Genomic DNA, 252,467 nt, shown 5'->3' with positions numbered 1-252,467 from the left:
CATAAATAAGGTGGGGTAAAAATTTACACTACGTTTTTCTAAAATATCCCTGCTAAAAAAAATTGTTCTGGAGTAATACAAAGTAATAATCAAGCAATATGCAACATTTATTACAAAGTATTGTTAATGTTTTACAATACAACGAAACAAATAATAATTATAATATCAATGTATTTTATTGTATCATGGTTGTCATACATGGAAATATGAGACTGCACTTATCTATTGTATTCAATTAAGCTTTTTGTTATCACATTGCAAAACACAACAGATCATAAAGCATAAGAATCATTGAAGAAATTGTTTTGCATTAAGCTTTTTGTTATAACATTGCAAAACACAACATAAAGCATAAGAATCATTGAAGAAACTGTTTTGCATATCAGAAATAATATGCAAATTGGTAAAAAATATAAAGCTAAAAACTATGAAAAAATAGCTCCTCATGTAAAAGAAAACAGATTTTATAAATTAATTTCAAAATTTGATGAAATTTTGAATACATCAAACATTTTCGAACTAATGTGTTATGTCAACTTTGACAAATACTTCTTCAATGGTCTTTGCACACTAGTTTCTAACAGGCACAGCTTTCAAAGGAATTTTTCCAGCCTTCTTTTCGACTGCAAAGAAAGCATCGTCTTTTTTTTTTTTTTTTTTTAGTCATGCTGCTGATATTGGAATATCATTCCCAGAATCAGTCAAACTCTGTCCCATGGTTATGCAAAGCTCTTCGAGTGAATTTTTTCTCGTTAGCCTGTCATTCATTTCTGTTTCAATCAGCCCAAAAGCCAATGACTTCAGAAAATTGCTTTCGCTGTTTGTGCCATCATTGCCCTTTTACAAGACATACGCGTTTATTTCTAGCACAGGGAGTGTACAGTTCTTGACTATGATAGAAAAACATACACCATAAATCAAGGAATGCAGCGAACTTGTCTGCCGTTCTTCTTTGCAATCTAGCATGTTGGTCATCAAATCTTGGATTACTGATCAAAAAGTCACATAGGTTTTTCGTCATAGCTCCTCAGAAAAATGGGGGCTGTATACTACGGATCACGCATCAGTACAATATTGACAAGCACATTTTTTACAGCTCCACTCATAAAAAGTAACCAAATAATGCTTTTATTTCATTTTGGTTGGTTATTTCCAATATACCATTGCGGTGATGTGAATTTTGCCCTTGAATCAGTAATTTTTTGGTTTGTATACGTAATAGTGAAACCATGTCATTAGTAAACATCATTTCAAATAATTTCAGGGAAGACATTTCGTTTGTTGCCTCGCCTAGTGTGCCAGGTTACTTGTACTGCTATATTCTTTGCTGGCACTCTCGACGCTTTTTTATGAAATGGGTGTGTGTTCCAACAATACCCATTTCTGCCATATAAATTTCTATTTACTTGGCGATCATCTTCATCTGATGAATCAACCTAAAATTGCGTTACATCGAATTCGTAATCCTCCTTGTCGTCTGTGATACGACCCATCTTCAGATTCATTCTCATCTTTTTTAAAAAAAGGTTCAAATGGCTCTGAGCACTACGGGACTTAACATCTGAGGTCATCAGTCCCTTAGAACTTAGAACTACTGAAACCTAACTAACCTAAGGACATCACACACATCCGTGCCCGAGGCAGGATTCGAACCTGTGACTGTAGAGGTCGCGCGGTTCCAGACTGAAGCACCTAGAACCGCTCGGCCACCCCGGCCGGCTCACTCTCATCTTCGCCTGAGTCACTGTAATATACGTTTTCAGCCCCTTCACACTCAAATTCTCTTATTATTTCCTCTGGAGTTCCTAATATTTTGTCAGAAGACATTTTCTATGTCTAGAAAAGAAAGTACCACCTATTTAGTAAACAAAAAAATTTAACATAAATAACATGGTGGGGTGATTTTTTACCCCGATGATTAAATGTCATGATTTACCTCTTAAAGGATGATGGAGAATAAAGCCTTAGAGATTATAGCCTCCTCAACGTGAACAATACTGAATGGACCTTCCGAGAAGCCAGTAGTACCAACAGTCTTGGTGGTACACTGCCATGTGGTCTTAGCCGCTTGATGGTCTCTGGAGATAAAGAAGAACACGCAAAGTGGAAGAACATTGCACAGAGCATAAACGTTGCACACGCCTTCTGCAACACAGCAAGTCTGCAGTAGCTGAACATTGTATCTCCAACGGACATTTGATGGAGTGTGACTAAACATTAATTTTGGCCACAGAAACATTTTTCTGGAACTCCGTTATAAAAGAGTCTGTTGAAATATGCATCGAGGAAAATCTGATTAACCCCGATAGCGGTTACTAGCTGGATAGTGCGTGGAATCCCATCATCTCCGAGATTTGCTCTAGATAATGGCGCCAGAATACTCCAATAACTGCGACGAGCGGCAACGCCAAAGACAGCTGGTCCTTGCAGTGGTGCTGCCGCTGGGCAGCATGATCCTTCTGTCACCACGATGCTGACACAAGCGTGGCAATACAATCAGCGTGCTATATAAGGCGGAGCAGAGAATGTCTTTGTCAGTCTTCGATGGCTCACCTGAAGATAACTGGCAGGTGTCCGGTGGAAGCGTGGAATGAAATTTACGACCGCCAGCTGCAATGACGAAATCTCTTAGAACATTTAATTCGCCGAGAAAATTTTAAATTATTACATATTTTAGTACCGGCACTGGTACTTTTTGATATTATCTCCCTTAGAAGTACTTTATAAAATCCTTGAAGTGTTTCACGTATGTCACTGCAGATGTCAGGAACTGTTTGAGGTACAGCAGCTACAGAAATGGGAAGTTATTTGTAATGTAAATGTTTCCAGTTGCTAATAAACAAAGTATAATGAGAAACAAGAGACTTATGTAGTGCCCCCTCTCTCTCTCTCTCTCTCTCTCTCTCACACACACACACACACACACACACACACACACACACCACAAGAACCATATCTCAATTTTAGTTCTGCATTGTGGTACAAATAGTGTATTAATTGACACGTCTGTGACGACTATGATTCCAAAAAGAAAAGTGCAGTGTTTGTAACTTCATAGAGTTGAAAAATTATGCTCGTTCTCTTGTGTTGCCTCCCATCCGCTCCAGTATAAATGATCGTTCACTATCCAGGGTGAACACTGATAAAACCAATAAACTGCAGGAATGGATTCCTGCCTGTAGATGGAGGAAATAAGGTCCGATGAACATGTGTGCAGAAATGGATAGTGAGCATGTAACAATACAAATCGTCCCAGAACACAGTACAGAGTTGTATCGCAACAGATGCCCAAAATGGCCTCCATGGGTTGCAGTGCACACGTTCACATCTCAAATCACGGATTGCCGCATTCTTTTGCATGTTATGGCCCCTCTCCGAGTACCATCACAGGCATCGAGAACATGCTGTTGGAGGGTCTACACAAAAGGAAATGGTTCAGTATACTCAACCTTTTTAGATGTCCCCAGAGGAGAAAATCCAGGGGGTTTAACTCCAGCGATCTGGCAGGCTATGCTACACGGCCTCCGTGTCCTATCCAACGTCCAGGGAAGTTGTTGAGATTTAAGCAAACTGTAATGCAGATGTGGGGTGGTGCTCCAACACGCAGAAACCACATAACCTGCTGCACTGCCAAAGGCACATTCTCAAGCAGCCAAGGCAGAGTATTCCAGCTACGTTCCTGCGTCGAGGCATTGTGAAGCAATTACTGGTCGAAATGTATGGTCGCCAACGAGGGAAGTCTACACAGGGTGTATACGTGGACAAGGAAAAAAATTTTCCCGGATTTCCCGATTAAAAATACGCTTTCTTCCGGGTGAAAATACACTTTTACTGTGTTGAACGACAATATATTTTCCCTCGGAACTGCACAACTTACCAATCATTTGAATGGTTATAGTTTTATACATGGACGTAGAATTTGCCGGCTCTTTAGAAAACGAAACTCGGGGAAAAAGACACGTTTTGCAAATATCTTTGATGTGCAGCAACATGTACGCTTATGAAAGTATACATTCCACCAAACACCACATGTCACTTTCCGAATCATTGAAATAGAGATTTTGATGCGCTTTTGTAAGCCAGTCATAGCTCATGTAACGTGATCTCGCCAGTCAATGGCAGCGGACATTCAGAGCATAGGACGCATGATGCAGTCAGCCAATAGCAACATCACTGTTAAGCAGCACGAACAAACAAACAGGGAAAGTTAATAGTTTAAATTAATATACATAGTGTTGCTACAATAAAAGTGAAGCTTTCGCATATAATATTCGTCTCTAAGGTTAATAAGCTGTAAGAGAAGGTAAGCATTCACATATAATTTTTATCTTTTTTGCATGTGTTACACTTTAAGATATATAACACAAATGTGCCAGTAAAATTTTTAATAATGACATAAATGTCTGCTCTCCAGGGTTCAAAATTCTTCTAAATGGCTTGTCATCAAAGAGTTGATTTTTAAATGAGAGTCAAACGCTCTGTGATTTAAGAATTCATGGTATATTATCGCACATTGTTCAACTTACATGAAAGGATATTTACTTGGAAAGTAACGCTTTTCAAACCAACGTTCGCAACATTTTTCCGTGACCTGTTAGAAATAGGTTCGTTTCAGTAGTTGCCAGAGAGTGCAGGTAACAGGCGACACCGCACTTGAGCAGCTACCATGATGTAGTAAGCCCGTATGTACGTATGTGAAAGATCATACATCATGTCATAAAATAAACAAGACATAAGAGGATACTCTAAGAGCATCGGCATTTCATGAACCATTCTAAAATGTGCACATTTTAAGTGCGTACTTAAAGTGCACATTCGGATGTCCTAATGAAGTAGACCTCGACCTCATATTAAGTTTTTCAGTGTGATTTTCGGGATGTAAATTTTCTTGTACCACCAGTACTGTATTACATCATGTTTGATTCTTTATTATGGCATAATGCCATACGTGCTAGAAGATGGAAACGTGCACTTGAAATGCAGCGGACAGTTGAAGCTAGCCAGTATTGTGGAATTAAACATTTTGTTTCAAATACATTGACTGCCTTTGCGGAAAAGGTTACTAAAAGTCAAATTTCTTTAGCAAACAGACAAAAATAACTTCTTTGTTATGCGAGGCGATTAATGCTTGACTGTCAGAAATGTGGAAATAAAATCCGAAACTAAAAACATATTTTAGCCTTCCGTAATTATGTGAACATATTTTAATTCACTTGATAGCTCCCGGCCAGAGATATCTGTTTTGTTTTCATTTGACTTGACAGTAACCGAAGGGGAAACAGCAAAAAATCACTAAATGTAAACAAGCGTAACAAGGAGACTACCCACTATAACTCAGACTGTTCTACGCATAATCCCCGGATCTACGATAACGGGTCAATACTAAAAAAAAATTGAATTTTCAAAAATATCTTTATCTTGTAGCGCACATCCTTCTGAAAAGCCTGAAGCATAAAACATGTGTGTTTGAGGAAATGTAAGAGTTATTATTTGGTATTAAGTGTGGCAAAGTGCAATGCCACACCTCTTCATATAGCATTCTTTTATCGCACGTTACTGTATTTCGCTCTGTGGAATTGAAACATTAGTTTTTGTAATGGATGCCATCAAACTATATTCAGGACAGTGGAAATTGAAGTGTCTTGTGGTGCCTCTCCCGCTCTCAGTCGGCCGGTATGACAGCCTGTCCCTCTTTTTCTTTAAAAAAAAAAATAAATAAATGAAAAAACTCGCAATTAATAGCGAATGGGATTATTTTAAAAGAAAACTTCAGAAAATTTGCACTCTTTAATGCCTACTAGCTAAAAACTTGCTGCTTTGTGAGACATAAAATTAAATGCAGGATACATAAAACCAATAAAGATAAGAGAGAAGCAAGAAAGTACACATTTCTTCAATCCTTAGCTTTTTTTCTCTCTGATCTTGTTACAGCTTCACATGGCGTGGTTTCCTTTCTGCGAAAGAATCTATTACTTCGTCAAACGTTTTGCTACATGAAAAGTCGAAATGTCGTTATCTAATACTAAAAAAGCTGTTAACGCAAATAACACCCAAGACTGGTGTGGTTTCTCGATCTGATTACGTCTATTTTGTCACTCTCTGCTGGAAACAAAATAGGCCATCTAGTCAAGAAAGTCATTTGGCACACGTACCTGAGCTACAGCCACTTTAGTGACAGGAAGTGCTTCCTCAAGCTGAGGACCCTTGTGCACTTCAACTATATGGAGAGGACTGTTAGAATAGTGCTATCAATGTGCAAGTCTTGCCAGAAATTTAGCAATACCACAAGACGAGCATTCTGGATCTCATGAAGTAATGTTCACATGTTCAGTGGAGTTTTACAACAAACTAAAACACTTGGCTGCAATGGACCTCATGGGATTGTTGCCACGAACAAAATGAGGATTCTGCCACATACTTGTGTTTCTGGAACTAACATCCAAATTTGTTACCCTAGCTCCCTTGAAACGTGCAACATCATTAACTGTATCAAAAGTCTTTCAAAGGGACTTTTTTCCCCAAGTTGGACATGTTGATAAGGTGATATTGGACAATGGTCCACAGTTTCGCTCTAACCTCTGGAAGGATACATTACGAAGACACAGATTGAAGCCTGTTTACATATCCTTGCACCACCAGAGCTCAAAACCGGCGGAGCGTATCATGTTAAGAGCTTGGAAACATGTCTAGGGCATACTGCTCCAAACAGCATACATCCTGGGATGTCTTTCTTCCAGACTTCCATAACGTACTGAGTGAGACCACACATGGTGTTACCCACATTGCCCCTCTTACTGTGCTCAGAAACAAACAAGCCGTCGACTTCATTCGAAAGTTGGTAGACTTTCCATGGAGGGGTAGAGAGCAACACGACACCATTGTCGAATTAGTGCTCAAAAGAATAAAGGCAGCGGTGCTCAATAGGAATCCACATGCCAATAAGAAGGCACATGTTAGAGAGTTTCACGTGGGTGAAAAGGTCCTGCTCAAATCATTCCGCCTATCCAATAAGGCCCAGCCCAAATGTCCCAAGTTCTCCGTTTACAATGGCCCGTTCCATGTCCGGAGAGCAAATGCGTTGGAATTACAATTTGTGAAGTTACACACGTCTATTGGGTTACATCACATAAGCCATATGAAACACTTCTGAGAATGAACAATGTCCATTGCTGGTCCTCACAGATACAGGGCTATTACAAATGATTGAAGCGATTTCATAAATTCACTGTAGCTCCATTCATTGACATATGGTCACGACACACTACAGATACGTAGAAAAACTCATAAAGTTTTGTTCGGCTGAAGCCGCACTTCAGGTTTCCGCCGCCAGAGGGCTCGAGAGCGCAGTGAGACAAAATGGCGACAGGAGTCGAGAAAGCGTATGTCGTGCTTGAAATGCACTCACATCAGTCAGTCATAACAGTGCAATGACACTTCAGGACGAAGTTCAACAAAGATTCACCAACTGCTAACTCCATTCGGTGATGGTATGCGCAGTTTAAAGCTTCTGGATGCCTCTGTAAGGGGAAATCAACGGGTCGGCCTGCAGTGAGCGAAGAAACGGTTGAACGCGTGCGGGCAAGTTTCACGCGTAGCCGCGGAAGTCGACGAATAAAGCAAGCAGGGAGCTAAACATACCACAGCTGATGGTTTGGAAAATCTTACGGAAAAGGCTAAAGCAGAAGCATTTCTTAAACAGGAGATTGGAAAACCGATGGATCGGTCGTGGTGGAGATCATGATCAACAATTCATGTCATGGCCTCCACGCTCTCCCGACTTAACCCCATGTGATTTCTTTCTGTGGCGTTATGTGAAAGACTCAGTGTTTAAACCTCCTCTACCAAGAAACGTGCCAGAACTGCTAGCTCGCATCAACGATGCTTTCGAACTCATTGATGGGGACATGCTGCACCGAGTGTGGGAGGAACTTGATTATCGGCTTGATGTCTGCCGAATCACTAAAGGGGCACATATCGAACATTTGTGAATGCCTAAAAAAACTTTTTTTGAGTTTTTGTATGTGTGTGCAAAGCATTGTGAAAATATCTCAAATAATAAAGTTATTGTAGAGCTGTGAAATCGCTTCAATCATTTGTAATAACCCTGTAATATACATATTACAAGCAGCAAGTTTTTCATGCATACATTAGGCTAACGTTTTGTTCTTCTCTCTGGCTCATGCTGTTGGAATGTGAATTAAAATGGCTGTCTCTGGACGCAGGGGTGGAACCAACAGGTTCCTGTCACAAACCAGGAGAGAGGAGGCGGACAATGCGGCACGTGGCTCCAGGCCACTACGCAAGGTGGGAAGCGTCGCTGAGTCAGGAATAGTTGGCGCCAGGATTTCACCGGAAACAGATCCCACCCATTCACTGCCCTCCACAGAAATGAACAAGTACCAGAAAAAGTCCCACCCTTTTACCCCCACCACAGCGACTAAGTGCACCCAAGAATATGCTTTGGGATCTTCCCAAAGAGTGCACAGTCTCTGTTTTTCACCGCATTTTATAGATTGATCACATGATTTACTCAGTTTGTTTGCCGCTTTGCACATTACAATAGCGAACAGTGTTTTACCCTTTGCAGTATTTGCATTGTCGCAGTATTTGTATCTTTTAACACATTTCCTTGGACATCTTAGCAGCGTTTTACTGCTTCTACTTGTGCATTGTAGCAGTATTTGCGTTTTTAACACATTTCCTTTGTGGCTTTTACAGCGTTTGCTCCGTCATCATAATACTGTTTTGCTTCTTATGCTTCTACGTTGCAACAGTACTTTGAAATGAGTGCTTTTAAATGTGAAATTTGAGAAAATGAGTATAGTTACCGCAGACCTCTGAAGTGCCATATTTCTACAGCGAGCCCACAAAGCTGAGCGAAATAATGCTGCCGGCCGAAGTGGCCGCGCGGTTCTGGCGCTGCAGTCTGGAACCGCTTGACCGCTACGGTCGCAGGTTCGAATTCTGCCTCGGGCATGGATGTGTGTGATGTCCTTAGGTTAGTTAGGTTTAACTAGTTCTAAGTTCTAGGGGACTAATGACCTCAGCAGTTGAGTCCCATAGTGCTCAGAGCCATTTGAACTATTTTTGAAATAATGCTTCCTGTTACAAATAATGAACATTCCTCTGCCTACCAGTGCTACTTATGTGATAAGCATTTTACTTAAAGTAATTTACAACAACACCAATGAAGTATTCAAGGGAAGAGCAAAAGAAAAGTTTGAAGTGTACGATATGTGCATTTGAAATTGGTTCTAAAAAGTGCTGATAGGATCCTTGTTGCGAATCTCAACCAGCGACGATTATAAGTTAACTGTATTAAGACTTGTTCAGCAGGAAAAGCAGCTAGGCTCAAGTTCCCGGAAGCTTTGCAACAGTATTTGTAGATGATACTGACCAGCACCGCTGAAACGGTGCCAGGAGACAAACAACATTACGTGACTAAATGACCGCTGCGCCCAGACTCAAAACAGGGATCCAAGTAGCTTTCACATATCACATGATGATGGAAATATACCAAGTAAGTGGGCAGCCTCTCAGCAGGAGATATAGAATGTCCTAGTAGATTTCTGTGACGCACGAAAGCAATATAAATAGGGAGTCAGGAGGAGCCCGTAGTCAGTCGAGATCTGCTGAGTATAACGACGCAAGCTCCGTGTTGTTCTACGGCAGACATGGGAACTCAGTAGGATTTGCCAGCCTCTTTTTTTTGTGGTTTTAGGGCGCACAACTACAGTGGTTATTAGCGCCCAGACTAAATTATGAATGCACTGCGAGGCACAATGTTAAAACAGCAACGAAAAAGGACATCACTACAAAAGGCACATTAACAGGCAAGGGATCAAAAGAAAACAGCAGAATCAAATGTCCTTAGACAGGTTTGTCAAGTGGATAAAACGAAGAACGCGACCAGTTGCTCCTGGGTCATCCGCTAAAATTTCATCCCGAGTACATGGCAGGCCAAGATCAATGCACAGTGTATTAAAATTCGGACAGGACGTTAAAATGTGGCGTACCGTCAGCAATTGCCCATGTGGGTAGAACGGCGCCGGTGCAGCCGTCAGCAGATGGCGGTGGCTGAACCGGTAGTGTCCAATCCCTAACCGGGCCAAAACAACCTCCTCCCGCCGAGAAGGGCATGGAGAGGTCGTCCAAGCTGTGGGGAGACGTTTCAAGGCCCGAAGCTTGTTTTCAGAAGGTGTAGACCAATCGGCATGCCACAGCGATAAAATGCGCTGACAAATGACCCTGCTAAAATCAGATCAAGGCACACAACAAGAAGCTGTTCGAGGCTGGAGGACCGCAGCCTTGGCCACGGCATCTGCAGCTTCGTTCCCAGGGATACCGACATGGCCAGGAACCCACATAAAGGTAACCGGAGAACTGTCATCCGCCAGCTGCTGAAGAGAACGTTGGATCCGGTGCACGAAAGGGTGAACCGGATACGGATCACTGAGGCTCTGGATGGCGCTCAGGGAATCAGAGCAGACGACGTAAGCATAATGATGGTGGCGGCAGATGTAAAGAACAGCCTGATAGAGGGCAAATAGCTCAGCTGTGAAGACCGAACAATGGCCATGGAGCCGGTATTTGAAACTGTGTGCCCCGACTATAAATGAGCACCCGACATGCCAGCCTCGGCTCCGTAGCATTCACGGAGGCAGATTCCAGATCAAGGTGTTCAACTGATAAAATTAATAGAAGGCAGTGCCAGTAGGACTTTTTTCAGTTGCCAAGCTATAGAAATGAATTCTGCCCTGAATAAGTAACCACTCCTAACCGAGTTCTGTATCCTGCACATTAGCAATAGCTTACTCCTTCTAGACGTCGGACTTGTTGAAGCTGCCTGCACCTCCTTCCACTCTTCGAACAGAACGAATGAGGTAAGACCCCTAAATATAACATGTATCAATCTAACTCCCTCTCGCGACACGACAGGAGCGGAAGAAAAATTGGTGTCAGATGTGGGGTATGCTAGGTGATTGTCTAAGGGAAACAGATATCCAGGGTACTGGAATATGTGCAAGGGAAGGAGTAACGGAGTATGAGAGGATTAGGACAGAGAGTAGCTGCAGACGTGGGTCCACATTTCGAGAAGCAACAGCGGCAGCAGATGTGGGCAGAGGCCCACCGTTCCTGAAAGCAACATCGGTTGCACATACTGGTGAGAGGCCCACCGTACCAAAAGCATCATCGGCTGCAAACGTGAGGAGGAGGCTCGTGAAAACCAGCAAGGCGTCAGCATCGCCAGCAAACATGAGCAAGAGGCTCACAACACTACAGCACGCAGCGCAAGACTACAGGAAGATTAGTGAAAATGACTTCTACAGCCTATTCAACTCCCAACGATAGTAATAACTGACTGTATTTAAACTATAGTGAAGCAACGAAGTTAGTGCCTAGAAAGTTTGATAGAAACAGAGAGCAACTCTCTGAATTTATAGACAATTGCGACAGTGCTTATGAACTAGTAGAACCAAAGTCTAAAAGATTGTTTCTTAAATATATTATAGGTCAAATAATGGGTTCTGCCCGCAGTAAACTTATTGTTAGAGATCACACTGAAACATGGTCCATTACGTTGCGACAGGAATATCACATAAAGCAAACTGCATTAGTAAAGATGATTATGTACAGCTAAGTAGCAATGACACAATAGAGAGCAATATAGGGCTGTTAGCAAGCAGCGGAGCGGACCATAAGTACAATTAAAGCTGAGGTGCTAAAGCAGAAAATAGGAGAAGCAGAAAGGCAGTGACGATAAGGAGTATCGCAAATGAGGAAATTAGAACTGAAGGAGAGGTTAGAGTAAAGCTGCGGACGAAAAGAGGTGAAGGATATTAGTATGAATTCCATGTTGTAAGGACACAAATGGATTTTCCATTCGAAGGGTTACTAGGAAGGGATTTCCTAGAAAAGCAGAGTAGTGCTAGATTATGCTCGTAGAAAGTTTAAGTTACGAGGTAAATGGTTAGAGGATGCACTGTTATTGAAGCCAGATCGAGTAGTAAACAGAGAACGGGGCAGTTAAGCAGCAGTTACCAAACACGGACGAATGGGAGCGTCACCATTAGCAGAAAGCGAGGTATGCAAGGCGAGGGCCGCGTGGACCGAACAGACACGGCGATATCGAGAGGCATAGAGGGAATCTCACAGATAAAGAGAGAGTGCCATCCACTGAAAGTGAATTTAAATACAGAAATAAAAAGTATGAACATGAAAGAAGAGAAAACGATAAAATAAGGAACGAAAACCGTTATTTTAAAGCTAAAGTGTATTTCATGGAAAGTGAATTAGAAGCTGCCAAAAAGTAGATGGAAAAACTGAGAAGGGAAATAGCTCATCCAAGGAAATCATTTGAAGGGCAGGTAATTAAAAGAAAGAATAGCACAGAGAAGTCGGAAGAACATATGTTCACAAGAGAGAAATGGGTACTTAAGGCCAGTAAGGGTTAATCAGTGAAATGTAGCCAGCAGGGGCAACCAGTAAAAGATTTTAAGTATGATAAACGTAGCCAGCAGGAAATTACGATCGGTTCCAGGGAGGAAAGATTCGTAAGAAAGTGAACGGTACAGAAGTGATAATTCCGAAACAAGAAGTAAGGCAGGGCGTGATTAGCCCCTAGGCAATAATAACAGTCCAAGTAGGAACTTGTATTACGAGTATATTAAATATTCGCAAAGAAGAGGTACAATTAGACATGCCAGAAGTGTCAGCAGAAGACTTGCCGCAACCAAGTAGTTATAAAATTAAACAAGTGTCCACCAGGGCGAAGAGCGTAAATAAGTAAAGGCTCAGCATGTTAAAACATGCGAACGAAACATTTAAATAGTGAGGAAGAACAGGCTCCCGAGAGGATATGCACTGCATATAATGATGTATTTCAATTACCTGGGGACGTATTGACTCATACTACAGTAGTGAAACATAGTATACCATCAATACCAGAAGCGAAAGGAATGATAATATATCAAAGGCCGTATAGAATACCCCAGGCGCAGCAAGAATCGCTACAAAAGGAAGTAGAAGGGATGCTAGCTGATGGGATAATATCCGATAGTAATAGCCCATGGAATTTCCCCATATTAGTATTGCCAAAGAAAGGATTATAGGAAGTTAAACGACATTTCATTAAATATGGTTTATCCCCTTACCAAGATTTTTGACAGACGAAAAGGACCGAGAGAAAACAGCTTTTAGGACTCCCACAGGACATTATGAGTACAATAAAATGACCATGGAACTGAAGATCGCGCCGTCGACGTTCCAGAGACTAATGAATACGGTACTCAGTGGAGTACAAGGCGACAGGGTTTTTATTTACCTCGATGATATAGTAGTAGTGGGTGCATCGTTAGAGGAACATAATGCACACCCGGAAAAGGTATTCGAACGTCTGAGACAAGGACGCTTGAAATTAAGAATAGATAAATGTGAGTTTCTAAGAAAAGAGGTAACTTTTCTGGGTCATGTCCTAACTGCGTCAGAACTACATCCAGATCCCGCAAAGATAGAGACCATCAAAAAGTACCCGCCGCCCAAGACGACAAAGCAATTGAAATCGGGGCTCACTGCATATTACAGGCGCTTTGTAAAGAATTTTAGCAAAATGACCAAACCGCTACATGATTTATTGAAGACGGGAATTCCATATGAGTGGGGGTCAAGCCAAGAAGAAGCATTCCAGCAGTTGAAGGAAAAACTGATTAGTCCACCGATATTGCAATACCTGGATTTTGAAAAAGAATTTATAATAACCACGGACGCCAGCAATCATGCGGTCAGAAGCAGGGAAAAATGGGAAAGGATTTACCCATAGCATTCATTGTTCAAATGGCTCTGAGTACTATAGGACTTAACATCTATGGTCATCAGTCCCCTAGAACTTAGAACTACTTAAACCTAACTAACCTAAGGACAGCACACAACACCCAGTCATCCATAGCATTCATATCGCAAACATTAAATAAGGCGGAACAAAATTATAGTACAGTGGAACGAGAATTACTCGCTGGGTATGGGCTGTGAAATATTTTAGATCATATGTATTTGGTAGTAAGTTTATAACTGTGACCGACCACAAGCCACTTGTGTGGTTAGGAAACATATCAGATCCATCATCGAGATTAATGAAGTTCCGGTTGAAGCTATAAGAACACGACTACCAAATACTGTACAAAGAGGGCAAACAAAATAAAGTAGCGGATGCATTATCACGGATTAGGAGTATGCGAGAAGGAAAAACAGAGGCAGTACCGAAGACGGAAGACGAAGCACCAGAAGAACGGAAATTGTGATCAGGGAGGTGCAATAGGAACAAAAGGGCACAGAAGAGGCACAGCAAGAAGCGCCCCACCAATAGACTCAGAGATTGCATTGAGTCAGGAAGAGCAATTGGATATGTTAAAGCAGACGCACGAGTCACCGATAGGGGGGCATTAAGGAATGGGGAGGACGTATGAGTGAGTAAAACAGTACCGCAGTTGGCCTGGAATGAAGGCAGATATCGAAAAATTTTTACGTTCTTGCGAGAGTTGCCAGAAGAATAAAATTACACAGACGAAGACAAAACAGCCAGAGTTTATTTTTGATCGTTGTGCCGTTGACATAGTAGGGCCTATCCCACAATCGAATGCAGGAAACAGATACATCCTGACGTTCCAAGATCCTCTGAATAAATTTGTTTTAGCAGAACCAATAGAACGGCAGGACGCTGATACAGTTGCATGAAAACCAGTAGAAAGTGTAATCTTGAAATTCGGAATACCAATATCATTGCTAAGCGATATGGGAAGTAATTTTTTAAGTGAGACAGTGAAAAGGGTGTGCAAATTATTAAAGACAGAGAAAATACAGACAACCAGTTACCATCCGCAAACGAATGGGGCTCTGGGGCACACACATCGTCCGCTAACAAAAATGTTAAGAAATTTCATAGCAAATTGCAACTTTCATATTCAACAATACACAGCACAGTACAACGGGTTATGCCTCTTTTGAAATATTTTTTGGGAGAAAGTGCAATATTCCAGGAATATTACAGAAGAAGCCACAGAATGTAATATAAAATTACAATGATTATGCGACAGAAAGAGGCCAGGGCTAACACACAGAAACGCAAAGAACAAAGTACAGAACGATATGATAAGACACGGAATCTGAAAGTGTTTAGAAGACACGATAGAGTACTTTTATTTGACGAAAGTGTAAGAAGGGGGCATTCGAGGAAACTAGATAGTCAATGGAGAGGATCATTCACTGTTGTAGCTGTAAAATGTAGATGCAGTAATAAGGATAAAACGACAGAAGCGCGTAAAGGTGCATGCAAATAGACTAAAAGAGTTCTTTTAATTACAGATGTGGAGAGTAGTAATAATAATCGGAAGCTTCGCAGTGGCCAGTGTAACAGAAAACAAGATACTTCCACAGGAGGTGCAGGTGCAGAGATTCCAGTCAGCACCTGGTAGATTTCACTGTAATAAAGGAACTGTACACCTATACAGCACGACGTGGTGAATAGTAAGTTATTTTAATTTGCAGGCATGGAACGATAAGTTTGAAAGCACGGATCAGTCAGCCACAAGGGCAGTGGTAAATTCCGTAAGGACTTTACAGAAGGCGAACCTGAGTACCATAGAATGTGAGACTGTGAACCAAACCATAAGCTGGCATAGCGGGAAAATAACTGAAGCGAGGAAATTAATAAATCAATTTGCCCGACACGAGCAAGAACGTGCGAAACGAGGGATTTTGAATTTTATAGAGGAAGCGAGTAGTGTTATTCGGCAAATTAGATGAAGAAAACGAATCATTTTTTAAAGTCAAGATAGATGTTCTGGAAGAACAGCAGCTAAGGCTATCAACGGAACAAGTAACGATCGTAAGGGCATCGTTAATGGGGTTCAATCAGGCAATAAATGCGGTAACTAAAACAGAGGAAATATAGAAAATGGAATACATAAGTTGATCAACCACATAGAGGAGTTTGAAAATAGTACAGATAAGAGGATACAGTTAGCATTGATTTCAGTAACAATCACGGAACAGTTAGTACAGCTAACGACGATGTTTAATGAGTTAGAAAGAGGATATGATCTGTTGATATCGGCAATTGTAAATGCACATAAAGGATTATTAGAACTGCACTTAATGAATCCTATTCAAATGGTAACGTTTTTGGGGCCAATTAACAATGAATTAAGAGAAAAAAAGTTTCCTATCGAACTCACTGAAGACCATGGGTATCAGTTATTACGTGTAATAGATTTAGATGTATTTTTAGCCGGCAGTACATTAAGATATGTATTAACTGTACCACTAGTGGATAGCACTATATATATGATATACAGGGTGGTCCATCTGAAGTTTCGGATGAGATTATCTCGAAAACTATACATCGGGTAAAAAATCGGGTAAGACAAGTTCCTAAGCTAAAAGGGGGACATCAAATGATGCTACATGTGACCTCCAGCCCCCGCCCCCTTGGATGGGGCGGAGGGCAACTTTTAAATCTTAAATGGAAACACCCATTTTTATTGCAGATTCGGATTCTTCAAAAGAGTAATCAAGTTTTGTCTGAAACATTTTTTAAACCATTGACAGATGGCACTGAAATCGAGAAAAAAGTAAAATTGGGGGAGAACTTTGATTTATTTAGAATTATCCTAGAACGACGCATGAAACCAATAAAAAATATGCGCCCATTCATTCGTTCGTTACGCCAAATTAATCTATTTTTGTTCAAAATGTACTGTAACCTACTGTTAGCGTTACCCAGTAACGACTACATGGACGTAGTAGAATGATGTTTCCATGGGGTGCTTCATTAGTGAGAGTCCACTTGCCTCTCACAATTTGGGGTGCTTAATTAATGAAATTAGCCACGAAGAAATTGTTCAAAATTATCCCCATTTGCTTCAATGCATAAAGTCAATCGCCTGCGAAAGTTTCTATGTTTCTCTCGTTTACGAACCGGTGCCATGACTTCATTTTTTAAGGAATACCTGATAGCTTCTAATCTTTTCTTTTCAATACCACGCAGTGATATATAGTGCCTTCTGACAAACAGACAATTCTGTCACCGTATTGTATCTCATTATTTTGATCTTATAATGAAATGTGTAATCACGCGTAGTAGCTACAGTCTCATCTCTCCGAGTGATTTGGCACTGCACATTGTCAACAGAAATCAGTCCTGTCAGGTGAAAGCTTTGCTCATTCCAGTCCTCCAGCAAATTGAAATTAGATATTAATGTAGACTTCTCTGTATCAGTTAGCAAATCAGTACAATTCTTCTTGCAGTTACAATGCTCTCCTATTTCATGTGGCATTGTTCTTAGCTTTTTAGATACCACAGATTGTCTACCATAGCTGTCTTTTTCTGGACTTACCACTTCAGCTTGACTCTGGATATTCCATCATCAATTGAAACAACGGCCACAGTTGGATTTTGAACGAAATTCATTTCTATCTCCATGTAGTCTTCTTTATATGTATCATTGTATCCTTGGAGTAAGTGTTTTCGGCAGACATATCTGTGACGCTACGAATTTTGATGTAACTTCCAGTGGCCAGAATTTGTTCCAATTGAAATCCCGGTGCTAAGCACTTGTGAGAAAGTCGAGTTCAGCTGCCGCCTGGACATCTGTCTCTTTCATTGTCATTGAGAATGTGGCAGACACGGGCGGCCAGCCAGTGTTGCAAAAACGCCGAGCTCTCCCCCCCCCCCCCCCCCCCCCCATCACCGCCGTTTGGCGTGCCCCCTACAGGCTTGCCGTGGGCCAGTGACCCACTTCCTGGCCGCACTCTAGGGAGCCCTTTTACTGCGTCACAGAACACCACGGGCGGTCTACACTCGGGCAGAGGACTCTCCAGACTTGCGGACAGGCAGGGCACACCATTGCATTAGCACTGCCTACAACATTGGCCAAGCTGCCACAGATGTCTTGCAGATATGCCACTGTGACATCATCATTAAGGCGGTAGTGCGCAGCCATGTCAGAGGCGATGCCAGTGTGTTGTGTACATAGCTCCGCGTAGTCAGCGCATACACAACTTTCCCACTAGAGCGCGCCCCGCTAAGCACAACAGCGCAGGCGCAGCGCTCGTCTGTCTCCGCACTACAAGATGGCGCTGCCTTAGAGACGGACCAAATTCTGATTGCGCCGATCTGCGTATTAATATGTAACGCAGCCAATGAGGTTGCTGCTAACGTAGAACCTTTTCTCCTAGCGGTTCACACTCACGCAGTGATACCTGAACGCGCGAGGTATTATAACGAGTGTACAGACCTCCGATTAGTCAGTCTACATTAGTCTGTACCAGTCCACAGTCAAGTTTCAGTCTGCACCTAAGAAGATTATCATATTCCTGTACATAGCCATGAAGATAAATGTATAGACACTTTGTCAAGTATCAGAGATATGTGAGAATAAGATTAACGTACCAAGACCAAAGGAACTTCAGATTGTCAGTTGTAAACAGTATCCTGAATCAAGTTAAGTAATGTCTATGCTTTTTATTATTTTAATAAATGTGTGAGAAAATTAATCAAGTTCTGTTTAAAGTTGGTCATCGTCAATCTGCTACTCTAAGTGTGCAAGTGGCATTTCTATCGTCTGACCTAACGGCAGAAGATAAACACGCCACGATAAGACCACGAGACATATTGCTGACACTCGCCTACTTTGTTAGAGCGACAAGTCGAATAATCTGATGGTGTGTGTACCAAAGGTCTTACAGTACGCACACCACACAGTGGCACAAGTTGCCGCCACTCTCCTAATCACAGCAACAAAACTCTGGTATGGGCCCACAGCCTACACACACTACAACAGCGATCAAAGCAGCAACAGAGGGACCCACTACACAACTTCATGCCTCCTCCCTCCTGCCACGTCCTCCTCCCACCCTGTCAATACCTTGAAGCACCACATACAACTTAACGAGTGTGACACTGCAAGTGAGTGTTGAGACTTCTCATGGGCAGTCCTTATCTTACTTGAATTGTTAGGAAATATTTGTGTTCACCACAATCCTAAAGGAGGTACAACAAGTGTGTCTCTTAATCAATATCACATTTTTGTTACTGTTGATTCACCAAAACTTGACTTACATCGGTTTCATTGGTGTCCAAAACTTAACTTATTGATTAGACATTACAGACATTTGCTTGATTGCTCATGTCTAGTTTATCCTAATTTATGCCTATATCTGTATCATAAATTTGGGGATGTAGCTACATGTTCTAGCACAGTCAATTACATTTATGGATTTTGAAATATTTACATACAACATGACATAAATCTTTCGTGTCCCTTGATATATTCTGTGTTTGTTTCATTAAACTTAGGATTTGTCATTTATCTCAAACATTAATTCTTAAGGTTTCCTCGTTAAAATGCAGTCTTGGAGGATGTTACATTCTTTATTGTGTCACCATTAGTTATTTCCAGAATTCTCTCACGTGAAATACAGTATTTCATGATAAATGAATTAATGTCAATATGTTTATACATCTTGCCAGACAACGTGTCGCCCTCAAAGGCAAGAGAGATGAGCCCTAGGCTGCACTTTTATTATATAGCCTACGGATCTCATAATGACCATTAATATATTTACTGTAGTACATTATCTGTTTGCATTTCATCTAAATCTGTACATACTCGTAACACTACGTGGATTGGCACCCAATCTTTTCTCTTTGATTTATTATTCACATTTGCACGAATCACAACGTATGTAATCTACTTACACAGAATTTTATTGGGGCTGCACTCTGAGGTGTGTATAGAGTGGTACAAATTTCTATTGTTATGGAGGGGCCTATGCAAGGTGGCTACCTACATGGGTTATGCACTGAGAATTCAACACACACATCAATTGTCACTTTACATTTTTTTAATTAATTAGAGCAGTAATGACAAGTAGTAGCTTGGATGTGAACAAATTGGCGGTTCATCACGCTATGATGTCTAAGGGATGAGCAATGAAAATGTGCTGCATTGCATTAAGCGTACATAATTTTTGCAGATAGAGTTCTGTACGAGATTGTTCTCAGAGTGCTGGTGGCGGGAAGCAAGTAGCATGTTAGCCCATAGGTCAAATTTTACTACCTCCAGCACTGCCAGGGTTGTCTTTCAGCGGCAGGGCTTTGATGGCGCCCGACAGCCAACCAGCTTTTCCAGCAGAACACTGCGAGGCAAGCAGAATGTCTCCCCAAGGTGAATAATGCAGGGAGACGCCGTTTCCCCCTCATCCGCGTCACCATGGGCTCCCAAAAGTGTTGCGAGAAAATATTACCAGCAAGGAATGTATCTCTGTGAATCCCCTACTCCATATTTATGAGTGTGAGACAGACGAGTACAAAGAGTCCATTTGGACGCTTATTGGTGAAACATTTGTTAAAATATTGCAATTGGACAGCCACACCAGTGGAGAGGTACACTGCACTAGGTTTTTGGTAGAAAGGACACTTGGGTTTCAGTATCTGTCTAATAAGGACGCAGTGCTCTCCTGGATGATACAGAGTAATTACGGAGTAGCTGCATATCTTATCCAAAACTCTGATAATTTCGCAGAATTGTGTGGCATAGGTGCATCGCTGTAGTTGCAGAGACATCACACCTGATCGGCATAACAACACGACAAGTACAGTCAGCTGGGGACCCTATTGTGGAGCACAAGAGCATAGTACATAATATACGCTGCTCCGGCCGTAGCACGATCAGCCTTGCAGTACGTAGAAATGAAACGAGTGGTCATTGACCAATTGAGCATAGCAGCAAATTCTCGCATTATTTCTGTGATTAGATAAGATGTAAAGTACGTGACCTCGAATCTTGTGCTCTCATTCAGTTAGGGGAAGAGCCATCCCTGCATCGTTAGGTTTCATAGTTACAAATTGGTGACATACTCCTTTCCCTTTATTAAGATATCCCTCAAGAGGTATCACTATGTTAATTCAAATTTTTAGTATATTTAATTGTTAAATGGATTAAATCTCATAATCTTTCCCCATATTTCAGACTACACATATGTTGAAACACTATCCCTATTCTAAAACCAAGTCACAAATTTTGGTGGGGTTAAATTCATGTTAATAATTTACCTGCATTACCACCACTTTCTATGAGGCATGCAACCTCACCCAATCCCATTATTTAACAGAGGCCGGGATTGCTTAGCCAGATGTCATTAAGTGCATAAGAATGGCACAAGGGAAAATTATAATACAAATGAGTTCAGAAAATAGTTCATTTGCATATCACCTCTGGTAGCAAAGGAAACTCAAAGATCGCTTCCCAATTTAATGATGTTGAAGGTAGATTGAAAACTTTTAGCCAATGGACAACATTCCCAAAGGCCTTGTACAAGGAGAACTGTCCCTTTTCTCTGTGTCCAGATAGAAAACTCGCCTAAGGCTTATCAAGTTAAAATCAAGTTATAACACAGCATTAGAGTTGGCTGTTCTGAAATTAGGTCATTCAGCTGAAGAATCTAGTGACTGATTTGCCTGGGGATTCTAAGACTGGGAACTTCTACAGTTTTTACCACGATATAGCTTCAAATTCTAAAACGGTCTGCTTTATATTTGTAGGTCTACTACACATCACTCATTAGAAATCTCAGGCTCTACAGATTTTGTAAAAAATTTGTGGGTAAGAAGCGAACGTACGGGGTGTTCTCCACAGTGGCGTATAATTATTAGCCGGGAGTGCCGTATGATTGTTCGCCTGCCTGGGTTTTTCAAAGAAACAATAAACGCGCAACGATACTGCAGTGACATTCTGTATCCTTTCATAGGAGAACTTGTATTAAGTGAAATACTGAACGGTTACTTTCAACAAGATGGTGCAACCGCGCATACAGCTCGCGTTTCAATGTCACTGCTTGCTTATGTTTTTGGTGATAGCATTATTTCACAGGGACTTTGGCCTCCACGATCGCCTGACCTAACACCAACTGACTTTTTCTTCTGGGGTGTGACCAAAGCAACTGTCTATAAAAAAGGTCCAAAATCCATTGATGAATTGGAAACTGCAACATCCACTTTCACTGCTTCTGTTACAGAAGGAATGTTACAGCTTGTGTTTGGAAACATGTTTAAACGAATTGAATTGTGTATTCAACATCAGGGGGAACACTTTCAACATTTAATGTGAAAATTTGTAGGTAAAAATGAATATTCAATAATTAATAACTTGTATTTCACTGAGTTTCATTTCAGTATATTCACTGTGGCATACGGAACACGCAGCAATTAATCATACGGCACTGTGGAGAGACTTTTTGAACACCCAGCATATTATGACAGTGTTCCTATTGCATAATGGAAAAGAGCTATGTTTATCGTACTTTTAATTCCAGGACTCAGCCCCCTCTTTCACTGAGAGCTAACTCTTGCTCACCATCTTAACTTGCAGCATCGAAAGTTGCAATAAATAAGCAATAATATTGTTGTATATTTACAGATTATTGGGTCATTCCATGCCAAACTGAGCCAGAGGCTTATTTTTTGAAAAAATGCCAAATTTAACAATGTTATAGTTTTTCGAATCTACAAAAGTTGAATTTTACTGTCCTGAAAAAATTATAAAAATTACATAATTAGCTGAGGAAATATAGTTAAACAAAGTTGGCAATTCTACAGATGAGGATGGAAAACAAAAGGTTTGCTTTTTGTGTTGGCAGCTGTTTAAATTTGGGTTGCAGCAATTGTTGATGTTTTAATTGTTTAATTTCAAGAGCAGAATCTTATCTTCCTGACAAACTTCAGTTTTTAAAGAAAGGTAAGTTATTAAGGATGCAGCTAATTCACAAAAGTTACTATGTATTTAGTGTCCCACCCGTGACAAAAAACATGAAAAAGTTTACCTTCTAACTCAGCAATTATAGTAATTCTATATATTTTAGGTTAGAAGTAAGAAAAACAAATAAAAACATCCAATGAGCCATAAGGCACCTTCTAAGTTGTAAATGATCATCTATAAATGTTAAAAGAAATTGTGTCCCACCCGTGACAGATTTTTGGATGTTAGTCAAATCTAAACCATTTAACACTTCTTGTTATTGTTAAGTTAAATTGGTTGATATAACAAGTGCTTTGATGGTTTACACTAAATAAAAACTTACTGTTTATTCAGAAAATGGGGAAAACAAGATCAGCAGAGCATATGAGAAAACTTCGAGAAAAACTGAAGAAAGATACCAGCAAGTACAATGTCCATAAAAAAAAAAGAAAGAGAGCGGGATAAAAGAAGAAGGGAAAATATGAAGATGAAGGTATCCTCCAGTGAAAAATCTTTATTGGAATATCGAAAGAGGGAAGCTGAAAGAAAAAGGAAGTACAGACTTAAACTAAAATCCGTATTAATTGAAGATCAGTCTGAGACCTGTATTTCCCAGTTAGGATCATATAAATGTCCTCAGTCCCTTGGCAAAGCTGTTTCTCGGGTAAAGAAGTTGCTTCCTTCAAGCCCCTCAAAAAATCAGCAGTAATAAAAAAGCTTGTAAGTGAAAGCTTACCTAAAAAGGTAGTAAAGCAGATTTTCCCAGTAGTGAAGAAGACATCTCGAAAACTTACAGGTGATAATCTGCTCAAAATACAAAATTTTTTCACAAATGATGAAATCAGCAGGCAGACATCTGGCATAAAGGATGTAAAGTCTATTGTAGACCTTGAAACTGGGGAAAGAGTTAGCTTGCAGAAACGTCACATGAATATGACAGTTAAGGAAGCATTTTTTCTTTTTAAGCAAGACAATCCAGATATTGATATCAAGATTTCAAAATTCTACGAGTTGCGGCCTAAAAATGTTGATCTAACGTCTCAAATGCCTCACAATGTATGTGTGTGCAGATATCATGCTAACTTCAACTTCATCATTGAAGCCATTCACAAAGAAATAGCTAGTTTCCCTGCTACTCACACTCACCTTATGAATCTTGTTTGCTGTGATGTAGAAAGTGAAATATGCATGACAAGTCAATGCAAGAAATGCATCATGAATTTACACACATTAATAGATGGAAAGTTTGATTTGTGTGACATAATATCTTGGAGAAAATGGACTGAACATGAGTGTCACCCTAAACAGACTACTACCAGTGGAACACTTTGTGAAGCTCTCTCTGAACTTCAGTCTCAACTAAAAACATTCAAAGAGCACTTCTTTGTCAAAAGGATGCAATCTGGAGCTTTCAAGACTGTGAAAGCATCAGTTAGTGATGATGAAGTGGTATTGCAAATAGATTTTGCAGAAAACTATGTAGCACTAGCACAAGATGAGATACAAAGTGCCCACTGGAGTCATACACAGATTACAGTGGTCACTATTTGTGTTTGGATGAAAAAAGGGCTACAGTCATTTGCAATTGTGAGCGATGAACTGTGCCACGACAAGTACTCAGTTTATGCATGTTTGAAGAGTATAATAAATAAGCTGAAACAAGAGCTTCCCAATTTGACCTCGATACGAATTTTCTCTGATGGTTGCGCAGGTCAATTTAAGAACAAATTCACCATTTCTAACCACTGCTACATGATGCAAGACTTTGGAGTGTCTGGAGAATGGTTTTTCTTTGCAAGATCACATGGGAAAGGTGCAGTGGATGGCATTGGAGCTGTAACAAAAAGGGCTGTTTGGAATAAAGTTAAGCAAAGAAAAGTCATCATCAGCAATGCACAGGAGTTTTTAGACTGTGCCAAATCATCTGCTTCTGGAATAAACTTTCTTCTTCTGACAAAAGATCATATTGATGAAAACAGAGACCTTCTGGATGGCCGCTGGAAAGCTGTTAAAAAAATAAAAGATATTCGCAGCAAGCATTACTTTAACGGTTACAATACCTGTAACCTAGTATGTGGTAGAACTTTCCTAAAATCAGATTTAGAGAAAGTGGAGGTTTTCCCACTTTCACCCAACATATATTCACTAATCTACACAGATTCTGAGATGAGTGATGAGGAATCATATCCTGATGTCCTGTTGACATCCAATTCCCAAGAAGTTACAGGTTCAGAACCAGCTGTGGAACAAATCATGCCAGGAACATTTATTTTAGTTGAGTTCCAAACTGCAAGAAAGAAATCCACTACATACAGATATGCTGCAATTGCACAGAGAAGTGTAGAAGACAATGGGGAAATACAGATTATGTGTATGTGATCTGTTGGGGACTCAGCAAAGGTATTTAAAGCTGACGAGGAGGATGTATCCTACATAGAGTTTAAACAAGTTCTTGCTATTCTCCCGAATCTAAATGTCAAACATGTTAGGGGCACCTTATATTATGAGTTTCCTGGCAATTTAGACATTTTCGAAAGTGGGTGAGAGGCCAAGTGTATTTTTTCAAAGTGGTACATTCTTCAAGTGAAATAATTAAGTACTCAGAACTGTAAACTAATACCATACCAAAATTTATATTACTTATAAGCAACAAAAATGTTCTACAAAGTTATTAAAACTTAAAGTGTCCTCTAAGTATATGTTACCTACTGATTCATAGCTAACTGACATAATAAAATCAGTTTAAATAAAAAAAAAAAAAAAAAAAAGATTGTACTTCACATGAGTCCCACCCGTGACAATTCCTTGTCCCACCCGTGACAGTCTTTGATTGCAATTATTGTAAGTAAGAATTACTAATCTAATATTTATTGATATTATGTCATGTAGAGAATTGTTTTATTGATGTGAATTCAATATTTTCAAAAGAAAATAAGTGCATAAATCACAGAATTCTTCTTAAATGTTGGTGGTTATTCAATGCTATGTCTATTTGCTGTCCCACCCGTGACAAAGTTTTAAAGATGAATAACAGCTCAATATGTAAACTTCTGACATTCAGATTTAAAGGGAAGGTAAAACAATTATTTGTAAGGCAACCAGTCAATTTTTACTTTATTTCTATTTATACTTCATGTTATATCAGCATCTGACTGTTGAAAAGCGTAGTGCAACTGTCCCACCCGTGACAATGGAATCCCCCTAATATTATTAAGATTCATAATTTTTCAAAATAATTGTAAATCTTAGAGAATTATAAGATCAAGGAAAGATTTAAATAGAAATATGAATTTCCTGTAAAATTTGTATAACTGGAATTATCGTAGCTCATTCTCTCCTGGACCCTTCGAGTTTGTTTGACTCAGCAGAGAGCGTCACAAAACCCTATTTATAAAGCTTCAAGAATCATTACTAACTGCAAATGAGCATTCTAAAAATATTCATCAGCCCTTACATATTGCTCCGTTAAGTATCGGAAGACAAGATTAATTATCAAAACTTTATCTACTAATTCCCTCTGCAAATGCTAGATGCCTGTAATAGGAATAGTGAAACATCTTATACAGGCCCTAGGGTAATTGCTGTTCCTTGCAGAAGCTGCAATTGGCATGCGTGGAAGAAGAACCAAACTCGATTTACGCAATGTGTTCTCTGGTCCCCACTGTATGTATTGTAAAAATATTAGTTGGACCAACAGACGTACTCTATTACTGTAGTTTATAATTCCGCCGTCCTTACAGAAAATCACGTTCGACTGCGATTAAGGCGCAATTATTGATTCGCAATGGTGAGAATGGTGCAAAGTTCCTGATAACTGAGGACGTACTTTGCAAATGCTACTCTGAGAGTTAGAGGTTCGCATATACAGTAGAGCAATTTGTGGCGGGCCGCATCAAAATGGTCAATAGATAGATGACTCAAAAAAAAATTCTGATGCACAAGACTCTCTTGTAAGTCAGAGTGGCAAAGTGAGCCGGTATAAAATGATGTTTCTTCTGGCAGTCGTATACATTTAAAGGCGAAGTAAATGCGAAAAAACAAAGAAATTTATTATTCTAGAGCATTTCGAATAAACCTTGTCCCTTCCTTGGAACCAAAAAGAAACCCTTCAACTTCGGACTGCTCCACTACCGGTACCATCAGTCCACTGTGCTATGTTAGACCAAAAGCAACGGGACTTAGTATTTCATACTTTTACATTCTCCAGGGTAGATTTACAAATCTGCTTTCTGTGACAAATTGTGGATACTGAAAAATGTAAAGTCTGCAAACAAGAAGTACGCTGTGCAGAATTCCAGTCGCTTACGCAGGCAATGATGGACGAAAAGTGAAAGATAATGCAGATCAACTCAAACGTTTTAAGAGAAAATTGACTTATTTGACACAGAAACATTTTTCGGGAAACTCAGATAGGCCCTATGTAATTCATTCATTCTGAAGATAATCACACTACAAAATTGATTTCAATCTCTTAAACTATACTACATCTTTCGAATTGTGAGAAAATCGTTACTTGAACACAAAAGGAAAACTGTCACGAATATCGAATGAACAGTAACTAGCTCAAAGAAAAAGTATCAAGAAACACCCACCATTTCCACATTAAAAAAGTAATGTAACTGGTTTTCCCAGAGTAGTCAACGTTAACTATTTTTCTACAACCTATTCATGGGCACTAATTTATTACATTCAATTACCTTGAATGGGTTGTGTATTTCGTCATCCATATTGCTATCAGAGTCTACAGCGAGGCTCATACAAAAATCGCAATACGAGCACACGATTCGTGTTACATGGAATCCAATATTATGCAAGTGACATTATTACTGCATTTTCTGTGATTTCTCTATTATTGAACTCATTATGATATCTGTTGTTATTTGCTTTTTATTAGAAATAATAGTGCAACATCGGGCAAATTAAAAATTGAAACAAATTTTCCTCTGCGTCGTGAATCTAAGAATCCGTAGAAAAAGAATTTTATGATCTCTCATTCAACACTAGATTGTGTCTGACAAGTGGGTCTAAAGAGCAAAATCTTTACGGCTGCAAAATTCTGAAGTTAAGCCGCTGTGATACTTTTTTTATGGCATGAGGGTCGTTTCTGACAAGGTATGAGTCGACCAAAGCCATTTGTATTATTTTTATTTACTGAGGCAATAAGTTTGAAAAATACAATAAATATGGTCCAAAACCACGAAATCATTAGGTCCAAAATTGAAAATGAACAACATTATATGAAGAGAGAAAGGGAACCCAGAGGAAGAGAGTGAAAGGAAAATGAGCATGATGGAAGGCAAATGCCTACTTTACGTAGCCTTAGTGGGCTTATTCGCAAACAATAAATAATAACAACAGTCATACATGCAGCTTTTGTCGAAACTTGCGTGTGATAAATCACCATCACTTCATAATAACAACAGTCATACATGCAGCTTTTGTCGACACTTGCATGTGATAAATCACCATCACTTCAATGTTTAAATGCAATGCGAAGCAATTAATAATATAATCTTTAAAATTACACAAAGCCATCAACTACGCAAACTTGCGGAAAACAATATAAAGACAGCGTTTCGAACACCCCATGTCAAGGAAATTGGCGGGCAATTAGAACGGAGAACTAGCGGAGTTTCAGTTTAACCATAGGACTACATACCCCACTTAGCAGCCGTGTGCAACAACAGATATGTGAATAAAGACGCAATATCTGCTAAGAAATATCGTCAATAATCAACTGAGTATCATACTAAAACCGACATAATTTTTCTTATATTTCATGCCTGCTGACGGCTGCCATCCGATCTGCTATTGGGCCATGAGATTATAGTAAACATCAATGGAAGAATGTTTAAAACTCTACATTTAAAAACCTGTACATCCTTAAAATTACTGTTATAGACACTTCGTCGAGTTCATTTCTTTTCTTCTTTTGCAACCACAAATCGCGGGAAATTCTGTTTCAACAGACTAGAAAAGTATAAACACACTCATCAAAAGTTATCGCCGAACTCTCCGAAACATAAACGTTCATTCAGAGCAAGTTGCCCCTAACAAAATAATAACTTACTATTTTGAACGGAGCGCTATAACTACAAACAATGCAAAGCATAATTTAGGTCCTCATATTACTATGAAAACGTTTTCCTAAAACGCATACAATATCGTGGCAAAACAAATATTGAGCAAGAAAAACAAAGACAAAAGATTTACTCTCACCTCCGTCTTTGTAGGCATCCAACACAGCTGCCACAGCACAACAACTAACTTACACTGCAACAATGAACTTTATCTTCAGGTGCCGCGTGCCAACCAAATAAATAAAAGCACACCGTACCATCCAAGTAAGTGCATCAGAGAGAATAACAACGTAAACCGTTTGTGTCAAAGTTACTTGTACGTTCATTTTTATTTCTGCATAATAGTTTACTACTACAAAAAAGAAAAGCATTCTAACAGTTACCTAATGCAAATAATTAGTAGTGATTATCAGTAAAGGTATCATTTTTTAAGTAGGTAAGTTATTATACAAACATGATTTCAGACAGATTCTTTTTCCCCGTCACTGTATTTCGCGATTCCTTCGCCTATCAATAGATGCTTCTTCATCACGTTTTCTGCAGAACAAAATGTCTTAATGAATCAATACGAAATACGTTTTTTTCATAGCTGAAACTGAAGTATTTCCCAAGACAGTTGTAATTGGTTAGTGTTTAGACACAATTATAATAGTCATTCAGGGTAAGTTTTTATTGAACAGGGTAGATTTGTACCACTTAGTATTTTTGTTTGAAATGGCTGGCGTTCCATCTACTGGCATCATTTTGACTAAAAGTAACGGTTTTATTACCTCTGTTGTTTTAGGACAAAATAATGCCAATAGGTGGAACACCAGCCATTTGAAACAAAAATAGCAATGGTACAAAGATAACCTGATTGGTAAAATGTTACCCTGATAAACTGCACAACACCTGTCGAACTGTTCTCTATTGCTGCATATTCTCCCCACCTTACCAGCTCAATGCAAAGTCTGGACACAAAACTCAGCATAATTCTAGCAAACCGATAAAGCATTTTGATGCAATCTGCCCTCTATCAACGGTAAACATCAGAGACAATGCAAGTGGCAGTGCCTAGATTACTAAAGGAATTAGAACTTCTTGCAGAAAAAAGAGAACTGCGCCAAATCTTCAAGGAAAATAATGTCACTGCAAGCATGCATACTCATCACAAAATACACAAAAATTTTATAAAAGATCATAGAACAGGAAAAAAGAATGCACAATGACAGGTATATAAAAAAAATTCTAGCTACAAGTAAAGTAAAAGTTATGTGGGTAAAAAAGGAAAAAGGCAAGAATATCAATGACAATTTGTCTTTGTTACATGACACTAAAAAGATTACTGAACCAAGTGAAACAGCAAATATCAATGTCTGTGGACCATGTAAGCAGGGACGGAATAGACAAGGCTGTCACATATCTAAAACCAATGTACTCAGTAGGAAGTCATGGCATACCCAGTAGAATCTTGCAGCTCTCCCGTCAAAATATTACTGACCATCTCAGCCATGTATGTAACTGTAATTAAGAGATGAGCATCCTTCCTGATCGGTTAAAAACATTCAAAGTTTTTCCAGTATTCAAACCTGGTGATGAAAATATAGTGATAAACTATCACCAATTACAATAACATCCCATTTCTCGAAAGTATTGGAAAAAATAGTGTGCAGTAAGTTAATAAACAAAAATAAGAGTATTAGTTCTCAATAAGGTTTATGAAGTAAGAAATCAACTTAGATGGCAATTTATGAATGCGTAACTACTGTTTTAAAAGCTATTGATAGAAAACAGCAAACGGCAAGTATATTTTTACACTTAACTAAAGCTTTTGACATGGTAAACAGCACAACTCTTCTAAACAAGCTTGAGTACTATGGGATTTGCAAATGGACAGATTCGTTCATTTCCCAGTAACCACACACAAACAGTTGGCATGAGACATAAAGATGAAAAAGCACTAATAGTCTCAGAATACCTGTCAGAAGAAGACACAATCACCGATGGAGTATCTCAAGAGTCAGTAACGGGACCTCTTCTTTTCCTAATATAAAGGGTGACTCAACTGCCTGTACCACTGTCGTTTTATACAACCTGCAATGTTATAGCTGGCCTTCATAAGCCATGAGTGAGATATTCATATTCTCTCACTTGCTATATGCTGAATATTAGTTCTAGAGAAAAAACGAGCAGGATCTTTTTTGTAAGAAATTTAGTGTAGTTAAATTTTTTACTGGGACACATTTTTGCTGGCGACCACAGCTTTTTGAAAATTTGTGGTAAGATCTTATGGGACCAAACTGCTTACGTCATCGCTCCCTAAGCTTACACACTACTTAATCTAACTTAAACTAACTTGTGCTACGGACAACACATATATCCATGCCGGAGGAGGACTCGAACGTCCAACAGGAGGAGCCACACAGACCGTGACAAGACACCTCAGACTGCATGGCTACCATACGTGGCTCCACAGCATTAGATGTTATTCAACAAAAACATACAACAATGACCTTCAGACGTGCCTCCACCCCACACTCGCCCTCACCAGTCAGGACTTGTAGTGTGTTGTTCTTGGCACTCTCCCGTACCACTGTACAAAAATTTTTGACTACAAAAATTATTCCTGATATTTGACCATTTTTGTTCTCTATTGGTTGGGCTATTATAACACCAGCACAGCCGGATACTTCGTTAACATTATTAATTTAAATGTGCCCATGAGGGTAATGAATGAAAAATGACTTTGTAAAGGTTACACTAGAACTAACTGTGTTGATAGTTCAATCCAAATTTAATCCTTATGAGCCCAATGTTTTTGTAGTCAGAAAACCTAATGAATACAATAATGAAATTGTCAATTTTATGCTGTTAAAATATATAAAAGTGTTTGGTAAATGTCAATTTTACAAACTGCAAGTGCTCGACTAAATCGGTGGTGTTACAAGGCCAGTCACTGAAGACCAAACAAGGTCAAATGTGGGAAAATAATTCATGCAGTCGCACATATTTGTGGTAGGAGGCAGCGTCATGAACAACATGCCGGAACTCCAGACCAGTGGGGGCCGAGTGAGGGAGTGGGGGTGTGTTAGAAGGTCGTTTATGTATGTTTTTCTTGAATAATTCAAGATCTACAGCTTCTGGCGAAAACATACCCCAGTGCAAAATTTTACTACATTAAATTTCCTACAGAAAGATCCTGTGCATGCAGTGAACAAGAGAATATGAAAGTCTTGCATATGGTTTATGAAGGCCAGCAGTAACATTATGGCTTGCATGAAGTGACAGCCATAGGAGTAGCTGAATCACCCTGTATACAAATGATATGGATGTGCACATTGAATCACACAAAATAATTCTGTGTGTTGATGATATACTAGTATTAGTGAAAGCACCAAAAAATGATGAAATTCAAAATCAACTAAACTACGTAAACTGGAGGCGGGGTGGGGTTAGAGAAATGAAAGGGAAGGGCTATTGATGACAGTTACGTCGGGAATTTATGTGGAATTAGTAGCGACAAGTGAAAAAGTGTGGCAGACTGGGATTCAAACCCAGGATCTACTGCTTACTAGGCAGTTGTATTGACCACTGCACCACCCAGACACAGTGTTTATTGCAATTGCATGGACTATTTCATCATTCCCCTTGGCCAACCCACATCCTCACCTGGTGCCACCTATCCGCAGTCCCCCATTCATGTCCTCCCTGCTCACTATTTTGAGTGTCCCATAGGAGGTTAGTTTTAATTGTGTATTCAAATTATATGAACATCAATTATATGGACATGTCCGAAAGAATAGACACCATGCAATCATCTAATAGAAGTAAACTTTGTTACAGGTCAACTAAGTAAACAGTCAGAAATGAACTAGCTTATAATAAATAACAAAAAACAGCAGCATTAAATTTCCATAACTGTCAAAATGACACCTTGCATTATTCAGATACTACCATCAATTAACAATGCATTATGAATAAAGAAGTAACAACATTTCTTGGCTTATAACAGTATTAGAAAAAATAGTGACTTAACATGATCACAGCATTAATTAAAAGGTAACTTGCATATACTCCCAGCCAATACAATTTTGTATCAGAAATGTACATGTTATATGGGAATAAAGCTATTCAATAAGTTGCCAAATGATATTAAATATATATTAAATATTAATGCTTTTGAAAGATCTGTTAGAGTGTATCTGCAGTACGTCTGCTTGTATACAGTAGGTGAATACTTGAACTATAGTAAATGCACAGGTATGTATAACATTGTAATGTATAACACGTAGAATTACATATAACCTTGAGAACTGTTTGTTATCTCTAACATCTAGTTTATATTACGGAAGCCCTAAAGGCTGTTTTCTATCAGACATCCAGCTTAGATAAGTGAAGTTTGATGCAAGATCTTTGAATTATCTCGATGGTAGTATAACTGGACTGTGTTACGGTGTAAATTATCTAATGAGGAGGAGATAGACCTCGCGTTTGAAGTGTTAACATATAGGGATTTAGCAAATCAGTCTGTTTGTAACTCAAAGGAGAAGCCTTTCCTTTTTTATACTTTTGAAGCAAAGTGGCACAGTGGGACTCAAATTTGGAAGGACTGTGATCCAAATCTCTGTCCTGGCTTCCATATTAATTTTTCTGAGGCTGCTCTAAATCACTTCAGCAACAACCAAAATTGTACCTGTTGTACTTTTGAAAGGGACATGGTCAAATTCCTTTTGTAACCCACCATTTACCACATTCCTAGTGAGCTAGTCATTGACAGGACAACAAACCCTTATCTCGCTACCTTCCAACTTTTTTTTTATTACAGTGAAGTCAGGACCTTTTTAAGGCCCACGTGACACAAATGGATGCTTGATACCACAGTTAGTACCAAAAACTGGCACGAATGGAAGTATACAATAATAGGGGCAAAAATTTTTCAGTACACTTGTGGCAAACAAAGCAAATGTGAGGTAATTGTGAATGTTTCATTACAAGCCATCACTGATATTTTGTCCAGATTAATATAAATATGTTCAAAATATAAACTTTTTGACCAAGACCTCATCTAATTGAGTTCAAATTTCACACAAGGCCTACCTTAACAAGAAATGCAATATTGTCTCATTACATTACATGTTACTATTTACCACACACTTGTACCTACTGGAGGTATTCCACATTTCATCCTCACTTTTGGAGACAATAACCTACTGCACCTGTCTCTGGAGAGGGTTAAGAATGCTTTCTAATGCCCCGAGATTATCTCGTAAATTTTGACAGAATCATATTATTTGCTGCTACAGTTTTTCACATGTATCAATCGCTCTAGTTACTTAGTACTGATGTCAATGTGTTAATCAGCTACTATAACAAGGCTTTGATTTCCCAATGTCATACCCACAGATTAGGTCCACTCTGTCTTGACATTTTGCCCATCGAACCTAAAATAGTTTTTAGTATCACCCCTCCCAAACTCTGCAATATCCTGCTAAGACCTAATGATCCTTCTGCATCCATTTCCCTACCATATGGATACTTCTCCTGTGAATGTCCCCACTGTAAGACTTGCCCTATGCACCCTCCTATCTCCATTTATAATATCAAAGGGAGAGCCATCTGTGAAATACACATGTTGTGTACTAGTTGTTATGTCAACACCGTTTAGCATTCTACATTGATATGACTGCCATGAAGTTAACAGTTAGGATGAATGGGCATAGACAGAGGGTATACTGACAACACATAACATCCTGTTGTAGACATGGCAGTTGTGATCTCGGTGTCTGTTTCACCACACGTGCCATATGAATTCCTCCCCAAGACACCAGTTTTTTAGAGCTCCAAAGGTGGAAACTGGTGTTACCAACATGTCCTTGGTTCTTGCTAACATTAATGTTAATTATTTTCTTTGATTTTCTTGGTTTAAGCATTTCTTCTCAATAACTATTCATTTCTTAATTCCTATTTGGTTTCCACTTTTATTAACTCTTGCATGGCACCTTGTCAGTAATCTCTGTCTTTTTTATTACCCTACCTTCCACCTTTAAGCTCTTAAGTTTTCAAATGACGTTCGGTGCAGTCCTCAACAAGTCTTTCTTTCTCCTCCCATCCAGATACACTCCACTGGGTTCTGGGTGACTTTTTCAAACTATCCCCATTTCCTAAACCTTGGAAGTCCCTTTCCTTTTCCCTTTCAACACTTCTGTTAAAAGCAGCAGCCACTAGCTTCAAAAGTTTGCATATTTCTTTAACCTTTATGTGTATTTTCTCCTGTCACCAGTTGGCGAGTAGATTTTTTATCAATCCAATTATATTGTATTGTAAGTCTGATACAATCAGTCTGGCAATAACAGGTGACTGATTAAGATGTAATAATAACTAATAAAACTGGTATTAATAACTGATTGTGTATTTAGCTTAGTATCTACTGATAATCTACCATGCTTAATGGGCAGACAACACAAGTAGGAAACATCAAAATCTTTCCATACTGAAAGCTAATCTTATGTCTAACTGGATCCATAAATAAATCACTGAATCTTGCCATTTCAAGTTACAGCCACCAACACAGATTTACTGGTCTATGAGTCTTACTTTTGAAGTGGACATAGCTACCCAGTATTACCCTTTTGTTATAGCTGATTTTCATTTTCAAGAATAGGCACCAGTTGATGCAGTTCTATAATCTAGATGTTCCGAGGATATCCAGACAACCAGTCTAGTGGAGCAGACATTTTTAAAGACAGCCACTGTCATATGGGGCTGGAACTGATGGCAGGTGACGTGTCCAGCACAAAAAGCGAATCTATCAGCACAGTAGTGGTTAGCTTTGTCTTTACAGGATGGGGGCTTCTGTGATGAGGCAGTCGAGAACGTTATCTCAAAAGCTTGGGAGTGAAATGAAGTGCATTACCACTTAGTTATTACATTTAGATGGATGCAGCAGATGAGATGTTCCCAGAAAAAATGATGAAATTTAGTTATTGATGTAATGTCTCTCAGCTGAGCCAGTTTTCATTTATAATTATGCATTTGTTCTATCAGGAAGTGATGGAAGAATTGGTAAATGTAGGAACTATAAAGGTTGCCCCTAAAAAACACAGACAAGTCTTAGTATGTTGTGTGGGAAGGCACACTGATTTGGTTTTCAAGAAGGAACACATATCCGCAAATGCATGGGTTTGACTGTAGGGAGTGTTGAAATCTGAGAAGTGTGCGTGTTCCACTTGCGTAAGTAAACCCAACATGAGTAGTACATTGCGCTGCCTACATTACAAGTGGGCTTTGAACTGCATACCACCTTTGGCAATGCAAGCGCCTGCATCAGCAACGTTGAGCGTCATGCACATAAGCCAATATGTATGGTTGCCTCTGAAGTATTTCAATTGCTCTGTGAACTCGAGCACCAAAGTAAAAGATGAAAGGCAACTTGTAAGAAGCCATAATAAAGTTCCAGGTCCAACCATGTTATAAACCTGCATAGTACCAACTTTTATATCATTTTTTAAAAGAAAAACACCTAAATACCGATATTTTTTCTTCTCCCTAAGAGCTAGGGAGGGCCCGAGCCCCCCCTTGCTGCTGGGTATGAGTATCCTTGCACTTACTCTGTCGTATGCAGCAATATAAGCTCCCTGATTCAGTATAAGGGCTCCACAGCATGGATATCGCAAAAGTAAAATCAGAAATTTGTCTGACAGACTCACTGATTTTTTCTTTTATTTTTTTTTTTCCTTCCTTCCCCAGCACCATTCAGCCCCCCTGTCCATAAGAACAAAAACCCACACTCACCTTGTGATTACTAACCAATTAGAATTTTACCTACTGTATCCAAAGCATGGGTCATATTGTTCCCTGTTGACTGACAACTAAAGCACATTCAACTTACACAACAAACTTCATTTATGTTTGTGCAAACTCCAAAGCACAGCACGAGTTAAGTTACATGATGACCTCAAATATACAATAAAGAACTGTGAGTTCACCATATTGAAATTACTAGACTTCAGCAAAACAATTGATATGGTCCACTCTGGTAAACTGATCACAAAAGTATGATGTCTAAAATTTTCTTGCAGTGCATTAAATTGGTCTGAGAGCTACATGAGAAACAAAGAGCAGTAAGCTGTCTGTGGAAATGAAAAGTTGTGCTGAAAGCAAGTTTTCTCACCACTGCCACAGGGGTCAGTCTGACGCGCTCTTCTGTTTTCTCGTGTGTCATTGACATCTTGTCAGCATTTTCCTGTAAATATCATTTCTACACATACGACTTCCAACCTTATTTCTATCTAGATCTATATCTATATTCTGCAAACCACTGTGAAGTGTGTGGCAGACGGAATATTCTGTTATACCTGTTGTAAGGATTTATTCCCATTCCATTCATGTACGGAGTGTGGGAAGAATGATTGATTGAATGTTTCTGTGCATGCTGTTAATATTCTCACCTCAAGACATTTGTACTACCACCATCCAGATGGTCCACAGCTCGTGGTGTAGTGACTAGCATTGCTGCCTCTGGATCATGGCGTCCAGAGTTCAATTCCCAGCTGTGCTGGGGATTTTCTAGTGACAGAAATTATAACAGAGCTGCTGGGACAGTTGGATGAGGGTGGTGATTTCGTGCCGAAGATGGAAGCGGATTCAGCAGAAGTAGGTAGTTCGTGAATGAAAGAACTTCCTTACTGTTGTTTGTATCATTGAACTTTGAAGACACTAGTGTTGATGGCAAGCAAGGTGAATACACGTCACTTCATTTTTCATATGTTGGCTTCGTGCCTGGCCTTGCTGGAAGAAGCACTGATTGTGTGCCACTGCTGCATATAGGGAGTCTCATGTTACATGCCCATAATGTGGATATCTTGATGTGGCTGCTTCACTATGAATACATCTGACTGCATTTCCCCCAGGGGTACAGGGCAAGGAAGCCATTTGTTGATACGTCAACAGACGACATCTGGATCCCCTGCATTGTAGTACTGTGAGAGCAGCAGATTTCTGAGCTGCTCATTGATTCGGAATGCTCAGGCAGTGAACATGAATTCAACATCGAGGGATGACACTGGTGGCAGTGTCGTTGTCACTGCACTGATCAGCATAGACTGGACATCACATTATTGCTCAGCTGTTCACGATGGTGGCTGGTCAAGAAGGGTTTAAAAATGCATCTGCTTGAAGCTTGATTTGTGGAAATTTCTGTATTTGTGTGTCATGAGAAAATGTTCTGAAACAGAAGAAATGACTGAAGCTGTTGTTGTCAAAGTCAGTCAAACCAGAGTACCTCCCCAAAGACTGGCCTCAGGGTGCTGACTTACGGAATAGTGTCATGGCAGCATCTTGCTGCCGCTAGGGGTGCTGGGCAGGCAAGACAACAACTGGCAGTGATCAATGAGTGGTTCCTTGTGCTCCGTTCTTGGCTCTAAGCACTGCTCAGGCATCCTGATATAAATCCTCCTCCAACCCCCCCCCCCCCCCCAGCAAAAAAAAAAAAGAGGAAAGAAAAGACGGTCCTAAGATGTCCATTGAAAACTGGCTGTATAACACAAATGATGATTTATTTACTTCACTTGCCCATTGTCACCTGGTCCTTTATGCTATTTACACCTCTTTTTGACCTTACTAGCTCTTGGCTGAGTTTCTGTTCTGGCTGATTTTGTCCTTGTCAGACTTTTTCCTGTTGGTGCAATTTCTATTGGTTTGAACCCATAAGTTTAAGGTTGGCAGGGATGAAATTTGGGAATTTGGGCAACTTTCTGCTTGAACTGGTATTAAGTAATACCTATTTTGGCTAAAATCATGCAGGTAGCTGAGGTTGAGGTTCCTATAGTTATGAGTTGTGATTATGTTCTGTAAGATACCTTTTTATATAGTCTGAAAGGTGCTCCATTGATATGCAGCCATTTTGCACAGCTAGCATTTTATCCATGGATTTGGGCAGGGTCAGATGTAATGTATTACTCAAGCAAGTCAGGTTTTCAGCAGATAGGATTTCAAATGTAGGTTAGTAGATAAATTAACATGTGGATTCTGGTGGTGATTCTAGTGATGACGGCGGTTAATCATAAAGATGATTCAGAAATATTTTATTGGTTGCTGTTGATCAATAATCATAGACCTTGTAGGTCTGTGTACTGTGCGCCACTATAACATCCTTGCTTGTAACAAGTAAGAGTGGATTTGCTGTGGATGTAACCAATGTAGACCTAATCTTTGGAAGAATTCTATTTTGTCCAATTATCTCTTTAGGACATTCTGTCACAGATTTCTGGAAGAGGAACAAGGAGAACTCATAAAAACTAGGGATGGTGTGTACTGCTATGTAGGGCAGATGATGATTGGCCTGGCTCAGCAACACAGTAATTCCTGCATAGAGAGAAATGCGTGGGACTGTCTGTTCATGGTCACTAGTAGCATTTCATGTACTTTCAGATCCACAAACATGTACAGGACTTCCCAGGCTACGGGCTAAGTATGGAGAGCATAACAATCAAGTACACAGTCTCTGTAAGTTAACAGTATTTGTATATCAATTATCAGTCGGTGTACCTTTTTATGTACTTATGACTATGGCCATATGATAGTATAGTGAAAAATTCCTCTCGCATAGCTGTTATCAACTCTAATGGTATGAGTAATTCTGTTTGAATCTTACGTAACGGTTCCATGAATTAATCCGGAGGTAGTAGTATTGGTGTTAAATGACAGCAGTCTGTAATAGGATTTCCTGTAGTTTGGTGGTTTTTGTACATATGTTAGTAATACTATCAGTGAGAGGGTAGAAGGGATTTGCAATTGTTAGCTAGGTGTCTACATTATCCAAAAGCTACCTAAGTACACCCAGATCATGATTATGGTGCCTGCCGATGCCCAAATGTGGGACACAAGTGCTGTACCGAATAAGCATAGCTATCTGGTGTATTTACTATGTCCTTTTGAAGTTCAGGGAAGCTGCATGGTGTGTAGTTCTACTGTTCCATGGTTACCTTCTACATCCTTTTGTACTCTGTGTAAGGCATGAATGATATTTCTAGGTCCTCTTTGTCAGCAGCACTCAAAATGGTTTTCAAGATTCGACCACCTGTGCCCAGCCAATGCTTTTCATGTTGTAGTTGTGGGACTAACACTGTAGTTTGGTGTAGTTGCCTCTGTAGCCATGTAAAAGCTGACTTTAACAACTGATACTCATCCTGTGTATCATTGAACCTTGTGTGGTCTTTCATAATGAGTCGTAATTTGCAAAAGGTGTCTTCAACTGCTGAATTTCATTCTCCTTCGCCCAAACATTACAATCCAATCTTTGGCTCCACTGACGAACTGAGATTATTATGTCCAATTATTGGATGAAGAATATTCCACTAGTTCGAGAGTGTACCTTGAGGGTTCTGTCACCCTACATCAGTACGGCACACTTATTATGAAGAGGCTTCCAATGTTCTTATTCCCCTTCATCCTGCACTCAATGCCTCGTGCTGGAACGGGTCCCTCCTGTCTTGGATAGAACTGTACAGTGCCCTAAAGGGAGAGGAAGTCCTACTGTTAGTTTATTATTCCTGGTCATGACCTAAGTGCATAATGATATGTAGGAATAATCATAGATCGCTAGTGTCACACAGCAGTATAAAATTGCTTCTGGTAATGTGGAAAAGTGAGAACTGAACTAGAGGCCAATAAATCTATTAGTTTTATAAGTGCTGTTTCACAGTCTGGAGTCCATTGAAACCTCACTCCTTTTTCTTAATAACTATACCAGGGATTTTGTAGTTACAGCGAATTTTGGAATACATTTTCTACAGAAATTGAGTAGGTGTTGATATAACTACAATTCCTTTTCTGTAGTGGGTGTTGAGAAATTTTCTATGGCATCAACAAGTCACAGACTGCCACATACACCGTTCTGGCCAGTAATATGGCTCCACTGAAGGATTGTTCGTAAAATGAAATGGCATTTCCCCAGGCTTTGAGTTAACCATGCTGCTTGTAAACAATCAAAGACTTGGTGTATGCTGCATGTAAACAATCAAAGACTTGATGTAAATACATTTTTTGCTCCAGGATAGCGTTGGAGAACACATGCATTTCTTCAGTTTTAATCCTTTCATTACATGTTGTAACAGACATTGGAAAGTAGCTGTCACATTATTTAGCCCAAAAGGCATATGGTGATGTGCTATCCACTTCATAGGCCCATACTCATCATAAAACAACATTGGCCTAGATATTAGGCAGTGTGTAAGCACCTGTAATTGTTTTCTTTTCTAAATAAAAGTGCTCACAATAAAACCTGTATGGTTTACTGCTTTTATGTCTTGACCTTGTAAGGTGACAAACACTTTTATTGGTAACATGAAAAAATAAACCATTCATGATTCTGACATGAAGGTTGAAAAGTAAAGCCAAATCTTGCAGAAATAAAGATTTCTCATGATAGTCCAAATATGTGTGTTGATCATTATTGGGTTGATGTCCAGTTGGTGTCCTGGTCGGTGATGTGACCACTGTCCTAGCAGATGTCCTGGTTGGTGTTGGTCAGAGACCCCCGGCCTTGCTGGGTCAACGTTTGGTAGACGGTCGCTACTAATTGATGGGCTGCAGGCAGCAGCTGGTGTTGAACATGGAGCAAGAGTGTGTATCTGTGAATGCACTGTGCCAGATGGATTTCTGTGCAGCTCACATGACACATGGATGAAAAGTAGTGACATGAATTGCAGTGCTGCGGTTGACCGTGCGCACTGCTAGCGGGCAGTGGTAGCACCTCACGCAGAGCCCATTGGAGTCTTGCCTGAACTCCAATGAAAGCATATGTTTCTGTTGTCCTTCAAGTACACAGCAGGAAATGTTGCTGTTGTGGTCTGGTATGTACACAGCATGGGGTGTACAATCAGAGTCCATGACTCCGTGGTGTTGGTAGGAGACCCTAGGAGTGTGGCAGCCCGCTAGCCACAGATGTAATTCGTGGCGATATGTGTCTAGGCGAGTGGCCAGATACTACAACTGACATCTGATGATATCTTTGAAACAACAGCAGATGTGGATCAGGGGCTATTACTCTCTTTTACATCCCCATCTTGAATTTGTTGATATATAAACCCTACCACAATATTTTACAAATGCTGTGGGACTTTATACCACTTATTATGCACAAGCAACTAATTCCCAGTGGGAGAGTGATGATGTGTTAGTCACATGGCTGGCAATGGTCCAGGAGCATCAAATGACTCAGTTATCGGCTGGTTCACTAAGGGAAGGAATAGGTCAGTCACAGATTAGACTTTCAGCATTAAAAGGCTCAAGACCCCACATTTGCCAAATCCCTATACACATAAGAGTTAAGCTCTGGGAGAAAGATGTTTGAGACTGACCTCAGACATCCTGTTTTAGTCAGCTGGGCTGTTGATTTTAGAAAAAAATTTGAAAACCTAGCCTTTGTAACAGTAAATGTATAACATTTGAACAATGTTTCATAGCAGGTACTTGAACTTTGCCTATTGCAAAAATGTTCAGCAACAAAGAGCTAAGATAATCACCTTTAATTACAGAGAAGTAAAGATTAAGAGAATTAAATCAATAGAGTTTGTAATGGGAGCTAAATAAAATCAGATAACATACAATAAGTAGGAAGACAAAATTAACTAAAACCTGAATATAATGATTAGTTACAGATAGACAGAGCAGAAAGGAAAGGAAAGCATAGGTTTTAATGTAAACAAGAAAACTAAAAACAATATTACAGATATTTAAGGAATTTCAGATAGCACAGTAAGACACGTTTTGAAAGTAAAGGAATGGTATTCCATGAAAATTATTCAATTCTATGCTGCAACATGATCACATTTTGATGACGAGGCAGAACACTGGACAGTATGCGCAGACAATGCCTTCACAGTGGATCTCAGCATGACAATCACAAGCAGTGCCAATAGTCACCCTGCCTCCAGTCCCACTGATTCCCCTCTCATCGCAGGGATTGGCTTACAAGCATGAGATTTTGAAGTTCATACGTGAGATTAGAGTTTTCAGTTTTCTTTGTAAGTTTCAGTTCAACCATCACAGTTTACAAAACTAGGGAAGCCAGGACAGCAGTTTTGACAGCTATTTGCCATTTTTCAATACTGATGACTGTCCTCAAAACTGCCATTAACTTGTTCATTTAGAGGCTGGAGTACCAGTCATCATGTACGATATAACATTGGAATTCCAATGGTATTTTTAATCAACATCCTGAATTGATTCCATATATCGTATTCAACAGTTGTAGCACTGTTAAACTATAAACACAAAGATTGTAAGTGTTACATTACTGATATACGTAGATCACTTAGAAATGGTTTATAACAAGAAACAAAATGCAAACCTATTTGCATATTCCTTAATTCACCCTTCTGAACTCTCATCTTTACATTACAGTATGGCAAGCATTAAAGGAAGGAAACATATTCTACAGTATACTGTAGAACAAATAGAATATTGTGCTTTTCATTTATAATTAATGTTCCTACAATTTATATAACATGATTTGACCTTTGAAGGGCTGTGAGGAGCAGACCACAAATATTACTTTTTATTTATTCATTGTCTTTTTTTGTATATAGTCAGCAACTGGTGACTTTTGCAAATGTCATAGCACTTTTATACAATTTTTGTACAAACAGTAGGAATTTGCAATTCACATTTACAAGAAGCCACTTATGGGTGACACACTTGGCAATATATATTTCATAATGCAACATACAGTTGTTACATAGTATAGGTATCCGAATTTACAGCATGTTGTTACAAAAATAATATATATTACAATCACCTCAGAATAGTACATCATACAGATAGAAGAGTAAGGCCTACATTTAAGAATAGCTACACTTTAATATCAGTATTCATTCAATAAGTACAAACATTTGAGAGTTAAGAATGATTTTAATTCCCTTTTGAATTCTTTACCTCTGTGGCATCTTACAGCACTTGGCAGTTTGTTAAACCATATCTGGCCATTTATCCAAGAACTATGATCTGTTGTCTTTAGTTTAGTTCTGTTTCTGAAGAAGCAATCTTTTTGTCTTGTGTTATGGGTATGCACATCAGCGCACTTAGCTTCATTATTTTTATGGTCCACAAAGAATGTTATTAGTTTTTACAGATACAAGGAGTATACTGTTAGATATTTATGGTGTACAAAGGTTTCCCTACATGAATCTCTGTATCCTAGTCAATATTTGGCCCTGATTGCTCTTTTCTGCAGTGTTAGGATTCTGTTCATGTGTCTATCAGCAGCACATCCCCATACCTCTATTCTTTAATTAATATATGCAAATATTGTCCCATAATAAGCAGTTTTTAATGTTTGTTCAGAGACTAAATTTGATAGTTTGCTAATTAAGTGCAGTGAACTGCTGATTTTATTGCATACAACATTGATATGTTCTACCCATCTAAGATTTTCGTCTAGGTATATCCCCAAAAATTTACATTTGTCAGTGTCTACTTTTTTGATCCACTTATATTATCAATACAGGTTTGGTATGAATTACCAAGTTTAAATGGTAATAGCTGGGATTTGCTAATATTGACTTTTAGACCTTGATCACGGAAGTAAGTAGTCATTTCACTTAAGCCATCAGTTGCAGCCAATGTCAAGTCATTAGTTTCTTTGCAAAAGAACAAAAGTGAGGTATCATCTGCACAACTTACTAGTTGGGAGTACAGAGGTGCCTCTAAATCATTAATGTAGACCAGGAAAAGGAAATGGTTCAATACGGAGCCCTGAGGTACACCTTGTTTTACTGTTTCATAGCTGGATTGGAAATGTTTGATCTGACCATTAATTTCATAACCCAGCTTTGTACACTGCTTACGACTGGTTAGATAAATGATCAGTAGTTGTAAGGATGTGGCATTTATATTGTAAGTTTTCAGTTTGCTTAGTAGTAGCTATAGCCTTAGAGGTCAGAAGTTGATGTCTGACTAATACCACTTACTATGACAATATTTTTACTGTGATTACACAAATGATGGCATAAAAATGTTATGTGGAGATTTTAATGGAAGAATTCTTAAGTTGTGGCTATTAAATAAATCATTAGAGATTTATTGCAGAGGGAATGTTTTTCAACAAGCCTACATTTGTATCTCCATTTATAATGATATCCACTATTAAGACTCAAGAAAGTGTAATGCTAACTGGAAGACTGTCAGGGTACTGACCTTGAATGCAAAAATTAAGTGTTTGTCTTTGTACACTTATTTACATGAACTTGAATGGTATTCTCCCATTTCTGCAATGTGCAGACAAGGAGTGGACATTACAATATGTGACTAACAGGTTCAGTGCCTACTTCCAGGCAGCTTGCTGCAAGAAGTTTGATATGTTCGATTATACCTGTGGTGCCCTGTTGTAAGGTGATGGACTGACCCATATTCCCAACACATATCATAATTCTGTAGCAACTAGAATTTTGAAAGATTCTTAAACAGGATCACTGAAGGAAAGGGGATCAACGAGATACAGTATTCACAATGATATTACGTGGGTATGGAAATAGAGAAGTGATATTTGGAGTGAGAAGGAATGGCCAAAAACATAATTTAGTTTGAACAATTAATTCCTCTGTTCTGAAAGAATGAAAGTGGGATTTTAGCAAAGATAAGAGGTAATTATGGGTCATTTAAATGAGAGTGAAAAGAAGAATAGCAATAATTTACAGAGCTGAAGCTGCCAGTCTAGAAAATAAATGAAAGAAAATAGCTGCAAGATAAGCATTCAAAGCAACATTTCAGTTAAAATATTTGCTATTGTGGCACTGACTGAAATATTTAGGATTAGGAATTAAGAAGCAGAAACAACCAAATGGATGGCATGTGTCCGCACTATACTCAAAGAAATGAGCAATCATCACATTGCTATTATGAAAAACTGAAATTATGCTACAAGTAGAAAAATAATATTACCTAAAATTAACTATTCATTAAAGTTGAAAGTAACATAGCAAGGACAACATGACAGGGGAAGTGGGACTCATGAGTAAGATAATTTCAGAGTTAGTACTTATGCAAATAGTTTTGCTGAGGAACAGGGTAATACTCTAGTCTAGTAACTAAGCAAGCAGTACGGAGTTTAAGTTTTGAGTCATACAATTATTATTTATTATTCAGTTCTGTCATATTGTCACCATCTTGCCAGCTGCAGTCTTTATGATTATCCAGCCCTCCTGCATTCATACTTATGTAAGTCAAGCTGGGAGATGCTGCTCCTAAAAATTTATACACAATTCTGTGTGAGATCTACTCACAGTGTTATACCTGTCTTGGTAAAAATTTTATACTCTTTTTGGCAGAAGATGAACTTGATAATTATGGGCTGAACTTTTATAGTGCCTGATGCTATTCACCCCATCTGAGACTCCCGCCAATGTCCATTTGCTCACATCCATGCCACACTCAGTTGTGGAATAGGGGCAAGAGGAAGTGGGGAAAGACTGGCAGTGCAAGAAGGAATACCCAAAATGTTATTCCACAGCTGACTCAACCTACATGATGTCTTCTTCCATCCTTATGACATCCCTGTATGCCTTATGAACAGCCCAGAAGCAAGACCAATCTCATACACAGATTTAGATTACAACCTCCTGCTGCAGTACAATCTGATGCAAGGTCCTGTGTGAAAGTAGACATGCTATACATCAGTGCCCTTTAATTGCTGTGCAGCGTTCTATGCAAGTATGAAAACTAATGAGCAGTATACTGACATGACTAGCCACCACCGAACTGTGACCAATTGCAAATTGAAACAACCATTTTACTAAACTAACTGTACAAAACATGAGTCACCTCAATAGCTGCTTCAACATTTGCACCATTTCACTCCTCATCCTCTGACTATTGAGATGTAACTATCCTGTTATGAGAGCTGTATAATGAAATACATGATACCAGATGTATACAAAAATTCACTTTTTCAAGTGAAGTACATGAGACATTGTTTTTTCATTATGTTGAACTACATTTGCTATTACATTTGTTTTTGTCACACACTGTAATTGACATTTAATATCATTTAAGTTAATTTAATGACCTGCATAAGCCCAGTGTAGCCATGTATGGAAGTGATACATGGACGATAAATAGTTTGGACAAGAAGAGAATAGAAGCTTTCGAAACGTGGTGCTACAGAAGAATGCTGAAGGTTAGATGGGTAGATCACTTAACTAATGAGGAGGTATTGAATAGGATTGGGGAGAAGAGAAGTTTGTGGCACAACTTGACTAGAAGAAGGGATCAGTTGGTAGGAAATGTTCTGAGACATCAAGGGATCACCAATTTAGTATTGGAGGGCATTGTGGAGGGCAAAAATCATAGAGGGAGACCAAGAGATGAATACACTAAGCAGATTCAGAAAGATGTAGGTTGCAGTAGTTACTGGGAGATGAAGAAGCTTGTACATGATAGAGTAGCACGGAGAGCTGCATCAAACCAGTCTCAGGACTGAAGACCACAACAACAACAACATTTGATAATGTGGGCAATACAAGTTTACATGGATTGAAAGATAGTGTCTGACAATATTATGAAGAAGATAGTTGTTACTCACCACATAGCAGAAATGGTGAGTTGCACATAGGCACTACAAAAAGACTGTCAGACAAGTAGGCTTTTGCCCAAAAAGGCTTTCATTGCAATTACACACACACACACACACACACACACACACACACACACACACACAAGTCCTACACACATCACCATAGTCTCTGGCTGCCAAGGCCAGACTGCGAGCAGCAGCGTATGATGGTAGAAGCAAGCTGGGTGGTGGGGCTAAGGAGGAGGCTGGGGTGTGGAGGGGGAGAGATAGCAGGGCAGGCAGGAGGGGGAATGGTAAAGTACTGCTTGTGGGAGCATACAGGGATGAGGTGGAGAGAGGGTAGGGCAGCTAGGTGCAGTCCGGAAGTTAGATGGAAGGCAGGGGGGAGGGGAAGCAGCAGAAAATGAGAGAAGTAAAAAGACTGTGAGTGCAGTCGTGGTATTCCATTGTTTGGAAGATAGTGTTTCATTGCCTAACTGGAAGACACATTTGGACCTATTCCTAAGTAAGGACATCAGATCATCATAATGAGACAAAATGAACAAGATAAGTAGTGCAGGAATGGGAACAGGGAAGGGGTAGTTGGATAAAGGACAATGTCTAATGAAGGTTGCGGCCAGGAGTATAGCTGGAACATAGGATATATTGCAGGGACAGTTTCCCATCACCCAGCTGGCTTCTTCCATCATGCACTGCTGCTCACTGTTTGGCCTCAGCAGCCACAGATTGTGGTCATGTGTGTGTGTATGAGTGCCCATGTGTGTGTGTGGGGCAGGAGGGGGGGGGGGGTCTAATTCTTCTGATAGAGGCCATTTTGGCTGAAAGCTTCCTTGCTTGACAATCTTTTTGTTGTACCTGTCTGCAGCTCAGTATCTCCCCTCTATGGTAGTAGAAACTATCAAACAATGGAAAATCCAGGATGGAATGTAACAATGTTATAAGAAGGAAAGTTGCTACTCACCACATAGTGGAGATGCTTGAGTCACATATAGGCACAGCAAAAAGATTTTCACACTTAAAGCTTTTGGCCAATGGTCTTTGTCAACAATAGACACACACACACACACACACACACACACACACACACACTCAAATGCAACTCACACACATGACTGCAGTCTCAGGCAACTGAAATGGTTTCAGCTGCCTGAGACTGCAGTCGTATGTGTGAGTTGTGTTTGCGTGAGTATGTGTGTCTATTGTTGACAAAGGCCACTGACTGAAAGCTTTAAGTGTGAAAATCTTTTTGTTGTGTCTATATGTGACTCAGCATCTCCGCTACGTGGTGAATAGCAACTTCCCTTCTTGTAACATAGAAGAAACTGTCCTTTTCATAATACTATCATTATTCCATTGTTTGGAAGATAGTGTTTCATTGCCTAACTGGAAGACACATTTGGACCTATTCCTAAGTAAGGACATCAGATCATCATAATGAGACAAAATGAACAAGATAAGTATTTTGACATTCCACATACTCCTTGTGTTATGTAATTATGGGATATACCAATTACTGTGTGAACCAAGGCATTTAAACATCCATTCTCCTTGTACTACATAGACAACTGGAATGGAAGGAAACCCTAAAATGTGATACAATGCTACCCTCTGTCATGCACGTTACATTTTTTATGAGAATGTATATGTGTGTATATGTACACAGTCTCACAAATTTGAAGGACAAAAATAATGAAAATCAACAGAAGTCCATTAGTTTTCAATCACGATTAGAATATGAACCTGTGAAGAAAGCAACGATATGACTTGTGGAGCAGCAACTATGTCTGCTATTTAAACAATGAAAAATCTGTGATTGAGCAATAACAATATGAATTAAGAAAGACTGCTACTCACTACACAGGAAAGGAGTTGAGCAACATACAGTCTTTGCAGTATCCTCGTCAAACTGTACAGTCTTGTACCATATGAATCAAGGGAGAGAATGTTGTCTGGTGGCCGGTATCTTCTTTCTACAACACAACTGCAAACATGTATTAACAGGGTTCTTTATTTACATAAACAGAAAGCTACTTATCTTTAAGAGTTGCGCTACAAGCTCTTTACTAGTAGTCCACATTAGCCTCACTGCTGGTGAAGTACAAGTCCTGCTCCACGATGAATGACAGACGCTGAACTAGAATGCAAGTTAGTGTGCCAGTGACTGAGCTAGTGACTGAGACACTGACTGACTGACCAGTCAGTGGTGGCAGCCTAAATATATGCGGTCAAGAGGGTGCTGGAGCCTTGTTGCTTGCGAGACTGTCTCTGGCCTCTCTCCTGATAAGTGCGCTTTATCCAGCACCTACTACTAATGTTCCCACTACATCTTTGCCAACCAGTGTGCTGGCGACAGTTTACACCAGCACATTCCCCTCCCCCACCCCCACCCCCAAAAAATGCCACATTGTTGTCATGTAGGGAGAATGCAAACAACATAGAGGGAGGCAGCATGCTGAATGTAGAGATGATCCAGGAGCCATGACTGTAGAGGACAGCGTACTGTTGAGTGTACACCACGATGTGGCTTGTGAGGCAACAGGAACATCCTCCGGAAAACTGCTGCCAGGGCACACTCCAAGCCTGAGGACGTGTCCTGGGTGATGATCACGACAGCGAGACCATGTCCATCGGATTGGCGAGAGGGGACGGCGGGAGCAAGGGCACATCATCCATCCCCTCCTCCTGTGGTGCTCTGGTGGCACCAGGGGGTGGCTGCAAAGGCATGCAGACCCGTGAAGCCATGAATCTGGGGGAAAAAAGAATCATGGGGCAAATGACACACAACTACCATTGGGGCCTGGGATCCAGTACATAAAGGAGCCAATGCGTTTCTGGATCATTCCTCTTTCCCAGTGCCCACAGTTGCTATAAACCCTGAAAAGAACAAGATCGCACAGTGCGAAGCTATACTTGCTGACTATTGATGGTGCCAGATGCTGAGATGGGTGTAGCAATGTCTGACGGCGGTGGCCATGCAGAAGTTCTGCCGGTGGTAGCCATCTTGTGGATGGGAGTAACAGATGGCGAGAAAGTGTTGCACTGCCTGTTCCCACATGTGGGTGGTGCAGTAAGCTTGGCCATCTGTTGTTTGAAAGTGCGCATGAAGCGTTCTGCTTCTCCACTGGACTGGCGGTGAAAAGGAGCACTTGTGAGATTATGAATGACATTTCGTTCACAAAACTGTTCAAAGTCACACGAAGTGGACTGTCATCCATTGTCTGACATAAGCACTTCTGGCAAACCTTCTATGCAAAATATGGAGGACAACGTTTGAACGGTGCTACATGATCTGGTAGAAGCCATAGGCACTGCAAATGGAAACTTGCTAAAAGAGTCTACCATTATGAACCAACGAGTGTTCCAAAATGGTCCTGCATAGTCTATGTGCACTCATTGCCGTGGCGCTTGAGTTTAGGCAAAGCTGAGAATGTCTCAGGGGATTGATTTTCCGTGCATGTGTGGTGGAGCAATCGCAACACATCCTTTTGCAATGCTTTGGGAATAAGCAAATGCAATTCTCCATTGCCATTTTGAACTAGAATCACACCTTGTTGAACTGGAAGATTATGCCGATGTGCAAAATATTGCCACACAACTGAGTTCTGGATACTGTTCAAGGGACGAAGCCAAGATGTACAAATGTAATGCAACAAAATCTTGAGATCTGGGTCCGCTTCCACGGCCTGTGCAATTTTTCTGTAGTGCAAGGGAAAAGTTTCAGCGATTCAGAATCCTGTGCATCAATTTGGCAACAAGATGTGGCAGATGCATCAAAATCAGAGTCTGGGTCAATCGGAAGGCGAGATAGGGCATCTGCATTGCCATGCTTTGCCATAGGTCTGTTGACAATGTCATACCGATACTGGGAGAGCAACAAAGGCCAGCATTGCAATTTTTGAGCAGAGCGTTTAGCAACCGGCCTTGATGGATGAAACAGGGACTGCAAAGTCTTGTGATCTCTCACTAAAAAAGAGCTTGCGGCCACACAAATAGTGATGGAATTTGGTCACATGATAGAAAATAGTGAGAGCCTTTTTTTCTATTTATAAATAATTGCACTGAGTTTGAGTTAACAAAAGCAATAAGTCTGGCCTGTGCACCAATCCTGTGCTAAAGCACAGTGCTGATTCCGTAGGAAGAAGCATCGACTTGCAAAACTACCTGTTTGGCATGGTCAAAGTGGAGCTAGAATCACCAGAAGTGCTTGTGTCGGACAATGGATGACAGTCCACTTTATGTGACTGAACAGTTTTGTGAACAAAATGGCATTCATAATCTCACAAGTGCTCCATTTCACACTTTTCAAGATGACACTTTTAATTCTGCTTCTGACAGCACTTGAAAAAGTGTATACAAATCGGCAATGCGTTTCTCTGGTGTACGACCTGAGATGACAATATCATCAAGGTAGTTTGAACAAAATGGTGCTTTTGCAGTTAGCTGTTCCAAGTAACATAGAAAAATTGCGGGTGCTGAAGCACTGCCCAAGGGCAAATACAAATACTTGAACAGTCCTAAGTGTGTATTTACAACAAGCACTTTCTGCGATTCTTCATCCAATGGAATCTGTCAGTAAGCAATGCATTTTTGAGTTTCTGAAATGCATCTTGACGCTCTACAGTCCACACAAATGGTATATTTCCAGTCCACACAAAAGGTACATTTTTGTGACAAGCTATGCAATGGAGTAGTGATCTGAGTGGCATTTGGTATGAACCGAATGTAATATGTCATCTTGCCTAGCACTGACTGCAGTTCAGACACTTTGCAAGGAAAATGCAGGTTACGGATTGCACACCCTGACTTTATCACACAACCTAATTACTGTAATTCAGCTTGAAAAAACTCACACATTTCAAGATGACACTTTAATTCTGCTTCTGACAACACTCGAAAAAGAGTATGCAAATCAGCAATGTGTTCCTCTGGTGTACAACCTGAGACGACAATATCATCAAGGTAGTTTGAACAAAATGGTGCTTTTGCAGTCAGCTGTTCCAAGTAAAGTTGAAAAATTGCAGGTGCAGAAGCACTGCCCAAGGGCAAATGCAAATACTTGAACAGTCCTAAGTGTGTATTTACAACAAGCACTTTGTGATTCTTTATCCAATGGAATCTGCGAGTGGGCATCACACAAATCTATCTTAGAAAAGTAACGTCCTGCAGCAACCTTGTCCATGACTTCTTCACGGTGAGGTAATGGATAAGTGTCAACTGTGGTCTGTGGGTTGACTGTAGATTTGAAGTCAACACAAATGTGAATACGGCCAGAGGGCTTAGGCAACAAAACAAGAGGACTTGCCCACTGACTAGCTTGATTGGGAACACTTACATCATTATCTTGCAATTCTTTCAATTCACCCTGCTACTTTGTCTCTTAAGGCAGTTGGAACAGGGCGGGCCCGGAAAAACTTAGGCTGTGCATTGTCTTTCAATGTAACACATGCTACGAAGTTATTAGCTTTTCCCATTCCTTCTGAAAATAGTTCAGGAAATTAATTAAGCTGATACTGAAGGTACATTGTCTTGGATGCTAAGGACAAACAAATCAAAGGCATCTACACCAAATATTTTCTCACCGTCTCTTGATTTCAACACAATAAAATTCACTATCCTTGAGGAGATTTGTAAGTGGCAGAGAAACTACGTTGTCCAAGCACTGGAATTTCTTGTCCATTGTAAGCAGTGAGGTACTAGCTAGATTTAGAAAGGCATGGTGACCCTAATTGGTCATACATGGCACAATTAAACAAAGTTACTGAAGCACCTGTGTCGAATTGAAAGTTCACACAACAGCCAGCAATTCATAATGAGACAAAACAGTTTGTTTGAACATTTTTGCACAGCACCAGAGCGAGGAGGCGGCACAAATGGAATCTTACTTTTGTCAGAACCTGTTGTAGGTTTTGAAAACACAACGTCCACTGCATGAGCACAAGCCTGTTTTTTTGTGGGAGCAGGCAAAATTGGCATTTTTGAGCCATTGCAAACAAACTGCTAGGACATGGCCTTTTTTTCCTACACGTGTAACATGATACATTATGTGATGTGCAATCCTGTCTTTTACAGCACGCGAAACATATATGGCAAGACTTCACAAACTTCACAGGCCTGTTTACCTCTCTATGTGGCTGTCCACATGGCTGTGTATGCGCTTGTTGTTGTGGCTGCTTGGAGTGGTCATGAGCAAGGGGCTAGCTGACCCGAGAAATGGGGGCCTGGTCAAACTTATCAGCCGCTATGGCACCCGAATCATATTGCTTTAAGATTTTGCAATACTTGGGGAAGTGATGAATCAGCGTACTCAAGGATCTGTTCTTACATTCTACTATATGGGACATAGAATGTTATTGCATCCCAGATCATTAAATCACTGTAAAAGTTCCCACGACTCCACTTAAATTTACACTTCCTAGTCATGCACCTTAATTCTGTGTACCACGGACAGTTTGTCTGATCTGGCTTTTTCTGCAAATGAAGAAACTGCAGCTACTTGGACTTGCTGGTCATAATATTGACTTAATGCAGCAAGTACTTGATTACAGCTGAATTCTTTTGGAGACACGGTTCTTGCATTAACCAGAACAGTGGGGACCCCACAATCGAAAGAAAGTATCGTAGCTTTACATTACCTTGAATACGATGAACTTAACAATGTGCTTGGAACTGTGTCAGGTATTTCAAGCCATTCCTTTCCTGTGTCATTAAATTGTTGAATCATTGGTATGCTGGTCAGCAGCACTCGCTGGGCTGGTTGGTTGGTTGGTCAGTTGCGGGGCTGACAACTTGTGCAGCCAGTAGTTGTTGTACCATCATCAGTAAGGCAGCAATTTGTTAGTTCTAAAACCGAAAAGCTTGTGTTAGATTCATCACATTGGCTGTCTGCGACTGAGGCACAGGGCAGGGGGTAGAGGAGGCAGGATAGCCATGGTTTACACAAACACTTTATAGCAAAAAAGCAGCCAAAAGCCCCTGCAAACAGAAATTTGATTAGTTCTGCAGCTCCCCACCTGGACTACATGCAATCACACAACAAGTACTGAGCAAACAGAAATGAGCAACACTGCAAGCTAAAACACAAGAGAAGCAAGCAAAATCTCCAGCCAAGTTGATTATCTTCGATCTGCATTGAATTATCCCATCCTCGTCATCACTGTAGTATTCTCATCAACACTGTTGAGTCTTGTACTATGGGAATCGAGGGAGAGGATGCTATTTGATGGCCGGTATCGTCGTCTTTCTACAACACAACTGCTAACATGTATTACAATGGTTCTAAATTTAGATAAACAGGAAGCTACTTAACTTTAAGAGTGCAAGTGTTGTGGTACAAGTTCTTCACGTTAGCATCACTGCTGGTGAAGTACAGGTCCTGCTATGCGAAGAATGACAGACACCAAACTAGAATACGAGTTAGTGCACTAGTGACTGAGCTAGTGACTGGGACTGAGACTGACTGACTGAATGGTCAGTGGCGGCGGCCTAAATACTTGCGGTCAAGAGGGCGTTGGCAGCGTGTTGCTTGCAAGACTGTCTTTGGCCTCTCTCCTTACAGGCGTGCTTGATCCAGTGCCTACTATCGATCTTCTTGCTACATCTTTGCCTACTGGTGTCTGGCAACAGCTCAAGCCAGCACAGGCTTTTTTAAATGTCAGCTAAGATGCTGGAGAAAGTCTTTCATCAGGTTTATAAAACTGTGCACACATTCATACATGTACAAGTTGCACGTGCTGAAGCTCTCAGAGACAACAGTGGTCCTGTGTGCTAGAATTGTGCAAGTATGAAAGTGTGTCTCTCTTTTAAATCTGACAAACAATTATGTCTGAATATAATAGAGGGAAACATTCCACATGGGAAAAATATATCTAAAAACAAAGATTCTGTAACTTACCAAACGAAAGCGTTGGTACGTTGATAGATACAATAACAAACACACACAGAAATTTCAAGCTTTCGCAACCCACGGTTGCTTCATCAGGAAAGAGGGAAGGAGAAGGAAAGACGAAAGGATGAGGGTTTTAAGGGAGAGGGTAAGGAGTCATTCCAATCCCGGGAGCGGAAAGACTTACCTTGGGGGTAAAAAGGGAAAGGTATACACTCGTAAACACACACATAACCATCCGCACATATACAGACACAAGCAGACGTATTGTGTGTTAAGGGTTAAGTTATAAATAAGTCTTAGAATCAGCAGTGCACTCCCTGGATAGAGTCAGGCCACAGCCCAAAGTTGGGCACTGGCCAGTGGACTGCATGGCCACCAATTTCACAACCATGTCTGAGACAACAGGTTGCAAGTGCCAATGCTGTGCCAGTTTTCAGGAATTACAACAACTGGGTCATCGCCCCACCCCAGAACATAAGAAGCGACCCATAAACATAGACTTTACCATGAAATCAACATGGATAAACAGCATTTAATAGTGGCTGAACAAGCTTGTCAGGAGTTGAACTGTTGAGCAGTTATGCTATTTCAAACCAGTCCTGTTCAGTGCCACAACAATGATGTGGACGTGTCTACCACTGCCAGGAAATGAATCGTTGCCAGCCGCATAAGCATCTGGGCACCAGGTAGCTCTGCACTTTGGCACTGACTCAAGAGTAAGACAGGAGGGTGCAGCCATCCCTACCCTTGCCAGTTTATCAACAGAAAACCACTACGCTCCAGGGCCTGGAGCCCGATGCAACCTGGTGTCCTCATAGCAACTGCGACCACCTTGCACCACAGAAAGGCATGACAGGTGCTTGTCTGCCACTGGCAATTCCGCTTCTGGTGTACCAGACACAGCAGCTGAATGCGCTGTTTCCCAGGCACCTTATATCCACCGTACACCGTGCTACCTTGTCTTCAGTGGCAGTGCTGGAATATTACAAGAAAACACTGAACTGTGCCGAAAAATAGAGCACAATCAGAAGAACGTCTAAGCTGAACAAATTAATGAAGAACTGTTGTCTGATCAGTGCTCGTTTTCCTGTAGTTTCTCCACACATCACATCTGTCTCGCAAACCCTACAATACCTACAGGAAATTCCAGCACATCTACATCTACAGTACATCTACATGGTTACTCTGCAATCACACTTAAGTGCCTGGCAGAAGGTTCATCAAACCATTTTCATACTACTACTACTATACCATTCCACTATGGAATGGCACATGGGAAAAAGGAACAACTAAACATTTCTGTTCGAGCTCTGATTTCTCTTATTTTATTATGATGATCATTTCTCGCTACATAGGTGGGTATCAACAAAATATTTTCACATTCGGAAGAGAAAGTTGGTGATTGAAATTTTGTAAAAAGATCTAGTCACAAAGAAAACTGCCTTTGTTTCAGTGACTGCCACACCAACTCGCATATGATATCAGTGACACTCTCACCCCTGTTGTGCGATAACACGAAACAAGCTGCCCTTCTTTGCACTTTTTCGATGTCCTCTGTCAATCCTACCTGGTAAGGCTCCCATGCCGTGTAGCAGTATTCCAGCAGAGGATGGACAAGTGTAATGTAGGCTTTAGTGGGTTTGTCCCATCTCCTAAGTGTTCTGTCAACAAAGCGCAGTCTTTGTTTTGCCTTCCCCACAATATTATCTATGTGGGCTTTCCAATCGAAGTTGCTCGTAATTTTAATTCCTAAGTATTTAGTCGTATTGACAGCCCTTAGATTTGTGTGATTCATCGTAAACCCAAAATTTATCGGATTTTTTTAGTACCCATGTGGATGACCTTGCACTTTTTTTTGTTTAGTGCCAATTGGCACTTTTCGCACCATACAGAAATTCTCTCTAGATCATTTTGTAATTAGAATTGATCATCTAATGATTTTACTAGAAAGCAAATTACAGCGTCATCTGCAAACAATCTAAGGGTGCTGCTCAGGTTATCACCTAGATCATTTATGTAAATCAGGAACAGCAGAGGGTCTATGACACTACCTTGACAACTGATAAGCAAGAATTATCCACACCTTACTTCTGTGCCATTTATCTGTATGTAACTTCCTGGCAGATTAGAACTGTGTTCAGGATGAGGGCATGAAACCTGGACCTTTTCCTTTCATTGGCAAGTGCTCTACCAATTGAGCTACCTGATCATGACTGTCCTCACAGCTTTACTTTCATCACTTCTACACCTCCTACTTTCCAAACTTAACAGAAGTTGTCCTGGAAACCGTGCAAAACTAGCACTTGCTTTCTTCGAGGAGTGTAGTTTCAGTCTGCCAGAAAGTTTCATATCAGTACACACACACACACACACACACACACACACACACACACACACACACACACACAGGGTTGTGTTACATAACTTGTTCAACTGAACTGCATAATAATAATAATAGTAATAATAATAATAATGTTTCTGAATGTTAAATTTAATACATTATATTGTAGTTTTGCGACTAGATCTGTTTTTACCCACAGCAAGGACAGCTGTGTAGTGCATGGGAGAAGGCGGAGGGAGCAGCAAGTGAAACAGGCAAGCATGGACTCCATATGTAGGGAAAGTGATAGGCTGTTCTTGGTGGCCAAGGCTGACACACATGCACATGACCGGAAGGTTGGTCAGGTATCCAATTCTCAGGAAGCTGTGGGTTTCCAGAATGTTTCACAAACAACTTTGTGGCACAAGTAGGTCTTCTGTAGTGCAGAAGATGCTGTAAATGGCTTATTCACAGAGAAGACCCTTTTGGAAATCTTCATGATGAGGTATTGAAATACAGAATGATGTCACAAAGTGATGTTCTTGTTTGATTTCTGTAATTCCATAGTAAGTCCAGAAGTGTGTAAAATGGGATTAGAAGATTATCAGTACTTAAATAGTTAATGTTATGTAGCAGTTTTCAATTTCAGTATTGGGCTATAATCATAGCATTGTGGTGGTACATGTGAAGACATGGGTATGAAGTGTACTGCTTCGGCACACAGGCCATAGTAGCAGACAGATGGAGCAATGTTCCTGATTTTAGTATCCAACAGTGATTCGGATTTCTCGCCTAGCCTGAGCATTGATAGAGAGAACGTGTCAGAGATACTTGGGCTACAGTCGACAGCCGTGGCTTGCACCTCCACAAGATGCAGCAACTGCGGCAAGAACGTGAGATGGTGCCCCTCTGATGAGGGTCTACTGTTGGATACTGTGCCAAGACTCTGGCTAAACAATCTCTTGCTAGTTCCTGAAGCCTTTAGTTATGTGGCACTGACTAGTAGCATCTTGACCTTGCCTGATTTATGTCTGAGATTTGGATTACTCCATTGATTGCCGTATATGCTTAACATGACTTTTCTGCACTCTGGACTTGTTTGGTCATCCATTCACTGTGTCATTTACCTCCAAAACTGCCCATTTGGTTCTGCCAGTCTCTACGTTACTAACAGTGTGAGTAAACACAAACTGTGTTCTACCTACGTGGAATTGGACAGAAAAGGGGTGATGAAAACTCTTTCACCATGCAACTATTCCAGTGAAGCATGAATCCCAAGTTTCTCAAGATGTGGTGGTAGCAGCAGCAATTGCAACAACTACAACAGGAGATTTCCACCTACAACAGCAGCTCCTACAGGTACTGCAAAACCAAAAGCCAGCAACTGCATTATGCTCGTCTCTCCCTCCATCATTTGCTTGTATTGATGAGGCAAAAGAGAGTTGGGAGGTCTACTTATGTTGTTTTGTTCTCCAGTGCAAGGCAAGTTAAAAAAACTGACCCTTGAACATCACTGAGCTCGTAGTAAACTATATGAAGTGGTGCAAAGTTATGCCCACTCTCAGATCCTATCAGTTTTACTTTTCCTGATGTTTATAGTTTTCTGGCTGACTATTATGTTGATCAAACTCAAGTTGTTGCAGCTAGGATCTCGTTTAATTACTGCCTTAAGAGACATAAGCAATCCCACACAGCACGTGCAGCTGACTTACATAGCTTGACACACAACTGTGACTTTCCTGTTAACACACTGAATGCAGACTCCTTAACCTGTGATGACGTTATCTGTCTCACTCCTGATTAAGAAATTAGTGTGAAGGCTTTAGAGCCATCTGATCCTGCCTCGAGTGATGCGCTAAAAATTGCCAAAGCTCACGAAGTACCTGCATCAGTACTAGCTGTTTCACAATTCATCTGGTGTTAACCTTATTAGTAGTATTAGTTGCCATCGAGCTCTACAATCAACTGGTGACTTCCAGTCAATGTCGTCACGGATTTACCGAGTCCAGCAAAATGGGATCCAGTAGTTAGCAATCCCCCCATTCTCATCGTTGGTAGATGTGCATGAAAGAAAGCACTTTGTTCACTGTCAGCACATCCCAAAGCAAGCAGGGACTCATGCATTTTCCTTCCTGGCATTGTCAAAGGACCCCAAAAACATATGTGCTGCCAAACTGTGTTCAGATTGTAGCCCACAACTGCACTGCTGCCCTTTCTGTGAAGTCATTTGTTTTGTATGCCACAAACCAAGACACCTTGTGTGGGTCTGTCTTGCTCAGATTGCTACATTCTATCTTGCCAGTGCCGATGGCAGCAGCTAGTAGGATGCACTGAGCTGCTACTTGATATTAATGGGACAGTGGTGGACCTCCAGTTGGACACAGGCGTGCCAACCTATGATTAACACCACACAATGACGCATTGGTGCCCCCACAGCTGTAGTCTCCTCAGCACTAAGTGGTGATATACAATGGCTAGCTGGTCCCGTTGCGGGGTCAGAAAATAGTCCAAGCTAAGTATGAGATGTAGCTTGGTCACTAACATCGCTAGCAGTCACCTCTCAGTTGACAAGTTCATTTACAGTTTACACGCTTTTGTGCTTCTTGTTTTTCAAATTCCGGACCAGGTAAATATAGTCTCAACTGCAATCAGTTCACAGAACTTCATATGTTGCGTGCTTAATTTAAGGAGCTTTTTGAACATACATTAGATTGTGCAACAGGGTTCCAGGCCCATGAATCCTTAAAGCTATAACCAGTGTCTAGGTTCTGTAGAGCTTGTCCAGTGCCATTCACCATGCTTGATTAAGTTAAAGCAGGACTAGACAGGTTGCAAAGAGTGTGAAGGTTTTACATCCCCAGCACCGTTCAGCCAGTGGGCTCAGGGTGTAACGCGGACAAGAAAAAACAATTCCCAGATGTAAATTACACTTTCTCCTGGGTGAAAATACACTTTTTCCATGTTAAGTGACAGTATACTTTTCCTCGGAACTGTAAAACTTATCAATCCATTGAATGGTTATAGTTTTATACACCGGCGTAGAACTTTCCGGACCTTTAGAAAACCAAATTCAGTTAAAAAAAAAAACTTTTTGGAAAGATCTTTGATGTGCAGCATATTTTCGTATTACGAAAGTGTAAATTTAAATTCCACCAAATGCCGCATGTTGCTTTCCGAAGCATTGAAATCAAGATTGCAATGGACTTTTGTAGCCAGTCATAGCTTATCACGTGATCTCGCTAGCCGATGACAGTGGATCTTCTAGCGTAGAATACGTGATGTAGTCAGTCAATAGCAATATCACTGTTAAGTAGCATGTACAGACATATAGGAAAAGTTAATGGCTTAAATTAACATACACAGTGTTACTACAAGAAAAGAAAAGCTTTCAGATACAATATTGGCCTCAAAGATTAATAAGCTGCAAGAGAAGCTAAGCTTTCGCATATAATGTTGATTTTTTTGCGCGTGTTACACTTTGAGGTACATCACACAGATGTGTCGGTAAAATTTTTAATAAAGACATAAATGTCTGATCTTCTGAGCTTTCTTTTTCTAAATGTACGTCTTCAAAGAATTGATTTTTAAATGAGAGTCAAAAGCTCCATGATTTAAGAAATTCATCGTACATTCTCGCATATAATTCATCTTGCATAAAAGGAAATTTACTTTGAAAGTAACGCTTTTCAAACAACCGTTCACAATATTTTCCTGTGACATGTCAGAAATAGGTTCATTTCAGTTGTTGCCAGAGAGTGCCAGAAACAGGCGTCACCGTGCTTGCGCAGCTACGATGATGCAGGAAGCCCGTATGTTCGTAGGTGCAAAACATTGAAAGATCTTACACTATGTCATAAAAGAAACAAGACATCAGAGGATACCGCAAGAACATCGGAATTTCTTGTACCATACTACAATGTGTAATTCGCCTTAAAGTGCACATTCGTGTGTCCAGATTCGGAAGTAAATTTTCTTGAATACCGGTACTGTATTATCTCATGTTTGGTTATTTATTATGGCATAATGCCATATGTGCTAGAAGATGAAAACATGCACTTTTAAAATGCAGCGAACAGTTGAAACTAGCCCATGGTATGGAATTAAACATTTTCTTTCAAATAAATTGACTGTCCCAGTGGAAAAGATTAATAAAAGCCAAATTTCTTTAGCAAAGCAACAAAAATAACTTCATTGTTCTGCAAGGCGATTAATGCTTGACTGTCAGAAAGGTGGAGATAAAACCTGAAACTAATAACATATTTTAGCCTTCCATAATTATGCGATCATATTTTAATTCATTTGATAGCTCACGGCCATAGATATCTCGTTTTGTTTTCGTTTAATGTGAGAGCAATAAATGAAGAGAAAAGAGCAAAATCACTAAACGTAAACACGGGTCACGTGTAGACTCCCAACTACAACTCAGACTGCTCTGTGGATCAGCCCAAGATCTCCGATATTTCCGAACCGGGGCAATATTAGATAGTGGCGCCCAACCACACATATGTAGCCAGAAGTGGGAGAAGGTACTTCTCATACACAACTCAACTGCACATGCACAAGAGCCCGCCCGCAACTGCTCAAACGAGTCTAAAGAAAACAATTGTAATGTCATGCTCATTGAAGACAATTTGTTGTTATGAAGCATTGCATAGATTTCCCAAAGCCTTTGACACACTTTGCTGTTGGCAGACGCTTGTAAGAGCACTGTGTTTTATTGTTGTATATGGCATATTTCTTTTGTGACTTTAGTTTTATTTTCGTTTTTTTTCCCCTCGATCGTGTTTTGTTGCTGCAGTATTATTCTGCAGAAGCGGGATACAGTAATATCCTTTGTTAGAGTATTGGTTCTTACCCGTCAAAATAACAAAAATTTAACGGAAAACTAAAACAATGAAAAATTCCCGGAATTTCAAAAAATTTCCGGGTTTATCCCAGTTTTGTCCAGGATGGAAAAATTCCTGGGTTTTTCCCAGATCTCCCAGTTGTCCCGGAGGCTACATGCATGATTGTAGTTGGGAAACCTAACTGATCATTTAACATTTGTTGTGATTTTAAGTCTAATGTTAATGCTCCAGCAAATGTTGATTTGTATTCACTTCCTTGCCTGGATGAATTGATGGCTAATTTGGCTGGGAGTCATTATTTTTCAAAGACAGATTTGCTGACTACTAATTCCAGTTGCCTGTCGATGATTAGATGAAACAGTTTTTAGTGATCACTATGTCTTTCAGCATGTATCATTATAAAAAGCTGTCATTTGGGGTTGCAAGCGCTCCCACAATATTCCAGAGATGTCTTGAGCAACTCACCCAATGTGTCGTTAATTATTTAGATGAGTTTTTAGTTACTGGGGCCATGTGGGAACAGCACCCGTGGAATGTACAGCTGATGTTTGGGCAGCCTCAAGCCCACCGTCTTTGTTGTGGCCTCAACAAATGTAGTTTAAAACTTAACATCAAATAACTACAGTCGTACCTTAGGATAGTACATGATTACATGGAGTTTATTTCCAGTGCAGCCCACATTTTCCATCCACTCAGTCAATCACGTAACAAAGGTGTTAAATTTGTGTGGCCTGAGGCATACCAAAAGGCTTTTGTGCAACTTAGAAAGTGGCTTCAGTCAACCTGTTGTTTAGCAATATGCCATCCTGGCAAGCATTTAACGCATACCAGTGGTGCGTTGGATTGTGGTGTGAGTACTGTAGTGTCCACAATACGACAATGGTACAGAACAGCCAACTCTGTTTGCATCCAGAACATTAAATGCTGCAAAGAGAAATCGTTTGCATAGTGAGAAAGAGGCACTGGCTATGATACATGGCATCTGGAAGTTCCACCTGTATCTCTATGCTACTAAGTTTTACCTTATCACTGACCACAAGTCCTTTATTTCATATTCAGCACCCATTCAAACTTTCTGATAAAATGGTACAACAGCTTGCAGGCTTTCTAATAAAAAAGGTGGCCCTCAGCTATGTACCCTCAAACTCAGAGTTGAAATATTAAAAGTTTTGGCTGGTTTCGTTGTCTAGGGGGTGGGGTATGTAGTTGCTGCATTACAAGCCAAATACTGCTGAGTCTACAGTACAGAATATGAATACACACATGAATCGAATGGCCAAAGGTTACTATCACTTGGCAATTGTGAATTTGGAATGTAACAGGGAAATTTATAAATGAAAGACTGCAATTAAATAAAATCTGCAGGCACTATTTTAATGACTTTAAATGATGAGTACAATAACAGAAGTACCTTTAAGAATGCCATTTATTACTGTAAAACACTTATTGGTGTCAGCGGTCCAGCAATTAAATAAAATACAAGTTGAATAACAGAGAAACAATAGATTCCTAATTGTAAACAACTACATAGCTCGTGAGATATTCACTTCTAAACACATACCACATCTTCACTGCTGAAGCCACGGAAATCTCACAAGTGCACAAGTCGGCACTATGAAATAATGCGCAAACTTCTCAACACTCTCCAAGTATTTCCTGCGACCATCCATCGCGCTGTGCCATCCAGCACTCCCAGTGTCCTGTGCGACCCGATGCTCCTCCCCCACTTCCCTACAGTCTCTCCATTGACTTTGGTAGTCACCTACCGTAATAACGAGTGCTGTGATTGAGTAAAGCGCTCCTGCCATGTCACCAAGCCAACACACACTCACAAACATATTGAAACACATACAAAATACTGGATTTCAATTTAAATAACTTGAAATTAAATAAATATTCCTATGGCTGGACCATAAACACGCTCTAATGCAAATTATTAAATACATAAACAAATCAAATAAACATATCTCAAAGGAATAGAAACAAAAGTTGGCCAGTAGCCTAATGTCTCTGTGCTTTCTAAAACACAGTAAATATTTGACCAATTTCTTCATGAATAGTATATATCGTATATAAACAAAGACATAGATTAATAAACATATTTATAAGCATGCTGCTACCATTTCTTGTAACTGTGGAGTACTTACGGCCTGGTGTGATCAATAGTAATCGGCCACTTTGACCTCCAATAACTCATGTCCTACTCAAGTTACATGCCTGTAATTCATACCAATTTAGGTTTACACTAATAGCTTTCTAAAGACACGTCGATTGACAAAATCAGATGAACCGTTTGAATTTTGTTGCGGGGTATTACTTGTATAATTTAGTCAGATATTAAACTTTAAAGTAATAAAGATGTTGAAAGTCTGATTACACCATCAGAATCGCCGTCCAAATAATGGGAATGTACATGTTTCTTTTTAAGATATCATGATTCCTCTGGCTATTATTAATTTCTACATGAACTGTGAAATGTCTGCCATTATGGTTTCACAAAGTCCGCCATCTTTGGCACTTCCGGCATACACATCTCCTTCATCGAAACACAGCCCATTCCTCAACACAGCGCCCACATGGAATTCCCAGCCATGTAGTCGGCCTGGACCACGCGCTGCGGCTACCCCTTTTGCCCCAGCTAAAGTCTGATACCACGCAGTTGCTGACGAGCCCCGGCTTGCCGAGCGGCCACACCAACTCTGAACTTAGAATATTTTCAGTGTATCAAAAATCACCCATTACTTCACAGGCTGCAATGCCGAGCTTTGTTCCCTAGTAATGGTACCCATGAGATCAATTATCAGCCTGTCACGCAGAACTCCAACAGCTTCCCACTTGCCATGCGGCCTCGATGCCAAGTTTGATAATCATGAGGTGCTCTGTTCAGCATACACACAAATCAATGACACACCCTTGACAGATTTCCAATTATGGTGCACGAAGTAGTAGCAGAAATGACTTGTGATCCACTCCTCTGTGAAGAGTTGTCTGCCGTGTGGAAGAGTTGGCCAGAGCACTTGCCTGACACCATCCAGAACGGAGCAACTATTTTTCCTTATGGCACAGGCTTAACATCACTAATGGTGTCATATTGTTGGCTTTGAGTATTCTGAATGCTGGGTGGCAGTTCCTCCCATGCTCTGCCTCGCATACTGAAGCTCATGCACACTGCTCATTGGAGAATGTGCAAAATGAAGGCAATAGTGGGGTGTAATGTGTATTGGTCTGGGATTAACGCTGTCATTGAACACACCATTTGGAACCGCCATGCCTGCAGCCACGATCTTTCAGCCCCAGCACAATGTTTCAACACTTTGCCACTCCCTGGCTACCCCTTACAATGAGTGTATGGAGATTTCATCCACTCTGGATGGCGATGTCATGGCTAGTTGTCAATGCCCTCTCTAACTTTCCATATGACGCATGGATGGCTACAGCTGCTATCTGTGTGCTGTCCAAAAAATTGCAATATAGGGCTCATTTTCCATGCTGGCTTATGACCATCGCCCTCAGTTCACAGCACATGTGTTTCTGGGTTTTGGTCAGTGCAATGGCATTTAGCAATTGACCACTGCCCCTTTACATCATGCATTCAATTTGGGAGCTAAGAGGATGTTCAGGACACAGCTGACTCTGGAGAAGTACTTATCAGTTTCCTCGCCACCTACTGGTCCACTCCTGTAAGTGGACATAGCCTGGCCAAAACATTTCAAGGGTGCAGATCCTGCACCATGTTCGACCTGTTACACCCAACTCAGTGTGCCCAGTTCCCAGGCATAGCTGTATTACCACGTGGTCTCCCGTGTTTGGGCTCGTACTTTCAGCCGGAACCCCAAGTGCACCCAGCGAGCAGTTATTGGTAATAGGGGATAGAAGACGTTTCAGGTTACGGCTTGTCAGGAGCAGCTAGTCTGGCAACAGAAGCAATGCTGGCTGCAAAGTTATGCATCGCCCACCCCCTTTCCCCTCCAGTGCCACTGGGCATGACCTCAGCGACCACTCCAGGGACAACCATACACACCACCCTGCCTCTTCCCACTAAAGCCTCCACCATCACATTAGGGGGCATCAACAAGAAATCAACAATGAGCAGCGATGGAAGCGAATGGAGGTGGAACCTCCTTCCCCGTGCCATTGACAGAGGTTGAGTGTGTTTGGCCTGTAGTGCCCACTGAGACCAAACTGTTGGACTCATCTCTGCACCATTCAGCACACACACAGTCGCAAGCTGGCTGAGGCTGTTCCCCAGACACTGTCAATTGGCCAGGATTCCCACAGACTGCACCACCATCTAACAGGAATTCTCATGTCCCCCCCCCCCCCCCCCAAACCCCCCCGCCCTCCCACACACACCTTTCCAGTGTGAAGACAGCATGGGTGGGGCCATTTTCATCCCTACATGAAGATTAAGGGGGTGAGAAGTATAGTATCCAATGGCGATTCGGATTTGCTGCCTACCCAGAGCATCAACAGGGAGAACACGTCAGAGGTACTCAGCAACAAACGATGGCCATGGCTTGCATTGGTGCAAGGCGTGACCAAGCACGTGGAGTGCCACCACTGTCTGACAAGTGTTTACTGCTAAAAACTGTGCTCCAGCTCTGGGTAACCAATCTCTTGCTAGCCTCTGAAGTCTTTAGTTACACACCATTGAACATAAGAGTTTTGGCCTTGCGTAGTTTACTTTCGTAATTTGGATTGCTCACCAGATTGTTGTATATGCTTAAGATGACTTTGCTACACTCTGGACCTGTTCTGGTTATCCATTCACTGCGTGAACTCTGCTCTTATTTACCTCTAGAACCACCTATTTTGTTCTATCAGTCTCTACATTACCACCAGTGGGAGTGACCATCAAGCGTGTTCTACCTATGCACGTTGTTGTTGTTGTGGTATTCAGTCCTGAGACTGGTTTGATGCAGCTCTCCATGATACTCTATCCTGTGCAAGTTTCTTCATCTCCCAGTACCTACTGCAACCTACATCTTTCTGAATCTGCTTAGTGTATTCATCTCTTGGTCTCCCCCTACGATTTTTACCCTCCACGCTGCCCTCCAATGCTAAATTGATGATCCCCTGATGCCTCAGAACATGTCCTACCAACCGATCCCTTCTTCTGGTCAAGTTGTGCCACAAACTCCTCTTCTCTCCAATCCTATTCAGTACCTCCTCATTAGTTGTGTGATCTACCCATCTCATCTTCAGCATTCTTCTGTAGCACCACATTTCGAAAGCTTCTATTCTCCTTGTCCAAACTATTTACCGTCCATGTTTCACTTCCATACATGGCTACACTCCATACAAATACTTTCAGAAATGACTTCCTGACTCTATCTATACTCTATCTATACTCGATGTTAACAAATTTCTCTTCTTCAGAAACGCTTTCCTTGCCATTGCCAGTCTACATTTTATATCCTCTCTACTTCGACCATCATGTTATTTTGCTCCCCAAATAGCAAAACTACTTTAAGTGTCTCATTTCTTAATCGAATTGCCTCAGCATCACCCGACTTAATTCGACTACATTCCATTATCCTCATTTTGCTTTTGTTGATATTCATCTTATATCCTCCCTTCAAGACACCATCCATTCCATTCAACTGCTCTTCCAAGTCCTTTGCTGTCTCTGACAGAATTACAATGTCATCGGCGAACCTCAAAGTTTTTATTTCTTCTCCATGGATTTTAATACCTACTCTGAATTTTTCTTTTGTTTCCTTTACTGCTTGCTCAATATACAGATTGAATAACATCGGGGAGAGGCTACAACCCTGTCTCACTCCCTTCCCAACCACTGCTTCCCTTTCATGCCCCTCGACTCTTATAACTGCCATCTGGTTTCTGTACAAATTGTAAATAGCCTTTCGCTCCCTGTATTTTACCTCTGCTACCTTTAGAATTTGAAAGAGAGTATTCCAGTCAACATTGTCAAAAGCTTTCTCTAAGTCTACAAATGCTAGAAACGTAGGTTTGCCTTTCCTTAATCTTTCTTCTAAGATAAGTCGTAAGGTCAGTATTGCCTCACGTGTTCCAGTGTTTCTACGGAATCCAAACTGATCTTCCCTGAGGTCGGCTTCTACTAGTTTTTCCATTCGTCTGTAAAGAATTTGTGTTAGTATTTTGCAGCTGTGGCTTATTAAACTGATTGTTCGGTAATTTTCACATCTGTCAACACCTGCTTTCTTTGGGATTGGAATTATTATATTCTTGCATAGTAGGATAGAAAACAGAGTACTGTCCTTGGTACTGATGAAGCAAAGTTGCGCAAAGGGAGACATATTGCTGGGTAGCATTGAGGAAAAACAACAGAGTTCAAACAGTATGACGAGGGTTCCGGGACCATCCTGAGTACTGGTAGGAACTGAATCCACGTAAATACACACAAGTGCTGATATTCCAAATGACAGTAGTTTGTGTTTATAAATAACGCCACAGCAACTAATGTGCAGATAGTTTATTTCTGCATATGACTTCCCCTTTGTACGTTTTTCGTAGCTTTCATACATGCTGGTAGGCAGCTGGCTGTGGAATTAAGTTACGTTTCCCAGGATACGCAGACAAGTCAGTGGTTAGTGTGGAAATGTAAAGTGCATGTCCCATCTTGTTGGAATTGTAGAAAGAACCGGCATGGTAGGATCAATTCAAGCCCAATTAATTTAAGTGTTTCCACCCTTCCATTTACCCTTGTTTAGATGAACTCTAACATTAACACCCCCTCTCATCCTCTTCTTTTCCTTTGTGGGCAAAATGCTTAAATTTCTTACAAGCGCTGTTGTTGGTTATCATTAAGGTGTGTTGGGATGACAGATGTATGAGAGCAATGTCTTCCACACACTCTCAAAACCTACTTGCCAAATATGTATGCTATTATAAAATTCTTATACCAATGTATTGTTGATTTTAAGAGATCTATGCACTTAACCAGTTACTAGTTAAAAAACAATCTCTATTTGATAACTTTGGCTACATCGTAACTACTTTCTTCACTGTCCCCAATCTTTAAGAGTATTTTTTAATGGTAATTGCAAAATATGCTGTATAATTGAGAACAGAGCTGCAGGCCTATCCTTGGTTGCCATACTAATGGTAAGTGCTACTCTGTTGGTGTTATGGTGCTCCCAGAACTTTAAAAAAATTGTGGGTCTGTTGGTGAGGATAGCAAGGTCCCATAGCAGCCATGTTACTGGATGCTGAAATTGACCAGAAAAGTAAGAATAGTCCCAATTTTATGAATATTAGCATCATTCTGGTAATGATGTAACAGCAGTAACTGCAAAAGCCTGCAATATTCCAGACTGCAATTATTTACTCTTGAGAAGTCTATTTTTTCCTGCTGATTGAGAGTGACAGATGGAATGAGGTAAGGTAATGGAGAGAAAATTGAGCCAGTCATAAACAGCTCTTCTTTATCTGAATAAAAATTAACATATGAATTGCACTGCCTGATTTTCTTTCTCATTATGTTATATTTATTTACAAAAGCATGACATTACAACTGCCATAGAACACAATGGTGAGGAAATTTTTACTTTGGTTTCAAATTCTATGGTAGCCTACTAAACATTTCTCACACACGTAGCTAAAACACTGATTGATGAATTAAATCACAGAAGAGCATGATTAGCTATCAAAACTTACACAAGCCATGAATATTCTCACATTGTTAAAAAACATCACACACTTTTTTTTATCAGATACTGTATATTACAAAAGCACAAACCAAGCACACGAATTTATGATCTCAAAAGAAGATGAACAGGTCAGGTACAAATGATGCAAAACTTAATCTGTGCACTCTAAATAACTTACTTTCATTCACACACCATCTTATCTCACTGCCATGTACAAATCAGCAGCATACAATTTGATCACTTGGTGATGTAGCTCTTTGCAACACAGCATCTCAGTGGGTCCTTAAATTTCTTTCTTGAGCTTCCTACTGCCAGTTCAATACAACTGTCTTTCTTAAGTCTGTGTCCCATTTTTCCGGTGATCTTTCCTTTGGTCTTTTTTGGTAAATTGACCTCCAATCTAGCACGTTTCGACCACCTGCCATTTTTTCTTCAAGCAATATGACTAGCCCACTGCCATTTCAAGGTATTCACTCTTTGTATTACGTCACTGACCTTTGTTGTCCATCTGATACTGTATCAACTGCTTTCTTTCTTTCTGTAGCCGAATACTGATCTTTTCATTCCTCCTTGGGTCACTATTAGTTTTCTAACAATGAATTCATTTAATGTCCATGTCTCACAGCCATAAGTTACTACTAGCATTGGTCAAAAAACTTTTTTTCCTTCAGAAAAATAGAAAAAATAGCAGTATCAAGTATTTACTCATTTTTCATATACTTCTCTATCCCCGTATCATTTATACCTTAAATAAATTCACGAAGAAGTATAGGTTGTGGTACCCAAAAACGTGTTATGTACAAAAATTAATAAGAGTGCTACGAACCAGCAAGCATGTTACAGCCAACAGAGAAACAAAATACTGACAGTATCAAATTACATTTGTTTCACCACATCTATACATGTTCAAATGAGATCAAGATTACAAGCATTCTTAATGGCTACATATATGCATTGGAAGAAATCAAATTATGTCGCAACACCTTAACGTAAAGATGTTGGAGCTGGAGAGCATCTGAATAACAACCAACTATTGCGAGTTTGACTGATACATAGTACCCAGTCACTGCACATTAAATTGAAGGCTGGATGGTATGTATATAAAAGACCATAAGCAGTAATCTTCCCCCATATAATGTTCAAAAATGAAACTGGTGGAAAGAGGTGCAACTAACAACTTCCTTGGAGACTTTTTTTTATATATTATAGATTGTGAAACATTGACAAAGATGTAGAAAAGAGTCCTGGAGTCTATGACCAGTTACACAAGGATATAGAACCTTCATTGTAATTCAAAGACTTGTTTTATGTATAAAAGTTTTGAATATTCTTTCTACAATGAAGAATATACTTATAGCTTTACGCAGTTGCTAATCGTTTGCACATTTCAGGAGAGATTTAGTATCCTACAGCTAATGAGGTCACTAGATAGAGTACCAAGAAAGCAGAGAGGGAGCAATAGCGCATGAAATCAAATACGGTTTTTTTCAAATAATCCATTCTATCTGAATAAAATCTTCTTCAGCTTCTAGTCACATCAATTGGTTATACACCCATGACCTGTTAGTCAAATGCTTGTGGATGTAACCATTTGACATGTCTGGAAACCCATCATGATTTTATTCATCATGTTGCTGCAAGACTGCGCATTCAAACCATTCTTGCATTTGCATTTCATGATCAAGAACCCATGATAAACTTAAATCTCAATGGAGAGTTGAATAACACTCCTTCTAGATGTGAGTACAACTAATTAACCACTGAACCACTTTACTTGTTGAAGTCTTGGGATACCATGAAGTATAGTCACATATAGCAAGCATATAATGAAGAGTATGCAGCTACATCATTCAAAATTCTCAAGCAAATAATTCCCCTCCAATCCAGCCACTGCCATTCTGGCAGAATAAGCATGAGCCAGCAGATACAGAACTGCTATAATGAAGATGAGTAGATTAATTTTATAAAGACATGTATCTTGTAATATTCTACATTTGTAGAATAAAGAAAATACTATGTCAGCTTGATGATTTATTTATATGGGCATTAGCCCATGATTTAAGGCATTTGTCTTCAAATAGGCTATCAAGTTGCTCTTTGAACTCTGCTAACCTTAGCAAGCTGAACTGTTTATACACAACCATACAGTGGCTGTCAAAAGTCTGCCACAAATTTCGATTTCACACCAGTGTGCATTAAGGCACTCATACTGCATGAGTTGGTGCTCTATGCTTTAACTACTAAAAGAAGCATCAACATTAAGATTAAAGAACGTAAAAACAGTTGTCTTCCACACAAAATGGGTAACTCACCAGTAGCAGAACATGCACTGGGACCAGGGAACTACTAAACTTTATTCTCTGATACATTAGTTTTGTCAGGGTCCAAACTTTGCTATGGTGTACAGAATAACTATAGACATCCAGAAGCAGAAGAACTTCAAGAGAACATTGCAACTTTGAGATCTGTACCAACGGTCGAATGACATCACTAATGGCCATTGTGTGGTTCCATAAAAACAATTTGGTTTGCTGAGCTACTTGAGCTCGAATAGTGACATATAATGTCTTTATAGTCTCTGAGGGTGTCCCCAGCATTAGGAGATGAATCACGAAGCACAGAAACGTGCCTTAGGTCACAGCCAAATGTCCATACAACTAAAATCACCAAGGAAAACAGCAAACACTAAAATTGTTGTGGAGAAATATAATGGTACATTACAACCCAAATTACAAAAACAAAGTAAAAATAAATCTCACATTAGGATACAAGAAAAGAATCAGATGCAGGTGCAAAGCCTCAAATAATCTAAACTGATGAATCTCAAGCTTTCAGAAAAAAGATTCCTTCGTTACGAAACAGGGAGAAGACAGGAATAAAGCAATATCAGCAAGCTGGGTGAGTAAGCAAGCCAGTCAGACATGCTGCAGATAAGACACCATGATGAAAATGTTTGCATGGTTGTATGATCTAGTTATCCCTTTTTCAACAAACTGAATTATTAAGAGTTATCTTCCATTGTTCCATGTTCTACAAGGCTAATTTACTGCTCCTGTTTTTCTTAAATTAAGTCAGTAATTTAATTTTTCATTGTGTATTTTGCCTTTAAGATCTCTATTAACAAATGTTATGAGTGCTTTATCAATCCGTCTACTACAGTCTGATGAATAAAGACGCGTTGATTCACAAATGTTGTGTGTGAATGTCACCATTTTTTCCTTCTGTAATGCAGCACAACAGATTCTGATACTTTCTTCTGACTATACAGCTAATACTCTCTTCTCACTATAAAGCAGTTTCATTCATTTTCAACACACATAGGAGTAATATGCTGCAAAAATGTATATAGTTACTGGACACAGGGAACAGAAAACCGAAATATGTTGATATTACCCTTGAATCTGATTGCTGCAAATTTTGATGTGAAATGAATAAAAATGCTGAAGCTATTTGGTGAACAAATGTTGTAGGAGACTCATCTATTCACAGTACTGTGCACTGCCTTGCTATCTACAAACATCTGACACTACACAACAGCCATCAGTTGTCTCCACATGACACCAGACAGCAAATATACTAAGCATTATGCCACAACTACGTGTGTGTGTGTGTGTGTGTGTGTGTGTGCGCGCGCACTCGCAAGTATATACCTGTCCTTTTTTCTCCCTAAGGTAAGCCTTTCCGCTCCCGGGATTGGAATGACTCCTTACCCTCTCCCTTAAAACCCACATCCTTTTGTCTTTCCATCTCCTTCCCTCTCTCCTGATGAAGCAACCGTTGGTTGCGAAAGCTCGAATTTTGTGTATATGTTTGTGTTTGTTTGTGTGTCTATCAACATGCCAGTGCTTTCGTTTGGTAAGTTACATCATCTTTGTTTTTAGATATATTTTTCTCACTTGGAATGTTTCCCTCTATTATATTCATAAATTAATTGTTGGATGTTTTTACCGGCCACCTGATTCCACTTGGCAGTTCTAGAGTAATTCAGAGAAAGTCTATGGTCAGTAGCACGTAAATACTCAGATCTTGCAATACCAGTTGGAGGCAACTTTAACTTACCGAGTATAGACTGGGGTATCTATGGATTCATTGTGGTCGTCGGAAGGGGTGGGGGGTACAGACAGTCATGTGAAATACTTTTGAACAGGTTTTCTGAAAATTGTCTGGAGCAGCTAGCTCGGCAGCCCACACGCAATGAAAATATCTTACACTTTGAAGCTACAAATGGACTGGACCTTATCGACAATGTCAGAATAGAAACGGAGATCAGTGATCATGATATCATTACATCAACTATGATTACAAAAGTTGATAAATCTGTCAAGAACGCTAGGAGAGTATTTCTGCTAGATAGAGCAGTTCTTAACATCTTACTTACACAGTCAATTTGCATCACTTAGATGGATGTAGAGGAATTATGGGCAAAGTTTAAGCAGATCTGGAGAGTTACATGCCTAGTAAGTGGATCAAGGATGGAAAATACCGACCATGGTTTAATAATGAAATTCATAGGATGGTGAGGAAGCAGAGGCTGTTGCAGTCTTAAGTCCAAAAGAGGACGCACAAATTACGACAAGTGATGGTTAGTACAGATTCGTCACCCTGTGACATGATCTATGTGTGAAGCATAGAGCTACTGCTGTCACAACTGGCAAAAGATATGACAGACAACGTGAAAAAATTCTGGTCATATGTAAAATCAGTAAGCAGGTCGTCTAAGGCTTCCATTCAGTCCCTGGTTGATCAGTCTGGTATGGCTGTTGAAGATAGCAAAACGAAAGCCGAAGTTTTAAATTTTTCGTTCAATAAATCATTCACGCAGGAGAACCGTACAAACATACCATCATTTGACCATCGGACATACTCCATATGGATGACACAGAAATAAGCTACCTGACATAGACAAGCAACTTAAAGATTTGAAAACAAATAAATCACCAGGTCCAGATGGAACCCCAGTTTGATTTTACAGAGTACTATACAGCATTGGCCCCTTACCTTGCCTGCATTTATTGTGAATCTCTCGCCCAGCACGAAATTCCAAGTGATTGGAAAAAAAACGCAGGTGACTCAAAGTATATAAGAAAGGTAAAAGAACAGACCTGCAAAATTACAAATCAATATCCCTAACTTCTGTTTCCTGCAAAATCCTTGAACACAGTCTCAGTTCGAATATAATAAACTTTCTTGAGTCTTAAGAGGCTTATGTCCACTAATCATCATGCTTTATAAACTCAGTTTGTCATTTTCTCAAATGATATACTGAGAACTATGGATGAAGGGCAACAGGCACCTTCCATATTTCTAGATTTCCTGAAAGCATTTGACAAGATGCCCCACTGAAGGCTGTTAACGAAGGTATGAGCATACAGAATAAGTTCAAAGATTTGTGAGTGGCTCAACGACTTCTTAAATAATAGAACTCAGGATATTGTCCTCCATGGCAAGTGTTCATTAGAGACGAGGGTATCATCAGGAGTGTTCCAGGGACATTTGGTAGGACCACTGTTGTTCTCCATATACATAGATGATTTGGTGGACAGGGTAGGCAGCAGTCTGCAGTTATTTGCTGATGATGCCGTGGTGTACCGTAAGGTGTCGAAGTTGAGTGACTGTAGGAAGATACGATGACTTATACAAAATTTCCAGTTGGTTTGATGAATGGTAGTTAGCCCTAAATGTGGAAAAATGTTAAGTCCATCTGGATGAGCAGGAAGAACAAACCTGTAATATCAGGATACAATATTATTAGTGTCCAGCTTGACACAGTCAAGCCATTTAAATATCTGGCTGTAACGCTGAAAAGTGATACGAGGTGGAATGAGCATGTGAAAACTGTGGTAGGGAAGGCAAATGGTTGACTTCAGTTTATTTGGACTATTTTAGGAATGAGTGGTTCACCTGTAAAGGAGACCCCATATAGGATGCTGGTGCAACCTATTCTTGAGTACTGCTCTAATGTTCCTGATCTGTACCAGGTCAAATTGAAGGAAGAAATCAAAGCAATTTAGAGGAGGGCTTCTAGATGTGTTACCATTTGGTTCAAACAAAATGTAAGCATTACGGAGATGCTTCGGAAACTCAAATGGGAATCAGTGGAGGGAAGGCAGCTTTCCTTTCGGGAAATACTACTGAGAAAATTTAGAACGATTCTGCTGCCGCCAACATACATTGCGCTTAAGGACCACACACATAAGATACGAGAAATTAGGGCTCATATGGAGGCATATCGGCGGTCGTTTTTCCCTCACTCTATTTGCGAGTGGAACAGGAAAGATGATGATGAGTAACGGTACAGTGTACCCTCAGCCACACACCGTACGGTGGGTTACAGAGTATTCACAGAGATGATCTCCTAAACAGTACCAGCATCATTGCCAAAAGTTTCTAATTTAATACTAGTTGCCTAAAAAACAAAAATTATTGTTATTAGCAATTAGAGAATAGTGATTATCAACTTGGGCAGCAACATACTTCAGAGTCGGCAAAATTAAATACTTAGGATGCTGGTTGACGGAAAATTGAAATCACGATTAAGAGATGAAAAAAAGAATTGGTATCCCATCAAGACCACATCAAAAGCTCAAATATCCAAAATGTAATCATGATCCTCAGCTTCCCTGCACAAATGTGAATAGTAAAGTATTGTGTGTTTATCAACACTGCTGTAACCTTGTATAAATAAAACTGTATCCATGAACAGGATGAAGGCACTTGGAATGTGGAGGTACTGCTGCATGCTAAAGATTGAATGGGCAGATCGTGTGACCAATGCTGATGTCAAGAGCAAACCAAGTGTCTATAGGCTCACAAAAATGTGGCGAGCAATATGTATGAGGTCAGTTCAAAAACTATCAAAACTTTGGTTGACAGAAATACACTTATTGATAAGGAACTACATAACCCTAATCACTCTCAAAGTACTCTCTTTGGTAATGCACACACTTCGCCCACCACTGCCACCATTATTGGAAGCATCTGTGGAATGCTGGCATGGCACTGATGGCCAGGAGTCCCCACCTGGAGAAGCTCGGCTATACTGGTTGGCAGTCAGACGTGCTGACCACTCAGCCAAGAAGACGGACACTGTGGTTAATCAGGTTCCCTGACATGACTCCATGTGATTTTTGGCTATTTTCCAAGTTGAAAATGCCCTATGAAAGGTACAGGATTTGACTTGAGAGAAGACATCATACCTAATGAGATAGCCCAGTTTATTATTATTCCAAAAGACACATTCCACAGATGTTTCCAATAATGGTGGCAGTGGTGGGAGAGGTGTGCACATCACCAAAGAGAGTACTTTGAGGGCAAAAAAAGGGTTACGCAGTGGGAGAAGTGTGTGCATCACCAAAGGGAGTACTTTGAGGGGAATTAGGGTTATGTAGTTCCTTATCAATAAATTTATTTCTGCCAACCAAAGGTTCGATACTTTTTGGACTCACATTGTACATACTGTTCTCCACATTTATGTGAGCCTATGGGCACTTCTGTTTCACCTATGTTATGACTTTTGTTGTTAGCTTGTGTTTCATATCTGCAGACCATGGCTATCTGAAATCCCTAAATCCATGCACTTATTATTAACTGATTCACTAGTAACATGCATAATGAGCTGCTTGATATTTAGTATAATTTTATAGTATATGCTTGTGTTTTACATGTTTCTATGCTGTACTTGAGTGGTTTTTATTTATTTTTTAATAACTTCCCAAGAATTAATCTTCTCAAGTTTTAACCATAGGTAATGTATGTAATAACATATATTGATTACCTTTTGAGTTGTGATCCTTCTTTCTTGTTACATTGGTGACTTTTGAAAGTGAGAGCTGAACTCTCAGAACTATTCAAATCCTTAATAAATGGTGGCCCTTTGGAGATAATTTATACGAAGTTTCAAAATTTAATCAGCCAGGTGATGCATCCCCAATTTCATCATCATAAAGAACAAGGTGCTCCAATGAAATTCATGTTTACTTCACTGAATAGATAAGTTTGTTACGCAGTCTTCTCGTGCAGAAATTAGTTGTAAACAAATTACAAATTACTAAATGAAAAGTAATGTAAACTTAACATGAGAATAAATAGTAAAATGATGGAGATAATACATTTAAAACATGTAATTCAGCTTGATATTTATATGCCAATGCAAAAGTTACTTATAGAAGGAGGCATGGAATGTTGTTGAAAACCTTGATTAATAATGCAACATGCCAATGATCTTGAAAAGTCTGTGGTGTCTTCAATTTACTTCTGCCTGTTGCGACACACTTTTCCTCACAGAACAATAAAGAGGGATATGTAATGAAAGTTTATTTTTCAGTTTGCACTTATAAAGAACTTTGTACTAACTTCTGTGGCAGTATATCACTCACTATGAATCATCATCAAGCACTAATAAGCATTCACAGTATCTCTGTGTCAATAACCATTACATCACACGCCTCAGAAAACACTGAATTTCAGTGAAACGTATCTCCTACATCGCACATTTCACCAAGAAGTTCATAATTAAGTTACACATGTACTATAACAATAAAAGTTCACATCTTATTTCATATACAACAGTTTTCATAAAATTTTCCAGATAGCTGCATCTATAAATTTCATACAACAAACTATCATGAGATCACTAAAGGTACACTTCACAGCCTCAGTTTCAGTTTACTGGAATTTTACTGGGGATCCCAAATACTTTTCATTGCTCCATCACTTAATTCTTCCACAGGAAGTACTTTCAATGTTTTCAGTGTTTCGAGATAAAACGTCAGTTCAGAAGTCACAATTCTGTAAGGAAGCAAAGAATAATATTTATAATTCAATATATAAACTAGCTGTACTGAGTTTTAACACTTTGAAGTTAAGTTAAAAATAAGTCAGTTTAAAAGCTTTGAACATTTCCAAACATTAGTGAAAACAATATATTGCCAAGAAGAGCATTTAAGTAGCAAAATAAATCAACACTCTACATGGGAATATTTAAAGAAATAAGACAGATTACATTTTAAATTCTACTTTTTATATTCTGTCTGCAGCATCACTGTTTTCTGATTACCTGCTACAATGGTTGTAATATAACGTAAAGCTCCTGAAACTAAGCCTACACATAATTCTCTGAAGACAAAGAATACTAATATAGATAAATTTTAAACTAATGGCATCATCTAATAACTTGTTTGATATTAGTACACTATTAAAAACATTGTGTTGGAACAAAAATTTATCTATAATTTACGAATCTGCAAATTCTTAATTTATTATATTTGTTCAGCAAAATGCTGAACCAAATGTAAGTAACAAGTCACACAAATCCATATGAATATTTAATTACTGAAACACATCCTTTTCTTTCTCCACACCCACCTGCCCCTGTAACCATTCACAATCCACCAGTGTGTTTATTGTAATAATACTGTAAAAAGAAAAAGAGTTCACACAAAAGTTAGGCAATTTTCTGTTAACTACATACTGAATGTCTATGTGCCACAAGTTAATCAGCTATTTTTTCACATTTTTGTTTGCTCTGAAATTCCTCCTCTCATATAATTCTGTATCTAATTGAGTTATTCTTGTGAAGATTGCGTTAATTATAATGTTACTTCATGTGAAAGTATCCTATTTTTGTCTCTAGATGACTCATGTCTGTGAGTGGTTACATTTGAGACTTGCGAGAGGCAGCGTAAAACACACCACCTCCTACTCAAACTTCGAATGCCACTACTGCTTCCATTAATTGGTACATGGGTCATATCTATGTTCAAGATCCACATGCAAAACCTGCAGCACACATCCACCCAGCACATCATATTCCAAACTTGTCAACGGTACACCTTTCTACAGTCCAGTATGTACAACCCCAGTTGTCATTTGCACCATGATTCCCAAGAAATTTTTATTGCAGTTTTGTCTTGCTACGGTTTTACATTCAGTACTCAGTCATACCAGCCAGCTACATGTGCTGCTATACGCATACTGAATTGACAGACCGAAGTCAAAGATGTTCCATAGTCCAGCATACTCTGAACAACTGGACCTCCAACAGGGCATATGGCTTTATGCCATGTGTCTCTTTGTCCCTGTCTCAGTCTTTTTCCATTATTCCCCGGCTGCTCTGTAATACTGCTGTTCTTCCTAACAGCCTTTACTTTCTGTTGCCTGTACAAGTCGTATATGGGATATTCCTCCTGGAAAATCCTCTGTAACCTGTATCGGTAATAACAACCAAACTTTTCCTCAAATTTTGTCACTTTCATTCAACCTGACAATCCAATTCTTCCACTCCGCCCAGATGCCACCTGAGTTGCCCTGTACACATTATACCACCAGAAACATGACAAATTCCTCTGCAACTACTACACTGTTTTTTGTGCTAGCTTGACCAAAAAGTTGTTCATCAACAGACACGGTCTAACTGTTGCCAAGGAAAAGTTTGCTCTGGCTCTGCATTCCTATACTTTTCTTGCGCAAAACCTCTCTCTTCCAACAACCCCAGCCTCTCCCCTCAACTTAATACTTCTATGTTGTCAGAGAGTGTACTCTGATGAAGAATGCAAGTTCAAAAACTGAGTTGGTACATTCATGTGCCTATTTACAGCACAGTGACTCTAATGTATGGTAAAGCGGGGTGGCTACTCAAACTTGGTGAGAGAAAAAAAAAAGGAACAACGTGACAAGGAAGAAGCTCCTGATAAATTAATTTTGTGTGTGTGTGTGTGTGTGTGTGTGTGTGTGTGTGTGCGTGTGTGTGTGTGTTGGGGGGGAGGGGGGCTAGCATATTACAATAACATGATCTTCCTTTCCTCTCAGGTGAGCTGTATAACACCCACAAGCACTAGTTTAGCCATAGTTTTTTAACATCAGTAATTTAGATAGAATAATAATCATATGGTTAACACACTTTGAAATATTAAAAATTATAAAATTTGTGATTTATAACACTAAATAAAATTCAGTTTCATTATGTTGAAAACACAGAATTCCCTGAAATTTTATGAAATACCTGAAATTCTCTGAGATTTCCCTGACCATTCAATACAAAATGTAATTCCCTAAGAAATCCAGGTTTTCCAGGAGAATTGCCACCCTAGATAAGAGGTTGTTTTCAGTCACTTGATATTATTGGAAATCCTAAGCATAATCATCCCATTGATTTATTTCTAAACTTTGTGGCAAGAATTCAAAGGAGAGGCTTCATAGTGTAATATCCCAGCTCCCAAGACTGTGCTAGCATACAATGTTTTATTTAACATCTGTTTAGGAATCCAATCAGCTAGTGTGTTCAATGAACACACTATTGTTCTAATAATAAATTCTGAAATATGACTATGTACCACATTCCATCTGCAAGAGAGATGCCTTTACTCTTTGAACTGCAGTTGCTCCTTGGAGAGTTAAATCTAACACAAAAAGCAGATAGATGATAAACTGTTACAATATGTGATTGAGAACAGAGATGTGGAAACTATGTGAGACCACGTGCTTGGCGTGTGCAATCAGCTGATCACCTCCGAATGTGTAGGAGTCCGCACACCTGCTGCTTGGAACACTGCCTCGTACTTATTCCTTGCCGTGGTGTGGACACTTGGTGAATTCTAAGATTTAGCAATTAATTATTCTGTTGATATTGATATTAACTAGTTGTTCTACTACTATTGAAAGAAATACATGTTCATATTCTCTTTCCCATTCGAGTTTATTACACAGAGTAGCTGAAAACACCATATGTTAACTCAAAGCAGTGAATTGTTGAATGCAATAACTGCCGAACATAGTCCACATGCTGAGCATGTCAAATAAGCTGCGGCCCCGTATCCCTACAAGATTAACAACACTGATGACCTCGAAGTGATCGTGGTCAGGAATACAGATTACAAGACAAGATATTGTGTCACACAGCAGAAACATGATGGATAATGATCCACCTGTTAGTTTGAGACTGGCAGTATGACTTCCACCATTTTAGCTACACAACTCCGCGCTCTGGTTTGAGCCAATTGTGGCAAGTTTCTATGTTCCAGAATAATGACAGATTCTGGCAAATTTGCACTAGTGGTTAGTCAGCTTGATCACAGATATGCATCGGATGTGCACGATATTATAACAGCACCACTGGAGACAGACGCCTACCTGAAACTGAAAGCTGAACTCGTATATAAAGTATCCGCCTAGCAGGAAGAGAGGATAGTACAAGTGCTCACTCAGGACAATTTAGGTGACATAAAGCCTTCACAATACCTCCGCCACCTACGATGCAAGGTCGATGCACACACCATCCCTGAACTGCTAGTAAGCACAATATATAGCAGCAGACTGCCAGCACAAGTCAAGGCCATAATAACACTCAAACTGAAAAGCCTCCGGATGACGTGGCCAATTGGACCAACTGGATACAGGGTGCCATTGTACCTACCTCTTGTTCCGAACTGACAGTAAAGTGCAGCAGTACACTGATGGACCTCAAATCAGACTGCGAGTGGACAAAAAAATCGCGCACTGGAACAACAACTGAATGATGGCCTGTTTAACAAAGTTGACACCCTAAGCAATCAATTGAATGAACTTCTCACTGACCTCCACATTAAAGGTAGATATCAATGGAGATCGTGGAATCTTCCTGCATCGAACACTCCTTGTTGTGACTACTCATAAGCAGTTAACATATGCTGTTACCATCAGCAGTTCGCCGACCAAGTGCGTAAGTGTAATCTGCTGTGAGAATACATCAACCTTAAGTGCCAGGCAGAAAACAATGCAACTAATTGTTTATCTGCACACCTGTTTATGACCAACTACAAGAAGAGGTGCAAATTTTTGGTCCACACAGGATTGGAATTGAGTATTTTGCAAAGAGACAAACTGTGTAAGTGCCACCCGGCCACAGACTTCAGATTATCGGTGGCTAACAACTCCGCCATCCAGACGTACGGCATGGAACATCATGGGGTATATATGTGGGATTGTGACATGGAATTTTGTCATCATGGACGTGGCAGAGCTGATAATTGGGGTGGATCTTCTAGCACACTACCGCCTGCTCCAAGACATTGCCAACAACCACTTGCTGGACACTGTCACCAGATGGTCTACGGCTCGGTTCCGACACCATGCGGTCGGCAGCGACACCACGGTCATCCAGGTTGCAGAGGAAGAGTACACAAAACTACTTGACCAGTTCCCATTCCCAGGATCCCACAACAGGTATGCCATAATACTGTCCATTATATCAATGCCACGGCAAGTTCCCCGGTGTCATGTAGACCCAAACAGCTGGCCCCAGACAAATACACCACTGCAAAAGTGGAATTTGATGCCACACTAGCTGAAGGAATCATTCGTCAGTCCATCGGAGCACACTAGTCACCCCTCCACCTAGTATCCATGAAGAACAGTGTGTGGCGCCCATGCTGTGATTACCGTGCGTTAAATGCAACAACCATCCTTGATCATTACCCTGTGCCACATTTGAAAGATTACAACCACACCTTATTAAGCAGAAAACAAGTGTTCAGCGTATTTGATTACATCAAGGCGTACACCCAGATTCCTGTTGCCGAACAAGATATTCCTAAAATGGCCACTGTAATCTCCTCAGTGCTATGAGCTTTACCAAATTGTTGTGTGTACTTGGATGATATCCTTGTCTTTTCAGAAACACCGGAGCAGCACGAGCTTCATCTCAAGCAAGTCTTTGAGCACCTGGTCACACAAAGTACTGGCCTGAATGTTTCTAAGGTGTGTTCGCCCAACCAGAAATAACTTCCTTGGGCCATCAAATTTCGTCAGAGGGATCTTGCCCCTTACTAGAGACAGTCGAGACCATATTAAATATTTCACATCCCATAACAGCAAACTATGCAGATTTCTTGTCATGCTCAATGTTTACTGGTGCCACCTGTCACTGGAAACCGCACTGTCTGGTCCAAAAGCAGAAACTCGTGCAATGGACACCGCTGATTGATGCATTTGAAGCTGCCAAAAAGAGCATTGTCAACGCTGCATTCCTTGCTCATCCAGCGACAGATGCACTCCTAGCACTAGCAGTAGACGCTAGCTAGACAGCCATCGGGGCTGCACTCCAACAATGTGTAAACGAGACATGGCAATCCCTCACCTTTTTCCTCACGCAATCTAATGCCCTTGCAACAACAATGGAGCACATACGATAGAGAATTGTCAACCATTTACACAGCGGTAGTGTATTTCCACGCACAACAAGTAGTGAAGGGGTTTACAATATACACGGGCCATAAACCCCTCACATACACTTTCCACCAAAGCGATTTCAGCAGATATTCAGCGTGTCTCACATCTGAACAACATTGTAGCTGACTGCTTCTCATTGAGTTGGAGCCGTCACCAAAACTGTTGACCTCCTATGTCTGTCCAATATGCAACAATGTGATCATGAGCTCTGCGACCCACTCAAAGATACTGAGGCACACCTTCAACTCAAATACGTAAACATGTCAGAAACAAATGTGCAATTATACTGTGACATCACCACTGGAATGTCCGCCCCTGGTAGCTGAGTGGTCAGCACAACAAGCTGTCAATCTTAAGGGCCTGGGTTCGATTCCTGGCTGGGTCGGAGATTTTCTCCGATCAGGGGCTGGATAATGTGTTGTCCTAATCGTCATCATTTCATCCCCATCGACGCGCAAGTCACCGAAGTGGCGTCAAATCAAAAGACTTGCACCAGGCGAGTGGTCTACCTGACGGGAGGCCCTCGTCACACACACCACTGGAAAGACTCACCCATATGTGCTAGCAGAGCTCCGCAAGCGCATTTTTCATGGTCTTCATGACCTGTGTCACCCAGGAATCACGTCAACCGCTAAACTTGTCTCCGGCTGCTACACATGGCCTGGACTACAGATGGATTGCCGGAAGTGGGCTCGTTCATGTCTAGGCTCCCAACATAGTACAGTTTAGTGCCATGTCCATGTGCCCATCAGAAACTTTCCACAGACAACTGAGAAATTTGCCCGTGTTCACACTGACGTCATGGGATCCTTGCTACCGTCAGACGATCAATACTATTTGCTAACAATCAGAGACAAATTTACGTGTTGGCCAGAATTGATCCCAGTGAACAACACCTCCACAGATATTCTGACAGTGGTGTTCATGTCTCAGAGGGCTGTGTGTTAACAGTTGTCCACTACACATTACTAACGACTGAGGATGCCAGTTCAAGTTGGAGCTATTTGCACATCTCAGCAAGTTTTGTGGCGCAAGCCACCATTTTACCAAAAGCTACCAAGCAGCCAATAACAGTATGGTGGAGGAATGGCACAGACCTCTTTAAGATGGTGCTCATGTGTTATGACTCCAAGTGAGCTGCAGGCTTACCATTTGTCCTACTTGCCCTGCACGCAGTGAATAAGCCAGATCTTGATGCGGCACTGGCAGAAATGGTCTATGGCAAGACACCGAGGCTGCCAGGGGAACTTATCGATATACACGCCTCAACAGGGAAGTTCCACATTTGCTAGATTTCATGGCAGAGCTGAGGCAGCAGTTCTAGCAAATCCAGCCCAGGCCAGCATCATGAAACAGCTCACAACCAATACTTGTGCACAAGGAGTTGCCCAACAGTATTCATGCCATGCTCTGTAGAGATGGCGTCAGACCAGCACATATGCCTCCTCATATCAGCCCCCATCGTGTTCAGACCTGTCATGACAAGATGTTGACTATTTTGATCACTGGCAAACAGCACCCTGTTTCCTTTGATGGTGTAAAGCCTGAATTTGTTTCAGAAGACTCAATCACTACTCCTCAGACATATCACCCGCCTCCACTGTGGTCTAAAAATGATCACCCACCTCCCATCTCTCTCTGCAGTGCCACAGTCACTACGCCAAGCACACTCTGGTCATCCAATACATTTTCCTTTAAGATTCTGAGATGACGCTGAGCCTGTTGCATGTTGACAACACTCCGCTTCTCTGCGGTGGGCTGGTGTGCCAACTACATGAAATTATGCGCTTGGTATTCACAATCAGCTGATTGCCACCGAATTCACGGAGTTCGTGTGCCTGCTGCTTGGGGCACTGCCACGTGCTTATTTCTTGCATCAGTGCAGACGCTCACTGAATTCTGTGATTTAGCAATTACTTATTATAGTGCTGACTAGTACTTAGTTATTCCATTATTGCTGAAGGGAAAAGATGTCCATATCCTCTCTCCTATTCGAATTTATTACACAGGGTAGTTGAAAGCGATGTATGTTAACTCGGAGCACCAAATTGTTGAATGCAACAACTGCCGTCCGTAGTCCACACGCAGTGCATGTCAAATAAACCACGACCTCGTATCCTCACAAAATTAGCAGCAGATGTGTACAAAGCTTGAACAGAATTTTAACTCATTGTTGCCTGCCATTAACAACAATTTTATTTTTACTTTGCTACTGTGACAAATGTGTTAAAAGTACTGAAGAGAAGAGACTGTAAATTTCCTCAAGGATGTAATACAGTGCTGAAAAGGTATTTAAACAAGATTCATTTCATAAACTGTTCATTTCTGAGTGTGAACATATGTGCAAGGCTTCTGTATGACATTCGAACATTTGGTTCGTGATGTTTGCTAACGAATCTGCGTCACTGCTTAGGGTGCATTGGAAGATGTTTTTACCGATAACTGAAGTAATCTGGTGTCTGTCTATGCATCATCAAACCAAGTGATAAATGAATTGCACTGGATCAGTTTCTGAAGCTTTTATACAAAGTCCCACATATTATCAGCAACTTACAGCCAAGTGACGGGTATCTCCAGCTGCTGCTGCTGCTGCTACTACTACACAATGAATTGTCGAGCACCATTAAGTACTGTCTTACAATTCTTGACAGGGACTACTGAATTTTCAGTGACATACAGGAAGAAACTGATAATTGGAAACCAAACCAGGGTTTTATTTAAAGTATTTTTATTTTTTATAGCGGAACGCATAAAAATTACTATGAAAATATGGAAACTTGTGGAAACTCTGATTACACCAGCCGATGACAGCAGATATTGAGAGTGTAGAACACCTGATGTAGTCAGTCAATAGCAACATTACTATTAAGTAGCACGAACAAACACATAGGAAAAGTTAAGATTTTAATTAAAATAGAGGTTATAGCTACAAGAAAAGCTAAGCTTTCCAAATAATATTGATTCTTTTTTGCATAAGTTACACTTTAAGATAAATCACAGAAATGTGCCAGTAAAATTTTAAATAATTTCCAGTCTTTTGGGCACAAAATTCCTCTAAGTGGCTAGTCCTCAAAGTGTTACATTTTAAATGATAGTCAAATGCTCTGTGGTTTAAGAAATTCCTCGTCCATCTCACATGTAACATAATTCATCTTGCTTAAAATGAAATTTAGTTTGAAAGTAATGTTTTTCAAACCACCATTCACCATATTTTCCTGCTACCTGTTAGAAATAGGTTCGTTTCAGCAGTTGTCAGAGGAAGGAGTTACTGCGCGTGTGCAGCCCCTACAGTGATGTAGGAAGCCCTTAAGTTCTTACGTATATAGCATTAAGAGCGCTTACACTATGTCAAAAAAGGACATCAGACTATACTCCAAGAACACCACAATTTTGTAAACCATACTACAATGCACAATTCAGCTTAAAGTGTACTTTTTTATGTCCACATTCACAATGAAGAGGCCCCAACCCGGTATTAAGCTTTTCAGTGTGGTTTTCTGGATGCAAATTTTCTTGGTGTACCCCTACTCTATCATCTCATGTTTGGCTTTTTATTACGGCATAATGCCATACATGCCAGAAGATGTAAATGCGCACTTGAAATTCAGCGAACAGTTGAAACCAGGCAATAGTGTGGAATGAAAACTTCATTTCAAATACATTGACTGCCTCTGCAGAAAACATTAATAAAAACCAAATTTCTTAAGCAAACCAACATAGATAGCTTTATTGTTATGGAAGGAAATTTAATGCTTAACTGCCAACAGTGTGGAAATAACATAAAATCAGAGACAGGAAAATAACTAAACATAATGACAGGTCACATTGAAACAACCCCCCTCCCCATTACAACTCTGACTGCTTTGCGCATGCGCAAATCTAACTGCTCTGGGTAGCATCTGGCTACTTGTTGCTTCTGCTGACACTTCAAGTAGCCAGAAGAAGGAGAAGATACTGCTCATACGTGACTTACTGCACAAGTGCAAGACCCTGCTGGCAACTGCTCGAAGGAACCTAATATAACCAGTTGTGACGTCACGCTCATCAAAAGCACTTTGTTATGAAGTATTGCATAATCTTCGCCCTAAAGCCTTTGACACATTTTACTGTTGGCAGATACTTGTGCATGCACTGTGTTTTGGTGTTGTAAATGGCGCATTTCCTTTACAACTTACATTTTATTTGGTTTTTTCCTCTCATTTATGTTTTATTGCTGCAGCATTATTCTACAGTAGCGGGACACAGTAAAATTCTTTGTTACAGTATTAGTTCTTAGCAGTCGAAATTACAAAAATTTAACTGAAAACTAAAGACAATGAAAAATTCCTGGAATCCTAAAAAATCCTGGGTTTTTCCCAGTTTTCTCCTGGATGAAAAAATTCCCACGTTCTTCCCGGGTTTCCCAGCTGTCCCAGGGCGTATACACTGTGTGTTAGCTGAAAGGTTGAAACCAATCAAAATATGCAGCTTCATGGCAGGTGAATATGGTGAAAGTGGTCTGAGTCAAAACAAAAGTGTACGAGAGCGCAGGTAAGTTCAGACAGGTGTAACAAGCACTGAAGATTTTCCACGCTAAGAACATTATTTCTGTGCAGTCACGGAGAACAACAATGTGAGAGATGAAAATTGATATCAGAAAACATGCATATTACGATGAATGATATTGTAGCAACAATGAATGTTAATGTTGGCTCAGACAATCATCTTGTTCATGACATACTGATATTCAAGAAAGTAGGTGAGTTCCAAAACATTTGACATAAGAAATGAAAGAAAGGGTGCACTCATGTGTGCAGGAACCAGTGAAAGATGCTTTTAGTCGCTCATAGTTCACTGATTATGTCCTGTTTCTTATTGAACGACACCTTCATAAAGTAGAGAGAGCATGCTTCTCCAAAAATGAAATGTGTGTTCAGGTTAAATATTCTTATTGTTACATACTCTTCCGTGCTATGATATTAAATATTCTTTTTGTTACATATTCTTCTGTGCTATGATACAACAGAATACGTCTTAACATACCCATGTTGAGGACCACCATTGTTGACAACGTTCAGTTTCATTAATTGTTCTCTCAGACGTGACTTGAAGAGAGAGTTAACAGTGCGGTATATATACTGAACCTGAGCTTCTGGCAGCACTGTTGCTACAGCTTCATGGAGTTTTGTTAGGTGCCTGTCATGAAAAGGCAGAAACAGAAGATGTAATGCTTTTCAACATACAAGTATTAACACTAAGAAACAAATATTAAAAAAAAAAAAGATTTTTAAAAAGTTGTATGTAATGTAGAAAGAAGAAAATGACCATGCGTAGCTAACATATTGAAAATATCGAGAGGTAACTTGAATTGAATTGTGTTTTATCCATCTCATGACGTACATTTGCAATCCATTTGGTATGCGTACAGGAGACATGTCAAAAATTTATAAAACAATTACAATGATTTTTACACTAATAAATAATAACACTATAATAAATAACAACACTATAAGGATAACACATTGTACCCAGCTCAAATTTCCAGTTTGTCAAGTATGAATTCCTCCACTGAATAACAACACTTCAGTGTCAGTACCTCATATAGCTTTCTTTTAAGTGAACCTAAATTCATCTGCATCAACTTGTTCCCTTTTAATTTATTACAAATTTTCATTCCCATGTATTGAGGTCCCTGGGCTTACAGTCTGAGGCGGTGGGTGGGGAGCATAAAATTTTCTTTGTTTCTGGTATCATGTGAATGGACTAAATGGTTTCCCTCAAATAATTGATGTCTTGTGTAAAAAATATAATAATCTCATATATGTGTAAGGATGGAAGAGTTAATATTTTAAGTTTTCTAAATAATGGTAGACATGGTTCTTTGTAATTTGCAGTGCACATATTTTGTATGTTTTTTTTTTTAGTATCCGCACTATGTTTGTTGAGTTACCCCAAAAAACAATACCATACCTAATAATGGATTTGAAGTAGCTTGTATATGCTACTTTTCGTGTGTCCATGTCAGTTGCAGTTGACAATATTTGCATTGAAAATGCAAAGCTGCTCAGTTTGTTTGCCAGGTATTCAATGTGTGCCTGCCAGCTCAAATTTTTATCTACTTTTAAACCTAAGAATTTGACTGAGTCAACTTCTTCTATACCTTGATGAGCAATAGACCTTGGGCAGGTACTAAATTTAAGTGCTATAAAATCTGTTATAAAAACATGCAAATATATCAGTTTCAGTCCATCCAAAAATAAACTTCCTTATTCCACAATCAAAAATAGTTATGGTAGATGAGGGCTGTTTCAATCATAAATGAGTGTCAGTAATAACACCATTAATAAAAATAACAACTATCTTTAGCAAGTCCTTTATTTAAACTGGTATTCAAGAAGCCAAGGCAACAGAAAAACAATGACAGAATGTTTCTGTTCCAATTTCATTTCAAGTGAGGCAGGATGGATGATTAGAGTGTAATGTCCAATTGATGATTAAGTCACAAGTGGAGTACAATGGCAGCTCAGACAAGGACAGAGGAGAAAATCAGCTATGGCCTCTTCTAGGGAACCATACCACCATTTGCCTTATTTGATTTGGGGGAACCTACGGGAAAAATAAATTGGGAATGCTGCATAGTCTTGTCACTATTTATTGCATGAAAGGATTTACCATATCACATAATGAGGATATGAGACATTAAAAAATATTAATGGTATCAATAAATTAAAAGTCTGTATGTACAATGAGAGGCAAAGAGATTGCCCAGCCCAAATAATTTAGAGTCCAAGAACAGAGAATTGTGTAAGCCCAAGTTCAGAAGTGCCAGTGTCCACAATTCTGAAAGTCTGTGGAGCTTCACCTTAATGTTTACATTGTCAAATAGAAGCAATATAATAGCTAGGATACAGTATAAGTCGAGATTCATTGCAATTTAACTTATCATATCATTTCTTTTGAAAATCATTATTCACGTATGTAGAAACGGTTGAAATATAAGAACTCAACATCAGTAGAATTACTCTAACGATGAGCGTTTCACATCTGTTTCAACTGCTGAGTAGATAAGCTGTGGTTTATAAACACAACAGACAAGCATTCGAATCAAACTGGAGTCAAATCTCATTTTTTTAAAAAATGATCTGTGTAGGTAATATTTTAAACCTCAATTTGTTACAAATTGTGCAGTTGTAGGCTTTTCCAGGTCCCATATTCTTTCAAAAGATTTCTTTTTTATGATAGTCTTATCTTTAAACAAACAGCCAAGTTGGCTGTAGTAAAAATATTGAAAATGGATGTATTTATTTGCAATTACTTTGGCCGCTACCTGGTGTGTGTATAATTTTCAGCTAAGAAGATCGTTGTCAGCTAAGAAGATCGTTGTCAGCTAAGAAGATCGTTGTCAGCTAAGAAGATCGTTGTCAGCTAAGAAGATCGTTGTCAGCTAAGAAGATCGTTGTCAGCTAAGAAGATCGTTGTCAGCTAAGAAGATCGTTGTCAGCTAACTGGCAATTTTTGTTAAGTCCTTAAGCGCGGTTTACATGAATGAGTGGCTGTGCCCTACAGTATATGTTGTTTCAATTTAGTATTCATTCTTCCATTATGGTAGCTCCTTGGTAGTGTCAGCTTACTGAACTGGTAGCTCTAGTATGTGTCAGATCGAATATCAACACAGCCTTTTTTTTTTTATAATGTCACAAATGTTTTGTGCTTTATTTAATTTTTGTTACTAAATTATATTTTCTGTTTTTCAGTATGCTGTTCAGCAAATAACCAATTATTGTTTGTGAATTTGGTGTCTAAACTTAATCTTCCTCAGAAGGTTATATTTATCTCACCTCCCATAACAATAAAAATAATCTTCCTTGGAGGGTGATATTCACCTGACTTCCTATAAAAATACAAATAATATAGTAGCAAGTAGATTTGTAATTTGAAATTAATATTGTTAGCCTGTTAACTATGTAGGCCTTTTAAAGAAAATAGGAATTTCATAAAATGACTAATAGGCTATGTACAGCTTCAGTATATTGCCCATATGCCACTGGCATCAAGAACAGCTTGGATCCTTCAAAGCATAGAATTGACAAGTCTACGGAAAAAGTCCTCACCGATGTTAACTCTCCCCCATGAAGAATGAACCACATGCCAGAGCATTCACAGTTCCCAGAGGAGGGTCTTGCCAATTGTCTGGCAGAATCTTCTTAAGCTGAGTGTACGTGCTCTATGGGTTTGAGATCAGATGACTCTGGAGGCCACAGAGAGAACTGAATAATATTCTCCCTACTTTGAAACCAGTTCTGAATCCTAGTGCTAGTGTGTGATGGATGATTATCGTATTAGTAATCAAACAATGGAAAATCCTGGAAGGACTGTACCAATATTATAAAAGGATACTTGCTACTCAACATATAGCGGAGGTGCTGTGCCACAGATAGGCACAACAAAAAGACTGTCGCAATATAAGCTTTTGGCCAACAAGACCTTTGTCAAAAGTAGATCTCTTGTTTTCAAAGAAAGCAATCACTTGCTCACAAACATTTACATCAGCCATTTTGAAGCAGACCTAGACATATGCCAATCAGTTGATATGTTTCTCTTAGCTGTGAACTACAGAGACACAAGGTGGCACTCTAAGCAATTACAAATAAATACATCCATTTTAATTATTTTTACCATGATAATTTGTAGTGAATTTTAAAATATTACCCACAAAGGTCTAAATAAAAAAAATTATAGTAATTTTTGAGAACATTTTTTGTGAAGAACAGTGGTTTTTCTCCGTACTTTAAAATGAACATAAACAATCTCAACCACATTGATTCCCGTTAGATTTGAATACTCATCCTTTATGTTCATAAAACGTCACCTACCCACTCATCCACTGAAACAGATGTGAAATGCTCATTGTTGTAGTAATTCTACCGTCGTGGAGTTCTCATATTTCAATTGTTTCTACGTGCTTAAATAATGATTTTCAAAAGAAATAATATGATGAGTTAAACTGCAATGAATGTTGACATATGGTGTATCTTAACTATTATATTGCTTCTATTTGATGATATAAGCACTAAGCTTACGCTCCACAGACCACTAGAGTTGCGAACACTGGCACTTTTGAACTTGGGCAGGTACAATGCTCTGTTCTTGGACTCCAAATCATTTTAGCCTGGCATTCTTTTTGGCTTTCATTGTACATGAAACATTCTGCATTTTCCATTTCCTATGGAACAAAATATAACTTAATTAGTTATCTTCAGAAGGCAAAATGTGTAATACTGCTAAAAAACACGAAGTAAAGCTGACCAGCGTCCTATCTTTCGCAAGTATTAATTACTTCTTCAGAGAGGATACAGGGATAAGTAGCAAAAGATTATAAAGGAATGGCAGGTCACTCTGACTCTGCATCTGTAATAAGGACAAGGGTAGACAAAGGTCTACTTTTAATTTATTAGTTTTCTAATATAATATCCCTTTAATGCATGCAACGTGGTTACAGGTACAAAAAGGTAAATATGGAAATGATTTAAGTATCTACCTTGATATATTTCTGAAGGGCTGAGATGGAACAGGAGGTCTCACCTCCCACTGGCCTAACTGTGCAGTTATTAGATTCCCGACAATTGAGAGAACCTTTTCCTCAATCTCCTGGACATGGCTCAGTACATCTTTCTCCACTGTGTCGAGAACTCCCACACCAGTAGCGGCTCCACGGAATGGCATGACATGTTGCGTCAGCTGCTGCTGCTGGTGCTGTTGTTGCTGCTGCTGCTGCAGCAAATCTGTACCAAAGAAAATGTACAATAATAAAGTTACGTCTATTAACATATTATTAATTAAGTCTTTCCTGCAATAAGCATCTGTGAGTTCTCCAGTTTGGAGAAATAGGTGTGTTAAGGCACGGTTACACTGACAGTAAGTTTGAAACATTCTGCAACAATACTGTTTGCAGCTATTAGAGTACTATCGATGTTTGTAACATGTTGCAAACATAAAAACAGTGTTCGATGTCTTTATTGATCAAAGGAACACTGCTTCTGGCCTGGTACAACTAAATGTTTCTATGTGGTGCTAGTGTTTGTTTATGTTCTCACAAACTTCACAAACCGCAGGAACTATTTGAGCTATTAAGTGCTGACTATCTTGGTCTCAGAAATGTGGGACAGTGACTGGTCGATGAAATGTAATAATACTGTAGCAACAGGCATTATGACATGCTCATGAAGTTCAGATTTCTAAACCACATACGAATAATGGTACTTTGTCTTATACATGTTCGAGTGGTACTTGCTGTTATTCATGTGACAGACCTGTAGATGATGACCTCAGAACAGTAATAAAATAACATCATATCACTGTAATAAAATAATATCATAACAACAGCTGTTGGTACTGTATTATAAATTCTATTTGATATATCGGTGGCTTTGAAATTTGGAATAAATTTGCAATACTTTGATAGGAATCTCCTGTTACCGAAAACAGAAGTGTGAGAGCAGGTCTTCCTTTCACGGGAACTGCTTTACTAAAATTTGTCTCCCTTTGAAACAACTGGCTCTATAATATTCATTAGAATTTCTAAATCAGACAGCCACGTCCTAGTGAAGTCAAGAAGACAAGAACCGTCTTCCAAATTCAACTCACACATAACGTCATTTCCGTCACATCTTCTATAGTACCAGTAAACCCTCAACTCTTTAAAGAATCAAACTCCAATGCATAAAACAGCTTCAATCACCTGATTATCTTACAAATGAGTCAATATGTTAAATATTTGAAAATTAGCATGTAAGAGAAAAAGTTTAGAAAAGATTTGAAATTACATATAAGGTTCGTTGAAAGTCACTAAGTGCTCTCATTCACGCAATGATGACTACATCTTTCCCTTTGTTTACTTATCTTCTTGAGTAATATTAATGCAGTACCACATATAATTAATTGTTCTGCTTGTCTTTTCATAGCATAGTTCTTAATGTGAATACACAATGTGAAAGTTTCCTGCCAGTTCAGTGTAGCACACTATGTGAATACACATGTAAAAATGTTTGTCAATAATGTAGATAGGAAAGTGAACAATGAACATTGTTGTCAACATGTTGCTGACTGGTGGAACAATGTTGCAAACAGAAACAGGTTTTCAAAACCAGTGTAAATGCAACTTAATGGATAGCAAGCAGTGTCTCGCTTTGATACTTGTTAAAGAGGCTTTTTTCATCAATATGAGTGGAGTTTGGTTTCCAGCACATGCCAACTTTGCTACATGCCCTAGAAGCCAGCTGGAAGAAACTGCCTTCTCATGTCTGTGCACACATCTGACAACATTTGTATGTTTTCAAACTTTTCCACTGTGTTAACATTCAGAATTGTCTGAAGAGTATCTAATAAATCACACTGAATAGTAAAATTATGATCTCTCTTAAATTTCATCTGTTCTAGTGATTGTAGGATCCTGTTGAACTCTGCACTATAGACTGAAAATTCGTTAGAAAGGTGTGCTAGATGACACTAGGAATGTAACTGAGCAGCCAACAGATTCCCCTTGTCCATAATTAATGTTCCAGTTTCAAAACACTGCTCAGCACTATGAGAGTCACTTGTGCAACAATGTCATTCCAACCCTTCAACAGTGTGGATGTGTAGGTAGTATCATTTTCAAGCAAGATGGCACCCATCTGCACATTGCACAGCCAGTGAAGCGGTTGCTGCAGAGGCATTTCGGAAATGCTGGAATCACCAGCTGTCATTTCCCTACAGCCTAGCCATCCAGACCACCCAATTTTAATCTGTGTGACTTCTGACTGTGGGGTTACCTGGAAGATGATGTATTTAATAACAAAATTGTGAATGTAGCTGAATTGAAGGCACACACTGTGAAAGGTATTCAGGGTGATACTCAGATCTCTTGTGGAACATGCTGTTTCTTGATTTCAACTTTTGGCAGAAAATGGTGGACAGCATATCTAACATTTCTTGTGCCAGTCGCACGATAATTACAAACTGATCTCATTTTGCTTTTTATACAATGTTTGCCTTGAGGACAAGGGTTGAAGGGGAAGAAAGAGGGGTGAAGGAAAAGAACTAGTGAGGGTTAGGAAGAGGGGATAGTTGGGAAGTTGTCCACAACTTCAGGTCAGGTGAGACTTACTGGATGAGATGAGAAGGATGGTTGGGGACCATGCTGGACAAGATTTGAATACCTGAGATCTTACATGTGGAACATAAGGGAAAAAGTAAGACAGATATTACTGACCAAACATAGTGCAGGAGTTAATAACAGCATAAAGCTGAGTACATCATACGTGGTAGAAATGGTGTGGAGGGGGGCAGGGGGAGGGGATACACAGGTCACAAAATTTAAAGAAACAGAAAACTTAAATAGAGTGAAGAAAGGCGCAATTACTGACAAGAAACGCTGAGACTGAAGAAATCAACAAAAGTTAAGGCCAGTTGGATGATACGAAACAAAGTCATGTTGTAACACGAGTTCCCAACTGTGGAATTCTGAGAAACTGGTGTCTGGGTGGAAGAATCCAAAAGCATGTGTGGCAAAACAGGCATCGAGATCATGGTTGCAACAGGATATTGTGTGTTGCCAGTATACAATCTCTGCTTACAACCAGTCATTACAAATTGATAACTTGATCGTAGTCATGCCAATATAGAAAGCCGAACATCATTCCCAAAACAGTTGGTATATGACAAGTGTCTTATCACATGTGGCCTCCATTTGACAGTATGTTTTGCTAGTTACAGGGCTGGTGTAGGTGGTGGCAGAATAGTGCACAGAGGGCATCTTACAGTGGGGACAGTCACAGGGATAGGAGCCATAGGGTAAGGACATGGATACAGAAGGAGCTTTTTTAGTTTTTTTTACATCTTTTACTTTTTGACCTGTCTATTTGCCCCACCCCCTACCTCTACCACACACAATGCACTTAGTTTTCCACTCTTATTAACTCATGCACCATGTTTTGTCAGTAATCTCTATGTCGCCTATTACCATATCTTCCATCTTTAAGCTCTCTGATTTTCAAATCTCGTCCAGTGCAGTCCCCAACACTCAATCTTTCCTTCTCATCCCATCCAATAAGTCTCACCTGACCTGAAGTTGTGGTCAACTTCCCAACTCTCCCTGCTTCCTAACCCTCATTACTTCTTTTCCTCCACACCTCTCTTCCTTCCCTTTCAACTCTTCTGCCAGAAGGAGCCACTGGCTCCAAAAGCTCGCAAATTTGAATACCTTTATATGTTTTCTCCTGGCACAGCTTGGTGAGTAGATTTTTTTTATCTATTGGAGTAAATTAAGGATTGTTATATGTATGTGATCATTTGTCACATGTTCCCGTCAGGTGAAATATGTAAAACTTTTGCCTCCATCATTCAAGGGAGAAAGGGGAGGAGGCCCTCTTCCTAGTTAACTTCCTAACTTTCACTCCCATTTTGGGTACAGTTTTTGGTTCACACAGTTACATGCTTTGGAGACATTATTTCATAACAGATGCCTGCAGCCGATCAAGTACCTGTTTTTCTGAGAACTTCGTGTTTTATTATGATTCAGTCATGTTTTCACTTTTACTCAAATGACTTTACTTGTGTAATTTGTTACCGCTTATCTAAAAACAATTTGCACCTATGAGATAAACTTAAAATATACTGCAATATTTTACAATTTTTTTAGAATTATGTTGTCAAAGAAAATACTTGATCTCTCTAATCCTAGAGATATCATAAGGGTGCTCAAAGCAGTTTTTGATGTTGACTCTTATGCAGATGAAAATTTTAAAAACCTGCTCCCAAATAACAGGGGAGAAAATAGTGATACTGAACAATTGCAGTTAATAATTTAGCACTCATATTAAGTGTGATGTGAATTATGCTGTAAAAGGCAATTAGAGAGCAGGAATGTGATTACTGATGATGTGTTGATGCTATCTATTGATAATGTATGCGATATTAACACTGAACGGCTTCTAAATAGCAACAGTCAGGTCTGCACATTGTGGTATAAATAATATTTACAGTTAAGTGAGTTTGTACAAAGCCCATCTTTTCCTGTGAGTAGTGTACATATTATCATTGTTGTGGGAAATAGTAACAACCTGATTAAGTATCAGGCATTTAAGTTTTACACTGATGACAAAAAATATGAGCAAAGTTTCCTGGCAGTTCAATCATTATCTGTTGGGTGTATTTTAGGGACAGACAAAGACAGTGAAAAAAACGTAAAGCAGACTTTTCTGTGGGCATGTTATATATTCAGAAGGGTAATAAGGAAAGAGAAGATGCATTTAGAGGATACTTCAACAAGGCAGAGATGAGAGTTGTGTGCTTGATTTTACGATGTATATTTTTAATTTGAATGTGGAGGGAACTGTGGCTCAGGTAAGTGTTACTGATTATGTTAGCAACGAAAAAATACCAGTAAGGAAGAAAATGTTCAAGCAGTTTTTCATCAAATTTGTAATAAAATTCCAGAGATATCTGATTTGTCGGAAGATAAGAGAGAATAAATAAATAATTAAATGAAGTACTTCTCGATTATCCCATTGTATTTTCTAAGAGGTCACGATTAATTAAACAGTGGACATGCAAACATTAGACTCTCCTTAGCTTTAATTAACCTGTACCATCAACAAGGCATGAAGCTGTAGATCTTGAAATTAAATTAACACTGTGGAAGAATAGTACTGGAAGATCAGTAAGTCACTACTCCAACCTAATACATCTGGTTAATAAACCAGAGAGATCTGTCAGTTTAATGTTGGACACAAGAGCAGTCAACAAAAGTATTTTACTGTAAAGTGACTCACCAGAAAGTTTAGAGGAATTACTGCAACATTTTGGAGACACCACATATCTTAGCACCTCCGATTTAACAAGCAGTTTTTGGTACGTGAAGTTAGATGAAGAAAGCAAGAAATGTACTGCTTTTTCGTGCAAGGGGAAAAGTTATCATTTTGAAGTCATACCATATGGACTGAACATTTCTGTGGCTGCCTTCATGCACACTCTGGATGAAGTCTTATACAATCAATTACTGAAGAAGTTTGTCAACTAAGTTGATATTACATTAATTTGTTCTGAGCCATGGGAAGCACATCTACAGACTATTAATAAAGTTCTGAAAGCTTTCAAAAATTGGGAGTTAACTGTTAATTTGGAGAAGGAAAAAGAAATCAAGTTTTCAGGACATGTCAAGCAATCAAACCTCATCAGAACAAACGGATGCTGTCAGAAAATATGCTGTACCAAAGTGTTATAATCTGTGAAAGTGTGAGCTGTAGTGTTAATGCAGCTATGGGAGTGTTGCATGTGTTACAGCAATGTGCGGAAGTAATCTGAAGTTTATGTGCCATTTTTAATTGACAACAAGAAGATGCAGTGGAAAAGAGAACAAGAATAATTTTTTATGAATACCTACAAGGGGGATTTGAAAAGTCTGTGCAAAAATAAAAACTACTTACGTTTTTGGGGTGAACCTTTTTTATTTTTTGACATAGTCTCCTTTTAGACTTCGTCCAATGCTCTTCTAATTTGTTGATCCCTTCTGAATAATAGGAATTGTCCAAGTCTGCAAAATATCTATTAGTTGCTGCAATCACATCCTTGTTTGAATAAAATCTTTGTCTCGCCAGCCATTTCTTCAAATTGGGGAACAAATAGTAGTCCGAGGGAGCCAAGTCTGGAGAACAGGGGGGATGTGAAATGAGTTGGAATCCTATTTCCATTAATTTTGTGACCACAACTGCTGAGGTGTGTGCATTCTTTCCACAGATGCTACTAACTAAACATGACCTTGATACGCGCCGATGGTGCCATCTCTCAGACTTTGCACGGACTTCTCAAATGCCCCTCGTATGCAGTTTTACAGCACAGAGACCGAACAGCAATTATACACGCACATTTCAGCACGCGTTGTTTTGTCAGTGTAACTAACGTTATTCAGTTTCATATTGTGAGGCATGCTTGAGTGGTGTCGTTGGATGCAGCCACTGCTGTTATGAGAGGTGCAATTTCATACTACGATACAGCGCAACAGAGCAACGATTCTTGTTGCTTGGCACATGAGACACTCCATTCACAACCACTGCAAGCAACTTCAGCACCTGGCTGCAGTCCTGCCTAGCCATTGGCGGGCCGTTTGTTTACAGGACTCTCCTTTCCCCTTACCCACTTCCACTTTATAGCACCGCACCTCATCATGTGTATTGGCATATGCAGTATGTATGATGTCACAGCCACATTCTATGCAATGAATAAAATAATTTAGGAGCATGTTTGTGAAACTAGTGCAGTGTGCAGGATGAGCTGCACATAATTATGGGCTTTAAAAATGCTTCACAAGAATGTGTTTTCTAGTGCTATGCATTAATACAAATATCTAATTGATAAACACATTGCAAAATAATTTTTCTTCCTATTTCAATTTTGATCTCTTAACTTGAGAAGAGGTATTTCTGTTGACCACATGTCAATTAAAAGTTTTATTTTCATCTGAATTGATTACATGCTGACTTGCTCTTTCTATGATTGTGTGTATACACCTATTTTAACTTCTATTGCAAAACATGTATCAACTTTATTTATACAGGGCGGTCGGAAATTCCAGTTACAAACTTCTACGACATGTACAGGGTAGTGAGTAAATAACATTTTGAATAGGAACCCGTGTCCGGAAATGTATCGTTTCCGTTCTACAACAGTTTCAATGCAGATGATTGTCTCATCCACACCGACATGAGGAATGTACTTAGGCGTGACTCAGTACAATTGTTGCAATCCATTTGAAAAGAATACTGACTCGTTCCATTATTACTTACGCATTTGCATTACAACTTACACCTTACAGTTTACATTAGTCGACAACAACAAGAACCCAGCGTCTATGTCACCAGCTGCAACCTTACATTGCATTACAACAGCAGCTCGATGTGGCGACCACCAACGTTGTTACACACATTGTACCTCCGAAGCATGTTCTGGTACACTCTCCCCATCCCACCTGGTGTCTCTTCAATGTCTTGTGCAACGGCCAGAACTCGTGCCAGCAGATCTTCCTCTCTCCCTACAGGTGTCTCATAAATTAGGCTCTTCATACGACCCCACAAGTAGTAGTCCATAGGGGAAAAATCTGGCAACTGTGGCGGCCACACGGTTGGACCATCACGGCCTATCCATCTTTCACTATACCGTCTGTTGAGATGTCTCCAGACAGCCAGTGAAAAGTGAGGTGGTGCTCCATGCTGCTGAAACCACATTTCCTGATGGCCATTCAATGGCACAGCTTCCAAGAACGGGTCCATTACATGTCGTATGAAGACTAAGTATGCGGGCCCCGTGAGCTTGGATGGAAGGAGGTATGGTCCAATCACATGACCGTCCAGAAGACCTGCCCACATGTTAATTCCAAACCTGTCTTGAAATCCTTGAACATGCGTGGCATGAGGGTTTTCGTATGCCAAGACATGGCTACTTTGGGCCTTCAGAACACAATCCCTTGTGAACCTACATTCATCTGTGAAGAGAACTTGACGTGGAAACAGGGGCGCGTCGATGCAATGGTGCAGGAACCATGTGCAGAAGGCGATGCATTGTGGAAAGTGTGCTGCACCCATAGCGTGTACCCTTTGTAAGTGGTACGGATGAAATTGTTGCTCATGCAGGATGTCCAAGACAGTACTGTGACTAACATCCATTGCACGTGCAATTGTTCGCGAACTCACTGATGGGCTATCTTCAATGCGACACAGCACACCTTCAAATTCGGGAGTGTGGCATCGCTGAGTAGCACCACAGTCCTGCCTCCTCACAGTGAAGGTACCCATTTCTCGTAGCCGTTGTGTAACTTGGGCAAACAGTTTGTGCGATGGAGTGTGATGGTACGGAAAATGTTCGTGATACAGTCGACTAGCAGCTCTTCCGTTACCTCCAGCTTCGCCATACACAAGGAGCATATCTGTGTATTCCACAAATGTGCACTGCATCACGTTTCCTCTATTGGTGATGCACAGGTATTGACTCAGTCTCACAGCAAAGCGAACAATAAGTGACATCTGGGGATCATTTGATGTAGTACACGTTATCGTGTCTACCCCGTTGCATATCAGGACAGGGAACTCTGAAAAGTTTCTCTTGTCCTAAGCAGACATTGACGAGGTACACATCTGAGTTGAAACTGTCGTAGAATGGAAACTACATGATTCTGGAGATGGGTTCCTATTCAAAATGTTCTGTACTCACTACCCTTCACATGTCCTAGAAGTTTGTAATGGGAATTTCTGACCACCCTGTATATTTTCAAATGTTTCAAGTTAAACTTTACTGTTTGTGTATGGGTTTTGACACACTGTCAAAATTTAATAGTAATATAATCATGTCTCAGTTTTTCAACACACACACACACACACACACACACACACACACACACACACACACACACACACACATTTTTTGTGAATGTTGGTAAGATATAAGAGAAATTTTTCATGGTGCACATTAGGCAGAAATATCTGATACAGACTGTTGGTTGGTTGGATTAAAAGACGGGGAAAGCGACCAAACCATGAGGTCATCAGCCCCTCGTTGCGAATAAAACAATGTCACAAGTGTGAGAATAAAAAAAAGAGACTGACAACACAAAACAGAATGAAAGGAAAAATCACAAGAACAATGAAGGGCAACAAACATGTAAATGGAGGAAAGGGGGCAAGAAAATTACAGAAACACAAGAAACAGGGCGATGAGATTAAAACATAAAACAACAAAGCAGATTGGCTGGCTGACCATGAGAATAAAAAACGAGAAGCCAGCCACTCTGCAAAACATTAGAACCCCCACACTAGAAGCGCCAGGGTGGAGGACACAGAGGGACAAAGGACATGCGCAGAAACTTAGGTCAAATGATAAAACCCACCCTCACGAATAAAATGTAAAACTAATCAGCCACTGAGGCATTGTCAGATTAGTGGCAATGAGTCTGGTAACCCAAGATGCATCGCTAGGCAGTCAAAGTGGGACAGTGCACCAGAATAAGGGGCCACTGTCAACTGGTCGCCACACCAACACTCCGGCGGGTCTTCATGGCGCAGGAGGTAATCATTGGTCCCGCATGCGTGCCCATTGTGGAGCCGGCAGACGACAACTGATTCCCTGCGAGAGGCCCACATGGAAGTCTTCCACACATTCATAGTCTCCTTAATGACATGCTGTTTGTTGTGTGTACTGTTATGCCGTTCCGTCTCCCAAAGCCAAAAAACCCTACAGTGTAAGTCAGAGTGGAGGTCAGGTTCAGAGATGCCCAGCTCCAGAGCCAGTACCCCGTAGCCTGTTTGGCCAGCCTGTCAGCAAGTTTGTTGTCTGCGATGCCGACTGAACGATGGGACCAGTCAAGGGCATAGATGGACTCCTGGATGGATGCTACCGAAGGATGGGGAGGGTAGCACTGGTTGACAGCTTATAGGCTAAGGAGTCAGTACACAGAAGAAATGTTTCCCCAGGGCACGAACTGATAGACAGAAGTGCACGACAGATGGCCATCAGTTCTGCAGTGAATAAGCTGCAGCCACCGGACAAGAAATGCTGTTCAAAACGGCCTCTGTAGACGTAGGTGAAGCCAACATGAACATCAGCCATTGAGCTGTAAGTGTAAACCACTTCAGAGCCCTGGAACACGTCAAGAATTGAGAGGAAGTGACAGTGGAGAGTGGCAGGAGTAACCGAGTCCTTAGGGTCATGCGAAAGGTCCAGACGAATCTGCGACCTAGGTGTACACCATGGAGGTGTATGCGGACAGACCTGGATGGGAGATGGTAAAAGGAAGAATTCCAGTTGAGACAAATGGGATCACACACGAACCGCAATCATTAGTCCCGACCTGGACCGCCGACGCGGGAGATGAACTGTTGCGGGTGGAAAAAGAAGACTGAAATTCGGATGCTCAGGAGAACTACGAATGTGTGCAACGTAACTGGTAAGCAGTTGTGCACATTGGATCTGCACTGGAGGGACTCCGGCCTCCACCAGGACACTAGTCACTTGACTCATTCTAAAAGCTCCCATAGCTAGGCGAACGCCACAGTGGTACTCTGGGTCGAGTAAATGCAACGCTGAGGGTGCCGCCGAACCATAAACCACACTCCCATAGTCAAGGTGGGATTGAACAAGGGCTTTATAAGGCTGCAGCAGAGTAGAGCAATCTGCACTCCAGTTGATGGTGCTCAGGCAACAGGGGGCATTGAGGTGCGGCCAGCACTTCTGCTTAAGCTGACGAAGGTGAGGAAGCCAAGTCAATCGGGCATTGAAAACCAGTCCTAAGAATTGATATGTCTCCACTACAGTGAGTGGATCATCATGAAGGTACGACACTGACAGAAGGGCATGACACACAACTTGCAGTCAGAAACTGGAAGCCGTGGGCGAGAGCCCATGACTGCACCTTGTGGATGGCTCCCTGTAGGCGCCGCTCAGCAATACCAGTACTGATGGAGCAGTACGAAATGCAGAAGTCATCTACATACAGAGAGGGTGAGACGGACGGCCCTACAGCTGTTTCTAGACTATTAATGGCCAATAAAAATACACTCCTGGAAATTGAAATAAGAACACCGTGAATTCATTGTCCCAGGAAGGGGAAACTTTATTGACACATTCCTGGGGTCAGATACATCACATGATCACACTGACAGAACCACAGGCACATAGACACAGGCAACAGAGCATGCACAATGTCGGTACTAGTACAGTGTATATCCACCTTTCGCAGCAATGCAGGCTGCTATTCTCCCATGGAGACGATCGTAGAGATGCTGGATGTAGTCCTGTGGAACGGCTTGCCATGCCATTGCCACCTGGCGCCTCAGTTGGACCAGCGTTCGTGCTGGACGTGCAGACCGCGTGAGACGACGCTTCATCCAGTCCCAAACATGCTCAATGGGGGACAGATCCGGAGATCTTGCTGGCCAGGGTAGTTGACTTACACCTTCTAGAGCACGTTGGGTGGCACGGGATACATGCGGACGTGCATTGTCCTGTTGGAACAGCAAGTTCCCTTGCCGATCTAGAAATGGTAGAATGATGGGTTCGATGGTGGTTTGGATGTACCGTGCACTATTCAGTGTCCCCTCGACGATCACCAGTGGTGTACGGCCAGTGTAGGAGATCGCTCCCCACACCATGATGCCGGGTGTTGGCCCTGTGTGCCTCGGTCGTATGCAGTCCTGATTGTGGCGCTCACCTGCACGGCGCCAAACACGCATACGACCATCATTGGCACCAAGGCAGAAGCGACTCTCATCGCTGAAGACGACACGTCTCCATTCGTCCCTCCATTCACGCCTGTCGCGACACCACTGGAGGCGGGCTGCACGATGTTGGGGCGTGAGCGGAAGACGGCCTAACGGTGTGCGGGACCGTAGCCCAGCTTCATGGAGACGGTTGCGAATGGTCCTTGCCGATACCCCAGGAGCAACAGTGTCCCTAATTTGCTGGGAAGTGGCGGTGCGGTCCCCTACGGCACTGCGTAGGATCCTACGGTCTTGGCGTGCATCCGTGCGTCGCTGTGGTCTGGTCCCAGGTCGACGGGCACGTGCACCTTCCGCCGACCACTGGCGACAACATCGATGTACTGTGGAGACCTCACGCCCCACGTGTTGAGCAATTCGGCGGTACGTCCACCCGGCCTCCCGCATGCCCACTATACGCCCTCGCTCAAAGTCCGTCAACTGCACATACGGTTCACGTCCACGCTGTCGCGGCATGCTACCAGTGTTAAAGACTGCGATGGAGCTCCGTATGCCACGGCAAACTGGCTGACACTGACGGCGGCGGTGCACAAATGCTGCGCAGCTAGCGCCATTCGACGGCCAACACCGCGGTTCCTGGTGTGTCCGCTGTGCCGTGCGTGTGATCATTGCTTGTACAGCCCTCTCGCAGTGTCCGGAGCAAGTATGGTGGGTCTGACACACCGGTGTCAATGTGTTCTTTTTTCCATTTCCAGGAGTGTAGTTATACACTCAATACAGAGCCCTGCGGGACCCATTCTCCTGGATATGGGGGGGGGGGAGGGGGGGGGGGACTACGGGATGCACCAACTTGGACACTGAGAGAAAGTAAATTCTGGATAAAAATCAAGAGTGGGACTGGGAGACCCCACCCGTATAATGTGGAAGGATATGATGTCGCCAGGTGGTGTCATAACGCTTTGCATAGATAAAAACAGATGGCAACAAGGTGTTGGCATCTGGAAAAGGGTGTTCAGATGGCAGACTCGAGGGACACAAGATCATCAATGGTAGAGCGCCCCTGGCAGAAGCAGCCCTGACATGGAGCCAGTAGGCCACATGACTTGAGGACCCAACCTAACTGCTGATACACCACATGTTCCAGTAGCTTACAAACAATGCTGGCAAGGCTGATGGGCCGATAGCTATCCACATCAAGTGGGTTTTTACAGGGTTGCAGCTAATATATTCAGGGATAAATTCTGGAGGATGATATGCATTGCAGACAGTTATTTCCTACATTGTCCGTATTCTGACAGCCACAGCTTCAAGAGGGGTTTGAAGGGGCACAGTTGCACTACAGACTGAGTTTAGGACTTAAACGCAAACTCCACCTGACCCTCTATTATAGTCGCTACAGTTCCTGTACTATACCTTATAGCCATGGAGGGCAGGAGTCTGCACTGCTAGCGACCAGGTTTCCTGGAGAAGCTTAACAGTTGCTGTAGCTCAGCTAGGCGGTGGAAAAAACCACCGCAATTCCACTGAAGGATGACGACATCGTGAGACAGGGAAGGCATGGAACATTCAATGAGGCAATTTACGCCTCACGGTCACCTGTTGCTACCAACTTTTTGCCTGAGCAGTCTATAGCCATTGTGTATGAGGGTCTGGTGAGATCCAGGTCCTCAGTGGACACCAGAATCTCCACCCCATGCTCAGACACAGAGCTTGTAGGTAGCAGTGGTGTGGGTGCCACAGCAAGTTCCTTGTTCTTGGGGGTCTTCTTTTTCGATTTCTTGCACTGCTCCTTGGGTTTCTCTGGCTGGGAGGACTTCACGGAATCAGTCTCTGGGACTGAGGATGAGCGTGAAGCCCTACAACCCGCTGCTTTTGGGCTCTTCAGCCACTGGCGGGTGTCATCTTTCCCACTAGCAGAAACTTGGAAAGGGAGTGACCCAAGGGACCCCTTCCTAGCGAGAGGAGCAGAAGAAGTCTTACGCTTCTCTGGCTCGGAAGTGGGGACTAAAATCCCCAATGGTTGGGGAGGGGGGGGGACGTTGCTCCTTTAGTAGGTGGTGCAGGAACAACAGAGAGGGAAGTGCCTCCCACAAGCAAGGGGGCAGGTGTAGTCTCCCAGTTCTAAGAGGCAACAGGAATTTGAGGAACTAATTGGGCAAGAACCGTTCTCATAGCAGCGGCATAAGGGGTGGTCATAGCCACAGGATGCAGGTGCTCAAATTTCCTCTTAGCCTCAGTGTAGCTCAGTCAGTCCAGGTTCTTGTACTCCATGATTTTCCTTTCTTTCTGGAGAATCCTGCAGTCAGGCAAGCAAGGTGAATGATGCTCTCCACAGTTGACACAGATGGGAAGCACACTGAGTATTGGGATGCGATGGATGTCCATAATCTCGACAGGTGGAGCATTAAGTACAGAGGGAAGTCATATGGCTGAACTTCCAGCACTTAAAGCACTGCATCGGGGGAGGGACTTATGGCTTGACATCGCAGTGATAGACCATCACCTTGACCTTCTTGGACAATGTGTCACCCTTAAAGGCCAAGATGAAGGCACCCGTGGCAACCTCATTTTTGGCGATCTGGTTATCTCTCAGACCCCAATGGATGTGCCAAACAAAACGAACACCTCGTCACTCTACATTGGCGCGCAGCTTGCCTTCAGACTGCAAAGTAAGGTCCCTGCGGAATATAATGCCCTGGACCATATTTAAGTTCTCATGAGGCATGATGGTAACACAAACAACCCCCAACTTGTCACAAGTGACTAATGCCCATGACTGGGCAGGGAATGCTGTTTTCATCAAAACTGACCCAGAGCGCATTTTGCACAAGCCCTCCACCTGCCCGAACTTGTCCTCCAAATACTCCAAAAAAACTGAGGCTTCATGGATATGAAAGATTCCCCATCAACTCTCGCACATACAAGGTACCGGGGCAAATAAGCTTCACTGCCATCCTTAGCCTCGCGTCCCTCCCATAGTGTGGCCAGGGAGGGGAACAACTTGGGGTCATATTTATTAGCATTGAAGTCAGACTTTGCCCACTTAGAGACTGCTGGCAGGAGACCACCAGCAAAAGATGATGTACTACACTTCATGGCGTGTCATTCACCCTGATGCCATCCACTCCGACCAGGGGCCCTACCCACAGGCACCACCCAGCCGCAGCAAAGGCCAGCCGCAGCAAAGGCCACCTGGCAGGATGGCCATTGCCGGGAGTTCTGATGCCCCAGGGTGACAGGCATCTACTCCTTGGCATACGCAGGGAGTTAAAGGCGCAGCCATCAGCAGAGCGATCCCTGTGTTGTCAGGGGGCTACAACCAACAGGGTACATGGCAGCCCCATCACAATGGACTGGCTACCATGCTGGATGTGATGTGCAAAGAAGTCCGTGGACATTGTCGGCACAAAAATTGACACTGCATATTGCATGACGGAAAATGCACCCAGGAAGGTGTCCTTGCCCAAGAGATGGAGAATGAGCGGGACTGCAATGCGGCAATGAGAAAGTGGGCTAAAGACCTCAATGCACCATGGACACAATGCGTCATGTACTGCGCCCTTCCCCAATTGGCTCGATCTTCGAGAAAAGTTTGAAAAATGGAGGTCAGACCCTACAGTGGACCACAACATACAGGTCGAAACTTGTGCGACTTGTTTTAGTTGCCTCTTATGACAGGCAGAAATACCTCGGGCCTATTCTAACCCCCGGACCCACAGGGGGGTTATCCAATACAGGTCTTTTACAGGTTAGTGAAATGTATTTTTATTGAAATGTATTAGGATGTGGCATTTGCATTTTCATGAACAACGTTTTTTGCACTTTTTTAAAATCATCTACATATTCCTGTTTTAATGCTTGTGTCTTTGCTATGATGCAGTACAGTTGAATAATACATTGTTATCGCTGTTTCTGTATGCTATAAGCAATGTGCTTTGATATTTTTCCCCATATTTATTCTCATACTTTGACGTGTTTGCCACTTCAATTGTGTGTTTTGCCTTGTTTCTAAGTTAATCTGGCAGCAATGAACGAGGATAAACATCTCAAGTTGCATTAGTTCCTTATGGCACAATGCACACATATAAGAAATGTAACACACTCTTCCTAATTGTTTGTTTATCATGACCATAAATTTTCCGTACTATGTAATTTGTACTGCTGTTAAAGATTAACTGATGCTTCTGAAAAATTATTTTCAACTTTTTGACATTTTTCTTACCATTTGTAGACTGTACATAGGTTTATTTTATAGGTATATATTTAAATACTGTAGTCTATTGTATGTATTTGTGGAACGTCCATAGTATATGTTGGGAGGTGGTGCTCACATCCTTTTTTTAGAGTACAGCATTAACACTCACTGTGAAGACGCAAATACATTTGGTAATCTGACATTGACATTCTTTCTGATCTTCAATGAATGTTTTACTGGTAACTGACACAAATTGAATTTTCCAGAAGGAAAATGCTAGTCAGCAACAACAGTGAGAAGCTACTGTTACGCACCATCAAAGTGTACACGCACAGCAGGCAGGAGTGCAAGCAGCAGTTGGAGAGCACGAGACGCCAAAGCCAAGTTGGTGCTAGTGATTGTCTTCAGGCCCGCTGAGTGCAGCGCACCAGCACCGAGTACCAGCTGGCAACACCGAGAGTTAAACAGCTTCAGTAGCTCAGCAAGATTGCGACACATGAGAGCTACTGTTACAGGCAGTTCCTCTGCACACTCACAGTACTCTGCCACCATCTTTATTAGCAGCAATGCTGTCCTGTAGATCAACAATATAATGGCTTTGCATTAAAAAGTGCCATAACAAACCCAGTACATTATTGGTAACACAAACAAACACTTTTCATCATTAAATTTTCAATCTCAGGTTTACATCAGATTAAATTAAATTTCAACATTTAATGCCACAATGTTACTCAAAGTAGGATTCAGAGTAATTTACCATTTGAGGTGGAAAGGGTCAATAATTGAACAGTCAGCAATAACATTCAGAAGCTGAGGGACAGATTCACAGGAAGCCTTGAATTTCTCTTCTGACAACTCACTGACTTTAGTTGAGTATGGATTTAGCAAACTTGAGTACAAACAGTTACTTTCAGAATATTCTAATACAGACATTAAAAACCCCACCTCAATAATAGTAATAATAATATTACTGGAACATACCAACACAAAATCACACATTTGCTATACATGGATGATCTAAAACTACTGGCAGCAACAAATCAACAACTCAACCAATTACTAAAGATAACAGAAGTATTCAGCAATGATATAAATATGGCTTTTGGAACAGACAAATGTAAGAAAAATAGCATAGTCAAGGGAAAACACACTAAACAAGAAGATTACATATTGGATAACCACAGTGACCGCATAGAAGCGATGGAAAAAACAGATGTCCATAAATATCTAGGATACAGACAAAAAATAGGAATAGATAATACAAATATTAAAGAAGAACTAAAAGAAAAATATAGACAAAGACTAACAAAAATACTGAAAACAGAATTGACAGCAAGAAACAAGACAAAAGCTATAAATACTTATGCTATACCAATATTGACCTACTCATTTGGAGTAGTGAAATGGAGTAACACAGACCTAGAAGCACTCAATACACTTACACGATCACAATGCCACAAATTTAGAATACATCACATACATTCAGCAACAGAAAGATTCACATTAAGCAGAAAGGAAGGAGGAAGGGGATTTATCGACATAAAAAACCTACATTATGGACAGGTAGACAATTTCAGAAAATTCTTTCTAGAACGAGCAAAAACTAGCAAAATACACAAAGCAATCACTCATATAAATACATCGGCTACACCACTGCAATTTCATAACCACTTCTACAACCCTCTAGATCACATAACAGCAACAGATACGAAGAAAGTAAATTGGAAAAAGAAAACACTACATGGCAAGCACCTGTATCATCTAACACAGCCACACATCGATCAAGACGCATCCAACACAAGGCTAACAAAAGGCAATATATATACAGTGAGATGGAAGGATTCATGATTGCAATACAGGATCAAACAATAAACACCAGATATTACAGCAAGCATATTATTAAAGGTCCCAATACAACAACAGATAAATGCAGACTCTGCAAACAACAAATAGAAACAGTAGATCACATCACAAGTGGATGTACAATACTAGCAAATACAGAATACCCCAGAAGACATGACAATGTAGCAAAAATAATACATCAACAGCTTGCCTTACAACATAATCTTATAAAACACAACGTTCCCACATACAAGTATGCACCACAAAATGTACTGGAGAACGATGAATACAAATTATACTGGAGCAGAACCATTATAACAGATAAAACAACACCACATAACAAACCTGACACCATACTCACCAATAAAAAGAAGAAATTAACACAATTAATTGAAATATCCATACCAAATACAAAAAATATACAAAAGAAAACAGGAGAAAAAATTGAAAAATACACCCAGCTGGCTGAGGAAGTCAAGGACATGTGGCATCAGGATAAAGTTGACATTATACCAATTATACTATCAACTACAGGAGTCATACCACACAATATCCACCAGTACATCAACGCAATACAGCTACATCCAAACGTATATATACAACTACAGAAATCCGTAATTATTGATACATGTTCAATCACCCAAAAGTTCCTAAATGCAATATAACACATACCGTACAGTTAAAAGGAAGTCACGCTTGATCAAGGTCCACGTCACTTTCCATTTTTGACCAGACATAACGTCTGAGAAAAGAAAGAAAGAAAGAATAATAATAATAATAATAATTCCTGTGGAGGCCCGGGAAAAGAATAGGCCTCCGGTATGTTCTGCCAGTCGTAAAAGGCGACGAAAAGAACAAACCACTAATAGGGCTAACCCCCCTTTTAGTGTGAGTAGTTGGTTCAGGACAGAACTAATGAAGCCTCGGACAAGCGCTGTCAAGGTCGGAGACGACGCTTGAACCATATGCCCGTCCACAATGGTAACGACACTGCTAGCCACATGGCAAATGATTTAAATCCAAATAGAGCTGTTTTGCAGGACATGCTTCCTGCAACCACTCTAGAAGGAAAACAAAGACAGAGGATGAGATGGTCAGATGAAGTTAACCGACACCTCATGTTCTGTTATTACCAAGGAACAAACTTAGGAACCAACACAACTGGATACAGATCACAAGTATACACAACATTTATTACCAGATACCCAGAATTAAAATTTTAACAGAACAACGACTAGCTGATCAGATTCGTGTAATAATCAAAAATAACAGGATACCCCAGTCAGAATTAGAAAACATCAAAAAACAAGTACAACAAATACTGGAATAAAATAATGTGCAATCAGAAGAAGAAGAAGAAGAAGAAGAAGAAGAAAATACAGTAATGGACTCTAACATCCCAGAGCATCAAACAAAGAACAACGCGCATCAATTAAACAATCAGAGGAAAACGAAATCTTAAGACAGCCACCAGAACAAACACAAATAGAACATGAAGTGACACACATGTTAGATATAGAAGAAAAATTTCAGTTGACATACATAGAATACAAAGACACAAATACAGACATTAGACCATTCTTGCATAGACCACCAAATAACCGACAAGTTGAAACAACACTAACAACCATCAACACAATCATACACAACAAAATAAATGAAAATACAACTATGGAAGAGTTTCAACTACTGGTTTATGTAGGAGCACTCACTACACTAAATATACCGTATTTACTCGAATCTAAGCCGCACATTTTTTCCGGTTTTTGTAACCCAAAAAACTGCCTGCGGCTTAGAATCGAGTGCAATGCAAGCGGAAGTTCTGAAAAATGTTGGTAGGTCCCACCACAACTAACTTCTGCCGTCAAATATATGTAGCGCTACACAGGCATGCTTTGTAGGCACAAAGATAAATACTGGCGCCAAAACCTCTGCGTCAGTAAATAAATTTAAAAGAAAAGGTAGAAGACGAGCTTTTTTTTCTCCGCCCCGAGTTTCGACCACTGCATTTTCGTACATTATCCAACGAAGTAAATACAAATTCCGTATTGTTCATCTTAGAATGTAGCAGAATTTCAATGTACTACGAAAATCCGACTGGAAAGATTGTTTGGGATGTTTGTCAATATGGCCAACTCTACGTTCTGAATTTTTTCCTACCAGTGAGAAGAGATGGTTGCTAATAGGAACCTGATGAAATGTGAATCACATGCAGTATTCTCTTCACCATAAGAATAATACGAATATAAACGTTTTGCCATGTATTCTTGCGTGTTTGTTGCTATCTCATTTAAATCCTGTCTGCCTAATAAACTACGAAACTAGAGTGAGACAACAGCAAACGCAGAAGAATATACGTATCGTGTCATGTTTATATTCGTATTATTCTTATGCGTAATAGTGATACAGTCAGAAATGAAGCACAGCAACTAACTAGATTTTTAAATCTAAGATGACTAATTTCTATGCAGAATTTGATGTACTAAAGAAGTGGCCGCAAAGATTTTCAAACGGTGAAAAATTTTCGCCAACTCTCATTCAGAACATGTTCTATCATACGCAGTCTATTATTTGGTTCTTGTTGATCATTATCAAAGAAAGCAGCAGTGTAAGTAACAACAAATAGCAGTCTCTTGCCATTGTTTCGCTAATGAGACGATTCCTATCTCTTTTTAAAAAACAATTGTACGCGGCGGTAGCGCGCACAAAAGCTAGCCATCCCGCGAGCGGCGACAGGCCGTAAACACGCACTATCAGAATGCGACAAACAATGCACGACACAGTATAGTAATGCATTTTCAGCTTAGAGTGACGTAAACACCTATAACAAAGAAGACGGCACTTATCAGATCAAAGCAAAATAAGCAATCGATTCAAACCAGACAAAGCACGTGAAAAAGGAAGGGTACCCGTATCAATACGGACGGAGCGCCTGACGCATAGCAATGGCTACCTGGTAAAGCTTAACTGCTAAGCTTACGACTCGAACCAAACTACTGTAGCTGTATCGTCATTCATTCGACCTAAATCGTGTCTCATATTACAATGGACCAACTTTGTTTTGATTTGGAGGTGCGGCCTTAAACTTTTCTCTCCCCTTGAATTTCGAGTCTCAAATTTCAGATGCGGCTTAGATTCGGGAATTTTTTTTTCTTTTATTTCGAGTCTAATTTTTCAGGTGCGGCTTAGATTCGAGTGCGGCTTAGATTCGAGTAAATACGGTACACACTAGGCAGAGATCAGAACCAACCAACACACAGAAAAAACCCACAAAACGAGCATGGCAACACAGGCTACAGATCAGAATAGAAAAACTGAGAAAAGACATCGGACAGCTAACACAATTTATAAGAAATGAAATATCAAACAAAAAACAAAAAAGGTTAGGTAAAATCTCACAACAAGAAGCGATAGAGCAATTAGATGAAAAGAAGCAGAAATTACAAGCATTGGCCAAACGACTTACAAGATACAAAAAAAGTGAAAATAGAAGGAAACAAAACCAAACATTCAACACAAATCAAAAGAAATTTTACCAGACAATAGAGAACACACACATTAAAATAGACAATCCACCAAACATAACTGACATGGAACACTTCTGGAGCAACACATGGTCAAACCCGGTACAACATAACAAACACGCATGGTGGATACAAGCAGAAACAGACTCATACAAGATGATAACACAAATGCCTGAAGTGATAATTTTGAAACGTGAAGTCACCCGAGCAATTAATTCTACGCACAATTGGAAAGCCCCTGGAAATGATAAAATAGCAAATTTCTGGCTAAAGAAGTTCACCTCAACACATTCACACCTAACTAAATTATTTAACAATTACATTGCACACCCATACACATTCTCTGATACACTTACACAAGGAATAACTTATCTGAAACCTAAAGATCAAGCAGACACAGCAAACCCAGCTAAATATCGGCCCATAACATACATACCAACAATATACAACATATTAACTTCAGTCATTACACAGAAATTAATGACACATACAACACATAACAAAATTATAAACGAAGAACAAAAAAGCTGCTGCAAAGGAGCACGAGGATGTAAAGAGCAACTGATAATAGATACAGAGGTGACATATCAAGCTAAAACTAAACAAAGGTCGCTGCACTATGCATACATTGATTACCAAAAAGCTTTTGATAGTGTACCCCACTCAAGGTTACTACAGATATTGGAAATATACAAAGTAGATCCTAAATTAATACAGTTCCTAAACATAGTAATGAAAAATTGGAAAACCACACTTAATATCCAAACAAATTCAAATAATATCACATCACAGCCAATACAGATTAAGCGTGGAATATACCAAGGAGACTCATTAAGCCCTTTCTGGTTCTGCCTTGCTCTGAACCCACTATCCAACATGCTAAATAATACAAATTATGGATATAATATTACTGGAACATACCCACACAAAATAACACATTTGCTATACATGCATGATCTAAAACTACTGGCAGCAACAAATCAACAACTCAACCGATTACTAAAGATAACAGAAGTATTCAGCAATGATATAAATATGGCTTTTGGAACAGACAAATGTAAGAAAAATAGCATAGTCAAGGGAAAACACACTAAACAAGAAGATTACATATTGGATAACCACAGTGACCGCATAGAAGCGATGGAAAAAACAGATGTCTATAAATATCTAGGATACAGACAAAAAATAGGAATAGATAATACAAATATTAAAGAAGAACTAAAAGAAAAATATAGACAAAGACTAACAAAAATACTGAAAACAGAATTGACAGCAAGAAACAAGACAAAAGCTATAAATACTTATGCTATACCAATATTGACCTACTCATTTGGAGTAGTGAAATGGAGTAACACAGACCTAGAAGCACTCAATACACTTACACGATCACAATGCCACAAATTTAGAATACATCACATACATTCAGCAACAGAAAGATTCACATTAAGCAGAAAGGAAGGAGGAAGGGGATTTATCGACATAAAAAACCTACATTATGGACAGGTAGACAATTTCAGAAAATTCTTTCTAGAACGAGCAGAAACTAGCAAAATACACAAAGCAATCACTCATATAAATACATCGGCTACACCACTGCAATTTCATAACCACTTCTACAACCCTTTAGATCACATACCATCAAGAGATACAAAGAAAGTAAATTGGAAAAAGAAAACACTGCATGGCAAGCACCTGTATCATCTAACACAGCCACACATCGATCAAGACGCATCCAACACATGGCTAAGAAAAGGCAATATATACAGTGAGACGGAAGGATTCATGATTGCAATACAGGATCAAACAATAAACACCAGATATTACAGCAAGCATATTATTAAAGATCCCAATACAACAACAGATAAATGCAGACTTTGCAAACAACAAATAGACACAGTAGATCACATCACAAGCGGATGTACAATACTAGCAAATACAGAATACCCCAGAAGACATGACAATGTAGCAAAAATAATACCTCAACAACTTGCCATACAACATAAACTAATAAAACAAAACGTTCCCACATACAAGTATGCACCACAAAATGTACTGGAGAATGATGAATACAAATTATACTGGAACAGAACCATTATAACAGATAAAACAAAACCACATAACAAACCTGACATCATACTCACCAATAAAAAGAAGAAATTAACACAACTAATCAAATTTTCCATACCCTATACAACAAATATACAGAAGAAAACAGGAGAAAAAAATTGAAAAATACATCCAACTGGCTGAGGAAGTCAAGGACATGTGGCATCAGGATAAAGTTGACATTATACCAATTATACTATCAACTACAGGAGTCATACCACACAATATCCACCAGTACATCAACGCAATACAGCTACATCCAAACGTATATATACAACTAAAGAAATCTGTAATTATTGATACTTGTTCAATTACCCGAAAGTTCCTAAATGCAATGTAACATATACCGTACAGTTAAAAGGAAGTCACGCTTGATCAAGGTCCACGTCACTTTCCATTTTTAACCAGACATAACGTCTGAGAAAGGAAAGAAATAATAATAATAATCCCACTTCCCTGAGACATATGCTGCAATAAATATGTTGTCCTCAGCTAGACAGATACAGGGTAGTTACCTTATTTACCTAATTATAAGATGACCCTGGATATTAGATGACCCCCGCCCACTCCCCCCTGAAAACATAGCAGATTTCACTTTTATACTGACTTGCTTCCAAACCTATCATCTGCCAGCCACTCTCTCATTTGCTGTATAGAATCAGCAGCTGATACAGCTCCAATTGTTCCCGCCACACCTCATGGTGAGTTGCTCCACAAAAAACATTAAGTACGCCACATACCCCAATCTAGACTTTTAGCATATCGTGCAGAAATGTATGCTATTGTTGAGTATTTGTTCAGTTTTAAAGTCAATTTGCTACCGAATGCAAATGGATTCAGGCACAGTGCAGTTTAAAAACTTAGATGTTTGTAAAAAGCCAAGGTACACAGTATTCAATCCCACAGTTGACAGCACAATGTAATTTCTGCTCCCTCACAGCTACACTTGTTGCACTGTGCCCCATCCAACATTCCGTACTGCTGTTCTTGCGCACCAGTGAAAAGTAGATGACAATATCTCCCAGAGTGCAGGACATATGTAACAAAGCAACTAATACGTGAATAAAAGATTGCAATCACCATTCAGTACAATTCTCGAACCTTTGATGTAGTTACATCTGTTGATGCTATCTCCAAAATAGGTCTTCCGCTGTAATTTATTCTTGCGATAAGAATTGCAGTTGGTTTAATGTGATTTATTTTGTTTTTTAGACATTTAACTCTGGATTAATTTTCTTTTATATTTCATCTGAATGTCATCACCTTGTTCCAAAGCTGATTAAAAATTGGTAATGTTTTTCCATGGTATTCTAATAGATGAATGACAATCCAAATGGCAAATTATTACAGTTTCTCATTAACAAATAAAATATTAACTTTGGTTCAGAAACAAGTAATGGTTTTTGAAGGAGAAGATTTTCATCTTTCAATGTTACCTTTACTCAAAAAGCAGCATGATTGTATGCAAACAGTATCAATAGGTACGAGAACTTTTATTATTAACCTGTTAAAATACAACAAAAGTTTGTAAGTTGATAGAATTTAATGTCATTTCCTCTGATGTTTCACTTAACTGTCAATTTTTAAGCAGAGCACTTGATTGTTTTACTTGCTAGTACGTAATTTCTTGTGTACATCCCTTGTGCTAGCACCACGAGTCAAATGTCACGTGATTAGTCAAGCGAGATCGATACTGTATCGAGCGCTTGGGCATATCGGGATATCTTGAGCCTATTTGAATGCAAGAACTGTTTGCTAGACCCTACTCTTTGGGACGGTCCAAAACAAAATTGTATGAAACCTCTGTAAAGGTAAGACAATCCATATATTAATCTATTAACAGTGTAAAAGCACTGTCCTCAGCAGCAATTATGTGATCTGGGAATGTAAGACGATCCCATATTTTTTGAATGACAGATCTGGGAAAAAACCTCTGCTTACAATCAGGTAAATATGGTAGTTTCAGATGAGAGCATTTGCCAAGAAACATTTCCTCTGTCTCATTTTCTTCCATTCTGTCCTCGTCCACAAAATGCAAACATCCCTCAGCTTTATTAGCACTCACTCATTACAATCACACAATACAGGCACATACTACGTACTTCAAACACACTGAATGGAAGCTACGGTAAGCTGTGTCTAGCAGCATGCACTTATGTATGATGACTAGTAAACCAACTGTTGAATAAAGGGTAAATCAACTATTGAATAAATTTGTTTAAAAACAAATAAATAATTTAAAAACACAATCTGAAAGACTCTCCACACATATTTTCAAATCTGCTGGCAAAGTATAAATCATCGAATGCAAAGAAAGGACAAAAAGAGTGGAACATTTCTGGGAGCAGCTAGAAGACGACATGCAAAAACGTTCTAGAGAAACTTAGCATCTTATTAATGGGGGACTTCAATGATCTGATACGGGAGGAAAAATACAAAAAAATTGTTGGAAACTACCCAGAACTAACCAAAGTGGCATCAGACTGACAAAACTATGCCAAGCTCACAACACGATCCTGAATTCCACAGCCTTAAAAAACCATGGGTCTCGCCAAACTCTTACTGAGGTGAACTCTGACTGGATTACATATTAATCAAACTGAAGCTCCATAAAAAAAATAAAAATAAAAAATAAAAAAAACAGAATGTTGAAGTCCTCAGAGGAGTCCAAGTCAACATATTTTTCGATCACTACCTTTCTAAAATAAAACTCAAAATCATTCCCAAAAGGAAAAAACAAACTAGTGGTCCCAAAAGCAGAAAATACGACCCAGGAAAAACAATAAACTTCAAAGACGTTCCCTTTGCAACTGAAGACATGCAAAACTGAAACTGGAATCAAATAAAAGAAAGCTAATAACCAAAGCCCCCCCCCCCCCCCCCCCAAAAAAAGAAACCACACGCACACACACACACACACACACACACACACACACACACACACACACACACAAGAAGACCAGATTCTCTTTCAGAGCAATGAAGACTTCATCTAAAACAACACAAAGAACTTTATAAGACTTTAAACCAAAAATTACCAAATAAGGCCCCACCAACCCTACATCTCTAGGACAAAAACAGAAATACTGTCCACAACAGCAGGGATAACTGCAAAATACTGGCAGAATACTTTAGTAATGTCCTCAACTGTGAAGAATCCGTGTTAAAAAAATGGACTTCAAGATCTCAACAACAACAAAAACAACAACAACCACCATCAACACAAACTGTGAACCACTCATCACAGAAGAACTATAGACAGTCATTTCAAATCTGAAATACTATATGGGTTCATATACAATTGAATAACAACTGAACTTTGGAAAACGTCAACAAAAATAAAACAGACTCTCTTCAACACGGTTTTTAAGAAATCTGGATAAACCAAAAAATCTTAGGTGAGTGGAAGACAGCCCTCAACCACTCATTCCAAAAGGAAGGGTTCAAAACAGATACAAACAACTACAGAAGGATGTCATTCCTAGACACAACATTTAAGATATTCTCAGAAGTCGTACTAAACAGGACAGAACCCCAATTACACCATCAACTTTGATAATACTAAGTGGATTTCAGGAAAGGAAAATCCTGTTTGGAACTAAAGCTAAAACTCAAAATCCTCATGGCCTACCAAAAATCAGAGCAAAATTATATGTTATTTCTTTCGTTGACTTTCATGAACAATATGACTTGACAGACAAGGAATCCCTCATCTCTGTACTGAAAGAACTAGAGAGCACTGGAGAATTAGAATTAAAAGCATTCATGTTCTGGGCGATTTTTCCAAACCATATCACTTTCCCTAAATCTCATCAGTCCTTTTCCTTCATCCCTCTTCCTAACCCTTCTTCCAGAAGAAGGAGCCACTAACTCTGAAAGCTCACTAACTTTAATGTCTTTATATGCGTGTTGTCCTGCCACTGCTTGGTGAGTAGATTTATCTTCGAAAATTGATTATTCTAAAAGAATTAAACCTAGACAACAAAACAACAAACCTAATCTTTGAAAAGATATGTTTCCCTCCCCCCAGTCTGTTTTCGCATTTTGAATATCTTTAATATATTTAGCGTGCATTATACTGTGGATTTACCTGTACATTGAATTTCCAATAGCCCTAGTTGCTATACAGGTGTGACTTGTTTACGCACTGAAGTCAACATCTCTAATGAACTGTGTACATGCACGAGTATTTTTAAAAATACCTTTTGTTCCGAATAGCCATACCAGTGCCTTTTTTCTCGTCACATGAGAGAAGTTTCGGCATCTCGAGTTGTTTTACAGTGCTGTTAGATGTGACTTCTAATGAATGTTTGTTTACATGCGCCTGACGTTTCAGAATAACCTCGTGCCTGACTTTAGTGAACTTTCAGTAGCAATGAACTTAATACATTACCAGAAGTTACATTGTTTTTATAGTGAAATAAACTTAATGCATTTTGTAATACTCCTTGATGTTTCTATTGTTACAGATAATATTAGACGATCAGTGAAAACTGTGGGAGCTATCATAGGAAAGTTAGTAGTGGGATGCACTACGAGAACTGTAGTAAATGGTTTCACTGAGGAATGTAGTGGGGAGAACTCTGGAGAGCCTGCTGATGCTCTCTGCTGGAACTGCAAAATATGCACGAGAGAGATTGGAGCAGGAGGAAGGAAAGATCTGTACCTTTACGCACAGTTGGATAAAACTAGGAGAGCTGGTGGGGACGGGGTAAGGTAGTGATGAGGGGGGCTGTTGGGAACTGGCAGTTGGTAGAAGGGCTTGGAGGAGGAGGACCTGGTCTGACAGTTTTGTTGAGACTGCCAGCAACAGATTTCACCTACCAGAGTTGATGAGAGAGGAGCCTCAAGATGGTGCAAGAGTAGGATACGTGCAGCAGACTCTGTCCATGATTAGGAAGCTTAGGATAACACTATTGTCAGGAAGAAGAGAGGACTGCTGCTATATAGGCATAGCAGATGCATTGGCATTAATTACAGAAGTAAGGGAAGGAGTATTAGGTGACCAGTACTTTCAAGCTGAGTGCTGTGTTGGATCAGGTGATTCATGTAAGAATTTTATGAAAGATGACCAGGTGGTAATAGTGTGTGGGGCAGGGAACAATTTGGATACAGTCAGGGCATACAACATAGGTGGTGACGTGCGTAAAAAGGTTTCTCTAATTAGTGGCACCAATGTGAGTGCGGTTCAGCTGTTCTGGTGGCATGATCAGCCTTGTCTTGGCAGCGATGCAAGGCGTGTCAATGTGGAGCTGGTGATGGCACTGATGACTGCTGGCCAGTCACACACTGAACTGGTGCTGGTGGGAACTATTGGGACATGGAGCTACATTTGGTATGGTCTACAGCTAAACAGGCATGGGAAAGGGAGGTTGGTGGAGATGATTAGTGAACATGGGGTCGCACATGGTCAAATAACAGTTGTTGTGGATAGCTCCCCTAGTATCTCAACCAGCTTAGAGACTTCTGCAGTGTGTATTCAGACAGGGTGTAGTATACATGGATGAGGGAAAAAAATAAACCAGATTTTTCCCCGGATTTCCCAGTTAAAAATACACTTTCTCCCAAATGAAAACACACTTTTTCCGTGTTTTGTGACAGTATACTTTTCTCCAGAACTGTAAAACTTATGAATCCTTTGAATGGTTATGGTTTTATACACAAGCGTAGAATTTCGCGGCACATTAGAAAATGAAACTCAGGGGAAAAAACCAGTTTTGGAAAGATGTCTGACGTGCAGCATCATGTACACTGAATATTTTTTGTATTACAAAAGTATAAATTCGAATTCCACCAAACACCGCATGTTACATTCCAAAGCATTGAAATCGAGATTGTGATGCACTTTTGTAAGCCACTCATGATCGTGTGTCATGATCTTGCCAGCCAACTGCAGCGGATATTCAGAGCACAGGACACGAGATGTAGTCAGCCAACAGCAACATCACTTTTATTTAACGTGAACACAGAAATAGAAGAAGTTAATGGTTTAAATTAGTATACATAGTGTTGCTACAAGAAAAGAAAAGAAAAGCTTTCACATATAATATTGGTCTCTAAGATTAATAAGCTGCAAGTGAAGCGAAGCTTTCACATCTAATGCTGATCTTTCTGGCGCGTGTTACACTTTAAGATACATCACACGAATGTGCCAGTAAAATTTTTAACAACGACATAGGAAGTAAATGTCACCTTCTGGGCTCTAAATTATTCTAAATGGTCATCCTCTAAGAGTTGACTTTTAAATGAGAGTCAAACACACTGTGATTTAAGAATTCACCGTCCATTCTCACACATAGTTCATCTTGCGTAAAAGGAAATATACTTTGAGAGTAACGCTTTTCAAATAACCATTCACAATATTTTCCAGCAACCTGTTACAAATAAGTTAGTTTCAGCAGTTGCCAGAGAGCGCCAGATAACATGCATAACTGTGCTTGCGCAGCTATGATGACGCAGGAACCCCTTATGCTTGTACATGTAAAACATTAAAAGATCTTACATTATGTCCTAAAAGAAAGAAGACATTAGAGAATACTCCAAGAGGATTGGAATTTCGTGAACCATACTATAACGCATAAGATGGCTTAAAGTGCACATTCGTATGTCCAGATTCGGATGTAAAGTTACTTGGAGTACCAGTACTGTATCATCTCATGTTTGGTTCTTTATTATGGTATAATGCCATACGTGTTAGAAGAAGAAAACATGCCCTTTAAATGCAGTGATCATTTGAGACTAGCCAACAGTGTGGAATTAAACACTTCATTTCAAATAAATTGACTCCCTCAGTGGAAAAGATTAATAGAAGCCAAATTTCTTTAGCAAACCGACAAAAATAACTTCACCTTTCTGCAAGACGATTAATACTTGACTGTCAGAAAGATGGAAATAAAATCTGAAACTATTAACATATTTTAGCCTTCTGTAATTACGTGAAAGTTTTTTAATTCACTTGATAGCTCGTGGCCACAGAAATCGGTTTTGTTCTCACATGATGTGACAGTACTAAATGACGAGAAAACAGCAAAATCACTTAATGTAAACAGGGGTCAGGTGGAGGCTACCCAATCCAACTCAGACTGCTTTGTGCATCAGCTCCTGATGCACGATATTTCCAAAACGGGGCAATACTAGATAGTGGATGGTCCAGACTCCCTCAGTGAAATGAAGAGAACTTGTTGGTGGTTTTGATTTCCACATATGGCCTCACATCATCATGGAGTATAGCCACATTCTCCAAATCAAGAATCTCTTGGTGCATCTTTTTGACAGAAGCCCACAGATGTGACAGTCTGAAACAATAATAGTTGGCACTGATGTGTGCACAATTATGAAATTCAATAGAAGTGGTCCTGGGTGATCCCAAACGACTATTAATGTTGCTTTCCAAATAAGTGACACTGCACGGATTTTTTCTTGTTGTCACAAGCAGGCCCAGATGCTGAAATTTTGGCATTAAATGCAGTATCCACATTTCATTATCAGTAACGATGTGGTTCAGGAAACCGTCACCCTCCTGAGCATACCACTGTAGATGATTCGGTGAAGCAATCATGCTTGCCTTTGATCATGTGATGCAACTGCTTAGGCACCCACCGACATGTAAACTTCTGGTACCCTAAGGACCTGTGAACAATGTCAAAACACTCCCATATCAAATTCCACGCTCCCAGGAAATGCCCTTTAGGTACACACACACCAATCTCATTTCACAACTGCATCAGTGCGAGAATGGTGCTACCTGTCAGTGATGAATGCGGTCTCCCCGAACATTCATTGTCATTTAAGTCTTCACAGCCTTTTGTGAACTCTCAACACTAATACCATCTGATACATTTCACAGCAAGTCACTTTTCCCTGCGCTTGGGCTGCTTTTTCCTAGTGCGTTTGTCCCTTGCTCCACAGAAAATGAATCACACTTTGCTGCTCATATGCCATGGATACGTGAATCACAAACGCCATCTTCAACAACTGACAGCAGCACCATACCATGGAACTACCAGCAGATAAGGCCAGTCCGGTCCAAGAACGGTCCACCACTGGGTATGGATAAGTTGACTTCACAATTACAGCCATAACTTGGTTAAAAAATTACATGCAAAGAAGTTCTGATACACCACCACCATGAAATTAAATTACAGTCTTTGAGCAGCGCAGTACTACCCATTATAGTGCACTGGTGTAGACATCATTAATTGCAGCAAATAGTATTATCATCACATGAACATGCAAGCTGCTACTGTTAATCTACCTTTCAGGGTGCAGGATGGTGTAATAAATAACAGGAGTGGCACACATTTTAAAGTTGGACCAGATCTGGCCACAATTAGCATAGTTAAAGATGTTGAATTGGTGTCCACTGAAGTAACAAAGCTAGATGCATAAAGAAGTTAATCACTGTGTGTGTTAACCACTCACCAAGTGATAATGTGGACAAAAGTGTCAACAAATTAAGTGAAGTCCTATGGAAAGCATCTCAGTCCCGAGCACTAACATCACAATATGCAGAGACATAAATATTGACACAGGTGTTGAGGGTGAAATTAGTAATAACTTCCTAAACATTTTGAGTACTTTTGGCCTGGCTGAAATGGTGCTTAACTGGTGGACACTATTATGAGGGTTCCAAAAAAGCTCATCTGCAATTTTAGACCGTGTACTTACAGATAATGACAGGAAATGTAAAGTATTTATAAGAGATCTTGGCTTTCGTATCATTGCTATCAGATAGTAAAACTAAGCACAGGCTCAATGAACCATGCAAAACTGCAGACCTACAAAAGATTTTCTAAGATCATAAGATACATATTTTTATAGGACATTGGGAAATCAAATCTGTGATGAAGTATATACAGAAAGCAATCTAGTTATTGAGTTATGTAAATTCTGCACATTGTTTAATTTAATTTCCGAGCAGACATTTCCAAAAGGAGCCATTTCTACTGAAGCAGCTAATGAAAACACATGGATTACTGTACGGGCAATTAAATTTCTAAATTCTTTGTAAAAGCTTTGCACTAATCCACAGTTTCTAGAGTACATTCAAAGTTTTAAGAAACACATACAAGAGGGTACCGCTTGCTGCAAAAAAATCATTCAAGGACAGAATAATATATAATGCGAAAAAAAGGAAAAGTGGTATGGGACGTTATAAAACAAATTGGAAAACGCTGGCAAGTATACCAACATAAAAACAAAGACGAAAATAGAATAATATAAAGTTCTCAACAATTATCAAATTTTGTAAATGACCATTTCTATGGTTCTGTGGACAAATTGCAGCAAAATTTTCCTAAACGCATATAGCACCCACAATGACTTACACAGCAAGCACAATGATGATGTTTCCCACAACAGAGCTTGAATTTAGAAAGACAATAAAACAATTAAAGAATAAGAAGTCAAAAAAGGCACAAATGAGGTTCCTGCCTCTGTTCTGGAGGCATGCATACCGTATTTACTCGAATCTAAGCCGCACTCGAATCTAAGCCACACCTGAAAAATTAGACTCGAAATAAAGGAAAAAAAAAATTTCCCGAATCTAAGCCGCACCGGAAATTTGAGACTCGAAATTCAAGGGGAGAGTAAAGTTTTAGGCCGCACCTCCAAATCAAAACAAAGTTGGTCCATTGTAATATGAGACACAATTTAGGTTGAATGAATGACGATACAGCTACAGTAGTTTGGTTCGAGTCGTAAGCTTAGCAGTTAAGCTTTACCGGGTAGCCATTGCTATGCATCAGGCGCTCCGTCCGTATTGATACGGGTACCCTTCCTTTTTCACGTGCTTCGTCTGGTTTGAATCGATTGCTTATTTTGCTTTGATCTGATAAGTGCTGTTTTCTTTGTTATAGGTGTTCACGTCACTCAAAGCTGAAAATGCATTACTATACTGTGTCATGCATTGTTTGTCGCATTCTGATAGTGCGTGTTTATGGCCTGTCGCCGCTCGCAGGATGGCTAGCTTTTGTGCGCGCTACCGCCGCTTACAATTGTTTTTTAAAAAGAGATAGGAATCGTCTCATTAGCGAAACAATGGCAAGAGACTGCTATTTGTTGTTACTTACACTGCTGCTTTCTTTGATAATGATCAACAAGAACCAAATAATAGACTGCGTATGATAGAACATGTTCTGAATGAGAGTTAGGCGAAAATGTTTCTCCGTTTGAAAATCTTTGCGGCCGCTTCTTTAGTACATCAAATTCTGCACAGAAATTAGTCATCTTAGAATTAAGAATCTAGTCAGTTGCCGTGCTTCATTTCTGACTGTATCACTATTAGGCATAAGAATAATGCGAATATAAACATGACACGATACGTATATTCTTCCACGTTTGCTGTTGTCTCACTCTAGTTTCGTAGTTTATTAGGCAGACAGGATTTAAATGAGAGAGCAGCAAACACGAAAGAATACATGGCAAAATGTTGATATTCGTATTATTCTTATGGTGAAGAGAATATTGCATGTGATTCACATTTCATCAGGTTCCTATTAGCAACCATCTCTTCTCACAGGTAGGAAAAAATTCAGAAAGTAGAGTTGGCCATATTGACAAACATCCCAAACAGTCTTGCATGTCGGATTTTCGTAACACATTGAAATTCTGCTACATTCTAAGATGGACAATACGGAATTTGTATTTACTTCGTTGGATAATGTACGAAAATGCAGTGGTCGAAACTCGGGGCGGAAAAAAAGCTCGTCTTCCACCTTTTTTTTAAAAATTTATTTACTGACGCGGAGGTTTTGGCGCCAGTATTTATCTTTGTGCCTACAAAGCATGCCTGTGTAGCGCTACATATATTTGACGGCAGAAGTTAGTTGTGGCGGCACCTACCAACATTTTTCAGAACTTCCACTTGCTTTGCACTCTATTCTAAGCCGCAGGCGGCATTTTGGATTACAAAAACCAGAAAAAAAGTGCGGCTTAGATTCGAGTAAATACGGTAGACAGCACACATGCTCCATTAACAAACATAATATGTGAGTCCTTTAGTTCTGGTGTTTTCCAAAAGTACCTACAGCAAGCACAAGTGGTTCCCTAACTAATGGTAATGCAGAACACATTAAAAACTACACGCCAGTTTCACTGCTGTCTTCATTCTCAAAAATAATTGAAGTAATTATGAACAAGAGATTGATAAGTTACACAAGTAAATAGAACCACTTTATTGAAGTGCAATTTGGTTTCAGAAGTGGGAGAAGAACAATATTGACCACTGCACAGTCCATAAAAGTGGCACTTCAACGCCTTAAGACAGAGAATTGTGTTACAGGAATTTTCTTTGCCTTCTCCAAGGCCTTTGACACTGATGACCACAAAATACAATTGAGCAAACTAGAAGCACTAGGTATAGGAGGAATTGCAAGAGTGGCTTGAGTTTTACTTGGAAGACAGGGTGCAAAATGTGGAGATTGTCCACATGTCGGCTGATAAATTTTTACACAACTGTCAGACAAGAAACATACAAACAGAGGTGTTTCTCAGGGTAGCTCGTTTGATCCAGTTCTGTTCTTATTTTATATAAATGACTTTCCAAACAGTTTAAGGCATGGAGAAAAAGTTCTCTTTGCCAATGACAGCATCGTCATAGTTACTGATCAAACATCAGAGCTCCTATCAGAGAAAACAAGTGAAACCCTCAATAATGTTTACAACTGGACAGTATATAATAAATTATTACTGAACATAAAGAAAATGAACAGCATGTACTTCAGCATAAAGAGGGGAAGCAACTCTGTTACTCTAAACATAGATGCTGAAGCTACAAATTGTGTTTAACACCAAATTTTTTGGATTAGAACTCTGGCTGCCAGCTATCATGGAATGAACATACCAAGACACTGGAAAAAAGAATGTCATCATCTTTTTATGCTCAGAGTATTAGCATCAGTTTGTAACAGCCAATGTCTGGGGGTGATACAAAATGTCTATATACACTCAATTCTTGGCTAAAGGATTCTTTCCTATGGATCAAAGGCACAAAACAAGGACACGGCTTTTAAACTGCAAAGACATTACGAATAATAACCGAATGAGGTAGTCAGGCTAATTATAAAGAGCTATTTTAATAAAATTTGGCAGCCCTACTGCACCAAGTGAGTATCTCTATCACTTTGTGGTGCATCAGCTAAAATGTTACTAAATAGTTCTATACAAAATCATGTAACAAGAGCCAGTTACATTTACCCAGGAAAAATGTGAAAAAAGCTCAAAACTGCAGTTTATATCATGGGATAAGACAGTAGAGTACATTGCCAATAGGAGTGAAAAGATTACTAAAATACATCTGTTTTAAAAAGCAGCTAAAACATTCTTCAAAAGTAATGCAAATTACACAATTAAAGAGTACTTAGAGGACTCAGAGTAGCAGTCAGTAATGTAGGTGGAAAACTACAACTTGTCACATTTCAATATAATTATGATTACTGTTTTCAAACGGTAATCATGTGAAGATGTAAAATGCATGACAGTAATGTCTGTTGACTTGTTTGCAGGTAGACAGTGATACGTTGTTGAAAATGGAGTATGGAATTGATTCACAGAAAACACCAGCATCTTCACTACACAGGAGACATCAGGTGATATCCTCTGTGTGTGGGGCAATGAAGAACAGAACTATGTTTTGTCTGCAAGTTACCTGGAACAAACCGTGTGTAAATTAAGGAACATTATACAACATGGACTTACCAAATCAGGCAGTGAAGCTGTTAAGGCACTGACTTCATATCCGAGAGAATGGAGTTTTTCTGTCCAGCCATCCTGATTTGGGTTTTCTTGCATAACGCAAATGACAAAAGGTTTCTTAATCAAGACCCCTGCCAACCACTTGTGCTACCCAATCCCCAAAAAGCACATTATGTATGCTCTGTGTTTTATGTTTCTGGCTGCTGATCTGCAGTATACTACATTGACAAATCCTGTATCACTGTGAGATGATCCTTGGACGAATTAACAAATAAACAATCAAAAAACCTTTACACCAACACAAACTCCAAAGTCAAATCCATGGGAGAACTCTCAGATCCTTTTGAGATCAAAATTGGTGGAAGGCAAGGAGCTGGATTCTTTCCACTACTACTTAACTGTGCCCTAGTAAAAGAAGTCAAAGAGAGGAACAACAAGATCCATAGTGGAATTCAACTAGTAACAAAAGCAAAGGTAACAAAGTCAATTTTCTAGCCTTTGCAGATGATATGGCTCTACTAGCCAATACTTGGGATGAAGCCGAATAAAAGACTCTTGAGCTACAAAACAAGCAGAAAAAATAGGTCTCAAATCTCCTTTGAAAAGCCCAAGATAATGACAAAGTAAGAAATCCACCTAAAAAATTTAAAGTGGGCGTACAAAAAATAGAGATTATTAAAGAATTCGAATATCCTGAAGAATATGTAAGTTGGAATGCCCTCGAGAAAAAGGCAATGAAATCTAGAAGAAGTAAAGTTGAACTTGTCTCCCAACTCATCAAAAACATGTAACAAAAAGTGTTACACATTATAACACTGTAATCAAACTGGAAGGCCTGTATGCTGCCGAAACATCTGTCCACAACCAACCAAGGTCCAGGTGAAAGGCTGGAGATCAGAGAAAGAAAGAAGTCATGAAAAATCCTTGGCCCCAGATGGTACAACGAACTAATTCACAACAGAAATGAAAACCTTTAAAAAAAACCACAACCGCACAGACGCAATGAGGAAAACAACTGATTTCCGTGGACACTTTCTCAGAATGAACCCAAACAGATAAACAAGAAAAGAACAGAGTATTATAAAGGGACTGTTTTAACATACCCCAAAGTCAGGTGAAACGGAAGAAGAAGTGGCTTCTAGTGTAGTACAAGCCATTAAATCTGACAATGTCAGTGACTTGTGTGGCACACTACATACTTATTTGAGCAGTATTTAATTTGGCCATATCTGGCAAGAAGCATCACACTTGATCTCATGGGGCTGAGTAAATCCCTTCTCAGCACAGAAAAATTAGTGATCACAAACAATTTAAAACAGAACTTTCATTTCAGTTGTGCATAACGCCATATCATTAGACTACTGAGTCAGTCAGCTGAGTTAATGAGACCCATGACAACTACATTATTTCTATGACCATATGCATGCAATAATGGAAGTGTGCATCAGCAGTTATGAACTATGGAAAAAAGTGTAGGTTATCTATATTTGTCTGTTTAGCATGTATGAAACACTAGGTAACTAAAAGGGTGGTCTGAAAAGTTCTCAGAACGGAATAGAAAAAAGTACTTTTATCACTAAAACCTTTTTTTTAATTTTCCAACATAGTCTCCATGTAGATTAATGCACTTGGTCCAATGATGTTCCAGTGCCTTGACCCCATCACGAGAATGAGTTTCCTCCAGTCCTGAAAAATAGTTGTCAACTCTGGCTAGCAATTCTTCGTTTGACGTGAATCTTCACCCACCAAGAAAAATTTTCAAATTTGGGAAGAGATGGAAGTCTTACGGAGCCATATAAGGTGAATAAGGTGAGTGTGGCAACAATTCATACCTTAGTTCATGTAATTTTGCCATGGTGATGACTCGTGTGTGGGCACGCATTGTCTTGATGGAACACGACTTTTTTCCTTGTTAAACCAGGCCCTTTTTCATGTATCTTTTGTTGTAATTTGTCCAGGAGGTTAGCATAGTATTCTCCAGCAACTGTTTGTCCAGTGGGGAGATAATCTACAAACAGAATCCCCTTCACATCCATGAACACTGATGCCATTACCTTTCCCGCCGAAGGAGTTGTCTTTGATTTCCTTGGTGGCAGAGAATCAGCATGTTTCCACTGCTTTGACTGTTGTTTTGTGTCTGTGGTATAGCAGTGCACCCAAGTTTCATCTGTGGTCACAAACCGGCGCAAAAAAACTTGTTCGATTCTCCTATAATGGGCCTAATATTGTTCCGATATGTCCATTCTCAAGTGTTTTTGATCCAGTGTCAAGAGTCACAGTATCCATCTTGCAGATACTTTTTCCATTTCTCATTCTTCAGTTAAAAAGGGGATACACCCTTTCAGATGACATATGGCAAGCATGTGCAATTTCACGCACTTTCAATCGGCAATCCTCCATGATCATTTTGTGCACTTTTGCAATGATTTCTGGAGTAGTGACACATCTTGGCCGACCACTGTGCAGATCATCATCTAAGCTCTCCCGACCAAATTTAAATTCCTTTGCCCACTTGGCAATAGTTGAATACGAAGGAGCAGAGTCCCCAAGTGTATTCTGGAAATCAGCCTGAATGTCCTTTGATTTCATATCTTTCTTTATGAAGTAATTACTCACTGCTCGAATCTCTAGTCTTTCCATCTTCGCAAATAACTATGCGGGTACAACACAGCCACATCACTGCCACAGCTCTCTTCCATGAGCACTGACATGGCACATGTTTACAGGCAATAGTCCCATGAATATCACGTGAACAACTAACTGAGCTACCGCTGGCCTCTCGTGGTGATTTCGGGAACTTTTCAAACCACCCTCGTAGGTACCAGTCCTATGTTTTTATAAATAATTGTATACTTGACAAAATATTTTATTATTTGCTTAGCTAAAACTATGTTAGAAATTAGATTTATCTTACCCAACGACAGCAAACTTCTGTTCCCCATAAATAAGAAAAGCTTCTGGTTTCCTGACACTGCCATCTCCATCATCTTTTTTAGGTGGTGAGAAATGTCCATATGTAGCAATCTGGTCAACAAGATCTTGAAATTCTGCTGGTACGTCAGCTTGTTTCCATCGTTCATTATCCAAAATTAGGCTAAGCTTTGTTTTACGATCTTGATGAAAGCGTTGAATAAATTTGCTAGCCTGAGAAACAGAAAATTTTAAAACTAAAACAATTTTGTAAGGAGCTGCATTTCAATTACGTTGGAAGAGAACTAATATATTTTTAAATTTAATATGAATATGACTTGAAAACACTCACACACGCACACACGCAAATGCAGCTCACACACACTACATGACCACTATCTCTGGCTGCTGGGGCCAGTCTGCAAGCACCTGCGAATGATGGGAGAAGCAATCTGGTTGGTGAGGGGTACAGAGGAGGCTTGTGTGCACACGGGGAGGGAGGGCAGGGTATTGGTGGGGAACAGTAAAGTGCTGTTTGTGGGAGCATACAGGGACAAGGTGGAGAGAGGGTAGGACAGCTAGGTGCATTCATGGAGGGAGGTTAGACAGATGGCGAGGAGGAGGAGGAGGAAAGAGAGCAGAAGGAGAGAATTTAAGAAGACTGTGGTTGGTTGCCTGGTTTGTTTAAAGGGGGGGCGACGGGGGGGGGGGGGGGGGGGCAATGGGACCAAACTGTGAGGTTATCGGTCCTTTCTTACCGGTAAAAATATTACACAAGCCAAAGAAGAAAAGAAAGGAGATGTACACCAAAATAACAGGAGAAAGGAAGATCCGGAAGAACCAGACAACCAACACTTCTATGGACAAAACAGGAAAAGAAAACCATAGAGAGAAGCAACAAACGGGTAGGAGGAGGAAAAACAAGAGAGCAGAGGCTGGCTGACCATGAGAATAAAAAGGAAAAACCAGCCAGTTGGTGACACATTGAAACATTGGCCTAAAAGCATTAGGGTGGAGAACTCGAGGAACAAAGACATGCGCGAAAACATATACAATGATCCACCGTCACGTAGAAAACGTAGAGCTAAATTAGCCGATGAGGCGTTGTCCACTAAAATTAATGGCAACGAGTCCAGTAACTGAAGAAACCGTATCAGGGCAGCCAAAGGACAGCTCACCAAGACATGGGCCAATGTCAGCCAGGCGCCGCACTGACACTGGGGTCATCACGGCGCAGGAGGTAGCCGTGTGTCACCCAAGCGAGGCCAATGCGGAGCCAGGAGAGAACCACAAAATCCCTGCAACCCGCATGGAGGACTGCCACGCATTCATAGTTCTCCTCAATGGCACGCAGTTTGTTGTGCATGCTGAGGTTATGCCATTTCATCTCCCAAAGCCACAAAACCTTGCAGCATAGTACTGAACGCAGGTCAGTTGCAGAGAAGCCGTGTCCACAAGTGGTTTCCACGTAGCCTGTTTGGCCAGCCTGTCGGCAAGTTTGTTGCCTGGGATGCCTAAGCGCCCAGGGGTCCAGACAAATATCACTGAACTACTGGACCATTCCAGGGCATAGATGGACTCCTGGATAGTCGCTACCAAAGGATGACGAGGGTAGCATTGATTGATAGCTTGTAGGCTGCCACGGAGCCAGAACACAGAAGAAACGACAACCCAGGGCAAGAACGGATGTGCTCAAGAGCACGAGCCGCCAGCTCCGCAGTGAAAACGCTGCAGCTATCAGGCAAAGATTGCTGTTCAATATGTCCTCCATGGACATATGCGAAGCCAACGTGACCATCTGCCACAGAGCTGTTGGAGTAAACCACTTCATGGACTCAGTACATGTCAAGTATCAAGAGGAAGTGGCAGCAGAGAGCCGTGGGGTTAACTGAGCCCTTAGGACCATGCAAAACGTCCAGGCGAGGCTGTAGCCTAGGTGTAAAGCACGGAGGTGTAAGTGAATGGAACTAAAGAATAGGTGGTGAAGGCGAGGACACCAGTTCAGAAAGAATGGATTGGACATGAACTGCAATTGCAAGGCCTGACCTGGGCCGCCGATGTAGGAGATGAACTGCCGTGGGTGGGAAAAAGAGATGGTAATTCGGATGAGCAGGAGAACTACAAACGTGTGCAACATAACTGGCCAGCAGTTGTGCACGCCTAACCTGCAGTGGAGGGACTCCGGCTTCCATCAGGACACTAGTCACCGGACTCATTCTAAAAGCTCCCATCGCTAAGCGAACGCCACAGTGGTGCACTGGGTCGAGTACACACAACTCTGAGGGTGCCACCGAACCATAAACCAGACTCTCATAGTCAAGGTGGGATTGAACAAGAGCTTTGTACAACTGCAGCAACGTAGAGCGATCTGCGCCCCAGTTGGTGTTGCTTCAGCCAGCGGAGGGCACTGAGGTGCTGCCAGCACTTCCACTTAAGCTGATGAAGGTGAGGAAACCAAGTCAATCGGGCATCAAAAACCAGTCCTGAGAATCGATATGTCTCCACTACAATGAGTGGATCGTCATTAAGGTAAAGTTCTGGTTCTCAATGCATGGTACGATGCCAACAGAAGTGCATAACACACGACTTTGTGGCCGAAAACTGGAAACCGTGGGCTATATCCCATGACTGAGCCTTGTGGATGGCTCCCTGTAGATGCCGCTCAGCAACACCAGTACTGGTGGAGCAGTACGAAATGCAGAAGTCGTCTCCATACAGGACAGGTGAGATGGACTGCCCTACAGCTGCTGCTAGATCATTAATGGCCACTAAAAATAGAGAGAGACTCAATACAGAGCCCTGCGGGACCCTATTCTCCTGGAAATGGGGGGAGCTATGGGAGGCACAAACTTGGACACAGAAAGTACTTAGATAAAAATTGGGAGCGGGTCTCAGAGACCCCACTCGTATAATGTGGCAAGGATATGATGTCGCCAGATCATGTCATAAACTTTTAATAAATCAAAAAATACGGCAACCAGGTGTTGGTGTCTGGAAAAGGCTGTTCGGATGGCAGACTCAAGGAACAGAAGATTATCAGCGGTAGAGTGACCCTGGCGGAACTGACATGGAGCGAGTAGGCCAAGTGACTCCAGGACCCAACCCAGCCCAACCCAACCCAACCCAACCACCGACACAACATATGTTCTAGCAGCTTACAAACAATGTTGGTGAGACTGATGGGCCAACAGCTATCCACATCAAGCAGGTTTTTACCGGGTTTGAGCATCGGAATGATGGTGCTCTCCCGCCATTGCGATGGAAAGACGCCACTCTGTAAATGGGGCGTTCTAGGATTCACTGTGGCATGTAGTGAATGAGAGGACTTTCCCTTCCAGCCACCATTTGAGAGTGCGAAAGGCTGGGGGGTAATTCTCCAATGCAGAGGCTCAAGCATAGTGCTCAACAAAGTGCTCGGCAATCGCATGTGCGTCGGTAGATAACACGCCATTTGTATTAACAATAGGAACACTTGTTGGGGTCTGGTACCTGAAAACACGTTTGATATTTGTCCAGACTTGGGATGGTGACATATAAAACACAATGGTCTAGGCATATCTGTCCCAACACTACTGCTTCCGTAGTTTGATTAGTTGGCGAAGGCGGGCACGGAGCCGTTTAAAGGCTATGAGGTGCTCCAGGGAAGGGTGCCACTTGTGCCACTGTAGAGCTTGCCGATGCTCCTTAATTGCTTTGATGACTTCCGTCAACCACCAGGGACTGCATCTCACTGGGGGCACCCTAAAGAGTGAGGGATCGTGTTTTCTGCCACAGAAACGATTGTTGTAGTCACCTGCTCAACCATCACATCAATTTTACCGTGTGGGGGAGAGTCAACGTGACAGCAGAGGTGAAAGTTTCCCAGTCCACCTTGTTTAAAGCCCATCTGGGCAGGCGTCTGTGGACATGATGCCGTGGCAGTGACAGAAAGATGGTGAAGTGGTCACTACCACACAGGTTGTCATATGCTCTCCAGATGGAAGAAATTCAGGGCTGCAAATTGATAAATCAATGGCCGAGTAACTACCATGACCCACGCTGTAATGTGTGGCGGCCCCAATCTTTAAGAGGCAGAGATCGATGTGAGACAGTAAAGTTTCGACATCTCTGCCTCAGCCAGTAAGCACGGTGCCACCCCACAAGGGGTCATGGGGGTTTAGGGAGTTGATCCATCAGTGCAGCCAATACGTTCAGGGGTACCACACAATCTGCAGTGAGATATATGTTGCAGACAGTTATTTCCTGCGTCATCCGTATCCTGACAGCTACAGCTTCAAGAGGAGTTTGAAGGGGCACAGGTTCACCACGGACAGAGTTTAGGACATAAATGCAGACTCCACCTGACACACTATTTTAGTCACTACAGTTCCTGTAGTATCCCTTATAGCCACAGAGGGCAGGGGTCCGCATTGCGAGGAACCAGTTTCCTGGAGGGCAATGCAGAAAGCAGCTGTAAAGCTTAACAGTTGCCATAGCTCAGCGAGGAGGTGGAAAAAACCACCACAATTCCACTGGAGGATGATGATATCGTGAGACTGGGAAGGCATGGAAAATTCAATGAGGCAGTGTACGCCCCTGGGTCACCTGCTGCCAAAGACTTTTTGCCTGAGCAGTCTATATCCACTGTGCCTGAGGGTCCGGCGAGAACTAGGTCCTCAGGACACCAGAATCTCATCCGCAGACAAAAAGACTATGGGTGCACATGTGGAATAGAAGGCCGTGGAGTGGGAACAGGGAGGGGGATAGGTGGGTGAAGAACAATGACTAATGAATGTTGAGGCCAGGAGGGTTATAGGAACTTAGGATTTTTTTCAGGAACAGTTCCTACCTGTGCAATTGAGAGAAGCTGGTGCTTGTAGGAAGGATCCAGATGTCACAGGTCGTGAAGCAGTCATTAAAATGAAAAATGTTATGTTGGGTAGCATACTCGGCAACTAGGTGGTCCAGCTGTTTCTTGGTCACATTCTGTTGATGTCCATTCATGCGGACAGACAGCTTGTTGGTTATCATGCCCACGTGGAATGAAGCACAGTGGTTGTACATCACATATTTGGTTCACAGGTAGCCCTGCCTTTAATGGGACAGGTGATGCTTATGACTTGACTGAAGGTGGTGGTGGTGGTGGTGGTGGTGTTGTATGGGACAGGTCTTGCATGACAGGATACAAGCCATGAGGCAAGAGGTTGGGAGCATGGGATATGTAGGGATGGGCGAGGATATTGTGTATGTATGGTGGACAGTGGAATACAACTGTAGGAGAGCTGGGGAGGATAGAGGGTAGGACATTTCTCATTTCAAGGCATGAGGAGAAGTTGTCAAAACCCTGGCAGAGAACATGATACAGTTGCTCCACTCCTGGGTGGTACTGAGTCACAAGGAGAATGTTGTTCTACGTCCAGATGGTGGAACATTGAGTGGTGATGCGTGACTGAAGAGTTAAGGTGTGGGACATCTATTTCTGTACATGGGTGGGAGGGTAATTACAGTCTGTGAAGGCTTCAGTGAGACCCTTGGTATAATTCAAGAGGGACTGCTTGTCTCTACATACGTAACTGCAAACGGATGGTTAGAGTGTATGGAAGGGACTTCTTGGTATGGAAGTAGTGCCAGCTGTCAAAGTGGAAGTACTGCTAGTGGTTGGCAGGTTTGTTATGGTCGGAGGTACTGATGAAGCCCTCTTTGAGATGGAGGTCAACATTGAGAAAGCTGGCTTGTTGGGTTGAGGAGGACAAGTGGAGTGATTTGGGGTAAAGGTGTTGAGATTCTGGGGGAAAATGGATAGCATGTCCTCATCCTCAATCCAGAAGATGTCATCTAGGAATCTGAACCAGGTGGAGGGTTTGGGGTTCTGGGTGATAAGCAAGGATTCCTCTAGATGGTCCATGAATAGGTTGGCATAGGATGGTGCCTTGTGGGTGCCCATTGCTTAACCCCAGACTTGTTTGGAGGTGATGCCTTCAAATGACTAGTAATTGTGGTGAGGATGGTGACCAGGAAATAAGTTGTAGATTCAAAATGTGTCAGGCATTAGGAAAGATAAGTGTTCAATACCAGCTAGACCATAGGCATTAGGGGTGTAAGTGTGAAGTGAGGTTACATCAATAGTGACAAACTACGTCCTCACCCACAATTACTTCTCTTTTGAATGCATCTTACTTACTTACTTCCTTCCTTCTTGTCTCTACAGCCCTTGAAGGGCCTTGGCCTGCATCACAATATCCCAACATTCTATCTGGCCCATGGCTTCCCGTCTCCGTCCTCTGACACCAAGGTTTTTCAGGACTTCTTCAATTCCATCCACCCATCTCTTTCTGGGATGTCCTTTCTGTGGTCTGTCCCCAGCCTTGCCATCAAAAATCCACTTAAATGTTCTGTCTTCCTTCATTCTGACCATATGTCCTGCCCACTGGAGTCGTCTTATTTGAATAGTGATAACAATGTCATGTTCTTCAAAAAGGTGTTCCAATTCTGGATTCATACATATGCGCCAACCTTCTTGATCATGTATTGGGTCATGTGTCTGATGTAGAACCTTTCTCTCCCAAATGCTAAGGATCTTTTCCTCATTTGCAGTTATGGTCCATGTCTTGGCAACATATATAACAACTGGTCTTATAATTGATATGTAAATGAGCATTTTAGATTTTTGTGATACAAGCAAGCTACGCATGGGTAGTGTGGCAAACTAGCGTCTGTTGTCTGCCACTATTCCAGCTTTCACCTCGCTGCTGATGTCATTTATATCTGTGATAGTTGATTCAAGGTACTTTAAGTCTCTCACCCTTCCAAACTCCTTGTCGGCTATCCTGAGATTTTGTTGGTTGGTCATTGCTATATATTTGGCCTTTTCGACATTAACTACCAGGCCAAGTTCCCTTGTACCTCTCTCCAGTTGTTGATAGGCATCGGCCAGTACAGCAGTGTTTCGTGCAAGTAATGCCACATCGCCTGCATAGGCTGGATACTGCAGTGAACAATTAAAAATGATTCCTACTCTTACGGTATATTGATAAATTTTACTTTTTGGACTGTCAGACTACAACTAAATCCAACAATTTTCATGCCATATGCATTTTGCCTTTATTCTCTGCAAGGTGTCTTCGGTGGCCTGGAATATGTGCATATTTTTACTATTTAGTTTACATTTTGGGGCAATGTACCCATAGGCTATACACAGTTCTGGTGGTTGGTGTTTGCTATCAAGTAATAATATCTTAAATTCTACTTACAGGTTGCATGGACGATTTTCTGCATATTACGTTTCTGTTCCATTTTTGGTGCCGTTCCACTTCTTGTAATTGCCACTTGCAGTTTTTTCCACATTTCACAGCACTAGGAACTGAACAAGTGTTTGGTGCGTTCTCCTCTCTATCCACTTCCCGGCTCCTGGCTTTAGTTGAGAAAGTCCTGTCAATTTGCTGGGTGAAGTATTCATTGTCTCTGAACTCCGCCCTTAAATGTGCAAGTTCCTTAGGGAAATTCTCTGCATCCAACACTATATGTGCCCTGTGCACAAGGGTTTTGAGCACACTCACGGTTTGGGATGGGTGATGGCAACTTTAAGAATGCAAGTACAAATCAGTGTGAGTGAGCTTACGATAAACAGAATGTCCCACCGAGCTGCCATTCTTCCGTTTGACCAAAACATCCAGAAATGGAAGGCAACTATCTTTTTCTAGTTCCATAGTAAATCAAATATTCTCATGGATGGAGTTAAGATGATGAAATAACTCCATTAACTTTTCTTCTCCCTGGGGCCACACTATGAAAGTATCATCAACGTATCTCCAAAAAACAGTTGGTTTACAAACCGCTGATTCAAGTGCTCTTTCCTCAAAATCCTCCATAAAAAAGTTAGCCACCAGAGGAGACAGAGGGCTGCCCATGGTGACACGATCAGACTGTTCAAAATATTCCTCGTTAAACATAAAACAGACTGAGGAAAAAGCATGTCGAAACAAAGCCTTTATTTGTCATCGTCCTTCACCCACCTATTCCATTCCTTGTTGCCACTCCACAGCTTTCTATTCCACAAGCACATCCATAGTCTCTTTACTTCTCTCCTTCAGCTTCCTCCCCCCTCCCCCTTGGTGCCTCTTGAATGCACCTAGCTGCCTGCTCTCTCTCCACCTCATTCCTGTATGCTTTCACAAACAGCACTTCACCATACCCCACCCGCACCCTGCACCCCCCCGCCCCCACCCCAGCCTTCTCCTTACCCCCACCACCCAGATTACTTCTCATATTCATACCACGCACAGTTACTCATAGTCCGGCCTCAGCAGCCGGAAACAGTGACCACGTGTGTCTGTGTGTGTGTGTGTGTATAATGCTCCCTATGTCACCCTGTGTCACTTATTATTTAATAACAAAATTATATCTTTACCACAGTATATTGGCAGGAGGAGCAAGACTTTTGGTCAGGTGATTACAGGGTTATAAATACAAAATCAAATAGGGGTAATGCAGGAGTAGGTTTAATAATGAATAAAAAAATAGGAGTGCGGGTTAGCTACTACAAACAGCATAGTGAACGCATTATTGTGGCCAAGATAGACACAAAGCCCATGCCTACTACAGTAGTACAAGTTTATATGCCAACTAGCTCTGCAGATGATGAAGAAATTGATGAAATGTATGACAAGATAAAAGAAATTATTCAGGTAGTGAAGGGAGACGAAAATTTAATAGTCATGGGTGACTGGAATTCGTCAGTAGGAAAAGGGAGAGAAGGAAACATAGTAGGTGAATATGGATTGGGGGGAAGAAATGAAAGAGGAAGCCGCCTTGTAGAATTTTGCACAGAGCATAACTTAATCATAGCTAACACTTGGTTCAAGAATCATAAAAGAAGGTTGTATACCTGGAAGAATCCTGGAGATACTAATAGGTATCAGATAGATTATATAATGGTAAGACAGAGATTTAGGAACCAGGTTTTAAATTGTAAGACATTTCCAGGGGCAGATGTGGATTCTGACCACAATCTATTGGTTATGAACTGCGGATTGAAACTGAAGAAACTGCAAAAAGGTGTGAATTTAAGGAGATGGGACCTGGATAAACTGAAAGAATCAGAGGTTGTAGAGAGTTTCAGGGAGAGCACAAGGGAACAATTGACAGGAATGGGGGAAAGAAATACAGTAGAAGAAGAATGGGTAGCTCTGAGGGATGAAGTAGTGAAGGCAGCAGAGGATCAAGTAGGTAAAAAGACGAGGGCTAATAGAAATCCTTGGGTAACAGAAGAAATATTGAATTTAATTGATGAAAGGAGAAAATATAAAAATGCAGTAAATGAAGCAGGCAAAAAGTAATACAAACGTCTCAAAAATGATATCGACAGGAAGTGCAAAATGGATAAGCAGGGATGGCTAGAGGACAAATGTAAGGATGTAGAGGCTTGTCTCACTAGGGGTAAGATAGATACTGCCTACAGGAAAATTAAAGAGACCTTTGGAGAGAAGAGAACCACTTGTACGAATATCAAGAGCTCAGATGGCAACCCAGTTCTAAGCAAAGAAGGGAAGGCAGAAAGGTGGAAGGAGTATATAGAGGGTTTATACAAGGGCGATGTACTTGAGGACAGTATTATGGAAATGGAAGAGGATGTAGATGAAGATGAAATGGGAGATAAGATACTGCGTGAAGAGTTTGACAGAGCACTGAAAGACCTGAGTCGAAACAAGGCCCCGGGAGTAGACAACATTCCATTAGAACTACTGATGGCCTTGGGAGAGCCAGTCATGACAAAACTCTACCATCTGGTGAGCAAGATGTATGAGACAGGCGAAATACCCACAGACTTCAAGAAGAATATAATAATTCCAATACCAAAGAAAGCAGGTGTTGACAGATGTGAAAATTACCGAACTATCAGTTTAATAAGTCACAGCTGCAAAATACTAACACAAATTCTTTACAGACGAATGGAAAAACTGGTAGAAGCGGACCTCGGGGAAGATCAGTTTGGATTCCGTAGAAATGTTGGAACACGTGAGGCAATACTAACCTTACGACTTATCTTAGAAGAAAGATTAAGAAAAGGCAAACCTACGTTTCTAGCATTTGTAGACTTAGAGAAAGCTTTTGACAACGTTAACTGGAATATTCTCTTTCAAATTCTGAAGGTGGCAGGGGTAAAATACAGGGAGCGAAAGGCTATTTACAATTTGTACAGAAACCAGATGGCAGTTATAAGAGTCGAGGGGCATGAAAGGGAAGCAGTGGTTGGGAAGGGAGTGAGACAGGGTTGTAGCCTCTCCCCGATGTTATTCAATCTGTATATTGAGCAAGCAGTAAAGGAAACAAAAGAAAAATTCGGAGTAGGTATTAAAATTCATGGAGAAGAAGTAAAAACTTTGAGGTTCGCCAATGACATTGTAATTCTGTCAGAGACAGCAAAGGACTTGGAAGAGCAGTTGAACGGAATGGACAGTGTCTTGAAAGGAGGATATAAGATGAACATCAACGAAAGCAAAACGAGGATAATGGAATGTAGTCAAATTAAATCGGGTGATGCTGAGGGGATTAGATTAGGAAATGAGACACTTAAAGTGGTAAAGGAGTTTTGCTATTTAGGGAGTAAAATAACTGATGATGGTCGAAGTAGAGAGGATATAAAATGTAGACTGGCAATGGCAAGGAAATCGTTTCTGAAGAAGAGAAATTTGTTAACATCGAGTATAGATTTAAGTGTCAGGAAGTCCTTTCTGAAAGTATTTGTATGGAGTGTAGCCATGTATGGAAGTGAAACATGGACGAAAGATAACCAGTTTGGACAAGAAGAGAATAGAAGCTTTCGAAATGTGGTGCTACAGAAGAATGCTGAAGATAAGGTGGGTAGATCACGTAACTAATGAGGAGGTATTGAACAGGATTGGGGAGAAGAGAAGTTTGTGGCACAACTTGACTAGAAGAAGGGATCGGTTGGTAGGACATGTTTTGAGGCATCAAGGGATCACAAATTTAGCATTGGAGGGCAGTGTGGAGGGTAGAAATCGTAGAGGGAGACCAAGAGATCAGTACACTAAGCAGATTCAGAAGGATGTAGGTTGCAGTAGGTACTGGGAGATGAAGAAGCTTGCACAGGATAGAGTAGCATGGAGAGCTGCATCAAACCAGTCTCAGGACTGAAGACCACAACAACAACAACAACATTGATATGTTAAAAATGCGGCTTATCAGGAAGAAAGATGCTTTGTTCAATAAGGTCTGAAAAAGTTCTACATTCTTTGAACTTGCAGCAGTGTGACTTTATTCTTCAGGCAAATTTTTTGAGATTTCAAAGTACATTCACATCAGACAATGTGTATTTAAGACAATTACATCTTTCTATAATTATGATTTTTAACAGTGACTATCTTGTAGAAAAGTTAAATATTTTGAAATATTAACTTGAACTGAAATACAATGTTAACAGAGAAGCAAAGATCAATACACAAGAACTAGAAGGAAAAACAAACCACCGTACCAAATTTCATGGTGTCTACAATGATGGCATACCTGTATTTTAAATGCTGATCGTAAAGCTGTGCTGGAACGGCCGCAGATCTTCTCGCAGGCTACAGCAAACTTGTCTATCACCCGAGAAAGCTCACACACTTCACTAGCTGTTGCTTTATCTGCCAGCCAACAGGATGACTGTGAATGGAAAGAGCTTCTGTAATAAGGAATAAAATAAAACAATTGCAGCAACTGAACACTTACAAAATTACAAACTGACTCAAAACTAAATTTCATTTCAATTTACCCTTAGACTGAGAAACACAAATTAGTAATGCAGTTAGGTCTGCTATATTCTATTCATTCCTGTAATACGAGCTGCCACCATGACTGACTTCTCAGTGAAGAACTTACTGTCCCACTGATGGCTAAAATTTATTGACACTCTAACAGAAATGTCTTATTCAGTAATACATTTCCAGAGCAACATTTTTAACAAACAATTTCATTCTCAATCGAACAATCCCCACAAAGGACAGAAGTTTGAGGTTTAACTGTCAGTCAACAGAGAGGCCATAATTAATTTAGCACTAGCTCTGGAAGAGGATGGGGAAGACAATCCAGTCATAGCCTCTTCAAAGGAACTGTCATATAAACATTCTCTTAAAATATTTCAATCAACTATAGATTGCCTGGGAAGCTAAACTTTAATTACTGTATAACAATAGCCTTAGAAAAAGGAATGGGACAAGGAAATGTGGAAGAAAAGCAGTACTTTCCACAAGAATATCTTCAAGGGAAAGATAAAAAAACTGTCGGCAACAAGGTCATTAGAAATGGAGCAAAAGCTCGGATTAGGACAAAACGGGGAAGGAAATCTGCTGTGCCCTTTCAGAGGAACAATTCTGGCATTTGCCTGGCGCAATTTAGGGAAATCACAGAAAACCTAAATCTGGATGGCTAAACTATGATTTAAATCATTCTCCTTCAAATATAAGTTCAGTGTCCTAACCACCTTGCTTGGTGATGAACAAAACGGTAGCACTGCCCTGGGCACCAACATGGCACTCCTATACGCTAACCTGTTTATGAGCCATATAGAAAAAAAACTACCTTCACCTCTGATTATTCTAAATACCTTATCTAGTTTAGGTTCACTAATTGCATCTTCATGATCTGGACCCCAGACTGAGACACACTATAATCATCCCTCCACAGCTACAACACTTCCTTTTGTGTCTGCTTCACCTGGTCCTTCTTAGCTCAGTATGCCACCTTTCTGGGCATATGGCTCCATCAAAGCCTCTTCCCCTATAAAATCCACCAACAGGGTGTATATGCAGACGAGGACAAAAAATTTCTGGATTTCCCTGTTAAAAGTACACTTTTTCCATGTTAAGTGACAGTATACATTTCCTTAGAACTGTAAAATTTATCATTCCTTTGAATGGTTATGGTTTCATACACGAGCGCGGAATTTCCCAGCACATTAGAAAACAAAACTCGGGGGTAAAAAACACGTTTTGGAAAGATCTTTGATGTGCAGCAACATGTACACTGCATATTTTCGTACACATGAAAGTATAAATTCGAATTCCACCAAATACTGCATGTGACTTTCCGAAGCATTGAAATCAAGATTGCGATGGGCTATTGTAAGCCAGTCATAGCTCATGTCACATGACCTCGCCAGCCGATGACAAGCAGATATTCAGAATATAGGACACATGACGTAGTCAGCCAATAGCAACATCACTGTTAAGTAGCGTCAACACAAAACCAGGAAAAGTTAATGGTTTAAATTAATATACATAGCATTGCTACAAGAAAAAGCAAAGCTTTCACACACAATATTTGTCTTGAAGATTAATAAGCTACAAGAGAAGCTAAGCTTTCACATATAATGTTGATCTTTGCGCATGTTACACTTTAAGATACATCACATGAATGTGCCAGTAAAATTTCTATTAACGACAAAAACGTCTGATCTTCTGGGATTGAAATTATTCTAAATGGCTCGTCATCAAAGAACTGATTTTTTAATGAAAGTCAAATGCTCTGTGATTTAAGAAATTCATCGTACATTCTCACAATAGTTCATCTTGCTTAAAAGGAAATTTACTTTGAAAGTAACGCTTTTCAAACAACTATTCGCAATATTTTCCCGCGATCTGTTAGAAATAGGTTCATTTCAGCAGTTGCCAGAGTGGCAGATAAGAAGCATCACCGCACTTGCACAGCTACGATGACATAGGAAGCCCCTATGCTCATACATGTAAAACATTGAAAGATCTTACATTACGTTGTAAAAGAAACAAGACATCAGAGGATACTCCAAGAGCATCAGAATTTCGTGAACCATACTAAAATGCATAATTCGGGTTAAAGTGCACATTCGTATGTCCATATTCCCAATGAGGTAGGCCTCGACCTGACATTAAGGTTTTCAGTGTGGTTTTTGGGATGTAAATTTTGCTTGGAGTTCCAGTATTGTATCCCCTTAAGCCCCTTGAAAAGTGTAAAAGCGAGGTTTCACTGTGTGTGTGTGTGCGCGCAATGACTGAATACAAAGTGGTAGCTGTAATCTGCATAAATCCATAATGGCATATGTGCTATAAGATGAAAATATGCACTTGAAATGCAGAGCACAGTTGAAACTAGCCAATAGTGTGGAATTAAACACTTTAAAGCCAAACTTCTTTAGCAAACCGACAAAAATAACTTCATTGTTCTGCAAGGCGATTAACGCTCGAGTGTTAGAAGGGTGGAAATAAAATAAAATCCAAAACTAATAACATATTTTAGCCTTCCTTGCTCACTTTGTGTTACTAAAATGTTTTTGGTTTAAACTGAGCATCAGTTACGTATTTTTACATGCATAGGAAGACGAGTTTTAAGAAATTATTCTCATTGTCAAGTGCACAGTATTTTTTGTGATGTATTACAATTAAACCAATGTGAGTGATAGTTTGTATGTGTGTGGTTTTCTACATAACTGAGGAGGTACAGTACTTGATATCCTCAAAAAAGGTGATTGTACCGCAAGAGATGTAGAACATCACATATGCAAACACCACACAAAATACTTTTGCAAATATTTGCACTTTACAACAAGAATAAATTCTGAAAATGTGTCACGTTAAGCATGAAAAAATATGTAATTGGTGCAGTATTTCACTATTTACATAACGAATGACAGTTGTTGGCTTTCCAAAAACACTGATTATGATGTATGAAATTAAGCCAAACGTTCCTATTCCCAGACAGTTTCAGCTCCAGTTACACAGAGAGTTTTTATTATATAATATACTGTTATTAGATTATAAACGTTTCCCTGACAAGTATTCTGAAACCTATTATGTACATATATCATACATAAAGTGCAGAAATGCAAGGGGGGATCCTACATGTAACTTTTTGTAAAAGCGGGGTTTCACTGTATGTATGTGCAATGGCTGAATACAAAGTGGTAGCTGTAATCTGCATAAATCCTTTTTGCACTTCTGAACTTCACCACACTTAAAAATCTGTCAGCTGACACTATTCAGCATCATACCGCAAATATTTAATAATTCAGCTGTCTCGGTTTATTAGTAACTTGGACAAAACGCAGGAGTTCTTTTGAGATTTCTGCTAGCAGAGGTGGGAAACAGATTTGGCTATGTCATTTCTCGAAACAACTGAATGTTTATAAGCTAAATATAAATAAATTTAGAAAATACTTTCTTACTTGTCGTTCCAAGACCCTGTCTTGTGCTTGAACAAGTTGAGCCACCCTTTCGTGAGCATAGTCACACACTGACGTCATGAGGTCATGCAGCTTGTTGCTGACACGCTGGTGTTCATCCGCAGCCAACAGACTTTCACCTGGGTCGGATCTAGAGAAAGAATACAATCTCTTTATTTCCTTCCCCTTCTGATCAACAGAACTTTACAAAATTCTATAGGACTTACATTACTGGAAATTATAGGTTATCATTTCACATCTTTCAGATTTTTTCAAAAGGGAAATATTTCACTTTTAGCTTATCTTGGCGTTACTATTTACATTTCAATTGCTATAACCAAACAATGCTACCTGCACTTTAAAGTACACCACTGAACAATCTAATTTATATATTTTTCCTGAATATTTGGAAAATTTTACATGTTCATATGGAAAGTGTAAGTGGAACAATGGAATTAGCAGTTTGAATGTATTTCGGTTTCTTTTCACAGGCTGCACAACAAAGGTTTATAAGGACTGATACTCTAAGAAAAAGACAGAGTTGTTCAAGACTTTTCTGATGAATTAAATTTTTAAGATCAAAAACACAGAAAATCAACACAAATTAAGAAATGATTTACACACAATATCTGTATGGTGCAATAAATGGCAACTGATCCCGAACAGTAAAGATTGAAGTCCTCCACACATTACAAATAATTTGTTAAATTTCAATTACACAGTAAATAACACAACTTTAAAAGATGACAATCCATCACATAAAGGAGATGCTGAGTCACAGACAACCACAACAAAAAGACTGCTATTGATATCTCTCTCTCTCTCTCTCTCTCTCTCTCTCTCTCTCTCTCTCTCTCTCTCACACACACACACACACACACACACACACACACACACACACACACACACACAATATTATCATTATTCCATCTTGCATTTTCTATTGTTTAAATTTGGGGTTATTGATTCAACTAAATACCTAGGGATTACAGCCATGAACTACTTAAATTGGTACTGTCCCATAGAAAATGTTGCAGGAAGGCAAACCGAAGACTATATTTTATAGGCAGTGCATTAGAAGACAAATCCAATTTATAAAAGAGAATTACTACACTATGCTTGTCCACCCTCTGCTAGGGTATTGCTGCAAGGTATGGGTTCCTTACCAGGTACAATTAACAGAGGCCACTGAAGTAGTTCAAAGAAGGGCAGCTAATTTTGTATTGTCACACAACAGAAGAGTGTCACAGATATGGTACGCAAGCTGAGGTGGCAATTATTAAAACAAAGACTTTTACACCACAGCGAGATATTTTCACAAAATTTCAATTACCAACATTCTAATCTGAATGCCAGATATTTTGTTGTTTCCCATCTACATAGGGAGAAATGAGCATCATAATAAAACAAGAGAAACCAGAGCATACTCAGAAAGACTTAAGTGTTCATTTTTTCCAAGTGCTATTCAAGAGTAGGATGGTCAAGAAATTGTCTAAGTGGTGAAGCAGCTGAACACAACTGATTGACAACAATGAAATTTGTGTGGTGCGTCAGTACTGAATTTTCATTTGTAAAGAGAATCAAACAAGGCAGTATGCTTCTCTGGATGAATAGATATAATGAGTGGTGCAGGGAGCTACTCCCAGTGAACTACTTTTATAACAGAGAACCTGCAAATGGAGATTACTGGAAAGTATCTGACATGTTCAAGCAAATTCAGTATCTTTCCAGGTGGCTGTGCCCCACTATCAAAGATTTCTCTAAATTTCTGAACTTAATGGCTATCATAGTTCAGCATAGACCTCAGAAATGGGTAGTTTGCACAATGGACAATTTTACTGCATCTGAGTGTTGAACTGCTTACATTAAGTACACCAAGTGGACTGTTATTCTTAGTTAGGGCAACATTTCTGTGAAGTGTTATGATAACCAGAATATCAGCTGCTTACTACAGGCTGCTTTGTGAGAGGAACACTGGAAGTTCATTAAATTCTGCTTCTCCGAGTAGTGCCATCATTAAAAGTAATTACAGAAACATTACAGTTGATGATAAAATTCTCTAGGGATTCCAGTCACATCCAGATATTTAAAATCTACAAGCTTTCAAATGATTACTTCTCGGTTACTATTGAGTGGTGAATGTTGTGTGGTTACTGTCGCTGTTCTTATATAGTGGGCTACTGCCTGTAATGTCACTGGTGCCCAGTCCAGTGCCACATAAGGTAATATTTTGGTTGCAAGACAACCCCCGCCCCCCCCCCTCCCCCTTAACCACCACCACCACCACCACCACCACCACCACCACCACCACCACCAACCTCCTTATACCTCAGGGGATCCCCTGACCTGTGGTTCTGGGCAACTTTTCCATAACTCCCACTTCCAAAACCTCGCTAATCCTTTTTCTTCATCCCACTTCCTTTCCCTTCAACCATGCTCCTAGAAAATGGAACCACTGCTTTCAAAAACTTGTACATTTCCATACCTATTATAGGTTTTCACCTTCAACAAATTATCGATAGAAGAATAAGCATTTTGTCCGCAGTTCACAGAAAACTACGGGACAATTATGGTGATTATAACCCTTTGGAGAGTAATAGTGAAGAAAAAAAAAATAGTTAACCCTTGAACTGAATATGACATATGTAGCAGTCCCAAATCAGTATGTGGACTGTGCTAATAATGCAGCATCAGAAGAGTCAAAGTCAGATACACTGTATACACTCTGAAGTTTCCTCTAGGCAAGTACATACTATACCAACAATGGTCAACGAATGACAGTCAACCACTTTGATGGCCAAAATTTTCTTAGTGTGTACAGGCAGCAAATTTGAGCCAACAAAGCATTTGGCCATAGCTGCAGTTCAGACTGCAGGCAGTAACATCAAAGCAGTGGAAGTCAGATGGGCTTGGGGTCCACTTCTAGTGTGGACACCGAGTCAAATGTTTCAGTTCAGAAGGGACTTATTGTATCTGTTGAATGAGTATGTATTTCCCGTGTCTAAAAATACTGAGAGTATTGAGTGGAAAACAGAAACAGCATTAAAGGTGATAGTCTCATTGTGAATGGGAATATTTATGGGATCCTATGAACTGAGCTTGTAAAAATACACTCCTGGAAATGGAAAAAAGAACACATTGACACCGGTGTGTCAGACCCACCATACTTGCTCCGGACACTGCGAGAGGGCTGTACAAGCAATTATCACACGCACGGCACAGCGGACACACCAGGAACCGCGGTGTTGGCCGTCGAATGGCGCTAGCTGCGCAGCATTTGTGCACCGCCGCCGTCAGTGTCAGCCAGTTTGCCGTGGCATACGGAGCTCCATCGCAGTCTTTAACACTGATAGCATGCCGCGACAGCGTGGACGTGAACCGTATGTGCAGTTGACGGACTTTGAGCGAGGGCGTATAGTGGGCATGCGGGAGGCCGGGTGGACGTACCGCCGAATTGCTCAACACGTGGGGCGTGAGGTCTCCACAGTACATCGATGTTGTCGCCAGTGGTCGGCGGAAGGTGCACGTGCCCGTCGACCTGGGACCGGACCGCAGCGACGCACGGATGCACGCCAAGACCGTAGGATCCTACGCAGTGCCGTAGGGGACCGCACCGCCACTTCCCAGCAAATTAGGGACACTGTTGCTCCTGGGGTATCGGCGAGGACCATTCGCAACCGTCTCCATGAAGCTGGGCTACGGTCCCGCACACCGTTAGGCCGTCTTCCGCTCACGCCCCAACATCGTGCAGCCCGCCTCCAGTGGTGTCGCGACAGGCGTGAATGGAGGGACGAATGGAGACGTGTCGTCTTCAGCGATGAGAGTCGCTTCTGCCTTGGTGCCAATGATGGTCGTATGCGTGTTTGGCGCCGTGCAGGTGAGCGCCACAATCAGGACTGCATACGACCGAGGCACACAGGGCCAACACCCGGCATCATGGTGTGGGGAGCGATCTCCTACACTGGCCATACACCACTGGTGATCGTCGAGGGGACACTGAATAGTGCACGGTACATCCAAACCGTCATTGAACCCATCGTTCTACCATTCCTAGACCGGCAAGGGAACTTGCTGTTCCAACAGGACAATGCACGCCCGCATGTATCCCGTGCCACCCAACGTGCTCTAGAAGGTGTAAGTCAACTACCCTGGCCAGCAAGATTTCCGGATCTGTCCCCCATTGAGCATGTTTGGGACTGGATGAAGCGTCGTCTCACGCGGTCTGCACGTCCAGCACGAACGCTGGTCCAACTGAGGCGCCAGGTGGAAATGGCATGGCAAGCCGTTCCACAGGACTACATCCAGCATCTCTACGATCGTCTCCATGGGAGAATAGCAGCCTGCATTGCTGCGAAAGGTGGATATACACTGTACTAGTGCCGACATTGTGCATGCTCTGTTGCCTGTGTCTATGTGCCTGTGGTTCTGTCAGTGTGATCATGTGATGTATCTGACCCCAGGAATGTGTCAATAAAGTTTCCCCTTCCTTGGACAATGAATTCACGGTGTTCTTATTTCAATTTCCAGGAGTGTAAATTGAAAAGCTTAGGTGCTATGAGGGAAATAAGTGAGCTGTTAAAAAATAATGTGCATGATGTGAAAAAGAAAATGGAATGTTTACAAATATCTTTTTACTGCAAATACAGCTCTCCTGAGAGAGGTGTCATCTTGGGAAATTTTAGGGCCTACACAATTCAATGACAATACAAAATCTGTAGCCCTCACTTGCAAAATAGTTATGAAGCAGCCCATACTCCAATTCAGCTTTAAGGTCGATCTTAATTTTGTCCCACCACATTGCTCCCTACCGTTTTTTAAAAAGAGAGTTCATTGACAAGCATCATTTCTTCTTCTTTTCCTGACGGTCTGCTTATTGCAGCAAAATAAATGCTGCACCTGTGACAATTGCTAAATCCTCTTTTCCCCAACACAGTATCGGCCAGTGAAACTGTTGTTACAGCACCACTTTATAACAATAACACATTGGAAGCAACCTCGACAACTTATCAGCATCAACTACAATTCCACTTGGCTGAATACCTAGGTCCTGACCCCCTGGTTTGGTGAGGAAGACAGACTGAATGCCAATGAATTGGCGACCAACATTCGGTCAAATCCATTAGCTGTCATACATTTGATGGGCTAGTGTGTGCGTGCCTTTACAGGTACATGTGATATGAATATGCAACTCGGCCTTGCCACTCAATGCAATTGCTACTGGTAGTAATGGCTTTATTAGTGATAAATAGGAGAGGCATATTTAAGTGGTACTTTTCATCTGGTGAAGTTTGCAAAATTACTATGTTGTGTGTTTCAATGCAATTTAAAGATGTGATTTGAAATTTGTCAAATGAAGAATTAATGTTATTTCTATTCTTTTTCCCCTTCAAATGAGAACACTGGGACAAAATCCTGGTCCTTTAGCTCCTCAACAAATGAATTTCCTGTCACTGCCCTCCACGACTTAAACAGATAATGGGGGGAAAAAAAGGAAAGAAACAAGATCCCTTACCTCCAGTAACAAAAAGCAACACATAGGACAGTACACAGTGGCACACAAAAGAGCTTAATATCAAGGAACATGACTGTGTCATCAAATTTGAGAACAAATTTTATCCTTATTAATAATGGTACTGTGTTGGAAATATTTCACAATGTTTTTCAGTTTAACTTACAACAAAATGGTTCAACGCAACACGACGAGACCTAACCTGAAATTTTTTTACACAGGAGAGATACACAGAAATAAATGTGCAAATAAATTTTAGCTTCTAAGATGCACTGGAAATATTCTTAAAATAATGCTAATAATATTTTTGTCACTCGAAAAACCATCTGTAACCACAGTTTGTACAGCCCTTCCTGCCTAGTGTTTGAATTGGCGAATGAGCAGACACAGCTGCAACAGGAGACCACAACACAAAAATCCAGGGTGCACACATGCAAATTTTAAACACTTAATCCATACCAAATATGCCATGTATCAATTTGAACAGCTTGCAGTTCACACTCACAGCTAAAATGTCTCAGATGTAATTCTTATAAAGCTGACTAGCAGGGGAAAAACATCACAGCAGCGATTGATGTTACATTACAAACTACTTCCATCTATCAGGACTTCAAGTTGTTAAAATATTTCTTACAGATATCACTTTATAACACTTCCTGCATCACAGATTTTATTATAATTTCTGAGTAATGTATACTGTACTAACAACGAAACATTTCCTTAATATTCCCCCTACTAGTAACAAAATTGCAAAGTGTCTACTGAATGATGAAAACATTTGCTTTGCAACATGCACACATTTATAAAACATTGTGTGATGCAGACTAATATTGCACAAATGACTGATCTGTAAGAATACTGTTCTGCTGATAAACCAGAAACAACAATGAGGTACTGGAAACTATGTTGTCTGACTATTTCCTGTAAAATGTTTTCCACTGTCGAAAGTCTTTACTGTGGGGTTCAGTCACATTAGTTGTTCCAGGTGGAATCTGGATTAGATCAACAGTCTTTCCATCCTTTTCCTGACGGCATGTGTGGTGTCATGTCCAGGCCAGGAGTACAACAAAAGCAACAAATACTTTTCTGCAGCTGGGGTATGATATTTTGAATAGAATGTTAAAACTATTATTTCCTATTTTTCCAGCTTCTGATACATCAATTACAAGCCCTAAACAGCCATTCTTTAAATGTTGGTCCAAATTTACCTTGAGGTTCCTGAAGACAGGTAATAAAGCTGCAGAAATGGTAACCCACTCAGACTTGTCATTGGCATTATTGTCTATGAATGTGTCATAGCATATACCGATTGCACAACCATTTTTTTTTTCCGCCTCAAAACGATAAACTACGATAAATATTTTAGACAAGAAGAGAATAGAAGCTTTCGAAATGTGGTGCTACAGAAGAATGATGAAGATTAGATGGATAGATCACATAATGAGGAGGTATTGAATAGAATTGGGGAGAAGAGAAGTTTGGGGTACAACTTGACTAGAAGAAGGGATCAGTTGGTAGGACATGTTCCGAGGCATCAAGGGATCACCAATTTAGTATTGGAGGGCAGCATGGAGGGTAAAAATCATAGAGGGAGACCAAGAGATGAATACACTAAGCAGATTCAGAAAGATATAGGTTGCAGTAGCTACTGGGAGGTGAAGAAGCTTGCACAGGTAGAGTAGCATGGAGAGCTGCATCAAACCAGTCTCAGGACTGGAGACAACAACAACAACAACAACATGGTTTCAAAAAATCTGACAGACTGGCTTTATACACAAAAGACATAGGGGTAACAACAAGCTTCATTTTCATGTCCTACAAATTTCTCTATACTACCCCGTCTATTAACAGCAGCTCCTCTACATGTTAACCTCAAGTAACTGGCAGAAGTTTCATTGCTGTATGTCTGTTAGTTACTGTTCAGTGCTGTACTCTCCAGACCAGGCTCCTGTAGATTTCTGAAATTGTTTGGCCATAGGGCATACTGCCAGGAAAGAACTGACCTTTTTTTTCCCCAACACATGAAATCTGTACAGAAAGTTCTGGAACTTTGTCCTTAAAATTTTTCTATGCTAACCATTGACTTATTATGCATGGTCTCCTTTGAATTGCTGGATAGCACCAAGTGCCATCTGCAGATTTTTTTATCTCATCTGTAGTTGCAAATCTTTGTCCATTCAGCAGGTGATTTTTGAGATGGCAGAGTTCAAGGAGCAGCACATCTGCATTAAATTTTGCTTGAAACTCAAGGAAACATTTACAAAAAAAACACCAAATGATGCAGGAAGCCTACGGTGATGAGTGCTTAAGTCATACTTGATGTTATGAACGGTTCACATGTTTTAAAAATGACCGGATGGAAGTGAAAGATTACCCTTGTTCAGGATGCCCTTGGATGTCTCCTGACAACGCCTATGTCAGGAATGTCACTGAAATTGTGTGTGCCAATCGAAGACAGATTGACAAAGATTGCAGAAGAATGGAACATTTCAATTTAATGATGTCATAAAATCCTGACACAGCATCTTGGAAGGCATCGTATTGCTGCCAAGTTCGTCCCACAGCCCATGAGTCAAGATCAATAAGACTTTTTCCTCACAACCTGAGAAGAACTTTTCGTTCGTGCAAATGAGAATGACTTGTTCCTGAAGAGAATCATAACTGGTGATGAAATGTGGGTCTATGGTTATGGACCACGGTTCAGTCTTTACAAAGGGTCAGGAATGGTTCTCCAAGACCAAAGAAAGCTCGTTAGGTCAGGTCAAAGGTCAAAGCCACACTGATAGTTTTCTTTTACTTTGACGGATTAGTTTATCATGAATTCGTGCCACAGGGACAAACTGTTAATCGATGGTATTATTGGGTTGTGTTATGACTCCTGCGAGATAATGTGACAATAGACTGGCCTGAAATGCGCGAGACAATTTATGGCTATTGCAGCATGATAATACACCTGTACATTCATCTCTGTTGGTCCGTCACTATTGCACAAAAAATGAAATCACTGTGCTGCCTAATTCTCTGTACTCTCCAGACCAGGCTCCTGTGGATTTCCAAAGTTGAAAACCCTGCTTCAAAAAATATTTGCAACTAAAGACGAGAAAGAAAAATCTTGGCGCTATCCAGCAATTCAAAGGAGACCATGCATAATAAGTCAAACTTAAGCATAGAAAAATTTTAAGGACAAAGTTTCAGAACTTTTTGAACAGATTTCATAGGTTGAAAAAATCAATTCTTTCCTCGCAGTATGCCCTATGGCCAAATAATGGTACCACAAGTTATGAAAGCTGTTCTTTTTATCAGCTCTTGTTTATGACTGCTGGTCTGCTGACATTTGCTATTTTCTGCAGACTGCAGCCTCAGATCAGCTCTGAATTATATATTAGTTTAATTTTGTTGAATCAATTACAATAACAATTCACCAAGAAGGTATCAGCTACACTCACCCTACACCAACATGTATTTCAGTAGGGATATCTTCAGCAGATCCAGTACTGCTGATTGCAGCAGGCATCTTCCCTGCACTCACATCTGCTGCTTGCTGCATGACATCATGAACTGCCTAGAGAAAAGACCAATACCAGTTTTTTTATCTTAGCAATGCAGGTCTTAAATATCAAAAAGTGTGTGTCAACTGTGTAGATCTTAATGTAAATGTAGTGAACTAAATCTGCAAACTTTCAAAAATAAATTCCTTCCGAAAAAACGGAAGTTCAGTGTTGCCAGACCCTACCATCAATTTCAAGGAGGATTATTTTCCAGTAATACCACGCTAAATCATTGGTAGTTTCCCCAGAACTAAAAATTAGTAACTGCTCACAAGGCAAGGAATCCACTAATAAAATTTATAAAATATAATTAATGACATAAACATTAATAATTATACACTGCAGAATCCACTGGTAAAGTCATACTGTAGATGTGCGAGCAAAAATGACAACTGATCTCATTAGTTCAATATAAAACAGATGTTACCCTGCCCCCATAACTTTATTACTACAGCACACTGTTTAGCAAAAAATTGTAGCTTCCTGGCAAATTCAGGCAATTAATACTTAATTCAGACCGTTCTGATGTAAGTAATTAGCATGGTTAGCGTACTTTTACTCTTGTAAGCAGCTGCAACAGTGTACCCGTGGTGCGCCTGAGCAAGTGCAACCAGTCAGAGATTGCTAGCCCTTGCAGTTGGTCACCAACTCCTGTAAGGGCCACCTCATTGTCAGTAGAATCACTTGCAGCCACCTCTTCTATAACAATCTGGAAAAAAGTGTGCTTTGAGCAAGCAATACTCAAAATAATTCATTAAAAACAACCAAGTCTTCAGGTTACATTGCACTTATTTTATCTACAATTCTCTCCCCGGAAATTCATACATCTCATTTCTTCAATGTAATTTTCAACTGTAGCAAAGCAGTTGCTTCAACATAAAAAAAAAAAAAAAAAAAAATTACATAGTTGTCGATCACATCACTTAACAGATCTAGTCTCCTTCTTCGATCCACCTCGAACACAAGGATTCAATATTCTGCGTGCAGCTAGTGTTCTGACTAGGGCTTTCCACACCATTTATACCTCAATTGGCAATAAACTCATATCTATGAAATACACATAGAGACAGGATAATTTTGCAAAAAGGAAAATATGAAAAATAACAGCAGATTTTAGTAAAATAACATTAACTGTCAATTTTTATGAGATTTCGCAAAGTTTGCCGTATAATAATGTCAAAAGTCTGAAGACGACAGTTTACTAATATTTGTAACCGATAGTTAATAGACGGAAAATTGCACTTAGAGTTCAAACTTCCTCAATGTTGATGTTTGTTTACAATCTTAAAATAACAATCCATTTCCTGTATTGCAATTTTTTGAAGTAACAACAAAAATAGAAAGTTTCAAAGTGAAGATGTTTCCAATGACGACTTTTTGTGTTCTAAATGTTTTGACGAAATAACAACAATGATAGTATCTGAAAAAGGTGAAGCATCCCGCGGCACAGATGATGCAGATGTTGCATCAATAGAGGAAGAATTAAATACCCTGAATCAGTCAACTACAGAGGTAAGTGTTAGTCCTGTTAAGAAACCGTGGTCAGTGAAGTCAAGTCATAAGCTCTACGCATCAAGAAAGCACAGAGAAACTACTAAAGCTATGGATGAATACACTACAGCAAAACTGACCACACTCTTCAAAGTAGAAATTCCATCTTCAGAAGAAAATGAACCAAAGCACTCTTGCACCTCTGGTCACAAATTTTTCACAAATATCAATTCAGCTGTTGAATATTGTGCATCCTACAGTGAAAAGGTGCAAGTTTTAACTATTATTCTACAGACATTTTCAAAGAAAACAATTTTGAACCACATTCCATCAGTATCAAAGTACATGGTAGACAAACAAGAAATGTGAGGTCTGTAAAAGGTGTCTTTGGAAGACCAGATCCACATTATGGTCATACTGTAGAAGCAGCCCAAGTTCAAATAGTGCAGCCATTTTATCTTGAAGATAAATGCGACTGTTCTCACCAGAGTACCAACAAGAAAGACACTAACTGTAACAATTGAAGGTCAAAAAAATTGTGAAAGTGAAGAGATACAGGACTCACAGTATTAAAGAAACTTTTGCAATTTATAAGAGCAACTATACAACTTCACATACTGGAAAATCAAAATTGTATGCACTACGACCTAAGTGGGTAGTTCCACATCCACCTAGAGATGTCTTGTGTGCTTACTGTGTAAATTTTGAACTTTGTATGGTAACATTGAAGAACTTACTGGAGTATGTGACATATGACACCTTGGTTACGCGTTTGAAGTCATTAGTAATCTACGACGTAAAGCGAGAGACTTGTTTGTTTCAAGAATGTGGTGACTGCCCTGGAAAGGGAGGACTGTCTTTACAGACACTTGGCCTGGAAGATGTAGCAGATAACTCTGCAGAAATTACATATGCGACATGGCAGGAAAAGAAACTAATTAAGAAAAATGTTGCATTTGACAGTTTTACTGATGAACTTGGTAGATGGTCAGTAACACACAAGCATATGAAGAAATTGCAACAATAACACAATGCAGAAGTGAAGGGGTGTGTACAGGCTGAAGAACTATGTTTAGTGCCTCATTGTGATTTTGCTGAGAACTGGTCTGTAATTCTCCCACAAGTAATACACGTGTATCATTGGAGTAATGACCAGGTTTCAATTTTTACAGGAGTGACATATTTTCAAAACAAGACCACAAGTGTTGCAGTTGTAAGTGATGACACAGGACATGACTCAGCACATGCTTTGCTAGCAATGAGAAAAATTCTTCAACTGCAAACAGAGGCAGAGAAGATCATCATTTTATCTGATGGCGCTCATAGTCATTTTACAAATAGTTACCAGTGGTTTGAATTGAGTAAGTCGCTTGTGCCAACTGACAGGGTATACAGTGCTACTGGTCAGGGGAAGGGGCCTTGGGATTGTGTAGTAGGCCCGCTGAAACACCATGCTACAAAACAATCTTTCCAGACCACATACAGCTGCAATTCAGAATGCTGAGGATTTTACGAGAGTCGTGAAATCTTGCACATCCACAGCCCTCATTCTTTTGTCCAAAGAGGATATCAAAGAATTCCGTGAGCAGAAAAAAGAAGGATGGTCCAAACAAACTACTACTGTGAAAGGAATTCAGAAGACACACTTTTGGACTCAAAGTGATGGGCCAACTCACGTTGCACGCACTTTAAAGAGCAAGTAAGAAGAAATTCCTGTTTTTCAGCCAACACCTCAGAAACAGCTGGATAATACTCAGATTCACAACCTGAGAAAGGGGATGCTTGTGGCGTGTTTGTATGACTGTGACTGGTGGATTGTAGAGATTATAGGCACCAGTTATGAGTGCAACGAAATTGTAGTGAACTTCATGCTACCACATGGACTAACTGCTGGGTATAGGTTTCCAGCTGAAGAACAGCAACAATGCCATCAGTGCTCACTTCCAGTTCACAATGTTTTGAAGATTGTAAGGGCTCCAGTTCCTATTGTTTCAACAGGAAGCCATCACTACATCAAAGGAAGATACTGAAGCAGTGGAACACATTTTTAGTTCATTCACTGGCTAATTTAAGTACAAAATAGAGAAATTGAAACCTTTACAAGTCTTTGGACCTTTCACATACATTTTGGAACTATTTAAAATGCTTGAAAAATGAGTCTCTCACTCATCTTTCAAAACTAAAATTATGTTAAAAAAAGTCTAGGTTTTGATTTTTACGAGCCTGTTATGTGATAATGTAATAAAACAGGTTTTATGTATGGCAAAAACTTCAATTGTTTATAAAACCTGTTCAGCCTTAAAGTGGAAGCTCCCCTTTTCAGGGAATTTAGAACTATACGGTATTAATCAACAGGAAAAAAATCAAAATTTTATGGATCGGCATTTTTTTCCCATAAATTATAGAAAGTTCAAAACACTTTAGTAAAAGAACTTTGACAGATAAGTACAAATGGAGGATTTCTTTGTAATCATAATAGAAACAAAAACCAATAAAATATCTAGAACTGTTCCAGAGATACAGCATTTTAAAATTTTTTCCAAAATTTGCATCTTCAAAATGGTATGCGCAGAGTCATCTTTGGAGGGCAGTATCTCAGAGCAGAAATTTTTTTGGAGAAAACAAAAGAATACATATTCCTTACTTAGTCTTTCATTTTAACATATGCTAAACTCCATAACATCTGATACTATGAAGATAAGATTTTTTCCTAGACTGCCTGAATCGATATGGACTCTAGATGGTAGTGTCTAATATTTTATGATTCCCCAAGAGTAATGGTAGATAAGATGTATGTAGATTATTTTAATATATGCTATGACACTTACAAAGCCTTCCAATGTAATAAAGAGAGAGGTAAGAACTATTACTGGCATCTCAGATCTTAAAAATACTCACTAAAATAGCAGATTAAATATAAACATGAAGAGTTATTGTATGTAAAATAGTTTACATTCCCAAAAAGTAAAGAGGCATCAGATACATAAATTTCATTTTGGATTTGCCACTGGATTGAAGTGTGTGGAAAAGTATGATACCTTCAAGATACTTATTCATTTAGTACTGCGAGAGACAGTAAATGTACGAAATCGTGAGAAGAATAACGATGAAACATCTGAGACCTGAGTGATCTGTAGCATTTCTCAATAAGAATACACAATTTACATTGCGTGCTATTTTCATTCTGATAGGTTGGCAACACTTTTTAATATTCAGGTGTCGTTTAGAGATATTTCATAAAGTGTATATGATTTTTAGTCAGTAAAAGGGTATTTGAATTCATCCACAATTTGACAATGCACTGAAAACCTTGAAGTAAGTGGATGTTAAGTTGCCAAAGCAACATCATTCTGGCCAGTCTATGGAAAATATCGCGTGAGTAAATGAGTGCAGATCAAAGTCTCCGAGCCTTTATCAGAAGGACTGAACGTTTCAAGGAGCACAGCACAGCAAAATCTGAAAAAGAATCTTCGTCTACACCATTACAACGTCCAACTCATGAAACAACTACTGCCAACTGACCATTTTCAATGGTGTCAATTTACCAATTGGGTGGTGGACAGCCAAAATGTGGATGACAATTTTATGAGGAACATCAGTTTAATGATGAAGTGCATTTCCTTCTGGATGGCTACATTAACTAGCACAGTTGTCAGATTTGGGCAACAAGGAAGCCTCGAGCAACACTTTGAAAGCCAATGCACGTAAAATGAGCAACTTCTTGGCGTGGATTTTGGGAAGCCAGGGTGGCTCGGCCATAGTTTTTAAGAGAATGAATCAGGTAACTGAGTAATGGTTTTTAAGAGAATTAATCAGGTAATTCAGTGATGGTAAACATAGTATGTGAGTTTCTTTGGCCCTAACTGAAGGGGGATGGACTTTTAAAACAGGTGGTTCAAACAAGATGGCCATATGTGAATCATGCTAACTGTTGCAGGAGAAATTTCCTGGGTATGTTATCTCAAGCCATGGCGATCTGCCCACCAAGAACTTGAGACAAGACACAATGTTACTACTTCCTCTGAAGCTACATGAAGTTACATATTTTCACAAACAAACCAAAAATGATTCCCAAGTTACAACAGTAAACTGAGTGCGTCGTCATGGAAACTAAGTCAGAAAAAAAGGGAAAGAAAGAAACACTAAGAGTTTGTAAACAGAGTTAGAATTTGTCAACAAAGAATTGTCAGACATATGTCCCATTGTTTTCCACATGTAACTCCATTCTATCCTCATGAGTTTAAAATAAAAATAATTCAACTTTTCAAGTAACTAATGTGTTGTATTCAAAAACTAAATTGCGTTTTTTTATTGGGACACCCTTTATACATCTGCACAAGCCACGAGAATTTTGTATAAGCTCGAAGATTAGAAGTTGACACTGAGATGGATATAAGGTAAGTTTGCAACTTATTGCCACAGTTGTTTTTTTTTTTTTCTTTTCCGTTTGTAAATGATTAGACATATAAATTTAAAAGATTGTTATGTATGTGCCTGAAGACAAAGCCACAGGGCTTTTAAACTAACTGCTAAAATGAAATTGGGACTGGGTAGCTTTCTCATTGGAATGTGTGCTTTTGCAAAAAATTTAATTTTTTTTCTGAAGTGTTCTTTACTTGTTTTCTTCTTTTGGCTGGCTCTGTTTAAGGTTCCAATAAATTACCATTTCTGTTGAGAAGCAGCAGCATTTTCCAACTGGTAAGTTGTGCGCTACCTGACTCAACCCACCTAATTCGATAATTATAAAATTGACAGAATGTTGATTTTGATCTTTTGTTCGTATTCATAGCCATCTGATCCATACTTAACAATACTACAAACAGAACTGACTAAGTGTTTGGCACAGGAGTAGTAAGAAAAGTAACTATTCCAAGGAGCAAACACTCCAGGACAAATCGGAAAAGTGTGGGACTTTTTTCATCTGGGGAAAAAAAACATGGGAATTTTTTATTGTTTTAGTATTCAGTAAAATTTTTGTAATAATGACTGGTAATAACTGAAATGCTAACAAAGAATTTTACTTTAGCCAGTTACTGCAGAGTAAGACTGTAGCTATGAAAAGTAAATGAGAGAACACTACCAAAATAAAACTTTAGTTGCAAAGAAAATGTGCCATTTGCAACAAGAAGCAGTGCCAAAAGAAATGTCTGTAGGCAGTAAAATGTGTTGAAGGCTTCAAGACAAAGACAATGCAATACTTCGTAACACAAACTGCTTTCAATGAGTGTGACGTCAGAACTGTTGACATTTTTAATGGGTCGTGGGATTATATTGTGAGTGGTGGTTTGAGAAGCAGTACTTTTAAAGTAAATTACCTTTTATACATGATGAATTACGTTACCTGTGAGAATATGCAATGAACTTCTTAAATCACGGACGGTTTGACTCATTCAAAACATGTACACTCTGTAGACCAGCCCCTTAGAAAAATTTCATGCCGAAAAGAACAGGCATTTATGCCATTATTTAAAAATACTGGTGCATTTATGTTTGATAGATCATAAAGGGTAACAAACACTAAAAAAGACCACACTTCAAGGTAAGTTTTTCATATTTATTTTAGTTTTTTCTTATATTACAAATTATAAAATAATGATGGCAAAAAGTATAACTACTCTTAAAGAAAGTGTAAGGTAAGAATCTTTGGTAACAGGCTTTTTTATGGAAAAGCTGAAGTGCTCGATGCAATACATGTTCTTCCAGGTAAGACAAAAAATAACCAGTATACAGAAGTGAAACTCTGCTGCAATTTAAATTGTGCTCTTAGGATCCTGTCTAACCATACTCTCAGAGAAACAGCAGCAAACAAATTTCGAAGACCAATATTACACAAGAAAGCTCAGCCTTTCTCGCAGCTGTATTGTACATACATTAATTTAAAAATTAACTTTTCCTATTTGTCTGTTCATGTTACATTACAGTGAGGTTGCTATTGGCTGACTACATTTTTGTCTATGCTCTGAAAATATGCTGTCATTGGCTGGTGAGATCACGTGAAATGAGTTATGATTGGCTGACAAAAGCGTATCGTGCAGCACAATTTCTATTTCAGTGCTTTGGAAACTACCATGGTTTATTTGGTGGAATTCATATTTATACTTTTGTAATATGAAAATATACAGTGTACATGTTCCCACACATCAAAGGTACTTCCAAAATGGGTGGTTTTTTGCTGGGTTTTGTTTCCCAAAGCACCAGTAAGTTCCAGGCTGGTGAATAAAAAGGTTTACCATTTATATGATTGATAAGTTTAGCAGCTCTACAGGAAAGTGTATTGTCACTTAACATACAAAAAGTGTACTTTCACCCGAGCTATAGTGTATTTTCACCTGGGAAAACATTTGTTTTTAAAGGGGAAATCCAGGAAAAATCTGGGTATTTTTGCTTCTTGTCTGCATATACACCCCGTATTCACATGTTACGGGAAAACTTTCAATGTGGTCAAAATACAAGGACAGATTTTGTTTTCTGGTCTCTATATTGTAGAGCGCAGATGCTATAAATTAGCAGTCAGCTCGAGCATAAACAAACTAGAATTAAGACCACCAGAGGGTAGAGCACCCTCTCAGGGAACACTGCCTTATCGTAGGCACCTGAAGTGCCAGTCGGGAGGGTTTGCGTGCCTCGATGAAGTCTAAAGCTATGCCGGCAGTAGCGAAGCTACTGGCAGTGTCACCCAAGCCGGACTGGTCTCTACTGAGGAGCCAGACAAATTCCTCCAAGATGGGGATTGGGTGTGGGGCTGATAAACACACATTGTAAAAATGAAATATTACGGAACCTCAACAAGAGCCACGGATGATGGATGGGACACAAAATACACACAACCTCAACTAAGTAAAGGACAGTAGATTTGTCAATAGTAACGTGGAAGGTACAAACGATGTTGAAACCCGGAAAAATGGAAAAAAAAATAGCTGGTGAAATCATGAAGTTAAAGTTCATTGTAGCGCTACAAGAAGTAGCATTACAAGGACAAGGACAGATAGATGCACCCCAGTATTCTCTGCTGTATAGTGGATCAGACAGAAGAACAGTACAAGCAAGAACGGGATTCATAATAACAAAGGAGGTTGGTAAAAGTGTTTTGGAATTTGAACCCATAAATGAAAGACTTGGCAGACAGAGAGAGAAAGGGAAATACAGAAATATAATGATCATAACAGCATACATACCAACAGAGGAAGCAGAAGAAGAAACAAAGGAAAAGTTTTATGAAGACCTAGAAAGGTCATGCAGTAAAGTACAAAGGTATGATCTGCTCTTAGTCTGGGGGATTTTAATGCACAGGTTGGGCGAAGCGAATATGAAAGAGTATCTGGGAGATACACATTACATAACGAAAGTAACGAGAATGGAGAGACGTTATGTAAGTTTGTTGCTAGAAATAATCTAATCATCAGGAGCACGTTTCCCACATAAAAGAATACATCTCGAAACATGGAAATCAAATGTAAGTGGAGTAGTCAATCAAATAGACCATGTGTTAGTAAAGGTATGACATGCCACGTCTATTATCGATGTGAGAAGCTGCAGGGGCCCTAACTGTGACTCAGACCATTACGCTGTAAAAGCTGTAGTGAGAGAGAAATTACGTGTAACACCCAAGCCTGGACTGGAGAAAAATACAAACTGGGACACAAGAAAACTGAATGACCCAGAAGTTGTTGGTTGCTTGGTCAGTTTGCTGGCTTAAAAGAGGGGGGTGGGGGTGGGGGGAGGAGGGATCAAACTGGGAGGTGATCGGTACCTTGTTCCTGGTAAAATGGCTACAAAAGGGAGAGAAGAAAAAGTAGACGTACAGTACAATAACTGGAGAAACAACAGGACACCTAACACTACAATGGACACAATAGGAAAAGAAAACCACAGAGATAAGCTAGAAACACATAGATAGGATAAAAACAAGAGAGCACATGACCCTAGCTGGCCAACCACGAGAAAAAGAGGAAAAGCCAGCCACTCTGTAACACATTAAAACATCCAGCCAAAAGCATTAGAGCGGCAAACACAAAGGACAAAGGATATTCACTAAAACTTATATAGAATGATAAAACCCACCATCACATATAAAACGTAAAACTAAATTAGCCAATGAGGCATTGTCCGCTAAAATTAATGGCAACTAGTCGAGTAACTGAAGAGACCATATCAGGGCAGCCACAGAAGGACAGCTCACCAAGATATGGGCCACTGTCAGCCAGCTGGGCGCCACACCATCACTGAGACGGGCCATCAAGGCACAGGAGGTAGCCCTGTGTCACCCAAACATGGCCAATGCAAAGCCGACAGAGAAACACAGAGTCCCTGTGAGAGGCCCGTGTGGAGGTCTTCCACACATTCATAGTCTCCTTAATGTCACGCAGTTTGTTGTGCATACTGAGGTTATTCCATTCTGTCTCCCAAAGCCGCAAAATCTAGTGGCATAATACTGTACACAGGTCAATTGCAGAGAAGCTGATCTCCATAAGCGGTTTCCGCATAGCCTGTTTGGCCAGCCTGTCGGCAAGTTCGTTGCCTGGGATGCCAAAGTGCCCAGGGGTCTAGACAACCACCACTGAACTACTGGACCATTCCAGGGCATCGATGACAAGGGTAGCACTGGTTGATAGCTTGTATGCTGCTCAAGGAGTCAGTACACAGAAGAAACGACTCCCCAGGGCAGGAAAGGATGTGCTCAAGAGCATGGTATATAGCGACCAGATCGCCAGTGAAAACACTGAAGCCCTCAGGCGAGGAATGCTGTTCAGTATTTCCTCCATGGACATATGTGAAGCCAACGTGATCATCAGCCATCGATCCGTCAGTGTAAACCACTTCACGGCCTCAGTACATGTGAAGAACCGAGAGGAAGTGGCAGCAGACAGCTGCACCGCAAGGTTAACCGAGTCCTTAAGGCCATGTGAAAGGTCCAGGCAAAGCTGTGACCTAGGTGTACACCATGGAGGTGTGCATGAATGGCCCTCACGTACAGGTGGTAAAGGCAAGGACTCCAGTTCGGAAAGAAGGGATCGGACACGAACCGCAATTGGAAGCCCTGACCTGGGCCCCGGTATATGAACAACCATCAGCGGGAAAAGGAGATGGTAATTCGGATGAGCAGGAGAACTACAAACGTGTGCAACATAACTGGCCAGCAGTTGTGCACGCCTAACCTGCAGTGGAGGGACTCCGGCTTCCATCAGGACACTAGTCACTGGACTCATTCTAAAAGCTCCCATCGCTAAGCGAACGCCACAGTGGTGCACTGGGTTGAGTACACACAACTCTGAGGGTGCCACCGAACCATAAACCAGACTCTCATAGTCAAGGTGGGATTGAACAAGAGCTTTGTACAGCTGCAGCCAAGTACAGTGATCTGCACCTCAGTTGGTGTTGCTCAGGCAGCAGAGGGCATTGAGGTGCTGTCAGCACTTTCACTTAAGCTGACAAAGGTGAAGAAGCCAAGTCAACTGAGAGTCAAAAACCAGTCATAAGAATCTATATGTCTCCATTACAGTGAGTGGATCGTCATTAAGGTAAAGTTCTGGTTCTCGATGCACAGTACGACACCGACAGAACTTCATAACAAACAACTTTGCGACCGAAAACTGGAAACCACAGGCTAGAGCCAATGGCTGAGCCTTGTGGATGTCTCCCTGTAGGCGTCGCTCAGCAACACCAGTACTGCCACGTGGAGCAGTACGAAATGCAGAAGTCGTCTGCATAGAGAGGTGAGACGGATGGCCGTAAATCTGCTGCTAGACTATTAATGGCCACTAAAAATAGAGATAAACACAATACAGAGGTGTGTGAGACCCCATTCTCCTGGATATGGGGGGGAACTATCAGAGGCACCAACTTGGACACGGAAAGTACGATGCGACAGGAAATTTTGGATAAAAATTGGGAGCAGGCCTCAGAGACCCCACTCGTATAATGTGGCAAGGATATGATGTTGCCAGGTCGTGTCATATGCTTTTCGTAAATCAAAAAAGACAACAACCAGGTGTTGGTGTCTGGAAAAGGCTGTTCAGATGGCAGACTCAATGGACAGAAGATTATCAGTACTAGAGCGACCCTGGCGGAAGCTGCCCTGAGATGCAGTCAGAAGGCCAAGTGACTCCAGGATCCAACCCAACCGCCGACACACCATACGTTCCAGCAGCTTACAAACAACATTGGTGAGGCTGATGGGCCGACAGCTATCCACATCAAGCGGGTTTTTACCAGGTTTGAGCACTGAAATCATGGTGCTCTCCCACCAATGCAGTGGAAAGATGTCATTGCACCAGATCCAGATGAAGATGACGAGGAGATGTCACTTGTGATCAGGTGAGAGATATGACTGGATCCAATTTGGGCCAGGGGCTGTGTCAGGGAAATGTGCTAGGGCACTGAGGAGCTCCCACTCCGTAAATGGGGCGTTATAGGATTCCCTGTGGCATGTAGTGAATGAGAGGACTTTCCCTTCCAGCCTCTGTTTGAGAGTGGGAGGGGGTGGGGTGGGGTGGGGGGGGGGGGGTAATTACCCAACCCAGAGGCTCTAGCAAAGTGCTCGGCAATTTCGTTTGCATCAGTAGAGAACATGCCATTTATGTTAAGACCGGGAACACCTGTTGTGGTCTGGTACCCGAAAACTTGTTTGATGTTTGCCCAGACCTGGTAAGGTGATGTATGGCACCTAATTGTTGAGACATCTCTCTCCCAACACTCCTGGTACCGTCACTTGATAAGCTGGCGAACGCAGGCACGGAGCCATTTAAAGGCTATGAGGTGCTCCAGGGAAGGGTGCCACTTATGCCACTGCAGAACTCCCAACGCTCCTTAATGGCTTCAGCAACTTCTGGCAACCACCAAGGATCTGTCTTTCGCCGGGGGCACCCTAAAGAGTGAGAGATCGTTTTTTCTGCCACAGGAAGGATTGTTGTAGTCACCCACTCAACCATCACATTGATGTTACCGTGTGGGGGAGATTCAGCGGTGACAGCAGAGGTGAAAGTTTCCCAGTCCACCTTGTTTAAAGCCAATCTGGGCAGGCGTCCATGGACATGATGCCGGTGGAGTGACAAAAAGATGGGGAAGTGGTCACTAACACACAGGTTGTCATGTGCTCTCCAGTGGGTGGATGGGAGAAGTCCTGGGCTGAAAATTGATAAATCAATGGCCGAGTAACTACCATGAGCCACACTGAAATGTGTGGCAGACCCTGTATTTAAGAGGCAGAGGTCAAACTGAGACAGTGAAGTTTCGACATCTCTGCCTCAGCCAGTAAGCATGGTGCCACCCTACAAGGGGTTATGGGCAGTAAAATATCCCAAAAGTAGGAAAGGTTTAAGGAGTTGATCAACCAGTGTAGCCAATACATTCAGGGGTACCGCGCCATTTGGAGGAAGGTATACACTGCAGACAGTTATTTCTCCTATGTCTTCCCTTACTCTGACAGCCACAGCTTCAAGAGGGGTATAAAGGAACCCGGTTTCACAACAGACTGATTTTAGGACATAAATGCAAACTCCATCTGACACACTATTATAGTCGCTACAGTTCCTGTAATATCCCTTATAGCCGTGGAGGGCAGGGGGTCTGCATTGCCAGGAACTAGGTTTCCTGGAGGGTGATGCAGAAAGAAGGTGTAAAGCTCAACAGTTGCCGTAGCTCAGCCAGACAGTGGAAAAAACTGCCGCAATTCCACTGGAGGACGATGTCATCGTGAGACTCTGAAGGCATGGAGCATTCAATGAGACAGTTTACGCCTCAGGGTCACCTATTGCCACCGACTTATTGCCTGAGCAGTCTATATCCATTGTGTCTAAAGGTCCGGCGAGATCCAGGTCCTCAGTGGATGCCAGAATATCCACTCCTCCCTCAGACACAGAGTTTGTAGGTAGCAGTGGTGTGCATGCCACTGCAAGTTCCTTGTTCTTGGGTGTCTCCTTTTTTTATTTCTCGTGCTGTTGCTTGGGTTTCCCTGGCTGGGAGGACTTCACAGAATCAGTCTCTGGGACTGAGGATGAGTGTGAAACCCTACAACCAGCTGCTTTTGGACTCATCAGCTACTGGTGGGTGTCATCTTTTCCTCTAGTAGAAACCTGGAAATGAAGTGAGCCAAGGGGAGCCATCCTAGCGAGAGGAGCCAAAGAAGTTGTACGCTTCTCCGGCTTAGAAGTGGGAACAGATGTCCCCAATTGTTGGTGGGAAGTTGCTCCTGAAGTAGGTGGTTCAGGAGCAACATGAAGAGAGGTGCCCCTCACCATCAGGGGGGCAGGTGTAGCCTTCTGGCTCTGAGAGGTGACTGGGTTTGGTGGAGCTGATGGGGCTAGAACTGTTGGAGCAGCAGCGTAAGATGATCTTATGTAGACGTTCAAATTTCCTCTTAGCCTCAGTGTACATCAGTCGCTCCAGGGTCTTGTACTCCATGATTTTCCTTTCTTTCTGGAGAATCCTGCAGTTTGCCAAGCAAGGCGAATGGTGCTCTCTGCAGTTGACACAGATGGGAGGCAGGATACATGGAGTATTGGGATGTGATGGGCATCCGCAATCCCTGTGAAATATGATACCCTGGACCATTTAGGCTCTTATGGAACTTAATGGCTACAGAAACATCCCCCAGCTTGTCACAAGCGAGTAACACCTGTGACTGGGCAGAGGATGCTGTTTTGATCAAGACTGGCACAGATTTCATTTTGGACAATCCTTCCACCTCCCCAAACTTGTTCTCTAAATGCTCAACAAAAAACTGAGGTTTCATTATCATGAAAGATTCCTCAGCTCTCGAACATACAAGGTACCGAGACAAATAAGATCCGCTGCCATCCTTAGCCTGACGTTCGTCCCATGATGTGACCAGGAAGGGGAAAGATTTGGGGCCGTACTTCTGTACACTGAATTGGGCGCATGAATGCTTAGAGACTGCTGGTGTTTGATCACCAGCAAGAGATGATGTACTACACTTCACTTCAACATGTGTCATCCGTCCTGATGCCACCCACTCCAACCAGGGCCCCTCCCCATGGGCACCACCCAACCGCAGCAAAGGCCACCTGGCAGGATGGCCATTTCTGGGAGTCCCAATGCCCCAGGGGGATGGGCATCTACCCCTTGGCATACATGGAGAGTTCGTGGCGCAGGCATCAGCAGAGTGATCCCTGTGTGGTCAGGGGGCTACAACCAATAGGGTACATGTACATGGCAGCCCCACCACAACGGACTGGCTATGGTGCTGGATATCAGGTGCAAACAAGTCCATTACCATCGTCAGCACAAAAAACAATACCGCATAGTGGATGGAGGGTGACCTCGCCCAACAGCTCGAAAATGAGCAGATGTGCAGATCCACCTTGACATGGGATGCAGAACATCTCAGTGCACGATGGACACGATGCACCACGTAAGGCATCCTTCCCCAACTGGACTGCATTTCTGGAAAATTTTGAAATATGGAGGTCGAACCCCACAGGGGACCATCACATAAAGGCCGAAATGTGTGAGACTCCTTTTAGTCACCTCTTATGATAGCCAGGAATACCTCGGGCCTATTCTAACCCCCGGACCAGTAGGGGGCCAGAAGTTGTGAAAGCATACCAAGAAAAAGTTAAGAGATGCACTGACTGCAGTGAGGAAACAATGGGAATCGAAGATGGATGGACTAATATCCAGAAAACGCTGAAAGAAGCAGCAGAAGACATTGTCCCGATGAGAAGAAATGCACAAAATGATTGGTTTGATGATGAATGCAGATAGAACATAAAAATGCAGCACGACTGAGAATGATACAGAGAGAAACAAGAAGAAACGTGGACGTGTACAAAGCATTAAGATCCAATGCCCAAAGAATATGCAAGAAAAAGAAAAACGAATGGCTGAAATCAAAGTTTACTGAGATAGAAGAATTAAAGGAACATAATGGAACAAAGAAATTCTATCATGCCGTGAGAAAGATGAGAAAAAAATTTTCAACCAATACAAAATGGATGCAAAAACAGAAACGGTGAGATAATAAGAGATGATCAAGAAATGGTGTGCAGAATACTTGAAGGTATGCTCAACAAAAACTCAGATCAGGCTCCCCAAGAGGTACACAGGAACAGGAAGAGAACGCAGAGGCAAGAGAAATTGAAAGGGATGAGGCACAAAACCCAACAATGCTGGAAGTGGAAACAGTGATAAATAAACTAAAAAATAATAGTGCATCCCCTGAAGATTGGATCATGTCATAACTATGAGCGTTGATTGAAAAGTAATGCCTCCACCTTCTAACTCTTCAACAGTTGGCAGCATTAGTATGCGGCAGGTACTGGCTTGTTCCGTAGCCTCATCTCTACAGCTTCATCTGGCAGGAAGCCTTAGCACTGAATGGTTGTGTTGTTACAGTGTAAAGTATGGAACCCTGCTCCGGAGGTCAATGCGATCTCAGCAACATGCAGTAATTGAATTCTTGACAGCAGAAGCTGTCACCCCAAAGGAGATTCATCAGAGAATGAAAGCAGTTTATGGTGAGTGTGTTGATGCGAATACTGTGGGTCATTGGGTGAATACGTTTAAAAATGTTGAGGCGGGAACATCTGATCTGCGTGACAAACAAAGAGTTGGACATCCTGTGACAGCAACCACCGAGTTTCACAAGCAAAATGTTGACAGACTGATTCAGGACGATCGCCGTATCACTCAGAGAGAAATTGCAATCACAATCAGCATTTCACAAGAACGTGTGTGTCAAATTATTATTTTGCTTGGCTGTTGGAAGATCTGTGCACGACGGGTGCCACGGATACCGACTCCTGAAATGAAAGCGCACAGACCTGAAATTTGCCAGGAACTCCTTTCGCATTATGAGAATGATGGTGACGCCTTTCTCCATTCAATTGTGACAGGAGATGAAATGTGGGTACACCATTATGACCCAGAGACGAAACATCAGTCAATGTAATATCAACACAAAGACTTGCCCCAGAAAAAAATAGAAATTCATGGTGCAGCCCTCAGCTGGAAAAATCATGGCCACAGTGTTCTAGGACACAGATGGTGTTATCCATGTTGATTTCCTTGATCGTGGAACAACAATAAACTCAGGGCGTTACATCACAATGCTGCAAGGCTAACAAAGATCTGAAAGGAAAGGGGAAATGTTTTCCTGCCAAATGACAGTACCAAACCCCACATTTCACGTGCTACTACAGCAGAACTTCAGAGATTGAATCACCACCATACAGCATTCTTCATACAGTCCAGATTTAGCACCATCTGACTTCCATCTGTTCCCGATAATAAAAGACGATCTGCGAGGACATCATTATGCTTCTGATGAAGGTGTTGAGAGAACTCTGAAACCGTGGTTGCGGAAACAGAGTACAGACTTCTTCCGTGACGGCTTGAGAAAACTTGTTCATCGTTGGCAGAAATGTATCCAACTGGCTGGTGATTATGTGGAAAAGTGAATACTGGTAATTAAAGATCACATTTTAAGGTTTATTTCTGAGTGTGATTTATTAAGATACTCCCATCCAAACCTAGTTAATGAAGGTGGAGGCATTACTTTTCATTCAACCCTCATAGTAAAATCAAGGGGGCAGCCTCTGAGACTTGAAATGTTTCAACTAATAAAGAACATATGGGTAAATGAAAGCATGCTGGAGGAGTGGAATACTAGAATAATATGCCTAATATATAAGAAAGGAGAAAATCTGAATTGTGAAAACTACAGAGGTATAACCCTACTGAATACAGTATATAAGAGTTTCTCTGGAGTGTTGAATGAAAGAATAAAGAAGTGCGTCAAAAAGATACTCTGCGAATACCAATGTGGATTCCGACCACACAGAGGTACATCCGACAAGTTTTTTGTTGTTTGACAAATATTGGAACAATTTTAGGAGTATGATATATGCGGGTCACTCCAAAAGAAATGCACACTATTTTTTTTTAATCCATCTTTTATTCTACATGTTTGAAAGTTTTACAGTGTGTAGATACATCCTTTAGGAACAATATTTTCATTTCTCCACATAATTTCCATCCCTCTCAACTGCCTTACGCCATCTTGGAACCAGTGCCTGTATACCTGCACGGTAAAATTTTGGACCAACCTGTTGGAACCACTGTTTGGCAGCGTGCACAAGGGAGTTATCATCTTCAAACCTTGTTCCATGAAGAGAGTCTTTCAGTTTCCCAAAGAGATGATAGTCACATGGACCCAGGTCAGGACTGTAAGGCGGGTGTTTCAGGGTTGTTCATCCGAGTTTTGCGATCCTGGGAACCCACCTGGCACAAACCTTTTTTAACGCCAACACTTTCAGTATTCTGCAAACACTTCCTTCCCCTGTCCCAACGTAGCGTGACAATTCGTTCACTGTGATGCGTCTGTCAGCAGTCACGAATTCGTTAACTCTCTGCACATTGTCTGGAGCGTGTGCAGTACGAGGCCTTCCAGTGCGAGGACAATCCTCAATATTGCCGTGACTTGATGGAAAGAGAGACTGAGCGTGACGGGAGAGGGGTAGCTACTTAGCAGCTGCTGTGATGTTTCAACAATTGTAGTCTGCTGAATGTCATGGTTAAAGGCACTCTCCCAGAAGTGCTAACATGCATAGTATTTTAAATCTTTGTTATCCTTCTAGACTACTTGCACTACTACTGCTGAAGTAATTTTTTTATGAATCTTTAGTACTTGACACCTCTGTGTCTCTGTTTTGTTAACAGGCAAAACAGTAATCTTCATCTATTTATGAATCTTATGTTATCTTTCATGATATTTCTATAAGTGTGTATGCAAAAAATTTTAAATAATTGGGAAGTCTATCTCTCTATTAATGTGAAATTGTACTAGTTGTTGTTGTTGTTGTTGTTGTTGTTGTTGTCTCTGTCCAAAGACTTGTCTGATGCAGCTTTCCATCTTCATCTATTCTGTAAAAGTCTCTCCATCTCAGCATTACCATTCCAACTTATATCCACTGGAATCTACTGCATTTACATTCTTATGAGACTAGATTTTTTTTGAGATTCGTCATTTGCAAAAAACAAAAGACTATCTCACATTCACAGATAAAACTATCTTTGTCGAGGTCGACATAGGTTCCACTGTGGTATTAAATGAATAAGTGCACTAGTTCATCGGTACAACATGATGTATATTTCATATTTGTGTTATTTATGTTGACACGCTCATGTTCCTTGCTACCTTTTATTGTAAAACGATGCAACATCACTATGTGACTTACATGTTGATTAAGATTATGAAATGCTGTTTATGTGTTGTAAGATCCACTGAGGGGAGCACAGATCTGTCAAAACTGATAATCAATAGAAAGATTTACAAGGCATCTTTGAGTACCTGATATTTCAGAATAACATAACAACTCATATTGCCCCCAGCTGTTAACGCAATGTCAAAGACAATTTCTTTTTCAATTTCTTAACATATTTCTTTCAGCATTTCGCTGCATTATTTCATTCCTACAGGGTTTTATTCCTATATTTCCCTAAATATTTTTGTAATTTTTGTATTTCCTCCTTTAGTCAATCACCTGAAGTATTTCTTCTAGTAACCAAGGTGTCTTCGGAATTATCTTCCTTGTACCTACGCCTGACTGTCCAACACCTGTGATTACCTTTGTTAGAGATGTCCACTGCCCTTCTACTGAACCGCCCTATTGTCATATTCCTTATCACAGTATCCACATCCTTAGCAAACTACAAATGCATCTCATCATTCCTCAGTACTTCAGTATTTCAATGCGTTCCACACTGACTCTTCCAGATGATTCTTTTAAGTTTCAGTTTACTCTTCATTACTAATTAATGTGTGAGTCTATATCTACTCCTAGATACACCTTACAATCCAATATCTGATATCTAAATCTCTGTCTGGTCATGATGTACTCTAGCTGGAATCTTCTGGTGTCCCTAGATCTTTTCCAAGTATACCTCTTCCTCCTGTCATTGTTGAAGAGACTATTTGCTACTATCATCTGAAATTTATTGCAGAACTCTATTAGTCTTTCTCCTCTCTCATTCCTATTACCAAGCCCATATTCTCCCATGACACTTCCTTCTACTCCTTCCCCTACAACCACGCTCTAATCCCCGTGACTGCTACATTTTCATCTCCCTTTACATACTGAATGAGCCATTCAATATCCTAATAACACTTTTTCTATACCTGACCTATCATTGTTGATGTTTGTTTACTGTCAAACAACAACAATGAGAACATGAGAACAATCTATCACTGAACTGTCCAAAGTAGGTCGAATCTGATGAGAAGAATCTTATCATTGAACTGTTCAAAGTAGCTTTCTGTCTGACCTACTTTCCTTGTCCTCCACGTATCTAGATTGAAACTTTTCATTTCCCGTTTCCAGTATTCTAACTTTCCTACTACATTTAAATTTGTGATATTTCATGCCCCGACTCTTAAGACTTCATTAATTTACTTCAGTTTTCTTTTTAGCATTCGTCTTAGCACCTCTTTTCAAGATACTATCCATTCTATTCAAATGACTTTACAAGTCCTTCACAGGCTCTGACAGAATAACAATAGCACTGGAAACCTGAAAGTATTTTTTTATTTCTCTCCCTTAACTTTAATTCTCTTTCCAAAATTCTGTTTGGATTCTTTTAGTGTTTGTTCTAGTTTGAATAGTATTGGGATAGGCTACACACTGCCTCATGCCTTTTTCAATTACTACCTGCCTTTGACGTCATTCAGTATTTAGTACTTACTAGTTAGTAACTAATAATGTATGTCTGCCAACCTGTTTAACAACCGCCTTGATGGTTGTGAAAGCTTCTTCCTTGTAGGTGTCAATGAAGTTCAGATGTTTCTGTCGCAGCATACCAAATATTATAGATACCAGTTTGTCCTGTAAAATGATGCAGTACATTTCACCCTTTTACTTATATGATGAATTAGTTATGATAATAGCAGCTCACTTGACTTTCAAATCATATTTCAGTAAAGAAACACACATGTAAATACAAAATATAAAAGCACACATGTACATAAGCAAGCAAGAGAACAAAAATTGAAATCCAACATTTCATTTTCTGAAAAGCCGTAATTCCATACTTAGAAGTTGCTTCAATAGTCACAAATATTTCCCATTTTTCAGGTAATTTATAAGCATGCACATTTTATTCATATAACCATCCCCCTTTTCGATCTTCACTGCACATAAATGGAATACAGATATCAAATAAAAATGCCAGCTGACATTTCTGAAAAAATAAACTGAGGACAAAACTTGATGTGAATGATTTCTTCTACAGTAATTTTTACAAGAGCTGTTATATCTGAACACCAAACAGTGTACACAATACTCTTCCGAATTGGTGAGGAACTGAAATACTAGAATGCCATACAGATTTTTAACAAGAAAACAAGATAGCCTTAATACTAACCCCTTCAAGAATTTGTTGCTTGTCATTCAGTGGTCGATTCAAGTCAGCTGTTGCATACCTCTCGAACTCTGTGCTTAACATTTTATCAATAAGCCTCTCCATTTCAAGCAGCTGTGAACCTAAATGCCTAAATACAAAAACAAAGAGATATCATTGAGATACTTGTTACTGTCAAACTAAAAAATTTAAAACAATAAACTCATCATACAACAGTAGAAACAGAAAAAGATACCGAAAACTGTGTATTCCTGCCAGCTCCTTCACCAGTATCTCCTGGGTAGTAGCAATTAGCTCCAGAGCAGCAACATAGTCTGGAGTTGAAAGAAGAAGCTGAATTGTGGGTTGAGTCTGATGAACTGTTGCCATCAACTGCAACTACAAATATAAACAGAAGGCTTTCCAGTTATATAGTTATGTGTGTGTGTGTGTGTGTGTGTGTGTGTGTGTGAGAGAGAGAGAGAGAGAGAGAGAGAGAGAGAGAGAGAAGCGGTCAATAATTACCTTTGAAACCACACTTGCATGATTGCATCGCAGTCTCTCAAGTCTTAGTATTTGCAGTGAGTCCTTCACGACAGATTTGTCTATATGCTGAATTTTTTCCCTGCAAGTAAAAACACGTGGTGCGTGAAGACATGAGATAATTTTAGTCTATGCATACATTTAATTCTCTAAACAAATATGACACACAAATGTTTCAGATATTATACATTATACGGTAAACTTTTACACACATTATACTGAAAACTCTTCATAATTGGGCAGATACTCACCTGAGGGCTCTAACATCATTAATAGTCTGACTCATCTGCTCAGATAGTGCATCATGAGATGTCATAGCATGGAAGAAGGCTTCTGATTTATGGGCGACTTGGTGAGCAATCTGAACTTCTACAGTATCCAGATAATGAGAAAGCTAAAAAAATACACAACTTTGTGATAAAAACATTAGCTTATGATTACATCATAGAACATTTATTATTTGAACTTACATTAAAAAGCTGTGGAGCACTTACCTTTTCTTGTATTAGTTTCCCAGAATTATAAGAATTTTTTGTGTTCTCACCATCAGAACCAAAAGTTGCCTGTTCCTTTGTAAAAGGGAACACAGAATTGAATGTCTCTTCCACAGTGAGATCAAAATTTGGCTGGAGAAATATCTTTGGAATTCCACTAACATCAAGTTGGATCTTTTCTAGCAAACAGAAAAATATAATCATCTCCCAATTTCATTAAGAGTAAAGAAGTTAAGAGTAGTAGTAAATTAAACTCATTGTCCTGGATGCAAATGCTGAATCCTAGATATACACTCTTTTACAAAGCATTGGCCATAGAATATAAAAAGCTTGCATTTATCCTATATTTCTGTGTAATAAAACATTTGTAAGTTCAAAAAGGACAAGAACTGAACGAGGCTCTGACACCACAACAGCTTTTTGAAACCTGTTATCTACAACTGGAATGAGACCGATAAATGGTAGGAATGAATGGAAATCTCACCTATGATTCCAATTTATTTCTTACTTACTATAGTCCAATGCATGAACGATGGTGGTTCACGCATATCGAGGCATGGATGGTGATTGCATTGTCGAAGATTCCAAGTGACAGTTGTGGTAAGCACATGCACATGCTTCCTGCTTGAAGAAAGCGTGCATCCTGGAAATTATGTCTCTCACTTGCTTATGCAAAATTTAGCAGTTACCACCACAATAAGAAATGAAACTCGCAACAAATGGAATTTAAATTAACTAAACAACTCCCTATGATCATATTTAAAGCTCGCATTAGCTACGGGATTCACAGCAGAGCACTCAGAACACTACTGAGCACTGATTGGTTGTCAGAGGACATGTGACATAGGTGCACAGAACAAGCCTAAACTCTACCGCCATCGTTCGCAACAAAAATTGGAGTTTTCACATTCTGTCATGAGCTATACTGTGTGTCTAATTTCATTTTGTCATTACCTATCTATTTCTTTTTTCTTTAACAGGTCAAGGCATGTTCAGCAATAAGCATGAGCAAGAGTTATTACAATAAATACTTTTTAACAGGACTGAATTTCTATAACTTTCAGTGCCTTTGAGACGGTTATTCTGAAGCACTGTACACAGAACTTTCATAGTGATATTAATGACTATCTGAAGTTTAGAAATGACTGTAAAACATTATTAACAGCATCAAATGAAGAGCATGAGAAAGCTCAGAGCTCCCTGTCTACTTTAGGAGTTATTCACTGATCCCGAGACATTTGAATCTGCACGGCAAACATGTCTAACATTACCACTTCCAGCATCTAATAAAAATGACTAAGTAGTTTTCAAAATATTGATAAGGTTAAGACAATATAATCATCCTAGATGGAGTCTGGGAGGGTAATTATTGTCTGTGATGGCCTCAATGAGACCCTTGGTATATTCTGAGAGTGGCTGTTTGTCACTACAGATGCCTCAGGTGTGGGTGGCTAGGATGTATGGAAGGGACTTCTTGGCATGGAATGGGTGGCAGCAGCTGAAGTGGCGAATATAGAGAAGTTTCTTTATTGCTAGGTGGAACCCAGTCCAACTTACTGTTCCTGCATTGTTGCTTGGCTCATGGAATCCCCACAAAATGGCCTTACCATCAAATTACTCATCTCCAACTGCAACCCCTCCTTCCTCCATGACCTCCATCTGTTCAGATTCCGCCAGTTCTTAACCTTCACCAACAGCCCTGCAAAACCTTGTCAATCAGGCACAAACCTTTTTACAGTACCTCTGCTCGATCCATAAATTTCTCCTGCTACGCAATCCCAAATTCCTGGATCCCATCTCAAACACTGAAATTCTTGCTCTCCTGGAATTAGAGCAGCACATACAGATACACCTCAAAAAACTCTCCAATTTGTTCCCTTCCTATTCCCGCCTTAGCCTACCACTATCCACCACCTCTACAAAAGCCTCCAAACCTTCCCCACTTCCCCTCACAGCTGACAAACCGTGCCTTGCAGTCGTACTAAATATACCCCACCCTTAAAAACTTCCTCCCAACCACCATACAGAATCCAGAACCTAAACAGGCCCAAAACACAGTCATGATTCTTTCCTCCAAAAGACTCAGCTCCACAGATGAATCAATTCTTTCCAAAGGCCTTGCCTTTTGTCTCACCCCCAAATTCTATTGTGCTGGACTCATTGAAGACTTTCTTTTCTCCCGGTCCCTACAGCAGAAATACTTTTTTGCCGCCAACCCCACCAATCAGACTCAACTTAAGACCACTATTGAAACCTGCCTGACTCAGTTCACTCCCCCTTCCAACCATGGTCCACCCCCACTGCCCCCAAATCACCACCTGTTAACTTTTCAGAATTCCTTACTCTTGAACCTTGCCTCATTATCATTTCCCAAATACCTCAACATGCAAGCTAACCTTACATCCACAGAAAGAACCACTGTCCACCACCTAAATTCTGATCCTGACCTCATTATACTGCCTGCTGACAAAGGCTCCACCACTGCTGTTTTGAACTGCAAGCATTACCTGATAGAAGGCCTCTGCCAGCTGTCAGTTTCATCCACCCTGAAACAGTCACTCCTTTTCAGAAATTCAGCAGGATCTATAGTCTCTCCTCAGATCTTCATTGTCCACCCCAGAACCTCTCCCCAGAGTATTTATCTCTCCTCACCCCTACCAGACCCCAAACTCCTACTGCCTACATGCTTCCTGAAATTCCTAAACCCAGACACTCAGGACGCTGGTTAAACTCTGTCACTGCAGAGAGAATCTCTGCTCTCAAAGACCAACACCTTCAGCCTATCACCTACAACCTACAGTCCAATATAAAAGAAACCAATCATTTATTACACTGACTTTCCACAGTTCCTGTTCCTTTATCACAAGGCACCATGCTTGTCACTGTTGATGAAACCTACTTTTACGCTAACATCTGTAATGCAAATGGCCTAGCTGCTATTGAACACTACCTTCCCAATGACCAATACATTCCAAAGATACAATCTCCTTCCTGGTCACAATGACAAATTACATCATCAACCACAATTATTTCTCTTTTGGTGGCATTATCTCCAAATAAATCTGGGGTACATCAATGAGCACCCACAGGGCACCATCCCATGCCACCTATTCATGGGCCATCTAGAGGAATCCTTCCTAACCACTCAAACTCAAACCCCTCAACTGCTTCAGATTCAGTGATGACATCTTTGTGATCTAGATTGAGGGTGAAGACACCCTACCCACATTTCTCCAAATCCTCAACACCTTCTCTCTCTCTCACACTCACTTCACTGGGACCTCCTCAACCCAACAAAGCCACCTTTCTTGATGTTGACCTATATCTCAAAGAGGGCTATATCAGTACCTCCACCCATAACAAATGCACCAGCAATACCTCCATTTCAACAGATGCCACCCATTCCATACCAAGAAGTCTCTTCTGTACAGTCTAGCCACCTGTGGCTGTCGCATCTGTAGTGATGAACAGTCCCTCTCAAAATATACCAAGGATCTCACTGAGGTCTTCAAAGACCACATTACCTTTCCATCCTTGTACAGGAACAAATCTGTGCCTTATCTCTCCAATCACCAACCACCTCCCAAAACCCCACCGTCGGGCCACAGGGGAGAAATCCCCTTGTGACTCAGTACCACCCAGGATTAAAGAAACTGAATCATGTTCTCCACCAGGGTTTCTACTACCTCTCGTAGTGCCCAGAAATGAGGAATGTCCTACCCACTATCTTCCCCACCCCTTCCATAGTGGTATTTGGATGCCCATTGAAGCAACACAATATCTTTGTCCATCCCTGCACAGCCCCTGCTCCCAACCCCTTGCCTCATGGCTCATATCACTGTGATAGATAAAGATGCAAAACCAGTCCCATGCATACTCCCATTACCACCTACTCCAGTTCAGTTCACTCACGGGCATCATCTATCCTGTCAAAGGCAGGGCTACCTGTGAAATCGATCATGTGATCTACAGCCTTAGCTGCAACCACTGTGCTTCATGCTATGTGGGCAGGACAACCAACAAGCTGTCCATCTACATTAACGGCCACCGAAAAACTGCAGACTACAGCTGTAGCACCCTGTTGCTGAGCACGCTGTCCTACACAACATTCTTCATTTTAATGACTGCTTCACAGCCTGTGCCATTTGGATCCTTCCTACTAACACCAACTTTTCTGAAATGTGCGGTGGGAACTCTCCCTCCAATATACCGTATGTTCCTGAGCCCCTCCTGGCCTCAAACTTTATTAGCCATTGTCCTTCACCCACCAATCCCCTTCCCAGTTCCCACTGTGGTCTCCTATTGCACTAACACACACACACAGTCTTTCACTTCACTCTTTTTCTGCCCCCACCCCCTTTCATTTTACCTCTCGACAGCACATAACTGCCCTACCCTCTCTTCATCTCATCCCTGTATGCCCTCATAAATAGCACATTTATGTCTCCCACTACTACCTCACTCTCCTCCTCCTCCACACCTGTTTCAGAAGGTGGTCTTCTGGCTGAAAGCTTATGTGTTTAGCAGTCTTTTGTTGCTCCTGTCTGTGGCTCAGCATCTCTGCTATATGGCGTGTAGCAATCCATACTTTTCGTAATATTGTCATTATTCCATCCTGGATTTTCCACTATATTTACTGGTTTGTAAATTAAGCCACTCATAATGCTGATTGTAATTGGCACCTAAACGTCAGGTTACAGTATTGCTTCGTTTTATTATTCAGTATTATGTATTTAACTTGTTTGCTCAATGACACTGTAGATACTTTCCTGTATCTTAAAATACTGAGTGATAGCAACTGTTGACAGTATTAATTCACTTCTCTTGTATTGCTTAATGAACCACTTATGTTTGGTATATGGTTACTACAGATTTGTAGAAACTGAACATAAGTCCTTGTATCTTATATAATATAAATATAGTAAAAACTGTGTTATGTTACAATGATTTACCTTGTTAGTGTGTCACAAATTTAAAGAAAATAGTTGGTTGCTAATGCTATCTGGCAATGTTTTCATGTAATTGTGTTGCTACATAGTGACAAGATCTCCGACGGCCATAATATAACTACTACCTTGATCCTGTACTAGCATTGTGGTGATTATACACTTTTGTATGAATTTCTTTCTGTCATAATCTGATATAGTTTTCAGTATATGTATATGACAACACAGAGCAATTCAGCTCAGCAAATTATGATGATGTGTAATACCTGCAGGCTAGTACACACTAAATTAAGTAAAATTTTTTACTGGTATGTATCGTACAAAGGAAGTTCAAATATTGAATTTATTTTGTTATTGTTCACCTCTTATAAGCAATTTTTTGCAAGTTAGACCTAAAGACAGTTCATCAATGAGTTGAAACTAGTTATCAGTTAAGGACTTTCACCATCTTGTCCTAGGATTTTTATTCACCCAAGTCAAGTATTTTTTAGCCAATATAAGAATGGACCCTCAACCATCAGATAGCGTAATGGTTGCTAAAAATATTCGGAGTCTTAATAGTTTAGAGTCTTAATATATGCAACTTACCGATTGAGCTTTTTGCACGTAGATTTGGGAAGTGCTGAAGGAGCTCTGCATGAGAATTTGGCTTTGATGCAATGGAATTTATTCTGGCATGTTTCCGATATCTCTATGTAAAGAATCATAAGAATATTATTTATATACATCAACAGTTTCAATATGTAATACTTTATAGTCTTCTTTACAATGTTTTTATCACATAATTCCATACAAACTGAGCAAAAAGCTATTGGAAAATTAACTCACACGTGCAATTTTTCTCAAGTAGGACTCAAAATGCTGTGGACCAATATCTGGTATGTAATGAGGTACAGGAATATCACTTTTTTCAACAAATCCATCACCCCACGTTTTTGTGAAGAAATCCCTCTGAAACAAAAATTATTTGAGTGCAACAATTTAAAAATGTACTTCCTTACAACTACAACTCAGCTAGGAAAAGGAAGCAGCACAGCGCTGCTGTTTTTAAGTAGCAGAGTAAAAAGTGATGCTGAAAGTGCACTAGCGAATTTACATCTTCAGTTTAAGTAGAGAAATAGTATTTAGTCTGGAACATAATGGTTTTGTTGATACCACGTCCAACATAAAAAACCATGTGGTTTGAGGTGTTACACATCACTTTGAAGAAAGTAATGTGTTATTCCCTCTGTCTCCCTATACGACGAATGATAGCTGTGTTTGTTTTGGGCTCCACATTCTCCAGGAAATTTTATTTCTTTTGTGCACGTCATGAGAACAAAAGTGGACCCAAGTACATCTGCAGGGCAGGGGTGATGGGCACCTAGATTCCTGTGTACAGAAACAACTACTCGGTCGGGGCAGTTATTCCATGAGAAGGCCATTCCACCTCTGATATCTGCCATAATCCACAGAATCTCACTGTGCACGACAATGATCATGGAGAGACTTGTCAAGGGAGACTTAAGAAGTCAGTCAGAGCTAAATGACAAAGGCATATATCTACTGTGAGCTTTGTTACAGCTTTACTAAAGTAAAAGCTAACATGGAACGTAATAACAGAGGTAAAATACAAGTGCGATAAAAAGGCAGCATATGAAATTATTTTGTAGTGACTGGTGTTTGAGATTTCCAATTGGTATGGACTTGGCGTCTTTGAGAACGGAGTCTGCTGTCTCAAGACAGAGCAACACAGCCCAGTCAAACAGTTAATAGAGATAAATAACAATGACCACAACAACTTGTTTCTACATATCCATCTCTACATCATATCGGAACAACGACAGGCGCATTACATTACATTCTGATGACTGTGACAGGAGGTCTGGGCGTATTTATGCCAGAGAATAAGAAGTTTTTATTGAGAAAAAAAGTTTAATTTAAACACAAATAAAGGATCAAAGAAGAAAAGTTTTGTTGGAACACTGTGTCATTGTCCATAGCAACAGAGACAACAACTTGGATTTTCAGCATTGTATAAACTGTTATTTGCACTGCAAATAAACAAATTCTAGAAAAAGTAAATATGTTGCAGGCAAATTGCTGAATCCCTCGACACCATCTCCATTAAAGAAGCAAGTAACTCCATGAGTGGGAAGAGCAACACACTTGTACGCTGCTAACTTGTCTCCTCAATTCAGTGTCAACACACATTTGCAGTCAGCTACAGCTGCGTTGGCAACGCCACAAATACCAGCATCAGCCACAGCCGCAGACTAACTGTCGGCAAAGTGGTCTGCCTAGTCTGGTGAATCTACCTCTCGCCAATGTCTCATGGTGATAAGTGCTATTCTCAATCTTGGGTGAGCTGTATTTGAAACTTTTTTTCTTTGCAGTAGTTGTGGTGTGTATGCATGCTGGCAGGATCACACTGTTTCGAGCGATCAACGTCTGCTTTTGTTGGATATATACCGCGTCTTTGTAATGCTGAGGAGGTAGACATCAAATTAGAATCTTGTGATACTGATTTTGTTAGTGCATGCCAGCAATATACATCTACATCTCCATGGATACTCTGCAAATCACACTTAAGTGCCTGGCAGAGGGCTATCGAACCATCTTCACAATAATTCTCTATTATTGCAACCTATAACAGTGCGGGAAAACCGAACACCTACATCTAGCCATACAAGCTCTGATTTCCCTTATTTTATTATGTTGATAGTCCCTCTCTACATAGGTTGGCATCAACAAAATACACACATCAAAAAAAGTTTTGCATTGCCTTGATTCCGAGAGTTGCAGAACCTGTACAGAAATTTGGAACAAAGGTCAACAAATATCATTTCTTCCCTTTTTACTGCTCATGACAACCACACATTGCATGTTTTACCACCATACAGCGAGACCTTAACAGGTGGTGGTCCAGACTGCTGTACACTCCTCTTGCATTGATGCATGCCTGTATTTGTCATGTTGTACTATCCACATGTTCATCAAGGCACTGTTGGTCCAGATTGTCCCACTCCTCAATGGCGAATTGGCATACATGCCTCAGAGTGGTTGGTGGATTATATCATCCATAAACAGCCCTTTTCCATCAATCCCAGGCATGTTTGATAGGGTTCATGTCTGAAGAACATTCTGGCCACTCTAGTCGAGCGATGTCGATATCCTGAAGGAAGGCATTCACAAGACGTGCACAATGGGGGCACAAATTGTCGTCCATGAAGACAAATGCATCACCAATATGCTGCTGATATGGTTGCACTATCAGTCGGAGGATGTCATTCACGTATTGTACAGCCGTTATGGCACCTTCCATGAGCCCCAGCAGCTTATGTCACCCCCACATAATGCCACCCCAAAACAGCAGGGAACCTCAACCTTACTGCACTCACTGGACAGTGTGTCTAAGGTGTTCAGCCTGACCGGGTTGTCTCCAAACACGTCTCCGATGATTGTCTGGTTGAAGGCATATGCGACACTCATCAGTGAAGAGAACATGATGCCAATCCTGAGCGGTCCATTCGGCATATTGTTGAGCCCATCTGTACTGCAATGCACGGTGTCATTGTTTGAAAGATAGCTCTCACCATGGACGTCAGGAGTGAAGTTGCACATCATACAGCCTACTGTACACAGTGTGTGTCATAACAAGACATCCTATGGCTGCATAAAAAGCATTATTTAACATGGTGGCATAGCTGTCAGGGTTCCTCCAAGCCCTAGTCCATGAGTAGCGATCATCCACTGCAGCAGGAGCCCTTGGGCAGCCAGAGCAAGGCATGTCATTAACCATTCCTGTCTCTCTACATCTCCTACATGTCTGGACAACATCACTTTGGTTCACTCTGAGATGCCTGGACACTGCCCTTGTTGAGAGCCCATCATGGCACAAAATACATGCATGTATGCGCATTCCCTGAAACGGATGTTACATTTTACCTCTAGCAACAGGTCATGTAATAGGTACATGCAGACAGACAGAATTGGGCAGCTGCAGATGATGATGTTTTTTTTTTTTTTTTTTTTTTGTGGTTTTAGGGCGCACAACTTCAACGGTCATTAGCGCCCAGACTACGTTAGGAATGCACCGCGAGGCACAAGTTTAAAACAGCAACTAAAAGGGAAAACACGATAAAAGATCGACAGGCATAGGATTAAAAAAACAGCATAATCAAATGTCCTTAGACAGGTTGGTCAATTTGATGAAATGAAGAACGCGAGCAGCTGCTCCTGGGTCATCCGCTAAAATGGCATCGAGAGTACATGGTGGCAGGCCAAGATCAAGACGCAGTGTAGTAAAATCCGAACAGGACATTAAAACGTGGCGGACCGTCAGCAAGTGCCCACATGGGCAGAACAGTGCCGGCGCAGCTGTCAGCAGATGGCGATGGCTGAACCGGCAGTGTCCAATTCGTAACCGGGCCAAAACTACCTCCTCCCACCAAGAGGGGCGTGAGGAGGACGTCCAAGCCGCGGGAAGAGGTTTCAAGGCCCGAAGCTTGTTGTCCGTAAGTGCAGCCCAATCGGCATGCCACAGCGATAAAATGCGCCGACAAATGACCCTGCTACAATCTGATGAAGGGAAACAACAAGAAGCTGTCCGAGGCTGGAGGACCGCAGCCTTGGCCGCGGCATCTGCAGCTTCGTTCCCAGGGATACCGACATCGCCAGGAACCCACATAAAGGTAACCGGAGAACCGTCGTCCACCAGCTGCTGAAGAGAGCGTTGGATCCGGTGCACGAAAGGGTGAACCGGATACGGATCACTGAGGCTCTGGACGGCGCTCAGGGAATCGGAGCAGATGACATAAGCAGAATGTCGGTGGCGGCAGATGTAAAGAACAGCCTGGTAGAGGGCAAAGAGTTCAGCTGTGAAGACCGAACAATGGCCATGGAGCCGGTATTTGAAACTTTGTGCCCCGACAATAAAAGAACAACCGACCCCGTCATTGGTCTTAGAGCCATCTGTATAAATGAAGGTCATATTAATGAACTTCGAACGAAGTTTGACAAAACGGGAGCGGTATACCGAACCGGGGGTAACCCCTTTTGGGAGCGAGCTGAGGTCAAGGTGAACGCGAACCTGAGCCTGGAGCCAAGGTGGCTTGTGGCTCTCGCCCATTCTAAAGGTTGCAGGGAGTGAAAAGTCAAGGTGTGGAAGGAGACGACGAAAGCGAACTCCAGGGGGTAGCAGGGCAGAGACATACAACCCGTATTGGCTCTCGCCCATTCTAAAGGTTGCAGGGAGTGAAAAGTCAAGGTGTGGAAGGAGACGACGAAAGCGAACTCCAGGGGGTAGCAGGGCAGAGACATACAACCCGTATTGACGGTCGAGAGAGTCGTCAAAAAAGGAATGATAAGACGGGTGGTCGGGCATTGACAGTAGCCGACAGGCATACCGACAAAGCAGTATATCGCGCCGGTAGGGCAGTGGCAATTCATCAGCTTCAGCATGAAGAGTCTCGATAGGACCAGTATAAAATGCTCCGATCGAAAGACGTAAACCCCGATGTTGTATGGAGTTGAGGTGGCGTAAGATGGATGGCCGTGCAGAGGAGTATACGAAGCTCCCATAATCCAGCTTTGAGCGGACGATCGACCGATATAGGCGAAGTAGGACGGTTCGATCCGCTCTCCACGACATACCACTGAGAACACGGAGGACATTTAGAGAACGGGTACAACGGGCAGCCAAATAAGACACATGTGGAGACCAGCTAAGTTTCCTGTCAAATGTAAGACCTAAAAATTTTGTTGTCTCCACGAATGGGAGAGCAACGGGACCGAGTCGTAAGGACGGTGGGAGAAACTCTTTGTAGCGCCAGAAGTTAATACAGATCGTCTTCTCGGCAGAAAAACGGAAGCCAATGGCGACACTCCAGGAGTAAAGACGGTCAAGAGTACGCTGAAGACAGCGCTCCAGGAAACATGTACGCTGTGCGCTGCAATAGATGGTAAAATCGTCCACGAAAAGGGAGCCTGATACATCAGCTGGGAGGCAATCCATTATTGGATTGGTCGCTATGGCGAAGAGAGCGACGCTCAAAACTGAGCCCTGTGGCACCCCACTCTCCTGGCGAAAGGTGTCCGACAGGACAGAACCCACACGTACCCTGAACTGTCGATCCATTAAAAAGGAACGAATAAAAAGAGGGAGGCGACCGCGAAGGCCCCATGTATGCATGGTGCGGAGAATGACCGCCCTCCAACAGGTGTCTTAAGCCTTCTCCAAACCAAAGAACACAGCCGTGGTCGGGCGCTTCCGCAAGAAGTTATTCATAATGAAGGTCGACAAGGTAACCAGATGGTCAACAGCAGAGCGGCGCCTACGAAATCCACATTGTACATTGGTAAGTAGGTGCCGAGATTCGAGCAGCCAAACCAAACGAGAGTTAACCATTCGCTCCATCACCTTACAGACACAGCTGGTAAGCGAGATGGGTCGATAACTGGAAGGCAAGTGCTTGTCCTTCCCCGGCTTAGGAATCGGTACAACAATAGACTCGCGCCAGCATGCGGGAACATGTCCCTCAATCCAGATGTGATTATAAGTACGAAGAAGGAAATCTTTACCCGCAGGAGAAAGGTTCTTCAGCACCTGAATATGAATAGAATCAGGCCGTGGAGCAGAGGACCGTGACCGGGCAAGTGCATTTTCGAGTTCCCGCATGGTGCAAGGGGCATTATAACTTTCACGATTCGAGGAGCGGAAGTTAGGTGGCCTAGCCTCCTCTGCCTGTTTTCGGGGGAGGAAGGCAGGGTGGTAATGAGCGGAGCTCGAAACCTCTGCGAAAAAGCGGCCGAAGGCATTGGAGATATCATCAGGGGCCACAAGGACGTCATTCGCGACCGTCAAGCCAGAAACTGGTGAGTGGACCTTAGTGCCAGGTAGACGGCACAGGCTACCCCAGATAACAGAAGAAGGAGTAAAACTGTTGAAGGTGCTTGTGAAAGCAGCCCAGCTGGCTTTCTTGCTTTCTTTAATAATACGACGGCACTGTGCACGGAATCGTTTATAAGTGATACAATTCGCCACTGTAGGGTGGCGTTTAAAGGTGCATAAAGCACGTCGACGAGCACGTAAAGCGTCTCTACATGCTGTGGTCCACCAGGGGACCGGTATGCGGCGTGGAGAAGAAGAAGAAGTAGTGTGAGGGATGGAATATTCAGCAGCAGTGAGAATGGCTTCCGTGAGGTGTGCGACTTGACTATCGCAGCTTGTGAAGGTTTGATCCTGAAAGGTCGCCCTGGAAGAGAAGAGCCCCCAAGTCGGCTTTGGAGATGTTCCAACTAGCTGAGCACGGAGAGGGGGTATGATGCAGGAGATGGATGACACACGGGAAGTGGTCGCTCGAATATGTATCAGAAAGGGCATACTACTCAAACCGGCGTGCAAGTTGGGTAGTACATATAGAGAAGTCTAAATGGGAATAGGTGTGAGATGTGTCCGAAAGAAAAGTAGGGGCGCCAGTATTGAGGCAGACAAGATTGAGCTGGTTGAAAAGGTCTGCTAACAAGGAGCCCCTCAGGCAGGATGCTGGAGAGCCCCAAAGGGGATGGTGGGCATTGAAGTCTCCAGTTAACAAAAATGGTGCAGGTAGCTGAGCAATAAGTTGAATCATGTCTGCCTTGGTAACGGCAGACGACGATGGAGTGTAAACGGTACAAATAGAAAATGTAAAAGTGGGGAGAGTAATTCGGACGGCAACTGCCTGCAGGCCGGTGTGCAATGTGATGGGATCATAGCAAATATCATCCCGAACCAGCAACATAACCCCTCCATGAGCCGGAATACCTACCACAGGGGGTAGGTCAAAACGCACAGAGGTGTAGTGTGCCAAGGCAATGTGATCGCATGGGCGTAGCTTCGTTTCCTGGAGGGCTACGACGAGCGGACGGTGCAAGCGGAGCAGCAACTTCAAGTCCTCTCGGTTGGAGCGAATGCTGCGAATATTCCAGTGAATAAGTGCCGTCGTGAGAAGAAAAGGAAGATGAAAGAAGGGGTCACCTCGAAGGCCGGGCTTCGAGCGAGTACTACTGCCGCCGCTATCAGTAGGCGGACAGTCATCGTCCATTGGTTCTATAGGTTCATCGGCCATCTCGTTAAGATGGCCGGGAGGAGGAGCTTCCTCCGCTGGTGGACGGCCAGATGTTCGGCTACCAGCGGTGCGGCCAGGCGAAACGGATGAAGGCCTGGGGCGGCAACTGCTGGGTGGCACAGGAGAAGAAATGCGCCGTGGAGGAGAAGGAGAACTGTGCTTGGAAGGTCTTTTAGTGGAAGTACTGGTCGACGGCTGGGAGTGCGAGGTACGTAGGAAGTTCTGCACGGGACGGTTCCTTCTTGAAGGCCCGTGCATCTGATTTCTGGGTCTTCGTCTTGGCAGAAGCTGATGAAGGTGCTTGTGTTGGAGGGGTGACGGGAGGAAGAGGAGACGTCGACCGCGTGATCGTAGCACTGACCAAATGGACGACCGTGGTGCCGAAGGTCAGATCGCATGTCTGCGTCGCCACCTCCCTGGTTGTCCGAGGAGAGGCGAGGACAGTACTGTACTTTCCCGTTGGGAGCAGCGTGGGCTTCCTACTAGCTAATAGCTAGCGAGCAGCCGAGGTGGACACTTTCTCTTTGACCCGAATTTCTTGGATGCAGCGTTCTTCCTTGTAGATGGGACAGTCGCGGGAGGACGCTGCATGGTCACCCCGACAGTTCACACAACGAGGAGACGGAGGTGGACAGTCACCCTCATGGGCATCCCTGCCACAAGTGACACATTTAGCCGCATTGGAACAAGACTGGCGAGTGTGATTAAAACGCTGACACTGGTAGCAGCGTGTAGGTGTCGGGACATAGGGGCGAACAGAAATAACCTCGTAGCCCGCTTTGATACGCGACGGCAGCTGAACACTGTCAAAGGTCAAGAAAAGTGTCCGGGTCGGTACAAGGTCATTGTTGACCTTTTTCATGACCCTATGGACAGCCATCACGCCCTGCTCAGCAAGGAAAGACTGAATCTCCTTGTCAGTCAATCCGTCAAGTGATCGAGTATATACCACACCACGAGACAAATTCAAAGTGCGGTGAGCCTCCACCCGGACAGGGAACGTGTACAGGAGTGTGGCTCGAAGCAGTTTTTGTGCCTGAAAGGCGCTCTCAGTTTCTAGTAACAAGGTACCATTACGCAACCTGGTACATGACTTGACAGATCCGGCTATGGCATCTACGGCCTTCTGGATAATGAAAGGGTTGACAGAGGAAAAATCCTTGCCGTCCTCAGATCGAGAAACTACGAGGAACTGTGGGGCAGGCGGTAGTACTTTTGTCACTGGTGGCTGGTCAAGTTTCCGTTTATGGGCAGAAGTCGAGAGAGAAGAAGAGAAATCCATTGCGGAGGAATCCCCCATGATTGCCAGCGTCTCTGATGGCGCGCTCCTTCCTTGTGGGGACCCTCGCAGAGGGCACTCCCGCCTAAGGTGAATGTTTACACCTCAAGTCACACCTCCCGAGAAACAGACGGAGGGACCAATCGGCATGGTCAGAAGGTATCAGCTCAGGCAATCACCCCTCCCTGGGCCTGGCCTTTACCAGGGGGTACGTGCGTGCCTTACTTGTCTACCCAGGGCGGGGAATTACGCGTTACCCCGTCACCTGCTACGCGTGCGAACGCGTGGGTCGGCCTTCAGTCGCGCACAGGGAGGAAGGAAGAAGAGGAAAAAGAAGAGAGAGAGGGAGAGAGAGGACAGGCTGTCTCAAACGCCAAGGCAGAGACCAGAGAAGGCAAGGAGAAGAAGGCAATGAGAAGGCAAGGAGAAGAAGACAAGGGAAAGAGTAAGAAAGACAGTGAGATGGAGAAGAGCAAAGAAAGAAACCAACCAAAGGAAGGAAGAAACGAGAAGTGAAAAAGCAAAATGACCGCAAATAGAGGTCGTGGAACCGTCCGTCTCCAGACGCAGGCGCTAACTACCCCCTTGAGGGGGAGGGACTCCTTTTAGTCGCCTCTTACGACAGGCAGGAATACCTCGGGCCTATTCTAATCCCCGGACCCGCAGGGGGTAAACAGCAGATGATGGTGAGGTAGTATAATTAAGCATGGGGGCAACATAACACAAACAGAACTTGCTGTAATGTTTACAGAATGTCTCTGTAAGAAGACAATTCACCATGAAGTTATTCTACTTCACAATAAAGGAATCATGTAAGCCATTAGAAAATACTGTTATATCAGCATTCCCCTCACAGTTTACAAAATGATCAATAAAGTTATCATCAACTGTACAGAAAAACATAAAATTTTGATCAGGAAAAGAAACATGCTGGATGCAGCAGAATGGAAAAATTGCAAATCACAAACAAAATTATAGAACAGGGGAACGTGTATGAATTACCGCTTTACTGGACTCTTAGGTTCTGAGATAATTTTTGGGCCAGTTTCAACAGAATCACACCAGCACTCCTTGAGAAATAAGGCACTGATTCAAGCCTTGTTGTTAAACTAAAAAATATGTAAGTCAATGTTCAGCTTCCTCTGGAGAGAGGGGAATTAATAATTGAAACAGGAGTCAGATAGGATTCCATGTCAGCAAAACTACTTGCAAAACTCCTAAAGGAAATTTTCAGAACCTTAAACTTTGAAAACGAAGAGAGAATAAGTTTTAATGGAGCACATTTTAACCATATCAATTTTGTAGATGCCACTACATTGTTTGCTCCTAGTGCAAACAAAGATCAACATCGAGTGGCACCTGATAGAAACTAAAAGTCATTTACAATTAAGACAGAATAATGTAACTGACATATCAAAAAGATAATAGCAGAAATTAAGAAAACTAAACCATTGGCATATCTGAAATGATAAGTTCACAATCACTGTGTATGAATCACAATCAGTGCTTACAACCTGTTTTGAACTGAGGTAGCGCAACTGCACTTGCAAGGCAAAAGCCATCAAACACTGACAGTTGATCAAGCAACGGAGATATCCACAAGTGGGAGGTACTAGGAGACATGCACACAAATGAACGGACCGTAGAACAGACCAGACTGGTTTGGAACTTGCAACGATGACTAATGTATGGTAGAAACTGTTTGCGTGTCTTTATAAGCTCTGGTACCTGCAACTGTGTACAGTAAATGCCAATGATAACGCAACAAACACTGGTGACAGTGGCTGCACCACATGTAACAGTTTTTGTATGAACGCAAGAATTCGTTGGAAGTCCCCGGCAGAAATATTGACACTTTTTGTCTCTATAGCTGTTGATAATGTCAAAAAAGTGTTGCTGGTGCAGGATTTCATGCACTAACTGACCTTTCGATTATGTCCTATAAATGTTCGATGGGATTCATGTCAGGCGATCTGGGTGGCCAAATCATTTGCTTGAATTACACAGAATGTTCTTCAGATAAATCATGAAAAATTGTGGCCCGGTAACATAGAGCATTAAAATCCAAAAAACTTCCATCACTGTTTGGGAACATGTAGTCCATGGATGGCTGCAAATGATCTCCAAGAAGCCAAACATAGCCATTTCCAATCAATGATCACTTCAGCTGGATCAGAGGACTAGCCACACCATTACGCAGACACCACCAGTTTGCACAGTGCCTTACCGATTACTTGTGTCCGTGGCTTCATGGGGTCTGGGCCACACTCAAACCCTATCATCAGTTCTTACCAAATGAAACCGGGACTCATCTGAACAGGCCACAGTTTTCAAGCCACCTAGAGTCCCACCAATATGGTCATGAGCCCAGGAAAGGTGCTGCAGGCAATGACATGCTGTTAGCAGAGCCACTCGCATCAGTCATCAGCTGCCGAAGTCCATTAACGCCAAATTACGCCGTACTGTCCTAATGGATACATTCGCTGTACATCCCAAATTGATGGGATACATTCGCTGTACATCCCAAATTGATGTTTGTGGTTATTTCACGCAGTGTTGCTCGTCGGTTTGCATTGACAACTCTATGCAAATGCTGCTGCTCTTGGTCACTAAGTGAAGACCGTCTGCTACTGTGTTGCTCATTGTGGGAGGTAATGCTCAATATTTGGTGTTCTCTGGACACTATGGACCTTGAAATATTGAATTCCCTAACAATTTTTGAAACGGAATGTCCCATACATCTAGCTCCAACTACCATTCCGCATTCAAAGTCTCTTAATCCGTATTGTGTCGCCATAATCATGTCGGGCACCTTTCCACATGAATCACTTGAGTGTATGTGACAGCTCCATCAATGCACTGCCCTTTTATACCTTGTGAACATGGTACTACCGCCATCTGTATATCTGCACTTTGCTACCTCATAGCTTTTGCTATCTCAGTGTAATTCCCACATATTGTTTTACATAAATTTATAACATTTACTGTTATCTGTTTGAAGTGCTCGTCTTCTTCTGCCTAGAATATACCAATAAGAGCAAATCCTTTTAGTTATGTGGATGCTCCATGGTAGTGTTTGAGGTTCTGGAATTCCACTAAAGTAATTAGTGTTTGCATTACTATAGAATTTTTTTGGCACCGTACTATTTGATGTGTTGCAAGCATAACACAAATATAACCAAGATATCTTGAACATAAAAATGCACAGTTTCTCAGATGAGTATATGACAAACTTTCGTTTACCATCAGGACATCTGAGCTTTCACAAGCCAAGAGAGATAGCACTGGCACTTGAGCAGTGTGCATATGATGTCGCAGCCAGATGTGGCATCTGACCTCACTGCACCCAGAGTTGGATAAAGCAGTGGCATGAAATGGGTTAACTGGCCACCTTCGACGAATAGTTTTACACACACAGACAAAACTTCCTCTTTGGAAACTTAATTTGGACCTGATTGTATTTGAAACAGAGTCACCATGAATTTTAGAGTTCCCAAACAAAAGGGCAAAAGGATTGCTGTTGAGCTTGGTGTTGTATTTGAGTATGTATCATTATTGGTTGCTACAGAAGAATTCTGAAGATTAGGTGGGTAGACTATGCAACAGATGAGGAGGTACTGAGTAGAATTGGGGAGAAGAGGAATTTATGGCACAACTTGACTTGAAGAAGGGATCGGTTGGTAGGACACGTTCTGAGGCATCAAGGGATCACCAATTTAGTATTAGAGGACAAGTGTGGAGGGTAAAAATTGTAGAGGGAGACCAAGGCATGAATACACTAAACAGATTCAGAAGGATGTAGGTTGCAGTAGTTACTCAGAGATGAAGAAGCTTGCACAGGATAGAGTAGCATGGAGAGCTGCATCTAGACTGAAGATCACAACACGAACAACATAACTGCTGGTTTAATTTGTGGCAAAGAACTTAATAATTGAAAAGTGGAATTGGTTAACATCGTTAAGTACAAAACCTGACATTTGTCAGGACAAAAAAAGTGTGTGTCTGCTTGAACATAACTGATTTTTATTCAGAAAACTGATATGGCATTCTGAGACCAAAGAATTATGCTGCTTAGTGCATCACTCCAAAACATGAGACAAATTAGAAAATAAATACTTTATTAAGAGCATTCTAAGTGCCATACCAGGAAACTAATAGGAAAGTTTTTACAAGCCGATTCTTACAAAGAACAAAACAGCAACCAGTCACTGATAATGATGCTATTTATTTACACAAATAGTGCTGACAGCTGTTTCGAACCAATGTGCTCATCTTCAGACGGCTGTTGACATTCATATTCCATTTAGTGCTGTTTTCATTGGTTGTTGGCTGTTTATTTCCCATCAGCTAATGTAAACTACAACAAATGAATATAAACATGAACAGCCACCCGAAAATTAACCTGTCCATTCAAAACCGGTAGTGGTGTTATTTGTGCAAATAAATAACATTTTTAACAGTATATGGCTGCTCTTCTTTGCATGAACCAACTTGTATTTTGTACACTGGAACATATCAAAAATGGCAGTTTCAATCAAAACAGCAGGAAAAAGTTTTCATTCAGAGTGCCATTAATACTGGAACACTGTGTTTCAACCATGATTACACAAGTACAGAAATATAGCACCACCTTCGGAGAGCATCTAGTGCTGCCAATCAAATCACTACGATTTTGGAATTGCCATTGACACCCTATACTTAAATGAATACTGTTTAATTGGTATTCATTTCCATTGTTGTGTATAGTATGCATTGCTAGTATGATAATCTGTTGCCCATATAGCCATAACATGGACACAAATGTGACAGAAGTGTAGCCACAATTTGTGATGTAGTTGTACACACTGAGAATTTCTGATGTGGGACTTTGCCATTTTCTGTGAAAACAGTTCTTTTTTTTCCCCCCTCTTTTGCTGGACTGTACATGAAAGAGTCTATATGAAGGCAGAGGAACGAAGGAAATTCTGGATGATTGATGGACAAAAGAAGTAGTTCTTGTTTGGATTTCAAAAGCTAAGAAAATACCAAGACTATAAACTAATGGACAGTAGATAGATAACATTAGAAAACACTCTGGAGAAACACAGATGTGTATAAATGTAGGGCGTAATACAATGAGAAGTTCAGCTGAGGCATTTATCTGGCAATGGACATCAAATAGCTGATGATGACACTGTTGACAACTATTATTACTTTATTTTAATTTCAAGATCTGGCCTCTTTATTAATGTTACGAACAGAAAGCATAAGTGAAATAGTCCTAAAAATAAGAGAACATGGCAAGTAGTATTCAGTGAAAACAATAACTGAGCTGCACGTATCCCACAGCAAATCAATTTGAAAGACACACTGTGAAACTGTGCAGTGATGCAATTTCATATGTGCATGTACATATTATTGAGTTAGGAAAGGATGGAGATAAATCACACGGAAGCTTAAATACAATCACAACACAAACTGTTGTGTAAAAAGTGTACTGACAGGCAGGTAAAATATAGTTTGCATTGCTTACAGAAAATAAATTTACAAAGAAATGGAATACAGTATTGGTACACAGTCATCACGTGTACAAAGTTCCCGTATCAAGAAGTAAATGTGTGTATGTTACCTGTCTATTACACATCTGGAGATACATAAAAACAATTACAATATGTTAAAATGAGCCGGGACTAATATCCAACTTTTTCCATCTGAATGATGCATTAACAACTGAGTATTTATAATGTCCTGACAAACTAAAATTTTGTGCCAGACTGGGACTCAAACTTGGCACATTTGACCCCAAAAAGCAAAATTTTAAAGTTCAAGTCCCAGTAAGTTTCACATTAATGCATCAGCAGCTCCTGAGTGAAAATTCATTCTGGAAACTGGTTGGTTGGTTTGTGGAACTGAAGGGACCAGACTGCTACGGTCATCGGTCCCTTTTTCCAAAATTTCAAACACCCACACGGAATAAAACTGAACAATGGAAAAGATGGCAGACGACACAGGACAAGAAAGACTTAGAGACCAGACAAAAGGAATTAAAATCACACAGTGTGTGACAGTGGTTGGCTGACCATAGAGACAAAAAAGGAAAAGCCAACCACCGAGAAACACACTAAAAACTCAGACTGAAATCGTAGGCCAAGGGCCAGAATCAATCTAAAAAGGACAAACACTTAGACTAAGTGATAAAAGCCCCCTGCCCGAATAAAACGCAAAACTAAGTCTGTCATGGCAGTGTCATCTTTTAAAAGGGCAGAGAGCTTATCAGGCAGTGCAAACGTATGCCTGAGCACAGTTAAAAGGGGACAGGCCAACAAAATGTAGACCACTGTCAAAGCTGACCCGCAGCGACATAGAGGCGGGTCCTCATGGCGCAGTAAATGGCTATGTGTCAAGCGGATGTGGCCAATGCGCAGCCGACAAAGGACAACTGAGTCCCTGCGAGTGGCTCGCATGGATGACCGCCACACATTCATCGTTTTCTTGATAGGACGGAGTTTGTTTGGGGTGGTCAGGTTGCGCCATTCAGTGTCCCAAAGTTCGAAAACTTTGCGGCGTAAGATCACTCGCAAATCAGTCTCCGGGAGGCCAATGTCCAGAGATGGTTTACTGGTGGCCTGTTTGGCCACGCGGTCAACATGTTCATTGCCGGGTATCCCAACATGGCCTGAGGTCCACACAAAGACCACAGAGTGGCCGCAACGGGCAAGAGGGACTCCTGGACAGCCATCACCAGGCGAGAGTGAGGGAAACACTGGTTGATAGCTCGTAAACCACTCAGGGAGTCGCTACAGATAACGAAGGACTCACCTGAGCAGGAGCGGATATACTCTAGGGCACGAGAGATGGCGACCAGCTCAGCAGTGAAAACACTGCAGCCAGCCGGCAAAGAATATGGTTCGTAATGGTCCCCTAGAGTCAGAGCTTAACTGACATGACCAGCAACCATCGAACCGTCAGTGTAAATAATGCCAGAGCCCTGATACGTGGCAAGGATGGAAAGTAAACGGCGGCGGAAGGTCACCGGAGGGACTGAGTCCTTCGGGCCCTGTGCCAATTCGAGCTGAAGGCAAAGGTGGGGCACGCACCGTGTGGGTGTATGCAGAGGGGCCCGGAAAGGAGGTGGAAGAGGGAAAACCTCAAGCCCTGAGAGAAGCTCTCTGACGTGGACCGTGATCGTACAACCCGACCGGGGCCGACGTTCTGGGAGATGGACGACTGACTCAGGGAACAGGAGACGATAATTAGGATCCCCGGGCTAGCTGCAAACATGTGCAGCATAAGCGGCCAGTAAACGTTGGTGCCGTAACTGCAGTGGAGGGACACCTGCCTCCACAAGTAAGATGTTCACAGGGCTGGTCCGAAAAACACCAGTAGCAAGTTGTATCTCGCTGTGAAGGATTGGGTCCAGCACCCGCAACTCAGAATGGGATGCTGAACCATAAGCCAGGCTCCCATAATCCAGACGGGACTGGATTAACGTCTGCTAGAGCTATAAGAGGGTAGATCGGTCAGCGCCCCAGCTGGTGTGGCTCAACCATCGCAGAGCATTAAGATGCCGCCAACACATCTGTTTAAGCTGCCGAGTATGTCGGAGCCAAGTCAACCGGGCATCAAAAACCACACCCAAAAACCAATGTGTCTCCACCACAGCAAGAAGTTCGCCGGAAAGATAAAGCCGCGGCTCAGGGTGAACTGTTCGTCGCCGGCAGAAATGCATAACGCAGGTCTTGGCAGCCGAAAACTGGAAGCCATGCGCTACAGCCCAAAACTGCTCCTAGCGGATAGCACCCTGCAGCTGACGTTCAGCAGCTGCAATGCCAATGGAGCTATAGTAGAGGCAGAAGTCGTCCGCATACAAGGAAGCTGAGACAGACTTTCCCACTGCCGCAGCGAGCCCGTTAATTGCAATTAAAAACAGGCAGACACTTAGGACAGATCCCTGTGGTACCCCGTTCTCCTGAACTTGGGAGGAACTACAGGAGGCCATGACTCGCACGCAGAAGGTACGATGTGACAGAAAATTTTGTAGGAAAATCGGCAGTGGACCCCAAAGACCCCAACCATAAAGCGTAGAGAGGATGTGATGGCGCCATGTTGTATCGTACGCCTTACACATGTCAAAAAAGACAGCTACGAGGTGCTGACGGCGGGCAAAGGCCGTACGGATGGCTGACTCCAGGCTCACCAGATTGTCGGCGGCCTTTACGGAACCCACCCTGAGACGGAGCCAGAAGGCCCCGAGACTTGAGTACCCAACTCAACTGCCGCCTCACCATGCGTTCGAGGAACTTGCAAAGAACGTTGGTGAGGCTAATGGGGCAGTAGCTGTTCACCTCCAATGGGTTCTTGCCAGGTTTCAAAACGGGGATAACAATGCTTTCCCGTCATTGCGACGGAAACTCACCCTCGACCCAGATACGGTTGTAAAGGTCGAGGAGGTGGCGCTGGCAGTCCACTGAGAGGTGTTTCAGCATCTGACAGTGGATGCGATCTGGCCCGGGAGCTGTATCAGGGCAAGCGGCTAGGGCACTGTGGAATTCCCACTCAGTGAATGGGACATCGCTCTTTAATGGAGCGGAAGGCCAGTGGGTAATTCACAGAAGCGGAACTCAGAGCAAAATGCTCTGCCAAGTGGTTTGCAATTATGTCTGAGTCAGTACAAACTGCTCCATTCAGTGAGAGCGCAGGGACGCTGACAGGGGTCCGATAGCCACAGAGGCGCCTAATCTTTGCCCAAACCTGCGATGGAGAGATATGGAGGCCAATGGTGGAGACATGCAGTTCCCAGCACTCCTGCTTGCATTGGCGAATAAGGAGGCAGGCCTGCGCACACAGCCGTTTAAAGGCTATGAGGTGTTCTATTGAGGGATGTCGTTTGTGATGCTGGAACGCCCATCGGTGATCTTTAATCGCCTCGGCGATCTCAGGTGACCACCAAGGCACAGTCCTCCGCCGAGGGGACCCAGAAGAACGGGGAATGGCAGATTCTGCGGCAGTGACGATGCCGGTGCTAACCGAGTGAACCACCACATCAATGGCTTCATTAGAAAGAGGCGCAATAGTGACCATGGAGGAGAACAAGTCCCAGTCAGCCTTATTCATAGCCCATCTGCAAGGATGCCCAGAAGAGTGACGCTGTGGCAGTGACAGAAAGATCGGAAAGTGGTCACTACCACACAGGTCGTCATGCACACTCCATTGGACAGGCAGTAAGAGGCTAGGGCTGCAGATCGAAAGGTTGATGGCTGAGTACGTGCCATGAGCCACACTGAAATGTGTGAAGGCACCATCATTTAAAAGGGAAAGGTCGAGCTGTGTCAATACATGCTCAATGGTTGCGCCTCGACCTGTTGTCACTGACCCACCCCACAGAGGGTTATGGGCGTTGAAGTCGCCCAGTAACAGGAAAAGTGGCGGAAATTGGGCTATCAGTGCAGCCAGGACATGCTGTGGGACATCATCACCATCCGGTGGAAGATAAAGACTGCAGATAGTAACAGCCTGCGGCGTCCACACCCGAACAGCGACAGCCTCTAAAGGTGTTTGTAGAGGGACAGACTCGCTGTGAAGGGAGTGAAGGACGTAGATGCAGACACCACCAGATACACTTTCATAAGCTGCCCGGTTCCTATAATAACCCCGATAACCGCGGAGGGCTATATTGAAGAGCAATGCAGAGGAAAGGGTGAAGGCTGAGAAGTTGTCGGAGCTCAGCAAGATGGTGGAAGAAACTGCTGCAGTTCCACTGGAGGATATTGTCCACGGCTGAGAAAGGTGTGAAGGGACTGGGGGGGGGGGGGGGGGGGGGGGGGGGCAGATTACGCCGCTGAGTCACCTGCTGCCTCCGACTGAGCACCTGTGCAAGTGCTATCAATTGTGTCCGAGGAACTGGCGAGATCGAGGTCCTCAGCAGACGCCAGAATCTCCACCTCGTCCTCAGACGCAGAGCTGGAAGGTTGTGGTGGGGTGGGTGCCACCGAGTTCCTTGGGCTTAGAGCTCCTCTTCTTGGATTTCTCACACTGCTCCTTGGGTTTCACTGGCTGTGAGGGCTTCACCGATTCAGTCTCTGGGACGGAGGAGGCTTGTGAAGCCCTACGACCAGCTGGTTGTGGGCACTTATGCCACTGTCGGGCGTCAGCCTTCCCGCTTGTGGAAATCTGGGAAGGGAGGCACCCAAGGGACGCCTTGCGAGTGTGAGAAGCCGAAGAAGTTGGACGCTTCTCCGGCTTAGAAGCGGGGATGGATGTCCCCGATGTGTGGGGTGGGAGGGGGGGGGGTTGCTCCCGAGGTAGGTGGCGTAGGAGCAACAGGGGGTATAGTGCTCCCTACAGGCAAGGGGGCATGTGTTGTACGGTTCGGCAAGCTGACTGAAAGTTGCGTAACTGATGGGTCTAACACAGTTGTCGTTGGAGCGGCATAGGAGGAAGTCATTTGCACAGGATGGAGGCGCTGATATTTCCTCTTAGCCTCAGGATAGGTCAGTCGGTCCACGGTCTTATATTCCATGATTTTGCCCTCTTTCTGTAAGATCCTGCAGTCTGGTGAGCAAAGTGAATGAGGCTCTCCACAGTTGACACAGATGGGAGGCGAGGCACATGGAGTATTGGGATGTGATGGACATCCGCAATCTCGACATGTGAGGCTGGAAGTACAGCAGGACGACATGTGGCCGAACTTCCAGCACTTAAAGCACCGCATCGGGGGAGGGATATAGGGCTTGACTTCACAATGGTAGACCATTACCTTGACCTTCTCCGGTAATGTATCACCCTCGAAGGCCAAGATGAAGGCACTGGTAGCAACCTGATTGTCCCTCGGACCCCGATGAACATGCCGGACGAAATGAATACCTCAACTCTCTAAGGTGGCGCGCAGCTCATCATCAGACTGCAAAAGTAGGTTCTTATGGAAAATAATACCCTGGACCATATTTAAACTCTTATGTGGTGTGACGGTAACGTTAACATCCCCCAACTTGTCACAAGCAAGTAACCTGCGTGACTGGGCAGAGGATGCCGTTTTTATCAGAACTGACCCAGAGCGCATTTTGGACAAGCCCTCCACCTCCCCAAACTTGTCCTCTAAATGCTCTACAAAGAACTGAGGCTTTGTGGGCATGAAAGACTCCCCATCAGATCTCGTACAAACTAGGAAACGGGGCGAATAACTGTCACTGCCATTTTGAGACTTAAAGCTCCTCGCACGGTGTGGCCAGGGAGGGGAACGTTTTCGGATCGTATTTATGAGCATTAAATTGAGCCCGAGAACGCTTAGAGACTGCTGGCGGCTGACCACAAGCGAGAGATGATGTACCATGCTTCATTGCGGGTCATCCACCCTGATGCCACCCACTCCGACCAAGGGCCTCCCCATGGCTGCCACCCAGCCTCAGCAAGGGCCACCTCGCAGGATGGCCACTGCCGGGAGTCCCGATGCCCCAGGGAGATAGGCATCTACTCCTTGGTATATGTGGGGAGTTAACAGCGCAGGCATCAGCAGAGCGATCCCTGTGTTGTCAGGGGACTAAAACCAACAGGGTACATGGCGGCTCCACCACAACGGAATGGCTACCGTGCTGGATCTTAGGTGCAAAAATGTCCAAGGTCGTCGTCTCAGCAAAGAGCAACACTGCACAGTGCAGCGTGGTAACTGCAACCAGGGACGTATTCTCGCCCAAGAGATGGAAAATGAGCGGGGCGGAATTGCAACAACGAGAAAGCCGGCTAAAGGTCTCAACACACGACGGATAAGGTGCACCATGTAAGGCGCCCTTCCCCAATTGGCTCGCTCTTCGGAAGAATTTAGAAAGATGGGAGTTCAAACCCGAGAGGGGACCATCAGATAAGGCCGAAACTTTTGAGACTCCTTTTATTCGCCTCATACGACAGGCAGGAATACCGCGGGCCTATTCTTACCCCCAGACCCGCAGGGGGGTTCTGGAAACTATTTCCCTAAACACTCTTTCTATGGTTAGGGTCCTAACGATTGTAATTCATCACAATTCCTCATAGCAGCTTACAAAGTATGGACACACAAATTAAATTTTATTGGATACTCATACATCACGACATTAGTTAAAGTCTCATTTCTAAAAGAGCAAACATTCTACAGCAGTGCTACTAATAAAACATGTAGTTTGCTTTACCTAAAAAACTAAGTTGCACCTTTATTGCCTTGGTGCATACTACCTGTGGGACGTGAAGTTGGGTAGAAGTAGTGAGAAGCAACTCTAAGCTCGACTGCAGAATCATTTTCTCTTATAACTAATACTAGAGTTATTTACCCCACTGGCAGCAGCACGTAGTGTAAACAGTAATACTGGCAGCATACAGAGTCAAAGAGGACTACACATAAAATTACTTTTTCAAACTACGATAGTGATCAAGATAGTTGTCATTTCTGAACTTTTAAAGTGTTCCTTCATGATATTTTTTGGAGGAAATTTTTTAAACTCCATAGTTTTCATTTTCTTAACTGTTTACAAAGGTCAGTTACTTTAACAGGTGTTATCTTTCTAGCAGTCCAAAGCACAATCTGGACTTTATGGTTTGCAATCACTTGATTTTCCAAAGGGGTAACTTTTATGGATGCTGTGGGAGTGCCATTTCCATTTAATGGCCAGTCCTTTTTTACCATAGATTTTCATGCCCAAATAGTAAGCATACTCCACAGAAGTCACACACAGTGACCACAAAAGAGAGTAACTCCTATTTTCAGTTAACAGCATTCACAATTGCAGTTACCTGTGTTACATATTGGTTACACAGCACTATGGGATTTGACCATAAATGTTTTTCACACCATGCTGTATCATATATAGGATGATTATAATTAAAGTTTAACTTTTGAAATGTTGTAGAAATAACACCACTGGTCAGAATGACGTCAAATTGCAACAGATTATTATCGGAGAAGGGAGGAAAACCTAATGTAGAAGAAAAAAAATAGTGTGAAAATTGATCAATAGATGGCGCTGTAGGTGTCAGAATACGTAAATGAAAACACCCGCCATGCGCACGAACCATTGAAGTTAGTATAAAAATGCCGGGTACACGGCTTTTCCTCCTTTTGTGTCTGCGACGTTCACAATGAACTGTCTCAATGCAGGATCATGCTCTGCTTGCAAAACTGTATTACAAGAATGATGACTGTGCACACGTCACTCTGCAGAAGTTATGGACACTGAAGGGTTTGAAAGAAAAGGCACTGGTCTGATGACTGCCATGGCTCTGGAGAAAATGATTCAGAAATTTGGAAAGACAGGTTCTTTTGGTGTGCAACCTGGTAGAGGGAGGAAACGAATTGATTTGACGTCAGTGGAAGCGGTGGCCACAGCAATGCAGGGGGAGACAAGTGGTAGTGTGCAATGTGTTGTGCACAGAGAATTGCCCGAACACTGGACACACCTGTGAGTTCGGTGTGTAAAATCCTACGAAACATCCTTCTCTGCTATCCATTCAAAATTACCCAGATGCAAGAGTTGCTTCCTGTTAACCTGCCAGCAAGAGAGACCTTTGGTTTAGAATTTCTTGCTCACATGGAAGTGGACAATGATTGGCCGTGGAAGATTTTGTGGACAGATGAAGCCCACTTCCATCTGACAGGATATGTCAATACAAACACTCGTCAAATATGGGTAGCGGAAAATCCACACGCAAATCAACCAGTACCACTTCACCCTGAAAAGGTCTCTGTGTGGTGGACGTTTACAGCATCATTTATCATGGCGCCATATTTTTTCGAAGCTACAGGTGCTTCCGGTCCTGTTACCTGTACTGTCACTAGTAAATGCTAAGTCTTTTGCGCAACCACATCATTCCAGCTCTCCAACAGCGTGGATGGGATTATTTTTATGCGAGATGGTGCACCTCAGCACATTGCAAATCCAGTTAAGCAGCTGCTGAAGCACCATTCCGGAAATGCTAGAATTCTCAGCCGGCATTTCCCTACAGCCTGGACATCCCTATAACCTGATCTTAATTCTTGTGACTTCTGGCTGTGGGGCTATCTGAAAGATGCTGTTCAGTGTTCCAACTGCAAACTTAGCTACACTGAAAGCACGCATTGCGCAACACATTCTGAACATGACACCGGAAACACTTCAATAAGCTGTGGAATGTACTGTTTCTCAATTTCAACTTGTTGCAGAAAACAGTGGATAGCACATTGTACATGTTCTGTGCCAGTCACACAGAAATTAATAATCTGATTTGATTTTGACTGATGCTTTTTATGCAGTTTTTGGCCTCAGGACAATTAAAAACCGATTTTTCCCATCCGAGGCGCTATGACCTTGCCGTCGTGGATGGGCTTACATAGCTAATAGTATCACACCTTTACACCCATGCATACTGAGTAGTACAGTTTGTTTAACATCAAAGGTACACCTTAGGCATTGTTGTAAAATTCATTTGTCATTTGTAGGCGACCACTATTAAATTATGATGCTTAGAATGCCATCTCTTGCTACATTCTGTAACTATTAATTGTTGTTCTGTCATACGTTTTCCCCGTTCTCTGATAATATTCCATTGCAATTTGATGTCATTCGACCAGTGGTGTTATTTCTACAGGGGTTTGAAAGTTTAACTTTAATTATAATCACCCTGTAAATGGCCACTGAATGATTTTCTGTGGCCATTTTCCATTTTTATTTATTTATCCTTGCATTCAACTGTTTCTTTCAAGGCATGTCTGTGGAAGGGGGGGGGGGGGATAGAAGTTGTGAGAGAAAGAGTACCTTATTCAAGTAGGTGATATCCATGTTTCTGGCACTGTGACTGCAATTTCCAACATGAAATCAACAGTAAATTGTTTTCTTCCCTTCATTTTACACTCTACTTCTTTATCTACTTTCAAAAATCCCAGAAGACCATTGGAAAAGTATAGGTTTGTTCATAATTTTCTATGGGTAGTAAATAAAGTTAGCTGGTATTTTGTTACATTAAAATTCAAACCGCTCTGAGCACTATGGGACTTAACAACCGAGGTCATCAGTCCCCTATAACGTCCTATAACGTGGAACTACTTAAACCTAACTAACCTAAGAACATCACACACATCCATGCCCGAGGCAGGATTCGAACCTCCAACCGTAGCACTTGCGTGGTTCCAGACTGAAGCGCCTAGAACCGCTCGGCCACAGTGGCCGGCAGATTTGTTGGCTTTGTCAAGTTACAAGCAAACTGTCACATTACTACCTAATCTAGGCCTCGGGTTATGCTACAGGTCAGACAGTCAGCTTACCAAATTTTCTTCCATTCACATCACTTTGCTTCGCCAACTCACAATCAAATAGTTACATTTCAATCTAACCTACGTCTCAGGCTACATTAAAGCTAAGTATGTCACCAATCTAATTTTCTTTCATTCACCAAATAAATATGAAAATCAGTAACCAACCTTGAAATTCATAACGACCAGATCAGTAAACATTATTCTGTTACTCTGCATATCAAAACCAAATTAATCAATCCTTATCTTCTGCCCAAAGAAATCATTAGATTCAGTGCTTTTCAGTAGCTACAATATACTATAACCCAACTGGCAACAATCAACGCCAACAAATTGCCAACTTCGGCATGCAACACAAGAGCAGCCAATTCTGTGAGTGCATTTTAATAGATAACAGTCACACACAAGGGAAAAAATGTATTTTAATTGCTTCTACTACTTAATATTATCTCGCCAGAATGTACTGAACTTGCTTTTTATTCTCAAGTGTTTCTTACTCCTAGCCTAAACAGCATTCTCTTGTATAGCTTCCTCTTTCTTTCTATCATTCCTGCAATTTCCTCCACATTTTTCTATCTGAAATGCAAAATACTACAAAACAGTTTTCCTTTTTTCTCTCTCTTTCCCTAAGAGCTATTTTGCTCTACATAACTGCCTGTTTCCACATAACTGACAGTAGAATCACATTTTCCCTAATACAATCTGTCTGACTAATCAATCCTAGGAGCCTAACTTTTGCTTTTGTGTGTTTTTCCTTTATGCAAATCTCTAAAAGAAGGGCCTTATCATATAGAGTATTCACAAGTTGGTGACACCTGTACACTAGTATTTTTAAAGTTGCTTACAGAAACTACATTTGGTACAAGAGGCCATCCTTAATGTAATATCTGGTCCCATTCAACAACTTCTTGTTCGAAATGTACAGTTATTGCTTCTTATCTTCTACATAGGAAATATACATACTTGCTTCCCACGGCTAGGGTCATTGAGAACTGCAGGCAGGTTCTGAGATGCTGAGTACACAGTCCACGGCTGCGAGTGTTCAGCATTCTGTTGTTGCTGCTGCAGCAGTAGCAGTTTGCTGTGCCGCCCCAGCATTGCTTGGTGCCTCGCAGATCGTGGCTGCTGCACGTGATGGCGCAGAACATGCTCCTCATAGTCTTGATCACTCACACCTTCCACAGGAAGTGATGGACACACACCATTCAGACCGTAATGGCATACAAAGGACCCTCCCTCTTTCGTACAGTGATGTTCTCGCAGATGTCTGGCAACATAATAGTTTCATAATATAAAAGATAATGAAGGAATAAATATCAATGGGCACAAAAACAAGCAGACATCACAGCATCAGTTTCAATAAAATATTACCATTAGAATATAGGCGTTTCACATGATGACTGTAACTGCTTAGAACATTGTATATTAGTGGATCCTACAGCAGAATTCTATAAGCAGATTGTCAGAAAGAAATGAAGAACAGAACTAAGTGGTTGTTGGTATTACGCGGACAATGTATCTTGGCAGTAGGCCATTACCATAAACAAACGAGAACATGGACTGTCCAATGGGAGAGAACCAGTGCAGGAAAAAGCTCTGCCTCCCTCTTGAAGGGCTGCCATCCTATGTCAGCATTTGTACTTCCATGAAAGCAGAACTGACAACTGTTATAAGGATCACTATTTCCTTTTGTTGTGGTGAGAGTCGCATTCTAATCCCTTTATTCACCACGATTAGTCTCTTCACTCATTTCAAAACAAATAAAAAAAAAGCAATCCACAACATAAAGCAAATTGGAGTACACAAAGCATATGGTGGTAGCTACAGCACAACTGTTTACTTCCATTGGCAGTGTAGTTCAGGCCCAACCTCTACCAGTCTCTTACGGAACCATATATCAAAACAGGGCAATTTCATCTCAAATCATACAGGTCAGGTCAAGTGAACTTGTGGTCATGAATTTATCTGGAAAATATATATATTAGACCTCTATATCATAACTGTTCAGAAATAAAGTATTTTGGTTTTATCTTAATTTTTGTAAATGGTATGGTCCTTTGAAAAATGTATATTTTGTGAATAACTCTTAAAACAGTACAGAACAAAAGAAAAAGAGAAAGAGAAAGAGAGAGAGAGAGAGAGAGAGAGAGAGAGAGAGAGAGAGAGAGAGACATACTAAACCAAAAGTACTGGAGACAAGGCAGATGTTTTGCTTTAAAGCTCCATCCTAGTGTGTTGACATTTAGTTCGCACCTGCACACTTGCAGGCTTCCTTTAACTCACAAATTTAAAACAAAACTATGAAATTTAGGTTAATTTTACCACTTAAAAAAAATTTTTTTCTCGTTTGGAAAGTTGCAGAACGCTATCTTTTATGTCATATTACCAGATATTATGTAAATATTTATTACAAAAAATGCAAAAAATTACATTTTTTATTACAATTATTTACTTGGAAACCCCCACTCAAATCTTTTGAGAATCACACAAAATATTGTTTGGTTAAGGCGTTAGTAGTTAGTGCAAACACAGTGGGCAATATTTTTCAACATTCTGTATATTTCATGTCCCCGAATTTCTAGTGTAAAATATGCATATTGGCAACACTGTTTCAGCACTCTTCTGTACAACAAACGAGTGAGAACTTGCACATAACCCAGCCTGCATCGAGTTTTGTGTTCGGTTTGAACTTTTTGTTATATACAATGTCAGTGAGGAAATACAGAAGTGAAAAGTGAAGTGTGTGGACTATGAAAAAAAGACAAAAGAAGGTGGTGATTAAGAAAAGTGAAAAACACTTCACAGTTGTTGGAGATCTGTCAGAGTTATTGCAGAAGTATTTTGGTCCTCCAGTAATGGTACTAGCATCACCTTCATTGTGCAGGAACTGCTACACTCATTACAAGAAGAAATTTAGTGACACCCTACCTGAACAATTCCTATGTGTGAAGTTTTCAATGCGTTGACTGTTAGCATTTTTGCTGTAGCCCCTACTATATCCCCTCTTAAACATCCAGGAAGGATAAGAAGCAAAAGAAGAAAACAGTATGTAAAAAGAAAAGAGGAAGAAATTGAAACAAGTTTTACACAAGCAACAATTTATCTACTTTGTGAAGTGTATAATGTGGATGCACTTGGAGCAGAACCTGAAGACAAGTGGTATGTGCACAAAATGTGGTGTGTGGTTTCAAAATCTAAATACCACTATCTCAGCAGCCATGTATACTGAGAATGTACAGTCACTGATTCTGGCACCAGGTAGCTACTCTAAGCAGTAGATACAGAAATACATACCCACTTCCTCACATTATTTGATTTCAAAAACCCATAGAATAAAGAATGAGAAAGGTATTTTGGCATGCCCAGATTCTTACTGTGGGCATCCGTTGCAAGGTATTATGCTTACTGTTGCTCTGGAATATTAATGAAGCGATGACATCAATTGCAGCAGGCGAAGTCCTAAACAGGCTGATGGTATCTCTGTTAGTGAAAATGGTGAAAAGTTAAAAAGGCAAAAATACATACGACAAGATCAATAAGAGAAGCATATCTCCTAATGAAAATGGAGAACCTGAATTTAAAAATTGGCCTCACAAAATTCTACTCCTTACAACCAAATTGGGTAAAATGCCAGCCAGTGAAGCAAGTATGCACATGTATTTACTGCACTTATCTGAAACATTTCTTTAGCCATAAGCAGTGTCACATGAAAGAAGTACACACAGATGGACCTGATGCTTTTGCCTATATGTCAAGAGCTGCAAGATAAATGCTGGTTGCTGGAGTGTGCAGTACATCCTGGTGCTGAAGTGATGACTGTTGAAGCATTACACCTTCAGGATACTGATAATGACATAACCTACATCTTGTGGAAGTGAGGAGAGTTGGTGAAGGAGGCAGTAGAGCCAGGGAATTTTGTTACAGAGGTTAGGCCAGTATTACAATACTAAATTTCTCTGTCAAAGATTTGATCAAAGATGTGATCAAATATTCCGTCAAATATATTTGACAAAGGTCTTTGATGTAGAGCTAGAAGGGGTATTACACTGTCATCATATTTTTCGTCAAAGTTCAAGATGGCTGACAACAACAACAACTTGCTATTAATCACAGCAGTTGCTTGTAACACAATTGCACTATGTGCACATGCGGAAGAGAAGCGGGGGAAAAAAGGAAACATACCTGGGTGAAGCCGTGGGTTTTACGACGACACTATAAAAGCATTCAACAATGCTTGTTACGTGAGCTTATAGTGGAGGACATCAAGTCATACATCAATTACTTAAGAATGGATGAGCAGACATTTCTGTATGTGCTCAGCGAAGTGTATCCTCATATCACAAAGCACAATATTCACTCAAGAACTGCTACATCTGCAGAAGACAAGCTCACTGTAACACTCCGATTCCTTGCTACAGGAGAGGGTTAGATCAGGTCTCCAATCTTCTTAACCTATTTTTGTATTCAGGGTGTCTCACGTTGTAAAGCGCCTCATCAGCTTCATACATCTCTATTAATTTTGTAGTTTTCAGCACACACCAACTGTATTTACCGGCAATGTTTATAAAAACACTACAGACGACAGAACGCTGCAGTGATGCTAGCGCTCCATGTGGTAACATGTCACATTGCAGTGAACAGAAGACAAGCGACTTCTTTGATCAAATCTACAGCAAGGACTTAGATTTGATCAAATATTGGACAACATTTGACAAAGTTCCCTATTACACCATCAAATATCTTTGACAAAGAAATTTGATAGTGTAACATCATCATTAGCCATTGGGTCATGAAAGGAATAGCTCATCATGATATCTGGAGGTTGCAGAGACAGACCATAGCAGAAGTAAAATTAGCCACACCCCAGAATACTGACAATTTAGTTCTTCATTTCTACTTTGCTGAGAAGTGGTCTGTTGTTTTGAAAAACAAAATTCAAAGTCATCACTGGCACACATCACAGATATCAATATTTACATGTGTTGCCTATTTCCTTGGAATATCACACTGTTGTGCTATTGTCAGTGATGATCTCATTCATGACAGGGCACATGCATGCTATGCTGTCAGCATGATAATTGAGAACATAGCATCTAGAGGCCATGCATTTCCTACACATGTGTATGAGATTGATGGTGTAGCATCACATTTTAAAAACCGCTTTCAGCTTTATGAGCTTTGTCGACACTGTAGTACTGGAATTAAAAAAAGGATATTTGCAGCAACAGGTCATGGAAAAGGTGTATGTGATGGGGTGAGAGGTCTCTGTAAACATGTTGCAACAAGATTTAACAACCAGCATGAAGCAGTTGATGCTATAAGAGATGCTACTGATTAGTACACACCATATTGACATTAGTAACAAACCTGAAACACTAATTCTAAAAGAAAGTACATTAAGGAAATTTTGTTTAAAAAAGAGATACGAGTGGTCTGCTATGAAGCCTGTGGGAGGAATTCAATCACGTCACAACTGGGTTGCATCCCAGAGTGTCACACACATTGCAACAATGGGACTCCACAAAATGCAGCCAGTTACTGTGTGTGAAATGCAGAGACCACAGTATACTTTAGAAAACACTGTAATGCGCCAATTCATTTCTTGTGCGTACAACAATCAGTGGTGGGTGAAACAAGAAGTATCTCTCATGAGCTGCAAGATATAACCATCTGCTTTAAGAAATCTCATAGTCCTGCTAATGCTTTCAAATGGCTATCATCAAAAGATCAGTGCACAGTTCTCATTTCCCATGCACTGCTCTTGTTGGATCATCCTTGCCCTTGCACAAATTCAGCTCGGCTATAGAAGTTCAATGAGAAGCAGATGGGGAAAAAAAATGAACTCTTTTCAACAGAGCATGTTGATTGTAGGCAATTTTAATTTAGGGAAAGCCATGACGTAAAGTAATGACAGAAGACAATAATAATGTGTGAATAATATCATCAAAAGAAAAAGGGGTATAAATATTCTATACATCTCAGTTTTGTTATAAAACACTTATGAACAAAATTACGAATTGTTTTCCCACTCACTTATAGTGTTGGACAGTAATTATTTTGATTCAGAAGTACAAGTTTTACATGACATTTACTTAAAATCAGCGATCACTTAAATATTAAGTGTCCACGATTTTTCGACACTGAGAGTAGAGCTAGGTCTACTTAAAAAAATTTCCCACACTTTGTACAGACAAGTATTGCCCACTGTGTACACTCCCTAAGTACAATGACCAACTAACGTACCATGAAATTTTTAGAACATTTAGGATGGGGGATTTTGGAGAGAATAATTTCTAGATAACCAAAAAAATTCAGATTCTTTCAGTTTTATGCACAAATATTTTGACAGTTTAAGAATTCATGCATTAATGTCATAGCTGATAGTTAGCAGTCCTTCCACTTTATCATTTCTCAAGATACTTAACATCCTGTGACCATTCATATTTTCAAAAGTGCGTATGTATAAATGATGTCTCATAGTAATGGAAACAAAGTATTTACCGTATTGAAAATAAATTCAGATCTCTATCACTTTTGGTTTCTTTACTACACTTTTTCAATTCTCCCTTACGTTACAATATTTTCACAAATAGTCTCATTTGGAGAGGTCTGTAGCATTTTAAAAAATCATCAAAAATCAACATATTGTACTTTTTGGAGAGAGATCATGTGGAACTTCAACATATATTTCTGTCAGAAAACTTTGAAATAGTAATGTGACACATTCACTCTTGAGAACGAAACACAAAAAATTGGAGAAACTAAAAATAGAAGGAAAACTTAAAAAACACTATAGAAGGGGGTTGGTTGTCCCCAAAAAGAGCTTCAAATGACTGACGTCATCTCACTGGCACTAATAAACTCGAGAACGTGATCGGCTGAGAGCATGTCATCAGCTAAAATGGAAGATATATCAGGCGACAGCTGTAGACGGGCGCGTAACGCAGTAAAATAGAGGCACTCAAGTAAAAGGTGTCTTACCGTCCACAGCTGAGAGCAGTGGGGACAGAGTGGGGGAGGATCACCACTTAAAAGATGTCGATGGCTAAAAAGACAGTGCCCTATCCGGAGTCTAGTTAAAATTACCTCCTCCCGACGACGCGTTCGGGAGGAAGAGGTCCAAGTACAGGGAAGAGCTTTCACGTCCCGCAGTTTATTGTGTGTCGACCAATGTGCGTGCCGTAAAAGAACAACACGACGACATAAAACACTCCGCAGATCGGCAAATGGAATCGTGCGAATAGCTGGCCGAGGAAGAGAGACTGCAGCCTTGGCCGCTATATCGGCCGCCTCATTCCCCACAGATACCAACATGTCCTGGGATCCACAGGAACGCCACAGAGATGCCCCCCAAATGGAGCAAGTGGAGGCAGTCCTGAATCCGGTGGACCAGAGGGTGGAAAGGGTACAGAGCTTGGAGACTGTGGAGAGAGCTGAGAGAATCTGAACAGATAACATACTGTATCCGCTGATGGCAGCGGATGTAGTGGACAGCCTGGAGAACAGCGTAAAGCTCCGCAGTACATAACGAATACTGGTCGGGAAGCCGAAATCGATTTGGGGTGTCGCCAACAATATAGGCACTCCCTACACCTAACGATGTTTTCAAGCCATCAGTGTAAATAAATGTGGCTTCCTTCATGTGTGCACATAGAGCAGCAAATGCCCGGCGATAAACAAGTGAGGGGGTACCATCCTTGGGAAATTGACAAAGGTCACAGAGCAGGCAGGCCCGGGGACGGAGCCAAGGTGGTGCTGTACCCCAAGTTGTCACGAAGGTTTTAGGAAAGTGGAAGGAAAGAGAATGGAGCAGTTGACGGGAGCGGACTCCTGGTGGTAGCAGGGAGGAAGGGTGGCCTGGATACCCTAAATCCAAGGAGGCGTCGAAAAAAATGTCATGGGCCGGATTAGCAGGCATGGAAGACAGATGGCTAGCATAATGACTCAGAAGGACTGCTCGCCAATAGGACAGCGGAGGTTCAGCAGTCTCAGCATAAAGGCTTTCCACAGGGCTAGTGTAAAAAGCTCCAGACTCTAAACGTAATCCACGGTGGTTTGATAGAGACGAGATGCTGAAGAATAGACGGCCGAGCAGAGGAGTACACTATGCTTCCATAGTCCAATTTCGAGTGCACTAAGACGCAATAGAGGCGGAGAAGGACCACTCGGTCCGCTCCCCAGGAGGTACCATTCAGGACACGGAGGGTGTTGACAGATCGCAGACAGCGAGACGAAAGATAGGAAACGTAGGAGGACCAGCACAGTTTTCTGTCAAACATAAGACCCAACAATTTAGCAACGTCCGAAAACGGAAGGTTGACAGGTCCTAGATGTAAGGAAGGGGGAAGAAACTCCGTACGACGCCAAAAATTAACACAAATGGTCTTACTGGGAGAAAAGCGGAAGCCCATTGCGGTGCTCCAAGAGTGGTGGTGGTGGTGGTTGTTGGGATGTTTAAGGGGGACTAAACAGCTAAGGTCATCAGTCCCCCATTCCAAAAACAGGCGAGACATAAATGCATGAAGCAGGTACAACCCCAAGGGGAAGGAGACTCCCCTCCCCCCCCCCCCCCCCAGGCCCTAAAAGTACACAAATGCGGTAACGAACACTACAGACACGAAGAGTACAGATGAACACCAGACAAAAGGAAACAGAAGAAAAGAAGATGGCCGGAGACTGGTTGACTGACCACGACAACAAAAAAGGGAAAGAGTCAACCAACCGACTACACACTAAAATCTGCAACCAAATATGAGAGACTCGAGGACAAGAGACACACAAAGAGAAAGGAGCAGGGCCTCCCTAAATGGAACCATAAAAAGGACTACCACGGATAAAATTTAAAACGTCATCAGCCATGGAGGCATTGTCGCTTAAAACCAAAGGCAAAGTGCCCGGGAGATTAAAAGACTGCCGGAGGGTGCGCAGTCGGGGACACTCCAATAAAATGTGGGCGACCGTCAGCCGGGACCCACACCGACACAGGGGGGGGATCCTCCTGACGCAAAAGATGGCCGTGCGTCAGGTATGTATGGCCGATGCGGAGCCGACACAGGATAACAGAGTCCCTGCGAGAAGCCCGCAGGGAGGAGCGCCACACATCGGTCGTCTCCTTAACAGCCCGCAGTTTATTCGGGGGTGTCATGCCACGCCACTCAGCGGTCCACATCCCAAGCACCTTACGGCGCAACACCAGCTGCTGATCGCGAGCCGTGAGGCCGATTTCCAAAGCTGGGGCGTCGATCGCCCCTTTGGCCAGCCTGTCGACACGTTCGTTCCTCGGGATGCCAACGTGACCTGGCGTCCAAATAAAGACCACCGAATGACCAGAGCGGGTAATGGCGGAAACAGACTCCTGAATAGAGGACACCAGAGGAGAGGAGGTGTAGCAGCGGTCGATGGCCTGGAGGCTGCTCAGGGAGTCACTGCATATGACGATGGACGTACCTGAGCAGGAACGCATATGCTCAAGAGCGCGCAATATGGCCACCAGCTCTGCAGTAAAAATACTGCAGCCAGCCGGCAAGGAGCGCTGTTCAACATGGGCAGCGTGAGCAAAAGTGTAGGCAGTGCGACCATCAACCAGGGAACCATCAGTGTAGACAGTCTCACAGCCCGAAAATGAGGCGAGGAGCGCAAGAAAACGGCGACGGAGGGCCACAGGCAGAACCGAGTCCTTGGGTCCCTGTGCCAAGTCCAGACGGACGGACGGCCAGGGCAAACACCAGGGAGGCGTAGGTGCACGGACCCGGAAGGGAGGCAGAAGAGGGAATGACCCCAGTTCGGACAGCAGGGAATGGACGCGGACAGCTATGGAAAGCCCAGACCTAGGTCGCCGTTCGGGCAGATGGACAACCACAGCAGGGAAAAGCAGGCGATGATTGGGATGGCCGGGCGAGCAATGCACATGGACAGCATAGTCGGCGAGCAGTCGATGACGGCGAATCCGCAGCGGGGGAGTCCCGGCCTCCACCAGTAGACTATCCATGGGGCTCGTACGGAAAGCGCCAGTTGCAAGCCGAACCCCACAGTGGTGTATGGGGTCTAACGACTTCGACACTGAGGGTGATGCAGACTCATAGGCCAGGCTCCCATAATCAAGCCGGGACTGCACAAGGGCTCTGTACAATCGCAGCAGCGTGCAGCGATCTGCACCCCAATACGTGTGGCTAAGGCAGCGGAGGGCGTTGAGGTGACGCCAGCATTTTTGCTTCAGCTGAGTAAGATGAGGAACCCACGTGAGCCGGGCATCAAACACGAGTCCTAAGAAGCGGCAAGTCTCCACCACTTCAAGCAGGTGGCCGTCGAGGTAAAGTTCAGGATGAGGGTGGACCGTCCGACGCCTGCAGAAGTGCATAACTCGAGTCTTGGCCGCAGAGAACAGAAAACCGTGAGTCAGAGCCCATGATGCTGCCTTGCGAACGGCTACTTGCAGCCTGCGTTCGGCGACTCCTGTAGTCGTGGAGCTAAAGAAGATGCGGAAGTCGTCGCATACAAAGAAGGAGACACCGACGACCCCACGGCTGCAGCCAGACCATTAATGGCCACGAGAAATAAGGAGACGCTCAACACCGAGCCCTGCGGGACCCTATTTTCCTGTATATAAGACGAACTAGAGGAGGCACCCACTTGCACCTGGAAAGAGCGGCGCAATAAGAAGGTTTGAAGAAAAGCCGGGAGCTGACCACGAAGACCCCAGTCATGTAACGTAGCAAGGATGTGATGCCTCCATGTGGTGTCATACGCTTTCCGCAGATCAAAAAATACAGCAACGAGATGCTGACGTCGGGCAAAGGCCGTACGGACAGCAGATTCCAGCCGCACCAAATTGTCCGCTGCAGACCGGCCCCGACGGAAGCCACCCTGGGATGGAGCGAGGAGACCGCGCGACTCAAGGACCCAACACAAACGCCGCCCCACCATACGTTCGAGCAATTTGCACAAAACGTTGGTGAGGGTAATGGGACGATAGCTGTCCACCGCCAGTGGGTCCGCACCGGGCTTCAAGATGGGGACAATAACACCCTCTCGCCATGGCGACGGGAACACGCCTTCGCTCCAAATGCGGTTAAATATCGCGAGAATGTGTCTCTGGCAGTCCCTGGAGAGATGCTTCAGCATCTGCGCGTGGATGCAGTCTGGTCCTGGTGCTGTATCAGGGCAATCGGCGAGGGCAGCGAGGAATTCCCTCTCGCTGAAAGAAGCATTGTATTTTTCAGAACGACGCGTGTGGAATGAGAAAGGCGTCCGCTCGGCTCGCTCCTTTAGAGAGCGAAAGGCGGGGGGATAAGATGCAGTCGCAGAGCTCTTAGCAAAGTGCGCAGCAAGCAGTTCAGCAATGGCGGCAGCGTCCGTGCAGACAGCGCCATCCAAGGAGAGCCCAGGTACACCCATAGGGGTCTGGTATCCATAAATCCGCCGGATCCGGGACCACACGAGCAAGGGGGAGACACGGGAGCCCAAGGATGAGACATACTTCTCCCAGCACTCCTGCTTACGCCGGGCAATAAGACGACGGGCCAAGGCACGGAGCCTCTTAAAGGCGATGAGGGTCTCCAGAGACGGGTGCCGCCTATGACGCTGGAGAGCCCGCCTACGGTCGCGAATAGCCTCAGCAATCTCCGGCGACCACCAGGGTACAGCCTTCCTCTGAGGGAGTCCAGAAGAGCGGGGGATGGCAGCCTCGGCCGCCGAAATGATGGATGTGGTTAATACACGGACCACCTCGTCAATGTCACCCTGTGGGGGAGACTCAATGGTTGCAGCAGAAGTAAAAGCCGGCCAGTCAGCCCTGTGGAGAGCCCAGAGGGGCAGGCACCCAGAAGAATGACACTGGGGCAGTGATAAATAGATGGGAAAATGGTCACTACCACACAGGTCAGGATGCACTCTCCAGTGGAGGGATGGGACAAGTCCAGGGCTGCAAAGAGAGAGATCGATGGCCGAGAAAGAGCCATGGGCCACACTGAAATGTGTGGGAACACCGGTATTCAAGAGGCTAAGGCCGAGCTGAGCCAACACATGCTCCACGGCCCGACCGCGGTCATCGGAGACAGCCCCACCCCATAGAGGGTTGTGGGCATTGAAATCGCCCAGAAACAGCAAAGGTGGCGGGAGTTGAGCCAGCAGCGCAGCCAAGACATGTCGGGGGTGCTCCCCATCCGGAGGAATGTAAACAGAGCAAACAGTAATAGCCGGCGAGAGCTCAACCCTGGCAGCGACTGCGTCTAAAGGCGAAGGGGTACTGGCGAGCAACAGACAGAGTGGTGAACAAAAAGGCAAACCCCACCTGACGCTCGTTGACAGGCAGCGCGGTTCTTATAGTATCCCCGATAACCGCGAAGGGCGGGGGTCCGCATTGCCGGAAACCAAGTTTCCTGCAGAGCAATGCAGAGAACAGGGGAAACACTCAGAAGCATCCGGAGCTCAGGCAGGTGGCGGAAATAACCGCCGGTTCCACTGGAGAACGGAAGCAGGAAGGGACGGGGAGGGCGTGAATGCGACTAAGAGGCAGACGGCGCCTCAGAGCCAACTGCCGCCACCGGGGGAGAGTCAGCTGAGTCCATAGGAAAGGCCCCCAAGGGTTCCGTGAGGGCGAGATCCGCGGCAGAGGCTAGGATCTCCACCCCATCCCCGGAGCCAGGACTATGTACAGCAGGCGGTACTGAAACCGCTGGAACGTCCTTCTTCTTGGACACATTCCGTTCCTTCTTCTCACGTCGGCCCTTAGGGTGAGAGGGCTGGGAGAGCTTCTCTGAAGGAGCGTCGGAGGCTGACAACGACGCAGAAGCCCTACGACCAGCAGGTGGCGGAACCTTCAGCCACTGGCTGACATCCGGCTGGGTAGGAGAAGAAACGGAGGAAGGGAGAGCCCCGAGGGACCCCTTCCGCGAGAGAGGAACTGGCAGAGGCAACGCCGGCGGAGAAAGAGGGGGAGGGATCGAGCCCCCCGGTTTTGGAGGAGATGTCACTCCCGAAGTAAGCGTGGGGGGAGCGACAGAAGAGGGTTTGCCCCCAACTGCTAAGGGGGCAACAGAGGAAGGCTTGCCCCCAGGCACGAGGGGGGCAGACAGAGATGCACGGCCCCGAGGGCCCACTGAAGGCGGCACAGATGAGGCGACAACCGTCGCTCGCGTGGGCGACGATAACGTGGTTGCAGCATAAGATGTTCGAATGGAAGCAGGATACAACCTTTCAACCTTTCATATTTCAGTTTTGCCTCTCGATAAGTAAGAAGAATCTTAAGTCCTCCATGTGCTGGAGTGCCTTCAACAGAGGGGAGATCAAATCGGATGGACTGAAAATGGGGGAGAACAAAGCGGTCATGGGGACGCAGCTTTGTTTCCTGAAGACAGAAGATGACCGGCGAGTAGGATCGTAAGAGGATCGACAATTCATCCCGATTGGCTCGAATGCTGTGGATATTCCAGTGGATAATGGACATAGGGTGAACAGAAAATGGAGGAATGTGACCAAGGTTGCCGTAAACTCAACGACTGCTCAGAGCTTGCGACCGACAGCATGGAACGGTATTCAGCCGAAGGCAGAAGATCCTGATCCATAGGTTGTTCAGGAGCAGCTCCTGCCACCAGCGATCGGCCGGTTGATCGGCCGCCAGCAGTGCGGCGCCTCGGCGACACAGAAGACGACCGAGGGCGGTTACCGCCAGGTGGTGCTGTAGATGAGACATGCCTCGGCGGAGGAGAGGAACTGGGTTTCTTATTAGCCTTCTTGGAAACATGATGTTTAGATGAAGGAGGAACCGATGGTTGTGAAGTTGGGGTACATAAAAAATCTTTGGAAGTCTTGGTGTCTGACTTTGGGGCTTGAGATTTAGCAGAACCCAATGAAGGGTGAGCCGTAGAGTGAGCAGGCGAAAGTGGGGAGGTTGAACGGGCGATCTTTGCACTGGCCGATCTGACGACCGTGGCACTAAAGGTGAGATCACAAGTCTGCGTGGCCGCCTCCTTTGTTGGCCGAGGAGAGGCAAGGACAGTGCTGTATTTTCCTGTCTGAGGCACAGTGGGCTTTCGACTGGCGAATAATTTTTGAGCAGCAAAGGTCGACACCTTTTCCTTCAATCTGATTTCCTGAATGAGCTTTTTGTCTTTAAAAATGGGGCAATCTCTAGAGGAAGCAGCATGGTCACCCATACAGTTGATGCAACGAGGGGATGGAGATGGACAAGCAGCCTCATGGGCATCCTTGCCACACGTAGCACATTTGGCCGGATTGGAACAGGACTGGCTGGTGTGATTGAACCGCTGACACCGATAGCAACGCGTAGGGTTTGGGATGTAAGGGCGAGCGGAAATTATCTCATAGCCCGCTTTGATTTTCGATGGGAGTTGGACTTTGTCAAATGTCAAGTACGGGTTGGAATGATGTTCATGTCAACCCTTTTCATGACTCTATGAACAGCCGTTACGCCCTGGTCAGACAGGTAGTGTTGAATTTCCTCGTCGGACAATCTGTGAAGGGAGCGTGTATAAACGACCCCACGTGAGGAATTTAAAGTGCAGTGCGCTTCCACCCGGACAGGGAAGGTGTGTAGCAGTGAAGTATGCAGCAATTTTTGTGCCTGGAGGGCACTGACTGTTTCTAACAACAAGGTGCCATTTCGTAATCTGGAACAAGACTTTACAGGACCTGCAATTGCGTTGACACCTTCCTGAATAATGAAAGGGTTGACCATGGAGAAGTCGTGACCTTCATCAAACCGAGAAACAACAAGGAACTGTGGCAACAATGGAAGGACTGTCTGTGGCTGAGACTCATTGAACTTACACTTGTGAGCAGACGTAGTAGAAGATGAGGACACCATTGTGAAAGTATCCCCCATGATTACCAGCGTCTCCGATGGCGCGCTCCTTCATTGTGGGGCCCTCTCTGAGGGCACTCCCGCCTTAGGTGACTGTTCACACCTCAGGTCACACCTCCCGAGAAACGGATGGAGGGACCAATCGGCACTTTCGGAAGGTATCAGCTCGGGTAATCACCCCTCCCTGGGCCTGGCCATTACCAGGGGGTACGTAAGTGTCCTACCTGTCTACCCGGGGTGGGGAATTACATGTTACCCCGTCACCGGCTATGCTTGGAAATGCGTGGGTCGGCCTTCAGACACGCGCAGGGAGGAAAAAAGAGAAAGGGAAAGGAAAGAAGAGAGGACTCAAATGCCGCAGCAGAGAAAAGGGCAAAGAGAAGAGGTAAGGAAAAGAGAAGGACAAAGGAAGGACGAAGACTTGCAAGCAGAGAAAGCAAATAATGTGTTACATTGTTAAGCGTCCCCCCAGAGGGGGAGAAAGGGAAGGAGCGAGGCGGAAGTGGGGGGGGGGGGGGGGGGGGGGGGTGAAGATGGGGGATGGGGAAGGATGTGGAAAGGGAAGGTATGCAGCCCGGAAAGGAAGGAAGGCCACATTAGCTCGGGGTTCCGTGGTCGCTACGCACGTATCCACAAAAAGAGTTGTGGACCCCCTGGGGGTGGTACGAGCTTTTGTGTGTGTGTGTGTGTGTGTGTGTGTGTGTGTGTGTGTGTGTGTGTGTGTGTGTGTGTGTGTGTTAATGGATTTCTTTAATAAGTCTTTCTGTTTTGTTATTAGTTGCAGTTAGTAATGACTGAGATTGGTGGCTAAAATAAAGTCATTAAAGCTATTTTGGTCAATTAAGGTTTTCAATAATAGTGCAACAAGTATGGTTTTTTCCTTGCTACAGAGGTGAAGTGAAGTTTTTAATACTAGCTTTTGGCACGAGTTTAAGTTTCTTGACGTCATCGACTTTATTCTAGCAATATAGATCAAATGAAGTCACAGCTTTTGAAGTGAATTACGGGATGATGTGGACTTAATGTGAAGCATACAGGGCTAATGAAATTCCCAAAACCAATTTTTAGAAAATTTATTTCAATGTTGGAATCATATATTTCTATTTATTTACATAAAGTTGAACTGGTAATACCAAGTTTGTGGGTTTTTGTGGATTTAGTGTAATTTTGGCTTACTGGAATTTTTTATAAGTTTTTTACTGGGTGTGTATTTTATATTAGAAATGTCATTTATTTTGTTTGCCCCCACCCAAAACCCCCTAATTCCTGCAGTTTCCCTGGTAGTTTCATGATCTTCAAATTATTTTGATTATACTCTGTGTAATGGGATTGTGTTCATCTGTTTGTATCTTGGTGTCATAGTCACCATATTGCATACGGGTGAAATGACAGTATCTCCAACATACACGACTTTACAGATCAAAGCTGAGATCCTCTATTGGAGGTTTCGATACCTCCCAGCAAAAATAGGACAATAACTAGTAAACCACAATGGCGTGCCAACCAACATTAAGGTTGATGACAGCTTTACTTACTACATAATACTGATGAACAATATAAAATGAACTTCCATGAACAATTTAAGTGGCTACCCTGCCAATAAAATGGCTGTTTTGACACCTTTCAGAACATAAATAAAATAGTATATTATTACGAAGGGAAATTCAGGAAGCAAATTGCAACCACTTAACTGCTGCCAATTGATGTGTGGTGCACATCAAACACACACGCAATACTAGTGTTTATCAGTCGTCGTCCAGGCAGTCAAGTATGGGAAAAGGTTTAGCAACAGAGTCGGGGAAGATGGGTGAGCTAGTAAGTGGCTAGCCTCCTCACTCGCACCCTCTCTCTCTCTCTCGCAAAATGTTCATTGCCACTGAGGTCACTTATGTCCTTAACATGTCTATTTGCCCCCCTAAAATAGTATTATTCTTCACTGCATTATTATTATTATTACTACTACTACTGTGCAAACAAACTTCATCACGTGAATAAATATTGACCAATACTCAACAATTATATTTAAACAATGTATATAGTTTTATAAGAATGAATGAAAAATTATGTAACACTGAAGCAAGAAAAGGTGTACATCAGGCACGGGTAACATTTGCTGATCCGCAGATCTGAATCGCACACATGTATAAGCTCATGTGCTGGCTTGTCACGTGATGCGACAGCAGTGCTCCTAGCACATAAAGTCAAAGCTGTAGCATCTATGAATTATGTTTATGGAGTAATGCACTGATGTCAATGGCACCCCTTTCCTGAAACACCGAGCCAACAAATTATGTCTCAGAACACATTTTTGAGAGTATATTCTTTTTACGCTCATCCCATCTTCAGATGTTCACATTTATTTCGCCATTGTGAATATTGTTTCTTTATGCAAAACATCTTAAAAACTTCCACAGCGAAATTCTGGAACACTGTTAGTAAACAAACAATGTTTATGACATGTAAACATCTGAAGATGGGATGCCAGACATACAGGAATATTGTGGTAAAATAAACACCTATAAAAGTAACTGGTTGCAGTTAATTTATTATAAATTACCTTCAGTTTCTAAAGTTTCAATGTCATAACATGCCTACAATGAACAATAAAGACGAAAAAGAATCATAGAAAAGCAAAATACGGCAATGAGATAGGCAATCTCAGCCAACAAGCAATTAGGAGTAACTTTACAATTTTTGGAGACAGACTGACCTGTAGAGTGTTTGAAATTTAGTATGTTCATGCCCCCAAACACTATCAGCAAACATTTTTTAAATATTTGTACACATGTACCTTTGATGGCTGATTGCACATCCGGAGTGGTTTCTACAACATTAAATAAATAACGCTATCATTTCTTTATTCATTTTAAAAAGTTTAAACGTCTAAGATGCTTGCAGCTAACATATATTGGCTGTACTACACATAAGTCAAATAGTAAAAATTCAAACAACAGAATGGCAAATATCAAAAAAAGCATAATGGGTGAGTGCAATGCATGAACTGGTTCCATGGGTCAGATTGAAACCAACCACAGGCTGGATCTGGCCTGCGAGCCGCCAGGCACCCACATGTGGCATTAATGGATATCAGTGAACAAGTAGCATGGCTATGGAATTCAATCACACTGAAAACATAGTTGCTTGGTAGATTTGACACAATATCTGACTGTATGAAGTGGAACGAAATGACAAGAAACAAGTATCATGCCATTCAGATAACTTCGTAACATTGTTATAGGAAGCAGGGCATTGCTGCAACAGTTTTTCAGCCATAGGAATACAGAGACTGAATCCTGTTTAGCTTCCACAGATTAATACATATCACATAGAACACAGTAGGATACATCATAAATAAATACAGAGAATACAGCAGCTCTCACTGTGGAGGTTAAAATTCATATTATACAACCAAAAAACTAAATAATAGAAAATAAACAAAGGAACTCTTATTCATAAAAACCTTCTAGGATATTATCGCAAAAAACTGCCTCAGTAATTGTTACCCAAAAGAATGTCATTTGCTGCCGGCCGCGGTGGTCTAGCGGTTCTGGCGCTGCAGTCCGGAACCGCGGGACTGCTACGGTCGCAGGTTCGAATCCTGCCTCGGGCATGGGTGTGTGTGATGTCCTTAGGTTAGTTAGGTTTAAGTAGTTCTAAGTTCTAGGGGACTTATTACCTAAGATGTTGAGTCCCATAGTGCTCAGAGCCAATGTCATTTGCTGTACTATTCAAAAATGGTGTGTCTGGTTATCTGTGTAGCAACATACATGAATTTTTACTTGTTTATTTATTTATTCATATGGTACAAATACAGTGCATGTCCTTAACAATTACGAACAATAGACAAAATGGAAAATGCTCTCAGCAGTTGTTAACAAGGAGAGCAGTTTCTAATGAGCTAATATTTCACTCTGCACTGGAATGTGCACATTTTCGAAACCTCCAGAGTGACTGAAACTTTAAAGTGGACCAACACTCAAACATGGAACCTTGGCTATCAAGAGCAGTGCTCTTACCTACTGAAATATCCAGACACTACTGGTTCCATGGCCAGACTGAAACCAACCATAGGCTGGATCTGGCCTGCGAGTCACCAGGTGGCATTAATGAATATCAGTGAAAACAGTGAAAAAGTAGCATGTCTATGGAATTCAATAACACTGAAACCAACTTGCACGCCTACATTCATTATGTGTAGTTCCACATCTCATAACAGCCGTAGTCACAACGGAGCATGTCTGAAGGATCTTTGCATAGTACTTCCAAACAACATAGGCACTGCAATAATGTACTGCACCACAAGAATAGTTAAACTTAGAAAATTGGGTCAACAAGAGGTTGCAATTCCACCCGTCCCCTTTGACACATGACATAACTATCTTGTGTTGTGCGACATCATAGTGGTGCAGTGTTTGAGTCAGCCCATGTTTGTAGATGCTGTGTTATTGTAATTGGTGGCGCTTCCTTGGGTTGCATGTTTATGTTTTGAAGTTATTTGTTAGGTACCAAAGTGAGCCATTTGTCACTGTTATCCAAATGTGTGAGGTTGTCATTGCAATAGAGTGTGCCAGTTCGCTAGAGAGCTACTTCGATTTAGCATTTTGCGAGTAATGGATTTGCGTTTGTATTTGGTATTGTTCATGCTGTGTGTTACTTATAGTTGGGAATTTAATAGCTTTTTTCAGTAACAGCTACAACAGAAATTTATGCTTGGGGCAATGGGCAAATATGTGGCATCTAGAATGAAGTTCCTACAGTTACTTGGGCTGATTGTACAGAACTTTGTTTGTTTTTAGGTTTTAGTGTGTGTGTGTGTGTGGGGGGGGGGGGGGGATGTAAGGGGGAGGTGGGGGGGGGGGGGGTGAGAGGATGGGTTGGCCAACCAACAATTATGTGACATGGCTTTGGTTGGTTAATATTTTTTGTGGTTTTATTCGTTATTTATTGTAGTATGGATGGTATGTGTGTTCGTTTTTGTATATCAAAGTAGTTAGTGATGCAAGTGTTCATGAAATTCGGGGTTTTTCTTGTTAGTACTTGGTAATAGTGTTGGATAGTAGTTTGTAAGTATCGTGGATACTGATTTACCATTGTTGCTTAGGTTATGTTATTTGAGTGTGTGGTATTTTTGGTAATGCTGGCTTTACTTTAGTAGCCATAAAGGTCAATTGGAACTCCATTGTTAAATGCAGAGGAGGAAGCACATAGAATGAGTACATTGACGGCCTCTATGAGGGGGAAGACTTGTCTGATGACATGACAGAAGAAGAAACAGGAGTCAATATAGAATAGGTAGGGGATCCAGTATTAGAATCAGAATTTGAAAGAGTTTTGGAAGAGGGGATATATAATATTTCATCAGAATTTCTAAAATCATTGGGGGATGTGGCAAGAAAATGACTATTCACTCTGGTGTCTTGAGTGTAGAGTCTGGCAATATACCATCTGACATTCAGAAAAACATCATGCACAAAATTCAAAAGATTGCAATAGCTAACAAGTGTGACAATTATCATACAATCAGCTTATCGGCTCATGCATCCCCACTGCTGACAAGAATAATATAGGCCTACAGAACAACAGAAAAGAAAATTGAGTATACCTGTTAGATGACATGATGCATGTGCTACTCTGAGAGGAAGAGGAATTCATGGCAGGTCACATCAAACTAGCCAGTTGTCTTACACACACACACACACACACACACACACACACACACACACACACACAGAGAGAGAGAGAGAGAGAGAGAGAGAGAGAGATTTCAACAGAAATTAGCAGTTAACATTTTTTTGGTTGTTATATTTATTTGGCATTTTATTTTTACTTCCATCTCAAATTCTTCAAAATATATTAAGCATTGCAAGCATGTAAATGCATTAGCAAAATACCAGTAAAAAAAAAGTCACTACAGTCAAACATAGGTCACCTTGTATGCTGAGAAAGTGTATTAAAATTGTTAAGTTCATGCGGAATGTACATTTTGGGACAATCCAATGTTTATGTGAATATTTGAAAATGATTGTTTGCAAGTCGATCCTATGTTTTCAAGACAACAAATTTTCTATTTACCTGTTACTTACAAAGTGTGAAGAATAACAGCATCTCCAATATAAAACATTACACTAAATTGTAGCTAAAATTTAATATGGGGTCACGATGTCATTCTGCCAACATTGCTTCAAAACACTTGAATGGAGAATGATGTAACTCTTCATTCCCAGCACACACATGTGTATATGTGATCCAAAATTAATGACATCTGTTATCATGAATCAATTTAATGTTACTTTTGTTCGTTCATTTCTTTTGAAGTAAATATTGTAATACCCAATGTTTCAGTCTGCAGCTAATGACAACTGTCAACATACCTGTGCTGTCCTAATGACAAGAGCTGTCCAATGGAAGTACTAGTACAGCCACAAGTTGCTTAACAATTTGGGTAAAGAATTATACAATAAAAGCACAGTACCATTCTTGTACTTAATCAACATTGTGCTAATTAAGTGAAAAATTATGGCTGTATAACTTAAGGCTTGGTACACAAATGGCATTCATTTGAGATTATCTGTCAAGTTAATAAGGTAACATCACAGTCGTTACGTAACTCTTTAAACATATTATTATTTATTTCGGCTATATTTCATATACAGTATTCCTCACAGATAAAATTTGCATAAAATAAAAGTTAATTACTCTGTCATCGGTTGAAAGCACTCATGATACACTATGCACTATTTATGCCGTTAAAAGTTCGTTTACTGTCATCATAAACAAACTCCAAGTGTTGATCAACAATTAAGCTAAGTATCTTACTATGGTGAAGCACTTAAAATTGTTTCGAATTTGACTGGCGAAATTTGTTACGTAAACTGTGTCAAATTCATTGTATTGTGCACACCAACGTGCTTAAAGAATAACTATAGTTATGCCTGACAACCGTTACGAAACTGCTCATTAAGATTCTGTAACACTAACCTTGTGAAGTCCTGTTGGGCTTTGAACTCCAAATTTTTGCAGTACGTGCACTTGCTCCATACGTGTTTATTTTCAGGTACTAAAATCGTTTTTGGCATTTTAGTTCAATAGACGAGTTTCATATTCTTTTCATCGTGACACTTCCATACTAGAACGTTTCACATGACCGCTGACGACGATCACAATCCAGTGACACATATCACCTCACACGTGGCACTCCAAGTGATAAAACACGCCGTCAACTTTCCACCCTCATTTTGATTCCATTAATTACACGTCCTCACACGTCCACAAACCCCAAACACCGTATCAGCTGCACAGTGTTTCTGCCATATGCTTTCGCTATCTAGTACTTTGCTTTTCACAGATATTGCATGTCATATTCAGATTTGCGCATGCAAAATGTATGCATTTTCTGCTAGAGGAAATAAAATGCGTTTGTTATGTAGCAATGTATTAGCGAAAAAAGCTTAAGAAAGTAAGGTTTCTGCGTTTATGTATCAATGTTTTAGAGGACGTAAGATATAGTACACCGACACCGAAACGTACGGCACATTATTTGAACAGCTACCATGAGAAGAAAATGACGACTATTAAGTAAGAAGACAGCAAAAAGTAACATCCTTAGAGTACTGATGTTTGGTATTAATTTCCCGTGGGAGCTGCTGAATTTACTAACTCTAGGCCTCACTAGCATCGCAAGGAGTCATATTTTTCGCAAAATAATTGCCTCGCTATCCGCTTGAACCTACAGGGAAATGAAATTTGTTCAAAGCGTTTGTCTTGATTCTGATAATTTACAGCAGTGATTGTTCAGGTTTATAAAATTCGATTGTTAAGATATATTTATTCAGAAGGAGTAAATATTCACACCACCGACAAACAAGGAGCACACAACATGTTTCAGATGAAACTGAGAAATAGGTACCGTAATTCTAGTGCATCTTAACCTGGTTGTCTCTGAAGGCGTCATTCAGATGATCCTAAAGAGGTGTAGAAAAGATGTAATCACTTGCTTCAGGATTATAAACATAAAATGACGAATAACCTACTGTATGTGAATCTTAACTTTCTTTCCTAAATGGCATAGTTGAAACTGCATACAGAGCGATAGAAAACGTATATTTCGATGCATTGACACCAGAAATATCGCTAGAGAGTATGGATTTCGTGATACATATACAACTGTATTTTTGTGGTCTATCCGTCTTTTAAATACACCTGCTTACCTTAAACTTTTTTTTCAAGAAATTACAGACGAAACTGACAGGAGCAAGGGATCTGCATCTGTGATCTGAAAAGAGGATCTGTACATTCTCACAGTGAAATGAAGTTCCGCAGTATGGTAGTTCAATTCAGTCGTTTTGTGACCTTGGAGGATACGTTTCCGAGGTCGCTAAGAGGATAATTATTGTAGAAAACCACTAAAATTATCGATCAAGGCATGTTTCAAACTATTTCGTTGGAAACAGTTAAATAAATTATGGAAATTAAAGACAATCTCCGAGGTTCTAGACCTGCTGTTGGCCTAAAACTACAGCTAATATCCTGCTTGGGTGCATAAAAGACATACTTCGGCACTCTAGTTTTCATTTATACAACCGCCGACGTGGCACTACAATCGCTCTTTGTGTGTGTGTGTGTGTGGTTTGAGGTTTTCGGGCGCTAAACAGCGTGGTCATCAGCGCCCAAAATCGCTCTTTCGCTGCCACTTACGTTCTTTGGTGGTTGAGAGATGTCTACATCTACATCTATACTCTCCACCTGTTGTGAGGTGCATGGCAGAAGGAACGTCACATAATACTAGTTATTAGGGTTTCTTCCTGTTACATTCGCGGGAAGAATGATTGTTTGAGTGCCTCTGTGTGTGCAGTAATTATTCCAGTCTTATCCTCATGATTGCTATATGTGCGATACATTGGTTGGTTTGGGGAAGGAGACCAGACAGCGTGGTCATTGGTCTCATCGGATTAGGGAAGGATTGGGGAGGAAGTCGGCCGTGCCCTTTCAGAGGAACCATCCCGGCATTTGCTTGGAGTGATTTAGGAAAATCACGGAAAACCTAAATCAGGATGGCCGGACGCGATACATAGGACGCTGTAGTATATTCCTACAGTAATTATTTAAAGCTGGTACTCGTAACCGTGTTAATAGACTTTCTCGGGATAGTTTATGTCTATCTTCAAGAGTTTTCCAGTTCACTTCCTTCAGCATCTCTGTGACACTCTCCCATGGATTAAACAAACCTGTCACCATTCGCACTGCCTTTCTCTGTATACATTCGACATCTCCTGTTAGTCCCGTCTGGTATGGATTCCATACACTTAAGCAATATCCTAGATCTGGTAGCATGAATGATTTGTGAGCAATCTCCTTTGTAGACTGATTGCACTTCCCCAGTATTCTGCCAATAAACTGAAGTCAGATGGCCGATGCCAACAGTTACTTATTGATATTCTTATCATAGGACACTAAGTTTTTTTCCTTTTGTGAAGAGCACAATTTTACATTTCTGAACATTTAGAGCAAGTTTCCAATCTCTGCACCACTTTGAAATCTTATCAAGATCTCACTGAATACTTATGCAGCTTTCTTCAGACAGTACTTCATTATAGATAACTGCATCATCTGCCAAAAACCTGAGGTTACTATTAATATTGTCTGCAAGGTCATTAATGTACAGTATGAACATCAAGGGTCACAACACACTTCCCTGGGGCACACCCAAAGCTACTTCTGCACCTGATGATGACTCTCCATCCAAGATAACATAGTGCATCAACCCTATCAAAAAGCCCTCAGTCCAGTCACAAATTTCATTTGATACTCCATATGATCGTACTTTTGACAATAAGCGTGATGTCTGTGGATTCAGAGCACCCACAGTAAGACTCCCATAAATAGAAGCTCTAACCCATGGTTAGAGAGTGGCTGATGACAACTATTATCAACCGTCGTACGTAGTTCGACTTCATGTGTCCTACTGCAGGCACTGTTCAACAGTCGTACCTGATGACTATTGTTGTCGACGGTCATACGTAGTTCGACTTCCCATGTCCTATTGCAGGCACTGTTGCACAGTCATACCTGCACATTACTGTGCTTCAGAATATAATTTGCAACACTCATTTCTCTGTAAATTGTTCGATGGGTGCAAAACTTTCGCACGAGTCCCACATTATGAAGGCCATTGATCAAGGCAGCAAAACTTTCGCACAAGTCCCACATTTTGAAGGCCATTGATCAAGGCAAACAGGTGGATGCAATATTACTTGACTTCCGAAAAACTTTGGCTCCGTTGCACGTGAGTGTCTGTAACTGATGGTATGGCGTACTGGAGAAATTTTATGACTGAATTGAGAATTCATTGACAGAGAACTGCAGCATATTATCTTTGATGGATTTTTATCGAGAGCTGTGTAATTTACTTCAGGTATGCTGAGACATTCTCCAGAAGGTCTTAGAGTAGAGAAAAGTGTGTGCAAAGTTTGTGCTAACGACGAAGTGCAGAAATTCACATGAAGAGTCAAGGCTTTAAAACATAATCAATATTCAAGCCATCGTAAAATGTGACTCGAATAACATCTCGAAGAGGGACTTTACTGACCGTTTCACATTGTTGCATGAACGTTCTTTGTGTTGCACTCAAGTGGGGAGGAAGAGACCGTATAGAACACTTGAAACTTTAAAACAATCATCTTACTGTGTCTCTAGATTTTGTTAATCCGGGCTCGAAACTTTTTGGGGTTACATGGTTTACAAAGAAGGGCAGAACGAGTGACTACAGGTTTATTTGGCACATGGGAGATCATCAGTTGATGGCTCAAAATCCTCAACTGGCAGACACTTGAAGAATGGCGCTAAGCAGCCTATTTACAATGTTCCAAGAACCAGCTTTAAAGCGGCATACTAGGAATGTAATCACACTTGTAGGGATGGTGAGGTCAACATTAGAGTGATTATTTTAAAGAATTGAACTCCCACATACAAAACGTTGGATGAGTATAGTCAGGGTGATGTGTACTCTCTTTTTAAAAAATATAGTTTTTCATGGACTTCAATGTTTATGATGTCATATCTTCTGAACAATGTGTCATACAATGGAAAAATTTTGCAGATACTTTCAGAGATGTGTGTAGATATTGTCTGCAAAATATGTAGTGAATAGACTTAGTAGTAAAGAAGCAGTAAATTAAAACATCATACCTGATGCTGAAGTTTTACTACGTGAACAATGAAAACGGAGTCAGCGATAAAGTTTGGCAAAAGTTTGAAATTACATTTAAAGTTTGTTGGATGTCGCCAAGGGCTATCATTCTCAAATACTAGGTGCATTCAGCGTGGGTAATTTGTTTACTGTGATCTATGACGCTCCAAGTTGAAAAAATTGTTTCTAACTTTAATACCTGACTTATTGTGTTACATCCTTAATGTAAGAATATATCTCTAAACGAGTACATTATAAAAGTATTTTAAATTTTTAAGTTCAGTTAATAATTATACAAAAATGGGAAATCAACATTTTTTGCCTCTGATAGCAATTAGCTGGCAACCTACAAGCGAGAGTGGTTGACCATGTGCACAGAGGTAATAAAACAGGCATTCTTCTCACGCCCCACATATGAATGGGGTGGGAGGAAACCCTAATATGTGAAGTGATTGGAAGTACCCTCTGCCATGCACTGTATAGTGGTCGCAGATTAATGATGTACCTTCAGAATTACCACTGAGGCAGGTCAGCTAGAATGTATCTCCTTCTTCAAGACGATGTAATATTAAATACGAAAGTAGTGTCCACATTTCCATCTCCACTATTTTCCCACTATTATGGAGCCCGTTTCTCTCCTATCAAAATCTAAAAAAAGAAAGAAATGCCTGACTGTTTCAGTTTTTACGTCACAATGATCATCAACATGTAAGTCATCTACATCTTTTTCTCCTCACACCACTTTATAGTGTGTAGTGGAGTGTACTTCGTTTTCCCCTTTTTTCTATTTCATTCGCAAATGGTGCTTGGAAAGAGTGCCTTTCAGAAAGCCTGTATCCTTTGGAATTATTCAGCTTTTCAGATCCTGCTCATTTTTCAATACATACGTGGAAGAAAGTTATATCTTACACGACTCCTTTTGGAATGTACAATCTGGTAAATTTAACAGTAACCACCTGTCTTCTAGTGTTTGCCACTTCAGTTCAGCGAGCAATCTATGATCCTCTATTGCTTACTCAAAGAACCCATTATGAATCAGGCCACTCCTCGTTTATTCGATATAAGTGGCACTTTGTAAGGGTTCAAAACTTCACATGCAGTGCTAAAAAATCTGTCAAACGAGTTTTTTGTAATCCGATATCTGCTTCTCTTACAATTACAGTATTGTTATGTTGTCATTCCACTTTCAGCTGCTGTACACAAATACTCCTAGAAACACTGCATGACAAAAAAAGTGAAGTATCCAGAAGGGAAGGAGGGTACGAAATGAAACTTCAGAGAACCCGGTGGTATGAGCCCACATATCAGTATGACGTTGCATCCCTTCTGGCCTGTACGCATGCACTGATTCAGTCGGGAAGAATGTCATGTAGGCGTTTTGTCCACTCCTGGGGCAGGCTGGTCCATAGCTGTTGTATCTGATCCTTTATTGCTTGGATGGTGGTACAGGGCAGAGTTGGCATCTGAGATGGTCCCACACATCTTCTATCAGGGACAAATTGCAAGATTTTGCTGGCCACCAGACTACCTGATAATTAAATGTCATGTGTGAACAGGCACTGTCCTGTTGAAAAATGGCTCCACAATGCTATTGTATGAGAGGTAACAAATAAGGACGCAGGATGTCCATCTTGTGTCGTTAGTATTCCCTCAATCACTAACAGCTGTGTCCTGAAGTCATACCCAGTGGCTATGTACACAATGTCGCCAGGAATAACATTGATGTGCCTCTCCAAAACACTGGACAAATGGGACCTTTTGTAAGGTCTCCCCTATACTCGCTGATGTTGGTCATCCACTGTTCTGCAGAACAGTGAATCATCACCGAACCATACGTGACACCATTCATCAGCAGTCATGTTACCCTGTCACAGCAGCACTCCAACAGTCTTTAATGTTGTTTTATTAACAGAGGCATGGGATGGTAATTCCCTAATCGGGCTCCTGCTGGTCTCCAACCAGTGGTGTGGGATGACATATAATGTTGCCAAGAGACCATTATATGTTCCCAGATGGTAGGTGCAGATGTGAAAGGCCTACGATGTGCTTGGTGCACAATAACGGCTAAAACCCATGTGGTGGTCAGTCGTAATCGATTGGAAACTTGCCTGACCACACGATCTCATGCACTCTAACACTGGGCAACTGCCTCACAAATCTTGATATTGCACTATTCTACCAGCTGATCAAATGGGGTTCCACAGTGAGGCCGCTTTCAAATAATGTCAAGTGTTGATAATGCTGTCTCAACTAGCATGCAGCAGCAGTATAGCAGGGTTGGTTCAAGCCAAGAGACTGATCTTATCTCAGTGTCACTTACGGTGCCAGGTTATATTTCCAGAGTCAGGCTACACACTTGGACGACTTACATTCAAAGTCCTCCCGCCCCCCCCCCCACTCCATTCCTCACTCTTTGGATGCAATTTTTAAATACTTTGTATGTTTTTCTTCCTTAGTGTATGATGAGCTGCATTCATAATCTGCACGACATTGATTCCACTACACAGTTTAAGTTTGGTACACATTGCTTTATCAGCTGCAAATGCCACAATATGTTCTCCTGTGTCATTGCCCCTTCTTCACCGTATTTGCTTGGCTTTATCAACTAAATTTCGACCTGCAGGATTATGTTCTGCCATGATTTGATTTACAGTACACACTAAATCATGCGCTTTGCAGGCTTCATCAAGTAGATTAATCCCTTATCACCATGAGCCAGACGCTTTCTTAATTTTGTTTCAGGACCGCAGAAGCAATATCCAGGTACAGAAGCTCAACTGCCAGTTTACTGAGACTAGCACCATGACCTCTGCAGCACTTCCTAGCACTCATGTTGTGGTACTGCACTGTCTGATGTTTGTTTTGCATACCACATCATGAGAGTAGTAGGGCAAATTTTGTATGGCTCCACTCTGCATTGTTGCTAAATTTATTCAAAATGGCGGATCCAAGATGGCGGCCATAGGTGCGGCAATGTCACAGTGACGTCACGGCGGGAAATTCAAGTTTTGATGGGAAATTAGGTCAATTGGGCTACCTCCACTAACCAACCACCCTCCCCTCCCCCTCCCCCCTCATCTTCCCCTCCTCTCCCCTGCTCTACCCTCTCCTTCCCTTCCGTCCCCATTTGGAAATTGGTGGGAAAAGGACTCAGTCTGTGCTGGGCTGCTTGATAGGATGGATGTAAGTATGCATTGTTTGTTTAAGCAATTTGAGTTGTTAATGCGGTGTCTCCATCCAGTGTTTTCACCATGAGGTTTGGAGCCCAAGTGACCTTTTCACAGTACTACCACTAGAGTGACTTCTCGACCCTCCCCCGTCTCGCTCCTATCACATAATCCAAGATGGTGGTCTGCAAAAAAATGGCGAGAAAAGGACTCAGTCTGTGTCTAGCTGCTGGACTGGGTGGACGGACATAATTGTTTACTGAGTTCAGTGGATGAAATGTCTCTGCTGGACAAGAAGGAGTTCATTAGCCGTAACCATGCACCTGAGGACTGTATCAATATCAATGATATTTGGTGAAGACGAATATGCTTCATGAAATAATGAAGATGCAGCAGAATGGGGCTAAGTTACACTTCGTAACTCATGCTGATAAATGCGTGTGCTTTAACTATAGATCATTCATAAAAGGCCACTCAGTGTTCTGAAGCACAAGAGGCAGGACGTTCACTCCGGTGTGCAAGCTCCGCTAGAAGGGAGGACACATCCTGGGCCCACTGCCCTAAGGGTCTCCACGCGGGCTTATGGTATGGTCATGCGGTAGCCACAGTTGTGGCCGCGTACTTCCTGTCGCATTTGAAATGCCCACAGCCTTCCTTCTTCCCACACCAACCGCACAGATACCCTTTGTCATTGAACACAAACTGCTACGGGAGTTACTACATCTGATGTTGCTGAATATTGTCACATACATAACTTCAAGATGTCACAGGAACTAAATGTAGCACTGCACAAAGACAGAGACAGACAGCTTTGCAGATGATGCAAGAATATTTAAACAATTACACCCTTTATTCCGAGGAATACCACCATTGCCACACTTGAACATGGACTCTAAAAAGATCATGACACACTTGTGAAACCATCCCTGAGACACTTCACGCGATTTGGTAGGAAATACCCTTATCTTTGGGCACAAGCTGCTTCAGAAGTTGCTAAATACATTTAAATACATCTTTAAATGACTTTCAAAAAAGATCACTTCACAGCAGTTTACTTCAATTTTGCAGTGTATTTCGTCACACTTCAACATGACTCTAAAAAAAAAAAAGTCGGAGCACTTGTGAAACTTCCAGAGGCACTTCGCGCATTTTTGCTGGAAATACCCTTGTCTTTGAGCATGAGCTGCTTCACGAGTTACTAAATCCAGTTGAATATGTCTCTAAATACACCTTCAAAAAAGATCACTGCACAGAAGTTTGCTTCAATTTTAAGATATAAAAGTGGTCTACAGATCGTGAAATACAGAAACTACCCCCAAAGACACGTCCTCAATTACACTGCTGTGATATTGTCGAGGAAAGCTTGAATTTTTCGGCGTGAAACCGATCTCCAACAGGGCTATATCCCAGTATACCATACCGATGTAGTAAACGCAATTCGTATCCTGCACCTTACAAAATCATCACTTCTGCAACAGCAGCATACTTTACAGCATGCAATGTCCTGGTTTCAGTCACAGCCAATGGACCAAAACATGTTAATGTCAGTTTAGGACTGGGCACAGACCTCAAAGTCGTGATGGAAAAAACAAAATGCATGGTGATGTACAAAGCTGTGTCATATGCTGATTGGATGTGTTATATCAGAAAAAAAACAATTTATCAAACAACAACACAGGGATCCTCTTTTGCAACTGATAGTCTCTGGGATATCCATTCACAGTACCAGCACAGCAAGGCCGTTTTGGTTCATGTTACAATGCCAGATCAGTCAATCATCCAGACTGTTGCCTCTGCAACTACTGAAAAGGTTGCTGCCCCTCTTCAGGAACCACATGTTTGTCTGGCCTCTCAACAGATACCCGTCTGTTGTGGTTGCACCTACAGTACGGCTATTTCTCTCGCTGAGGCACGCAAGCCTCCCACCAACGGCAAGGTCCATGGTTCACGGGGGAGGGGGGGAGGGTTTAATGGGAGTCAGCTCATATGCTCGATGCCAGCAAGCAGATGATAGTTGTTTTCGATATACATATTGGAAGACAGGGACACAGTAAGACCTTATCGAGTTATCTATTGGATGACATTAGTGGCGTTTTTATAGTTCATAGTTTTTTATTCCCTGTAGGATGGTACATGACAGAGAGAATGTTTGGATGACAGACGTGAATGCACCCTGAAAGACGTGGATCTCCTTCGGACTGCAGTATCTGTATGCAATTTGAAGATGCACTGCAATGCAGTAATAAAATCTGCGTCCTTCTCCCAGTTCCTGCAACTGCTTGTACTGTCTCTTTTTGCCTCTACTACTACCTCGTGTTGCAGGAGAAAGCTTTGTTTGGCGCTGACCTTACAAATCATACGCAGTTAGCGATGCTACTACATGTTTCCATTTCCACTGAATGGTCAAAACATGGCCCTGTCACATAACTCAGCTCACCCTATTTCTACACAGGTTGCAGAAGGTGGTAGGTATAGTACTCTCTGACTTCTGCTCAGTTCCGACTTACATAGGAACTATCACATGCACAAAGCTGGAGGGAGGGCGGAGCAGAGACTGGGAGCAGTTACAAGATGCGTAGGAACTGTCTAGAACCACATTGGAGTTTTGCTGTTGCATATAGGTTCCCTGAGAAAGGTAACTCGTTTCAAGACATGAGAGTGCTACAAATATGGTCCACTAGTGGCTTTAATCATTAAAAGACATCCCCATAGGATCTGATGCAAGTATGTGGTTGAATGGAAAGACTTGATTCCAAATCGCAGACAGAATTTCTACCTGAAAGCGTAACACTATAGATCTGAAACGTAACTGTATTGGTCATAGGATTTTGTATATTTACCACAACCTAGCATTGCATTTCTTTTAAGTGATTCATCGCATAGCACACTATTTACTGTATGTGATCATTCTCAATCAAATATCGCTTATAACCCAGTTGATATATCGCATACCTGTGACATGGCGTCAGGATAGAATGCGTTACAAATACTGGAGAAATATCTAGTGGCAGCATGAGGGTGTTGGAAGTACCGGCTTTATAACACATTCCTTAGCCGAATCACTTTCTGTGTTTGGTGACTTTATTAGGAGCTTACACCGCTGGCGATGTGTACCCGCACCTTCGATCTGTTAATACACACCCCAGCAATCACCGTCTGTATTCAATGTCACAGTATTTGTGTGGAAGACCACTTCATTCGGAAGCAATACCATACTTCGATTTATAAAGGTTGTATAGTTTTCACATGGATAGCGTTAGCGATACACATGTCCACCTGTAGAACCAAGACCGCTTGTGACAGTAACATAGCCTTACAATCGTGTTTTTTAATAGCTGGTCGCTTATAAGAAGATTACATCTCTGTTCCTAAGGCACATTGTACCACTCGCAGGAAAAACAGATGAGGCATGTCCATCTATCGCGGATTTTCATTCAATATTGTTTGGTATCACGAGCCTTCAGTAATTCGCAAAGTATTATACTTAGTAGTAGGGGATTTGTGATAGATTTGCTATGATCAGCAGGATTATGAAGTATGTGTACTTTGGTCAGTGTTCCTCCATGTGCAAAGAAAATGACTAAGTCGTATCGTAAGGAAGGTGTGGATTTGACGTGGAAAATTGCGGTAGCCATAAGCGGGATGACAGATTTTGTAGGTGGAAAGTTATGTTCAGTCATAAGACCGCTACAGATATTCATATTTCCAGCGGCACAGTCGTCGCTCACTGTCGAATGTCATCAGACTGAGGCTGCAATTGTAATATTTAATTATAAGTACTGTGTTAAAATATGTGTGGCTGGTTTCCTAGGACGTTTCTGTTTTGGGAGTGAACTCATACTCAGTATGTATTGGGCAGCCCTCGTGGTCACGTGTGTTCTCCACGGAAATTTGAGAAGATTCAATATGGGCTTATGTTTGTGCTGGACAATTATTCCCTCCCATGTAAATTGTCTCATTCACTGCTTTTACACATTTCACGTCTTTATTTAGTTGAGATTGTGGTGTGTGCATCTAGATGGTGAAAGACATGTGGAAGAGATGTGCGCTGGTTCTCTAGACATGAGAGAGACCTTAGTTGACTTTGTAAAGTAGAAGGATGATTTAGAATCTGTTATATCATTGACATCGGTATTCGCTAAAAAAAAATTACAAATGGAAATACCACTTTCCTCTATTTTATCGAGTTTTCACGTAAAGATCTTCACAGACGAGATAAGTTTCTAGTTACTCAGTGGTTTGCAGCACATTCCACCTTGCTGCACCTCATTAAAGTTTTGGGTTTCCAGAGAGACGATTTCCAGTCTTTATCTTCGGAATTACACTGTGCAAGCGATCGGTAGCATCCTGCTATGTGCTTGATATCGAGAACTATTGTGTAAATGGAATGATATTCTGGCAAGCCATGTGAAAATACATGTGTTCTTGTAAGCCCAGAGTCTGGAGATGGCTGTAGAAAGCATGGCAGTAAGCAAGCAAGAAGGTTGGGCCACAACCAGTAACGCCTTTGTGCCTAGGGGAACCAGCCCAGCCTTTGTACAACAGTTCAGAGAGTGACCACTGTCGATGGAGGGCACTCTGATTGCGTGTCAGGCCACTATTTGTGTGGGGGCAGTTTACTCGTGACCAGCGGCCATGGCGAATGACCAACCAATTTTGGGGGAAATATCTAAGGTTGCGGCTATATATACGGTGCATGTGCTTATGTTTTTTTTTGTGATGTCTGTCTTCGCGGTATACGTACGAGTGTCTATTGGTTGATAGCTATATGCAGGATTCAGAAGTTATGGTTTTGTATGGTGCAGAATATGAATTGTGCTTATCAGATCTATATGGTATGTGGTGATACAGCGTAGTTGGAAATCGGTTTCAGGCTGAAAAATTCAAGCTTTCCTCGGCAGTAACAGAGCAGTGTAATTCAGGAAGTGTCTTTGGCGATAGTTCCCGTACCTCATGATCCTTAGGTCACTTTTGCAGGCTTTAATTGTGAATGCAATATGACTGCTGTATTGTTTTTTCGATCTGAACAATAGTTTTGCCGCTGAAAGTCTCGTCTGCAGAAAATGGCGGACCGTGCTCCCGCACCGGTGGCAGCAGTAGTTTGGCAGGTAAATTCAGTAAGAACAAATCAGAATTCGCCACTCAAAAGAGGTCTCGTGACGTCAGAGTCACAAGACATCCTTTGTGCAGTGCATAGGATCCTGTACAGACTGGTTCGAACAAGACAGGGGAATGGTATCTACGGAAAGTTCTGTGACGTCTGAGAGTAATGTGATATCGTTTTTGTTCGACTGTTCAGAGACATGTCGAAACAGACAATCTACCTCTGGCAGGATGCTATCCATCATCTGGCATTATGGCTTTAGAGTATCTCCAAGCCAGCAGTTGTAGGACACCGACAATTCCAGCCGCTTTTCTCGTCTGTAGGACAGTGATTTGAAATGTTTTGATTTTCTGTCCTTGGACAGCAGTATGTCCTTCGAGAAGTAAGGACAATAACATCCCTGACTTCAGCAGCAGCAAATATACACTAAGCCCAGACACCGTTTGAGAAAAGTGTTGAACACCACAGCAGCGGCTGTAGGACTCAGAAATTTCTCTCACTTTCTTTGGCATTGCCTTCAAACAAGCAGCTAAGACTCAAAAAGTGGTAATCGTTCTGTTTAGAGTTACAGAGATATTTATTTCTACTTCCAAATATCATCGTTTTGGCGTGTAAAATCAAATACTGCAGCTGATATCAGTTTCGGGATATGTTTCCCACAAAAATGTGTGAAGTGACTCACAGAGGTTTCACAAGTGTGCACCGATCTTTATAGAGTTCATGTTCGAGTGTGGCGGTATACATCCCAAAACTGAAGAAAACTACTGTGCAGCCATCGTTTTTGGAAGTGTATTTAGAGACATATTCAATTGGATTTAGTAACTCATGAAGCAGCTCTTGCTCAAAGACAGAGGTATTTCCCACAAAAGTGCATGAAGTGTCTCAGCAACGGGCTGGGCCAGGCTGGGCAGGGGCGGGGTGGGGCAGGGGAAGAAAAACAGACGAGGAGGTGGTGCAGAGACTTGGAGGGGGGGAAGTAGGAGAATCCACTCTGGTGGAAGGAGGGGAGAGGGAAAGGGTGACCCTGGGGAGGGAGGGGGAACAAGGCCATGTTACAGTTGAAAGGAAGGGTAGATGTCATGGCGAAGTTCAACATCTGGGAGGGGGAAGGACAAGCGTATTATCATAGCCAATTTAAGTAATGAGTTGCACACAGTGCTATTGGGTGCATTGCTACATTTTTGAGCCTGGCCCAGCCTGGCCCAACCGGCACCGTTCTTCAGGATGCCTCCCACCTCATCCTCCTTTCTCTCCTCCTTCTTGCCTCCTTTTCCCTTCTCCTTGTCCTCCACCCCTGGCAGATCCTCCCAGGTTTTTGTATTCATTATCACATGTGCTGTGTTAGTGTTGTGTTCGGTGCCATTATACAGTGTCATCAAATGATGTGGCTTTAAATTGTGTGCTCGACCTGTATATAGTCCATGATTGTTCGTGTGATTTTCTCCTGTGGCTGACTTTTAACTTGTGTTCGACTCCAGTGATTTTAAGTGCGCAACGAATTGCCAGCTGTGTTGTTTTAACTTTATGTCGACATTTTAACTGTCCCTGTGTACACGTCCCCATATTAGTGTATATTGTAACTCCCATCATCTCCATTTACTGTGTTCTTTCTGTCCCCCTTTTATCCCCACTCCCACTCTTTTTGCTGTAAGCATTCCCATTTGATGTCTTTCGTTAAACCATTTGTCTGAAGAGCAGTGGACTGTGCTGCTGCGAGCCCCATATGGGCAGTGGAATGAAATGACAATAAAGAAAAAAAAACGCTTGTCCATTCTTCCCCCACATGACTCCTGTATGATCTCATTCCCTTTCCCCACCTCCCCCTCTTCCTCCAACATCTCTGCCTCCTTTACACTATCCACAGGCTTGAGACCCCCACCCCCTGGTTTCCTCCTTCCTCTCCAACCCCTGCCCATTGCCGTACTTCTATCATTGTATCCCTCCCTTTCTCCACCTCCACACCCTCCATCTCCTTCATCAGGGCAATTTCCAGCACCTCCCCGGACGTTGAACTTCACCAGGACATCTACCCTTCCTTCCAACTGTGACCTGGCCTTGTTCCCCCCTCTCCCCAGCCCCCTCTTTTCTCTCCCCTCCTTCTCCCAGAGCGGATTTCCCTCTTTCCCTCTGAGTCCCTGCACCCCCTCCTCAGCTGCTTTCCTCTCCCATCTTTTCCCTCCCTGACCTTCCTCTGGCGCGCCCCCCACCTCATCCCCCTTTCTCCCCCTCCTCCACGCCTCCTTTGCCCTTCTCCCTTGTCCCCTCTCTGGCAGATCCTCCCAGAAATAATTGCTCAGTATAATTGAACGAAACATAGCACAATAAAAATGAGACCAATCGATGTATGTGATAATGGACTCATGGATGAGATGTACTATCGCATTAAAAAGCTGGATCCACGCTTGCAGAAATTTAATGTACGTGATTTGGTCCGTATCTAAAACACAAGACAGCATATAAGAAATCATACCTACCAAACTGGTCAACAAAGATATTTATAGTTTCGAAGGTGCAAAGAACGAACCCTAGAACTGGTATCTTGAAGGATAGTAAAGGTGAAGAGATTGCTGGTTGCTTCTACATTGAGGTGTTGCAGAAGAGCTCAGAACCAGACGTGTTTCTCGTGGAGAGAGTCATAAGACGTCGGGGGAATAGAGTGCTAGTCAAATGGCTTGATTTTCCTGTTGCACAAAATAGTTGGATTGATGTGAATGATTTGCTATATAATAGGGTGTGCAGTCCACAACCACCGCAGTAGCATAGCATTCGTGCTAGGCAATGCATTAGAGGAGGTGGTGGTATTCTAAAAAAAAAAACTGCCACTGGAATTACTCATTCCGAAGTATAACTACTGTGGATCTGGAACAAAGCTTCAGAAACGCTTGGCATAAGGTGACAAGAGGGTTAATCTGCTCGACGAAGCGTGTGTGGAACACGACATTGCTACACTGCAAATAAAGATCTTCCAAGTCGTCACACTGCAAATAGGATTTTAGGTGATAAGCTTAAGGCGATACACAGAAGAAAGGATACTGGTATAGGTCAACGCATTGCGACATTTGCAGTTGATAAAATCACACACGGAAAAATTAACTTGCGTTTAACAGTGATGAATTTCAAGTGAGTTATGAATGCTGCTCGTTGTGCACTAAACAAAAAGAAGAGGGATGGGGAGCAGAGGTGCTTGAAGAACTGTATCCTGCCAGCGATGTCTGCAGCTAAAAACGCTTTGTAGCAGATGGTTGCAGGAAGAAGGAGAGGATCAGTTAAAACACTTTGAGTTCTACCAACACCATAGACGTCTGGTGGTTTTCTTCCATTCCTCATCCCCGCCCTCTCCGTTCTCTCGGCGTTAGGGTCTCTCGCTGGTGGTGCTCCAACTATTGCTCTAACAGTCATGCACGCGCAAAACTCCCAAGTTAGAAGAAGCAATAATGGAAGCATAATGGAAGTTGCAGCCATCGGAAAAGGACTATACTTGAAACTGTACAGGAAAGAGCTTAATCTATTCATAAATAAAAGCCCATTAGCGGTCCTACCAGATTAGCCACTCACAAACACTGATCTTAAGTTTTGTTAGAAAAAAATTCATCATTCAAAGCTCCTGTAGTGTGTTTACGCGGGATACATTGCCAATGACTATGTGAATTTAGATGTTGCCGGAGGTGCTGGCACTCACTGGGTGGTGCCATATGTTAACAAAAAAGCAAACCCCATCTACTATTCGACTCATTTAGTGACCTGCAGCCACCAGAAGAATTACAATTATATTTCACTCGGAAAGACGTGTGTTCCACAATTTTCAGCGCTATGCGGACTTTAATATACACCTATGCGGACATATATGCATCATGTTTCTTTTCATGTTTATAAAGAAGAAGAATTATAAGGAAGGGCATTAAACATTCCTTCACCAGTTGGGGTTCAGATGTAGTGTTGTACACTCTGACTTTAAAAGAACCATCATCTATATTATATAGAAATTAACTTCTCGCCAATTTATTTGAGCACTGGTGAATGCAGTATTGCATTGATTGGACTGGAGATGTACAACAGCATCCCAAATATCACCAAGGCTAACAACAAACTGCATCTGGATATTAACGGTGAAAAAGACATTGTGGAAAGAGAACCTGGTGCGTACGATATTGACGATTTAAACGAAGTCTTAAAACAGTCTGGAAAAATACTGAGCCACGCGCAAACATCCATACCCATAAATATGAAATAAGGACTGTGAATGCAACGATTGACTCTAACCCGAAAGGTTCAATAGGGCTCCTACTGTGTTTCACAAAATGACAGGTTTTGAAGAAGGATCCCAGTAAATTTTACAAGTCAGATCAGACTGTGGACGTGCTGTCCGTCAGCACAATCCGAGCCGAGTGTAATATTACAACAAACTCCTATCTCAACGACAGTCTGATTCATACTATTTATGGATTCTTCCCCTCAATTGGAACAGGGTATAAGATTGTTGAGACTCCCACCAACGCAATATACCTCCCAGTGACAGATTAGATATTGGACTATTTAGAGTTGCATATTGTAGACCAGAATAATCAATTTCTCGATTTTAATGGCTAGGAAATGATTGTACGATTACATCTAGGGCAGGATGGGCGAACAGTATAAAATCACTGCATGCAGTCTGCAGCGTTGCACTTCGCTGGCGAACCGCAAAGTGATAATATTTCTTAAACCAGTTAGCTTGGAACCTCGCAATAACGCCCTCTCACAACATAACCAGTTCAGTAGAGTACGACGAGCGAATTATGTCAGGAATACTTCTAGCATAAAACTTACGCTTCGATTACATTTAACAATTATGATGAAATTAGGATTGTCATCCAACACCAAGACATGCTGACACTTCCATGCAAGAGTTCCATATATTTGCAGGTGTCATTCAAGAAAACCGACGATAGGGATACAGTGGGACCTAGCTTAAGGTAACGCTTTGGCATTCCTATTTCAAGGGATACGCTATGAACTCAATGTGTCTGAGATCGACTAAACACGCAATGGCGGCATAACATGAACCATTAAAACATATGTCTCTGCAACACCCACGGATATGAATCGTCCAGGAGTAAACAAAGTTATCGGTAACCATAATACAGATTTTATAAAGTGTCCAGACACGCGACTATGGGAAACTTTTATGTCTTCTTTGGCTAAGGAGCATAGCATTGCCAGGCTGCAGGCCACAATATACAACTACAGAATGGATCGTGTGTTCAACCCCGTGCAGAGCTGTTTAATTGTATTAGACATCAACGCGCAGTATTTACATTTTACTCTGTGCCAATTGCATCCATGTGGTGCAAGCTAACTAACAATTTACAGAAAACTTGCTGTGTGGTGTTTAACAACTTTCTACAAATTGTCTACTGGCGTAATAAGAACACCCGAAAATTGACTGGTGTGCAAGTAAGTCTGCTGGAGACTCAAGACTGAGAAAAGCTTATAAGTTATGCTCTGTCTGCACACAGTTTTAATTATCTACCTGCAAACTACGTGGAGGTTCTTAATTCTGACTCCAACAAAGACAATATAAGTATTTCGCAGAAGTGTTATGTTAAAGCAGAAGAAACTTATTTTTCTGAGTCTAGTTTCCCGTTCTCCACAATAACGTCCGATATAAATATCGCTGAATTGGGACTGGTTCCTACAAATAAAGTTATACCCCAAGTCTTAAGAAAAAGGAGCAATGTATCAAACAGACTTAAACCATTCCCCATTAAAGAAATTACTCATTTAAATGCAGTTAATGTATTAAGTGTATGGAAACGAAAACTGGAAATGGAGGAACTCGAAGTAAAGAAAAAGGAGACTGGAGTATATGGAGAAGACAACTGCTATAAAGGAAGACTATAAGCTGCAATTGGAAAAGGAAGAAGCTATTGCCGATGTGCTGGCCAGGTTTACACACGGATTTAAACATTCTGTATGAAAAAATCTGACTACAAAGGGGGAATACAAATTATTGGCATTTACAGTAAACAGCCATGGAAACTGGTCACGTGTTGGTGTACTGACCGAAATCAGTGGAATCGAGAACGTTTATTATGTTAAGGGATGCATGAAAAATGTGTATATTCAGCTCTATTCCCATTTGGATTGGCTTAAAAAGGATGGTTCTGTTCCATCTAAGTGTGGCGAATTGGATGTTGTCCACCTAGCAACGTAACAGCCATTTGCAGAGTTTAAAACTGATGGAATAACTACATTTAGTGGCCACTCGTTTGCAAAAGTTGTAAACTTAAAGTTCTATACAGAAAACCCGTAAGAATATTGAGCAGAAAAGTTACCGACATACACACAGGAAAAAGTGGAACTCTTTAACAATACTGTCATGGAAGAGATACGAACAAAAAAATTAAAATCTCCTAATGCTCTCGCCTAGAAGAACTGCAGGAGGGAACACAGCTAATAGTTAGAGCCATAAAACAAGTCTTTTACAGGAAGAAAATTAGATATGTATTAGAATTCGAGAATATACCTTCTCGGTACTTGTCAAATTAGTGGTTGGAGAAAGAGGTAGATGATTCAGATGTGGATTTAAGTTATAAGTTAAAAATTAAATTGGACATTATTAAAACTACACCTAATAAAAATAAGGAAGGAGTTGTTTTCTGTGTGTAGATGTAAATGCAAAAGTTAAATCCTTTGTACGAGAATATTTACTTGCCTTATTTACTAATCTACCAAAAATCCAAAGACATTTCCTACATTCATCTATCTAAGTGCCTGTATTTCAGATGTGGAAGCGAAGGGTTGGATGACCTTGAGAAGTAGTTGAAACTAGGTAGTTGAAAGGATAGCAAACTCCTTTTCTTACCTATATGAACACATGCGCACACGGCCCAGAGGATGACTTGGCGCTTATTTAGACAGACATGTGACGTCAGTATAACACTCGAAGAAATTTAACTGTAGAGGTGACTTTGACATGCTGTCGGCAGTGGTGTTAGAGTGATAGCTCATGCTGGTTGCGTCCGGCAGTGGCTCACAGCGGCGGCAATGTGCCCGCGCTCTTGGAGCTTCTGTGCTCTGCACAAAGATCTTTGCTCCCATCCAGTCGCGTCAGCAACATTGCCTAGGTGATCATGTATTTCGAGAGGAATTTCTCAGGTGTCGAGTATGAAAGGAATGTCACTGCCTTATGCTTGAGCGACCCGAACGGGCACCTGTGCGTGGCTTGGCCATGGCATCACTTCGCGGGGCAACTGGTGCACCCCGATTCCAGAGTCAGCTTCGGGTGTGGAGTGGCGGGATGTGTTTTTTTATTACCGATCTTTTGCTTAAACTATATTTCGAAAAAACTACCCCATACATGTGAAGAATATCGATTTAATTAATTTGCATAAATTTTTTATATCAATGTGGTATTAGTAGTACATTAGTTAAGGGGAGGGTATGTGTGAGTGGGTGACAGCGAGCAGAACAGCAATTTAAGTGCAGAACACTAAGTTAATTTGAATAATTTTTATGTAAAATACAGTACAATAGTTTAAGGGGGTGGGTGGCAGAGAAGAATACGCCAGAAATGGCGTTCAAAAGCATGTGAAATTCGAAAACTGTACCAGAAAATAGTGGGAGGACGTAACAGATTACTTAATTTGGTATCAAAGGCGGTACAATAGTTTAAGGAAATGGGAGTGACATGGAAAACCACTTAATACAACAAAGGCCCAAACATTAGGTTAAGACACCCAGAGTACAGTGCCAAACATTAGGTTGTGCAACATGTTTGCCCCATGTAATTGCTTCTTGCTAACCTACACGTTGCCAAACAGCAGAGAATGATGAGCAAGAGAAATCCAATGCCCACAAACTGAATTTTTTTGTAAATAAACAATATACCCCTGAGTTTTCTGTTATGACATCCTTCCCCTCCACCATCACCAGACCGCCATCTTGGATTACGTAACGGAAGGGATGACAGCGCCCTCTGGTGGCAGCGGGAAGTAATAGGTCCATTGGACTCTGGACCTTGGAGTGCACACACTTGATGGCGGTACTGCCTCTAATTGACCGAAAATAAAGACTTATGTCCAGCACAGGCAGAGTCCTTTTCCTACCAATCCCTAGGAAGAGGTGAAAGTCAGATGACTTAGGTTAGTGGAGGTAACCAAAGTGCCCTTTCCTCCTGCTATTCTCTTAGGTTAGTGGAGGTAGCCATAGTGTGTTGCGTTGACCTGATGGAATTTGAATTTACCACCATTTTCTGGGAGGGGGGGGGGGTTAACAGCAGGTGAGACGTTAATTAATTGATCAATGGAACTAAGCAGTCAATCAAATTGATAAGAGTGAGAGGAGCTATTCCAATAACTCAGACCTATAAGTGTACCTGTAGCAGCGAGGGAGGAGAGGTGTTGGGAGAGGGGGAGGGGGGTTGGGGGACATTAGGATAAGTGCCTGTCAATCAAAAGGAAATGGGGGTGACATGGAAAACCACTTAACAGAACAATAAGTTAAGTACCTGTCAATCAAAGGAGAACAATAGGTTAAGTACCTGTCAATCAAGGAGAACAATAAGTTTGCCCCTGACTGAATACCTGCCTCTGATGTAGGCAACCTGCACAAGCAAATTGGCCCACAAACCGCCCTACACCTCTACTCACACACTCAAGTAGTTCTTTTACTTATAAACACTTACATATTACAGGGTATATGAACAGACTTGACTATCACAGTTCTGTGCCCATATTTTGCACACTTGCATCATGTAATGTGTCAAAATTAATTTTGAACAATTTTGTGTCGTTATGTTAAGAATATAACGTAGTCGTTTCAATGTACACTCCTGGAAATGGAAAAAAGAACACATTGACACCGGTGTGTCAGACCCACCATACTTGCTCCGGACGCTGCGAGAGGGCTGTACAAGCAATGATCACACGCACGGCACAGCGGACACACCAGGAACTGCGGTGTTGGCCGTCGAATGGCGCTAGCTGCGCAGCATTTGTGCACCGCCGCCGTCAGTGTCAGCCAGTTTGCCGTGGCATACGGAGCTTCATCGCAGTCTTTAACACTGGTAGCATGCCGCGGCAGCGTGGACGTGAACCGTATGTGCAGTTGACGGACTTTGAGCGAGGGCGTATAGTGGGCATGCGGGAGGCCGGGTGGACGTACCGCCGAATTGCTCAACACGTGGGGCGTGAGGTCTCCACAGTACATCGATGTTGTCGCCAGTGGTCGGCGGAAGGTGCACGTGCCCGTCGACCTGGGACCGGACCGCAGCGACGCACGGATGCACGCCAAGACCGTAGGATCCTACGCAGTGCCGTAGGGGACCGCACCGCCACTTCCCAGCAAATTAGGGACACTGTTGCTCCTGGGGTATCGGCGAGGACCATTCGCAACTGTCTCCATGAAGCTGGGCTACGGTCCTGCACACCGTTAGGCCGTCTTTCGCTCACGCCCCAACATCGTGCAGCCCGCCTCCAGTAGTGTCGCGACAGGCGTGAATGGAGGGACGAATGGAGACGTGTCGTCTTCAGCGATGAGAGTCGCTTCTGCCTTGGTGCCAATGATGGTCGTATGCGTGTTTGGCGCCGTGCAGGTGAGCGCCACAATCAGGACTGCATACGACCGAGGCACACAGGGCCAACACCCGGCATCATGGTGTGGGGAGCGATCTCCTACACTGGCCGTACACCACTGGTGATCGTCGAGGGGACACTGAATAGTGCACGGTACATCCAAACCGTCATCGAACCCATCGTTCTACCATTCCTAGA

At 41.6% G+C, this 252,467-nt stretch overlaps 1 protein-coding gene across 1 annotated transcript; it reads right to left on the bottom strand.

The window, feature by feature from the left end:
- Nucleotides 1-78,068: 78,068 nt before the first annotated feature.
- On the bottom strand, nucleotides 78,069-230,658 carry LOC124802565 (vacuolar protein sorting-associated protein 54). Its single transcript, XM_047263434.1, has 19 exons — nucleotides 230,238-230,658; nucleotides 209,402-209,705; nucleotides 184,675-184,797; nucleotides 184,435-184,537; nucleotides 178,901-179,079; nucleotides 178,658-178,800; nucleotides 178,389-178,488; nucleotides 178,120-178,262; nucleotides 177,888-178,014; nucleotides 177,242-177,349; nucleotides 157,573-157,728; nucleotides 156,918-157,033; nucleotides 147,966-148,113; nucleotides 144,296-144,433; nucleotides 132,798-133,027; nucleotides 110,033-110,292; nucleotides 93,823-94,066; nucleotides 89,328-89,480; nucleotides 78,069-78,890 (listed from the first exon to the last, which is right to left on the bottom strand). Exons 1-19 carry the CDS (start codon nucleotides 230,333-230,335, stop codon nucleotides 78,779-78,781), a joined length of 2,985 nt encoding a protein of 994 aa, XP_047119390.1. The 5' UTR covers nucleotides 230,336-230,658; the 3' UTR covers nucleotides 78,069-78,778.
- Nucleotides 230,659-252,467: the final 21,809 nt, after the last annotated feature.

This window comes from Schistocerca piceifrons, chromosome 6 (assembly GCF_021461385.2).
Source record: "Schistocerca piceifrons isolate TAMUIC-IGC-003096 chromosome 6, iqSchPice1.1, whole genome shotgun sequence".
In the NCBI taxonomy this organism is placed as follows: Eukaryota; Metazoa; Arthropoda; class Insecta; order Orthoptera; family Acrididae; genus Schistocerca; species Schistocerca piceifrons.
The sequence above is the reverse complement of the archived record's forward strand: the minus strand, read 5'-3'. Positions and strand labels throughout refer to the sequence as shown.

What these genes read in the sequence shown, in the direction of transcription:
- LOC124802565 (XM_047263434.1), bottom strand. Translation starts at nt 230,335, where the DNA reads ATGCCAAAAACGATTTTAGTACCTGAAAATAAACACGTATGGAGCAAG. An exon ending in ACTTGAGAAAAATTGCACGT is followed by an intron (nt 184,538 to 184,674) that starts GTGAGTTAATTT and finishes TTCTTTACATAG; the next exon opens with AGATATCGGAAACATGCCAG. An exon ending in GATCAGCATTTAAAATACAG is followed by an intron (nt 133,028 to 144,295) that starts GTATGCCATCAT and finishes TCTGTTTCTCAG; the next exon opens with GCTAGCAAATTTATTCAACG.